General features: G+C 40.7%; 1 protein-coding gene, 2 non-coding genes and 4 pseudogenes across 4 annotated transcripts; 3 read left to right on the top strand and 4 right to left on the bottom strand.

Annotated features, from left to right (window-relative positions):
• Positions 1–17,163: 17,163 nt before the first annotated feature.
• LOC142435451 (small nucleolar RNA SNORA18) lies at positions 17,164–17,292 on the top strand. Its single transcript, XR_012781504.1, has one exon. It is a non-coding gene; the product is annotated as a small nucleolar RNA SNORA18 (small nucleolar RNA).
• Positions 17,293–62,002: 44,710 nt separating this feature from the next.
• On the bottom strand, positions 62,003–63,082 carry LOC142433468 (nucleolin pseudogene; annotated as a pseudogene).
• A 10,289-nt stretch (positions 63,083–73,371) lies between these two features.
• Positions 73,372–73,535, bottom strand: LOC142435319 (U1 spliceosomal RNA). The gene has a single exon (XR_012781395.1). It is a non-coding gene; the product is annotated as a U1 spliceosomal RNA (small nuclear RNA).
• Positions 73,536–110,193: 36,658 nt separating this feature from the next.
• Positions 110,194–284,489, top strand: ZDHHC15 (zDHHC palmitoyltransferase 15). Of its 2 annotated transcripts, XR_012781146.1 has the most exons (13): positions 110,194–110,535; positions 141,721–141,747; positions 146,239–146,333; positions 170,011–170,131; positions 202,782–202,851; positions 205,065–205,097; positions 206,658–206,778; positions 219,933–220,065; positions 227,526–227,652; positions 235,903–236,000; positions 269,927–270,005; positions 279,545–279,817; positions 280,764–284,489. XR_012781146.1 is itself a non-coding variant. In XM_075539114.1 (12 exons), the coding sequence occupies exons 1-11, from the start codon at positions 110,400–110,402 to the stop codon at positions 269,971–269,973; spliced, it is 1,008 nt and encodes a 335-aa protein (XP_075395229.1). In that variant the 5' UTR covers positions 110,194–110,399; the 3' UTR covers positions 269,974–270,005; positions 279,545–284,489. The 2 variants fall into 2 exon arrangements, 1 of the variants encoding a protein (XP_075395229.1); XM_075539114.1 differs by having other exon boundaries at positions 279,545–284,489.
• On the bottom strand, positions 170,251–170,323 carry LOC142435186 (U4 spliceosomal RNA; annotated as a pseudogene).
• Positions 182,102–183,265, top strand: LOC142434544 (serine/threonine-protein phosphatase 2A catalytic subunit beta isoform pseudogene; annotated as a pseudogene).
• LOC142435170 (small nucleolar RNA U3) lies at positions 249,988–250,074 on the bottom strand (annotated as a pseudogene).
• Positions 284,490–288,358: the final 3,869 nt, after the last annotated feature.

The raw sequence follows: 288,358 nt of genomic DNA, 5'->3' as shown, positions 1-288,358 counted from the left end.
CCCACAGTTCTTCAGCTGTGTAGCCAGGCACATTTGGAATGGACCCCATTCGTGGAAGAGAAAATTGAACAAGGCATCCCTGCCCACCTGGTTCTCCAGGTGCATCTCCTTCCTTCTCATGAACCTCAGCTTTTCTTGCCTCCTTGTCTGTGGCACGATGGCCCTTAGCTTCCACGGGGTCTTCCTTTTTCTGACGGCCGGGTGTGCGCACCACTGCCACAGCTTTGGGCAGCGTTACAGCTTCCAGTAGCTGCAGCACCTCAGTCTTACTTTTAACTTTTTTTCCTTCAGCAGTTATGAATTCTCTTTCTTTTTACTGTGAGGACTGATATTCGTCCTGGTTGGGGGTATGTAGTAGTTAAAAGTTGCCTTTTTGAGCCCGTCAAGCAGATTCGTCCGTTTTTAAAGTATATTTGGGCATTTAACTTGGATACAATGTCTTTTCCCAGCAGGGGTGTCGGGCACTCTGGGATGAGCATGAACGGGTGACTTACTTGACCCACGCTGAGGTCCATTTTGCGCTTAGAAGTCCCTCGTAACAGTTGGTCCCCGTGGCACCTTGCACCCAGTTGGTATGAGACGACAGTTTTTCATTGTCATGGGTGAGGGCCGATTGTTTTGCCTCCGTGTCAACCAAGAAATCAACCAGTTTCCCCTCTACTAATAAAGTTACCCTGGATTCGGGGAGGGGTTCCGAACCCCAACCGCCTCATTCTAGGTCCTGCCTTCCCCCCCACCGCAGCATAAAAATAAGGGACGTGCTGGCTTATGAAGATTGGAGCACTGGTCAACCCAGTGTCCATCCTCCTGGCAATGCCAGCACCATATTGTTTCTTTCAAAAGCCCTTTTTGCTTGAGACAATCTCTGGCACAGTACCCTCTTTTCTTGCAGTAACTGACTGATTTTTTTCCTAGCCTAGGCCTCCCATTTCTATGAACGCGTTCCCTTGGGCGTCCCTGTTTTCCCTTTCACTTGCAGTAGCTGCCACCAATACTTGAGCAATTTCCCTGGTCACTTTCTGGTTTCTCCTGCCTGGAACCTTTGATCTTCCATCCGCTGTCTTTCTTTCCTCTCTTCTGGGGTTTCTCTATTGTTATAGACCTTCTCTGCCACTTCCAACAAATCCTTCAAAGTCTTTTCCCCCAGCCTTTTTACCTTCTTTTGACATCTGGTGCGGCTTGATTAATAAAAGCCATTATTACTGCAGCCCTACTTTTCTCTGTTGTCAGGTGTATGGGGTATACAGCCTAAAAGCTTTCATGGTGCGTTCTAAGAACGCAGCTGGACTTTCTTGGGGACCTTGCCTTACATTACCTACCTTGGCCAAATTGGTCAGCTTTTTGCTGCTGCTCGGAGACCAGCCATGAGAACCTGGCGATAAACTTGGAGCCTCTCCCTACCTTTTGGTTCATTGAAGTTCTATGCAGGTCTTTTCAGGGGAAATGTCCGGTCGATCACCCCAGGGTTTATTGTGGGCTAGCCATCTTCACCCGGTACCTGCCTCCTGTTGGATTCACTCTTTTTCTCCTGTGTTGAAGAGCACTCGGAGAAGTTGCTAGCAATCATCCTAGGTGGGCTGATGTGTGAACAGAACAGTCTAAGAGGTTAATAAGATCCTGAGGATTCCCAGAAAACCTAGCATTCTGAAACTCCCAGTTATACAGATCACTGGTGGAGAAAGACCAATATTGGAGACCTTGCTCCCCGTTATCTCTCACTGGACCAACTGCCCTCAATGGCAGAGCCTGGGCAGAGCGAGGGTTGGAACGAGGTCCTGGGCTGGAGCTGGAGGGGTTAAAATCCCTGCCCAAATCGCAGGCCCCACAGGAATTTGAGCGGGAGGAGGGAGAAAACTGGGAGGGCTGGGGGAAGGGGAGGGGAGACAGGCAAAGGTGGGAGCGCTGGGGAGGGGCAGGCATCTGCCAGATCTCTTCTGCATCTTCAAGCAGTGACTCTGCCTCAGCCTGCAAACCTTTTGGGTGAACTTTGTTAGTGACCAAGACCTGGATCTGAATTTTTATTCAATTAGGGGGATTACACGCCAAATCTTGCCACACTAGGTCATAAGGTATTTGGTCAGGATGGCCTTCTCGTTCGGGTTGGAAGACAACATCCTTCACTTTCTGGGTGATCGGTAGACAAAAGGTTTCCTCGCTTGACCATCCCACTCCAAACGGCCGCCTCTCTGAACGACAGAAAACCATTAGTTTCCCTTTTCTCATTTCAATGGAAAGTTATTTGCCCTTGAAATTTTACTCCCTTGAAATTAACCATTAATGAGGATAATGGGGTGCTGGAGGAATTTCCCATAGCTGTAGAAAAATAAATGATTAAAGACAGGACAAGCGACACAAAAGCGAGACAAACAGTTTACGGTACAGACTGAACACAGAAGATGGCCACACGTCTGCAGACTCCCCGAGGCGCCTAGCACCTCCCTGTCCGACCAGGCCTAGTCTGTCGGAGTTTCCGTCCGGATTCTAAGCAGAACTTACCAGGGGCACAGGAGGACGTCTCCCACTCTGAACCCAACCAGTGACCTCTCTGGCGCATCTACCTTGGTCGTATTCTGGTCCCAATTAATGGCGCCACCCATAAACCTGTCCAGACTGAATTTCTGAAAAACATCAGCGTTGTCCAGTGGTGGTTGGCGAGTAGTTCCGCACATATTCTCTTGACTGGTCAATTGGGGGTGGTGGTCGCTGCTTCCTACTGGTTAGTCTGGGACAGGTGATGCCTTCTCTGACAGAATTACCTCAGTGTCCAGGAATCTGAAATTAGAACTTAAGCCTGCCCCAGACTTTGGTTTTATACAGTCTGTCATGGTGCTGGTGCTGGCAGTTGTAAACCAGGACTCCACAAAACAAGACCAGGAGCTCCTGTGGAATAGACCAGCAGTTGATCATATGTTAGTTCACGTTGAAGCGGAAGAGAAAAAGTCCACAGGAACAAAAATATGACCTTGAGTCTATCTCAACTGCATTTTGAGAACATCTCAAGAACAGATTTAGTGTATCGGACACTAATCACAGAAGACCTAATGAATTTTTGGTGGACATCAAGAACATTATTCATGAAGACAGCAATAGATCATTAAAAAAAGACAGGAAAGAAGAAAAGATCAAAGTGAATGTCAGAAGACCTTGTGAAATTTACCCTTAATCACAGAGTAGCTTAGGGAAATGGAAGAAATGATAGTGTCAAAGAGATGGACAGAAATTTCCAAGGGCAGCTCAAGAAGACAAATGAAAATATTATAAAGATAAAATGATAACTTATAAACTATTAAGGGTTCATGGGGGAGGGGGGAGCAGGGAGGGAGGGGGAGGGAAAAAAAGGAAAATGAGTTGATTCCAGGAACCCAAGTGGAAGGCGAATTTTGAGAATGATGAGGGCAATGAATGTATAAGGGTACTTTACTCAATTGATGTATGTATGGATTGTGATAAGAGTTGTATGAGCCCCAATAAACTGATTTATTAAATTTAAAAAAACCCCAAAACTTAAAATATTGTAATGAAATATGCAAAGGCATCAAGTTAGAAAACCAAAAAGGAAGAATGTGCTCATCATATCGTAAACTGAAAGAATTCAAGAAAAAACAAAACAAAAACCAAGCCTCAAGTTGCAATATTGAAAAGTTCTATCTGCAAATATTGTAGGATGCAGGAAGCTTGGAAAATACACAGAATCAATGTACATAAAAGAACCAGTCAACATCCAGCCATTTCAGGAGGTAGTGTGTGAGCAAGAACCGATGGTGCTGAAGGAAGAAGTTCAAGCAGCACTGAAAGCAGTAGCCAAACACAAAGCTCCAGGAATTGATGGAATACCAGTTCACATCTTTCAACGAATTGATGGCCAACTAACTGGAATGGATTCATATGGCCCAAGAGAATGCTTACATAGAACAATATCATTAATATCATACGTGAGTACAATTTTGCTGAAGATCACCCAACAACGGTTGTAGTAGTACATTGACAAAAAACAGCCTGGATTCAGAATAGGATGCAGAGCAAGGGACACCATTGCTGATGTCAGCTGGGTCATGGGTGAAAGCAGAGCATATTAGAATGCTGTTTACTTATATTTTATTGACTGTGCAAAAGCACCCGACTGTGGACCATAGCTCAATGTAAAGAAGACCAAAATCCTCCCCAGTCGATAATTTTTTGATACATGGAGGCAAGCTTGATATTGTCAAGGATTCAGTCTTGCTTGTATCCACAATCAGTGCTCATAGATGCATCAGTCAGGAGATCAAACAATGCATTGCATTGGATAAATCTGCTGCACAAGACTTCTTTTAAAGCCGTGGTTCTCAACCTTCCTAATGCTGTGACCATTCCTCAGGTTATGGTGACCACCAACCATAAAATTATTGTCGTTGCTACTTCATAACAGTAATTTTGCTCCTGTTATGAATCGGGTGACCCTTGTGAAAGGGCCATTTGACTCCCAAAGGGGTCATAACTCACAGATTGAGAACTGCTGTTTTAAAGTGTTGAAAAGCAAGGAGGTTACTTGAAGAATGAAGGTGGGCATGATGCAAGCCATTATGTATATATTTTTCCCCCAGTCATTATATTTTTAATTGATTCATATTCATATGAAAGTTGGACATTGAATAAAGAATACTGAAGAAGAATCGAAGGGTTTGAACTGTGGTACTGGTGAAGAATATTAAAAATACCACAAACTGTCATAAAAAAACCCTACAAATCTCTCTTGGAAGAAATACAGCCAGAGTGCTTTTCAGAGGAAAAGGATGGGGAGACTTCGTCCACGTAGTTTGGATTGGGCACGTCAGTGGAGAGACCAGCACCTGGAGCAGTACATCATGCTCGGTAAAGTAGAGGACCATGGAAAAAGAAGACGACCCTCAATGAGATGGGTTGACACAGTGCTTGCAACAGTAGGCTCAACAGAAGAACAAGCGGCAGGCAGAATGGCCCAGGACTCGGTGATCCTTAGTATTGTTGTGTATGGTGGTGCTATGAGTCCGAACTGACTCTATTGCACCCAATACAGGATGTTATCTACTGATTCCTGGATAGAAGCATTTCGACATTCTTAACTCTCACTCCTATAGGACAAAAATAAATGGATAACAGACAAGGGGGTTAAAGGGAGACATCGGACAGTGCAAGACATGAAAAAATAATAATAATTTCTAAAGTATCAAGGGTTCATGAGGGAGGGAGGAGGAGGGAAGGGAAAAAATGAGGAACTGATACCAAGGGCTCATGTAGAAAGAAAATGCTTTGAAAATTATGATGGCAACATATGTACAAATGTGCTGGACACAATGGATGGATGGATGGATTGCGATAAGAGTTGTACGAGCAGCTAATAAAATTATTTATAAAAAGAAATAATAAAAAACAAATGAGAATTTTACTTGGCATCTGGAGCCTTTGAACCTGAACATCTCCTTTATGGATTTAATTTTTAATGCAAAAAACATCTAACAAAGGAGTTTGTCATTCATGTGCTAGACTTATCATTTTAAAATATGCGATTTAGTGACATTAGTTACCTTTGCCATGATGTGGAGCAATCATCACTATCTATTTGAAAACGTAGCTCATTGCCTCAAACATCAACTCAATACCCTTAAGCAAGTACAGCAGTGTTTTCTACCTTCCTAATGCCACGACCCTTTAATACAGTTCCTTATATTGTGGTGACTCCGCCAACCATAAAATTGTTTTCGTTGCTACTTTTTGTTGTTGTTGTTGCTACTTCTTTACTGTAGTTTTGCTACCGTCATGAATTGGGTGACCACTGTGAACGAGTCATTCAACTCGCAATGGGGTCGCAACCCACAAGTTGAGAACTGCTGCCATGTACCCTCTCCAGCCAGCCTTTGGTAACCACTCATCTATTTTATCTCTATGCTCTTGCCTGTTATGGCATATTACACAGGTAGGAACATGTAATTGTCCTTTTGTGTCTGAATTCATCCCTTTGGTTTTAATTTTCAATGTAAATTGAGTAAAGGTTTGTACAGAAATTTAGTTTTCCATCTAATGATGTGTAACGCATACACATCGTTGTCTGGTTCCCATTTGCACGTAGAATGCTTTCAGTTTCTCTTCATTGAATGAAATACTTGCTTTTGATTTTACTTATATTGCCTTTATTTTTGTTAAGGAATTTTCCTTCTATTTTAATTTTGTTGAATATTTTCATTAGGAATGAGTGTTAGATTATAATTCTTATCCCTGGTTTAAATTATATATATATAAATATATATATATATAATTTGTGTTTTATTAACTATGCAAAGGAATTCATCTGTGTGGATCATAATAAATTATGGTTAAGTTATATTATGGATTACATTTTTTAAGTGTTGAACCTTCTTTGCACACCTGAGATGAATCCCACTTGACCGTGCTATTTTTTATTTATTTTTATTAAATAATTTTATTGAGGGCTCTTAAATCTCTTATCACAATCCATACATTCCTCCAGTGTGTCAAGCACATTTGTACATATGCTGCCATCATTTTCAAAGCATTCTTTCCCCACTTGAGCCCCTGATATGAGCTCCCCATTTCTTCTCCCTCCCTCCCTCATCCGCCCTCCCTCACGAATCCTTGATAAGTTATAGATTATCATTTTCATATCTTACATCATCCTCCGACGCCCCTTACCCACTTTTCGGTTGTTTGTTCCCCTGGGAGGGGGGTATAGGTTATCCTTGTGATCAATACCCTCTTTCAACCCCCACCCTCCCCTAATCCTCCTGGTATCTCTACTGTCCTTGTCGGCCCTGCGAGGTTTATCTATACTGGATTCCCTGTGTTGCGGGCTCTTATCTGTCTGTAGCAGTGCGCGTGTTCTGGTCTAATCCGATGTGTAAGGTAGAGTTGAGGTCATGATAGTGGGGTGAAGGAAGCACCAAAGAACTAGAGGAAAGTTGTGTGTTTCATCGGTGCTATACTGCACCCTGACTGGCTCATCTCTTCCCTGTGACCCCTCTGTGAGGGGATGTCCAATTGTCTACAGGTGGGCATTGGGTCTCCACTCCATGTGCCCCCCTCCCTACACATTGGGTATGATTTTGTTCTGGGTTATTTTGTTTTATTTGATGCTGTTGAATTTTGTTGTCATATTTATTATGAAGTGCCATCAAGTTGTCTGTGAGCCATAGTGACCCTCTGTATAACAGAAGGAAACACTGCACAGTCCTGTGCCATCCTCACAATTGTTCCTGTGCCTGAGCCCATTGATGCAGCCACTGTGTCCATCCATCTCATTGAGGGCCTGCCTCTTTTCTATCAGCCTTCCATTTTAACAAAAACGATGTCTTCCTCCAGGGACTGGTCTCTCCTGGTACTGTGTCCAAGACAAAGGCAAGGATGCTGGCCTCTAAGGAGCACCTTGACCTTACTTCTTCCAATACAGGTCGGTTAATGTCCTTTTGGCAGTGCATGGTACTTTCGACATTCTTCTCCAGCACCACAATTCAAATGCATCGCTTCCTCTGCGGTTTTCCTTATTCAGTGTCCAACTTTCACTTGCATATGATGCAGTGGTGTGAGTCTTGCGCACTTTAGTCCTCAAATACCATCGCTGCTTTTCGATACTATAAAGAAGTCCCCCCCACCCCCATAGAACTCTTATCCTTTATTGTTGTACAATTTTGGGGAAGACGAGTCTCATCGGGCCTCATTCTATGAGTGTCTATCCACCACTCTAATGCTCCATGTCTGGCACCTAGAAGTTAAATAGATGAATAAATGAACAAGTGAATGTATGAAGGACAGGTAGACAGGGGAACAAGGAGGTAAGGCAGAGAGAAGACTGTCAATTCCCGCTCCATCTTTGAGGACACCACCTGGGTGGGCATTGACCATGCAAATATGTTTGATGCTGCTTCTCTGAGGAGGAAGCCTGTTCACCTTGGCTGGCAATCCAGCTCCACTGTCACTTCTTGGCAGAAAGAAGTCTTATGAAGCAGACTGACCTAATGTAATACAACTTTTGATCTCTTGACTACTAGTTCCATGATTGTTTGTGGACTCGAGAAACGCAAAATCCTTGACAACTTCAACATTTTCTCCATTTATCATGATGTTACCTATTAGTCCAATTGTGAGGATTTGGGGTTTCCTATATTAAGTTAAAGTCTAAACTGAAGGCTGCAATTCTTGATATTCATCAGTAAACACTGCAGGTTAATAAGGCTTCCTCCCATCCTGATGCCACACTCTTCTTCATGTGATCCAGTTTCTCCGATGACTTGCTCAGTGCACACATTGGACATATATGCTGAGAGATATGACCCTCGTACATACCTTTTCTGATTTTAAACCATGCAGTATGCCCTTGTTCTGTTCATGCAACTGTCTCTTGATCCATGTAAAGTTTTGAATAAGTACAATAAGCTGTTCTGGAATTTCCATTTTCTCAATGTTATCCACAGTTTATTATGGTCCATACAGTCTAATGTCTTTGCATAGTCAATGAAACACAAGTCAACATGTTTCTGGTCGTCTCTGTTTTGAGCCAAGACCCATCTGACATCCCTTGTTCCACGTCCTCTTCTGAATCCAACCTGAACGGTTAGCAGTTCTCTGTCAATGTACTGCTGCCTGCAACTGTTGTTGGATCATCTTAAGCAAAATTCTATTTGCATGTGATATCAATTATAACGTTCTATAATTTGAACATTTTGTTGGGTTACTTTTTTTTTGTGGAATGATCAAAAATATTGATCTCTTCCATTCAGGTGGCCAAGTCGTTGTCTTCCAAATTTCTTGCCATGGATGAGTGCTTTAGTGCGTCTTCAGCTTTCTGAAACATTTCAGTGGGTATTCCGTCCATTCTTGGAGGCTTGTTTTTGGCTAATGCATTCGGTGCAGCTCAGTTCTTGCTCATATACTACTTCCTGAAGTGCTAGACTGTGGCCTAGTTCTTTTTGGTACAGTGACTCTGCGTCTTCTTTCCATGTTCTTTTGATGCTTCCTGCACCATTCAATATTTTGCCCATAGAATCTTTCAAAAATGCAAAAACAAATCCTAGGCAAGATCTGGTGGCTTCAGGTCTTTGGTGGATTCTACTTTCACCAAGTGAGTAAATGTGTGGGCCCCATATCTCTAGCACTTGCTCTGTGGGTTTAAAAACAACAACCTGGAATTGACAACTTCCACCTCAATGATTTCCAAGTCTGAGAAGTCACAGAAAGAAATGGTTTGAAAATGCGGCACTGATGTGCAGTAAAGGGCAACTATTTGCAGTGTTAAAACATATGCTGCCAGCATCATCACGGAGGTTTCCTGACTCACAGAACAACATTCTTTTTACAAAAGGTTTCAATCAATTTGTACTTGGTCTGGGCAACGACTTTAATCTCTTTAATCTTCATCTTCTTCATCTACAACGAGATGATAATAAAGTATCTACCCCATCAGTTTAGTTGACAAAGCCAATAGTTCTGAAGGAAGAAGTTCAAGTGGCACTGAAAGCTTTGGCCAAAAACAAGGTTCCAGGAATTGATGGAATACCAATTGAAATGTTCCAGCAAGCTGATGAAGTTCTAGAAGCACTCACTCCTCTCTGCCAGGAAATTTGTTAGACAGCTACTTGGCCAACTGACTGGAAGGGATCCATATATGTACCCATTCCAAGGAAAGGTGACCCAAAAGAATGCTCAATCTGTGTAACTATATCATTGCTATCACATGCAAATACAATTTTGCTGAAGCTATCCAGCAATGATTGAAGTAGTACATTGCCAGGGAACTGCCAGAGGGTCAGGCCAGATTCAGAAGAAGATATGGAACAAGGGATATCATTACTGATGTCAGATGGATCTTGGTTCAAAGCAGAGAATACCAGAAAGATGTCTACTTGTGTTTCATTGACTGTGCAAAGGAATTTGTGTGGACCACAACAAATGATGGATAACTTGAGAAGAATAAGAATTCCGGAACACTTCATTGTGCTCACGTGGAACCTATACATGGATTAAGAGGCAGGCAGTCGTTTGACCCAAACAACCGAATACTGCATGGTTTAATGTTCGGAAAGGTGTGCTCAGGGTTGTATCCTCTCACCATACATATTCAATCTGTACGCTGAGAAAATCATCAGAGAAGCTGGATTATATGAAGAAGAGTGTGGCATCAGAATCGGAGGAAGGCTTATTAACAATTTGTGATATGTAGATAATGCAACTTTGCTTGCTGAAAGTGAGGAGGACTTGAAGCACTTGCTGATGGAGAATAAGGATTGTAGCCTGCAATATGGGTTATGACTCACTGTAAAGAAGACGAAAATCCTTGTGTTAGTCTGGAATGACTAAAGAAACAAATCCAGAGATACTCATCTGTGTGTAAGAAAGAGCTTTATATACAAAAGCAATTGAATATTGAGAAAACATCCAGCCCAGCCCATATCAAGTCCCTAAGTCTTATATTAGCCATTGGTCCAATAGCAGTTTATAAGTTCCTTTTCAGACTCACGCAACACATGCCATGACACTGAATTCAGGAAGATCACAGGCCAGTGGGTGGAAAGTCTTATGGATCCAGTGGCAGTGGGAGCATCTTAGTGCTCGTGTGGGTCTCCATGTGGCTCCTCCAGCTCCCAGGCTCTGGCTCCATCAAGGTGTCTCCATGTGGCTCATTATCAGTAGATTGTCTTGCAGGGAGTGAGCAGGTGTCCTGCCTCCAACGAGTTATTTATCTCCTTAGCACTTTAAAATAAGGTCATCAAGCTGCGACCTGATTGACAGGTTAAACCCTACCCCTTCACTCTTGAATCATTGACAACAGACTAGGTAACTACCACAATCCTCGTAACTGGACCAACAGGTAACATCATGATAAATCTAGAAACACTTGACGTTACCAACGATGCTCCTGAGAGGCAAGGATGGAAAGACTTCATCTGCATACTTTGGATCGATTATCTGGAGAGACCAGTCCCTGGAGAAGGATATCATGCTTGGCCAGGTGGAGGAGCAGCAAAAAAGAGGAAGACTCTCAAGGAGATGAATTGATTCAGTGGCTACAACAGTGGACTTAAGCAGAGGGACAATTGTGAGAATGGCGCAGGACCGGGTGCTGTCTCATTCCGTTGTGCAAAAGATCGCTGTAGGTTGGAACCAAGTCGATGGCAGCCAATGACAACAGCTCTGTTAGCCTGCTTACATAAGCTAAAGTTTATAAAGGACTGGGCAAGACCCTTTTCCAACTGGAAAATCTCAGTGACTATTAACGGTTATTACATTGGTGGGTTCACTCCACTGCCAAGCTTGGACTACACGCTGCCAGCTGCTGTCTCACTTTTCCATCCATCCTCCCATCTTAAACATATGGAGTTTGCCTTTACGCATTAACTTCTCTGTGGGTAGTGAATGTAAGATACTGTAAGTGGCAAGGAATATAAGAGGAAAAAACACTTTGAACGATCTCAGAAATAAGTGCTCATGTAATTTGAGGAAAGTGACAGATTTTCTGATTGGTATAATTGTATTCCTGAGGCAAAGTGGGAGAGTAAGGATGTGGAATGTAGCAGAGTCTGGTTTGGAGTCAGGCCTGGCTGTATTTGGATCTCTGCTCTATCTCTTATTATATGGCCTTGTTATAAACCATCAGTCCCCATTTGTTTCAGCGTTGTACATCCCTGGTCCCACTTATTTAACAACATATACACCTTTTAGTCTTCAGCATTTATGTCTGAAAGGCAAGCATCCTAAAAGTCCGCATTACTATTCCTGTGGTCAAGGATGGCATGGTCTAGTGCCCTCCCCCTCCCCCCTGCACCCCCAGTATGCCTTTAGACTTTCACTGTGTCCTCTTGTGAGTCATCCCCAACCAGTTCAGATGGGTTGCCAAGTGCGACCCCACACCACACTGAGTGAGAAATATATGATTGGGATTGGGGGGTACTTTGTGGCTTTGCTCCCATCACTTATCTGTTGCACTCCCCTCTTGATTTGTCCTCATGTGGGTGGGTCAGACCGGCTGCTCTCCCTGAACTTCATCCTCAGGGCTGTCCTCTGCAGTGGTGCCATCTAAGGAGAGGATATCATGTCTGGAGCTGAGAGGGCCTGCCCTGTAGTCATCTCTAGGAACAAGCTGCTCTAACCAAATAGGTACATTACCCTCAAGAATTGGCACCTGGAATGAGTTCTACTCTCATTCTCCCTTTCCTGTGGAGACATAGACAATCACCTCCCCTTGGGTTGATTAGTGCCCTGACCCCTCCACCCCCCACCCATTGCCGTCATTCTTCTTCCCCCACTCCTCTGTGGGCCTTAAAGGCCTATGAGAGGTGGGGAAAAGATGCGTGTCAGCACAGGTGCTATCTGCATCTGTTTTGATGATGTATGAATCATTGATCTGGTCTGACTCTGGTCTGGCTCATGTCACAAACTCTGGTCCTCAGCCCGGGGATTGTGTGTTGTGTGCATTTTCTCTTGTGCCCATTCTGCTGGTTGAACTTACCTCAGTGGGCTCATGTTGTACATGTCCTTTTGTGTTTGGTTAACTTCAGCAAAATTTCCTCCAACTCTTTCCACGAGATGAAGTGTTTCATAGTTTCATGACTATGTTTTAGGGATGTGTAGTATTCCATTGTGTGTTTATACCAGAGGGTTTTTTTTAATCCACTTATCTATTATGGAAATTTAGACTGTTTCCAATTTTTTTCTATTGTAAACTATGCAGTAACGAACATTAAAGTGCAGATATCTGGTCGTGGTCTATTTTGTATTTCTTCTGCCCAGTAGTGCAATTTCTGGATCGCATGGTATCTCGATTTCCATCTGTTTTAGGTATTGCCAAATAACTTTCCACAGTGGCTTTACATATGTACAGCACCACCAACTGTGGATGAGGGTTCAAATCTGACTACACCCTCTTCATTGCTTTCTGTTTTTTTTAAATTAGGCTATCTTTGTGGGTGTTGACCTTTATATTTTTAAGACACTTGGAGATGGCTTTGATTCACAAAGTGCACTCTTCAGACAGTTTCAAATAAATTCATAAATCAGGAATTCAGAAAACGTTAGAATAGAGTACAGCTGTGAAAACCAATCTCCATCTTTTAGAAGCAATGAAGAAGATCACAGTATCCTTGGGTGTCTGTTTACGTTAGTATAGTTCTGTACAAAGCCCATCTTCTGCCACAGTGAATCTATGAGGCTCCAACAGCTATGGATTGAACCTTTGGTCCATCATGTTCTTTATTGGAATGAAAACTACCACCTCTGTTTTTGAAGATAATTTCTGGAGATTTTTACACATCAATTTCCTGTCAGTAAATACAAATCAGTTTATAGTTCAGTCTACGAAGTTCTAGGCTTTTGGAAAAACCTACAGAAGCAGATATGGTAAAATGATTTGTTAAAACACTCTTTGGTCCAATGAAGCTAATAATCACGTTGAAGTTTTATATAATAACCTATCAATCATACCCCTAAAATTTCCTAGATTCCTGTAAAGTCTTCATTAAAAATTCTTAGAGCAGAATCCTTAAAGATCCACTGATAATCATTTTAAATCAAAGGGGCTATCCCAATTACTGACAAAGAGGTGGGAGGCTAAATAATTGTTTTGGAAACTCCTCTCATTTCTAATAATTGTCTGCTGCCTATCATCTCAGAGTTAAAATGCCAGAGGAGTAATACTTTTGCTGACACACTGAAAAAATTGACAGGCGAGCGCCTTAAAAAAACAAAAACACAGTGAGTGAAAAAGAGGAAACACCATCCTCAGCCATTCCTTTTCAGTATAAATAAAATGGAGGTTGCAAGTGCCCCTCTTCCTGCGAATAGATGAATCCTAATTCTCCTTTCTGAAAGATGACAGGTACAAAACGAGGTTAACGTTATGTTAATGAGGTTTGTAGGTACATGCTCTATTTTATTTTGATTGCAAAAACAGTTGAGCCATGCTTAGGAAGGGAAATAAAATAAAGCTGCCAAGTATACAACTGTATATAGCTCTTTTCCTTGGAGAGTAGGGTAAGGCCATAAAACTTAGAACCCAGTCACTTTGGAGAGAGGAAAATTTAGAAAAGCACTGCTTTCTCTGCGAAAACATCCACATTTTTCTGTGGAACACACCTCCCTGGTCTGTACGGCTTGAGTTGGGCTGGTGGGGGTGTTGACCTGCCCATCACTTCTCTTTCTTCTTCTTCCTGTTCTTCATCGCCGGTTCCAGCCCCTTCTTGGATGCCCCTATCTTCAGCTTGTTCTTCTGTGCAGCCTCGTTCACACTGGCTCTGCCTCCTTCCAGAGTTTTCCCCCAGGAATAAACCAGGATTTTGTACTCCTCCAGGAGGGTGTGATCTGTCTGCTTAGCTGTCTTCTTGACTTTGACTTTGATGCCAGTGTCGTTGATGTTGAGCGCCGTCACGCCCACACCTCCGGTCGAGTCCAGGCATCGTGCGTGGCGGCTCCTGCGCGGCGTCTGTATTTGGATGGAATGGTCTGCATGCGCTGGCGGATGCGTTGTTGGCGAAGCACGTGGCCGCATGCTCCAGCCCCTGCCAGACGGTGGCGAACCCTGGCACGCTGCTCGCTGCCACCACCTGCACACCATCCAGGGGTGACTTCCTGTGGTTGTTCCTTCTCCGACACTCAGGGAATAACTTGCTCCCATGCTTCTTGACGCGGGGAGTCGGCTCTTTCCCCAGGCAGTTTGCCAGGGTGCGCATGCCATCCACCAGGAACAGGCCGTCTTTGAAGGCGCCCCAGCTGGCCTGCTTGGCGGTCCTCGCTCGCGGGCCGCCTGACTTGCCCCCATTTCCCCTGGGGCTGATTGGAGGCTCTCTTCTGGAGGGCTCTGCTCGCGAGCTCTGCGCAGGATGTTCTGAGCCACCTTTTGGCGCCCTGCGGGCAGCTCCTTGGTTTTCTCTGTCGACACTGGCTTACACGGACCGTGTGGTCCAGGTGGCATTCCTCATCAGCTGAGCATCTTTTTCCTCGCTTCCCTTTAGCACGCAGGGTCCCTCACACCCGGGTCCAGAGGCGTCGCGTTGCTGCCCGGGCTCGGCCTGGCTCTTTCCGGAACCTGGAACCGGTCCTCGCTGCTCTTGGCTTGGCCTGGAGTCTCACCATCCCAGTAGGCCAAGAGCCTCGAGTCCTACATATGCCGCAGCAGGGCCTCGAAGAGATCCCTGCCGTCTTTGGGTCCCGGGAAGAGAGGCCGGTGCCTAGCAAGCAGCCGAGACTTGCAGCATGGCTTCACGGACCGTGTGGCGCCCGTGGTGCACTTCCGATCCGGGAATGGTTGGGGTCGAACAGGGACAAGCAGCTGCAGGCCTGGAGGAAGGCGGGCGGGCTGCGGAGCTCGGGGTCCAGGCAGTGGGCGCTGGGATCTAGCAGAAGATCAGGATCTGCACCATCTCGTCAGCGTCCCGCCCCGGCCGGCCTCCAGGGCCGCGGCCCAGAGCGGTCGGTGCAGGAGTCCGCCCGCATGGAGACTCCCGCCTCGTTTGGTGGGCCGGGCAGCTCCGGGCAGCTGTGAGGGTGGAGTTCGGACCCGGCCTGCAGCTCTGGGCGCAGTGAGGGGACAGCCCCTTGGCCAGGATCTTCAGGTGGGGGGCAGCATCTCCTGGGGGTTCTCCTGCATCTGCCGGGGCGTCCTCCCGCTCCCACCCTGGCGCTCCCGGTGGTACGGTTGGGGTGGTTCTTGGAGTGGTCCTTCCGCCCTCCTGGTCCTTGCCTTAGCCCCTCAGTGACACACCAGCTCCACCTCCACCACGGGGGTGGGGGTGGGGGCTTGCCTCGGGGCTGTGCTCAAGGTCTTCTACTCAGGCAGGGGGTGGGTGAGGGGGATTGGGTAGGGTGGCCTTGCCATCAAAGTCTGCCACTGACTTGTCTGTTAGCAGCCTAGTGCTTAACTAGTGGGCCCCCAGGGATGCTTATGCATATATATACACACATCCACACACACGTATATGTGCATGCTTATAGACAAACACACATGTACATTTCCCCTCATATGGGAGTATTCACACATTGGAAAGTGTATTATTTGCTGGAGCATGAATGAGAATGTTCCACGCGTACTGGCAACGGATAATTTGCCATTGCTACCGTTCAGGGTTGTTGAAAGCTTTCCTCCTCTTTGAGAGGTAAGCAGAGGCACGAGGGCAAATAAGGAGAGAGCAAAAGTTAAGAGAGTGAAATGGTTCTTTATTTAGAAAGAAGCTCCCTGGGGAAGACCCATGGTCTAGCGAGTAACCCATGCCCAATGAGGAGGGTGGTGGGTTTTTAAAGGAGGAGCAGAGGAGGCCGGTGCAGAGGGGTTAGGGCTGCCACTGCTGGAGATTTTCCACTGGGGCTGTGTTCTCGCCTAATCTAACCGTCCAGCCGTTGCAGATGGGCAGGAAAGACGCTTATTCTTGGAGCCAGTTCCGAGAATTGTCCATCAGCTTCCTTTCCTGGTACGTGCAGGGAGAAGCCTGTCCGGGACCCAACACTTTCATGAGTTTTTTAGGTATTTCACTCATAAACCACGAAAGGTATCATCAGAGACTGCTCATTAAAGATGGAAATTCACAAAGAAAAAATAAAAGGCATATGTCTCTTTTTCTTCATTGTCATGACAAAAAAAATCCCAAAGTTGATTAAATACTGAGACTATGAGAAACTGTTACCCATGGTTAGTAAGAGTATACATTGTTACACCCGTTGAAGAGAATTTATGAATATCTATCGAAATGAGTGCATAAACCTCTCATGCTTTTTTATGTCTGGAAATTTGTTCCAAAGGCATACCAGTACTGGTAGATGTTTGAAGTAACAGATGTGCTAGTATTGTTCGTAATAGCATTTTGTAAATAAATTTTGGTGCAACTATAGATGAAGTTTCAGAAAAGAATGAGTAAGTACTTGATTTACTGATATGGGTGGGCTGACAGATATATTGTTAACTGATAGCAAATGTATGGAAAGTATATTATATACTAACATTTGGGCAAAAATATTGGAAAATTGGAGTGTGTGTACATACGGGTACACACACTTGAAGTTTATAGAAGAAATGAGCAAAAATAGTTAACTGTCTCAGGTGTGGAAAGTGGGTAGATGGAGATCTAAATTGGAAGGGCTATTTTCATATCTTTTGTATTTGAAACTTGCAATACATTACTGTTGCAAGAAAACTTATTTGAAAAATAATGATAAGTTGAGGTCTGTCCTAATGGAGCTATTTTTATATAGACCCACATCGTTGGAAATGCTCATAGAGCAACTATGTGGTTTGTGCTCACAGATCAATCTGTTGGATCTGTGAGAAAGAACTGCAAGACACAAGTTTGCAGAGAGTATGAAAGATCTAATGGGTCCATGGTTTTGACCCTCAGGTATTGGAATAGTCTAGAAAGCTGCACATTTCTTAGAACTGCAAGAGATTTCACTCATTGTGATAGAGGGTGTGTGGAATTAAGAGGAAGACAGAATCTACACAGATCCTAAAATGGCCCTGAATTGATTAATTTGAAGAGATTTGGGGCAAATGTTTGAAACTTGTCTATAATTAATTGGGGGTAAAGCAGCATAACTTAAAGAATTATGAAAGATATGAGATTAATGCCTACTTGATTGTATTTTATTTATATTGACAACAGTGGTGGATTAGCATAGGTTCCTTTAAAATAAGTTATCTTGAAGATGAACCTTCATAAGCATTGGAGGAATTAAAATTACTTTGATGGAAGCAAATGAAAATATGTAAAATTTCTTAAATAAAATGTATTAGCATTAAGTAAGATTTGTGAAATAGAACTTTTATACTGTAAAAACAGGATGTTAAATATTTGCAACAAAAATATTTGCAACAAACACTCTAAAAGGGGTAATATACTTATTATTTTGCTAAATTTATAAATTAAATACAAGTATATCTGAAGAGAATAATTTACAAAGACAGTCATTTTATCAATAATGCATCTCAAGCCAAAAACTCAGCTTACTGCCATGGAGTCAGTTTCAACACTAATGACCTTATAGGATAAAGTAGAACTGTCCTTGTGAGTTTCCAAGACTGTAGTTCTTTTTTTTCTTTTCCAATAGTTTTATTGAGATATATATCACACATCATGCACTTCCATAGTTCACTCGCATTTAAAAAGGGTTGTAGACACGTCACCACAGTCAGTTTCAGAATATCCTCGCCCCCCCTATTCATTACTTGCTCCCATTTCCTTCCAACCACCCCTTTTCCCTGTCTCATCCCCATTAAACCTTGTACCAGTTACTGAATTATTGTCTCTATACATCTGCCCGTCCTGTGCTTCATATATTGGGAAACATTAAAAAATTAAAACAGCAAATTGATTTATTTAAAGGAAAGGAAAGACCCAAGATAATATTAAAATAAGCCAGAGGAAAAATATTCCTTTTGAAAAAAGTGCAGGGAAAAATGAAAACTAGAATGGGTCAAGAGGTAGATCAAATGACTAGGGAGTATATTATAACCCAATTACATCTCCTATAATCAAGTTAACAGTAGTCTCTGAGGGGATCCACAAGAGTCATAATCTATGTAGGGCCTCAGCAGATGGATTTTGGGCTCCCAATTTCCTGCATAATCTTCTGCAAAGTGAATGTTCACAATTTAAGCTTTGATAATTTTTTCTTCTTCAGATTTGGATTTTGTTATTTATCTTCCTTGGATCACTCAGGCTGGTATGCTTTTTCCAGGTGAACTTAGTTGATGCCTCCCTTAGATGGAGCCTCTAAGACCCTAGACACTATTAGTTTTGGTAGCTGGGCACCATCTGTCTTCATCACCACACTGCTGCGGCACCCATATCTTCAGTGATCTTTCATGAGGGTACGCATCAATTAGGAACTTGTCATGAAAACTTGTGGTTCTTGGATTGGGGCTAGGATTAAGTGGGAGGCCCAAATCCATTTACTTGTCTGTGGATTATGTACATCTCTGTTTTACATTTGAGGCCTCACTATCATTTTATGACAAAAACATTACCAATTATCACATCACACTGGAGTATAAGGTAACTCTATTGATAAGTGTCATTCATTTATCCAGTGGCATAGAATTTAACATAATGTTAAGAAAATCAAGTTATGTGGTGAAGAAAGCTGATGGTGCCCAGCTATCAAAAGAGATAGCGTCTGGGGTCTTAAAGGCTTGAAGATAAACAAGCGGCCATCAAGCTCAGAAGCAACAAAGCCCACATGGAAGAACACACCAGTCTGTGTGATCACATGGTCCCGAAGGGATCAGTTATCAGGCACCAAAGAACAAAAAATCATATCATTGGGTACACACCTCCATGATATGATCGCTGAGGACAAATGGGTACATAAGCAAATGTGATGAAGAAAGCTGATCTATGGTTCAAGGCTCTCTACCTCTCTATTTGCAACACCGGATCAATGGCCTGAGAACAGAAGCCTGCCTACATCTTGGTGTTTTTCCTTGTAGTTGTACACTCATACAGTATTTGTCCTTTGGTGATTGACTAGCTTCACTCAGCATAATGGTTTCCATGTCCTCCCATGACATGCAGTGTCTTCTGCTTTCGTCACTGATTTTTAGGGATGCATAATAGTCCATTGTATGTATGTACTATAGTTTCTTTATCCATCCTTCTACTGTTGGGCACTTGTGCTGCTTCAGATTTCTTGTTATTGTGAACTGCGCTGCAGCAAACATGAGAAAGCATACTTCCACTGGTGTTCTTTTTCTTATTTATTGGGGGCTCTTAAATTCTTATCACAATCCATACATTCCTTCAGTGTGTCAAACACATTTGCACTTATGCCACCACCATCATTTTCAAAGCATTCTTTTCTCACTTGAGGCCCTTATATCAGCTCCCATTTTTTCCCTCTCCCTCCCCCAACCAGCTTCCCTCATGAACCCTTGATAAGTTATAGATTATTTTTTCCATATTTCACATTTCCTCAGTCACCGCTCACCCATTTTTCCATTATTCATTCCCCTGGGAGGGGGGCCTATTGATCCTTGTGATCGGTTCTCCTTTGGAACCCCCACCCTCCCCTAATCCTCCTGGTATCTCTATTCTCCTTGTTGTCCCTGAGGGGTTTATCTACCCTGGATTTCCTGTGTTTTGGGATCTGATCTGTGACAGTGTGCATGTTCTGGTCTAATCCGCAGAATTGAGGTCATGATAGTGGGGTGAACGAAGCACCAAAGAACTAGAGGAAAGTTGTGTGTTTCATCGGTGCTATACTGCACCCTGACTGGCTCATCTCTTCCTTGTGAGCCCTCTGTGAGGGGATGTCCAATTTTCTACAGATGCATTTATGCCTGGGTCATTGTTCGCCCAAGGGATGAGTCTGTCTGAAGGCCACATGGTGGCATTCACACCCAGTGGAGAATTACATTAAGATTCGCAATTCGGCTGTGAGCTCAGAGGTTTGGTTTAGCAGAAGAAAATTTAGTTTTATCTTTAACCCTTACTGTCTGCCACTCCCTCTGTCCCTAGACTCCACCCACCAAGGGAGAAGTCAGTTGTTCTGGCAGTCTGTGGGCGAAGTGTGTAGGGTTCATACCCAATGGATTAAATTAAGTCTCTTAAGTGGTAGACTTCTCTCCTTTCCCCTTTCCCTTTGTCTTCTGTCCTGTCCCGCGGGTCATCAACAACGTGGATACCTGAAAGAGGGACTGGGTATGAAGATGGGCAAGGGCGCGGAGAGATGGAGGCAAGACAGGAATCTGATCAAACCTCATTTATTGAGCTGAGAGCAGAGGCTTAAATAGCCAGCGAAGGGCAGGCACCATTACATCACATGGAAATAAGGTACAGCTGAGGTAGCCAATAGTCGTGCATCTCCCAAATAAGGAAGAAATGGCGGGCAACTGTGATCAAACAGGTCAGTATGCTAATGAAGCATACCAAGCGCCTAGGGGGAAATGCCACCAGTCATGTATTGTCCAATGAACATAGCAGCTGCTAGTGAGAGAGCACCAACCCTATCAAGGGCCAAGACAGCCACCATCTGGCAGGTGAAACAAAGGCAGTAAAACTACAGGGCACAGTTTGTATGGCAGGAAACAGAGTAAATTCATAAAGGTCGTACATGGCTTAAATCCAGGGTAGGGGGACACGCAGTTCCCTACAGCCGTCTGCTTATTGTGTCTTGCTAACATTTGTGCTGTGCTGTGGATGGGGGTCAAGGGTGTGTGAAGGGTATCAGAGAGCAAAGCAAGGGAACACAAGAACAAAACAACATGGGAAAAGTTAAGCTTGAGTCTGTTCCAAACGGCCCCTGCAGAACTATCTCCCCGAGGTTTGATTGGCTGTGCTACCTCGGGACCTGGGGCAATCGGCTATCCAGCAGGAGCAGAGCTCTCCTGGCTTGTGCCGGTAGCCTGTGAGAAAGGGGAGTCCGTGGGCAGAAAGGAAACATGTGTCTACTTATCTTTATGTTGTGGTTCTCACTGCCAGCGAGTGCAGGATATCGCCCACGTGGCCCTTCTCTGGTGGTTGCTAAGGAGAGCTTCCTGTTCTCTGGCAGCCTTCTGGCCTCTTCCTCAAGATTTCTTAGAGACTGTAATTATTTTTTTTTCTCTTTCAGACCTTTTTATTAGGACCTAATCCAGACACCATACCATTCCGTAGTTGAATCACATCAAGCAGTGCTGTACTACTGCTGCCACAATCAGTTTCAAAACAGTCTCTTCCTTCTTCAACTCCTTGATAACAGCTCCCCCTTACACTCCCATCCCCACTGCTGTACTCCCTAGGAATCCTTATTTTAGTTGTTTTCTCTATAGATTTACCCATCTTGGGTTATATATATATATATAAACATAGAAAAATACATAACAAAGGAGACAGAAATTCTCTTTTTTAAAAATCATTTTATTAGGGACCCATACATCACCCATCTCGAGCCATACATACATCAATTGTGTAAAGCACATTTGTACATTCGTTGCCCTCATCATTCTCAAAACTTTTGCTCTCCACCCAAGCCCCTGGCATCAGGTCCTCAGTTTTCCCCCTCCCTCATGAACCCCTGATAATTTATAAATCATTATTTTGTCATATCTTGCTCTGTCCCACGTCTCCCTTCCCCCATGTTTCTGTTGGATGTCCCCCCCCAGGGAGGAGGTCACATGTAGATCCTTTAAATAGGTTCCCCCTTTCCAACCCGCCCTTCCCATGCCCTCCTAGTATCACCACTCACACCACTGGTTCTGAGGGGATCATCTGCCCTGGCTTCCCTGTGTTTCCAGTTCTCATCTGTACCAGTGTACCTCCTCTGGTCTAGTCAGGCTTGCAAGGTAGGATTCGGATCATGACAGTGGGGGGTGGGGGTGGGGTGAAGGGATGGGAAGGAAGCATTCAGGAACTAGAGAAAAGTTGTATTTTTGATCGTTGCTGCGTTGCACCCTGACTGTCTCGTCACCTCCCCAAGACCCTTCTGTAAGGGGATGTCCAGTGGCTTACAAATGGGTTTTGGGTCTCCACTCTGCACTCCCCCGCTCATTCACTATGGTAAAAATTTTGTTCTGATGATGCCTGATACCTGATCCCTTGACACCTTGTGATCGCACAGGCTGGTATGCTTCTTCCATGTGGGCTTTGTTGCTTCTGAGCTAGATGACCGCTTGTTTACCTTCAAGCCTTTAAGATCCCCGGTGCTATATCTTTTGATAGCTGGGCACCATCAGCTTTCTTCATCACATTTGCTTATGCACCCATTTGTCTTCAGCGATCATATCAGGGAGGTGAGCACAAAATGATAGGATTTTTTTTCTTTGATGCCTGATAACTGATCCCTTCAGCACCTCGTGGTCACACAGGCTGGTGTGCTTCTTCCATGTGGGCCTTATTGCTTCTGAGGCAAATGGCCGCTTGTTTACCTTCAAGCCTTTAATACCCCAGACACTATCTCTTTTGATAGCCGGGCACCATCGGCTTTCTTCACCACATTTAGTTGTTCACCCACTTTGTCTTCAGCGGTTGTGTTGGGAAGGTGAGCATCATAGAATGCCAATTTAATAGAAGAAAGTGTTCTTGCATTGAGGGAGTACTTGAGTGGAGGTCCATTCTCCCTCTGCTGCCTTAATACTAACCTTCTATGCACATAGACCTATTTCCCCATCCTCATGTATAAATATATTTGCATATGCATATGTCTTTATCTAGACCTCTATAAATGCCCTCTGCCTCCCCTCTCTTTCCTCTATTTCCTTTGACTTCCTTCCTGTCCCACTATCATACTCAGTCCCCACCAGAGTTTCAGCAATTCCTTCTTAGTTACTTTGTCCTTGATTATGCCCAACCAGGCCTCCCACACCCTTCTCACCACCAATTTGGATCGCTTGTTGTTCCCTTGTCCCTGGGTTTATTAACACCACTACCTTTCCCCCTACCGCCTCATCTCCTATGTCCCCACAGAACTATTGGTCCCGTTGTTTTCTCCTCCAATTGTTCATCTAGCCTATCTTATTTAGACAGACCTGCGGAGATAGTAACATGCACAAACACAAGACAGAGCACAGCCAAGCAACAATATACAACAAAACAACAACAAACCCATGACAAAAACAAAATAATACACAAGAAAAAAAGCTTGTAGTTAGTTCAAGGATTGTTTGTTGGCCTTTAGGATTATTTTCCAGTCCAGTCTGTTGGGGCACCATGCCCTGGCCCCAAAGTCCACCTTCAGCTTTCCCTGGGGACCTCACCGCTTTCTTCCCTTGCTGTTCTGTTGCACCCCCTTCATATTTTTCCTCGGTGTGGTGGGATCCGATTGGGTGAATTCCCTCACTGTGTCTCTGGTGTTGTCGCCTGTAGGACTATGGGTCAGTGAGGGACGTCATGTCTTATAGTGGGGCTGGCCATGTGGTCCTCTCTGTGGACTGGCTGTTCTAATTGGGAACATCGACCTCCTGGCCTGGTGGGCCAGGATGTAGTCCACTCTCTCCTCCTCCCCCTTCATCTGCTCCCGTGTGCTCTAATCAGATATGTCCTTCCAGAGCTGTATATTCAGTGCCGTCCTTTGATATATATTCTTCTGAGGGGAGGGGCAGATGTCCCCTTAGTAGTTGGGGTTTGGGCCGGCTCCCCAGACCTCTCCACTGGTTCCCTACTCCACACCGGCGTGTTGCATTTACATCTTGGAGCATCTGGATGAAGTCTGGTTCCTCTTTCCCTGTGGAGACACAAACAATACCCTCACCTTTGGTGGGTTAGTGCCCCTCTACCCTTTTCTTTTTATTATTATTATTTTTTCCTTTCCCCACATCCTTTTTTAGTTGTCTACCATGTGTATCCTTGTATTTGGTCTGGTCCCTGCCATATTACCTGGTCCTCACCCCAGGAATGCTTGTATACTGTAGCTTTTCCCCTATGCCCCATATGCCATTTTCTTTTCTTTCTTTCTTTTTTTTTAAACTTACTTCAGCAGCCTTTCAAGTCGATCTATCTTGAAAACTGTTTCCTCTTTTTTGCCCTCTGGGTGAGGTTGTTCTATGTGCTGTTCTCTTATTTATGCTTGGTGAGTGGTGTTCTTCTGCCCATACTGGGTCAGCAATGATCTTCTGTAGGGCTGGGTTTCTTCTAATGTATTATTTGAGTTTTTCCTTGCCTGGGAAGACTCTTACTTCTCCATCTATATTGATCGATAATTTGGCTGGGGAGAGTATTCTTGGGTTTGCATTGTTTTCCTTGAATTTTTGGAATATGTTATTCCACTCTCGCCTCTTCTTCATAGTTTCTGCTGATAGGTCTGAGCATATTCTTATTTGGGAACCTTTATGTGTGATTGCTAGTTTTTCCCTAGCTGCTCTCATAATTTTCTCCTTTTCCTCAAAGTTGGATAATTTAACTATTATGTGCCTTGGTGAGTTATTCTTGGGATTCAGTCTTTCTGGTATTCCTTCAGCCTCCTGAATGGTTGCCTAGTTTTCATTCACTAAGCTGGGGAAGCTTTCCTCCAAGAATTCTCTCACTGTTGTTGCAGATGACTTCTTTGTTGTGTCTTCCTCCGGTAAGCCTGTAATTCTAATGGTGTTCCGTTTCATAGCATCAGACATAGCCATTAAGTTTTCTTCAGCTTCTCTGATGATCTTATTAAATATTTGTTCGTGTTTGTTAAAGTCTGCTTGGCTGCCCTCCAAGTCAGTGATGCGGTTCTCTGATTCCTCCAGTCGCTTCTCGAGCTCCATGAGTGTGCTACTGGTTTTTGTCATTGCCTCCCTAAGCTCCTGTATTTCTCTCTGATTTATAGCTTTTACCTCTTCTGTTATGTCATCCTTTTCTGTATCCTCTATGACTCCAAGTAGCATTCTGAAAATTTCTTTCTGTGGCAGCTCAATGTCTGCTTCCTCTATTCATGTCATTTTGTTCACGCCATCTTCTGGCATTGCCTTTTATTTCTCCTGTTTTTTCATTGAGGTCATTGGGGCTGATGGATGTTTGTGTTGCGTTGTTTTAGATGAGCCAGGTGCTATTTTCCTGGGAGTCGAAGAGCACTGGCTCTGTAAGGTCTCTCGGGGCTAGATTTAAACCTCGGTCCTTGGCTCCGCATGAGAAAGAATTCACGCCGAAGCCTGGCTCGTGATCCAAGTGAATTTAATGAGAGTTAAAAGAAGCTTCAGGTTTTACGTGGCACCCATGGAATTCCTTTTGACCATGCGGCCTTGCAGAGACTGCTCAGGGTCATGCAAAGATCTCTCTCCCAAGTTTTCCTCTGAAACAAGAGGACCCTCTCCCTCTGGGTTCCTGCCTTTTCAAGGATTCCCGGGGGAGGCGTGGTGAATGACCCCAGGTTGTTCCTATTGGCTGAATTGCAATCACCTGGCCCAGGTGAACTGATCCAGGTTTAATGCCCACCGGCCGGAAAATCCAGCTTTGTCCTATGCTGGCTCTCCTGGGCATGAGTCAATGGACATCCCAGTCCTTAATGCTAGCTACCTAACAGCTCTCTCTGGGAGACTTGTCGGAGTGCTTCTTTTAACTGCCTATAGCTTATTTCACTCTGAAATTAACCTACCACTATATTCTCCTGTGATTTCCCTCTCAGGGGAGTGACCCAGAAGGGTTGCCTGCTTTGGTGTTGCGGAGGTTGGGCAGAGGTTTCTGCTGCAGCTTAGAGAGTTGAGGAGTGTAGGCCGAGCTGCCTTATGCCTCAGGCACACAGGCAGGAATTGCCCAGTAAGAAGTTGAGCAGAGTGTCCCCTAGTGGGAGCCAGCAAAGCTTTTCCCAGCCTAGGTAGCTACACAGTGTGGAGCTCACCTAGTTGGGTATGGCGCAGGTGTAAATGCAGTAGGCTAAGGGGAGTGGTCTGGAGGTTAGCAGTAGAATGTGAGAGACCAAGAAAGACGCAAAGAGGAGAGAAAAAAATTTAAAAAGCAAGCCCAATGAGCCTGAGGATTTTATTTTTTATTATTTTTTATCTCCCTGGCCAGCTAGAATATGCTCAAAAGTAATTGTCTCTCATAGTCACTGGGCTTGAGCTCTTTGCTGTTTAAAGCTGACTCTTGCCAAAGCGGGTCTTTGTTATGCTAAAAGCTGGCAGGCCCTGTAGCTGAGTTCTGGCATTCCTTAGCTAGGTTGCTTCTCATGCTGATTTATGTTAAGGGCCTCCCTTGGAGTTGAGCAACCAGACATGGATTTGAGTTTTAAACCAATAATATATATTTCACCACCACCCCTTTTTTTGGCTTGTGATGTGCTCGGATTTGGGGGCTGTCGGGCTGGCCCCCAGAGGAGGAGATCCAGCTTATTAGGAGGGTTGCTTCCTTCTCCACCAATTGTAACTATATTTGCTCCCTGGACTCCCAACTTTCCGCTTATATTCTCCTACACCACGATTTTCCCAAGGTAATACTATATTTTTTCTTTTACTCTAAATTATGGCTACCTGCCACCACTCCCCTGGCCGTGGGCTCAAAGCAGCCAACCACGCAGAGAGCTCCGGAGAGAGGGTCCCCTCGTGTCTGGGATTCTGTCCGCTCTCTGCCGCTCTCTGCCTGCAGGAATCGCTGCTCCTGGCAAGGGCACCGCTGGCGCCTGCGGCCTCGCCAAAGCTAGAGCGCTTTAAAGCGTTCTTGGTTTGCTTTTTGAGTGGAAATCCCACCCAAAAAGGGGTTCAGAAGAACCTCTCTTATACAAAAGGTCACAGCTTTAAGGACGTGACATCAGGCTGAAACCTAATTTATAGGTTGGGGTCCACCCCACCTTCTCCCAGGAGTCTGTAGTTGACATACTGGAACCATCACACCATTTGCCTTGGTTTTTAAGGCTATTAACAAAGGGCGGAGAAGATGAAGCAGAGAGGGCGGGGGGCGGAGGGGGGGATGCTAGTCCCTTATACATGCAGAAGGAACATGCTTATCTAGATCACTGGAGACGACATTGACTCATCCTAGGTCTCACCATGCATACGCCACAATACATCCAGAAGCCAAGGGTTATGGTGTGGCAGGTGGGGGAGAAGAGGATGTCGTGTTTCCGAAGAGATCAAAACTATGAGGAAAATTCTAAAACTAAAGGCTTCGCTTCTGCGGTGCTTCTCTATCCGCCCCATCCCTTCTCTGATTCACGAGCTGATGTTTGTGCTATCTTTCTCCTTCCCAGTTGCTCACCTGGAGTTGCGCTCCGGCATGCTTCAATGTCAGGGCATCGTGTTTTTCACTGAACATTATAACCCCTATCAAATGCTTCTCGCAATGAATGTACGGATGTGCTTTACACAATTGATGTATGTATGGATTGTGATAAGAGTGGTATGAGGTCCTAATAAAACGATTTAAAAAATGCTTCTCAAAGCAGGACATAGAAAGGAGAGGGCATCAAACAAAGAGGACCGATCAAAGAGAGCTTTAGCCTAGGTGCTCAGGGTTTCTCCTGAAGTTTGCTACCCGTGCTTTTTCTTTTCCCGAGGGAAGGAGAGAGACTTGCTCCAAAGAGACTATGCTAAGAGCCTGCTTTAAGTGCAGATAGGAATATTAATGACAACAGGTATCCACATTGATTTAGCCCTTCTTTATGTCACGGAGTCCTGGTGGCATGGTGGGTTACTCACTGGCCTGCTAACCAGAAAGTCAGCAGTTTGAAACCACCATGGGGGAAAGATGAGGCTTTCTACTCCTGTAAAGAGTTATTGTCTTGGAAACCCACAGGGAGAATTCTTTCCTGTCCTATAGGGTTGCTATGAGTTAGAATTGACTCCTTGGCAGTGAGTTTTGTGCCCAGTGCATTCTAAGCAATTTACATACATTAATCCTCAGTGAAACCCAATTTTACAGATGGGGAAATGGAGACAGAGAGACTGCAGACTCTAATGACTTCAAGATAAGAAGGTCAGATGACATGTTGGATAGCAGGCTGCTGATGGCACCCATGATTGATAACAATGTGGTGGCTGAAGTCCAAAGAACTGGAGGTCAGTGAGCCAAATGCAGCCTCTAGACCTAGTAAGAAGCAAGTTAACTTCCCTACAGCACACCCTTAGACAGGGATTCGGGCACCCCCAAGGAAACTTCTTTTCAATTGTATTGGGGTTGTGAATAAGGGGGTTGCACTCCACCCTAATTTTACGACTACTCACAGCAGCTCCCATGTTTGGAGCTGATTACATTGTGTTAGGTCACACCGTGGGGTATTACTAGGGCTAACTGCCAAACCACTGAGAATCCTGACTCAGACAAGCTGAACAAAACCTATCCCAGCCCACTCCTTGTCAAGTTGGCACTTGTGCACATGTCCTTAAACCATATATAATTTCCAATGACAATAATATCCCATTTCCACCTAATGTGATGCTGCTAACACACAAACAACTGAAAACACACTATCCCACTTACATCTAATATTTTTATAAATGAATAAAACAAATATATTTGATGATACGTACAACGAGAAAATACGCATAAATCCTTTGGTCCTCCTTTCTACAACTGTATCTGGTATTTAGAACGACCTTCTTCCACTATCCGTGCTATAATCTCTTTCCCCTTAGCAAGTATCGCAGGTAGTTAGGGGTTTTTTTGGTCTGGAGAGGTGCCTTCTGAATTTCAGACATATTCTTCTTTACCTACCTTATTTAATATCAATCCAATTTCCCATTGGTAATTAATATCAATCACACCACTGAATACAGTAATACCCCCTTTGCCTATTAATCCAGCGTCATAAGGAGCCCCAAATGACCAGAAGGAATTCTTAACTTCCATTTGAATGGAATCAGTGTTGTCTCCAAGTGGGAGTGTTCCTGCCTTTGGAGCTGTGACTGTCAGGCTTAAAAGAGTAGAATCTCTATCACAAAGAGAGAAAGCAGAAGAATCAAGTAGTTCCCTGGGAGTAATAGTGCTCTGTGCCACTCCTACTTCTACCTCTTGGTTCCTGGACCGGTGAATTGTGACTAATGAAGAAACAGCACCATATAGTGGACCCCACAGGGAATTGCTACCTATCTGGTATTTGTTCTAGCAAGCCAGGAGCTTCAGGATGATGGGGGCCCACTGCCTCACTGAATTTGCTGTGAATTTGCAGTCCTTTAATCTGACATGATGCTGTGTGATCCCATGATGTCGGATGAGGCATTCTGTAAGTCTCTGAATGGTAGTTTTGGTAGAAGCATTGCATGCAGGGAAGGCAAAACTGTATCCAGGGTGTACCGTTCCCGCGGGACATTCACCATGGATTCTGGAGGAGAGAGTGGGAATTGGGCGGGTACAAGAGGCACGGAGAATGAGGACAAGACAATATCCTGATCAAGTCCTGTTTTAATGAACAAAGAGTCACAGCTTATAATGGCCAGCCAAGGGCGGAATCCACAGCCGCACATGCAGATTAGGCTACCTTGGCAACAGGCCAATCATGGAGTTCAGGGGAGCGCACCCTGCCCATGAGTCAGTAAGGGCTTACAGTCTTCAATTAGGTATGCAGAGGAGTGGCATGTACACGCAAATCAAGCATAGGGGAGGACGATCTTCTGCCTAATCAAGGGGATGCAGGACAGGGGTGCTTATCTAAAGAGTGCCTAATCAAGGGGATGCAGGACAGGGGTGCTTATCTAAAGAGCATCACCCCTTGTTTGCTCAAGCTTTACAGCTGCAGTGCTCTGTCACGTAGGCTGGGGTAGAAGAATGCCCAGAGCTCAGGCTAATAAATTCCAAGTAATGGCCGGGCCTCATGGCTCCAAGCAGGTCCTAATAAATTCCAAGCAATGGCCGGGCCTCATGGCTCCGGACACCAGGGTAAGTGTCTAGTTCAATAAGAACAAAATGCTGCCCTTCGCGTGATGAAAGGGGTCCTATGTAATCAACTTGCCACCAGTTTGCTGGCTGATCACCCCAAGGAATGGTCTTATATCTTGGAGTTAGTGTTGGTCTCTACTGCTGACAAATTGTACACTCAACAGTGGTAATAGCCAAGTTGGCCTTGGTGAGTGAAAGTTGTTGTTGCTGTGCCCATGCATAAGCTCCATCCCTGCCACCATGGCCACTTTGCTCATGAGCCCATTGGGCAGTGGCAGAAGTGGCTTGGAAAGAGGATAGTTTCTATAGGATATGCCATCCCGTCTGCTTGATTATTAAAGTCCTCTGCAGAGGTAAGTCTTTGGTGAGCATTTATATGAGGCCCAAATATTTTACTTTTTTGGTTTATTCAAGGAGGTCTAGCCACACACCTCTTCCCGATACTTCCTTGTCATCAATTTTCCAACCATGCTTCTTTTAAGGCTCTGACCATCCGGCTAAACCATTAGCCACACACTAGGAATCAGTATGCAGACACACATCTGACCACTTCTCCTTCCAACTGAAATGCACGACTAGGTGAACTGCTCCAAGTTCAGTCCATTGGGAAGGTTTCTCTTTACCACTGTCCTTCAGAAAGGGGCAGAAGTGCTGCTGCTGTCCACTTTTGGGTGGGACCTTCATACCATGCCAAACATCTGTAAATCAAGCACATATTGCCTCTTCCTCAGTCAGCTGATCATAAGGAAATCCCCATGAGGCCATAGGTAGAGATGGGAAGAAGATCAGTACTGTGAAGAGAATGAGGACCATAGACATTTGGGCCACTTCTTTATGCAGCTTACTTGTATCGTCGGGTCCTATTAGAGATTGAACCTTATATCACTTCCATTGAATGACGGAGTGCTGCTGGACACATCTACCTTATGACTCTAGAGGTCAAACAACACCTTGGTCTTGAGGTTTAGCTGAGTCTGCAGAATGACTTGGTTGCCTATGGTGAGGCATTCAGTGTGTGCGATGGTCCAGTAACAAGCCAATGGGTGTTTCTCAAAAGGATAGTAGTTGTCTGTGGAGGATGGCAGAGTGTTGCTTCAAAATCCAAAGGGACTACACTGTGACTTATCAATAGGGGCCTGCCAAGACTCCAACCTGCATCTTTATCTGCCACTAACACTTCAAGCCCCATTCAATCAGCTGGATCATATGGCCCAAGTGGTAGCATGGCTAATAGCCCTGAACCTGTTGTAGAACCTTCTTTTGTTCTGGATCTGACTCAACACTGGCAGCTTTTCAAGTCATTTGATAAATAAGCCAGAGTAGTATGCCCAAGTGAGGGATGTGTTGCCTCTAAAACCCAGAGTCCCAGTATGCATTGTGCCTCCATTTTAGTTGTGGGGTGGGCCAGATGCAATAACCTGTTCTTCATTTTAGTAGCAATATGTTGACATTCCCCACACCACTGGATCCCTAGAAATTTCACTGAGGTGGAAGGTGCCTGCATTTTTGTCTGGTTACTTTCCCACCATCTAGCATGTTTTAGCAATAAGTTTAGAGTAAACAATTATTATTTCTCATTAGGTCCAACCAGCATAATGTCATCAATGTAATGGACCAGTGTGATATTTTGTGGAAGGGAAAGGTCAAGTTCCCTACAGACTAAATTATGACATGCTGAGGTGCTGAGATATCACTGAAGGAAGACTGTGAAAATGCATTGTTGCCCTTGTCAGCCAGCTGAAAGCAAGCTGCTGCTGGTGAGTCTTTAAAAGAGGGATTCAGAGAAGGCATCGGCCAGATCAACAGCTGCATACCAGGCACCAGAAGAGGTATTAATCTGCTCAAGCCATGACACCACATTCGGAAGAGCAGCTGCAATTGGAGTCTCTACTTCAGTTTCTGATAATCTGTAGTTTTTCTCCGAGATTTGGGTTTTTAAACGGGATACGGGAGAAATCACTACCCCTGCAAACTTCAAGTCCCTGATGGTGGCACTCCTCTCTGCAAATGCTCCAGGAGTTGCTTTTGGCTTATTATTTTTATAGGTACAGGCAGTCCTAATGACTCCCACTTAGCTTTTCCTAACATAATAGCCCTTAGTCCACATGTCAGTGACTCAATATGGGGATTCTTCTGGTTGCTGAGTATTTCTATGCCAATTATGCATCCTGGAACTGGGGAAATAAACACAGAATGAATTCAAGGACCCATTGGACCCAGTGTAAGATTCCATTAGTAACCTGACCTCCATACACATTCACCCCAGCTAATAGGCTTTCAAAATTTTGGGGGTCTCCAGGTATTAGTGTCAATCTAGGGCCAGTGTCCAGTAATCCCACAAAGCCTGACTAATTCTTTCCCCCAATAAACAGTCACTCTTGTAAAAGCGTCACAGATCCCCTTGGGGGAAGGCTAGGAAAAGACGAACAGTCTTTTCACATTTTTGGTGGTGTAACGGTCTCCTTTCTCAGTGAGACCTGAATCAATTCATGTCTGAAAATTGATTGAGGGATTGTGACTATTCTGGCAATGTACTTAAATTACCATTCACCTGACCTAGAGTTCTTCTTGTACAGATCAAGTAAATAAATAGTGGATTTACGGGATGGTTCACTCTCAGTGATACCTGGCCCAAGCGGCCAATGTGATGATGTCATATAAGTCAAGCTCTTCTGATTATTACTTTGACTCAGGTGTCCATTAGCGTAACCACATACACTTGTCTCTGTCAGCCAAGTGCTGCCATTTGGCCCCTACCACCATGCAGTCCAATCTACCCCCTTGTAGTTAGGTTATCTTCATTCAATTAGGGCTATTCCTTTTGTCAAGCCTCACTTACATAAAGTAAAATTCACAGCACCCTCAAAGTGTCTGGGGGCTCCCTTCACAAGCTTGTTCCTTACCGTGTAGTAGAAGGTATTTCCTCGAGGCATTCCATATGTGGATCTATGTATGGTTCTATCCTGATAAACTCACTGTAATATGCCAATTTCCCTAAGTCTTTGAATGCCTTCTTTAGTACACCAAGGTAGGTCTAGTACTTCAACTTGACTTGTTATAGGGCATAGCACAATTCATGCTTCAGCGAACCAACCTAATAGACTATTAGACCCTCTCCTAACCTCTTGAGCTGAAACACTGTATGAAGAATCTGTGCTTAGGAGGACCATATCAACAAATTCAGATTGATCCAAATTTATGTTCCTTACATTCTTATTCCATACCCTTAATAACCATTCCAAAATACACCCTCAGGTTTCTCTCTGCATATTAAAAAAACTCTAGCAATACTTAGAGTATACCTCTTGTGGATTACTATTTAGACTTCACCTTTTGGGACCTAAGTCAAGATATAGGCCTAGAAGCAATACAGGGTGGTGACAGTGTTTCCTGGGTGAACTTTTCAAGGCATCAGCCTCAGGCAATGCTTGAGACATAGCCTCTTGTGCCACATTGGCACGCACAGCTTGGCTAACTGTCAAATGTGGGCGTAGGGGATAGTGGCTTTACTGATAATGGACTAGCAGACAAAAGTGATGTAATATCTTCAAGTGGGAGGGGTGGTGCTTTGGGCTATAGTGATTCAATGGAATTTAGGTACCCAATGTCCCCATATGTCTCAATCTCAAATTTCAGGGTCTCATTTCTTCCCAATCAGTATCCTTACTTTACCCTCAGATACCATTTGAGCTTGAGAATTCAGTTGTCATTGTAATTTATCCACTCTTAGGATAAGACTCTAGCCTTTTGTTTTGTTTTTAGCAATATTAGCTCTATTGTTACAAGAAATAAAGCTTTCTTTCATGGTACAAGTGGAAACGTGAGGTCTTTCATGTTGTGCTTGAGTTGTAAATCTGAAGGCCTCATTTCATCTCTTTCCTTTACCACTTTGTTTATTGTAAGTAGAAGCAAGCAACCAGCTCCCCTACATTTTTCATCCTGGCAAAATTGCTGCCAAACATCAAACACACGAATACCCTGAGCCTCACTCCTTATCAATACTTCATTTTTTTGGTAGTGATAGTTTGTGTGTGAATATGAGCACCTCACACCTTCTTTACTAATTGTGGCAGTCCTATCAGTACCTCAAGGACTAATCAAACTTGAGAACCAATTTAGAAAACTCATCCTTACAATTTTGTTTCTCTAGAACCACTCCTAGTACGAGCTGTCTGTTAGGCCAGGTTCTCCAGGGAAATAAAACTAGTGATCCACATATATCAAGAAAATTACACAAAAATGTAGAAAGTAGGTAAATCTAGCTTGCCCAATTGAATTCTGTGGCTTGGATGATAAATTGGAGGTATCTCTTGACTTGCAAAGCTGAAGGGGTTGATGACTTAGGAAACAGGAAGAAAAACCAGGGAGTAGAAAGATGTACCAGGGAGCAGGAAGATGAAACAAGAAAGTCACATACTGATGGATGCAGATACAGATGAATCCCAGGTCAGCAGGTCAGACAACAGGCTGTTGATGGCTCTCAGGGTCAGTAAGCAATATAGTGGGCGATTGGCTCAAGTCTAAAGAACTGGGTTTGGTGAGCCAAATGCAGGATCTAGACCCAGGAAGAAGCAAGCTAGTTTCTCCATAGGGTTCATCTTTGTGAGAATTAGGTCATACCTCTGAGAAAACTTCCTTTCAATTGCATAGGATGTGCACTCCATCCTAATCTTGCAATTGATTGTTGACTCACAGCAGATCCAATTGTGGATTTGATTACATTGCATTACATGACATCATGGGGGATTGCTAGGCTAAACTGCCAAATCAATGAGAATCTTGGATCCAGCCAAGTTGACACAAAACCTAACTATCCCACCAGGGATAATACACCATGATTATTTGATTAAAAAAGATCAAGCATAGGACACAGAGGCAGTTTTGGCGGCACATAAGAACAAGCAAATCGCTTGACACAATGGATGTATTTATGGATTGTGATAAGAGTTGTATGAGCCCCCCCAAAGTAACGATTAAAATAAATAAATAAAATTTTTAAAATGTGTGAAATCATAGGATAGACTAACCAGAAATGAATCAAATTAAAATATAATAGAGCAACAACAGAAAAATATCTAAAAACTTGGAAAATAAAGAACACATTTAGAAATCATCAATGAATAAAATAGGAAACTGCCATTGGTATGTTATTTTGCTGTACTGTGGTATAGCTTGTATGTGCCTGTAATGGAAATATATTATTTATGATAAAAATACCATTTTCGCCCATTAATATGTTGGATGGAGCCCTATTGGCCCTGTGGGGTAAGTGTTGGATTGCTAACCACAAGGTTGGTGGTTCAAATCCACCAGCTTCTCCTGGGGAGAAAGGTGATATTATATGCTCCTGAAAAGACTTACAGCCTTGGGATATCCTATACAGGGTAGTTGTCAGTTTCAATTGTGCCACATTAGTAAATGAAATCCCCCAAAGCTTTGTCCCACTCATGTCCGTAGGATCAACTTTAGTTTGAAGAGGGAGTCACCACCTGTGTTTCAGTTCCTTTGAGTCTGAGGGGTTCGTTTTCTGGCAGTAGGTGAGACAATACTTCATTGTTATTCATACAGTTTTCAGGGGCTGATTTTTCAGAAGAGGATGCCCCTTCCTTCTTTCTTGGCTGTCTCAGTCTGGAAGCTCCTCTGAGAGCCGTGGCCATGGGTAACCCTGATGGTATTTGAAATCCTTCTGGCATAGCTTGCAGCGTCCCAGTCTCATGTGAGCCACCACAGTAGAACGCGTCTGCAGGATAGCGAGGGGCAGCTTCTTCTGCTAGTCATGATTTATAAATGTGCACTTTAATGTCCACGTTTTTTATACCAAATTTTCTTGTTGTTTCACTATGATTCCATTTTAGTTTGATTCATTTCTCGTAAGTCTACTGTATGATTCCAAGTATTTTAGATTTGTTAGGATTTGTTTTTATGGGTCCCCAAATTATTTCTATGTCCTATGCTTTAGCACATCTTAAAACAATTTTTTGTTTTTGCTTTAGCACAACTTACAATTATAGCTGTTCATACATATTTGCAAGACCATCATGCTTGGGAAAGTGGAGGGGCAGTGACAAAGTGGAAGCCCCTCACTGAGATGAAGTGACATAGGAGCTGCAGCAGTGGCTCAAACATAGCAACAATTGTGAGGATGAAACAGTACTAGGTAGTGTTGCGTTCTGTTGTGCATAGGGTCACTATGAGTCGGGACCAACATGCTGGCATCTAACAATATATATTAACCATATCTTTGTAAATCCATATATGTTTTAAATTATCGAAATAATTTCCAAATTATTAATTAATCCATGAACTAATTTGAAAATTGAGCATTCGCATGGTAGGTTAACCTAAGATTTCCCAAGCATATTAGAGCTTAAATTCTGAGCACCACATTTGCCTGTGGATCACAGTGAAAGCCCCAAATCCATTTGCAGAGTGCACACATGGATTAAACATCCATTGAAGTCCTTCTGACTACTGACTAGGAGCTTCATTTGATTAGTTTTCCTTTGTAGTCAGGGAGAGAAATTGGGCTTTCTACTCCTGTAAACAGTTATAGTCTCAGAAACCCACATGTGCATGTTCCAATCATGGCTCAGTTCCTGCTTCTGTTGTCTCACTTGTAACTGTGATGTATTGATCCGCCAGCAAGCATGCCTTTGTGAGGGCTTCCTTGTTCCTTCATGTCTGATTTAAGTGGTTGTATGGTTACCAATCCTGGGATGCCATTACGACCTTGTGCCAATGGTCTCCCTCTCACAAATTATGTGCCTTTGTCTTGTCTTTGTTCTGTTTAATATGTAATAAATGTTCTCTTTAAATTATATTTGGGTGTTGGGGTCTCTTTTGTGCCATAAAACACAAGTGTACATTTCCATCTTACTTCTACATCTATATCGAAGGGAAGGTTGCAAAAGGAATGTCCAGTTTCTGGAGGATCCTTCCCATGTTGCTTTTCAAACAGTTTTCTGTAGGTGGCAGCAGACAACCACAGCAACAGGAAACCAGCAGACCAGCAACACCCTGGGTTTATTTCTGCCTCTTGAATGCTGGGATACTCTTACAAACAGCCTCAGTTTCAGCTAATTTGAGAGGTGAAAAAGAAGATGATAAAAATATGTAGATTGTGAATTATGTGAAAGTTTACAGAGCAGATAATATTTTATATTCTATAATTTACACACATTTTGTGTGAACTCATCAGTTGAAACCATCTGAGAGTACCATCATTTATCCAAATTTCTCCCTGCGTGGTCTCTGGGGTCCTACCAGTCTCTATCAGACCGATACTGCCTGGACTCTCTTATGATTTTGAGTTTGGTCCACATGTCTCTCCTGAAGTGTTTAGTTCTCAAACTGTTTTATTGCATATCGAGTTGTGCATGCATGACACAACTCCATGGCTGAAACATATTAAAAAGAGTTTTGTAATTATCACCAGAATCAATTTTTGATCATTTTCTTCATTCTTGTATCCATTGTTCTTATCTCCCAATTGCCTTCAAATCACCCTTGTCATAATCTTTGTTGTTGTTGTTTGGTGCCATTGAGTCAGCTCCGACAAATAGCAGCCCTGTGTACAACAGAACAAAACACGGACGGCCTGGTCTCGGCCATCCTCACAATTATTCCTGTGCTTGAGCCCATTGTTGTAGTCACGGGGTCGATCCATTTTACTGAGGGCCTGTGTTAGTCTGCGATGACTAGAGAAACGAATCTAGAGACACTCATATGTGTATAAGAAAGAGCTTTATATACAAGAGCATTTGAATATTGAGAAAACATCCCAGCCCAGACCAGATTAAGTCCATAAGTCTGGTATTAGCCCTTATGTCTGATACCAAATCTATAAAGTCCTCTTCAGATTCACGAAACGCATGCAATGATGCTGAATGCAGGAGGGTCACAGGCCAGTTGGTAGAAAGTCTTGTGGATCCAGTGTCAGTAGAGGCATCTCAGTGCTGGCAGGGGTCTCCACGTGGCTCCTTCAGCAGTCTACAATGTCTCCCAGGGAGTTAGCTTGCATCCTGCCTCCAGTGAGCTATTTATCTGCTTAGCACCTCCAAATGAGATCACCAAGCTGCTACTTGATTGACAGGCTCAACCCCTCCCCTTCCCTGGTAAGTCTCGAAAGGATTGTGTAACTACCACAGGGCCTTTTTTTTTTTCATTGCCCCTCCACTTTACCAAGCATGATATCCTCCAGGGACTGGTCTCTCTTGACAAAATGTCCAAAGTATGTTAGATAAAGTCTTGGCATCCTTGTCTCTAAGGAACACTCTGGCTGTACTTCTTCCAAGGCACATTTGTTTGGACTGCTTTTAGCAGTCCGTTTTACTTTTAATATTCTCCAGCACCACAATTCACATGCATCCATTTTTCTACAGTCTTCCTTATTCAGTGCTCAAATTTCACATGCATATGAGGCAACGGAGAATTACCAAGGCTCAGGGCAGATACACCTTAGTCCTCAAAGTACCGTCCTTGCTTTTTAATACTGTAAAGAGGTTTTGTGTAGCAGATTTACCTAATGCAACGTGTCTTTTGATATCTTGACTGCTGCTTCCCTGAGCATTGATTGTGAATCCAAGCATGACAAAATCCTTGACATCCTATGGGATCAGGTATCAGACATCTAAGACCCAGAACAAAATCATACAAATGTGAATGGGGTGGGGGCGCGGAGTGGAGACACAAAACCCATGTGTAGACAATTGGACACCCCCTTACAGAAGGGTCACAAGGAAGAGACGAGACAATCAGGGTACAGTATAGCAATGATGAAACATACAGCTTACCTCTAGTTTTTTAATGCTTCCTCTCCCCCACTATCATGATCTCAGTTCTACCTTACAAATCCGGCTAGACTCAAGCATGTACACTGCTATAGATAAGAACCCGCAACACAGGGAATCCAGGATAGTTAAACCCCTCAGGACCAATAATGAGAATAGACCAGGAGGGGAAGGGGAAGGTGCGGGGAGAAAAGGATAATTGATCACAAGGATGGACATTTAACCCCCTCCTAGGGGGATGAACAACATAAAAGTGTGTGAAGGGAGACAGCGGATGATGTAAGATATGAAAATAATAGTTTATAGTTTATCAGGGGTTCATGAGGGAGGGAGGGTGTTGTAGCGAAGGAAAAAAATGAGCTGATACAAAGGGCTCAAGTAGAAAGAGAGTGCTTTGAAAATGATGGCAGTATATGTACAAAGGTGCTTGACACAATAGATGAATGTATGGATTGTGATAAGAATTATAAGAGCCCCCAATAAAAGTATTTAATAATAATAAAAAGCCCTTGGCATTGTCAACCTTTCTCCATTTGTCATGATGCTACCTATTTGTACAGTTGTGAGAATTTTGATCTTGTTTATATAGAGACACAATCCCTTGTTTCACATCTTCTTCTAAGTCAGGCCTGAACCTGCCAATGGGCTGCTGCAACCATTGTTAGATGATCTTAAGCAATATTTTGCTTGCATGCAGTATCAATGATATTCTGTAACTTGAGCATTCTGTTGGGTCACCTTTCTTTGGAATGGGCATAAGTTGGATCTCTTCCAGTCAGTTGACCAAGTAGCTGTCTTCCAAATTTCCTGGCACAGATGAGTGAGTGGTTCAGTTCTTCATCACCATGTTGAAACATTTCAATTGGTATTCCATTAATTTCCGGAGCCTTGATTTTGGCTAATGTATTCAGTGCATTTTGAAGTTCCCGCTTCAGCACCATTAGTTTTGCTCATACGCTGCCTCCTGAAATGGCGGACTGGCGACTCGTTCTGTTTTGGTACAGCGACTCTATATTCTTTCCATCTTCTCTTGATGCTACCTGCATCATTCAGTCTTTTTCCCATGAAGTCTTTCAAGCTAGCAACAGGAGGCTTGACTTTTTTTTTAGTTCTTCCATTTTAAGGTATGCTGAGCATAATATTCTCCCCTTTTATTCTTTTCTTATATAACATTTTTGCATATTTCATTATGATACTTGATTTTCTTCTCGAGATGCCCTTTGAAAATTTCTAATCAGCTTTTTACTCAAAAATTTTATTGATACATAATTTATATGTCATACGATTGAAGAGTTCGATCCTTCAATCATGTAAAGGGGAATTGTACAATCACTACCACATCTATATTAGAGCACCCCCCATAGTTAATGTGGTAGTTATTGTCAATTTAAGGATTAAGTGTGTAGGGGTGGAGTCTAACCTGTCAATCAGGCAATAGCCAATGAGGCTTCTGTGTGGGCATAGCCTTCCCCTAAGGCTTCTGGGAATTTTGATACTTTCTCCTTGGAGGTGGGAGACTCTCTGCTCACACCCTGGGAGACATAGCAGCTGACAAGATGCATGGACCCATCCTGATGCAGCCCTGGGTGCTGGAGAAGCCATGCAGAGACTCCTGCCAGCACTTAGATATTTCCAATGCCACTGAATCCAAAGACTTTCTAACCACTGGCCTGTGATGTTCTACATTCAGCGTCATTGCGTGTGTTTTGTGAGTCTGAAGAGGACTTTATAGATTAGTATTGGATATACGGGCTAATATCGGACTTATGGACTTGATCTGGACTGGGATGTTTTCTCAATGTTCAATTGCTCTTGTATATAAATCTCTTTCTTACACATATGCGTGTTTATGAATTTGTTTCTCTACCCAGACTAACACAATTAAAATGCCTTTAAAATGAGATGTGCAATCACGATCAGTTCTAGTGCTCCCTCCCTTCTTTTGAGCTTTTTGATGACATCCTTTCTTCCATTTGCTTTAGCTGCTCTACAGTTGTTTCAGGGTCTCTTATGACATCCACTTTGATTCTTCCTTCTTTCTTGCCTTTTTAATGACCTTTTGCTTTCTTCATGATTGATAGTTGTTATGTCCTCCCAGAGCTCATCGGGTCTTCTGTCATTAGTGTTCAAATATGTTCTTGAGACGTTCTCAAAATTCAGAACGTGGGATAGACGCAAGGTCTTATTCGACTGTCATAGACTTACTTAAATTTTCTTCAGCTGTATCCTGAAGTTACATATGGTCTATTCTTTAGTGAGACCCTAGCCTGGTTTTAGCTGCTGCTATTGAGCTTCTCCATCTTGTCTTTCCACAGATGCAGTTGGTTTGATTTCTCTGTATTCCCTCTGCAGAAGTGCATGTGTACAGTCAGTCGCCTTTTTGTTGTTGAACAAAGGTCTTTTCTATGAACAAGTCATTGGTTTTGCTAAATTCTATTATGCGATCTCCAACTTCATTTCTAGCACCAAGTGCATATTTTCCAACTACAGTAGTTTGTTTCCAGCATTTGCATTCTAATTGCCAATAATTATCAATGCATTTTAATTGCATTTTTGATCAGTTAATGACTGAAGCCATTTGTAAAATCATTCAATTTCTTTATCACTAGCTTTTGTGATTGGTACATATATTTGAATAATAATTCTATTGACTAGATTTCCTTGATGACATGAGATATAATCCTATTACAGATAGCATTGTGCTTCATGATTGATTTTTCAATGTTCTTCTTTTAAAAAAATCATTTTATTAGGGGCTCATACAACTCTTATCACAATCCATACATAAATCAATTGTGTAAAGCACATTTGTACATTCATTGCCCTCATCATTCTCAAAACATTTGCTCTCCACCTAAGCCCCTGGCATCAGCTCCTCATTTTTACCTCTCCCTCCCGCTCCCCCCTCCCTCATGAACCCTTATAATTTATAAATTATTACTTTGTCTTATCTTGCACTGTCTGACGTCTTCCTTCACCCACTTTTCTGTTGTCTGTCCCCTAGGGAGGAGGTTATATGTAGATCCTTGTAATTGGCTCCCCCTTTCCAACCCACCCTCCCTCAACCCTCCCAATATCACCACTCACACCACTGGTCCTGAAGGGATCATCCGCCCTGGATTCCCTGTGTTTCCAGTTCCTATCTGTACCAGTGTACATCCTCTGGTCTATCCAGATTTGTAAGGTACAATTGGGATCATGATAGTTGGAGGGGGGGCGGAGAATAAGCATTTAGGAACTATAGTATAGTTGTATGTTTCATTGTTGCTACATCACACCCTGACTAGCTTGTCTCCGCCCTGAGACCCTTCTGTAAGGAAATGTCCAGTGGCCTACAAATGGGCTTTGGGTCTCCACCCTGCACTACCTCCCTCATTCACAATGATAGGATTTTTTCTTCTGATGATGCCTGATAATTGATCCCTTCAACACCTCGTGAAAGCATAGGCAGGTGTGCTTCCTCCATGTGGGCTTTGTTGCTTCTCAGCTAGATGGCCGCTTGTTTACCTTCAAGACTTTAAGACCCCAGATGCTATATCTTTTGATAGCTGGACACCATCAGCTTTCTTCGCCACATTTGCTTATGTACCCATTTGTCATCAGTGATCGTATCAGGGAGGTGAGCACACAATGATTGTTTTTTTGTTCTTTGATGCCTGATACTTGATCCTTTCAGCACCTCGTGATCACGCAGGCTGGTGTGCTTCTTCCATGTGGGCTTTGTTGCTTCTGAGCTAGAGGGCCGCTTGTTTACCTTCAAGCCTTTAAGACCCCAGACGCTATATCTTTTTTTTCCTTTCATTTCTACTTTCAGTTTTATTACAAGCATGCATTGTTGTTTTTTTTTAACAATTTATTGGGGCTCATACAATTCTTATCACAGTTCATACATATACATACATCAATTGTATATCTTTTGATAGCTGAGAACCATCAGCTTTCTTCACCACATTTGCTTATGCACCCTCTTTGTCTTCAGCGATTGTGTTGGGAAGATGAGTATCATGAAATGCTGGTTTAATAGATCAAAGTATTCTTGCATTGGGGGACTACTTGAGTGGAGGCCCAATGTTCATCTGCTACCTTAATACTAAACCTATACATAGATGCACATAAATCTATTTCCATATCTTCATATATAAATATATTTACATATGTACATGCCTTTATTTAGACCTATATAAATGCCCTTTGCCTCCTAGCTCTTTCTTCTATTTCCTTTTACTTTCCTTTTGTTCCACTATCATGCTCAGCCTTCATTTGGGTTTGAGTAATTCCTCTGGATTACATTACCCTTAGTCACACCTACCAGGCCTCCTACACCCTCCTCACCACCAATTTGGATCACTTGTTGTTCTCTAGTCCCTAGGTTTGTTAACACCACTTCCTTTACCCCCACCTCTCCCTCTCCTATTTCCCCCCAGAACCATGGGTCCCATTGTTTTCTCCTCCATATTGTTAATGCAGTTTTTCTTATTTAGACAGACCCGCGGAGATAATAACATGTGCAAAAACAAGATAGGGCAAAACCAAGCAATAAAAGAAAACAAAACAACAACAACAGCACCAACAAGCCCAATGACAAAACAAAACAAAACAAAACAAAACACAACAACAAGAAAGAAAAGCTTGTAGTTAGTTCCAGGAGTGTTTGTTGGCCTTTAGGATTGTTTTCTGGTTGAGTCTGATGAGGTGCCAAGCTCTGGCCTCAAAGTCTATTTTTGGTATTCCCTGGGGACTTCGTTGCTCTGTTCCCTTTGCTATTATGTTGCATGCCTTTAGTGTTTTGCCTCGGTGTGGTAGGATCAGATCAGTCAGAATTCCCACACTGTGTATCCAGTGTTGCCCCCTGTAGGACTATGGGTCAGTGAGGGATGTCATGTGTCATAGTGGGACCGGCCATATGGTCTTCTCTGTGGATTGGCTGCTCTGAGCGGGAATCTCATCGTCAAGGCTTGGTGGGCCATGATGTGCTCCACTCTCTCTTACTCCCCCTTCATTTGCTCCCCTGTGCTCTGATCAGACATGTCCCTCTCCCTGAGCTGCAGCGTCAGTACTGTTCTCTGAAATAAATTCTTCTGGGGGGAGGGGCAGCTGTTCACTTAGTATGGATTTGGGTCGGGCCCTCAGACCTCTCCACTGGTTCCCTACTCCATGCCGGCATGTTGCATTCACATCTTGGAGCACTGGGTTGAAGTCTGGTCCTTGTTTCCCTGTGGAGATATAAACAATCCCGTCCCCTTGGGTGGGTTAGTGCCCTCTTCTCCTGCTAGAAAAAGTATCTTTTAAAATAATTATTTTCCCTTTCTAATAAACTTGCAAAACTCAACTGCCATTGAGTCAATGCCAACTCATAGTGACCATATCGGACAGGGTAGAACTACCCCTCTCAATTTCTAAGACTATAATTATTCTCCTTTTTATAGAGTTTTATTGATATATATTTCACATATCATACAATTCAATAGTATAATCATATTAAAGAGAGTTGTACAATAATCTCTATAATTAATTCTAGGACATTTCTTTTTTACTCATACCCCGTTTCTTCAGCTCTCCACCTCCCACCCACTTCCCCCACAATCCCCTCCAAGAAATTATCAATACTGTCACTGTCTCTATGGCTTTTCCCATCCTAGATTTCATATACAGACAATCAAAGAAAACAAACCGCAGAAAAAAACAATAGAAAAAATTACCCCTCTGGGCTTTTTATAATAACAAGGCCATTCCATTTATAGAGGTCTAGACAAAGACATGTACATGCAAATATATATATGAGGATGGGGAAATAGATCTATGTGTCTATATTTATAGGTTTAGTATTAAGGTGGTGGAAGGACCTTGGACCTCTACTCAAGCACTCCCTCGATTCATGAATACTTTCTTTTATTAAATTGGCACTCTACGATGCTCACCCTCCCGACACAACTGCTGAAGCTTAAGTGGGTGAACAAGTAAATGTGAAGAAAGCTGATGGTGACCGGCTATCAAAAGAGATAGTGTCTGGGGTCTTAAAGGTTTGAAGATAAGCAAGTGGCCATCTAGCTCAGAAGCAACAAAGCCCACATGGAAGAACACACCAGCCTGTGTGATCACGTGGTTCCGAAGGGATCAGTTATCAGGCATCAAAGAACAAAAAATCATATCATTGGGTGCGCACCTCCATGATATGATCGTTGAGGACAAACGGGTGCATAAGCAAATGTGGCGAAGAAAGCTGATGGTGCCCGGCTATCAAAAGAGATAGTGTCTGGGGTCTTAAAGGCTTGAAGGTGAACAAGCGGCCATCTAGTTCAGAAGCAACAAAGTCCACATGGAAAAAGCACACCTGCCTGTGCTTTCAGGAGGTGCCAAAGGGACCAGGTATAAGGCATCATCTAAATATATATATATATATATATATAAGGCATATATATGCCTTATATATATATATGCCTTATATATGCCTTATATATATATATATAAGGCATCATCTAAATATATATATATATATATATATATATATATATATATATATATATATATATATATATATATATATATATACCCTAGTGAATGAAGGGCGAAATTCAGAGTGGAGACCCAAAGCCCATTTGTTGGCCACTGGAGATCCTCTGGCAGAGGGGTTTAGGGGAGGAGATGGGTCAGTCAGGGTGCGAGGTAGTACCAATGAAGAACACAGCCTTTCCCCAGATCCTGGATGCTTCCTCCCCCCAACTACCATGATCCGAATTCTACCTTGCAGGACTGGATGGGGCAGAGGTTGTACACTGGTGCATATGGGAGCTGGAGGCACAGGGAATCCAGGGTGGATGATACCTTCAGGACCAGGGGTGTGAGGGGTGATACTGGGAGAGTAGAGGGTGAGTGGGTTGGAAAAGGGGAACCGATTACAAGGATCTACATGTGACCTCCTCCCCGGGGGACGGATGGCAGAGAAGGGGGTGAAGGGAGACTCCAGATAGGGCAAGATATGACAAAATAACAATCTATAAATTATCAAGGGCTCATGAGGGAGTGGGGAGTGGGGAGGGAGGGGAAAAAAAGAGGACCTGATGCAAAGGGCTTAAGTGGAGAGCAAATGCTTTGAAAATGATTAGGGCAAAGAATGTACAGTTGTGCTTTATACAACTGATGTATGTATATGTATGGATTGTGATAAGAGTTGTATGAACCCCTAATAAAATGTAAAAAAAATTAACAAGGACATTCACATCTCTGGTCTATGGTCAGCGGGGTGTACAGTAGGCTAAAGTATATGTGGACCCTGCAAATAGATTTTTGGGTATCCACTGTCATCCACAGGCAAATTGGATATTCACAATTTAGACTCTGTTACCATTTCCACCACTGCATTTCGATTTTATTATTCACCATCCTTGGATCACACAGGCTGGTGTGCTTCTTTGTGTGGACCCAATTGAGACCCCAGATACTACTTTTTCTAATAGGCAGGCACTATCTAGTTTCTTTGCTACATTTTGCTATAGCACTCATTTTTCAGTGATTTCCTCATGAGGGTGACTATCAAGCAGGGCAATATCACGAAAAATATTGTTCTCAGATTGGGACTGGAATTAAGTATGAACCCAAAATTCATTTAGATATCTATGGTTTATATATTTCTCTGGTTCACTTTAGAGGCATCATTATTTTATGTTAGAGAATGTTATCAATTATCCTTTTGGGGCATAAGGTAATTCTGTCGATATTGTCATTAATTTAGCCAATGGTGCAGATTTTAAAACATTGTGGAGAAAGGAAAGAGAAGGAGACTAGATCTCATTCCTGTGTGCCAATCCTTGAAGGCGATGTACCTGCTTAGAGCAGCTCATTCCCAGAGATCATGGCAGGGCCGGCCTCAGCTCCTCTCCCTAGATGAAAGCGCCACAGTGGACAGCTCTGAAGAGTGTTTGGGGAGAGTGAAGTCATGAAGTCCCTGAGGAATCCTGATTGTAGACTCCCGACTCGGGGCGGCGGCGGCGGGGGGGGGGGCAGTACTTGGCTGCCCATCTGAATTAGTAGGGGATTACTCACAAGGGAGCTACAATGAAAGTCTAATGGTGTAATGGAGTGTGTGTAAGTTTGTGTGTGGCACTAGACTGTTCCATCCCTGACTGCACTGCAGGAATAGCAATGGGGACTTTTAGGATGCGCACCTGTGTTAATTAGTCTGAGTAGACTAGAGAAACAAATTCATAGACAGTCATGTGTATAAGAAAGAGCTTTAAAAATATATATGTATATATATATATATATACCACATTGAATGAAGGGGGAAGTGCAGAATGGAGACCCAAGGCCCAAGTGTCGGCCACTGGAGATCCCCTCATAGAGGGGTTTAGGAGAGGAGATGGGTCAGTCAGGGTGCAAGGTAGTACCGACGAAGAGCACAGCTTTCCCCCAGATCCTGGATGCTTCCTCCCCCCAACTACCATGATCCGAATTCTACCTTGCAGGGCTGGATAGGGCAGAGGTTGTACACTGGTACATATGAGGGCTGGAGGCACAGGGAATCCAGGGTGGATGATACCTTCAGGACCAAGGGTGTGAGGGGCGATGCTGGGAGAGTGTAGGCTGAGTGGGTTGGAAAGGGGGAACTGATTACAGGGATCCACATGTGACCTCCTCCCTGGGAGAGGGACGGCAGAGAAGGGGGGAAAGGGAGACTCCGGATAGAGCAAGATATGACAAAATAACGATGTATAAATTACAAAGGGCACATGAGGGAGGGGGGAGTGGGGAGGGAGGGGGAAAAAAAGAGGACCTGATGCAAAGGGCTTAAGTGGAGAGCAAATGCTTTGAGAATGGTTGGGTTGGGGAACGTATGGATGTGCTTTATACAATTGATGTATGTATATGTATGGATTGAGATAAGAGTTGTATGAGTCCCTAATAAAATGTAAAAAAAAAAGGGAAAAAATGAAAGAAAGAAAAGAAAATGATTAGGGCAAAGAACGTACAGATGTGCTTTATACAATTGATGTATGTATATGTATGGACTGTGATAAGAGTTGTATGAGCCCCTAATAAAACGTTTTAAAAAAAAGAAGAAGAAAAAAAAGAAAGAGCTTTATGTACAAGAGCAATTGAATATTGAGAAAACATCCAAGCCCAGTCCAGATCATGTCCTTAAGTCCCATATTAACCCATATGTCCGATACAAATCTAAATTCCTTTTAAGACTCATGCAACACATGCAATGATGCCGAGTGCAGGAAGATCACAGGCCAATGGGTGGAAAGTCTTGTGGATCTAGTAGTGGTAGAAGCATCTCAGTGCTGGTAGGGGTCTCCATGTGACTTCTTCAACTCCCAGTGCTCTGGTTGTGTCAGCATAGCTCCATCAGGCTCATTGTCAGTAATGTCTCAGAGGGAGTGTGCCTGAGTCCTGCCTCCAGCGAGCTATTTATCTCCTTAGTGCCTCCTTATGAGTTCATCAAGCTATGACTAGATTGACAGGCTAAACTCCACCCCTTTACTCATAAGTCTCATATTGACAACAGATTATGTAACTACCATAGCACCTTTTGGACACAAATGCGGAAGACTAAAAAAGTGAGTGTGTGTTGTTAGATAAGCAGAACCCGGGATATGTAGCCCTGAATGCAATGGGGACTGGACTGGTGGTTTCTAACATGTACTTTGCTCTATTTAACAGAGAGATTCATCTGCTCTGTGTCAGGATTCCTGTTAGACTTGTGACTATATGTGTATTTCTTTTGTGTCTCTGTGTGTATTTATCTATACAAGATAGGCAGGATAGGCAATATTTTGGAGACAGCAACTGGACTGACAGTTCTGTGGGGAGTGTGGGAGGGAAGGAGGCAGGGGGAGGTGTTGAACAGTGAGAAAATAATGATAGGTATAGGGAAATAGTAAGTGTAAAATTGATGGCAAGGAGGGTGTAGCTTTTCTGGTCATGCCTGATCAATCAAATTGTATCCTAGAGGAATTAATGAAAGGTGAACAATGAATAAACATGATAGTGGGGCAGGAGGTAAAAAAGAAAAAGAGGAAAGTAGGAAAATATGTAGAAGGCAAATATAAAAATATATGTGTATTTGTTTATATATGTATTTATATGCAAATGGAACAAGGAAACAGATGGACTTTGAGCCTCTACTCAAATCTTATCTCAATACAAAAATGGTTTCTTCTAGTAATGTGGCATTACTAGATACTCACCTCTCTCACACTATTGCTGAAGACAAAATGGGTGCATAAGCAAATGTGGTGAAGAAAGTTGGTGGTGCCCGGGTATTAAGAGATATAGCATCTGGGGTCTTAAAGGCTTCTAGTCAAACAAGTGGCGATCTAGCAGGAAAGCAACAAAGCCCACATGGCTGAAGCACACTAGCCTCTGTGATCATGAGTTGTCCACGGGAAGAGGTATCCAAACTTCAAAAAGAAGCAATTAAATTGATGTGAAGGAGCATGTACAAAGTGGAGACCCCAAACCCACTTGTAAGACAATTGTACAGGCCTTCACAGAAGGGCCACATGGAAGGAATGATAAATCCAGGGGTGGTATAGTACTGATAACTCTCCTCTAATTCTTTAGCATTTCCTCCTCTTACCATTATGGTTTTTATTGATTTTACCTCATTAATCATGTTAGATTTACATGTGTTCATTTGTATATTTAAGATCATTCGGTACATGAAAGCCAACATAGATAACCCTTCAGAAATAGTAACAGGAGTAATGGGTCCCTGAGGGTACGGGAAGAGAGGGGTTTTGAAGGGGGGAATAGGGAGCTGATAGCATTGATGATTGTGTAACCCCACTTGATAGGATTGAACAACAGAATTGTATGGGATGGATATATTGAATGGTATAAGATATGTCAAAAAAACTATTATAGGAAAAAATAACTATTACAGGTTCTTGGGTAGGGTTTGGGAGGGAGGGGATAAAGGGGAGCTGATGTCAAGGAGCTCAAGAAGAAAGAAAATATTTTGAAACTGATTGTGTTAGAAATTGTACAATACTGCTTGTGATGTGATTGAACTATGGAATGTTATGATATTTGTAAGAGCTTCCAATAAAACGATAAATTAAAAATAATAATAAAAAATAAAACAAACAAACAAAAAACCCTGTGGGGAAAAGAATGTTACACAAGTATAGGTTGGCTATGAATCACAATAAATGAATTATTAACTTGTAGAGATTAATCTCTTAAGTGACCAGTCACTATTTACATAAACAATGGGGGTTGGTAATAGAGTGAAAGTTTCAATAACATTCATTCACATTAGTAGAACCCTGCCAACCAGGTCATGATAAAACAAGAAGAACATTAAAATAATAAGTATATGATAGTCTTGGGCCACCATTCAATGGGCACCCTCAAGGCAAGAGATCCACACCAAAATCCAACAACCGCTAGTTCTACAACCTCGGGATAGCAGTCATCTGGCTCTGAAAGACAAGGGCGTTTCAGCCTTAAGACCAAGGGCTTTAGTTGAGTTTGAGTTAAGGCTCAGTGTGCTTATTGGGTCTTCCACATCTAGTGCTTTGGTTGTGGTCTATGGCGGATGATGTGTGCCTCAAAAGAACAGTGGCTAAGGTCCCCGTAGCACTTGGCCTGAGTCATCAAAAGCTGGATAGCAATGAGGTCAAAAAATTTTATTAGAAACATAATTCTGGGTATATTCTCCCCTTGAGATCTTTATAAGTTTTGTTAAGCATTTTTATTGATGGGAGGTTGCTACTCCCTGTTTACCTACCAAGAGAAATGTAACTGCCTTCTCTGAGACCTCTATGACCCCATCCCCCATACTGACTTGCATTTCTAGGAAGGTCTGCTTTTTATACTTGTAGTAGGAGTGTCTGTTAGTTTGGGGTGACCTCAGCAATTCTGTATGGCAGCAACTGAACGGGCTTCTCCCTCTCCCTTCCCTTCTCCCCATATCCCTAACAACTGACCCCAGCTGAATTGAGGGCTCCTCTGTTAGACTTGTTTTTAAGGTGTAGTTACAGAAGGTGTGATAGATGGTTCATGGATGCCTTGTTGCTTGGGAGACTACATTATAAGAGTGCATGACCTGAGAGTGATAGGTTGTCAATTGTCTTGGTTTTTATTATTATAGTAGTGGAATCGTACAGTATTTATCATTTTTTGATTGAATAATTTCACTTAGCATAATTGTAGTTCCTTCCATGTCATGAAGTGTTTCATGGTTTCAATGTCATTTTTTAAAGATACTTTTATTGGGGACTCTTACGGCTCTTATGACAATCCACACATCAATTGCATCAAGCATATTTGTACATATGATGAAATCATTATTTTCGAAACATTTACATTCTATTTGAGCCCTTGGTATTAGCTCTTCTTTTTAACTCCCTTCCCATTCAGTGTCATTTTAAATGGATGCATAATATCCCATTGCGTGTATATACCAGAATTTCTGCATTCATCTACTGATGAGAATCTTGGCTTTTCCCTAATTTTTTATGTATTAGACAAAGGCCCCCCTTTCCCCATTTTATGGGGAGCTAATACAGAGATCATACCATTCCATATTTCAAGCACATCAAACAGCATTGTACAATTGCTACGATAATCAGTTTCAAAACATTCTTTTCCTTCTTGACCTCCTTGATATCAGCTCTCCTTTACCTCCCCCCTCCCCACTGTACTCTCCAGGGACCCTTATTCTAATTCAGCAGTTCTGAGCCTGTGGATCGTGACCCCTTTGGGGTCGAACAACCCTTTCCCAGGGGTTGTCCGATTCATAACAGTAGCAAAATTACCGTCATGAAGTAGCAACGACACTAATTTTATGGTTGGGGGTATCACCACAACATGAGGAACTGTATGAAAGGATAGCGGCATCAGGGAGGTTGAGAACCACTGTTCTAATTGTTATCTCTGTAAGTTCATCAATCCTGGGTTTCGTATACAGAAAAATGTATAACAGAAATTCAAGAGGGCTACCCACAACTGGAAAATTCATCAGAGATAAACCCTTATATGAAAAAGGAAACCCCAAACCACAGAAAATAATGAAAACAAGATCAGGCCCAATGTGTATGAGAGGGGGAATCAAGTGACAAGAATTAAAAAAAATATCACTTTACTGGAGGCCGCTTACAGCTCTTATAACATTCCATACATCAATTGTATCAAGCATATGTGTACATATGTTGCCATTATCATTTCCAAAACATTTTCTACTTGAGCTCTTGGTATAAGCTGCTCTTTTTACCCCTCCCACCCTGCACCCTCCCACCCTCGTGAATCCGCATGAATAATATATTGTTATTATTATTTTGTGTCTTACACTGTTTGTTGTCTCTCTTTACCACATTTCTGTTATTCGTCCCCTTCAGTGGGAGGGGGTGCTATATATCCAGTCTTGTGTTTGGTTCCCTCTTTCTCACCCTTTCCTCTCCCTGACTATCCCCTTACCCTCATGAATCGCTACTTTCATTACTGTTCCTGAGATGTTTATCTTTTCTGAATTCCATGTGTTGAGAGCTCTTATCTGTACCAATGTATATTCTCTGGTCTAGCCAGATCTGTAAGGTAGAACTGGGTCAAGGTAGTGGGGGGAGGAGGTATTCAGGAACTAGAGGAATGATGTGTGATTCATTGGTGCTATAATACACCTTGGTTGAATCATCCCCTCCTTATACCACTTTGGTGGGGTGGGGGTGGGCGGGCAATATCCAATTGTCTACAGATGGACTTGGGTCTCCACTCCAATCCCACTCTTTCACATCAATATAGTTCGTTGTTTTGCATCTTTTGATACCTGATCCATTATCCTGTCTATGCCTCATGATCATACAGGCTGGTGTGCTTCTTCCATGTGGGCTTGTTTGCTTCCCTGCTAGATGGCCGCTTGTTGAACTTCAAACCTTTAAGACCCCAGACGCTTTATCTTTTGATAGCCAGGCACCATCCACTCTCTTCACCACATTTGCTTATGCACCCATTTTGCCTTCAATGATAGTGAAGTGACAAGATTTTAACTGTTTTGGTCAGATATATAATTTTGATCTCCTTTAGTCATCTCTCCAGTACTGTTTGGTAACCAGTTTATTCCCATCCCTCCATTATAGGTAGAGGGAAATAACTGGAGGCTGATTTCCTATGTAGATCTCACAGGAATATCTTGGGCTTCTGTCACCGATAGTCTTCTGTAAACCAGAACCTCACAATTTAGGCTCTGATACTATTCCCTCCTTGGACTTCAGGTTATATGATTTACAACACTTGGGTCACTGATGTTGGTATGCTTCTTCCATGTAAAGTTAGTTGACATCTCACTTAGATGGCTGCTTGTTTGGAAACAAGCTTTTAAGACCCTAGACCAGGGTCCTCAAAAATTTTAAACGGGGCCAGTTCACTATCCCTCAGACCCATTGGAGGGCTGGACTATAGTTTTAAAAGAACTATGAACAAATTCCTATGCACACTGCACATATCTGATTTTGAATTAAAAAAACAAATGGGGGCAAAAACACCCAGCAGGCCGGATCAAAGTCCTCTGCGGGCCACATGTGGCCTGCAGGCCATAATTCAAGGACGCCTGCCCTAGACACTATTTTATTTGATAGCTGGCAACCATCCAATTTCTTTTTTTTTATTTTAACAATTTATTGGGGCTCATAACCATCTAATTTCTTTACCACATTTTACTGTAGCACCCATTTACACTGTGTTCCCTTCCTGAGGGCAAGTATCGAGCAGGGTCATTATATAAGAACTAAATGTTTTAAAATTGGAGCTAGGATTTAGTGTGAGCCCCAAATCCATTTCTAGATCTATTTTTTACTTCTGCTTTTAGCTACCTATAGAGACCTCCTTGTTAATTTATGGTAGAGAGTGTTATTGACCATCGCCCTGGAACATAAACATCTGTATACTAATTTTATTACTATTGTCATTGATTAGCCCTTGGTACTGATTTTTAAAACACTAGTGATAGAGGAATATCAGGCCAATGTAGGCTTACTCCATATCACAATACCTGAATTACTCACTTGTACATAATCAATCCTTTGTAGCTTGATGCTGTTTACACAAACAATGGGAGTTGGTTGTCAGGAAAAATGTATAATAATATCTACTGACATTTGTCAGTCATACGTCTGTTTGTGATCTTGCTCATATTTCTTTGGGGTATGTGCTCAGTGATGGTTTTGCTGGGCCATATGGTATTTTTATTGTCATCTATTTTAGGAATCGTCACATTGCTTTCCACAGTGGCTGTGCCTGCTCACCAGCAGTGGAAAAGAGTTCTAATTTCTCCATACGTTGTCCAGCATTTGTTGTTTTCTGTATTTTTAAATGGAGCTATGGTTAGATGGTATGTCATCTTTTATTTTTGACTTACATTTCCTAGATAGCTATTAATGAGAGCATTTCTTCATGTGTTTATTAGCCATTTGGATGTCATCCTTTGTGAATTGTTTCTTCCTGTCCTTTGCCTACCTTCTTAGAGGGTTATTTTTTAAAATTCTTTTTGTAAGCTTATAGTATACTGTAGATTTTAGTAATTAATCCTTTGTGTGTTATGTCATTGCTAGATATCTTTTCCCATTTTGGGGCTCTCGGTTTACTCTTTATACTTAAAAAATAACTTTATTGGGGGCTATTACAGCTCTTCTAACATCCCACATATCAATTGTATCGATTGTATCAAGCATATTTGTACATATGTTGCCATCATCATTTCCAAAACATTTTCTACTTGAGCCCCTCATATAAACTCCTCTTTTTCCCCTCCCTCCCCCACACTCCCACCTTGTGAATACTTAATCAATTATATTTTGTTATTATTTCCTTATCTTACACTGTTGTCTCCCTTCACCCACATTTCAACTATTCCTCCCCTTTGGGGGAGGACAGCTATAAAACCAACCTTGTGGGGGTTCCTCCTTTCTCCCTCTCAGTTTACTCTTTTATTGAAATCTTTCGATGTACACAGATGTTTCATTTTTTATAGCTCTAGTTCGTTTTGTCTTCCATGGCGTGTATATTCTTTGTTATATCTAGTAGCCTGCGTATGCCCTGAACTTAGGCCCCTAGATATGTCCTGATTTTCTTGTGGACGGTCCTCTAGCTTTGCGTTTACATTTAGTTCTTTCATCCACCTTGTGTTTGGTTTTGTGCATGTGGCGAGTTGTGGGTCATGTTTCATTCTTCTGCAGATAGATACCCAGTTTTTCCAGTACCATTTATTGAGGAGGGCATCCTCTTCCCTTTTAATGTTTTTTTTGGGGGGCCTTTGTATAAAATCAGTTGTCTGGATGCAGATGTTGTTATTTCTGGGTTTTCTGTCCTGATCTATGTATCTATCATTATCCCAGTACTAGGCTCTTTTGAAAAGCGTGACTGTGTAGTAGGTTTTCAGATCAGGTAGTACAAGAGCACCTACTTTGTCGCTCACTTTTAGGAGTTCTTTGCTTATCCTGGGCTTCTTCCCTCTCCATATGAAGTTGGTAATTAGTTTTTCCATATCTTTAAAGAATGATGTTGGAATTTGGATAGGGATTTAATTTAATTTGTAATTTTTATAGGTAATATTAACATTTTCATGGTATTGAGTCTTCCTATCTATGAACACAGAATATTCTTCCATTTGTGTAGGTCTTTGGTTTCTTGTAAAAATGTTCTCTAGTTTTCTTTGTACAGGTCTTTTGTTTCTTTGGTCAGGTTTATTCCTAGGCGTTTCAGCATTTGTGTGACTACTGTGAATGTTATTGTTTTCTTGATGTCTTGTTTTCGGAATTCTCATCAGCAATGTATAAGAATCCAATTGATTTCTGCTTATTCATCTTATTTCCTGCTACTCTACTAAACTCCCCAATCTCAATTGTTCCCAACAATTCTCTCTATATAAAATCATATTGTCTATAAATAGCCAAAGTTTCCTTTATTCTTGCCCATTTCTGCTCCCTTGGCTTCTTGTAATTGTCTTATGGTTCTGGCTAGGACTTCCAGCACAATATTGAATAAGAGTTGGGATAGGGGACATCCTTGTTGGGTTCCCTTATTCAGTGGAAATGTTTTTATCTTTTCTCCATGGAGTGTAATATTGGCTATTGTTTTTCTTAGCCTTTATTATGTTGAGGAATTTCCTTTTATTCCTATATGAAGTACTTTCATCAGGAATGAGTGTTAGATATTGTCAAAAACTTTTTCTGTATCAATTGATATGCTCATATAGTTCTTAGCCTTTTTCTTGTTAATGTGGTAGATTACATAGATTGTTTCTCAAATGTTGGACCATCCCTACATCCATGGTATGAATCTCACTTGGCCATGATGTATTATTATTTTTTATGTGTTGAACACCCTGTTGTTTAACACCTTTCAGATCTTTAGGAATGCCTTTCCTTTCTGTCATGGCCCTTTGTCCTTCTCTGTGATGCTCTTTTATCTGTGATTTTCTCACCTTCTTCTCTTTTTATGATAACCAAGTTTGGAAAAACAACCTGCTTCCAAATTCTGATTTCTCCATACCATATGAGTAATTTTTACTCAGATTGATATAAGGTAACTTTGGAAAGGCAATATTCCAAATTTGCCACCCCCACCTTCCAATTTTCTTAGAGCAAAGAGCTAAGTGCTTTGTTTAAAAGGTACTTTCTTCTTCTTTTTTTGGACACAGTTTCATTGGAACTTCATTTGCATATCATACAATTCAGTAATTCAATCATATCAAGAAGAGTGGTACACTCATCACAATCAATTTTAGAACATTTTCTTCTTTCTTTTTTTACAAGCTTCATATATTTCTTTAATAAAAACAATAATTTCTTTTTTTATTCTTTTTTTTAAAACAATTTATTGGGGCTCATACAATTCTTTTCACAGTTCATACATATACATACATCAATTGTATAAAGCACATCTGTACAGTCTTTGCCCTAATCATTTTTTTCTCTTTTCTTCTTTTACATTTTATTAGGGACTCATACAACTCCTACCACAATCCATACATATACATACATCAATTATATAAAGCACATCCATACATTCCCTGCCCCAATCATTCTCAAGGCATTTGCTCTCCACTTAAGCCCCTTGCATCAGGTCCTCTTTTTTCCCCCCTTCCCTCCCCATTCCCCCCTCCCTCATATGCCCTTGGTAATTTATACATCGTTATTTTGTCATATCTTGCCCTATCCGGAGTCTCCCTTCCCCCCTTCTCTGCTGTCCCTCTCCCAAGGAAGAGGTCACATGTGGATCCTTGTAATCAGTTCCCCCTCATCACAATCAATTTTAGAACATTTTCTTCTTTCTTATACTCATTGTTATTAATATACTCATTATTATTATTGTTTTTTAATTGTGGCAAAAATGTAGGCAACAAAACTTTCTCTAATTAAATATCTTCTACATGTATAATTCAGTGTTATGAATTGTACTCTTTGTGTTGTGCAACTATTATTGATATGCTTTTCAAAATCATTCTACCACTAATGTAAACTCAATGCCCCTTAAATAAAAAAATACTACTTCCCCATGGTAACCACTGCTCAACTTTGGTTTCTTGATATAAAATTCACATATCATGCACTTCCATATTTAAGTCCAAAGAAAATTTTCTTGACTAGCATCCGGAGTCTTAAAGGCTTGTCTTCAAACAAGCAGCCGTCAGAGTAAGGTGTCAACTGGGCTCACATGGAGCACACCAGCCTGTGTGATCCAAGGATTATGAGTGATGAAATCCAAACTGGAAAGAGGGTATTGTATCAGAGCTTAAATTGTGAACACCCAGTTTGCAGCAAGCTATGGATGACAGTGGGATGCCAAAATCCATTAGCAGGATCCACACATGTATTAAACCTTCAATAAATTCCCTCTGAATACAGACCAGGGATGTGAATAACTTTACTATCATGTAGCATGCAGTGGTTTTGGTCTTGGTTTGTTTTTCTGTATTGTGTTTTCTATATTTTTGTGTATATGAAAGCCAGCATGGATAGAGCTTTATAGACAGTGTCTGCATTGATGAGTGGGTATGATTGGTAAGGTTAAAGGTAGCTTATGAGAAAGAACAGAAGAAAGAATTAAATGTTTTAATATTGGTTGTGGAGATGATTATACAACTCTAATTAATATGGTTGAACTTTTGAATTGTATATTAAATATATAACAATAAAAGTATTTAAAATAAGTGATATTCAAATTAAAAATCAATTTTCAATGAAAAAAAAGAAAAGCATTTTCCTCTAGATTTCTCTGACTGGCATTGTTAAATTTGTGCTATGCTCTCCCTCCCAGCTTAGTGAGGCAGGAGGATGTAAAGGCGTGTGTTTTTAGAATACCTTAGCTGTCCTTTTGTCTTCAAAAGAGCAAGTATCCTAGAAGGTAAGGATTGTTAGCTTCCCAGTGCTCTGGTGAAGTTGGGGGTTTATTTACCTGTTTTGCCTTCTATTAGCATTTTCTTCACAGAAAGTGCAGTATAGTATGAGGGTTAGTCAAATATATTGCTACAAAATAATGAAAAACATTGTTAACTAAATATTTCAAAATATGGAGATATTATTTGAAAAACATATTCTCCATATAGGTATATACACTTCTGTTTCCCTCTCTCTAACCCTTTCCTGGTGACTTCTTAGATTTATACCATATTAAAATAGCAGTTTGGGCATCCTGTAGTCAGTGACTCAAAAATGTCCCTTTGAAAGATTCTTTGAGTTTGGGAAACAAAAAGATGTCGGAAGGGCTAAGATTAAGGTTTTAGCATAGATGAGGTAAAAATTTCCAACAAAATTCTCATAAAACCCGGCTAGACCAGAGGGTGTACACTGGTAGAGATAAGAGCTGGAAACACTGGGAATCCAGGACAGATAAGGCCCACAGGACCAATAATGAGAGTAGCAATATCAGGAGGATAAGGGGAAGGTAGGGGACAGAAAGGGGATCCAGTCACAAGGATCCATATATAACCCCCTCCCTGGGGGATGGACAACAGAAAAGTGGGTGAAGGGAAACATCAGACTGCTTTCAGAGGGAAGAATGGACTGATATTTATGGCCTAGAACACAATACCCTGAACAGAAACCAAAGATGTCACGTTTTTTCATCTCGTGGCTAGATATTTTACTTCTACACATACTATGGTCTCTATAATGCAGTGATTTTTATCTGTGTTTTAAAACATTTGTAATATATTATATATACACACACATATACACACAAACATATACAAAGATAAGTCAAAAAATCTTACTACTAGGGTTTTAGTTCATTTCAATCTAGTTAATTTCCATTGGGTTTATTCCTACTTATGGTAATGATGTGTTTCACGGTTCAACTGTGTTCCATTGGGCTTGCAATTACTGTCATCTTAGGCCTATGGTGAACCATCATCAACTTCTGATCAGTAGCTGAGCTCAAACCATTTTTGCCGCCCAAGGACTTAACTCAATTTTATAGATTTAAACAAACCACATTGGTGTGTAGTCAATTCTAACTGGTCTCATCAACCTTTTGGTTCTCAATGGTTCCGAGTCATGTAACTTTTCCCTACAAGCCAGAAAGATTGGCATTAGACCCTGTCAGGAAAATACATAGAGGATATCATTCCCTTATCATGTTCCCCAATATTTAGGTTCTGAACGTACCTTCTCAATAGATTATTTCCAGAGCTGTATCCCTAGTACCTAGTGAAACAAAACACTCATAGTATACGTTCTTACTGTTGTCTGATTCTCCTATGAGACACAAAGCCTTGGTATGATCATCATGAGTCCTGGGATCCACTCTCAGCTCTGTCAGTAACCAGGAGTCTGATTTTGGGAGTATCATTTCCTTACTGTGTGTACACTTGATTTTCCATCTCTATACTTATGAGAACCTCCTAGACCTGGGTCCACAAATTTTACTTTTTATATACTGACAGGACCCTCTTAAACAAACCAAACTCGTCGCCATCAAGTTGATTCTAACTTACAGTGATCATACAGACTCTATAAGACTGACTGGGCAGACTAGAACAGCCCCTTTGGATTTCCAAGGCTTTAAATATTTGGAACAGAGAGCCCCATCTTTCTGCCATGAAGCAACTGGTGAGTTCAACTGTCGACTTTACCTAATTGTGTATGCCAACAAGTATCTGGGAGCCTGTTCCAAACTTACTGCTATTCAGTCAGTTCTGACTAATAGTAATCTTATAGGCCAGGATAGAGCCCCTTCAAATTAGGCCCATGTCTTCCTATGTTCGCTAGCAAGATACCCTGGCTCAAGTTGAGGATGGCGGGCACAGAACTCTGTGGATCAGCTCTAGCTGCTGCACAGTCAGAGACAGTCACAGTGATAGTCAGGGAGCTCTTTGTGTCTTTCCTTTCTCCCATTGTTCTTTTTCCTTCTTCCTCCTTTTTTCCCTCCCTGTATTTTTTATAAATCATTTTATTGGGGGCTCGTACAACTCTTATCACAATCCATCCATCCATCCATTGTGTCAAGCACATTTGTACATTTGTTGGCATCATCATTCCCAAAACATTTGCTTTCTACTTGAGCCCTTGGTATCAGCTCCTCATTTTTCCCCTCCCTCCCCACTGCCCCCTCCCTTATAAACCCTTTCCCACCTTGGATTACAAACCCTATAGAATCCCCTGTAAAATAAGGAGCTCCATTCTTACTGTCCCTGTCTCTCAGCTCTCAGTTCTCAAAGTAACACACATTTCTCCGATATATATATCTATATATGTCAATCAGCTCTTATAACAATCCATACATCAATTGTATCAAGCAAATTTGTTCATATGTTTCCTTAATTATTTTCAGATATTTCTTTTCTATTGGGCCCTTGGTATCAGCTTCTCTTCCACTGCCCTGGTGACTCCTAGATAAATTATACATTTTTACTATTTTCAAATCTTAACACAATTGGTCTATTTTATAAGCCAAGTTATCCAGGTTCTTTTTGTAATTCTGGCTAACAGGGTCTGTATTACGCTGGACCAGTTAATTTCCCCCTTTCTTTTGTTACACCTATTTGTAAGATGAATCATTGACTAGCTTGGTTTCCAATCAGGACCATATTGATATCATGGAGAGAGCCCTGGTATGGTGGACACTCATGGCTCTGCAGCTAATGTCTTTCCATTTCGGAGCCTCAATTTCACATGTGAATAGTCGGGTTTGACGATTGAGGAGTCTTGTTCCTGCATATGAAGGCTCTGGTCATCTAACATACCTGTGTCTTTCCAAAACCATACCCTCATATCCTGGGATTGTGATTGGAAATGTCTCTAATAAAAAGCCTCTTCCTTTATCTTTGATGCTTAATTTTCTCTCATATGCCTCCAGCGTCCTCTGCTTTGGGACCCAGGGAACAGTATTTATGGGCTTTTAATCGCAAAATGCTATCAATTAGTGTAATTATCCTCATGTTCAGTCTTGCCCCTTTCCATGTGTTATTCCCCTCCCACCTCAGGTTTCCTCTTATTTTAATTTAGAGAGCAGATCTCCTGGCTGTGTTACCATAGCAACCAGGGACTAGGGCTAATTAAACCATAGCTGAGTCATTAGACAACTAAGCTGATTATACTCATAGGTTCCAGAATATTGGCTGGAGGAGGGAGTCTGTCAGGAAGGAAAACAAGGCAAGTCTTAGCAGGAGGTACGTGGGCAGCTGAGAAGCTACATGCTGCAAACCCTCTCCTACCTTGCTTCCCTGGTGCCATGCACTTGGAAGTCTATAAATACCATGCTATGTGCCCTTAACCACAAGGCCAGAGGAAGGGGCAACCAGATCACTTTCCCCTCAGGAAAAGAAATCTTTGTAACTTCCTGTGATCATTTCTGTCAAGCATAGGGACTTGAGCATATGTTTCTATTTTTTTCAGAGTTCCAGACTTTTAAATTTGTCCCAAAGTCACCAAAGCAAAATTCAACCCCCAATGCAAAAGTAAAACAAAACAAAAAACCAAACACCATTAACACTCTTGAATTATTGAATTGTATGACATATGGATTATGTGTCAATACAATGGTATACAAACTTCATTTGTAGAACCTCCCCCCACAGTTTTATACATAGAGTGGAATATAATTTCCACAGGGCTCGCTACTCTCTGAATGTCCTCCAAAAGCTCTATGATGATCTATCTGGTCAGAGTCAAACCCAGAAAAAATGAGTAAAACCCAGAGTCCATTCTTTCCAACAGAAGAGGGAAGGCAAAGACAGAAGAATTCTTCAAATTTGTGTTCTTGCCTATGGTTTGTGCTCTCCTCTCTCTCCTTTGCCTCCCCAGAAGCCTCCTCGCCCTCTACCAAATTCGTTGATACCAAATTCACCGTGGCCTCCGATGCCACAACCACCACAGTCTGCAAACCTTCTGCTTCCACCTGGTGCCCCCAAACCACCCTCACTCGTCGGCTTGGCCGAATCCAAGTTCTCTTTGTGCCGTCAGTCTCACCATGCTCCATGGGCTCCTTGGCAGCTTTAGCATCTCTCCCTCACTGTTGACATCTACCAAACCAAACTCTTTGAAGGAGCTAGGTTCCCGGTCGGTCCTCTGCTGCCTCAAACAGAGCCATCAAATGACGCCTTCCAGGGCTTCTTGGCAGTGTCCTCAGACTTGTGAGAGGTGATTCCCTATTTGCAATTCCAACTAGATTTCTCTTCCCTCAATTTCTCTTTCATTGCAGGCTTCCTTAGCATCTTCAAGTGAAGCAAGTTTTGTAAATGTATTTGCCCTTTAGGTTTGCCATTAGGGTTTTAGGGCATCTTGACAGCAGCAGTCTTCTTAAACACCACGTGAAGACTTCCTTGTGTTGCATTGTAGGGGAGGCTGCTTAAAACCAGGGCTTTTACTTCACCACTCCGAGTGCTGGCCTTCCCACCTCCATTGTCTTGATTTTGATCTTTCTTCTAAGTGTGTTACAAGGATATTAACTGGCCACCAATCTCTGTTTCCTGCTTTTCTTCGAAGTTTTTCATTTATTTGTTTATTTTCATTATCAGCTTCTGTCTGAAATTTGAGATATGCTATCCCTTTCCTCTTTGCTGACTAATATGATCTCCATCACATCTTCAAAGCCTCCTTTTAATTCATCCCGAGTGACTTTGTAAGGCAACATTTTGAACAACAGTGTCCTGGAGTCCCAATTTTTTTAACCATTTTATTGGGGACTCATACAATTCTTATCCCAATCCGTACATCCATCCATTGTGTCAAGAACATATGTACATTTGTTGCCATCATCATTCTCAAAACACTTGCCTTCTACTTGAGCCCTTAGTATCTGCTGCTCATTTTCCCCCTACCTCCCCACTCCCCCTACCTCATGAACCCTTCATCATTCATAAATTATTATTATTTTGTCATCCAATTTTTAATGGTCTTTTCTCTATGGCCTCTCTAATTTATTTTCCTTACCAAAGACTTTGTAACAAAATCATTTTACTGGGGGCTCTTATAACATTCCATACATCAATTGTATCAGCATATTTGTGCATATGTTGCCATCATCATTTTCTGATCATTTACTTTCTTTTTCTAAAAAAATCATTTTATTGGGGGCTGATACAACTCTTATCACAATCCTTCCATCCATCCATTGTGTCAAGCATGATTCTGAACATTTACTTTCTATTTGAGCTCTTGGTACCAGCTCCCCTCCCCCCATGATTCCTTGATAAATTATTATTGTTTCCATACCTTACTCTGAGGGCTGTCTTCCTTCACCCACATTTAGCAAAGATTTTTAAACCAGCGAGTTTCAAGGCTTTTTGCCAGGTCATGTCATCAGCAAAGGAAAAATCCACATAGCCAAACATCCTCATCATACTTGCCCTGACATCCATCACAGTAAAATCATTTCTTAGCAAAAAGGTCACTAAGATGAGTTTTAATTCAGGAGCAGGTTGTGGCAGTTCAGCTTCCAACAAAGTGACTGAAAGCTGTAGTTGGGTTACAGCTTCCACTGTCAGTTTCTTGGCTTTGGGAGTGGCTTTTTTGTTTGGCCATTTCATTCTTTGTTTTCCAGGTACTTCTTTGATAGGTTCTTCCTCTTATCCATATTCTTGGCTTTCAAAGGTACCACTTTGGGCAGGCGCTTACCTCCCTCCCCCTTTGGACTGGTTTATAGTTTCTTCCTCAGTCACCTTCATCATCACCCTTGTAGTCCTCCGCCTCCTACTACTCTGAGACAGGAGCAACTGGCTCAAATGAATTTTCTTCCTCATCATCTTTCTCACAGTCATCTTCATCTTCCTCATCACTCTCATCCTTCTACGTATTCTTACCATTCTTCATCCCTATGGCTGATGTAACATCTCCCTTCTTATTGGTGCCAAATGTTGCTTCTGCTTTGGCTGGTGTGACCAACCTCATAGCAGGTGTAACAGCTGCCTCTTTCCCATGTCAGCTGCTTTCTTGGCCAGTGCGGCAGTTACCACCTTTGTTGGTTGGGAGAAATCACCATCTTTGAGATAAAGTTTATTGTGCCAACCTGGCCGATTGGCACATGTGAGGTTAATTGAAGGGTGAAGAGATAAATGGCTCGATGAGCCTCGCCTTTCTAGTTCTTGGGTCTCTTGCTGTCTGATGGTCAGACCAGTGTGCAGCTGCCTTAGCCAGTTTCCTGCTTCAGCTTGCAAGGCTCACTTCCTGCAAGATATCCCTGAGGTGAAGCCACATGGACATACCCCAATGCAGCCCTGGGTGCTGGAGCAGCCGCGTGGAGACCCCTGCCAGCGCCGAGATGCTTACACATTCACTGACTTGGCTTTCCTCCTGCAGTCGACATCATTGTGTCTGTTTTGTGAGATGGAGGAGGACTTTGTGGATTGGTGTCGGACATATGGGCTAATGTTGGACTTGTGGGCTTGGGCAGCACTGGGTTGGGACATTTTCTTGATGCTCACTTAACCTTTATAGAAAACTCTTCTACATGAGTTTCGGTGGATTTGTTTCTCTAATGTACCCAGACTAGCACAGTCTGCTTTGATGGCGTTGTGGCATTCTTCTTTCCCCTTTTTTCTGAGTAATAATAACCTCTTCCACACTGTTTTCTTCTTTAGCATCATTTGACATTGTCATCCTCACTGTCAGCTTCTCCCTTCTTGGAGTGAGAATCATCTTCTTGGGACAACCTAGATTTTTACCAGCCTTGGCTAACTTCATCATGATGGCGGCTTGGAGCAGTGGAGTGTGTGCTGGGTGAATGGTGGAGATGAGCCTACAGGAACTCAAGAGATGCTGATGGCAGCCGCCATGCTTAAGATCCTGCAACATGCAATCTTGGCTTCCTGCTAGAGCTCGAGACTGAGGCAAAAGACTGAGCCTGTCCAGCGATCACCTCTGTAAAAGCCATGACAGAGCTCTCATTACCATCAGCCCCTGAATGGGAACATGGAGGGTGGCGGGGGTGCAGGTGGGGGTGTAGGGGACAGAGTCTTTATTTTAACGTAAAATTCCCAGTCAAATACAGGGATTGGGTCCGAATTTTCCAATAAAATTTAGAGTAACAGATAATCTATTATTGATTTTACCCTGAGTTCTAATTAGGTGGAGCCTTTCTCTTATTTTATTAAAGGATCTCTTTATTAGGGGGTCTTACAGCTCTTATAACAATCCATACATCAATGGGATCAAGCACTTGTACATGTTGCCATCATTATTTTCTAGATATCTACTTTCTATTGAGCCCTTAGTATCAGCTTCCCCTTTCCCCCCACCTTGTGACCCCTTGATAAATTGTAAATTATTATTTTCATATCTTACACCGACCACTGTCTCCCTTCCCCCACGGTTTCTGTTGTTTGTCCCTCTGGTGGTGGTGGTGGTGGTGGTGGTGGTGGTGGTGGTGGTGGTGTGTGTGTGTGTGTGTGTGTGTGGTCATGTGTCGATCATTGCAATTGGTTCCCCCTTCCTCCCCTCTTTTCTCCACATACCCCCTACCCTTCTGATATCTGTATTCCCATTCCTGTTCCTGGATTCCATGTCATGAGATCTTATCTCTTATCTGTACCTGTGAAAATGCTGTGGTCTAGCCCGAGGTGAAAGGCAGGTCTGGGGTCATGATAGTGGGAGTGAGGAAACCTCAAGGAGCCAGAGGAATATTGTGTGTTTCATCGGTGCTATATTTTGCCCTGGTTGACTGATTCCTTCCTTGTGATCCTTCTTTGAGGGCATGTCCCATTGTTTTCAGATGGCTTTTTGGGTCTCTGCACCAACCCCCCCTTGTATTCAATAATGTATTTTTGTTTGTTTTAGGTCTTCTGATGTCTCTTACCTGATCCCATTGACACCTCATGATGGCACAGGCTGGTGTGCTTCTTCCATGTGGGCTTGTTGCTTCTCTGTCAGATGGCTGCTTGTTTAAATTCAAGTCTTTAAGACCCCAGATGCTATTTGTTTTGATAGCCGGACACCGTCCCCTTTTCCCGCCACATTTGTTTATGGACTCATTTGTTTGTCTTCAGCGATTGTGCTGGGATGGTGAGCATCACAGAATGCCAGGTTGTTAGAACAAAGTGGTTGCATTGAGGGTGGGCATGAGTAGAGGCCCAATGTCTGTCCACTACTCAGCCTTTTAATATATGTACATAGGCCAAGACCTCTATTTTTTATGAACTAATGTATTCACATATGTACACACCTATACTTATACCTCTATCCATAGCTTTGCTTCCTGGATAATTCCTCTGTTTCCTTTTACCTTCCTTCTGCCCCCGCATCATGCTCGCCCTTTTCCCACCTCTTAGTAATTCCTCTCAGCTAGATTGCTGTTGCTCCAACATCCCCAGGAACTCTATTGTCCTCCTCATTATTGATTTCAATTCCCTAGTTATTCCCCTGTCGATGGTGTTGTTTGCTTACCGCTCCCTTCCCCTGCCTCCTTCTCCCTCCAAGTCCCTCTGGAACCGTCGGTCCCTTTGCTTTCTCCTCAAGCTTTCTTCCCAAGCCTACCTCTTAATTTTCTGATCTGACAGCAGGAGTGCTGGTGGGTGATTCTACCTGGACTCCATCTTGACTCTCTCCAGGTGGAGCCTTTGTTTAACTTAAAGATTACTTTTTGGAACTTTCTCTAATGATTGGAGAAATGATTTGATGCTCCCGTTTCCAAGTCAAGTCTCCTGCTCTCCTGCCCTGGGGTTTTAGGATTTTAATCACACAGCCACACAAATCAGTTATTTTAATTATAACACTCAAACTACAATTCTTCCTCCCACCTGAACCATACCATCACTATTTCAAGCTCTCATTTTAGTTTATTTAGTGATAAGAGCTCATGGCAGAATTGTTATCACAACCAGCCAGATTTAGCCCTTGAGTATCTGATCACTGATACTCAAAGCTGATTGTGGGCCTAAACACTTGAATGGGAGAGTAAGACTGTCCAAATGATGACAGACCGACTCTAAGCTGGAGATAAGGGACAACTGAAATCCTTGGGGCCCTAGAAACTCACTCCCCATACTTTTCTCCCGTTCCCTGACTTAATATCTGGCCCTATACCATTCAGAGTAGTATGCTAAAAAGGGAAGCAGTTTGCAGTAAGGAAGCTGCCCTTGTTAAGGATAATGGCCTAGGGTAGGACACTACACTTGTGCCTTTAGACTAATTACTACCGTCAAGCCATGTCCCCAAACCCACAATTACAAGCACGTGCTTCCCATTAATATTTCTAGTTCATAAATAGTTAGATGGCACATAGGATGTGCTCTTAGTACTTGCTGCCTTACAGTTCCTCCAGAGAGAACACTACTAGAGGGAGCACACTTAGGCCAAATCCAGTAGCTTCTTCTAGGAAATGACTCTAATTCAAAGCATCTGCCATCTGATTTAAGGCTCCCAGTTCATTCAAAGTCTAGCCCCTCTGCCCTCTAATAGTAGTAGTTGACTGGGGTGCCATGAGGGATGGTAGACCATCAAACCTTAATACTGTTAACCATCAAACCTACATTTCCAAGTTTCCACTCAGTTTCTCTCTCTCTCTCTCTTTCCCTTTGCACCATTTATTGTGTTTACCACTGCATGGAATACTGAATTCCAATGGAGCAGCCGCTGGTAGGTTGTGTCAGAGCATATGGAGTTCCACGCAGATACTTCCACCACTGGGTCTTGTTTCAAAATGTTGTTGTTGTTAGCAACCCTCAGTAATGACCCGTAGGATACTCCAGCCCATGGTCCATGAACAACCTGAAACAAAACAAAACAATAATTCTGCTTGATTTGATGCCATACCCATGATAGGTTGCAGTCAGTTGACTTTTATGAACTAACTCCTGGAAGTAGATAACCAGCCCTGTCTTCCTCTCTGGCTTAGTCTAAGGATGCTGCTAAAATCTGTTTAGTATCATAATAACATACAAACCTCCTCTGACAGCTGGGTGGTGGCTCCTAGGAGGTGCATTCTCAGGAGATAGAACCCAGATCTCCTATACATTACTGTAGCTGGGTGCCTTCAAATAGGATCTGACTCATATCTATCCTATCGAGGTTATCCAAATAACTAATTGCTGACAGCAAGAACCTCACTTTTTGATATGCAGTAGAATGAAACATTCCTGGGTCCTGCCCTAGTCCCACGACTGTGTGTGAGCCCACTAACGGAGTCATGGTATCAGTCCATCTCGTCAGGGTCTTCCTCTTTCTCACTGACCCTCTACTGTACCAAGCATGGCTTCACCGAAAGTGTCTTGCCATATTGTCATAGCAACCAGAGCCTACACAGAGTAAGAGGCTGAAGCAGTCATCAAAGCTTACTGTACAGCAGTCTAGTTAACCATTTCTCTCCATTTGAGAAGCAATGCATTCCTCTTCTTGTTAGGTTTCAAGAGAAGGGCTAATAAGAAGGAGAATGTATTAATTCTCATCTGGAAGGGGAAGTAGGTAGTTAGACTCCTTAATGCTCCAATGCAGTCCTCATATTCTTCACCTCTATGTCTTGAAGTGAGGAGGGATGCTCAGAGGGGCTTTTCTTTTTAGGGGCCATTACTTGTGTCTATATACCAGAATACATTTCCTTAGCACCAAGCACCAGCTATACCCCCATTCTTTTCCCCAAGGCAACACATATGAGTGAACCTCCTGCATCTAGAACAGTATCAGGAATATGGTAGGTGTACTCAGTGCAGTCCATTAACTCCATCTTAGACATTGTAGATCACAGCTTAGCCTCTCTTATCAAAACTACCCGAGCGCCCACAGTCTCAGCTCATGACAGTGATTCCTATTTCATGGAAAATATGGAAGCAAAGGGAGAAAATCCTTCCAAAACTCCACGTGTGCTGCAAATGTGACTTGATACGCTGCCATTCCTCTTGTTACTGTGGATGATCTATCCATGCTTCTATCAAAATTCAGTCCTGTACTTGAATACTAGATCTCTCTTTCTTGTCCATTCAACACATGGTCCTAGCAATGCTGCCATGCTTTCTCCTGGTTCAGTTTACCCCTTTCCTGACTATTCCTATTAGTGTACATACATTCTACAAATACTCCTATCTTAAAAAGAAAACAATCTACAAAACATAAAACCTACATTGTCTGCACAATCCCTCCCATCTGCTGCAACATTCCCTTTCTATTTGCCTTTTAGGGCAAAACTAAAAATATTGCTGTTTAAAAAAAATATTGCTGTTTATTCGTGATTTCTCCATTTCTACTCCCACTCCTCTGGAATCCACCCCAGTCAACCTTTCAATCTCATCACTTTGCTGAAATTACTCATCAAAAGGGTCCCAAATGACCTCCATTTTGCTCAATGTAGTAGTCAATTGTCAGCCCTGTTCTTACCTGGTTTAGTATCACTTATCACTTCTTCCTCTTTGCAACACTTTCCTTTCTGTTTCTTCGTTACCCGCTACTACTCATTTTAACTCCTAGCTACCCCTCATTTCATTGACCTCTCTGTATTGACATCATCCAAGATTCTGCTTTCAGACTTGTATATTGCCCTACCTATTCGTACATCCTGTACCATTTCTTAACTATCATTCCACCCACACAAAGAAAAATCACACAACAGATCTCAAGCCTACTCCTCACTCTGAACCAGACTTATATATTCAGCTGCCGTCTTAACATCACTACTTGGATGTATAATATTTACTCCGAGCTGAAATTCAGCATATCCCAAACCGAATTCCTGACTCTCTGGTCAACTGTACTCCTCCCACGATTTTCTTTTTATCTAAAAAAAATTTTTCCCCTATCTTAAGAAATAGCAACTCCATTTTTACACATGTCTTATTTCTTATGTTTGAGCACACTGGCTTTACTTCTTCCAACACAGACCAGAATGAAGCAATGCTTGATCCTGTACCATCCTCAAAATTGTTTGTATGCTTGCGTCTATTGTGGCAGCCACGGTGTCAATCCATCGTGTTCAGGGCTACCTCTTTTTTACTGTCCTGCTGCTTTACCAAGCCCGATGCCCTTTTCCAGGGACTGGTTTCTCCTGACAGGTCACATCTCCTGACATGTGAGATATGAGGTCTTGCCTTCCTTGCCTCTGAAAACTTTTCAGGCTTTACTTCTTCTAAGAGAGACCTGTTTGTTCTTTTGATGGTCCATGGTACCTTTAACTCTTCATGGGAAAAAACCCCAAACTGTCCTATATATATGTTTTCCGTTTCTAACCAGTATTTAAAATTTTATACCACTGGCTAAATTAATGAACCTATCAATATAATTATATGCCTCATGGGGATGATATTACTAGTTCCTAATAAAATGGTAATGGTATATCTAAAATGGACCAGGGACAAATGTAAACCATAGATATTTGGATGGATTTTGGGTGTGTACTTAATCATCATCCTCATCTAACAACAATTAGTTTTTATGATGTGGCCCCTATGTCATACTTGCCTTCACGAGAGATCACTGAAAATGTGGGTGCTCTAGCAAAGTGTGGTGAAGAAATTTGATATTGCATAGCTATCAGAACGAGTAGCATCTCAGATCTTAAATGCATATCTTAAAATAATCATTTACTATTAGATAATATATCTAGGAAGAATATTCATAAGGAAACACAGGATCTGAAAGACAATATAAACCAACTAGACTTAAAACACATTTGTAGAACACCCCACCTGAAATAGCTCAATATACATTCTACTTTAGTTCTCATGAATCATTCTCCAGGAGAGGCCACATGTTATATCACAAAACAAGTCTTAATAAATTTTGAAACACTGAAATTACACAAAGTGTTTTCTGTCTTAAAAAAATCATTTTATTTGGGGCTCATTGAGCCCCACAATCCACATATACGGCTATTGTGTCAAGCACATTTGCCATCATCATTTTCAAAACATTTTCTTTCTACTTAAGTGCCTCATTTTCCCCCTCATTCCCTCTGGAACCCTTGACAATTGATAAATTATTATTATTTTTAATGTCTTACACTGACCAATGTCTCCCTTCACCAACTTTTCTCTTGTCCATCCTCCTGGGAGGGTCTGAAATATAGATTATTGTGATCAGTTCCCCTATTTTCCCCCACCTCCCTCCTGCCCTCCTGGTATTGCTATTCTCATTATTGGTCCTGAGGGGTTTATCTGTCCTGGATTCCCTGTGTTTCCAGATTTTATATGTCTGTACCTGTGTACATGCTCTGGTTTAGCTGGATTTTATACAAAGTATTTTCTCTGACTACAACAGAGTGAAGAAGAAAAGAGATAAAACCTATAAAATACAGGAAATTAAATAACACACTATTAAACCATTAATGGCTCAAGTACATAATCAAATGAAAAGTCAAAACTTTTCTAAAGTCATATAAAAGCAAAAACATAATTTCAGAAATGATGGAATTCAGCTATAGGAGTGCTTACAGTTAAACTTATAGAAAAAAGTGTCTACATAAAAAATTTAAGAAAATTTTCAAATAAACAGTGTACCTTGACAACTCCAGGAATTATACAGAGAAGAGAAAACTAAGGAAAAATCTACCAGAAGAAAGGAGGTAATAAAGATCAGAATGGAAATAAATAAAACTAAAAACAGAAAAATAGAGTCAGTAAACCTAAAAGTTGGTTCTTTGAAAAGATAAATAAAATGGACAAATCTTAAGCTAGATTGACAAAGAAAAAAGGAAATGATGTAAATGACCAAAAAAATTTAAAAGGAGACATTATAATGAATCTTATAGGAATAAGGTGAATATGACAGAATCTTATAAACAACTGCACAGCAATAGACTCCCCTCGATAAAATAAACAAATTATCAGAGGTACACTATCTAGCCAAATTGACACAGAGGAAATAGAAAATCTCTAGAAATCCAAATCAAATGAAGAGATTGAATCAATGGTCAAGAATTTCCCCAAAACAAAAAGAAAAGTAGTGGACCACCTGGCTTCACTAGGGATCTTTTTCAAAGATTCAGAAAACTGACTCTTTAAGATTATTTAAGCTCTTCCAAAAGATAGAGAGGAAAGGACTACTCCTTAATTCATTCTCTAAAACAAACATAACCCTGTTACCAAAACCAGATAAAGAAAACTATAGGCCAATATCTATTATGAATATATGCGCAAACATTCTCAACAAAATGCCAGCAAATAGAATCCAACAGCATTTTAAAGGAGTCATAAACCTTGACCAAGTATGATTTATTTCAGGAATACAGGGATGATTCTACATTATACATATCAATAGAACAAAGGTAACGAGCCATGTGATCATCTCTATAGATGCAGCGAAACGTGATAAAATCACCATTTCTTTTTTAAAATGGAACATAATCCACATATAAAATCAAATAAAATCATCATTTCTTGATGAAAACTTTAGAGAATATTGAAGTAATAGGGCAATGCTTCATATAATTCAGGGAATATATGAAAAATTCACAGTCAATATTATATTCAGTGGTTAAAGAAATTTCCTCTCAAATTCAGGATGAAAATAAGGGTGTTTACTCTTACTACTTCTTTTCAATATTATATTAGGAATCCTAGTCAGATAATTAAGATAAGACAATAGATTGACGTTATCCAGACTGTAAAACTATAACTAAAATTATCTTTATTAATAGATGATTGATCCTATGAAAACAATCCCAAAGAGTATGCAAGAAAAGTTCTGGAGCTAACAGAATTTTAATAAAGTTACAGGGTACAAGGTAAACAAACAAAGATCAGTTTGATTTGTATACACAAATATGAGGAATCTGAAAGGTACATTAGGGAAACAATTCCAATTACATGCGCATCTAAAAGAATAAATTGTTGCTGTGCCATATTGGTACAGTAAAACCTAGCTATCACAATCTTCGCCCTTCATCTCCAACTGTGCTGGTGTGTCTGTTTCTTTGACTGGCTGACTGTCAATACCGGAATTTGATCTGCTTCATTGACAAACCCTGTCATTCACAATAGACTTTCATTAGTTTACTAAATGGTGTATGCCCCTTAATCTTTGTTTTTTTTACAGGGGAGAGCACGAACACAGTCCCCCCCTACCACAGATTATGCAGTCGAGTTTCCCACATTTGGGGAAATCGCAGGGGTCAGCACATCCACAGTGCAATGGATAAGCCTCCCCCTGGGAAAACCACCTTCCTGATCATGGTGTCTCCCCTGCCAGGTAAGTATAATCTTTTAAAAAATTAACCATTTTATTGGGGGGGGGGCTTTTACAAATCTTATGACAATCCATCATTCATTGTATTATGCACATTTGTACATATGTTGCCATCAACATTTCCAAAACATTTTCTTTCTACTTGAGCCCTTGCTCTCAGCTCTTTCGTCCCCTCCCACCCTCATGAATCCTTGATCAATTATATGTTATTGTTGTTGTTTTGTGTCTTACACTATCCATTGTCTCCCTCCATCCACATTTTTGTTTTTCATCCCCCTAGAGGGTGGGCTATATAGCCAACCTTGTGATGGGTTCCCCGCCCTCACCACCCCCCTATATCACTACACCCAATACTGTTCCTGGGGAGGTTATTTTCCCTGAATTCTGTGTATTGAGAGCACTTATCTGTATCAATGTGTGTACTCTGGCCACATTTATAAGGTAGAACTGAGTCTTGGTAGTGGGGGTAGGGGTGGGAAGGAAGCATTCAGGAACTAGAGGAATGATGTGTGTTTCTTTGGTGTTATACTGCACCCTGGTTGAATTGTCCCTTCGTGGTAACCCTTCTGTGGGGGGATGTCCAGTTGTCTACAGATGGGCTTTGGGTCTCCACTCTAACCCCTTTCTTTCACATTAATATAATTATTTGTTTTGGATCTTGTGTTACCTGATACTGGATCCTACCAATACCTCATGATCACACAGGCTGGTGCGCTTCTTCCATGTGGGTTTGTTGCTTCCCTGTTAATGGCTGCTCATTTAACTTCAAGCCTTTAAGACCCTAGATGCCATATCTTTTGATAGCTGGGCACCATCCACCTTCTTGACCACATTTGCCCATGTACCCATTCTGTCCTCAATGAAGATGAGCATCAAAGAGCGACAAGTTATTAGAATAAAGTGTTCTTGTGCGTTTAGACAGGCCTTGAGTAGACGCCCAAAGTCTGTGTATCTTAATACTTAACATATAAATATATGTACATTGGCCCTTATCCTTTTCATTATAAATTAATACATTTACATATATACATGCCTATAGCTATATCTCTATAAATAGCTTTTGCTTCCTACTCCTTTCTTCTATTTCCTTTCACCTTCCTCCTGTCCCACTATTGTGCTCACCCTCCATTCTGCTCTAAATAATTCCTCTTGGATGCATTGCACTTGATCAAACCCCACCAGGCCTCCTTGCCATCATTTTTAAATCTCTTGTTCCCTTATGCATGAGTTTTGTGGCTCCCCTGTCCCTCTCCCCACCCTGTCATCTCCCATGTTCCCCTGGGACCACCGGTCCTGTTGTTTTCTGCCAGGGATTGTTTGTCCTGCCTGTCTTATATAGATAGACATAGGGCGAAAGAAAAACAAACCCTCCATAGTTCCAGGTCTGTATGCTGACCTTTATAAGTGTTTTCTAATCAGGTCTGATGAGGTGCCAAGCCCTGTCCCCTGAGTCAGAAGTCTATTTTCAGTGTTCACTGGGGATTTGGTTACTCTATCCCCCTGCTTCCCTGTTGTATTCCCTTCTCGTTTCACCCTGTCCTGTAATCTTGAAGTGCACCACAATACCATCCTGCCCTGACACCTCCAATTCATATGATCATTGTTCTCAGTCTTGACTCCTTCCATGGGTTTCTTGTAGGCCATGGTGAGCTCCAATGTCTCTTCTGCTGCTGCTTCACAAGAGGTACCAGGTCTACCCTGAGCACATATGCAGCACCAAGCGCGGGAAACAAAGCAAAATGTAAAACTTTTGTTCATTGAAAGACATTACCAACAAAGGAAAGAAAGAGGCTGCTTACTAGGATTTTATCTTTGGAAACCATACACTGGGTAAGTATCATATATCTATCTAGTCAACATCATAATAACAGACAAAGAACTTGATCACATTACAAGCAAAAGGCTAGAACAGATAAGTGGTAGTTACATAATCTTGTGTCAACTTGAAGACATTAAGAGTGAAGGGATGCAATTCTACCTTACAAATCCAGCTGCACGGGAGCATGTGCATGGGTACACATAAGAGCTAGAATCTCTACCCTCATTTTGGCCTTGGGTGGGGGGGATATCTATCCTGGATTCCCTGTGTTGCGGGCTCTTGTCTATAGCATTGTGCATGTTCTGGTCTAATCTGATTTGTAAAGTAGAATTGAGAGTATAGATACCAGGAGGATTAGGGGAGGGTGGGGGGGAAAAGGGGCAATTGATCACAAGGATCAACCTATAACCCCTTCTCAGGGGGACAAACAACAGAAAAGTGGGTGAGGGGCGATGGAGGGTGATATAAGATATGAAAATATCAGGAGCTTAAGTGGGAAGATGCTTTGAAAATGATGGCGGCATATGTGCAAATGTGCTTGACACACTGGATGAATGTGTGGATTGTGATAAGAGATGTAAGAACCCCCAATAAAAGTATTTTAAAAAGACCTGGAAACACAGGGAATCCAGGACAGTTAAACCCCCCAGGACCAATAATGAAAGTGGCGATACCAGGAGGGTAAGAGGAAGGTTGGGGGAGGAAAGAGAACCGATCACAATTATCTACTATAACCCTCTCCCAGGGGGGCAGATGGCAGAATTGTGGGGGAAAAGAGGCGTTGATCAGTGTAGAACATGAAAAAACAAATTATCAAGGATTCATGAGGGAGGGAGAGTGGGGAAGGGAGGGGCAAAAAACATGAGCTGATACCAAGGGTTCAAGTAGAAAGAAAATGTTTTGAGAAGGATGATGGCAACATGTGTGCAAATGTGCTTGACACAATGGATGTATGGATAGTTGGTGATAAGAGTTGTACAAGCCCCCAATAAAATGATTGAAATATATATAAAAAAGAACCCCTTACTTTATATTCTCATAGCTTCCTATTTTAGAGTCTCACAGTCCTCTGTTCTTTCTTTTTTGTTTGTTTGTTTTTTTTTTTTCCTCTGTTCTTTCTTGCTCTATTTTTTTTTACTGTTTAAAATTTGCCTGCCTGCCTTGTCAAAAAAAGATAAAAAAGGGTGAAAGGGTGGAATCTAGCCTGTCAATCCTGTCACAGCCTGATGGTACCTCCTGTGGGAATGGCCTCATGAGGATTCTGGGAACTTCCTTTCTCTCTGCCTTTGTCTTCCTGTTGACAAGCCACACGGAGACTTGCTAAGCTCTGCGAGCCCCCCCCCCTCTCTGCTTGACCTTCCTTTTGAAGAGCCACACTCAGAGAGCTGGAGGAGTCCCATGGAGGCCTGTGCCAGTCCCATGGAGGCCTGTGCTTCCACTGCCATTGGATCTATAAGATTTTTCTTACAGATTTTCTCTGTGATTTTCTTGCAGTTGGCATCATTGCATGTGTTGCATGAGTGAAGGGGAATTTATGGACTAGCATTGGACATATGTGCTAATATTGGACTTAGGCATTTGATCTATCTTGGTCTGGGATGTTTTCTCAATATACAATTGCTCTTTGATATAAAGCTCTCTCTTACACACATATGAGTGTTTCTGGATTTGTTTTTCTAGTCAGTGAAGACTAACACAGATATTTCACCAAAGAGGACTTTTAAATGGCCATTAAACAAATGAAAATATGCTCAGTTTCATTAGACAACAGAGAGATGTAAATCAAAACCACAAGGAGATACTGAGTTATAGTCAATTAATATGGCCTTTCTAGCCATAATTCCTTATGTGATATGTTATAATTATGGGTTTTACAAACCTGTATCTATAATCCCATTTGGAGGCATTCTCTATTAACTACCAGGAATAGGATGGGATTGAGACCTGACTTTAGTAGAAGTCGTATTTTGGGCAGAGTTCTCTAGAGAAGCAAAACCTGGACAGTTATGATTATATACTTATTTAGAGATTTATGGGTATAGAACTCTACATGAGCACAGAATGTAAAAATATTCATGCCCTATGTGATTGCTACCCAAAGAGGAATCTCAGCAGAGTAGCCTTTCATTAACCACATACATAAGACAACCTAGCCTCCTTCCCCAGCCAGTGTTGACACTGTCCATTGGAATCCTGATAAAAGTGGCCATGGTGTTGAAGACAAAAGTGGCAAAGACTTGCTGTAGTAAACTGCAATTTCCAGAATTCTATTTATTGTATGTTTCCAGTGAGAATGCACCACGAGGAAGATTGTTGTGAGATTGTGTGGACGTCAGAAAAGTGGCAACAGGTGCATTATGCTGGATAACTAACTACATCATCATTGTTATGCCAACTCACCTTGGCATGAAACAGAAATTGAGCCAGTTGAGTGTGTTTATCTAAATGACAAAAGGCAGTTGCATCTTCAGGATGCTCTTGCCACCAAAGTACAAGGCAACAAGAACCAGCACAAGTTTCCCTTCATCCTGTTGTGTTCTAGCCTATGTTCATGGAGTTCCCCCCACTTATTACCTTTCTTCCTGTCTGCCCTAAAGACTTCAAGATCCTGCCTCAGATACAAAGACAGTATTATAGGGACTGCTTAACTGGTTTGCACAGTTATATAAGTCAATTCTCTGTAATGTATATATCCTTACAGATTTATCTATTGATCGATCAACCAATCAGTCACCTCACAGAGTTTGCTTATCAGGTTAAGCCTTGACTGAAATTGGAATGTTTTAAAATCCAGACCCTCTTCTATGCACCATCCTTCTGGTCCTGCTGAATTTCCAGTGGGGCAAACTTATAGACTCATGGGAATCACTCCAAACAGGAGATTTTTCTGACATTTAAATCGATGTTGTCTACTACATCTATTTTATCAAATACCAGTTACATGAGTAGAAAGTGCCTTAACTGCCAATCTCTCTAACCAGCTCATGTCAGGTATCCCTCTACCAGAAATTCAAATTTATAAAGGAAAGGTTGATTTTACCATAACACTTCAAAACTACATTTTTGGAGGAAAAAATGAGTTATGTGAGAATTCCTAATGATAGCAATTAATTTGTGAAGTCATATGGGGATAAAGGTCTATTTTTAGGCAAGTACACAGCCTTTACATCTTTGTGTTTCCAAGGCTACAATGGCAGAACTTAGATTCAATTGTAGTATTGATGATGTCATCCACAACAAAGTAAAGAACTCTGGAAAACATGTCCTCCTGGGTACAGTGTCTACTCAACCAAGAAGATGTTTTTAAAGAAAGTATGCTTATTTCCTTTCCTCTCATCATTGGATGTTAAAACTAAGCTTTATAATTTGGAAATGGATGACTTATTTCTTGAGATCCTGATGCAGAATATTTCCTCATCGACTGTGTTCATACAAGAGGTTTCCCTAGAGCTACATGAAATGTACACTGTGATAGAATTAAATACGATCAACCGGGCTGGCATAGATGAGTGCCCTTTTGGAACAAGGACATTTTTGCAGTCCATGGAAGCACGCCAGTACTTATATCACCTTCAGCGCAAGCAGGAATTTATAGATAAAGCAAGTACCCTTAAGGAACTAACAGAAATGGGAAAACTTGATATAATGTGGAAAAGAAACTTAGGTGAACTAGCATTTCTCCACACGATCCAACTTGGAAGAGAGGCCTCAATAGATGGAAATATGAGATTGTCTTTGGAGACAATCCCAGATACTGTAATTCTAGAAAAAAACTTTCCATATTACCTGTAAGATAACAAATGACAGTGATAGAAAAATGAATTTGGTCTTGAAAATGTGTGATACAGATTCTATTCGCTGGTGTGGGTGTTCAAGAAGGTGTCTTGGAAAGCTACATCCATGTTCATCCTTCTGTTTTACCCTCACACTACTGTTCTTGAAACCAGGCCTTCAAAGTGTCTCTGGCATACAGATAGAAGACAAAGTATTAAGGAAAACTTATAAATATGATGATGTTGCAAAAGTCTATGTGATACTGTCAAATGGTTCAAATTAAAAACTGAAAAATGTTTCCAGTGTTATTATTTCCAGGGAATTTAGGGAAAAGTTGTTTGATATATTTATCAGTAGCAAAATGATCAACTACTAACAACTGTAAGGAACATTATTTTAATTTTCTTTCTTCAAGATCCTGAGTGGCTTTAAGAATGAAATATTTCTTGATTTTAAAAATAAAATGAATCTATTCCCATCGTATGTGCATATATTGGTACTATTGTGTGTTTCCTAATTTTTATGACTTCACTAGGGTAATTAGAAATAGACATTAGAATTTTTTAAATAATTAGACTATCATTGATACACCTACTTTCCAGAAATACTTAATGACATAGAATTCAATTTGGCAGCAAGAGAATAAAAACATTGTGATATTGAAATTAAAATTATTATTATATTTTTTGAGTTCTCTCCCACTTTCTCGTCTATATGTACAGCGTATGACATAGGCCAAATCTGAAGGGTCCGAGTCTAAAACTGAAGAAGGCACTAAAGAACTGATGTACTCGTTTGGACTTAAAGTTTTAACATCTTAGTGAGAAAAAAGATGGATAACACTGGGTTGTGGATTTAGAAAGTCATTGGACTTGGATTTTAACCTATTGCTTTTGAGGTTGCCCAATAATAGGATATTTAAGACTACTATATAAGTGCCACTTTCACTATTTTTAGCTTTTCTTTCTTTTTTTTTTTAGCTTTTCAAGACATGTCTTACTTTTGCCAATTTGAATGAATTTTCTTACATTTTGGTCCCAAACTTAACTGCCATCAAGTTGATGCTGACTTATAGTGACTTTACAGGAGAGTGCAGAACTGCCCCTGTGAGTTTCTGAGACTGTAGTTGTTCACAGGAGTAGCAAGTCCTGGTTTCCTCCCGAGGGCTGGATGATGGTTTTGAACTGCTTAACTTTGCAGTTAGCAGCCCAACTCATAAACGCTAAGCCACCAGGGCTCCTAAGCTTTGTGCCCAGTTTCTAACGTTCATTGTTTTTGTAAACAGGATTCAGTCATTTAAGTTTTTTAATATGTATAAGGGAACATCCAATGTAGTTTATTTTAAGTAGCTTTTCATATATGAATATCCCAATTATTTAAATCAGAAAATGTTTCGATTCTGTCCTTAAGGATTTCAGTGGCTAATTCCCCAGAAGTGGACAACCTAGTCCTTCTTTATAGTGTTATTAGTCAGGAAACTCTGTGAAAACCAGTTCATGTTGGGTGACACTGCTGAAATTTGAAATAGTGGTGACATAGCTTCCCGCATCACAGTAACATACAAGCAACCATAATATCACAAACTGGAAGACCATCAATACCGTTATTCAAATGTATGCACCAATTTCCAAAGCTAATGGTGAAGGGATAAAGAAATCAAAGAATTCAAGCAATGTTGTCCGTCTGAAAATGATCAAACAGACAATCAAGATGCACTGATAATTATGAATAGTTGGAATGCAAAAGTTGGAGGCAAAGAGGAAGGAACAATAGTTGGAAAATAGGATCTTGGTGATAGGAATGAAGCTTGAAATTGCATGATAGAATTTTGCAAGATCGACAACTTCTCATCACGAATGCCTTTTTCTTTTTTTTCAATCATTTTATTGGGGGCTCATACAACTCTCATCACGATCTATATATACATCCATGTATTAAGCACATTTGTACAGTTGTTGCCATCATCATTCTCAAAAAATTTGCTTTCTACTTGAGCCCTTGGTATCAGCTCCTCATTAAAAAAATCATTTTATTAGGGGCTCATACAACTGCTATCACAGTCCATACATACATCAATCGTGTAACGCACATGTGTACATTCCTTGCCCTCATCAGTCTCAAAACATTTGCTATCCACCCAAGCCCCTGGCATCAGGTCTTCATTTTTTCTCCTCCCTCCTCCCTGCCCCTTCCCTCATGAAACGTTTATAATTTATACATAATTATTTTGTCATATCTTTCTCTGTCCCATGTCTCCTATCCCCCGCTTTTCTGTTGTATGTCCCCCAGGGAGGAGGTCACATGTAGATCCTGAAATAGGTTCCCCCTTTCCAACCTATCCTCCCTATGCCCTCCCAGTATCGCCACTCAACCACTTGTCTTGAGGGAATCATCTGCCCTGGCTTCCCTGTGTTTCCAGTTCCCATCTGTACCAGTGTACATCCTCTGGTCTAGTCAGACTTGCAAGGTAGGATTCGGATCATGACAGTGGGAGAGGGTGGAGGAAGCATTTAGGAACTAGAGGAAAGTTGTATTTTTCATCATTGCTACATCACACTCTGACTGTCTCGTCTTCTCCCCAAGACCCTTCTGTAAGGGGATCTCCAGTGGCCTACAAATAGGCTTTAGGTCTCCACTCCGCACTCCCCACTCATTCACTATGGTAAGATTTTTGTTCTGATGATGCCTGATACCTGATCTTTTGATATTCGGGCACCATCAGCTTTCTTCGCCACCCAGTTGTCCTCAGTGGTCATATCAGGGAGATGAGCACAAAATGATATGATTTTTTTTGTTCTTTGATGCCTGATAACTGATCCCTTCAGCACCTCGTGGTCACACAGCCTAGTGTGCTTCTTCCATGTGGGCTTTATTGCTTCTGAACCAAATGGCCACTTGTTTACCTTCAAGCCTTTAAGACCCCAGACGCTATCTCTTTTGATAGCCGGGCACCATCGGCTTTCTTCACCACATTTAGTTGTTCACCCACTTTGTCTTCAACTGTTGTGTCGGGAAGGTGAGTATCATAGAATGCCAATTTAATAGATGAAAGTATTCTTGCATTGAGGGAGTACTTAAGTGGAGGTCCAATGTCCCTCTGCTACCTTAATACTAACCTTATAAATATATGCACATAGATGTATTTATTCCCTATCCTCGTGTATAAATATGTTTGCCTATGTACATGTCTTTATCTAGACCTTTCTAAATGCCCTCTGCCTCCCATCTCTTTCCTCTATTTCCTTTGACTTCCCTCCTGTCCCACTATCATGCTCAGTATTGTAGTAGTATGTAGTATTATGTAGTATGTAGTAATATGTAGTATTATTATTTTCCTTTCCCCATCTCCTTTTTTGTTGTCTACCATGTGTATCCCTGTATTTGTTCTGGTCCCTCCCATATTACCTGGTCCTCACCCCAGGAATGTTTGTATACTGTAGCTTTTCCCCTATGCCCCATATGCCTTTTTTTTTAAGCTTACCTCAGCAGCCTTTCAAGTCTTTCTATATTTAAGTCAATGCTATCTTGAGGTCTTTTTTCTCTTTTTTGCCCTCTGGGTGAGGTTGTTCTATGTGGTGGTCTCTTATTTATGCTTGGTGAGTGTTGTTCTTCTGCCCATACTGGGTTGGGAAAGATCTTTTGTAGTGTTGGGTTTCTTCTAACGTATTCTTTGAGTTTTTCCGTGTCTGTCTGGGAAGACTCTTACTTCTCCATCAATCTTGATCGATAATTTGATTGGGTAGAGTATTCTTGGGTTTGCATTGTTTTCCTTGAATTTTTGGAATATGTTATTCCACTCTCGCCTCTTCTTCATAGTTTCTGCTGATAGGTCTGAGCATATTCTTATTTGGGAACCTTTATACGTGATTGCTTGTCTTTCCCTAGCTGCTCTCATGATTTTCTCCTTTTCCTCAAAGTTGGATAATTTAACTGTTATGTGCCTTGGTGACTTCTTTGTATTCAGTCTAGCTGGTGTTCTTTCAGGCTCCTGAATGGTTGCCTGGTTTTCATTCACTGAGCTAGGGAAGCTTTCCTCCAGGAATTCTCTCACTATTGTTGCAGATGACTTCTTTGTTGTGTCTTCCTCTGGTAAGCCAATAATTCTAATTTTGTTCTGCTTCATAGCATCAGACATAGCTCTTAAGTTTTTTTCAGCTTCTCAGATGATCTTATTAGATTTTTGTCCGCATTTGTTAAAGTCTGCTTGGCTGTTCTCCAGGTCACTGATGCGTTTCTCTGATTCCTCCAGTCGTTTCTCGAGGTCCGTGAGTGTGCTACTGGTTTTTGTTATCTCCTCCCTAAGCTCCTGTATTTTTCTCATTTATGGTTTTCACCTCTTCTATCATTTCATCCTTTTTCTGTATGGTTTCCTTCATATCCTCTATGACTACAAGTAGCATTCTGAAAATTTCTTTCTGTGGCAGCTCAATGTCTGCTTCCTCTATGCAAGTAATTATGTTCAGGCCATCTTCTGGCATTGCCTTTTGTTTCTCCCATTTTTTTCGTTTAGGTTGTTGGGGCTGATAGCTGTTTGCATTGCGTTGTTTTAGAGGAGTCAGGTGCCATTTTCCAGGGAGTACTGGCTCTCTCTGGGAGACTTGTAGGAGTGCTTCTTCGAACTGCCTATAGCTTATTCACTATCTAATTAATCTACCACTTTATCCTCCTGTGGCTTCCCCTCTCAGAGGCGTGACCCAGAAGAGTTGCCTACTTTGTTGTTGCAGAGGTTCAGCAGAGGCTCCTGCAGCAGCTTTTGTTGAGGAGTGTTGGCTGAGCTGCCTTATGCCCCCAGCACACAGGCAGGAATTCCCCCGTAAGAAGTTAAGCAGAGTATCCCCTGGTGGGGTCAGCAGGGCTTCCCCCCCCCCACAAATGCCTTTTTCAACAACAACAAAATTGACTACACATGTGCACTTCTCAGGATGTAATTCACAAAAATAAAATTGATTATATCTATGGGAAGAAACAATGGAGTAGCTCAATATCAAGCTGAAATGAGGCCAGGGGGCTGATTTTGGAATAGACCATCAATTTCTCATATGCAAGTTCAGATTCGAACTGAAAATAAAAACAAGACCCCAAGAATCAAGATATGACCCACTTGAATGTCAAACACATCTCAAGAATAGATTTGACACATTGAACTACGACAAGTGACCTGCTGAGTTGTGGGAGGACATCAAGAACATCATACATGAAGAAAGCAAAAGATTAAAAAGAGGAAAGAAAGAACAGATCAGCCTTCTTGTTAGAAAAGATGCTGAAACTTAATCATAGAGTATCTAGGGCAAATTGGTCTTCCAGCACCATTTATATTGTAGAATGTATAGCAAGACTTTGTTTATTCTACTAGTTGTGTAGTTTTTATTGTCTCTGTGTGCTGTATTTTGTTTATTCATTCATCTCTCAATGGACTTTTGGCTATTGTGACTAGTACTGCAATGCACATTGGTGTAAAAGTCTCTGACTCTCTGCTTTCAAGTCTTTTGAATTTATCTGTAGCAATAGAATTATTGGGTCATATAATAGTTATATTTTAAGTATTTTTAAAAAGCCATATTGTTTTACACAACTGAACCATTTTGCATTCCCACCAGAAATGGATAAGGGCTTTGATTTCCCCACAATTCCACCAGCATTTATTATATTCTGGGCTTTTTTGGTCTTAGTGAGAATGAAATAGTATCTGTAGTAATAATCTGTTTCAGAAGAATAAATGTTAGAGTAGTCCCAAGGATTTGAGGATTAATGATGTCTCAAATGTCCATCTCTTCCAGGATGCTAAAACCCCCTAGAACAAGTAAGTGCAACAAGGTTTCAGGATATAAGGTTAATATAGAAAAGTAAATTGACTTACTATGTACTATCATGAATACCACCTATGAATATTGGGATTTGAAATTAAAACAGAATAGTTTACATTAGTACAAAACGAAACAATGAAATATTTATTTAAAAACTAGCACAATATGCACACAGTCTATATAAGGAAAGGTAAAAAATTCTGTTGAGAAAAATTAAAGCAAATCTAAATACAAAAGTACTTTAAAAAGTTTGTGGAAAAATGGAATGACCAGATAGTAGAATTTTTCCTCAAACCTTTTGAAAGCACAGTTATCATAATCTCTTTTAGAAGAATTAGAACCAGACTAGTCCCAAGGAGTTAGAGATTAATGATATTCCAAATGTCCAACTCTTCCATGATGCTAGTCTCCATTTTCCTCCTACTCCTCCCTTGAGTATATTCCCTCACATTCCTGGTTTCTATGAATTGCTTCAATGTCCTATGGAGACATGAAATTTGAGGAATTGTCTCACATGGTGCTTGATGCTGAGGTAGAATTGACTAGATGGCAGTGAGATTTCTGTTTTTTAAATGTAAGTCTACTTTGGTTTCTTGTTGCAGTGTTTTTATAAGTGTTCTTTGTCTTGTTTTTTCTTGTATCTTTGTATTCCCAAATTGTATTCCCAATTATTTCATCTTTTGAGACTTGATTGTAAGTCATATTATTTTCCTAACTTCTATTTCAGAGTTTTCTTTGTTACTGTTAAGCAATTTTATTGATTTTTGTATGTTGATCTTGTACTCTGTGACTCCTAAATCTTTCCAAGAATTTCGGTAATTTTTTTGTTGAATCTTCGTGATTTTGTTTTATAGGATTAGATCATCTGAAAATAGAATTGCTTTTACTTCTTTTCCAATTTAGATGACTTTTACTTTCTTTTACTGCCCTTTGATATAAAATTTCCAGCACAATATTGAATAGGAGTGGTGATAACTGGTATCTTTTCCTGGTTCCTGTTTACATGGGCAAGTTTCAGTTTCTCACCATTTATACTAGTGTTGGCTATTGGAAATTCTCTTCCATTCTTATTTTATTAAGTGCTCACACCAGAAATGGCTAGATCTTGTCAAAGGCCTTTTTGTGTTGATTGATATGATCATGTCATTGAAATGATCGTGTAATCTTTTCCTTCATTTAATTTATGTGCTAGATTGTGTTGTAGTTTTTTTTCTAACATTGAATCATTTGTGTATATCTGATATGACTCTCACTTGGTCACATTATATATTTCTAAATTCTGTTGGATGATTTTTGTTGAGGTTTTTTACATATGTTCATGAGGAATAGTTTTTTTTTCAGAGTTCTATTATGGTAATGTGTTTGCTTAGCTTTAGTATCCAGGTTATACTTGCTTCATAAATTGCATTCAGGAGTATTCCTTCCTTTTCTGTAAGATGTAATAGTTTAAATAGAATTGACATTTCCTCTTGTGTGACTGTTTTGTAGAATTCACCCGTAAAGCTATCTGAACCTGGTCTTTTTTGTTGGAAGTTTTTTTTGTTGCTATTGTACTATCTTTTATTTTGCTATTTTATTCTCTCCCACATAGACAATTCTAAATAAAGGTCTATTTTTGGACAGCCAATTGGCCAAATGAGGATATACTGTATAAGCAGACCTTCAGTATGTGCATCAACATATATATCTATATTTGCTACTTCTTGTTTGTATCCTCAAATATAAATAAAAGTATTCATTTTATTGCTGCTATAAAATTTTTGTTTTGCTGGCAATAACTCACATTTCTTGCTCTTTACATTAACTTTCTTTCAGGGAGATATGTTTCACATTTGCCTTTCTTAATTATACTTTTCCATTTTCCAGCTTACTGCATATATTATCTATTTTATAAAAGAAACCCTTTAATTGGAACTAGATGAGAATTTACAGAGCAGATCACCAGTTTTGTATTCAGCAACTTATGAAACCTCCCAATGGCTTGGCCTATTTCCATAATTTTTGCTGCTTTCCTTTTTGGATATGTTTTGTATCTGACCTGTATTATGTTGAGCAATTTTCCCATTCTGTTAAGTATTTCATCAGGAATGGATGTTGCATTTTGTCAAATTCTTTTTCTGCATCAGTTGATATGATTATGTATTTCTTTTACTTTATTTTATTTATATGGTGAATTACATTGATTATATGTTTAATGTTGAACCATTCTTTTGGATATAAACCAAACATCAGGGTATTATATTGTTATTTTAAAATACATTGATATCTGTTGGCTAGAATTTTGTTGATATTATTTATATATTCACAAGTGATATTTGTCTATAATTTTCTTTCTTTTTTTGTCAAATCATTTTATTAGGGGCTCATACAACTCTTATCACAATCCATACATACATCAATTGTGTAAAGCACATTTGTACATTCATTGCCCTCATCATTCTAAAAACATTTGTTCTCCACTTAAGCTCCTTGCATCAGCTCCTCATTTTGTCCCCTTCCTCCCCACACCCTCTCCCTCATGAACCCTTCATAATTTATTTTATTTATTATTTTAAAAAATTTTGGCATTTAAAAATGCATTGTATTGGGGGCTTGTATAACTCTTATCACAATCCATACATTCTTCCATTGTGTCAAGCACATTTGTACATTTGTTGCCATCATCAATCTGAAAACATTTGCTTTCTACTTGAGCCCTTAGTATCAGCTCCTCATTTTTCCCCTCCCTTCATGGTCTCCCCTCCACCATGAAGGCTTGATAATTTATAAATTATTATTTTGTCATATCTTACACCATCTGATGTCTCCCTTCATCCACTTCTCCTCTGTCCATCCCAGGGAGGAGGTTATATGTAGATCCTTGTAATCTGTTCCACCTTTCTCCCTCACCTTCCCTCCACCCTCCCAGTATTGCTACTCTCACCACTGGTCCTGGGGGGTCATCTGTCCTGGATTCCCTGTGATTCCAGTTCCTATACGTACCAGTGTGCATCCTCTGGTCCAGCTAGATTTATAAGGTAGAATTGGGATTATGATAGTGTTGGTGGTGGGGGGGGGGGGCCAGGTGGGGGGAAGCATTCAAGAATTAGAGGAAAATTGTATCTTTCATCATTGCTACACTGCACCCTGACTGGCTCCTCTCCTCCTCACAGCCCTTCTGAAAGGGGATGTCTAATTTCTCACAGATGGGCCCAGGGTCCCCAATGCACAATTTCCCTCATTCACAATGCTAAGATTTCTTTTTGTCTTTGATGCCTGATACCTGATCCCTTCAACACCTTGGGATCTCACAGGCTGGTGTGCTTCTTCCATGTGGGCTTTGTTGTTTCTCAGATGGCCCCTTGTTTATCTTCTAGTCTATAGGACCCCAGATTCTATATCTTTTGATAGCCAGGCACCATCAGCTTTCTTCACCGCATTTGCATATGCACCCGCTTTGTCTTCAGCAGTTGTGTTGGAGTAGGCTGGTGTGCTTCTTCCATGTTGACTTTGTTGTTTCTGAGTTAGGTGGCGGCCTGTTTATCTTGAAGCCTTTAAGACCCCAGATGCTATATCTTTTGATAGACAGGCACCATTAGCTTTCTTCACCACATTCACTTATGTACCTGCTGTGTCCTCAGAGATCGAGTCGGGACAGGCTGGTGTGCTTCTTCCATGTGGGTTTTGTTGTTTTTCAGCTAGATGACCTCTTGTTTATCTTCAGGCCTTTAAGACCCCAAATGCTATATCGTTTGATAGCAGGTCACGATCAGCTTTCTTCACCATGTCTGCTTGTGCAGCCATTGTCTTCAGGGATTGTACCGGGAAGGTGAGCAACTCAGACTGCAGAATTGTTAGAACAAAGTATTCTGGTTTTGAGGGAGTACTTGATTTGGGACCCACTGTCCATCTCTTTCCTTAATACTAAACCTATAAATATATGTACATAGATCTATTTCCTCCTTGCCATATATAAATTTGTTTACATCTATATATGCCTGTATTTAGGTCTCCCTTGATAATTTATAAATTATTATTTTGTCATATCTTACAGTGCCCGACATCTCCATTCACCCATTTTTCTGTTGTCCATCCCCTAGGGAGAAGGTTATATATAGATTCTTCTAATCAGTTCCCCCTTTCTACCCGACCCTCCCTCCACCCTCCCTGTATCACCACTCTCAGCACTAAAAGGATCATCTGTCCTGGATTCCCTGTGTTTCCAGTTCCTATCTGTACCAGTGTACATGCTCTGGTCTAGTCAAATTTGTAAGTTAGAATTGGGATAATGATAGTGGGGGTGGTGGGAGGAAGCACTTAGGAACTAGAGGAAAGTTGTATGTTTCATCGTTGCTACATGGCAACTGACTGGCTCCTCTCCTCTCCTCAACCCTTCTGTAAGGGGATGTCCAATTGCCTACAGATAGACTTTGGGTCTCCACTCCGTACACCCCCTCATTCACAATGATATGATTTTTTTGTTCTGATGATGCCTGTTATCTGATCCCTTCAACACCTCGTGATCACACAGACTGGTGTGCATTTTCCATGTGGGCTTTGATGTTTCTGAGCAAGATGAATGGTTGTTTACCTTCAAGCCTTTAAGACCCCAGATGCTATATCTTTTGATAGCCGGTCACCATCAGCTTTCTTCACCACATTTGCTTATGCACCTCTTTGTCTTCAGCGATTGTGTCGGGAAGGTGAGCATCATGGAATGCCAGTTTAATAGAACAAAGTGTTCTTGCTTTGAGGGACTGCTTGAGTGGAGGCCCAATGTTCATCTGCTACCTTAATACTAAACCTATACATATATGCAAATCGGTCTATTTCCCAATCCTCATATATAAATATATTTACATATGTACATGCCTTTATTTAGACCTCTATATTTGCCCTTTGCCTCCTAATACTTTCCTCTATTTCCTTTTACTTCCCTCTTGTCCCAAAATCATGTTCAGCCTTCATTTGGGTTTCAGTAATTCCTCAGTTACATTACCCTTGGTCACGCCCTACCAGGCATCCTACACCCTCCTCACCACCAATTTGGATCGTTGTTGTTCCTTTTTCCCTGGGTTTCTTAACACCACTTCCTTTCCCCCCACCTCGCCATCTCCAATGTTCCCCCAAACTGTTGGTCCTGTTAGTTTTCTCCTCTAGATTGTTCATTCAGCCTATCTTATTTAGAGAGACCTGCGGAGACAATAACACGCACAAAAATAAGACAGTGCAAAACCATGCAACAATATACAACAAAACAACAAGCCAATGATCAATAAAAAAAAAACACAACAACAAGAAAGAGAAGCTTGTAGTTAGTTCCAAGAGTGTTTGTTGGCCTTTAGGAGTGTTTTCCCGTTGAGTTTGATGTTGCGCCAAGCCCAGCCTCAAAGTCTATTTTTGATATTCTCTGCGGACTTCCTTGCTCTGTTCTCCTTGCTGTTCTGTTGCATGCCCTTAGTGTTTTGCTTCGGTGTGGGATCAGATCAGGCAGAATTCCCACACTGTGTCTCCAGTGTTGTCCCTTGTAGGGCTATGGGTCAGTGAAGGATGTCATGTCTCATAGTGGGACCGGCCATATGGTCTTCTCTGTGGATTAGCTGCTCTGAGAGGGAATCTCGTCGTAAAGGCTTGGTGGGCCAGGATGAGCTCCACTCTCTCTTCCTCCCCCTTTATTTGCTCCTGTGTGCTCTAAGCAGACATGTCCTTCTCCCTGAGCTGCTGCTTCAGTGCTGTCCTCTGAAATAAATTCTTTGGGGGGAGGGACAGCTGTCCACATAGTTGTGATTCAGGCCGGCCCTATAATTTTCTATACTAGCAGTTTCTTTTCCTGGTTTTGTTTTCAAGATTATGCTTGTTTCAGTCTGGCTAGACCAGAGGATGACACTGGTACAGATAGGAACTGGAAACAGGGAATCCAGGGCAGATGATCCCTTCAGGACCAATGATGTGAGTGGCGATACTGGGAGAGTGGAGGAATGGTTGGTTGGAAAGAGGGAACCAATTAAAAGGACCTACATATGACCTCCTCCCTGGGGGACAGACAACAGAAAAGTGGCTGAAGGGAGACGTTGGACAGGGCAAGATATGACAAACGAATAGTTTATAAATTATCAAGGGTTCATGAGGGAGGAGGAGCAGGGAGGTTGGGGAAAAAATGAGGACCTGATGCCAGGGGCTTAAGTGGAGAGCAAATGTTTTGAGAATGATGAGGGCAATGAATGTACAGATGTGCTTTACACAATTGATGTATGTATGGATTGTGATAGGAGTTGTATGAGCCCCTAATAAAATGATTAAAAAAAGATTATACTTGCTTCATAAAGTGATTTTGGGTGTTTGTCACCTTTTTCTATATCTGAAATAGTTTACGTAGAATTGGTGTCAATTCTCTGAATTCACATGTGAAGTAATTTTGTCCTAGACTTTTTTTTGTTTCGGGTTTTTTTTTTTATGATGTGATGATTTTCTCCTTTTGTTATGGGTGTGTTCAGGCTTTATACTTCAATCAATTTTCGTTTAATTATGAAGTGTGTTTACATGAGTTTGTTAATTTTTCTAGGTTTTAAAGTTTTTGGAGTACACTCCATCATTGTTGTACAGACCTGCCTTTAAAAATTTTCAATTGGTACTGCTGTGATGTCTACTATAATTTTATGAACTAATGATATTTATTATCTTCCTTTACTTTGTTAGAATTGCCAGTAGTTTTCAATTTTTTGTCTCTTATAGATAACATATTGATGGATATATTTTCATGTCCATTCTGCTACTCTCTGCTTCTTGACTGGTGCATCTAATCCATTTACATTCAATGTCATTGTTGGTAGGTATGCATTTATTACTGTAATATTCCTCTTTTTTGTTTGTTCAGTTGGTTTGTCATAATTTTCTGTGCTGATATATTGTTTGTGGGTTTTTTGGGTTTTGTTTTATTTTTCCTTTGCTATAATGTTTTGCCATTTACTCAGTCTTTGTGGATTGCCTCTTTGATTTTATGATGTTTATACATTTTCTTTCAGCTTTACTTTGTTATTTATTCATGTAGTTTTAAGTTTAAAACAATTCTTGCATCTTAAAATCTACTTGATTTCCTCTCCATTGGAATGTTTTGCATTTACACTAGTCCTTATATTTACTTTGTAATTTTCTTAACTAAAAATTGATATCTTTGGTTCTCGATTTTAATTTTGTAATTATTTTACTCTTAGTACTCCTATAAATTGGGAAACTTGTTCGTATAATCGTTATGGGTTAGACTGATCTCTAAGCTCCAAAGTTCAAAATTACCAGTGGCTCATTTGGAGAAAGATGGAACTTTCTATTACTGTAAGCAGTTACAATCTCAGAAATTCACAGAGACAGTTCTGCTCTGTCCTTTGGGTCACTGTGAGTTAACATCTACTCAATGACAGTGAGTTTGTTTGTTTGTTTGTTTCTCATAATTGGGTTGAATTCTGGGTGGCATTCATCTCAGTTTGAGTCTGTTGTTAATTCTGTGTTCAACTAAATCCCCTTAGTATTTTTTTGTACAGTTGGTCTTTTTAAATTCCTTTAATTTCTCCTTATCTGAAAATGCTGCAATTTTTCTCTCATTTTGAGGGATAATTTTGGTAGATTATAAGCTTCTATTTCTTAATTTTATTATTGTATGTATTTATTGGTGCAATATTTAATCATAGGCAAAGATAATAGCAAAACTAGTAATAATAGCAGGTAGAAGATGGCTGCTATATAACAAGTATGCAAAGATCTTCTCAAGTACCAGAGAAATTCCACTAGGAGGGATATCCTGATCTTCTCGGCAGTGAAAATTTCTTTAGAAATATAGATGCAAGTTTTTAAAAGTGGGAGAGCAGCAATAGTTGCTGACTGACTTTCCTTTCCCACTGACCAGTGGCACAATCCACTTCTATGAGCCCCAGTTGTCTAGTGTTGATTTCCCTCAGCCTCTAAAACAGTGGTTCTCAATCTTCCTAATGCTGCAAACCTTCAATACAGTTTCTCATGTTGTGTGTCCCAGAACCATAAAATTATTTTCTTTTAAAAAATTATATTATTTTCATTGGTACTTAATAACTGTAATTTTGCTACTGTTATGAATCAGGCAACCCCTGTGAAAGGGTTGTTTGACCCCCAAAGGGTTCATGACCCATCGGTTGAGAACCGCTGCTCTAAAACAATGCAACCAGCCAAACCTCTTACTTTGCTGGCCTTTGGAAGACAGCTAATTGTATGGGCAGCTAGGTGAAGATACAATTAGTACTCAAGTTCAACTTTTTGCCTCCCCCCACCCTTCTTCATTTTCTCCTACTTTATTCTCTGGTGCTCTCTCCCATCTTGCCCCACCTGCCCTATACAACCCATATATACAAAAAAACAACACTACCAAAAAGTAGGAATCCCCTCCAGAAGGTGATTGTACTTTCTTTTCTTTTCTTTCGTTTTTGTACTTTCATTCTATTATAACACTCTTATTATAGTTTTTGCATTCCATCCCCTTTTTTCTTCTGGTACCCTCATCTGGTATGACCCCACATTCCTCTCTTGCCCCTTACCTTCTTGCATGTCCACCCATTATCTCTTTCTGTTCCCTCTGTCTCTTCTTGTGAAATATATTTCCAGATAGCTTATTAATTCTGATTACTCCTCTTAAAATACATTTCCACGTTATTTTTACAAAAATTCGGTTCTCTCCCAACAGCCAGTTATCATTATTCTCATTACATTTATTTATTCTTGTTCTTCTTTGTCCCCACTTTATCCATTTACCTATCTATCCTCATTTTCTCTACATTTCACCACGGTATATATTTCCAGCTTCTACTAGACATCACTCATGTCACTAAACAGAGCCAATTACCTGTACATTACCTGACAGATCACGTATCACTGATAGCTGTACCCTGGTGCTGAGGAAACAGCAGTCAAGCACAGTAAACATCAACAATAAAAATAAGAAAAACAAACAAAACAACCTAAAATTATAAAAGCCCAATGGAGTACTATGAAGAAGAGGCCATGAAACTACCAGAAACAGAATTCAGAAGAATAATGTTTAGGTCCTTTAATGAGACTCGAGCAACCCTCATGAGAACAACAGAAGAACATGAAAAAATAAAATTCTTAAACCAAAAGGAATCCCAGAAGACAACAAAGTAACAGAATTAGGCAGCATAGTAAAAGATCTGAGGGAAAAGTATGAAAGAAAAGGAAAATTGAATCAGTGAGCTCGATGACAATCAGTCTGACTCCCATCGACATGAGAGACAACAACAACAATAACAACAACAAACCCCAAAGGAATCATAAGAAAGTCCAATAATGATGTGGGACACTATCAAGAGAAACAACTTCTCTTTGGGATCCTGGAAAAAGAAGAAACAAAAAAAATTTTGCAGTGAAAATAGCGTGAGAACTCATAGAAAATTTCCCCTAGGATGCTTGATAGGGCTTGATCAAGGGCAATGTAACAGGGAGGAATGGCCAAACATGATGGCCAAACATGATAGTGGGACAAGAGGAAAGTAACAGGAAATAGGGGAAAGAAACATTTATAGAGGTCTAAATATAAGCATGTACACATGTAAATATATTTATATATAACAATTGGGAAATAGATCTATGTACATATATTTATACATTAATTATCAAGTTAACAGACAGACATTGGGCCTCTATTCAAGTACTCCCTCAACGCAAGAACACTTTATTCTAATAACCTGGCATTCCGTGATGCTCAGCTTCCCAACATGATCACTGCAGAAAAATAGGGTGCATAGCAAATGTGGTAAAGAAAGCTGGTGGTGCCCAGCTATCAAAAGATATAACATATGAGGTCTTAAAGGCTTGAAGACAAAACAAGCAGTCATCTAGCTGAGAAGCAAAAGTCCATATGGAGGAAGCACACCAGCCTGTGTGATCATGAAGTGTCAGTGGGATCAGGTATCAGGCATCAAAGACCCAGAACAAAAATTCAAGTCATTGTGAATGAGGGGGAGTGCAGAGTGGTGTCCCAAAGCCCACCTGTAAACAGTTGGACATCCCTTCACAGAAGGGTCACAAGGAAGAGAGGAGCCAGTCAAGGTGCAATATAGCACCGATGAAATATACAACTTTCATTTAGTTATTTAATGCTTCCTCCCCCTCCCCCTATCATGATCCCAATTCTACCATACAAATCCAGCTAGACCAGAGCATGTACAGACAAGAGCTGGAGATGCTGAGAATCCAGGAGAGATAACCCCTTCAGGACCAACAATGAAAGTAGCAATACCAGGAGGGTCAGGGGAATGTGGGAGGAAAAAGGGGGAACTGATCACAATGATCTACATATAACCCCGTCCTAGGGGGATAGAAAACAGAAAAGTGGGTGAAGGGAGACATTGGACAGTGTAAGACATGGAAAAATAAGAAAAATTTATATATTATAAATTGTGAGGGATAGAGGGAGGGTGGGGGAGGGAGGGGAAAAATGAGCGGATACCAAGGGCTCAAGTAAAAAGAAAATGTTTTGTAAATGATGATGGCACAAATGTATAAATGTGCTTGACACAATGTATGTATGTATGTATGCATTATGATAAGAGCGGTATCAATAAAATGACAAAAAAGGGAAAATTTCCATAGCATCTTATAGGTGGAGAAAATAACTACTCAAGAAACTATGAGAACCCAGAATATGATAGATCCCCAAAGAAAAACATCATGACATATCATAGATAAATCATCTAAATTTAAGGAAAAGGAGAGAGTCCTGAGGGCAGCTAGAAAAAAAGGACAGTCACTTACAAAGGAAAGCTGATAAACTAAGTTCAGAATTCTCAGTTCAAAGTATGCAGGGAAATTGAACATGGAATGACATATACAGTTCTAAAAGTTAAAAACTCCCAAGTAAGAATCCTGTATCAAACCAATTTATCCACCAAATATTAGAGAGAAATAAAGGTATTTCCAAACAAGGAAAAACTAAATGAATTTATAAAAACAAGATTAGTATTACAAAAATATTAACTGCATCATTATGGACAGAGAATCAACAATAACAGAAGATAAACCTGAAAGCATCAGACAGGATAATACCATTCAGAAACTACTAATATTAGCCACTAATAATAAAAAACTAATTAAAGTTAATGATAATTAAAAACTAATAAAATGAATAATAAATAAGGAAATAATACACTAAGAAAAGCACTACTCAAAACAACACAGAAATAGGGGAGTAACAAAGACACCAATAAAACTACACAAAAAAGGTAGAAGAAAAAAAGAAACCAAACAAAAACATGACAGCAACAAACCCACATTTCTTAATGACACTGAATGTCAATGGATTAAATGTACCAAAGATAGAGAGTAATAGACTGGATTAAAAACAAGAGCCAACAACATGCAATATACAAGAGACACACCTTAAACTCAAAGACAAAAATAGACTAAAACTCAAATAATGGTGAAAAATCTACCAAGTAACTGGCAACCATAAAAAATGTAACTGAGAGGAATTCCTAAAACCTAAATGAAGACATAACATGATAGTGAGACAAGAGGAAAGTACAAAGAAACAGAGGAAAGAACTAGGAGGCAAAGGGTAGTCATATAGATTTAAATACAGGCATATAAAGATGTAAATATATTTATATACAGTGAGGGGGAAATAGATATATGTACATATATTTATAGGTTTAGTATTAAGGAAACAGACGGACAGTGGGCCCCTGCTCAAGTACTCCCTCAACACAAGAACACTTTGTTCAAACAATTCGGCAGTCTGAGATGCTCACCTGCCTGGCACGATCACCCAATGACAATGGGTGAACAGGCAAATGTGAAGAAAGCTGATGGTGCTCGGCTACCAAAAGATATAGCACCTGAAGTCGCTGAAGACAATGGGTGTGCAAGCAAATGTGGTGAAGAAAGCTGATAATGCCCAGCTACCAACAGATATAGCACCTGAAGTCTTAAAGACCTGAAGATAAACAAGCAGCCATCTAGCTGAGAGACAACAAAACCCACATGGAAGAAGCACACCGGCCTGTGCTAACTCGATCGCTGAGGACAAAGTGGGTGCATAAGCAAAAGTTGTGAACAAAGCTGATGGTGCCCAGCTATCAAATGATATAGTATCTGGGGTCTTAAAGGCTTGAAGAGAATCAGGCGGCCATCTAGCTAAGAAACAACCAAGCCCACATGGAAGAAGCACACCAGCCTACCCCGACATGAACGCTGAAGACAAAGTGGGTGCATGGGCAAGTGCGATGAAGAAAGCTGCTGGTGCCCAGTTGTCAAAATATATAGAATCTGGGGTTCCATAGGCTGGAAGATAAACAAGGGGCCATCTAACTGAAAAACAACAAAGCCCACATGGAAAATGCACACCAGCCTATGAGATGACAAGGCGTCGAAGGGATCAGGTATAAGGCATCAAAGACCAAAAAAAAAAAAATCATAGCATTGTGAATGAGGGGGATTGCAGGGTGGGGACCCAGAGCCCATCTGGGAGAAATTGGACATCCCCTTAAAGAAGGGTTGTGGGGAGGTGACGAGCCAGTCAGAGTGCAGTGTAGCAACGATGAAACATACAATTTTCCTCTACTTCTTAAATGCTTCCTCACCCCCACTATCATGATACCAATTTTACCTTACATATTCGGCTGGACTGGAGGATATACACTGGCACAGATAGGAACTGGAGATACAGGGAATCCAGGACAGATGAACCCCATCAGGATCAGTGGTGAGAGTGGTGATATCGGGAGGGTGGAGGGAGGGTGAGGGACAAAGGGGGAATAGATGACAAGGTCTTCATCTAACCTCCTCCCTGGAGGACGGACAGCGGAGAATTGGGTGAAGGAGATGTCAGATGGTGTAAGATATGATAAAGTAATAATTATTTATAAATTATCGAGGGGGAAGGGGGACTGGGGACCGGGGAGGGAGGGGAAAAAATGAGGAGCCGATACCAAGGGTTCAAGTAGAAAGCAGGTGTTTTGAGAATTATGATGGCAACATATGTACGAATGTGCTGGACACAAATGATGTATGTACGGATTGTGAAGAGTTGTATGAGCCCCTAATAAAATGATTATATTAAAAAAGACAGCAATAGCAATATTAATCTTTTTGTCATTAAAAATCACTTTATTATTGGAGTCTTGTACAACTCTTATCACAATCCATCTGTACATTCATTGTGTCAAGCACATTTGTACACTTGTTGCCATAATTATTCTCAATATTAATCTCTTTTGAATCTCATCATTGTTCTCAATATGAATATCAAAAAGATCACCAAAAAGAAAAATGAAAGGCCAAGGATTTGGAATAGACAATTCAAGAAGGGCAACACTCAAATTGCTAGCCAACACAAGAAGAAACGTTTCCAGTTATAGCCATCTAGGATAAGCTTTCAAAACCACGATGAGTTATCATTTTATACCCACAATGATAGTCCAATTTTTAAAAAAACACAGAGAACAACAAATCCTGGAGAGGGTGTGCAGGGATTGGAACTCTTCCACACTGATGGTAGGCTTATAAACATGTATGACCATTGTGGAAAGTGATATGGTGCTACCTAAAAGAACTGGTAATAGAAAGATTGCACTACCCAGCAATAGTCCAATAGTTGGACTTATACGCCAAAGAAATAAGAGGCAGAACCCGAACAGATGTATGCTCTCCTATGTTCATTGACGCACACACAGTTCACAGTAGCAAGAAGCCAGAAGCATTCCAAATGCCCATAGAAGAGTGGATAAAGAAATTCTGGTACATACACACAATTAATCCCTAAAAAACAGTCATGAAACACCTTGTGAGAAAATGGATCTGGAAACCATTATGCTGAGTACACCTAGTCAATCACAAAAGGGCCAACATTGTATGAGTCCACTTCTATGAGGATCAACACCAAGATGAAGGCAGCCTTCTGCTCCCAGGCCATATTATTTTCGAATCCAGTCTCCAAAGCAAGGAGGTAGTAAGTTTGCCCAATGCCCATGCATCTTATATCACCCCCTCAATATGTACACCTTAAAAATCACATTAACATAGGAGACCTCATATCAGCTGAGTTCCATTTTTCAATTGTGGAGAGAGGAAGACCATTCAGTTACTGACATACAAAATTGTGCTAAAGTCACAATTTTGATAAACAACTCTTAGTAGAACTGCAAATCAAGATTGGGGGAGGAGACAAGTATGTCTCAATAAGGTGATCATATTTCTGTTCATGGGTAAACAAAGAAGCACAACCTCCCATTGAGGGAAAAATACTTAACAATAAATATATACATATATAGAACCCAAAGGGACAGTGTGCCTGGTGCTATGTTTCTAATTTTACTGTAGCACTCATATTGTCATTTGTATATACTTGAGTATAAGCCCACTCGAATATCAGCCAAGGCACCTAACTTTACCATAAAAACTGCATGAAAATGTGCTGAAAAACTAGGCTTATAGAGGGACATTGGACAGCCACTCAAGTACTTCCTCAATGCAAGAACACTTTGTTCTATTCAATTGGCATTTCATGATGCACACCTGAGGACAAATGTGTGCACAAACAAATGTGGCGAACAAAGGTGATGGTGCCTGGCTATCAAGGCTATAAAAAGATATAGCATCTGGGGTCTTAAAGGCTTGAAGGTAAACAAGCGGCCATCTAGCTCAGAAGCAACAAAGCCCACATGGAAGATGCACACCAGCCTGTGTGACCACGAGGTGTCGAAGAGATCAGGTATCAGGCATCAAAGAACAAAAAATCATATTGTAAATGAAGGGGAGTGCAGAGTGGAGACCCAAAGCCCATCTGTAGGTAATGGGACACCCTCTTACAGAAGGGTCGTGGGGAGGACATGAGCCAGTTGATCCAGTCAGCATGCAGTGTAGCAACAATGAAACATACAACTTTCCTCTCATTCTTAAAGGCCTCCTTTCCCCCCACCCCCGACTATCATGATCCCAATTCTACCTTACAAATCCGGCTAGACCAGAGGATGTACACTAGTACAGATAGGAACCGAAAACACACGGAATCCAGGGCAGATGATCCCTTCAAGACCAGTGGTGAGAGTGGGGATACCGGAGGGTGGAGGGAAAGTGGGGTGGAAAGGGGGAACCGATTATAAGGATCTATATATAACCTCCTCCCTAGGGGACGGACAACAGAAAAGCGAGTGAAGGGAGACATCAGACAGTGTAAGACATGACAAAATAATAATAATTTATAAGTTATCAAGGCTTCACGAGGGAGGGGGGAGCAGGGAAGGAAGGGGAAAATGAGGAGCTGACACCAACTGCTTAAGTGGAGAGCAAATATTTTGAGAATGATAAGGGTAACACGTCTTCAAATGTGCTTGACACAATTGATGTATTTTTGGATTGTGATAAGAGTTGTATGAGCCTCCAATAAAATGATTTAAAAAAAAAACCCTCAGCTTATACACAAGTATATATGGTAGTTTCTATCCAAACCCTGGTGATCCATACTGTGTGTCATAGACTACTGGGACTTTAGATTCAGTGCCAACTGAGTGTCCAATATCCTTCATAGGGCACACAGGACTTGATTGGAAACCCCGGTAAGTGAACTGAGCTCTATCTCAAACTCACCTGTAGTCCTTTGACTTATGCTTGAAACTTCCTAGTGTGAGAAGAAGTAAATGACTGCTATACCAAGGTTATAGAACTAGCGGTCATTACACGTTGGTTCTGATCCCTTGCCTTGAAGGTTCCCAATGAATGGTGGCCCAGGACTACCATATATTTACAATTTTAAAGCCAATCTTGCTGTATTATGATATATCTTAATCTGGTAGGTGTGGTTATGTGTTTGTGAATGATTGTTACTGAAAGGTTTGATCTAGCACAACCCCTATTGTTTATGCCCAGTTAACAGTTTATACAACTAAATCATGTATTACAGTTTGTAGCAGGCCTTTAATGGTATAATTTTCTTTTATCCATAGTATTTTAAATTCCATACCATTGGCTAAATTAATGACATGATTAATAGAATTCCCCTTTGCCCCTGAAGTTGATCAATAATGTTCTCTAACATAAAATGATAATGATATCCCTAAAGTGGATCAGAGACCTATCTAAACCATAGATATATAAATGGATTTCAGGCTGGCACTTCATTCTAGTCCCACCTGAAGAGCACTTCGTTCTTACAACACCATCCCGCTTGCTGCTTGCCCTCATGAAGAGATCACTGACAATATGAGTGTGATAGCAAAGTGTGGACAAGAAACCTGATGGTGCCCGGCCATCAGAAAGAAGAGCCTCTGGGGTCTTAGAGGCTTGTCTTCACACAAGCAGCCCTCTGAGTGAGACATCAACTAAGTCCACGTGAAAGCAGCACACCAGCCTGGGTGATCCAAGTAGTGTAAATAATAAAATCTAATCCAAAGAAGGAAATGCTATCAGAGCTTTAATGGTGACATCTGTTTGCTGAAGGCTATGAGTAACAATGGGAGTGCAAAATGCATGTACAGGGTCCACACGTGGGTTAAGCCATGGTGAGGCCCCTCTGACCATAGTCAAGGGATAGGATTAGCCTGGTTATCAGAAAGAGTGCGCCATAGTCTATTTTAGCAAATGTTGTTCGGTTAAAATGTAATAGCTTATCATTCGATCTTCCTTTGACCCATTTTAAGGTTGTTTCCATTTAAAAGAAGAGTCAAGGGGAAATACATGTGGATTAAGCCTCTGGTGAATCCCCTCTGACTACAGACCAGGGATGTGGGTAGCCTTGCTCTCATTCTACGTGAATTGGAATATGGGTTACTATAGTTGCAGTTTAAAAATCAATACCTTATCATTTGATCCCCCTTGTGGCTCATTTTAAATTTGTTCTAGTTTTTTATGTATTCTCTCTTTTCAATTGAGGAATTAGAACAGTTAATGTACATTTAGAACTTGTAAAACATGTACATGCCTGTTGCTTTACCTGCTCAATGATATATAGGTGGATCTCCGTATGGAGAACTCTAAAGTGTGCCTTTGGGAATCAGGGTATTTAATTAGGGCCTTGGTCAAATTTCATATTGTTATGAAGTTCATGGCGAAGGGACATTTATTTGATAAAGAGAGAATCATAATTGTGAATGGTGGGTCAGAAAAAGTGAGACTCTGGGCCCACTGAGCAATTCTGGAAATGAACTATCCCTACAATAAACCACTGCCCAAGGCTACTTGATTGGTGCCAAAGACACCTTAAAGAAGAGGATTTAGGTAAAATATATGATGTCCCAAACTAACACCTTTCCTCACCCTCTAAAATTGTTCCCTTATTATAATGTTGTGGATTAAATTGTGGTCCTGATATGTGTCAAGTTGTCTAAAGTAAGACTATCCTCTATTTTGTGATACAATTATCCTATGTATTGTAAATCTGAATTTCAAAGATGTTACTGAGACAGGATTAGAAGTAGTATCTCATGTAATGAGGCTTGGTACAATCTATAGGAGTAGGTTTTACCTTGAGTCAGTCTCTTTGGAGATATTAAAAGAGATTAGCCAAGGATAGAAAAGCAGAGATAGATTGGACAACCACCAAGAAAAAAGAGCCAGGTGGCAAAAGCCCCTTTGTTAGGCTCACAGAAGTTGAAGTGCGATAAGGGCTTTCCCCAATCCCAGCTGACAGAGAAAGAAAGCCTTCTACTGGGGCTGCCAACCTGAATTTTCGTAGCATCTCCAATTAGGAAAGAATAAATTTCTGTCCGTTAAAACCACCTATTTGTGGTTTACCTGCTACAACAGTACCAGATAATAAGGTACACAGTGATTGGCAAACTTTTCATCCAGGCACGGAAGTTAGAAATCTGGTTGTTAACTTTAACTTATTCAACTCCTTGTCTGCTAATTGGTCAACTAGTTCTATTGATTCTGTCTGCAACACACTCATACTTGTTCTTTATTCTCCCCTCCAATTATCCCGTCATAGGGCAAGGATCTCACAACTTCTTGATATCTACTGTAATATCTTTTAAAAAACCGAATTAACTGCAGTTTTGGAAAAATGCTGTAATGTTTCATCACACATTTCCTTTTGCCTGGAGCTCTTTTCCATTTGTATGCCCGTCTTGTAGTCTCTTGCTGAGCTCCTACTCATCCTTCATAAGCTAGCTCAGATGAACCCTGTCACATTAAAAAACCATTTCAATGGGCTCTCCCAGCTCTCATCACAATTCGTCCATCCACATTGTGTCAAGGCCATTTGTACATGTTGCCATCATCATTCTCAAAACTTTTAACCCTGTCACATTTAATCAGTGGCTCCATTGGTGTTTCCAAGGGGTATGTTCCAAGAGCCCAGAATCCGTGAATAATGTAAAATCTAAGGATTCTCATTAGATCATTTGAACATAGTTATCCTACTATTACAATAAATATTGTGACTAAAATGAACTCTGTCTCTTTATATCATTACTATAGTAACACATCAACCATGAAGTTAAAGTAATTTGAAAAGAAACTGTAAAAGCCTTATAAAATTTACTGCATATAACAATGAATAAAGAACAGAGAGTGGTAACCTTGTTGAGATCCTTAATCCCACACAGCTTCTAGGTCATCATCTTCTTCATAATCCTGTAAGGTATGTTACAAAAGCACATCATGGATAATGTCGCTCTATTATGCCCAAATCTTTGATGGCTTTTCGATATATGCTTTCCTTGTGTCCACACACCCAGGCCTGGCATATAAGGTTCCCCCATCATGGCCTCAGCCTATCTTGCTGTTTTACTGTGAGCCTGACCTATTCACAAACCATATTAGTGGTTCTGCCAACACTTCTACATTTCATTACTTATGACTCTGCAAATGCTGTTTGCTTTAATCCCTTTCCTGTGATTTCCTTGGCAAACTCTTGTTTTTCCTACAAAAATGTTTTTATTGGCATATAAGACATGTTGTAAAACGCCATCATTCAATCATATTAAGAAACGTTGTGCAATCATCACTACAATCTATTTTAGAATATTTCCCTCTTTCTTGTACTCATTATTGTTGGCCTCCGAATTTCCCCCTGTATTCCCTGCCATACCCCTAGGTAGTTATTAATCCAGTTGTTGACTCAATAGATTTACCTACCCCAGATTTCATATACAGAAAATATATACAAAATAAAATTAAGAGCCAAAGAAACCCCAAACAAAAATGACAAAACAAAACAGATAAGAACCCTAATGGAAATGAAAGCATGCCATATTAAAAACTGGAAGAAATTAAAAGTGGGTCCAAAGGGAGATTTTAACTTAACTGCCTCAGTCATAATTCACTTTCCAATGTACTCTGAGTGATAGCAGTGCTCTCCACAATTCTGGAATCTGATCAGAGACTTAATCCATGTAGGGATCCTGCAAATAGATTTTGGGCTTCCACTGTCATCCTTAGCTTTCCGCAAAGTGGGTGTTCAGACTTGAAGTTCTGATACCATTCCCTCCTCCAGATTTGGATTGTATCATTTATAATCCTTGGATCTCACCACTTGTCTGTCCGTTTGTCATACTGTGGTGGCTTGTGAGTTGCTGCAATACTGGAAGCTCTGTCACTGGTATTTCAAATGCCAGAGGGTCTCCCAAAGTGAACAGGTTTCAGAGGAACTTCCAGACTGAGCGCAGACAACAAAGAAGGAACTGACTGTTCATTTCGAAGGAAGTAACTGCTGAAAACCTAATATATCGCTTTGAAACATTGTCAAATACTGAAGGCCTGCTGAGTGGAAGTGGAACACTGCCAGAGATAGTGCTGGAGGACAGGCCCCGTGGGGTGGAAGGCACCCAAAATGTGAACAAGGAGGAGCTGCTTTCTCAAAGTGGAGTCGACCGTGGTGACATGAGGAGTAAGACCTGTTGCAGTGGAGCCTTCGAGGTCTTCATTTGCTGCTAGGACACACACTCAGGGGAGGAAGAAACAGCTATAAAAATCTACTAATAATAAAAAGTTGGAATGTACCCACTACGAATCTAGGAAAATGGGAAGTGGTCAAAATGAAATAGAGCACATAAAGATAGGTACCCTAGGTATTAGTATGATGAAATAGTCTGGTATTGCCTACTCTGAATTAAAAAAAAACTTATGATTTTCTATGCTGGTAATGACACAATTGCATTCATTGTATTTTGAAATACAATGCTGTCTGTGATAGGATTATATCTATTCACCTTCAAGGAAATGGAATCAATTAAACTATTATTCAAATGTATACCACCCATCACAAAAGCCATTGATGAGGAAACAATGTCTTCAGTCTGAACTTGATCAAGCATGCAATCAGGATGCATCTACATTGTGGTAGAAATTGTGCAATACTTCTTGATATGTCTGAACTATTGAATGGCATGATGTCTGGATTAAGTTATTTTTTTTCTGGATTAAGTTTTAATAACATGGTTTGAAACCCACTCTCGCATGTACACATACACAAAAGGGTACATTGATTATTGGGGATTAGAATTTAAAAGTTGGAAACAAAGAAGAAGGAACAGTAGTTGGAAAATATGGTCTTGGGGATAGAAATGGAGCTGGAGATCACATGATAGATTTTTACAAGACCAACGACTCGTTCATAGCCAATACCTTTTACAATAACACCAAAGGCGACTATACAGGTGGACTTCTCCAGGTGGAATAGAGGGAAATCAAATTTACTGTATCTGTGGGAAGAGAATATGGGAAAGCTCAACGTCAGCAGCTAAAACCAGGCCAGGTGCTGACTGTGGAACACACCATCCACTGGTCATATGGAAGTTCAAGTTAAAGAGAAAGCAAATGAAAATAAGTCCCCAAGAGCCCAAATACAATCTCGAGTCTTCCCAGCGTGAATTTTGAAAATGCCCCAGGAATGGATTTGATGCACTGAACACTAGTGACACGAAAGGGAAGAATATGCTCAGCAGATCTGAAACTGAAATAACTCAAGAAAAAATTCAAGCCTTCAATTGCAACCTGGAAAGATTCTATGGGAAAAATGTTGAATGATGCAAGAAGTATCAAAGAAGATGGAAAGACTACACAGTCATCGTACTGAAAAGAATTAGTCGACATGCAACCATTTCAGGAGGTAGCATATGAACAAGAACCAATGGTGCTGAAGGAAGAAGTCTAAGCTGCACTGAAAGCATAAACAGAAACCAAAGGTCCTGCAATTTATGGAATACCAATTGAAATGTTTCAACAAGCTGGTGAATTTGGACGACAGCTACTTGACCAGCTCATTGGAAGAGATCCATATTTGTGCTCATTTTAAAGATAGGTGACCCAACAAAATGCTCACCCTAGGAAAAAAACATAGTTTATATCACATGCAAGCAAAATTTTGCTGAAGATCGCCCAACACAGTTTGCAGCAGCACACGGACACTGAGTTGCCAGAGGTTCGGGCCTGATTTAGAAGAGGTTGCGGAATGTCAACTGGATCTTGCCTCAAAGCCGTAGATACCAGGAAGATGTTTACTTTTGTTTATTTACTACATTCAACTGTGTTGACCATAAAACATTATGGATTGCCTGGAGAAGTATCGTAATTGCCCTCATGTGGAATTTGTACATGGGTCAAGAGGCAGTTGTGCAAACAGAATAAGGAAATACTGGATGGTTGAAAACCAAGAAAGGCGTGCATCTGGGTTGTATCCTCTCATCATAGCTATTCAGTCTGTACCCTGAGCAGATCACCAGAGAAGCTGGCTTGTAAGACGACGAGTGTGGCATCAGTACTGGCTTATTAACAGCCTGCTATATGCAGATGACACATCCTTGCTTGCTAAGTGAGGAAGACTTAAGGTACTTGGCGATGAAGATCCAGGATTGCAGCTTTCAATATGGATATCAAATCAATGTAAAGAAGACCAAATATTCAAGAAAAGCTTGATGTTGTCAAGGATTTTGTCTTACTTGAATCCACTTCAATGCTTATGGAAGCAGCAGTCAAGAGAGCAAAAGATGCGTTGCATTAGGTAAATGTGCTGCACAAGACCGTTTTAGAGTATTGAAGAGCAAGGATGTGTCAAGCCACAGTATTTTCATTGCCTCGTATCCATGTAAAAGTCAGACATTGAATAAGGGTGACAGAAAAAGTATGGATGCATCTGAATTGTGGTGCTGGAGAGGAATATCGAAAGTATCATGGATGGCTAAAAGGACAAACCAATCTGTATTTGGAAGACGTAAGGGCCAAAGTGCTTCTTAGAGGCCAGAACGGCAAGATGCTGTCTTACTTACATTAGATGTATTGTCAGTAGAGACCAGTCTCTGGAGATGGACATCATGCTTGGTAAAGCATGTGAAAAAGAGGAATGCCCTCGATAAGATGGATTTGCACAGTGGCTGCAGCAATGGGATCAAGCAGAGGAGCAATAGTGAGGATGGGCAAGCACTGAACAGAGTTTTGTTCTGTTGTCCATAGGGTCACCGTGGCTTGGAACTGACTCAGTTGCACGTAACAACAATAGTAATCCCTGGATCACACAGGATAGATGTACTTCTTCCATGTGGACTTAGTTGATGCCTAACTTTGATGATTGCTTATTTGAAGACAAGTCTATGCTCCAGGCGCTATTCTTTCTGATAGTCGGGTGCTGTCTGGTTTCTTCAACACTCTTTGCTATAGCACCTATATCTTCAGTGATCTCATAGGGACATGTCCTAAGAACCTATTTTTCTTAAACTAGGGTATGATTAAGTGTGAACCCAAAGTCCATTCATATATGCACATACATATCCCTGGTTCATTTTAGAGACAGCAGTGTCATTTTATTAGAGAATATTAGAAATCATCTTCATGTAGCATAAAGTAATTCTATTGATAGTACCATTAGTTTAGCCAGTGATATAGAATTTAGAACATTATTGAACAAAGGAAATTATACATGTACAGACCATCTTTTTAGACCATCTTTTTGACTTGTACAGATTAAAGTCTTTTTTATTAATAAATCTTTTTATTGGGGCTCATACAACTCTTATCACAATCCATACATACATCCATTGAGCGAAACACCCTTATACATTCGTTGCACTCGTCATTCTCAAAATTCACCTTCCACTTGGGTTCCTGGAACCAGCTCGGTTTCCCTTTTCCCCCCCTCCCCCTCCCTCCCCACTCCCCCCTGGTCCCTTAATAGTTTATAAATAATTATTATATCTTATCTTACACTGCCCGGCGTCTCCCCTCACCCACCTTCCCATTGCCCATCTCCCAGAGAGGAGGTTACACATAGATCTCCAAGATCGGTTCTCCCTTTCTGTACCCCCTTCCCTCCTGGTGTCGCCACTCCTACCACAGGTGTTGAGGGGTTCGTCCGTCCTAGATTCCCTGTGTTTTCAGATCCCTACTGCACCGCTGTACATCCTCTGGTATAACCAGGTTCGCAAGGTAGAATTGGGGTCATGATAATTGGGAGGGGAGGAAGCGTTCAGGAACTAGAGGAAGGTTTTGAGTTTCATTGTTGCTACACTGAATCCTGAGTGACTCCTCTCCTCCCCACTACCCCTCTGGATGTCCAGTTGTCTACAGATGGGTATTGGGTCCCCATCATGCACTCCCCCTCATTCACGGTGATGTGATTCCCACCACCACCTGCCTTTGTTGTTTGAGACCTGGTCTCCTCTGCCCTTCACGATCACCTATGTTGGTGTGCTGCTTCTATGTGGGCTTTGTTGCTTCTGGGCTAGATGGCCGCTTGTTTGCTTTCAAGCCTTTAAGTCCCCAGACACTATATCTCTCAGTAGCCGGGCACCATCAGCCTTCTTCACCACACTTGCGTATGCACACTTTCATCTTCAGCGATTATGTGAGGAAGGTGATCATACAATGATTGTTTTTGTTCCTTGGTGTCTGCTACATGGTCCATTCAACACCTTGTATTCGCTTAGGCCGTGTGCTTCTTCTCTGGGCTTTGTTGCTTCTGAGCTAGATGGTCACATGTTTGCCTTCAAGCCTTTAAGACCCCAGACGCTATATCTTTTTGATAGCCGGGCACCATCAGCTTCCTTCACCACGTTTGCTTACACACATGTCTGTCTTCAGTGATCATGTCGGGAAGGTGGGTATCATGCAATGACCGTTTAGCAGGGCGAGGTGGTATTGTATTGGGCGAGTATGCATGAGGAGGCCCAATGTCCATCTGCTACCCTACTACTGAACCTATAAATATATGCACATAGGTCTATTGCCCCCATACAGATTAAAGTCTTAAGTGACTGGGCACTATTTACACAAACAGTGAGGGGTAGGGAGAGGCCAAAACTTTCAATAACACTAATTCACCAAGGCCTGCTAGACTAACACATGTCATAAAAAGCTAAGAGAGTCTGAAAATAGTAAATATATGGTAGCCCCAATCAATACATTGGGCACCCTCAAAGGAAGAAATCTGAACCAAAGGACCACCAAATTCATAAGCTTTGGACAGCAGTCATCTACTTCTTCTAACACGAGGGTCTTTCAGCCATTCATCCAAAGGAGTATTTCAGTTCCTTCTATCTGACAGTTAAGTTTGAGGTGAAGTCCAGTTCAATTAGTGGGGTTTACAAATCAGATCCTTTCGGTGTGGTGTATGAAGAGTGTTGTGGACCTTGAAAGGGCAGGGTCTAAAGTCTCAGTTGTCTATAGCTTGTCCTGAGCTACCAATGTCTGGATAGAAACTAGGTGTAAAATGTCCAATGAGAAATATGCTATCAGGCAGATCCTCCCTTTGGGGTTTATATAAGTAATTGGCTAACTCCTACTGGTTATTCATGCGTAGCTTAAATGTCAGCATCTTTGTTGTTTTCGCGAACCCCTCAAATCATCAGTGCCTCTGTCACCAGTTCCTCTGTAGCAATGCATTTATTATTCTGAAAATGAACTAGGCTAACTCAGAAGGGAGAGAGCGAGAGGGAAGGAGGGAACTCCATATCACCAGGCTTGCACTGCAGTGGTGGCAGCCCTGTGTTAGGCATATTGGCAAGTAGGAGCACCAGGCTGGATGGCAACTTTGTCTTGAGATACTATAACTCGCACTATTTGTTTGTTGATTCGTGTGTGTGTGTGTGTGTGTGTGTGTGTGTGTGTGTGTGTGTGTGAGAGAGAGAGAGAGAGAGAGAGAGACAGGGAGGGTGTGTGCCAGAGAGCAAGACCCAGTCCGAGGCCGAGATGGGCGCGGAGATAAGAGTAAGCGCAAATGGGGGGCCTTGGCATCCAGCATTGTAGCTAACAGGGGGAGGGGGCGGAAGGGGGAGGGGCTGCACTCCCAGCAGCGCCAGGCCTTTACAGCTTTACTGACCATCTTGGCTTTCCAGAAGACCGTTTCTACCTTTCAACCCTCTGCTTTCCAGCAAGGGGCGCGCTGGCTTGCGCACCGCGGGTGGTACTGGCGTGGTAGGAAGTCCCTGCCAGGCCAGGCAGTGGAGCGCCGCACAGCGCGCCTCGCCGCCTCGGGGCCGCCGCTGGGGCCGTTCCGACCCAGCGCCAGGCCTGCTCCATCGATCTTCGAGCCGAAGATGCGACGGAGCTGGAAGATGGCTCTGTCCGGGGGACTGCGGTGCTGCCGCCGGGTCCTGTCTTGGGTGCCAGTGCTCGTTATCGTCCTTGTCGTGCTCTGGTCCTACTATGCCTACGTCTTTGAGCTCTGCTTGGGTAAGTGGGACTGGGCACCTAAGGCGGGCCAATTGTACTCCCTACCCTCCACACTGGCGTCTCCTTGCGTTCTTAGCCCCCATGCTGCTGTTTTCCCTTCGCTCTCTGGAGAGCTCCAAGTCCCTATTTCACCTCGGGCCTCCCACAATATTTTCTGCGTCTTCCCCTTGGGGTCCCACCATGTTGCCGTCGCCTCCCACCTAGGGTTTCTTACAGTATTTCGTGGCTCTGCCCACAATCATTTTCTGACTTTACCCACTAGGGACCCCCTCCCTTTTCTCCAACAAACATTTAAGCATACTGGGGTCCTCCACCCTGCCCAGCAGAAGAAACAACATAGCCCTTGTCCTTAAATTCCCTCTACCACTAGGAATCTCACCACTGCACCACCATTTTGCCAACCCCGCCTACACCACCAAAACAAAACAAAACCCACTGCTGTCGTCAGGTGGATTCTGACTCATGGCTACCCTACAAGGCAGAGCAGAGCTACCCTCGCACCCCCCACAGTATTTCCATGGAAGCAAAGTATCCCATCTGTCTCCTGCGGAATGACCAGTAGGTTCTAATCCCATGGTTCACAGCTTTAACCACTATGCCACTAGGGTCCCCAATGCCCTCCTATAGCTCACCCAGCAAATCAATTCAGACTCCTACTAATTCTACAGCACCCAGTAGAACTGCTCCTTAGGGTTTTCTGAGACTGTAAATCTTTATGGGAGTGGTCAACCTCATCTTTCTCAAGTAGAGTACCTGGTGGGTTTGAACTGCCCACCTTATGGCTAGCATTCTATTGTTTAGCCTACTGGAGTGTCACATCTCCCACTTGGGACCCCACAGTACACCCTGTCCTAGCCCACTGGGATGCTATCTTTTTATACAATGATATGTCCTCCGTTCTCTTTATCTGTGGGCTTCACCATTTCTCATCTTCTCCAGTTGGGTGGGAGTCCTGTAATGCATCCTGTTCTCTCACACTAGAGCCCCTGCTTAATCCATACTTGAGTTTCCTATAGCCACCTACCTCACTAGTGGAAGAACGCACACTTGTTCCCATTTGCAGCCTGTACCTCATACTAGTGGCCCTGCTTTTGTCACACTCTGGTCTGTACTTGTTCGTGGTCTTCTCACACTAGGACTTGCCTATGCCTTCTGTTTTAGTTGCCTAGTGCCGCTATTACAGGTATGCCACTAGTAGGTGGCTTTAACAAACAAAAAGTTATTTTGTCACAGTTTAGGAATTTATAAATCCCAATCCAGGAGTTTTTCAAGGCTACCTAGGTTCTTATACTACTCACCCACTGCCATTGAGTGGATTCCGACTCATAGAGATCCTATAAGGCAGAGTAGAATTGTTCCTTAGGCTTTCTGAGGCTGTAAATCTTTACAGGAGCAGAAAACCTCATCTTTCTCCCACAACGCAACTGGTGAGTTTGAAACACTGACTTAGTGGCTACCATTCTAAGGCCTAACCCACTATACCGCCAGGACTCTTACTTTTACTATTAGGCACCATAAAAGTCTTCACACCTCCATCCATTACTCAATTCTAAAACCACTCTCACACCTGCACACTTTAGGTATTTATTAGAGTAGTACCCCACTCTCTGTTACCGTGTTCGTTATCTAGTGCTGCTGTAACAGAATACAAGAACGTGACCTTACTCAGCAAATGTATTTTCCCAGTTTAGGAGACAAGTCCGAATCCAGGGCTCCAGCTCTAGGGGAAAGCTTTGTCTCTCTGTGTCTGCTTGGAGGGAAATTCCTTGCTTCTTTTCACTTTCTAGTCATGGGTTGTTTTTTTTTTTGGCAATCACGAAGCATATATCTTCCGCTCCGTTAAGTGGAGATATAACCATAGGTATAAGAATATTGTGAGGAAAAACAACTCTGTCCTTAACATCGTTCTATGTGGTTTCCAACAATCTCTCCCACATCTCTCCAAATGGCCCTGCTAATCTGTTATTCTCATTCTCACCTTCTACAGGCCTCTTCTTCTTTTGGCCCCACATTTCCCCATCTCTTTCCTTTGGGGTTCTAAAATATTCTTTCATCTCCTTTTCCTATTGGATTACACTTGTCCACTAGCATTTTAAACTAGGGAACCCCATCCCTGCCCACTGAGGTTTCTAATGTTATTTCCAACCCTTCCCGAGAGGGTTTTCTTATTCTGTCTTTTAAAGCCACCGCTTTCATAAATTTGGGGGTTCTTCTTGTCTCCTGTCCTGCCACACTGAGAAGCACATCATTCCTTCTGAGTTCATGAAATGGCTTGCCCAGTATATCTTGTTCTTTCAAACTCAGAATTCCATATTTTTTTCTTGACAAGAATTTCAAGACCTTACACCATTTTTACCCATTTGAATTTCCTCTAGACCTTGGCCCTTATCACTTATAGCTTTAGAGTACTCTCATTGAATCCCAAAGATGTTTATATATTGAGTCCCATCTTTTCACCTAAGATTCCTATTTTTTCTTATCTTACCCTTGTTCTATCATATTAAAGAATCCCCATCTCCTCCCACTGAATATTCTACTAGTATTTATTGTCATTTCAGCATTAGAATTCCACTGTGGGAGTCCAGCATGGATCTGCTCACACTAGTACTTTTACTTGTCCGATTCCTTTCATGACTCCTTTATTTGTCAGATCAGGCTCCTTTAACCTTACAAATTATGGATGGGGTACAACTTTCTCTACCCCAAGACCTGAATCCACTTACAACTTCCTTCTCTTTGTTTGCTCTAGGGAGATTACAATTTAACAAAGGCGGCGTGAGATAAACTCACTCTTCCAAAAAAGAATTTTCTTCCCACCAACTTAGAATTTGATTTTTTTCTTGCCTCTTCTTTAGAAATATTATGGGAAATACAGAAAGATATTTTAAACATTAACTCAATTAGTTGTTTTCAAAAATATGAATTTAGGCATATTAAAATATTAATCTGGTTTTGAGGTTCACTAAATCTCCAAGCTTTCGAATGATTGGGAAGTTTTTCCATTTTTAAACTTTACCACTTTTGCTCTTTTGAGTGATTGTTTGAAGAATCAAATGTTCAATTTTATTACTGTGTTATAGACTTTGTTTCTAGAATCAGTGCTATATTGTAACCACTATTAAAATAGTTTATAGTTTGATGGCACATTCTTAAGAGTTTTGCCAAGAATCCCTTTTTTAAATGAATAATTATTCCTTGTAATACTCATATCATACTGATTCAGTGACAGGCAATGTTTTAAGTACTTTAGATATACTAACTCTCTCTATATTAACTCATTGAGTTCTTACAGTAACCATAAAAAGCTGGTACCATTATTATTCCCATTGTGCAAATGTGTAAACTAAGGTGCAAATGAGCAAACTGAGGTAAAGACCACTTTATGATCAGTGAAAATAGTTGACTTTCTATAGTTCTTATTGAATAATGTAATATTTATAGCTGAAGGGAAGTTTCAAGCTTATATTTTAGATTTTATTTGACATATTTGCTGGTTACATGCCAGACACTGTTTGGTTTTTTTTAATACTTTTACTGGGGGGCTCTTACATTTATCACAATCCATACATCCATGCGTTGTGTCAAACACATTTGCACATATGCTGCCATCATCATGTTCAAAGCATTTTCTTTCTACTTGAGCCCTTGCTATCAGCTCCTCATTTCCCCCTCCCTCATGAATTCTTGATAAGCTATAAATTATTATTTTCATATTTTACATCATCCTCTGTCATCCTTCACTCACTTTTCTGTTGTTTGTCCCTCTGGGAGGGGGTTATATGTCAATCCTTGCAATTGATTCACCCTTTCTTTCCCTCATCCTCCTGGTATCTCTACTCTCCTTGTTGGCCCTGAGGGGTTTATCTATCCCGGATTCCCCATGTTTCGGGCTCTTATCTGTAGCAGTGTGTATGCTCTGATCTAATCCGGTTATAAGGCAACATTGAGGTCATGATAGTGGGAGAAGGAAGCATTAAGAACTAGAGGAAAGTTGCATGTTTCATCGGTGCTATACTGCACCCTGACTGGCTCATCTCTTCCCTGTGACCCCTCTGTTAGGGGACGTCCAACCGTCCATAGATGGGCCCTGAGTCTCCACTCCACACACCCCCTTCCCATTTACATTGGGTATGATATTGCTCTGGGTGCCAGACACTGTTTTTAAGTGACCACACACACAAGCGCGCGCGGCACGCGCATGCACGACGTACTTCTTATAACAACCTTATGAAATATGTTGTATTATTATGCCCCTTTCACAGATGAGTAAACTGAAATAAAAACATATTAAGTAATTTGCCTAAGGCCACAGAGCTAAATGGTTATATTAGGTTAACATCCTAAGTAGCCTGGCTCCACAGTTCATACTCTTAATCATTGCACTATCTTAAGTCCCTGCATACTCTCAACTGATACTGATGGAAGAACTATTGACTCACAGACCAAATGCAGCTTGCAAATGTATTTTATTTGTCCTTGGCATATTTTTAAGAATATTTTTTGTCATTTTCTATTATTTTAAAATCAGGAGAATAGAAGTCTTGACTTCCAGTTCTGGATCTACCACTCCATCTTATCATCCTCATTTTACAATCTTTTGGTTGGATTTCAGAAAGGCTAAATGAACATTTAAAGTTGCATATGTAGTAAATAGAGGAGATACAATTGGAATTTAAGATACTGAAGGCCACAGCTTTTCCTTTACAACCAAATTAAAAGGATTGCGTTTCAATATGATGTTAAAGTGATATTAAGAAACTAATGTCTTTCTAGGAATAACACCAGATGCCTTCTCCCTGATGTCAAATTAGAGCTAATACAAAAGTGGGATTTGTGTCTCTGGATTTGGATTGTATCTCTAGCTAGTAGACTATTTCAAGGTTCCTATCACTCTCCACCTCAGTTGCCTCAAATGGTCCTTGATTACGGAGTTGCTTATTCCAACCAGAAATACTTCCTTACCACTCCCCCAAACAAAAAGAAAACAAAAATCCACCGCCAACAAGTGGATTCTGACAGTGTTTCTGAGGCTATAAATCTTATCTGAAGCAGCAAACCTCATATTTTACCTACAAAATGTCCTGTGGATTTGAAGTTCCATCACCCCTAAAATAAATTTCATACCTATTACGTAGTAATTACCCATTCTCCCGCCCTAACTCACCTAGTCCTGGAGACTAAGATTAAAACAGATGAATGTCCCCATTCTTAGCCCCTACTATATGCAAAGCATTTTGTGAGATTTAAATAATATATGCATGACAGGCATGCATCCTTTTCCACAACATATTTTAAGAGCTATTTAGTCCATTGGTATCACTATTTCTAATGAATCAAAGGGTTCTGTTTGGTTTAGAATAAGAGGGTTGAAGTCATAGAAAAGAAAGAAATAATTTTCAATTTTTTAAATTGGGGGAAAACTCAAATAGCATAAATCAAACTACTTGAAGGTGTTGACATTTCATACATCTATGTAAGCCCCAGCCATTTTCTTCATTCTCAAAAGAAATTTCATACCCACTAAGTAATCATTTCTTATTCTCCCTCCCTACTCCCCCAGTCTTGGCAAGAGTTTTTTCTGTTCTGTCTGGCAGATTTACTCATTTTATATATTTCATATGATGGACCATGCAGTCTGCATTCTGTTGCTATTTTTCACTAGTTATCATAATGTTCTCAATCACATCCATGTTATAACATTGAATAATATTCCTTTGTACGGATTTGCCACATTTTGTTTATCCACCCATTAGTTGATAAACATTTGGGTTGTTTCCTCTTTTTTGCACTTCTGAAAAGTCCATCGGTAAGCATAGGTGTTCAAGTATTTGTTTAAATATCTGTTTTCAGTTCTTTGGGAGTAGGGAGGGGATTGTTAGAACCTGTAATAATTCTAGGTTTAACTTTATAAGGAACCACCCACATATTTTCCACAGGAGCTGGACCATTTTACATTCTCACCAGCAATCTATTAGACTTCCAATTTCTCCATATTGTCTCCAACACTTAATTTTATGTTTATTATGATTATTTTTAAAAATAATTTTATTGGGGGCTCGTACAACCCTTATCACAATCCATACATCCATCCACTGGGTCAAGCACATTTGTACATTTGTTGCTATCATCATTTTCAAAACATTTTCTTTCTACTTGAGCTGTTGGTATCAGCTTCTCATTTTTCCCCTCCTTATCCCACACTCCCTCATGAACCCTTGATAATTTATAAATTATGGTTATTTTTTCATGTCTTCCACTGACCTATGTCTTCCTTCACCCACTTTTCTGTTGTCCAGCACCCTGGGAGTGGGTTATATGTATATCATTGTGATTGGTTCTCCCTTTCTACCTCCATCTTCCCTCCTGGTATGGCTATTCTCAATATTGGTTGTGAGGGGTTTATCTGTCCTGGATTCCCTGTGTTTCCAGCTCTTATCTGTACCCATGTACATGCTCTGGTCTAGCCAGATTTGTAAGGTAGAATTGGGGGTCATGATAGTTGGGGGTGGGGGTAGGAAGCATCAAAGAGCTAGAGGAATGTTGTATGTTTCATTGGTGCTGTACTGCACCCTGACTGGCTTGTCTCCTCCCCATGACCCTACTGTAAAGGGATGACCAATTGTCTACAGATGGGCTTTGAGTCCATTATTATTCCTACCATCAAAGTGGGTATAAAATAGTATATCATTGTATTTTTGATTTGCATTTCTCTAACAACCAATCATTTTGAAAACATTTTTTTCCTTCCTGAACTTTTTGACATAAGCTCCTTTTAACCCTGACCCAGACCACTGTACCTCTCAGAAACCCTTATTCAATTTGCCGTCCAGGTAATTTCATCATTCCTGGGTTTCATATACCAAAAAATAGAAAAAAAATATAACAAACAATTCAAGATGATCACCCCAATGACTTAACACATCTAAGATAAACTACAATAATTGAGTTTTAATTGTTTATATGCATATCCTAGATACTTCACCTTTTCTGTCTTTTTAAAAAATCATTTTATTGGGAGCTCTTACAGATATTAAAACACTCTATATTTCAATTCAACCAAGTATAATTATAAAATTACTGCCACCATAAGTATCAAAACATTTTCTTTCTTCTTGAACTCTTTGATATAAGCTCCCCTTCATACCTGCCCTCCCCCACCTTACCCCACAGGATCCCTTAATATATTACTATTATTATTATTATTGCTGTATCTTACACCATCCAATATATCCGTTCACCTATAATTCGTTCCCGTCGAGTGGGGTTATACAGTCATCCTTGTGGTTGGTTGGACCCCCCCCTTCCTGTACCCTCAGGGAATTATTACCCCCGTTACTATTTCTGAAGGGTTTATCTCTCTTGGATTTCATGTATCTTAATTATACAAATAACCATCAACAGGTTTAACAAGATTAATGAGGTATAACTAAGACCAAAACAGTAAGGGGAGGAAATATTAAAGAACTAGAGGAGAGTTATGTGTTTCACCAGTGCTACACTGCACCCTGGATATATCATCCCGTCTATGTGGCCCTTCTATGAGAAACTGTACAATTATCTTATAGGTGGCTTTTGGGTCTCCACTTTGTCTATGCTCCTTCACAGCAATTTGATTGCTTGTTTTTGAACTTCTGGTATAAGTTCCCGTCGACACCTCATGATCACACAGGCTGGTGTGGTTCTTCCATGTGGGCTTTGTTGCTTCCCTGCTACATGGTCACTTGTTTAATTTCAAGCCTCTAAGACCCCAGATGCTATATTGTCTTTTAAAATAATTTTATCGTTGGCTCTTATAAGATTTCATGCATCAATTGTATCAAGTATATTTGTACTTAAGTTGCCATCATCATTTCTTAAACATTTTTATTGATGGTTCTTACAGCTCTTGTAACAATCCATACATCAATTGTTGGAATCACATTTGTACATGTGTTGCCATCATTATTTTCTAGACATTTACTTTCTCTCGATCCCTAGGTGTCAGCTCCTCTTCCCCCATCCCCTCCACCCTCGTGGCCCCTTGATAAATTATAAAATATTATCTTCATAACTTACACCTACCACTGTCTTTCTTTCCCGATGGTTTCTGTTGTTTGTCCCCCAGGGGGAAGGGTGTGGTTATGTGTTGATCATTGGGATCGATTCCCTCTTCCTCCCATCCTCCCCACACCTTCCCTGTACCCTCCTGGTATCACTACTCCCATTCCTGCTCCTAGATTCTGTATTTTGTGAGCTTTTATGCCTTACCTGTATCTGTGTACATGCTTCAATCTAGCCCACAGTGAAAGGCAGTACTGGGCTCATGATAGTGGGGTTAGGTGAGGAAACCTCAAGGAACCAGAGGAATATTGTGTGTTTCATCAGTGCTTTACTGCACCCTGATTGACTCATCCCATCCCTGTGACCCCTCTGTGAGGGCATGTCCCATTGTCTGCAGATGGGCTTTGGGTATCTGCTCCGATACCCCTCATTCTCAACAATATGAATTATTTGTTTGCTTGTTTTTGATCTTCTGATGCCTGTTACCCAGTCCCGGTCGACACCTCATGTTTGCACAGGCTGGTGTGCTTCTTCCATGTGGGCTTGTTGTTTCCTAAATCATGCTGAAGCCAGTAATATTTTCACTACCAAAATGAATTCTAAATCCAAATTAACAAATTGAAATCTGGTACAGTCTTGTGCACTTTGTCTAGTTTTTCATGAATTTCTGTCTTAGGCACTGTCGCTTTCTCAGGGTGGTTATAATTTTGATGGTTCTCAATTGATTAATTTACTTTTCTTTTGTTGCTTGTGCTTTTGGTATCATAGTTATAAATCCATTGCCAAATAAAAAGTCATGAAGACTTACCCATATGTTTTTTTCTTCTAATCGTTATTTAATTTTAAATTTGTTACATATTTTATATGTTGTTAGGTAATGGTCCAACCCCATTCTTTTGCATATGGATATCCAGTTGGTGTTCAACAACACCAATTGTTGAAGACAATTGTTTCTCCATTGAATGGAATTGGCACCCTTATTGAAAATCAGGTGACCATATATGTGTGGGTTTATTTCTCAATAAGAATTACCAAGAATGCCCAAAATGTAGAGATTGATCTAATTCCCACTTCTTCACTTCTCAATCATAACTGCCACCACTCTCCTAATTAGCAGACAAATTCTACATTTTTAATGGTAGTGACTTGGAGCAAGGTCCTATCTCACAGGTTTAAAGGACACTATCCTTTAGACTAGTGGTTCTCAATCTTGTTAATGCCGCGACCCTTTAATATAGTTCCTCATGTTCTAGTGACCACCCCCAACCATAAAATTATTTTAATTGCTACTTCATAACTGCAATTTTGCTGCTGTTATGAATTAGGCAACCCCTGTGAAAGGGTAGTTTGAACCCCCCAAAGGGGTTGCGACCCACAGGTTGAGAACTGCTGCTTTAGACAGTCATATAAGCATATGCCATCCACAATATTGGAGGTCCACATAACACCCTCATGTTCACTTACTGATCCCCCTTTACCTTTGATTTTTATCATTCACCCCCCAAATTCACAAAATATAGGGAAAGCACTATACGAGGGGTTACTCCCCCCAAAAAACCTCTGAAATGTGCTGGGCAGAGCACAGCTTTTGTAGTTTGCATTTTCCCCACTAGGCAAGCATGGAATAACTTGCTCTGAGATAGTGCTCCCAGTGGCGTCATCTGGGAAGGTTCTCTCTGGTCACAGTGAATATTTTCATAAAAGCAGTTTCACTTGAACCTCATATTTTTTGTGATGACTAATTTAAGAGAACAGTGTGCAGCTGTGAAATTTTGTTTCCTGCTTGGGAAGATTGTCCCAGACACTATTGGGATGTTAAACACAGCTTACAAGGACAGTGCTATGGGAAAAACTCAAGTGTATGAGTGGTTTTCACATTTCATAAATGGCAAAATGTCAATTGATGACAAACCTTGTCCTGGAAGTCTGCCTGCTTCCCAAATTGATAAAAATGTGAACAAAATTTGTGCACTTGTGCTTAAATACTGACAGCAATTCATTGAAGAGATGGGGAAATTATCTAGCCTATCTTAGATCTAGGTTCAATGAATTTTAATGGAAGATTTGGCAATGAGAAGGGTTGTTGAGAAATTTGTGCCACGGGTTCTGACTGACCAGGAAAAAGAGTGTCGGGTAGAAACACGCTGTTCTTTGAAATAATAGCTTCGAAGTGATCCAGACTTTTTCTAAGATCATTATTAGTGACCAGACATGGTGCTTTTCTTAAGACTCCGTATACCTTTAGGACCCCAGATGCTATATATTTTGCTAGCCGGGCACCATGGCTTGATGATAAACCCACAGTCATCTAGCTGAGAAGCAACAAAGTCCACATGGAAGAAGTACACCAGCCTATGTGAGCATGAGGTGTTGATAGGATCAGGTATCAGGCATCAAAGACCCAGAACAAAAATTATATCATTGTTAATGAGGGTAGAGTGGAGACCCAAAACCCATCTGTAGACAATTGGACATCTCCTTATAAAAGGGTTGCGGGGAGGAGATGAGCCAGTCAATGTGCAGTATAGCACTGAGGAAACATACAACTTTCCTCTAGTTCTTTAATGCTTCCCCCACCTACTATCATGACCCCAATTCTACCTTACAAATCTGGCTATGCCCGAGCATGTACACTGATACAGATAAGAGCTGGAAACACAGGAATCCAGGACCAATAAATCCCTCAAGAACAATATTGAGAGTAGCCATACCAGGAGGGTAAGGGGACGGTCAGGGGATAAAGGGGAAACAGATCACAATGATTGATATATAACCCCCTCCCAGGGGGATGGACAACAGAAAAGTGGTTGAAGGGAGACATAGGTCAGTGGAAGATATGAAAAATAATACTAATTTATAAATTACCAAGGGTCCATGAGGGATGGAGGAAGGGGGAAATGAGAAGGTGATACCAAGGGTTCAAGTAGAAAGAAAATGTTTTGAAAATGATGATGACAACAAATGTACAAATGTGCTTGACACAATGGATAGATGCATGGATTGTGATAAGAGGTGTATGAGCCCCCCATAAAGTACAAGAGTTTAAAAACTAAACAAAATAAAAAAGGCTCTGAATGCACACATCAGTTAAGCCAGTGGAAGATGCCACCGTCACCTCACCCCAAAAAAGCTCATCAAGTGAAATCAAAGATCAAGACAATGGTAATTATTTTCATGTGAGGGGGATAGTGCATTTGTAGTTTATTCCACCAGGTCAGACTGTTAATCAAATTCTATTTAGAGTTCGAAAAAGATTGCATAACAGTCTGTGACTAAAAAGACCTGATTTGTGGCAGCTGGGGGACTGGTTTTGCCACCATGACAATGTACTTGCTCATGTAATCATCTCATTGTTCTAGTGTTTTGGCAAAATACAGCATGTCTCTCTTGCCCCATGCACCTGACTTCACTCTGCAACTTCTTTTTGTTTCTGTGAATGAAGAGGGACATGAAAGGACAGTGATTTGACTACATAGAAGAGGTGAAGAAAAAAAACGAGGAAAGTGCTGTCAGACATCCCTACAGATGAGTTTGAAAAATGTTTTCAAGGATGGACTTGCGGGTTTGAGAAATGTACTCAGTGTAATGGAGAGTACTTTGGAGGTGATAAGGTTGTTTTGTAAAAAAATGTAGATACATAGCTTTGGGGGAAAATACCAGTCTTGGGGGGGTTCCCTCTCTTACTTATGATTATCCATTTATTATAGTAAAATCATACAAAACAGGGTCATGATAAGACAGGCACATATTGTGAAGCCTGGGGGAATCCCCAATCCAGAGTTTCTGTGTCTTAAAGAGAGTACATCATCCTCTTTTTACCAACCAGGAAGTTCTCTAAAGTTCTGGACTTTATTGGCCACTCCTTCAGGAGAGATTAAATCATGCCTCCTGAGGCAGGTTGATATTGACCTCCCAGGATAGTATTTTCTCATCTGACTAGCCCCATTCACCTATACAAATCCTCAGTAGGGCACAGAAAATCCAAAACCAAGGCATCTATTATGAATTGAAGTGTAGTCTCTCAATATATGTATCTTCAAAATTTATTACACAGCCACAGTATTCAATATAGCCTAATAGTAGCACAATGATAATTTCATAGACCAATGGAACAAAGAAGAAAGCTCCAGTACAAATCCATCCACTTATAGGGAAATACCCCCACTTGTCTGTCAATTTGTTGTACTGTGGTGGCTTGTGTGTGGCTGTGATGCTGGAAACTTTGTCACTGGCATTTCAAGTGCCAGCAGTGTCACCCAAAGTGAACAGGTGTCAGTGGAGCCTCCAGACAAAGAGCAATGAAGACCATGAAGAAGGACACGGCTCCACACTTCTGAGGAAGAAGTTGCTGAAAACCTTAAGCATAGATAGCTTTTAAGCATTTTCAAATATTGAATCCTGAATGAACGAAGCAGAACACCACTAGAGATACTGTTATCAGATGGGCCCCTCAGGTCTGAGAGCAATCAAAATGTGACTGAAGAGGAGATAATTTTTTAGAGGGGAGTCAACCAGGGTGATGTGAGTCCGGTAAGCTTATGGGTATGGAGCCTTCGTAATCGTCATTTGCTGATGAGGCACAACTCAGAAAGTAAAGCAAAAACATCTGAAAAAAATTATCTCATGATGGAACATATCCTGGCGCACCAAGCTCCAAAGACAATATTCCTGTTCAGCGCAGCCAATGCATAGAGAGGGCCATAGAGCCATCCCCACCACAACACGTCCCTCACTGAACCAAAGCACTATGGGGGTCAACACTGGAGACACAGTGTGGGAATTGCAACCGATCTGACCCCATCGCACTGGGGCAAAACACTAAGGGCATGCAACAGAGCACCAAGGGGAACAAAGTAATAAAGTCCCCAGAGAATACCAAAAATAGACTTTGGGGCCACAGTGTGGCACCCCATCCAACTCGACTGGAAAACACTCCTAAAGGGCAACAAACAGACCTGGAATTATTTATAGGCTTTTCCTTTTTTGTCATTGTGGTTTTTTGGTTGTTGTTATTTTGGTTTTTGTTTTGTCTTTTTTTGTTGTTTTGTTTGGCTTTGTCTTATTTTTGTGCTTATTATTGTTTCTGAATATCTATTTAGATAAGATAGGCTGGACAAACAATCCTGAGGAGAATAAAGGGACCAGCAGTTCTAGGGGGACACGGGAGACGGGGGAGACGGGGGAAAGGAAGGAGGGTGTCAACCAACCCAGGGGCAAGGGAACAGCAAGTGATCTAAAATCAATTGGGAGAAGAGCGTAGGATACCTGGTGGGGCTTGATCAAGGGCAATGTAACCTAGAAGAATTACTGAAACCCAATGAAGGCCGAATGTGATAGTAGGACAAGAGAAAAGTAAAAGGAAATAGAGGGAAGAACTAGGAAGAAAAGGACATTTATAGAGATCTAAATACAGGCATGTACATATGTAAATATATATTTAAAGTGATAGGAAAATAGATCTTTGTTCCTATATTTATATGTTAAGTATTAAGGTAGCAGATGGACATTAGGCCTCCACTCAAGTATTCCCTCATTGCACGAAAACTGTGTTAAAACAATTTGACATTCTATGATGCTCACCTTCCCGACACAATCGCTGAAGACAAAATGGGTGCATAAGCAATATGGTGAAGAAAGCTAATGATGCCCGGGTATCAAAAGATATAGTGTCTCGGGTCTTAAAGCCTTCAAGATAAACAAGCAGCCACCTAGCTCAGAAACAACAAAGCCCACATGCAAGAAGCACACTAGCCTTTGTGATCATGAGGTTTAGATGGGATCAGGTATCAGGCATCAAAGGCCCAGAACAAAAAAATGATATCAATGTGAATGAGGGGGGTCATGGAGTAGAGACCCAAAGCCCATCTGTAGACAATTGGACATTTCCCCACTGAAGGGTCAAAAGGAAGAGATGAGTCAGTCTGGGTACAGTATAGTACCGATGAAACATACAACTTTCCTGTAGTTCTTTAATGCTTCCTCCCCCCACTATCATGACCTCAATTCTGCCTTACAAATCTGACTATGCCAGAGCATGTATGCGGGTACAGATAAGAGCTGGAAACACAGGGAATCTAGGACACATAACCCAGTCACGGCCAATAATGAGAATAGAGATACCAAGAGGATAAGGGGAAAGTGGGGGTAGAAAGGGGGAACCAATCACCGTGATATACATATAGCCCCTCCCTAGCGTGATGGACAACAGAAAAGTGGGTAAAGGGTTATAGCGGTTGGTGTAAGACATGGGGTCGGGGAAGTTATAAAGTATCAAGGATTCATGAGGTAAGGGGGAAAATGCGCTGATATCAAGGGCTCAAGTAGAAAAAAAAGTTTGAAAATGATGGCAACAAATGTACAAATGTGCTTGACACAATGGATGTATGTATGGATTGTGATAAGAGCTATAAGAATCCCCAATAAAATGTAAAAAAAAAAGAAAAGAAAAAAATCTTGGAATTCGGAATGTGCTAAGTATGAGTTTTAGAAAATCAGAAATGGGCAAAAATAAAATGAAGCACATGAAGATCGATATCCTAGGCATCAGTGAGTTGAAATAGACTGATATTGGCCATTTGAATCAGGAATTCATATGATTTATGATGCCGGGGATAACACAATAAAGAGGAATGGCATGACATTCATTGTCAGAAAGGATCTTGCTAAATCTATCATGTAGTACAATGCTATCTGAAATCCAAAGACCACAACTATGACTCAAATTTATGCACCAACACCAAAAGCTAGGGAGAAAGAAATAGAAGAACTCTACCAGTGACTTAAGTCATTATAATTGGTCAACCATGCAATCAAGATTTATTAACAATTATTGACAACTGGATTGTAAAAATTGGAAACAGAGGAAGTATCAGTAGTTGGAAAATATGAACTTTGTGATAAAATGAAGGTGGAAATTGCATGGTAGAATATTGTAAAACCTAATGACTTGTTCATAGAAAATACCTTTTTTTTCCCCAACAACACAAAAGGCAGCTATACACATGGACTTCTGTAGATGGAATACACAGAAATCAAATTAACTATACCTGTGAGAAGACATGAAGGAGAAGCTCAATATCAACAGCTAAAACCAGGCCAGGGGTTGACTATTGAACAGACCATCCATTTTTCATATGTAAGTTCAGAATAAAGATGACGAAAACAAAAACAAGTCCACAGGAGCCAAGATATGACCTTGAATCTATCCCACCTGAATTTTTGAACATCTCAAGAAGAGATATGACACATTGAACATGAATGACTGAAGACCTCATGAGCTGTGGGAGGACACCACGAACATAATTAATGGAAAAACAAAAGGTCATTAAAAAGACAGGAAAATAGAAAAGAAAATATCAAAGAGGATGTCAGAGGAGACTCAGAAACCTGCTTTTATATGTAGAGGAGCTAAATCAAATGGAGGAAAGGATGAAGTCAACGAGCTGAAGAGAAATTTTCAATGGGCAGCTTGAGAAGGCAAGGCCAGCTATTATAACAAAATGTACAAATATCTAGAATTAGAAAACCAAAAGAGAAGAATATACTCAGTGTATCTAACCGGAAAAAACTGAAGGAAAATTCAAGCATCAAATTGTAATTTTGAAATATTCTGTAGACAAAATATCGAATGATTCAGGAAGCAGCAAGAGAAGGTGCAAAGAACACACAGTATCTCTGTACCAAAAAGAACTAGTTGTCAGTTCAACCTTGACTTATGTGGACCAAAATAAACTGTGAGAAGAATGCGAATTGCAGAATACTTGATTGTGCTCATTTGGCACTTGTACAGGGATAAAAAGGCAGTTGTTTGAACAGAAAAAGGGAATACTGCATGGTTTAAATCTGGAAGGGTGTGAATCAGGATTGTATCCTCTCACAGTACTTATTCAACGCGTACACTGAGCAAATAGCCAGAGAAGCTCAATGACATGAAGAAGAATGAGGCATCTGGATTGGCGGAAGGCTTCTTACTAACCTGTGATATGCAGGTGACCCAGCCTTGCTTACTGAAAGTGAGGAGGACTTGAAGCACTCGCTAATGAAGATCAAGGATTGCAGCCTTCAGTATGATTTACCACTCAATGTAATAAAGACCAAACTGTTCACAACTGGACCAATAGTTAACACCATGATAAATGGGGTAAAGCTTGAAGATGTCAAGAATTTTGTCTTGTTCATGGAAGCAGCAGTCAAGAGATCTAAAGACATATTTCATTAAGGTACATCTGCTGTACAAGACCTCTTTAGATTATTGAAGAGCAAAGATGTGAATTTGAGGACTCAAGTGCACTGGACCCAAGCCATGGTATTTTCCATTGCCTCATATACATGTGAAAGTTGACACTGTATAAGGAAGACCATAGAGGAATTGATGCATTCGGATCATGATGCTAGAGAAGAATATTGAAAGTACCATGGACTGCTAAAAGGACAAACCGATCGGTATTGGAGGAAGTAAGGCCAGAGTAGCCTTAACAGCAAGGATGGCAAGGCTTTGTCTTACGTGCTTTGGACATATTGTAAGGTGAGACCAGTCTTTGTAGAAGGACATTATGTTTGGTAAAGTGGAGGGGCGGCAAAAAATAGGAAGGCCCTGAATGAGGTGGATTACCATGGTGGCTCCATCAAAGGGCTCAGGAGTGGGAAAAATCATCCAGATGGCGCGGGACCTTGCAGTACTGCGTTCTGCCGTGCACAGGGTCATCATGGGTTGGAGCCCCCTTCATGGAACCTAACTACAACATCAGCAAATGACCATAAACAGAGCAAAAAATAAAATGGGAAGTACATAATCTTTTCAACAAAAGCTCTTGGCAAAATTTGATCTCCATTTTCAGAACAATGAAAGAAGAGTCACACCTCACCTCATGTCCAAAAATGAACTCAGGACGGAACAAGTACCTACATGTAAATGCCAGAGCTCTAAAGATAATAAGAAAATATGGACTATCTTAAGGGCCCCAATGCAGGCCCTAGTCATATTGCCAAATACAATGAAGGAAGCATACCTGGTAGAAGACTAAATAGATGACTGAGACTTCCTAGAAATAAGACACATATGCATCAAAAGACTTCATCCAAAGTGTAAAAAGAAAGCCCATAGACTGAGAAACAATCTTCAGCAACAACTTAATGGCAAAGGACTAATCTATAGAATACTGTAATACCGCAGCCAGAACAGAAGAAATGATCTAACCAAACAGTAGGCACAGGTTAAGAACCAAGAAAGAAATTCAAATGGCTAACTCATACACACAAATAATGCTCTTGGTTACTAGCTCTCTGGGAGATGCGAATCAAAGCAGCAATGAGACATCCTCGTACAATGAAAAACAAAACAGAGAAAACAAATGCTCAAGAGGGTATGGAATGATTGGAACTCTCATCTATTGCTGATGGACCTGCAAACATGTAGAGTCATTTCAGAAAGTGATATGGCACTACCTAATCTAACTGGGAATGGAAATCTCAAAGGACCCAGCGATGCCTCTGCTGAGTCTATATCTTAAAGAAGTAAGAGACATAACACGAAAAGACATATATGCTTCATTGTGTATTGTCAGGTTGTCAATTGCCAAACAACCAGAACATCAACCAAGTATTGTATGAGACCACTACAATGAGGTCAAACCCCAACACAACGACAGGCAGCGGCTCTCCGGTAATACAGTCATTCAATGCAACCTCCCAGGTAGTGGGGTGATGCAACTAGTGAATGCTTATAACTGATTATCACTCTTATTCTATATCTTAGAGATCACTTCACCAGCGGTGGCGCTGAGGTGTCCGCTGGAGACAGTTTCTCATTAGGTAAGGGACAGAAGAGCCCTGTGGTCACCCTTTTCGGGTGGACACTCCTACATTGGTGTTCAGCACACCTCCGGTGGAGATTAGTGTCCAAGAGGGGGAGGGGAGGTGTCTATCTCAGAAGATGGTCTCACTTATGTTGGTGGGTGGGGGAAAGGTGACTTGTCTTTGAGAAAAACATTTGACATTTCTTTTACGGACCCCCCAAGGGAAAGAATCCACCCTGTTCTATTTGACTAATCATACATTTTAAACTGAGTTGCTTTTCCACCCCTGATGACCCAGGCTCTTTTTTATAGGCTACCTAGACTTTAGATTTTGCCTTCTGGATATGTCCAACTTCCTTCAGAGCCCGTGTCAGCCACATCAGACGGATCTGAGTCAGAAAACCCCCGAAGTGAATCAGACGTGACTTTAAGAACACCTGTTGCAGATTAAAGGAACTGTTACACTCCTTTGAACTTAAAGCTGTAAAACCCTAGTCACTAGGACCTAGTGAGAGAAGAAGAGGAGACCTGATAGCCCAAGGTTCTGGACTTCAGTTCCAACCTCTTATTTGGAGGTTGCCCAATAATAGACAATTTAAGATCAGCAGTTTGAAGCCACCAGGTGCTCCATGGGAAAGACAATGCCTTTTACTCTCATAAAGAGTGTATAGTCTCAGAAACCCATAGGGGCAGTTATACCCTGTCTGTGGGTTTGCTGTAAGTCGGAATTAACTTGATGGCAGTTATCATATATTTACCACTTTCATATTTTCTTAGCTTTTGAAGACATGTCTTAGTTGTGCAGACAGTTCTGCCATAGATAATGAGTATTATGGAATTTCGTGCCCTGTGTCTACCCTTCATTGTTTTATTAAATAGGATCTTTTCATTTAAGTTTTAAAAATAAGTATTGGGGGGGGGGAATCCCCCTCCCCCAAAAGCAGATTTTATTTTCAAAGCTATCTATTTAAATTAATTTTTATAAAACAATTTTATCACCTTCATAAGTACTCTCCATTATACTTAATACATTTGTCAAATCTGCTATTCCAATCTTGGAAACATTTTTCAAACTCATCTGTTTAAATGGCTGACAGCATCTCCCTTGTTTTTTTCTTCACCTCTTCTATGTCATTAAATTCATGTCCCTCTTAATTTGTGGAAACAGAAAGAAGTCACATGGCACAAGGTCAAGTGAGTCAGGTGCATGGGGCAAGAGAGGCCTGCTGTTTATTTGCCCCAAACTGGCACACTGAGATGGCTTTGTGAGCAGGCATTGTCATGAGGGCAAAACCAGTCCTACAGTTGCCACAAATCAGGCCTTTTGGTCATACACTGTCACATAGTCTTTTCAGAACCCCTAAACAGAAAGTTTAATTAACAGTCTGACTCCAAATGAGTCAACATTTTCGTCAACGCTTTTGTCTATTCAGGAAGTTGATGGACATCCAGAATGAGGTTTGTCATAAATCAACCTTTCACCTTTTTTGAAATGAGGAATCACTTGTACAATTGCGTTTTTCCCATAGCACTGTCTTTGTAAGCTGTATTCGACATCACAATAGTTTCTGTTGCATCTCTCATGAGCAGGAAACAAAATTTCACAGCCGCATGCTGTCTTCTTGATTCAGCCAGCACAAAAAATGAGGTTCGAGCAGAACTGCTGTTATGACAAAATTCACTGTGGCCAGAGAGAACCTTCCCAGGTGACACCACTGGGTGCACTAACTCAGAGCCAGTTTGCTCAATGTTTGTCTACTAAGAAAAAGGTGTACTATGAAAGCTCCGCTCTGCCCAATGCAATTCAGGTTTGGGGGGAGGGCAGGGGTACCCCCTTGTAAGTGATCATCTCATGTAGTTGAGTCCCTAACACTTTCCCATATGTGAATGTCCCCTCTTATCTCTATAGTATTTTAAAGCTTATGCCATATGCTAGTTTAATGATAATATTATTAAGATTACCAAAGGCCCCATTGAGGTTATTTATATGATCTATCATAAAGCTTATAATGCTTCCACTAAAATGGAACATGATCTATAAACTTTAAATATATGAATGGATTTTGAGCATTTAACTGTAAGCCTTAATCTAAAAACAACCCCTTCTTATGCTGTGGCCCTGCTCAACACTTGCCATCATAAAGAGATCACTGAAAATATGGGTTGGTGCTACAGCAAAGTGTGAAGAAATCAGATGATGCATGGCTATCAGAAAGAATAGAATACCATATGGAATCATAAAAGCTCATCTGAAAATAAGCAGCCATTTAAGTAAAGTGTCACCAGGCCTGCAGAGAAGGAGCACATCAGCCTGTGTGATCCAACTCTTGTAAATGATAAAATCCAAGTTCAGAGTAATTGTGTTATAACTTAAATTCTTAGTACCTGATGCTGAAGGCTGTGGATGACAGTGAAAACCCAAAATCCATTTGCAGAGATTCAGCCTCCATTGCATTTCCTCTGAACATTAACAAGGCATGGGAATAGTTTTGCCCTCAGACAGGGTGCATCAAAAAGTGATTTAATGCATATATAGTTAGTTTAAACTTTAGCATCTTATTTGCTTTTCTTTTGGACCCATTTTAAATTGGCTCTAGTTTTTAAAATAGTTTTATTGGGGGCTCCTACAGCTCTTATCACATCTATTGTGTCTAGCACATTTGTCCATAGGTTATTTGCTGTGGTTTTTATTATTTTCTACTTTCTCTTGGATTAAGGGTTTCCTATGCTTTATTTTGTATTGTTATTGGAGGGTTTTTGTTGTATTTTCTTGATATGAAATCCATGATAGATAAATCTATTAGAGACGGTAACTAGTTCAATAGTTTTTAGCATTTTGGCAGAGAAGATTGGCAGGGCAGGGGGATGGGGAGCTAATAGCAATGAATACAAAATTGAAGAAAATATTCATATATTCAAACCATTGCATTGTATGGTACATGAATAATATGTCAATAAAACTTGAAAATATGTACCACCTTGACTAGGCCATAATTCTCAATATTATGTAATTATCCTCAATTTTAAGATCTGGTATAATTATCCTGTGTGTTATAAATACTAACCTCTATGATGTTAATGAGACAGGATTCATTTCTATCTTGAGTCAATCATTTTTGAGATATAAAAGAGATTGAACAAGCATGCAGAGATCAGAGGCACCTGACTACCACCAAGAAAGAAGTGCTGGGATGGAATGTACTTTAGACAAAGATCCCTTCACTGAGAGCCACCTGGGCCCCGGGGGAGATTTATGTCAAAAACACATGGAAATTTCCAAGTGGCACTAGGTTCCCCGATGTGGAAATGAGACAAGGACTTTCTCTGAGAGTCAACAGGAAGAAAGGCCTTCCCTTAGAGCTGACAAGCTAACTTTGCACTTGTAGTCTCCTAAACTGAGAGAATAGATTTGTTGGTTAAAGCTATCCACATGTGATATTTCTGTTTTAGCAGCACTAGATAACTAAGATAGCACCTTAATTATTCCTAGGGCCATGTGCCAGGAAACAAGGACAAATGTTCCCTTATTTGGGTAATTCTAAATTATTTACTTGATAATAGGCTATTGATCTATATGTCTATTCTAATGCTAAAGCCACAAACAAGATTCCTATGGCTTTGGAGTAAACTTTTCTATCATAAGTTGTGAGTCCTCCACCTTTAGTCGTGTTTATCAAGATTGTTTGGGTTATTTGGGGTCTCTTGCCATTATATATACATTTTAGAATAATCTTTTCTGTATTTGCCAGAAACAACGGTACTTTGGTAGGAATGGAAATAAATTTGTAGATTTCTTTTGGGTACTATCACCATCTTAATAATACTAAATCTTCCAATCCATGAGCACGGGATGTCTTTCCATTTATTTAGGTCTTCAAATTTCTTTCAGGAAAGAGAAGCAATAGGCTCGAGAGGAGGCAGTATTAATTAGGGTTAAGGGGAAGAAAATATTCTACAAGAGGGAGAAGAGGAAATGGAGGCATGGCAAGCTATTGGGGAGATTTGATAAGTTCTTTAAACTTGAATTTAAAAATATTGGAAATATAAACCACTATCTCATTCACAATGAAAAGTTCTCTAAAAACTTTTCTCAACAACATTCTCTCCTTTTAAGTAATAAGTTTTGTGCCCCATTAGTTGACTGTATTCCCGACTTTTATCTTATGGGTGCTATTGTAAATTGAATTGTTTGGTTATTTTAAAATTTTCTTTTCTGATTGTTCATTCCTTGTATATAGCAATACAGCTAATTTTTAAAAAAAGTTTTAATGTGAATCAAGTAAAACTTTACAGAGTAGATCATCAATTCTACATTAAACAATTCAAGTATATTTTGTTTCATTATATTCGCTGAAATATCCTCAATGTATCTTATGTTTCTCCCTCTGTTTCCTATTTCTGTTCCTCCTTTTCTAACCATTCTGAACTTTGTAGGTAAATGCTAATCTTTTTATCTTAAATGGCTCATTATTCTAAGATGTGCATACCTCACTAGTATTAGTTTTCCCTGTATAGAGCTGTCTATTGTTTAGCTGAAAATTGAGCCAAGGTGATGAGTTCATTTCCAGACCCTAAGGGTGAAATAGTCTTGAATGTTAAACCACTCTCTATTCTGTCAGTAAGCCTGTTCTCATTTTTAACTTTTGAAGTCTGTTCCATATTTCTCTCCCACTCTATCCAGAACCTTCTAATAGGACTCTTTTCAGAGCAGTTGATAGAGCTTGCTGGACACCTTCTAGTTCTTTTAGTTTCAGGGTTGTGGAGACTGCTTGTGTAGTCTATTACTCCACTACACTAATTGTTTCCACATGTCTTTTGATTTTCATCTCTACTCTTTCCTGCAGACAGGGAGAGACCAATAGTTACGTCTTAGATGGCGTCTCCCTGTCTTTTAAGATGTCAGTTGCTATGCACAAAATAGAATGTACACTATTGTCTTTTTGAGCTATGTTAGATCAGTTGACTTTGGTGTTCCTCAATACTAATTACCCTGATCCCCCAGACCCAATAAAGGTATTTCCTGAGGTCTAAGAATTTTCATAATTTTGTCCCATTTTGCTCCACATTCATGAGTATCTTTGCAACAAAGGTAAATATAAAAATCCTCTTTCAAATATCGATCTATCTAACTATATCTAATTCACAAGTAGATTCATGCAGGGAAGGAAGGTATATACCCCAACACACACACACACACACACACGAGCATGCTGGGACTCTCATAACAAGATGGCTACTTGAGTTCCTGCTCAGAAGACTTTTGGTGAGATAACTGGCATCTAACTTGTGTTCATCCCTTGACTCAGCACTAGTTTTCTACACATGCTCAGTGAGGAAGGGGAGGTCACAAAGATGGTACCTCACCCACATCCGGGGTTTCGATGGAGGTGCAACTTTTGCCTCTGGCATCAAAAGGTTCTGTAGAGGACACGCAGATCATGTCTGTGCATCTTAGGTAGGCCAGGTCTAGTCTAAGCTAGGTCTGTGATCCTAGCCTCCTCTTCCTCAATTAATCAGTAAGCTGGTGGTTCAACTATTAAGGGAACAATTTAAAATTGGAAATTCCTGTTTTGACACAGACTGTATGTACCCGTGTAGAGGCTGTGATTTACAATACATCACAAATGGAGGACTATGGCTAGAGGGGCCATATTAAGTACATTGTACATTATATATGTATGTGGCACAAGTTATTTATCCATTGATGTGCCAATTAGGTTCTTTTCCTCTCATACTGAACATTCAAGGGGGTACTAAAAAAAACCCTGGATGTGATGTGAGGGAGATAGTGCATTTGGAGTTCATTACACCAGGTCCGACTGTTAATCAAGCTTTCAATTTAGAGGTTCTGAGAAATTAGCATAACAGTATGTGACAAAAATGTCCTGATTTGTGGCAGCTGGGGGACTGATTTTGCCACCACGATAATGCACCTGCTCACGCAGCCATCTCAGTGCTCCAGTTTTTGGCAAAACAGCATGCCTCTTTTACCCCATGCATATGACTCACCTGACCTCACTCTGGGCAACTTCTTTTTGTTTCCGCAAATGAAGAGGGACATGAAAGGACAGTGATTTGAAGACATAGAAGAGGTGAAGAAAAAAAGAGAGGTGCTGTAAGCTATCCAAACAGATGAGTTTGGAAAATGTTTCTATAGTAGTTACACAATATCATGTCAACCAAAGAAAAGAATGAAGGGGTGGAGTTTAGCCTGTTAATCAGGTTACAGCCTGAAAATGTCTCCTTGTAGGAGTGGCCTCATCATGAGAATTCTGGGAACTCCCTCTCTTTCTCCCTGGAGGTAGAACACTCTCTCTCTCTGCCTTGGTCTTCCTGCTGACAAGTCATCTGGAGCCACACTGATGGCAGCCAGAGTTCTAGAGATGCATCCATTGCCACTACATCCACAAGACTTTCCACCCACCAGCCTGTGATCTACCTGCATTTAGCATCATTACATGTGTTTCGTGAGTCTGAAGAGGCATTCATGGACTAATATTGAACTTATGGACTTGATCTGGACAGGGTTGGGATGTTTTATTGATGCATAATTACTTCTTGATATTAAGTTCTCTCTTACCCACATATGAGTGTCAAAGAATTTGTTTCTCTAGTCAACCCAATCTAACACAAGAACGGAATCATAGATTTGACAAATGTATTAAGTGTACTGGAGAGTACTTTCAAGCTGATAAGGTTGTTTTACAAAAAAAAATTAATTAAATCTGTAGTTTTGGGGGTAGGAGAAATTCCAGGAGCTGGGGGCACCCCCCATTGGTGTGTATAGATCTATTTTTGTCACTGCTCTTATATACTTTGGATATATATCTAGGTATGGGCTGGCTGAATCATAAGGCATTCTATTTTTAGTTTTTTCAAGACACCCCATACCATTTTCCATAGTGGCCATTCCATTTTACAATCCAACCTGCAATATACGAATGTTTCCATTGCTCTACGACCTCACCAGCATTTGTCTTTTCCCGTGTTTTGATCATTGCCCTTTTTGCAATGGTGTGATGATGTTCACTGCAGTTTTGAGTTGCATCTCTCTAACAGCTAATGATTGTGAGCGTCTTTTCATGTGTTTGATAGCCACCAGAGTACACTTTTTTTGTGAAGTGTCTGTCCTTCATTTTTGACATAAAGTTTTGCATGTTTTAAAATTCTTGGCTGAAAACATTTTTCCGTCAGTAATTTAAATGTATCATCCCACTGCTTTGTAGCCTACCTAGTTTTGGAAGAGAAAACCTTTTTCGCAATATGTAAACCTCTTTAGTTGTATTATGGTGGTTTCATCTCCAGTACTCTGCTTTCCATGCCCACTCTCTCCCATTAGCTGCTTTTCATAAGTCGTTGCCATTTTGGCCTCATACTTTTAATGGAGCACAGTATTTATAGAAAGTATCTTTATATTACATGCAAGTCTGTCATTTTGCCAATAAGTGACCTCAGGGAATAGTTTTGAATCAAGATTTAAAGAATATTTCAGAATATGTGTGGTTAAATTTTACATCAACCTGATGGTATTTGTGTGGAGGAAGGGGTGGGGTCCAACCTGTCACTTAGGTCACAGCCTGATGATGCCTTCAGAGAGGTGTGGCTTTTGCTGAATTCCATAGGCTTTGCTATGTTGTGTTATTGTTCTCATTTGCTTCAAGGAATTTTAAATTTTGACCCCTCATTTGAGCTCTTACCCAATTTTTTTTAAAGTAGTATGTTGTTTAGTCTCCACATACTTGCCTCTATGCTCTTGTTCTTTCTCTGACTAATTTTGTCTTTTAGATCACGGTCTGAGAAAATGGATTCCAGGATCTCAGGGTTTTTAAATTTGTTGAGGTTTGCTTTGTGGCCAAGCATATGATCTCTTCTAGAGTTTGTGCCATGTCTACTGCGGAAGAATACGCACTGTGTTTTAGAGTAGAGTGTTCTTTATATGTCTAGGATGTCAAGCTGAATGAGTATTGATTAGCTCTTCTGTTTCTTTTTTCCCCAAGATTTTATTGGGGACTCTTTCAGCTCTTATAACAATCCATACATTGATTGTATCAAGCACATTTGTACATATGTTGCCATCATTATTTTCTAAACATTTACTTTCAATTTGAGCCCTTGGTATCAGCTCTTTTTATTTTTAAAAATAATTTTATTGAGAGCTCTTACAATGCTTATTGCAATCCATACATCAATTTTATCAGGCACATTTGTACATATATTGCCATCATTCTTTTCTAGACAGTTACTTTCTATTGAGCCCTTGGTATCAGCTCCTTTTTTTTTACCCCATTCCCTCTCCCACCCTCGTGACCCCTTGATAGATTATAAATTATTTTCTTGTTTCTTTATTGTGTTTCTTTCCTGATGATTTATCTTTCCTTGAGTGGTGTATTCTACTATTAATTTCAAGCTGTTTAGATGGACATTTTTAGGGGTCTTACATTGTGTGCATGCATATATGCTTAGTATGCTTAATTCTTCCTGGTATGTTGTTATTTTAATCATTATGTAGTGTTCACTATGTCTCTCATGATGTTAGTGGCCTTGAAGCCCATTTTATCAGTGATTAATATTGCTAGTTCTGAATGTTTTTGGTTGCCATTGGCTTGGCAGATTTTTCACAATATTTTTATTTTAAATTTATTTTTGCCTTTGAGTTTAAGGTGCTTCTCTTTTAGGCAGCATATTAATGGTTCTTGTTTTGTAATCTAGCCTGCTACTCGCTAGCTTTTGATTACTGCATGTAATCCATTAATATTTAATGTCATTATTAAGATATGCAGGTTTGTTGCTTTCATTTTGCTTCATTATTTTATTTTTGGTTTCTTCTCCTCACCCCACCCCCAATTTATTTGTTTGTTTATTGGGTCACTATGAGTCAACATTGACTTGATGGCAATGAGGTTTTTTTGTTGGGGGGGGGTTTCTTAGTATTTTTGTTCCACTTCTATTTCTTTATTGTTTTGGTTACTGCTTTCATTGTACTGGTTTCTAGGTAGTGGTGTTTTATGTGATGCTGTCAGGTTTATCTGCTTTTGTTAATTCTATGCAGATAGCGATCTGGTGATTTTTTTAAAAATCAGGAATTAATACATATATCATATTAATGCTGGTCTTGTTGCTATGAATTAATTTTTTCCCCTTGTCTACAAATACCTTTATTTCTCCCTTGTTTTAGAGCAGTGGTTCTCAACCTTCCTAATGCTGCAACCCTTTAATACAGTTCCTCATGTTGTGGTGACACCCAACAATAAAATTACTTTTATTGCTACTTCATAACTGTAATTTTCTACTGTTATGAATCAGGCAACCTCTATGAAAGGGTCATTTGGCCCCCAAAGAGGTCGTGACCCACAGGTTGAGAACCGCTGTTTTAGAGGGATAATTTTGCTGGGTATATGGGCTGGTCTGTGCGTTCAGAGGAGAGAAAATGCCCTTGTTTAGATGAGTGTGCCAAAATCTACAGGCCCACCTGGTTTTTTCTTGAAGGTGTGTATATTGTTAGGGAGGTGTGGTTGCTCAGGAAATGGACATGGGAGAGAAGTTTTTTAAAATGTTGCAATAGATAGAAATATATAAAAAAAATAAAGTCACCTTGTGGGTGGGTAGTTCTTTGATTTTAGTGGTGTTAGTATGTGTATTATGTCTTCCACAAGGGAGGGGCGCATGGGTAGGATGACATAGGAGAAGAAAGCAGGAAAAAAGGAAAAGAGAAATTAAATGGCAAAAAGTGTTGCTTGAGTATTGAGAAGGTTGGTACCAAGTTGCCCATTCAGTCTGCCTATCCCCTCACAGGACAGCTGGTTAAGAGGTTTGTCTGTCTCACTTAGCTCAAGGTTTGGGGAGGATGGCTCTAACATGTATAGGGTGGGGCTTAAAGAAACGGCTTGTGCTGCTGGTTAGTAGTAAAAAGAATCTCTCAGATGTACACTGGCACAGATAGGAAGTGGAAACACAGGAATCCAGGACGGATGATCCCTTCAGGACCAGTGGTGAGTGGTGATTCAGGGAGGGTGGAGAGAGAGTGGGGTGGAAAGGGGAAACCGATTACAAGGATCTACATAGAACCTCCTCCCTGGGGGACGGACAACAGAAAAGGGAGTGAAGGGAGATGTCGGACAGTGTAAGATATGACAAAATAATAATTTATAAATTATCAAGGGTTCATGAGTGAAGGGTGAGCGGGGAGAGAGTGGGGAAAATGAGGAGCTGATGCTAGGGCTTACATGGAGAGCAAATGTTTTGAGAATGCTGAGGGTAACAAATGTACAAATGTGCTTGATACAATGGATGTATGTATGGATTGTGATAAGAGTTGCATGCGCCCCCAATACAATGATTTTTAAAAAAGAGAAAGTAGGAGTATTGTAAACTGGAAACAGGGAGGAAGTGGGGTGAGTGATGCTATATTGAGGGGATTGCGATGAATGAAGAGAAACAAAATGTGTATGGATTTTCATACATAAAGTGGGATGATCTCTGTAATCTTTCACCCAATCGCAAATAATAAGTTAAAAAAATTTAAACAGAAGAATCCCTCAGTAGGCGTTATCTTTCTATTTATGACAAAGTGGTGTCCTTAGATTTTAAGCTGATATTTGCAATTCCATGGAATGCAGGGTACCCTTTTTTGTGGAACCCCTCCAGTTATTTCTGAGATCTTCCTGTGCTTGTTATTTGGAATTTATTAATATGCGTATCCAGCACTCTTCAACTGTAAAGAAATGTATACAAGGAGTTGGTATCAGTCACCAGCCACGTGTATTGAAAACACCAGGAAATTTTATTTGGTTAGCTCTTTGGTACAGCCTTCATTATCACCCAGTGAGAGAGTCTCCCTCACTTACAGTAGATTAGGTAGGTGGAAGTGCCATCCTGCTTTAGACAAAATGAACAGTTTTAACAAAATTCATTCATGTGATCATTACAAATTTTAAGATATTCCTTAGATACAATATAGAGATAGTATAACTTAGGAAATTGCCCTAGAATACTGTTTACTTTTTGTTTGAATTTTTGCCTATTTTTCTAACCCTTTAAGCATTGATCATTGTACATTTTACAATGAATCATTAAATTGTGGATCAAGATTTATAATTAAAAAAATTATTTTATTGGGGGATTGTACAACTCTCATCACAATCCATACATACATCCATTGTGTCAAGCACATTTGTACATTTGTTGCCATCATCATTCTCAAAACATTTGCTTTCTACTTGAGCCCTTGGTATCACTTCCTCATTTTTTCCCCTCCCTCATGAACCCTTGATAATTTATAAATTATTATTTTGTCATGTCTTACACTGTTCGACATCTCCCTTTACCCACTTTTCTGTTGTCTGTCCCCCAGGAAGGAGGTTATATATAGATCCTTTTAATCAGTTCATCCTTTCTACACCACCTTCCCTCTACCCTCCTGGTATCACCACTCTCACCACTGGTCCTGAGGGGTTCATCGGTCCTGGATTCCCTGTGTTTCCAGTTCCTATTTGTACCAGTGTACATCCTCTGGTCTAGCCGGATTTGTAAGGTAGAATTGGGATCATGATAGTGGGGCAAGGGGAGAAGCGTTTAAGAGCTAGAGGAAAGTTGTATGTTTCATCATTGCTACACTGCACCCTGAATGGCTTGTTCCCTCCCTGTGACTCTTCTGTAAGGGGATGTCCAATTGCCTACATATGGGCTTTGGGTCCCCACACCACATTCCCCCTCATTCACAGTGATATGATTTTTTTGTTCTTCAATGTCTGATACCTGATCCTTTCGACACTTCGTGATCACATAGGCTGGTGTGCTTTATCCTTGTGGGCTTTGTTGCTTTTCAGCTAGATGGCTGCTTGTTTACCTTGAAGCCTTTAAGACCCCAGATGCTCTATCTTTTGATAGCCAGGCACCATTAGCTTTCTTCACCACATTTGCTTATGCACCTGCCTTGTCTTCAGCAATTGTGTGAGGAAGATGAGCATCATGGAACACCAGTTTAATAGAATAAGGTGTTCTTGCACTAAGGGAGTACTTGAGTGGAGGCTCAATCTCCATCTGCTACTTTAATACTAAACCTATAAATATATGTATATACATCTATTTCCCATTCTCATATATAAATATATTTACATATGTACATACCTGTATTTAGACCTCTATAAATGCCCTTTGTCTCCCAGTTCTTTCCTCTATTTCCTTTTACTTTCCTCTTGTCCCACTATCATGCTCAGCCTTCTACACCATCCTCACCACTGATTTTTGACCTGTTGTTTTCCCCTTGTCCCTGGGTTTATTAACACAACTTCCTTTCCCCCCGCCTTACCCTCTCCCATGTCCCCCAGAACTGTTGGTCCCATTGTTTTCTCCTCCACATTGTTTATCCAGCCTACAAGATTTAAGATTTAATTGTACCTTAGCACCTATAGAAATATACATAGAATATGGTTGTAAAATGATCAGCTTTGTACAAGTCACATTATTAGAATAATATTTGTACATATTAGTATATATTAAAGATTGCTAATATGTAGGATTTCTATCTTCATTCATTTTCATTTTAAATGATACTACATTTTCTTAACACTTTGTCATATTGTGCTGTTTTGTATGTTACTGTCATGCTAGGTGTTATATCATTGAGTTGTTGCTTTGTTCAGATTGAATTCTTAAATGATTGAGCTCTATTTACATTGAACATGGGGGTTGGTGATAGGGGAAAAATTCCTGTAACATTCCTTACAAGGACAGATTCTTGTCTAGCGGGTTAATACTTGTTATATTAATACATAGAAGGCATTGAGATAGTAAATATACAGTGGTTCCCCTTTCATTGGACACCTGCAAGCCAGGAATCCCTACACTGGCTTATGGTCCAATGACCGCCATTTCCACAGCCTTGAGGTTATTTACTTCCTTTACCATCAAGGAATTTCATTCTTAAGTCTAAAGGCTACAGGTAGTTTTGAGGCAGGGTTCAGTTTGTTCAGTCAGAGCTGTACATTGGGTCCTTCTGGTCCGGCCCTTGGGAAGTGACTGCAGATAGTTTCATCAGTCTCTTTAAGAGTGGTTGGTAAGTTTGGACTGCTGATATTTCTTATCAGCACAATGCTTACTGGTTCACTAAAATACCATAGAATAGATATATTAAAAATGGCCCTATGAAAAAAATGTAGTAGAGGAGCGGCAAGGTCCCCAGGGAATGGTGAAGGTGGACTTTGGGGCCAGGACGTGGTGCCCCAACAGACTGGACTGGAAAACACTCCTAAAGGCCAACTAACGATCCTTGAACTAACTACAAAAAAAGGAAAAATGTATTAGAAAATATATATTTAATATTACTAATGTTTATCTCTCTGTCTTTTTACAGTGACTGTATTGAGCCCAGCAGAAAAAGGTAAGAGGGTTTTATAAATTATATTGTTTATGACTATATTTTTCTTGCTATCTAAAAATGAACAGTGGACAATCCTATAAATTGGCCAACGTTTCCAGGAATACACTTAGATAACTGGAAAGTTTTAGGATGATGATTTTCAGAAATATACCCACTAGAAGAGCAGAACATATTTTCAGTAGCTTCTTTTGACTGAAGAATATTGGGAATTACCAGGGTTTATGATATAGAAAGGCAACCCTGTCTTCAGTAGTAATCATAGCCTCTTTCTTGCTTCAAGTTATGGCATAAGCAACATTTTATCCGGAAAGTGTTAAAAATGAATTCCTTTACCACTCACTGCTCTTGCATATTTTCCTTATTCCTTCTCTACTCCTTAACCCAGTCTTGGCTTGACCCTCTAGCTATATTACCTTTCTGAAAAATTGGAGTGTTTTCTTTTTTAATTGTAGTTTTCCTGCTTCCTTGTACATTACTTGTCTTCTTTGTATTTAGTTTGTAGAATAGGAAATAATTATACTATATATCTTATAGAATTGTGGAATTGTAACTAGTTGTTACATATATCAATTCAGAACACCTATAACTTAGAACCAATTCAGTAGCACCTAACAGAACTTAGTAAAGTGTTTAGAGCAATAGTAAGTAAATCACAAACCGATGACCCAAAAAATATATGGTGAAATTGAACTATATGGTATCTTAGACAGGGATTCCTAGAGAAGCAGAACCAGTTAAGCTTATCTATGTCTATAGAGAGGTTTGTATCAACGGAAATGGTTCACACAGTTGTAGAAGTGGGCAAATCCCAAGCTCATGGGTCAGATGTCAGGCTGGATTCAGGTAGAAGCATTGTCTGAAAACAAGACGGCAGCTTTCTGGCTGCACAGTTGAATGAATTCAGGGTTGGCGGGTAAGATAGCAGGCTTCTGATGACTCCCACAATAGGCACACCAGACTATAGGCTTCTGGCTGCAGAGTTAAATGAATCGAAAGTCTGATGGCGGGAAGGCAGTTTGCTAAAAATACTCAGGAATAGCGGGCAATATGGAAGACTGCTGGCTCAAGTCTAAAGAACGGGTAGTCAGATAATAAGCCATGTGCAAGAGCCAGACCGAGCAAAAGGAAAGAACGCTTTACTAGAGCATCTACATCTATCGGAAGCCCGCCACAGGCTGGAAGAGACTTCCTTTCGGTCGACTGGCTGCTCATGGCAATTCTCATCATGAAGGTGATTATATTACATTAAGTCTCATTGTGAGGCATCACTAGATCTTAACTGAATTTGAGTGTTTTTAGAAAAGGTTATGTGTTTACCCCTCTGTACTCTGGGAGCCCTGGTGGTGTACTGGTTACGCGTTGGGCTGCAATCCACAGGGTTGGAGTTCAAAACCACAGCAGTTCCTCGGGAAGAAGACTGAGCTTTCTACTCCTATAAACAGTCATAGTTTAAGAAACCCACAGTGGGTTGCTCTGAGTCAGCTATGACTATGGGAGTGAGTTTGATTTGGTTTTAGTGTTGTAACATACCTAAATGAATGATAGAAATGAATATTGAGTATCATGGTTACAGAGAGCTTGTATGCCCACCACAGTCTATAATTGATGGAGATACTAAGAGAGATTCCCCCCCCCCCCCAGAAGAAACTGGGTTTTTTGGTTATTATTCCATGCCAGTAGCTTGAGTAAAGTTTAGACCTTAGGTAGAAAATATAAACTTCCCCCAGAACCTTCCCATTACAGAATTTTGCATTTGAAATAGCATGCAGACCCACATAGAACTTGTAAGCGAAAAGGAGATTTATATTTGAAGGGAAAACCTGTGGAAAGAGAAGAAAAGATGATTATCTGATTATCTGGCTTTTTTTTCTAAGAAGACTGACTGGTGGTGCTGTAGGGTAAGAATTGGATTGCTGTTTATGAGGTTGGTCATTCAAATCCACCAGCTGTTTCATGGGAGAAAGGGGAGGCTATCTGCTCTCATAACGATTTACAGTCTCAAAGTCCTTTCTGAGCTTTCTGTGAATTGAAATGGACTCGGTGGTGGTGTTTTTTGTTTTGTTTATAATTTGCCATTGGATACATCATGGCAAGAAAAAGTTTGCGTTCATGAGAGAAAACTGAATTCTAGGACTGAATGATAAAGGGAACCTCTGAACCGAAAGCCTGATGTGCTTGCTTGTGACTGCTTAGGTGTACTTGTTGAGTGGAAGTGTGGGAAATGCAGTAATAAAGAGACTAATTGAGTTTTCACATGCTCCACTGGCACCTATTGACCTAGTCCACAGAAGTGAGAGATGAAAGAGAAGAGGAAGTACTGGCTAATCTGAAATTTTAGGGTGTTGTGTAGACTCCTGAGATGGAAGGTACTGACTGACCTACCCCAGTGAAAGAGGGATTGAATGCGGCAATTGGTCTGAAGTTCAGTGATATGTGTATGGACTCCCAACCTTGCAGCTGGTACACATTTGTCCTGGCTTTGGGTGTAGCTATGGCTGAGTTGACCTGACCAAATGATGAAAACAGTACTCGATACTGCGAGTTGATTGCTATGATTTGATGGCTTGCTCTGGACCAGACTTTATTTATGGATGCATATTTTCAAAATTCCTACCAGAATGGGAGATTCTTCAGATCAAGGGATATGCTTATCTCCTCACAATACTGTATTGATAAGGATGAGCAATTTATAAATTAGACACTCTATTGGGGGAGATAAAGGCATGACGTGGCTGATTCACATACTTCCATCGGTATGAGTAGATTCAGAATGAGGGAGCCATAGAAGAATCCTCACTAAACCTTCTGAGAAAGAGAAGGTGGGGGAAGATGCTGATAGGTTTATATGATTCAATGTGAGTAACGGTTGGCAGAGTTAGCTGATGGTAAAGCTGTAGTTGTAGAAGCTTTAGCTTAATGAGAAGGGGAGCGCATTCTTCATATAAAGAATGGACAATGACTAAGATGGCCGGAGTGTGGCTTATGGTGCATTTGAATCACTTGTTACGGTTCTTCTAACTATTGTATTTGTAACTCCCACAAAATGACTGGATGTTAGTAGCATGTGTGGGAACACAAACATGGAGATTGGTTGGTTTTGCCATCCTACTGAGTAAACAATGCAGCACCTTAGAAGTCAGAATGGGTTGTCTTATGACCTTCCCAACCTTCTTAAACTGTCAAAACTTTTTAATGTAGGGCAGCATTTCTATAAACTTTATGCAAACTTCCAGTGATTTTGGAAAATGTTTACTTGCGTTCTGTTAAAAATTTGAGACTGACCTCAAAATAGTTTCTTCCATGGTGTACACACACACACACACACACACACACACACACACACACACAGTATTCTTTTTGTTTTTTTAAGGCATTCTCATGATACTAAGATAAGTGTATTCAGGAGAGAACTATTTGTCTACAGTCATGCACTGGTCACACAGATAAGTTTAAACACACGTTGTCTGTAATAAACTCATGCATACATGAACTGAAAATCCAGTAGCAATACTTTTTGACTTATCCTTGTATTGCTCAAATTTTAGAATGAGATTTAATGATTACAAAATGAGAAAAAAATAGCAGGCATATGAAAAAGCCTTGTACTTTAGGGCTGGGACCACAGAATAAATCTTTTTCAATCCAGTCATAAATGCATGAGAGGCTTAGGCTCAGTTCTATGAACCTGATCTTGAGTTGCATGATTCCCTTATCTCTTTCTAATCATATAAGGCAATAAGACTATGACGTCCAAGGTATCAGAATGACACAATAAGTTTACCTTCACTTAAAATCATGTCTGTGAAGAATATAAAAAATTCCAATGCCTGACGAGCTACCCAAGAGGCAGGGTATGAAAAGAAATGAGCAAGTCAAAGGCACACCTCAAACTTCAGAAATGTTTAGACTTTGAGGCTATAAGTAAGACCTTGGGATTTAGAGTTAGAAGGCTAATGGTTAAGGCCTAGTTACATTAAGCACTAGAAGTGAACTTTGGTTAATCAATTACCCCTAAGAGTCTCAGTTTCTTTATGTATAAAAAGGGGACTTATTATATTACCTACCCTACAGTGTTATTGAGAAAGTTAGATGATCTAAAATATATGAAAGTACATTATAAACTCTAAAGTGCTGTGCAATACTATCACCTTTTAGTACTCACAGTGGCAAAGATAATGATAATTGGTTACAGTACCTTCTCCCATATTATCACAAAGGACATTTCTCCCTCTGTTTCCAGAATCATGTGGCAGCTTTTAAAGTATGAAACAGAAAATCTGGGGTTCGGATTTTAGCCTTATGCTTCATTTCTTGGATTTCTGTTGCTTCCAGGCATGGGAAAATGGTGAAAATAAACATTTTATAATAATACTTGAGAATATTTGATAATAGGAAAACACAATAGACAAACTTCATTTAGCTTTATGTTTTTATGAGCTCCTCTATATGGACAAAAAGCTAATATAAACCTTGAAATGTTTATTCTTTCAGTTATCTACCTCATACTCTACCATGCCATCTTTGTGTTCTTTGCCTGGACCTACTGGAAGTCTATCTTTACACTCCCACAGCAGCCAAACCAGAAGGTAAGATTACTAGTTACTTCATCAAGCTAAGTACAGAATAAAGTAGAAGTGTTAACATATCACGAGAGAAGGCAGAAAGAGGAGTAAATCGCCTTCCATTATAAAGGAGAGGTTGATGGTAACCTTAGTGGAAAAGTATTAGTGATAAAGGTAACTTAAGAGACTGAGAGACAATGAAAGGAATTTGGAAAGCACCAGCCATGGATAGCTTCCAGACTAGAAGACCACTGTTTGCATTAGTGATATAAATATAGATACAAGAACCTCCTTGGATACTGAATCCGACTCAGCACTTCAATTATTTGTGATTTTGAAGAATAGTTTCTTAAAAATAAGAAACTGTTATTTTAGGATCTGGCAAGACTCTGGAAATCATTTCAGAGGGGGACAATCAATAATTAAATAAATTGTTTTTAAGCAGAATTATTTCAATGTAATGGTTTTATGTAGCATTTGGAGGGGGTTTATTAAATAATATGTGATCATGTCTATAATCACATACTGCAGAACCAGGTTAGGTTCTACAATAGATACAAACAAACCAAGTAAATATAGTGGTTTAAGTAGCTCCCTTCAGGAAACCCAAATGGTTTACTTGAAGAAGACAATTAAATACAAATGAATGAAATAATTTAGGAATCGGAGAATAAACAGGGGTCTAAGAGAAAGTAAACAAATAGCAAAGTGGCACATATGAATCCTACCTTATGAATAATTACACTAAATAGATTAAACCCTTCAAACAAATGGAAAAAATAGGCAGAATGGACTTAAAAACACCATGCAGCTGAATGCTGTCTATAAAAGACACTGAATCAAACAAACAACTAGGTTATAAAGGAAATAAAGGAAAAGGATATTCAATGCAGATAGTAGCCAAATGTAAGGTAATGAAATATTTTAATACGATCCTTCTATCCATGTTTCTGTAACTCCCCTTTGAAGACTGGGCGAGACTTTGCCAACAGGGCATGTGTAACACTAATAGACGGAATTGGTCAGTTTTCGTTGCCACTCATTACCCATCTCAGAAGTAGGAACAAAGAGAATTCCAGGACTACCATGGAAGAGCCATTAGTAGAATACATTTGACATTCCTCCCCGCTTGAAGTGATGGAGGCAGCAGAAGCCCTGCCACATCTAGAACAGAGGTTGTGGCAAAGAGACCATGCGGCAGAGAAGAGTAGTGCCAAGACTATGAGACTGCAAGGTAAAGTAGTGGGAGGGCTTCCTTGCCCATGGAGACCAGAGACCAAGGGACCATCTGGCTAAATGGCTGCAGACCAGAGAAATAAACTTGGCTGCTGGTTGAGGACGAGTATTGCTGTAGACTCATGACTGCTTATTGATCCTGACTTGTGATAAATTGTTACCTTCCCTAATAACCAAAAGCCAAACTTCTGACGCATGGCGACCCTATAGGACAGGGTAGAATTATCCTTGTGGGCTTCAGAAACTAATTCTTTATGGGAGAAAAAAAGCCTCATCTTTCACATGGCTAACCTCATGGTTAGCAGCCCAATATATGACCCACTATGCCTCCAGGCCTCCCAACTTCTCTACGAAACCCCTATAGTTGTGAGTATTGTCTGTGAGTTCTGTATGACTGTTGCGATGAATTATAGAAACCAGCAGGAAAAGTAGAGTGTTGTGGGAGAACAATTGGTGTCAGAAGAGGTAAAGAAAGATTGAGGGTGGAAGGTTGTCAGATTTCTGCCTTGTGGCAGACAGCCTTGGGCATATGAGGAGATGGATTCTCCTTCTGCCTTGTCAATAGAGGTGGCCCCCAAGTCATTTTCACACCAAGTAATGCCATATAACTAGGGGAGCTATATCAGACAAAATAGACTAAGTACAAAATTGTTCGAAAACATAAAGGATATTATATATTGACAAGAGTTAATTAATCAAGAATATATACAATATATAACAATTATGAACACATTTACACCTAAAAAGAGCACAAAATATTATGAATATTATGAACATCAACAGAATTGAAAAGAAATAAATACATTTGTAATTATAGTACCATTCAATATACAACTCTCAGTAACGGATAGGACAACTAGTCAATAAGGAAATAAAAGGCTTGTAAAAGCCTGTAAGCCAATTAGACCTAATGCACACTAAGGTCAGTAAAAAGTATTGCTACAAAATCAATGAAATCTTTATTAAACAAAAATATTCAAATGTGATGCTATAGTTTCTCAACATATCCTAAATTAGGGCTGTACGTTCCTGTAGGTGATATTTTCCTCTAACGCTTCCTGAAGAATCCTGTGCTCTTCCATTTATATCTTGTCAAAATGGCAGCTTTGCCATCCTTCTTGTTGTTAGGTGCTGTTGAGTGGATTCTGACTCTTAAGGATCCTATGTACCACAAAACAAAACACCACTCAGTCCTTCACCATCCTCACAGTTGTTCATATGTTTGAGCCCATCATTGCAGCCATTGTGTCAGTCCACCTTGTAGAGAGGTCTTCCTCTTTTCCACTGCCCTTCTACTTTATCAAGCATGATTTCCTTTTCCAAGGACTGGTCTCTCCTAATAACATGTCCAAAATACTTGAGACAAAGTGTCACCATCCTTTCTTCTAAAAAGCATTTGGCTGTACTTCATTCACAACCGATTTGTTTGTTCTTTTGGCAGTCCATGGTATTTTTAATATTCTTGGCCAGCACCATAATTCAAATACATAGATTTATTTTTGGTCTTCCTTATTTAATGTCCAACTTTCACATGCATACGAGGTGATTTTGAAAATACTTGGCATCTTGAACTCCAGTCCATTAAATGCCCATTATCCAATGCCATTGAGATGAACCCGAGTCATAGCCACCCTATAGGATAAAGTAAACTTACTCTTTAAGGTTTCTAAGATTGTAAATTTCTAAGGAGTAGCTAGTCTTATCTTTCTCCTTAGGAGTAGCTGGTAGTTTGAATCACTGACCTTGCAGTTAGCATCCCAGTGCTCAATCCATTGCACTAGTGGGGCTCCTTATCACATGGACTTTATTTATTGCAATGGCCCAAATTGCCACAGCACATTTCCAGATACCCCCTGCAGTGCTGCCTTAAGATGGAAACTCTAATTGAGAACGTGATGATATTACAATCTAAAAAATGCATCCCTAGGTATGTTTCTTGAAACAAAATGTGTGGTTATATAACTTTCAATTTATGAGTCAAATCACCTCAAATAAGTTATTAATTTATATTACTTTTTTGCATTTTGTAATTTTGTTATTTTTTGAGACTATGTTTTGGGAGCAAAACATATACCAATTAAAATGTTATGACATTGCAATGCAGTGAATTATTTAATATGGTTCTTCCAATCATAGCTTCTGTTACTCCCACCAAGTGACCTTCATTTTCATGATGGGTCTAGGTAAGAAGGTGAGGGAAGATAGTTATTGGATTATAAGCTTCAGCTATCAGTGATTGTTAACAGGTTAATTGTGAGTACCATTCTGTTAGGTATAAAATGAGCTATCATAGATACAGAAAGTGGGGGAGGGGGTCTCAGTGTCAACAGAAGAGAAGAACTAAGAGTAAAGTGCATCCTTTGGAAACTTAGATCCCGCCACATTGAACCCTCTTGATCAGGGAGACAGCTGTGATACAGGAGTGGCAGAGGAGCACCAACAGAACCAGGAGCCAGAGCATGAAACAGAGTAGTAGATTTCTCAGCCCATAGCACATGTAAAGCTGAGTGTTTGGAGTCTGGCTTGTGGAGTAGAGTGCCTCCAGGTACTTAATTGGGGGAGGCTGGCTTTGCTGACCCATGGATCTGAATCTGAGGCTTGTGGCAGAGTGACATGCCTTTTGGGCATTTATTGACAGCCTAAAAGAGCTATTTAATATTGCCTGATCAGGACAGAGTCCAAGCCAAGAGACTGAAGGCCAGAGAAAGGTAGAAACAGCATAGAAGAAATTGTTCTGACTAAACAACTCTGTTCTGAGCATTTCTCAGATGAATTGCAACCTGTTAATTTCCTAATAAACCACATAACTATGCATGTTATGTGTGCATTGTCTAGCCATTGCAATGAATTATCGAACCCAGTTATAGAAATAGAGTGGCATGGGTGAGACGGGTGGAGTCAGAATAGTATAAAAAAGGATGGAGGTTGCAGGCGAGTCTGACCTCTGCCTAGTAGCAATCAGCCTTGGGAGCTAGAAGAAGTTATATATGACTCCACACCTCAATTTTCTCAAATATGTACAATTCAGGGACATTAATTTGTATTCTTTGAGTCTTAGAAATATTCTCACCTCCCCCAATAACATGAACTCACTGCACCTGATGTTCCTATCTAATCCTTCAAGTTGCTATGTCACTTTGATCCCATATAGGCAGTTCTTAAAAGAGCATATGAGGTGGTACCCCCACAAGACTGGAATTGTGCTGGGCAGATTGGAGCTTTCACATTATGCATTTTCCCCACTAGGCAAGGATCAGGCAACTCGCTTGGAGTTAGTGCACTCAGTGGCGTTATCTGGGAAGGTTCTCTCTGGTCATAGTGGACTTTTTTTTTGTGAAAGCACTTTCGCTTGAACCTCATTTTTTTGTGATGGCCGATTTAAGAGAATAGTGTGCAGCTGTGAAATTTTGCTCCCTGCTTGGGAAAAATGCCGCAGAAACTGTTGTGATTGTGAACACATAAGGACATCGCTATGGGAAAAACTGAAGTGTATGAGTGGTTTTCTCATTTCAAAAAGATGAAATGTCAGTTGATGACAAAACTCATTCTGGATGTCCACCAACTTGCCAAACGGATGAAAATGTCGACTTGTAGTGCATTTTGAGTTTTGTTTCACCAGGTCAGATTGTTAATCAAGCTTTCTATTTAGAGGTTCTGAAAAGGTTGCATAACAGTGGGCAACACAAAAGACCTGATTTGTGGCAGACGGGAAGCAGATTTTGGTACCATGACAGTGTATCTGCTCACGCAGCTATCTCAGTGTGCCAGTGTTTGAGTGTTTGGCAAAAAACAGCATGCCTCTCTTGCTCTAGGCAGCAGATTCACCCGACCTCACTCCATGTTTCCACAAATGAAGAGGGACATGATAGGACAGCAATTTGATGAAGGAGAAGAGGTGAAGAAGAAAAAAACAAGGGAGGTGCTGTCAGCCATTCAAACAGATGAGTTTGAAAAATGTTTTCAAGAATGGAATTGGAGATTCGACAAATGTACTAAGTGTAATGGAGAGTTCACTGAAGGCAATAAGGCTGTTTGTAAAAATTTTCAAATATAATAGGAACTCATGACACATGGAATCCAGGAACAGGAATGGGAATAGCGATAGCAGAAGGGTAGGGGGAAGGCAGGGAGATAAGGGAGGGAAGGGAACCGATGACAATGATCAACACATAACCCCCCCACACACACACACACACAAACACACATCCCTCCAAGGGGAAAGACAGCAGAAACCATGGGGGAAGGGAGACAGCGGTCAGTGTAAGACATGAAAATGATAATAATTTATTATCTATCAAGCATCACAAGGGTGGGGGGACAGTGGAGGAAGGGGGAAAAAAGGAGCTGACACCAAGGGCTCAATGGAAAGTAAATGTCTAGAAAAGAATGATAACAACGTATGTACAAGTATGCTTGATACAATTGATGTATGGACTGTTACAAGAGTCCTAAGAGCCCCCAATAAGATGATCTTTTAATATAAATAAATGAAAAAAACATAGACATGGTAATCACACACAAAAATTTTTTTAAATACATAGCTTTGGGGGGGGAATTCCGTTTTGGGGGATACCCCCTCATAAAGCTTAAGGCAGACATTTTACTAGTTAATTAAACTGTTGCTTGCTTTAAGATGATTTTAGGGATATTTTTGGTTTAAGGTTGGAAGATTATACCAGACCAATCATTTCTGGGATTCATCCCAACTCTGTGACTCCAGAAAGTGTGCAATCCTTGAGAATTTGAAATCCCATTCTGCAGTTCCCTGCTTTTGATTAGGATTCCTCAGTAGCGGTGGTTCTTAACCTTCCTAATGCGTGACCCTTTAATACAGTTCCTTATGGTGTGGTAACCCCCCCCCAACCATAAAATTATTTTCATTGCTACGTCATAACTGTAATTTTGCTACTGTGATGAATTGGGCGACCCCTGTGAAAGGGTCATTTGACACCCCCAAAGGAGTCGCGACCCACAGATTGAGAACCTCTGCTCTGTGGAATCCTTGATCTAATGAAGAATAGACAAACATACAAACAAAACAAGGGTATACATCCTGATTTAAAATAAGGAAAGGTATGTGTCAGGTACAAATAACAAACTGGATGAATGAGGATTTCAGGAAGACTCATTAACAAACAGTGTTTTGCAGCAGATACAATGTTGCTTGCTGAGAGCAAAAAGCACTTGAAGCACCTTTCCTTTTTTTTTTTTTTGAGACAAAACAGTTCAGTTTTATTATCAAATCTAGCAATTCTACAAAAACTCAGTAATATTGTGGGAAGTATTACTGCCTATCAAAGCTTTGGGTAGATAGCACTTTAGTGCATCACGTATCTTTCTGATCTTACGTGCCAGTTTTCACATAAAATGGGTTTTTGCAAGTCAGCTGAAGAGGGAAATATTTGACTCTCTACTTAAAGTGTTAATCAAAAGTAATGCTAACTAAATTAAAATAACAGCCATAGGAAACTGCATCAGATTACATCCAAGCAAAGAACAATGAAGTAATTTTTTAAAAGTATACTAAATCAAATCTCATTTTACTCTTGGGATTACATGAGGCAGTAGTACTAGCTAGCTAGTGTCTAATATTGCACTTTTTTTAGCATAAACAGAGCTAAACACAGTGCTGAACACTGACAATATCAGTACTTACAATATACATCAGTGTTTCCTCTAAGTCTAACATGCTGACTATAAAGCTAATGTGTTTAAGTTTTCATTGTCAGTTAAGGCAACAGAGAAAAAAGCTTAAGGATCTTTAAATACATACAACCATTTATCTCAGTATATTGCCTTCTAGAATAGTCTCATTTTTTGTGACATTAAAAATTATGCAGTTTTTCTCATTAAGGTGTAACCAGCAATAATGGAAAAGGTACAATATAAAATAGTACATTTGTTTCATTGTTGCTACACTGAACCCTGACTTGCTCATCTCCTCCCCAAGACTCTTCTGTAAGGGGATATCCCATTACCTACAGATGGGCTTTGGGTCCCCAATCTGAACTCCCCCTCATTTACAATGATATGATATTTTGTTCTTTGATGCCTGATACCTGATCCCTTCAGCACCTCGTGGTCACACAGGCTGGTGTGCTTCTTCCATGTAGGCTTTGCTGCTTCTGAGCTAGATAATCACTTGTTTACCTTCAGGCCTTTAAGACCCCAGACGTTATATCTTTTGATAGCCGGGCACCATCAGCTTTCTTTCCTCTAATTCTTCAATGCTTCCCCCGCCCCCACTATCATGATCCCAATTCTACCTTACAAATCTGGCTAGACCAGAGGATGTACACTGGTACAGTCAGGAACCAGAAACACAGGGAATCCAGGACAGGTGATTCCTTCAGGACCCGTGGTGAGAGTGGTGATACCAGAGGGAAGAGGGAAGGTGGGGTAGAAAGGGGGAACTGATTATAAGTATCTACATATAACCTCCTTCCTGGGGGATGGACAACAGAAAAGTGGGTGAAGAGAGGGAGATGTTGGACAGTGTAAAACATGACAAAATAATAATTGATAAATTATCAAGGGTTCATGAGGGAGAGGGAAAAAATGAGGAGCTGATACCAAGGGCTTAAGTGGAGAGCAAATGTTTTGAGAATGATGATGGCAACAAATGTACAAATGTGCTTGACAGAATGGATGCATGCATGGATTGTGATAAGAGTTGTACGAGCCCCCAATAAAATGATTTTTAAAAAGTCCCAATAAGGAAAAAATAGTACATATGAAATCACAATATTCAGTTACAGTTCAATAACTAGCAATGACTAACTGCATGTAGTTGCTTCTTTTTGGTTTTACCTTTGGCCCCTAGGTAATTCTTAAACTGCTAACAAATATATCCAACTTTTAACCCTGTATGCTTGTTAATTTACAAAAAATTTTAAATAATTTTATTGGGAGCTATTACAGATACAACATTCACATCAAGCAGTGTTATACAATTGCTATCACAATCAGTTTCAAAACATTTTCTTTCTTGAACTCTTTGATATCAGATCCCCTTAATCCCCTCCCTCTCCTACCTTATCCCCAGGATAATAGTTTTGGGTGTTTTATGGCCATATCTTATATATCCACTCACATATAATTCTGTTATTCGATCCCATCAAGTAGGGTTATACAGTCATCAGTGCTATCAGCTCCCTATTCCCCCTCCTCACCCCATCTCTACCTGTACCCTCAAGGTAACTACTACTCTTGTTACTGTTTCTGAAGGGTTATCTATCTTGAATTTTATGTTCAGAAATATCTTAATATAAAAATGAACCTGAACAAATAGAACATGATTAATGGGGTAATACAAATAAAAACCATAATAGTAAGAGGAGGAAATATTAAAGAACTAGAGGATAGTTATGTGATTCATCAGTGCTATACCACACCCTGGATGCTCCATGTGGCCCTTCTGAGAGGGACTATCCAATTATCTTACAGATGGGTTTTAGGCCTCCACTACATCCCCTCCCCTTCCTGTTGATTTGATTGCTTGTTTTTGAACTTCTGATACCTCTTCTCGTTGACACCGCATGATGAGAGTGGTGTGCTTCTTCCATGTGGGCTTTGTTGTTTTCCTGATGGATGGCCGCTTGTTTAACCACAAGCTTTCTAGGACCACAGATGTTTTATATTTTTAATAGCTGAGCACCATCAGCTTTCTTCACCTTATTTATTTATGCACTCATTTTGTCTTCAGTGATCGTGTCAGGAAGGTGAGTATCATACAATGCCGCATTATTAGAACAAACCGTTCTTGTACTGAAGTAAGATTTAAGTATAGGCCCTACGTCCATCTGCTTCCTTATTGTATTTACATATAAATACACACACACATATAAATGCATATATAAACAAGCACACACACAATTTCAGATTATACATATATATAAATTTTTTCTTCTTTCTTCTTTTTCTTTTCCCCCCTCATGCCCCATTACCGTGTTTACCCTTCGTTCACCTTGCAGTAATTCCTTTCAGGTACAACCCAATTGATCGAACATGTATAGAAAAGCTACACCCTCCTCACCATCCATTTTAGAACACTTACTATTCCCCTGTACCCACTATTGTGAGCTCCCTGCTCACCTTCACCTCCCAACCCCCAGGAACCATCAGACTAGTCGCTGTCTCTGTAAGATTGCCTCTCCTGCGTGTCTTGTATAGATAAACACCCCAAATCCCCAACAACATACAGATAGTCACAAGACTAACAGGGATCCTGACAAAGAGCCGATGAATCTCCCTCTGTTAGATGGAGAGAAGGCCATGTTCAAAACCATCAGTCCAGTCCCCCTCTCTTCCAGAGCTGCATATCCCGGGTCCCACTTGCCTAACAACTCATACTCCCTTTTAGTCTTCAGCATTCGTGTCCGACAGGCGAGCATCCTGACATTCCCATTGCTGTTCCTGTGGTCAGCCCCACCCCGTCACCAGTTACGCTTTTAGACATCCAGTTTGGCCCCCTTGTGAGTAATCTCCAACCAGTTCAGATGGGGTGCCAAGTGCACCCCCTCCGAGTCAGAGGTCTGTGATTTTCCCCCATTTCGGCAGGCCAGACAGGTCACTCTCCCCAAACTGTTTCTTCAGTGCTGTCATCTAAGGAGCGGATGTCCTGTATGCTTTTTTAAATAGAGGACACAATTTCTTCTAATTTATCCTACAGTGTTTATATAAAAAATAGTTTCAACTAATTTTTAGCCATGTGATACCCTGCAACTTGTTTGTCAAGAGACTGAGGATTTAAAGTTTTATTTCATGTCTTCTCATAACGTGTGATTTAAGGGGGAGAGAGGGGGGAAAGAGGAGCTTATACCAAGAGCTCAAGTAGAAAATGTTTTGGAAATGAAGATGACAACATGTGTACAAATATGCTTAATATAACTCATGTGTGGAATATCATAAGAGCTCTAAGATCCTTCAATAAAATGATGTTTTTAAATGGGGAGAACCACAAATTGGAGGCTCAGCCTTGGGAAAATCTCTCAGCATCCCATTGCATTTTTTACCTCGAGAATGGTCATGAGAATAACCCCTACCCTGCATGAGAGGTGGAATGAAGTGAGTACCACCTTCCCAGATGATTTATTTACATACCAAGGGGGGGCGGGGCCGGGGAAAGGGAGGGTGGCGCGCGCATTCTCGCCGTTGCCGCCTCGCCTCTCGGGGCTTATGGAGGCGCCTCGCGGGCTCCCCCGTACACCCAGATCACGCCACGACCTATTAAAAAAAACTTGTGGATAAATTGAGTAATATTAAAATGATATAAAAAATTAGAAATAAAATCTAAATTTTTCATTTAAAAAACCCAAAACTTGTGTTGAATACTTATTTAGTCAGAGGTATGATTGTGCAGAAGACAGAGATGTAGAGAAGGAGTAGGGGTATGTCAAAAAAAAAAATAAAGCTTCCGTAACAGTTCATTGTAAAGAGGGTAGACGTGAGTTGAGGTTTCTTTTGTTCCTTTCCCTTCAAATACCGTAAGCTTAGGAAGCATCTATTATTGTCTCTTTAACGGGAAGTCATGGGAATCATCTCATTTCAAATTCATATTTTAAATACCTATTTTGCAATCAGCAAGGAGCCACGTATGCTGCATGCTGCTTCCTAAAGGATTTGGTTTCATTGGTTCAACTGTTTCACTCCACCAAAAGATAGGGCACAGGGTCCCTCATCCAATCATTTTTTTAAAAAGTCATTTTACTGGGGGCTCGAACAACTCTTATCACAATCCATACATCCATCCATTGTGTCAAGCACATTTGTATCCTCGTTGTCATCATCATCATCATCATCATTTTCTGGGTATTTTTTGTCATCATCATTTTCAAAACATTTTCTTTCTACTTTAGCCCTTGGTATCAACTCCTCATTTTCCCCACCTTCCCTCCCCAACCTTTGATCATTTATAAATTATTATTTTTTCATGCCTTACATTGTCCAACGTCTCCCTTCGTCTCATCGTTTTTGCTGAAGCTATTGCAGCCTGAGTGTAGACAAACTTCCCCTGAAGTCGCTAGACGTATTTCGTGTCTGATATTATCAGGATTACCATATGTCTTTCAAACACTTATTTTCTGAGGCTGGTCTAACTGCTGGGGCCATAAATATAAACTCATTCTTTGGGTGAAGTCTTGGTCTTGTTACTTCCGTGTACAAGTCTATCCTCTGTTGCATAATGGTAACCTTGGAAGAAGTTAAGGATGTTGTAAACTCCTGTATGTAGACCAGGCCCTGCATTCTGACCGTCAGTTACATTAAGATTAGCAGCTGTAGGGAAGTAGCCAAGACTATTAGGTGTGAATCTGGGGAGCTGGGTTGTTTGCTGTGTAATTCATGAAGAGTTGATTGCCTGCCATGGAGGGCTGGAGAGCTTGTGGATTCAAAAGCACAGAGGGTTGATACATGGCAGCTTCAGTAGGAAAAACTGCTGCAGGAACTGGGAATGTGTAGGAGGGACGAGACAAGCCTACTTCCTCTGCCATCCTCTCCAAGGTGGCCAGGGTGCCCCTCCAGCTGCTTCATGGCCTGGAATCTCCCAGCCTCCGCATCACACAAACTCTCAGCTCCTGGGTATTGTGTAGCATTTAATTGTGTGCATATACCATAGTTTATCTATCCATCCATTGATGGGAATTTAGCTTATTTCTCTTTCTGCTATTGTGAATAATGCTATTTCTTCAGAATCTTATACCTAGTATTGGGCTTGCTTGTTCATGTGGCATTTCCTTTCAAACGTTTAAAGTAAGTGCCATACAGTAGTTGTGCCATTTTGCAATCCGACCTGCAGTTTGTGAGTCTCTCCACATCATTGTCGCCATTTTTACTTTCTCCTTCTTTGTTGCTCTGAGTGCTTTGTTGCGAGAATAGCTCATTGTTTTGACGTGCGTTTCTCTAGTAAGTCATGCTTGCGAATACCTTGGTGTGTGTTCTTAGTCACCTGCATGGCTCCTTTATTGAATTCTCTGTTCATCTCCTCTGTGCATTTTATAATGTGATTATTTGGGTTTTTTTCATCCTGAAGTGTTAAAGTGTACTATACATTTCAGAGATAAGTCTGTTGTCTAATATGTCATTGGCAATTTTTTTTCATATTTTTTAAGTTTAAAGTTTTTTTTAAAGTTTACTATTAATGAGGGATTAATATATCTAGCTTTTGGTTAAATCTTTTAATGCTGGTAAGTTCTATTGTGTTCTCTACTGTTTATGTGGTTTTAATTTGTTTGATAGTGTATATATGCCATGCATTAAGGCTCATGTTTCTTCTTATTTTTCATGGTCTTTTTACTCTTATATCTAGAACTTTGCCCATATTGACTTTCTTTTGTATAGGATGTGGGGATAGATCCTGTTTCATTTTCTGCCAATGGGTATCCAGTTTGGCCAGTACCATTTTTAAGAGAGACTATCTCTTTCCCATATAAAGAATTTAGCCATTTGTCAAAGATCAGCTGTCCATAGATGGATTCTCAATTTTGATCCACTGATGTTAAGTGTCTCTTGTTTTACCAATATCAAGATAATTTTCACTACTGTGGCTTTGTGATAATTTGTCTTTTTTTGTTGTTGAAGTGTTCAAGTTTACGATAAATTTCAGAGATTAGTCTGTTGTCCAATATGTCATTGCCAAAAATAAATATTAGATTGGGAGGTGTGAGACCTCATACTCCTCCCCCTACCTTTTCCTTTATTTGTTATTTGCTTAGCCGACGTTCCTTTCTACATAAAATTGGTTCTTTTTCTTTTTTTTATTAACATTTTATTAAGGACTCATACAACTCATCACAATCCATACATATACATACATCAAAAATTGGTTATTTTTCTAATCCCTGAAAAGGATGATTTAATCTTTAGCTGATTGCATTTATCTGTAACTTGCTTTGGGCTGCAATCTCATTTTAACAATGTTCAGTCTTCCTATCCATAAACATGAGTATATTTTTTCATTTTTATTGGTATCTTGGTTTCTTTTTTTAATTTTTGGTATCTTGATTTCTTATAATAGTGTTCTGCAGTTTTCTTTCGACAGATCCTTTGCATCTGTGATTAGATTTATTCCTACATATTTCATTTTTGGGGTAGATATTGTAATTTATATTTCTTTCTTGATTTCCTTTTCAGAGTTCTCTTTGTTAGATGAAAAAGCATCTAAATATTTTTGTATTTTGTTCTGACCCTAACATTTTTAAAAATCATTTTATTGGGGGCTCGTACAATTCTTATCACAATCCATCCATTGTGTCAAGCGCATATGTACATTTGTTGCCATCATCATTCTCAAAACATTTGCCTTCCACTTGAGCCCTTAATATCAGCTGCTCGCCTTCCCCCCTCCCTTCCCACTCCCCCTACCTCATGAACCCTTCATAATTCATACATTATTGTCATTTTGTTATATGTTATACTGTCCGACTTCTCCCCCATGCCTTCTCTGCTGTCCATCCCCCAGGGAGGAGGCTATACGTAGATTATTGTAATCAGTTCCCCCTTTCTATCCCACATTCCCTCCACCTTCCAGGCATCTCCACTCTCACCACTGGTCCTGGAGGAGTCTTCTGTCCTGGATTCCCTGTGTTTCCAGTTGCTATCTGTACTGACCCTAACATTTTGCTGAATTGTTCATTTTGTTCCTTTAATTTTTCATGCTGGGACTCTGGGATTTTCTATGTATAGAGTATATCATCTATGAATAGTGGTAGTTTTACTAAATTGTAAGCCTTTTATTTCCCGTGTTTGTTTTATTTGTCTGACTAGGACTTGTACCAATAATATTGAATAGGAGTGATAAAAAGACGCCTTATTTTGATACCATTTACAAAGGGGATACTTTGTCTTTCTTCTTTAATGTTGGCCACTGGTTTTATATATATGCCTTAATTATGTTGAAGAATTTCCCTTTTATTCTTTTTTAATGAGCATTTTTACCAGAAATAGCTGTAGGCTTTTTCAGGTCCTTTTAATGTATTGATTGATATGATCACAGGATTGTGTCCCTTTGTTTATTTTTGGATTACCTTCACTTTTTACCGTTTAAACATCTTTATATACTTGGTATAACGCTCACTGAGTCATGGCATATTTTTGGCATGCTGCTGGAATGGATGGGCTCCTTTTTGGTTGGGAATCCTGTGTCCATATTCATGAGGTAGACGACTCCCTAATGTTCTTGTTGTAGAGAAGTCAGCCTGGTTTGGGACCAGGGTTATGCTTGCTTCATGACAACCACTTGAGCGTATGTCCTCCTCTTCCACACTCTGGAAACGTTCCAGCAAATTAATGTCAGCTTGTCGCTGAATGTTTGTTGAAAAAAAATTGAAATCTCTCAAAATTTGTTTTCATGGGTATGTTCATGTCTACTTCTTCTACGTTTTCAAATTTGTTATAGTATAGTTGTTCATTGTATTCATTAGAATCCTTATTATTTCAGCTGATGCTTGTGTGAGGTCCCCCATATCATCTATAATTTTTATTCACATTATTATTCATATTACTTAAAAAAATCAGATTTGGCAGAGGTTGTAATTTTCAGTAATACTTCCAAAGGGCCCACTTCTAGTATTGTTGAGTCTTTCTGTTTATTTGTTTGTGTTCTAATCTTTATTATTTGTTTTCTCTTTTAGACTGTAGACTTGCTGCCCTTTATCTCATTGTTGGAATTATTAAGTTAAGGTGTTGGTTTTTGTTCTTTCTTTTATATCCTTTTATTTGTGCTACAAATCAATTGTTTACTACAAATTGTCCTCTACCACTGCTTTTGTTATATCCCAAAGATTTCGTTATGTTGTGTTTTCATTCTCACTTGGTTCAAGAATTTTTAAAATGTACTATTTTACTTATTCTGTTTGCCAGTATTTTTTTAGTAGGGGGTTGTCCCCATTTCTTCCTATTGTTGATCTCTGATTTGATAGTTTATAAATCTAGGAGATTCTTTGAAAATTCCAATGTTTTAAAATCTATCGAGGCTTGCATTTTGGACTAACAGATGGGCTATTCCAGGGAATTATCCATGTGTACTAGTGAAGGAACATATATCATGCTCTTGTTGGGGGTTGTATATGCCTATGAGGTCAAGTTGTTGATTATGTTGCTCAGTTCTTCTGTGTTTGTTTGTTGTTTAAACTAAGTTATTTTCTTTATTTTAGTTGTAAACAGTTTGTAGCATGTCACCAATAATGAAAAGGATGAGATAAAGATATAGATTCAGATTTTGATAAGAAAATAGTGAGGCAAGATATATATATATATATATATATATATACAGATATTTATATCTTCTATTTCACATAACACTTTTCTAAGCCCATCTGTTCCACTAGAAAAATTGCAACCTGTGATAATTAGGTTTTTGTGCCAACATGGCACTTGTAAGAAGATATGGGTGGTGGAGTGGAGCGTGTCAATCAGGTTGCAGTCAATGACCTCCCTTCAAGATGAGACTGAGATATATATGGCTCTCTGGAGGACAGTCTGTCTCTCTTGCTCTCTCCCCTTGGTAGTTGGGGACCAGCATACTACTTATTCCAGCTGCCAGCCTCATTTAAACATAAAATCCTATAAATCAGGGGTGTCAAACTGGTGGCCCATGGGCCGCATTGGCCCCCGAGGTAATTTTTTGTGGTCCGTGATGCTCTGAAATAAAATGAAAATAGAAAAAAATTTGTTATGAAGAAAATAGCGCATAGGGGAGATCGAGGCAATACTGCACACACAACTCCCTTGTCAACCCTTTGACTACTGAAGACTAGTGTACACGTGGCTCAGTGCCTTTCTGAGAGGCCTGAGGATGTGTGTAAATGCGCTGACTCAGTTCTGCCGATGTTTGGAAGCGATATGTCTGCCACTCTCAGTGTCATGTAATGTAAACAGATCCCAATAGCGAAAAGGTTAAAAAGAACACTCTGGGTTGTGCTGTCATGAATCATACCTGGCGGCAGTGCTAGTTAACATTTTTAGAGGGAAGCCATTGTGTGAGCAACTATTTTCATCCATGAAATTAAATAAAACGGCATACAGATCAAGATTAACTGATAAACATTTATCTGCCTTAATGAAGATTGTCTGTTCTCAGTCTTTGAATCCAGATACTGGAAAACTAGTAGGAGGAAAGTGCTTGCAAGTTTCAAGTAAAAAAGAATAATTTTATAAATACATTAAATAAAATAAATGTTTAAATAAAAGCAATTATATAGTGTTTTAATTATCCTATCCATATCCCTGAATCCTCACTTCAAAATATAAATTTAACAAAATTTGTAAATGAGATGTGACCCGCGTGAATCTTGCCTGTTACACCAAATGGCCTGCATTTTAATTGAGATGGACACCCCTGCCATAAGTGAGCAAACCAAAAATATTCTATGCCTAACAATTGCAGTAATGTGAACATCTACACCATAATCCTATAAACATATTCCCTCACCCATGAAAGTTTGTAAGCCAGCCACTTTATTTTATTTATTTATTTATTATTTTTTTTAATTTTAACAATTTATTGGGGCTGATACAATTCTTTTCACAGTTCATACATATACATACATCAGTTGTATAAAGCACATCTGTACAGTCTTTGCCCTAATCATTTTTTTCTCTTTTCTTCTTTTACATTTTATTAGGGACTCAAACAACTCTTACCATAATCCATAAATATACATACATCAATTGTATAAAGCACATCCATACATTCCCTGCCCCAATCATTCTCAAGGCATTTGCTCTCCACTTAAGCCCCTTGCATCAGGTCCTCTTTTTCCCCCCCTCCCTCCCCATTCCCCCCTTCCTCATATGCCCTTGGTAATTTATACATCGTTATTTTGTCATATCTTGCCCTATCCGGAGTCTCCCTTCCCCCCTTCTCTGCTGTCCCTCTCCCAGGGAAGAGGTCACATGTGGATCCCTGTAATCAGTTCCCCCTTTCCAACCCACTCACCCTCCACTCTCCCAGCATCGTCCCTCACACCCTTGATCCTGAAGGTATCATCCACCCTGGATTCCCTGTACCTCCAACCCTCATATGTACCAGTGTACAGCCTCTGTCCTATCCAGCCCTGCAAGGTAGAATTCGGATCATGGTAGTTGGGGGGAGGAAGCATCCAGGATTTGGGGGAAAGCTGTGTTCTTCATCGATACTACCTCACACCCTAATTATCCCATCTCCTCTCCTAAACCCCTCTATGAAGGGATCTCCATTAAGCCAGCCACTTTATATCTTTATCTCTCCTGCCCCTCACCCCCTGAGTTTGGGTATCCTGAGCACTCATGGCACTGGGTGGGGCTCACCTTTTTTAAGGCTTCTTTGCAGGCATTTCTTCTAACCTATTTAACAGAACCAATTTAATGACTGAAGGCAGTGGGCTTACGAACTCTGTATTCATACTTTCCAAAGTCATTTGTATCACATATTAATTATATCAATAACAACAGGTAGAAGAAATCAGTATTCAGATTAGGTCAATAGTGAGGTCAACTGACAAAAATATCATAGGATACCATGGTTCGATCTACCATAATAAAGTTTACAATAATCTGTCTCTGATAGTAAAGCTGTTCAAGTCCCTCACCTGTGGCCAGAGAGGATCTGCCGAAGGTTTAATCTGACTAGATACTCTGCAGATGGATTTTGGCCTCCCACTGTCCTCCTCCATAGCCTTCTGTAAATTGGGTGTTCACAATTTAAGCCTGATAATTTTCCCTGTGTCATACTTAGATTTTGTTATTGTCATCTTAGTGTCACAGAGGCTGATGTGCCTCTTCCATGTGAACTCAGTTCAACCCTCACTTAGATGGCTGCTTGCTTGAACATAAGCCATTAAGATCCCAAACACTACCAGCATGAAGCAGGAAACCTATAGAGGGGTCTGAGGGGCTGGCCCCAATCCCAAATATGTGGACAGCTCCAGCCCCCCCACCCCCGCCAGAAGAATTCACATCAGATGACAGCACTGAAACTACAGCTCAGGCAGAGGGACATGTCTGATCAGAGCACTCAGGAGCAAATGAAGGGGAAGGGAGAGAGAGTGGAGCACATCCTGGTCCACAAAGCCCTGAGGATGATATTCCTACTCAGAGCAGCCAATGCTTAGAGGACCATAGGGCCGACCCCACCACAAGACACAAGTCCCTCACTGACTCATAGCGCTATGGGGGAGAACACTGGAGACATAGTGTGGGAATTCTGCCAAATCTGGTTCCACCACAACAAAGTGAAACACAGGGCATGCAACAGAACAGCAAGGGGAGCAGAGCAATGAAGTCCCGGGGAATACCAAGAACAGACTTTGGGGCCAGGGTGTGGCACCCCATCAAACTCAACTGGAAAACACTCCTAAAGGTCAACAAAACAGACCTTGAACTACTTACAGGCTTTTTTTTTGGTCATTAGTTTGTGTTGTTTAGTTTTCTTTTTTTGCTTGGTCTTGTTTTTGTGCATATTATTATCTCTGCATGTCTCTCAAGATAAGATAGGCAGGATTAACAATATGGAGGAGAAAACAACGGGACCAACGGTTCTGGGTGGACAAGGGAAAGGGGGAGGCATGGGAAAGGAAGTGAGTGTTAACAAACCCAGGGACGAGGGAAAAATAAGTGACCTAAAGTTGATGGCGAGGAGGGTGTAGGAGACCTGGTAGGGCTTAATCAAGGGCCATGTAACTGAGAGGAATTACTGAAACCCAAGTGAAGGCTTGAACATGATAGTGGGACAAGAGGAAAGTAAAATGAAGTAGAGAAAAGGATTAAGAGGCAAAGGGCATATATAGAGGTCTAAATACAGGTATGTACATATGTAAATATATTTATATATGAGGACGGGGGAATAGATCTATGTGCATATATTTATAGGTTCAGTACTAATGTAGTAAATGGGTACGGGGCCTCTACTCAAGTACTCCCTCAATACAAGATCACTTTGCTCTATGAAACTGGCATTCCATGATGCTCATCTTCCCTACACGATAGCCGAAGCCAAAGCGGGTGAATAAGCAAATGAGGTGAAGAAAGTTGATGATACCTGGCTATCAAAAAATATAGAGTCTGGCGTCTTAAAGGCTTGAAGATAAACAAGTAGCCATCTAGCTGAGAAGCAACAAAGCCCACATGGAAGAAGCACACCAGCCTGTGTGATCAAAAGGTGTCAGTGGGATCAAGTATCAGGCATCAAAGACTCAGAACAAAAGATTACATCATTGTGAATGAGGGGGAGTGTGATGTGGAGACCCAAAGCCCATCTGTAGGCAACTGGAAATCCCCTTACAGAAGGATCGCAGGAAGGAGACGATCCAGTCAGGGTGAAGTATAGCACCGATGAGACATACAACTTTCCTCTAGTTCTTTAATGCTTCCTTCCCGCCACTTTAATGACCCCAATTCTACCTTATAAATCTGGCTAGGCCAGAGAATGTACACGGGTACAGATAAGAGCTGGAAACAAAGGGAATCCAGGACAGATAACCCCCTCAGGACCAACATTGAGAAAATCCAGACCAGGAGGGTAAGTGAAGGTGGGGGGAGAAAGAGGAAACTGATCACAGTTATCTACCTATATCACCCTCCCAGGGGGATGGACAAAAGAAAAGTGGGTGAAGAGAGACATCAGTCAGTGTAAGACATGAAAAAAATAATAATTCATAAATTATCAAGGATTCGTGATGGAGGGAAGGTGCAGGAGGGAGGGGAAAATGAGAAGCTGATACTAAGTGATCAAACAGATAGAAAATGTTTTTAAAATGATGATGGCAACAAATGCGCTTGACACAATGGATGGATGTATCGATTGTGATAAGAGTTATACGAGCCCCAATAAAATTGACTTTTAAAAAGACCATAAACACTATTCCAATTGATAGTCGAACACCGTCTGCGTTCTTCACCTCACTTTTCTGTAGCACCCTTATCTTCAGTGATCCTTTCATAAAGCGGAGTATCGAGCAGGGCCATGATGTGAGAGCTAACTATTCTTTGACTGGAGGTATGGTTAATCGGGAGCCCAGAATCCATCTGCTTGTCCACAGGTTAAGAACGACTCCTGTTTACCTTGGCGGTCCTTTATGTGTGAATCCTGTGGCATGGGAGGGAAGGATATCCTTCTCTGGTCCCTCTGTGCTGATCCCAGTATCCATGCTACTCGGTTGTCATCTTGCTTGAGCTCTCCCCCAGTTCTTTTTTCATGAGCCTGAGATGGGACAAGACATTTCACAAGAGGAAGGCCCTCAAGGAGATGAATTGGTCCCGTGGCTACAACAATGAGCTCAAGCACAGGAACCATGGTGCGGGTGGTGCAGGACCGGGCCGTGTTTTGTTCCACTCTAAGTGGGGGCTGACACGATGACACCTAACAACAACATATCCTCCCAAAACACTTAAAATGAAAGATATGGGCAATGTCAGATATTTTTACAGGATTAAATTTTGATTATTACATAATTAACTCACAGTTGCTCAAAGACTTAAATGCAAACCCAAAAGCTATAAAGATCATTCAAGAAACAGTATGGGCTAACCTTGAAGCTCTTATTTTATATCACAAATAGCAGAAGCTTTACTAGAGGACTGGTAGCTCCTAAAAATGATCACTTATGTATATGAAAAGACTTTCCCAAAGAGATATGCAATGGCATATCAGACAGAATAGTAATCTCTAAATTTCATAGAAAATCTCAATACCGCAACAACAAAGGACAAAGAATCCAATTTAAATTAGGCAGAGGATATAATTAGACAGACACTTCCTTAAAGACAGGTGAACAAGAAACACATGAAGAAATGCTCACAACCATTTACCATTAGAGAGATGAAAATCAAAACAACAATGCGATGATTTCTCATCCCGATAATAACTGCAAAGTCCAGAAAAACGAAAAGCAACAAATTCTGGTAAGACCGAGTCACTAGAAATCTTTTGCACTGCTGAAAAAAATAATACAAATACTGTTGAAAATGGTATTGTGTTTCTTTAAAATGATGGAAATAGAAATGCCATATAATCCATCAATCCCACTACCAGGTATGTATCCTACAGAAATAACATCCATGACATGAACAGATATATGTACTCATGTCTATTGCAACATTAGATACAATTGCAAAAAGATATAAATAACCGTAGTGCTCATCGTCAAGAATGATGATTACATGAACAAACTGTGGTGCATATGTACAACGTGCTACGCAGCATTAAAGAATAATGAGCACTAGGAAATAGCTCATCATATGGACGGACCTGGAGGACATTATGCTGAGTGTAATCAGTGAATCACAAGAGAACAAATATTGTCTGAGACCCTTTATATAAAAATAGGGTAGGGATGGGGAGATTTATACACAGAAAGAAGCCTTCTTAGATGTTTCCGAGGATGGGAGGGGAAGGAAAGGTAAATCCCTGACCAAATAGGAGATATGTGTTGACTGGGTGAAGGGAAAGGTAGCATGCAATAATAGGGTGGGTGGCACAGCGCGAGGAGTGGCAAAGTACATGACTGGGCATGAGCGAAAGTAAAATACAATGAAGGGAAATCTAGTGCACACACAAATCTTCCGTAATAGTAGTAAACAACATATATAAACAAATAGATAACTAGATATGCAAGATGAACAGATGTAGAAAGCTGATTGGGAGTATACACAAGTATATGGTTTTAAAAACAAAAGAACATTTAAAATGGACATCTAAAGTAGATTTTTATTTGCATTTTATTATCTTGTACTTTTGCACTTGTCTTGTGAAGTAGATATTAAAGCCCCTGCCATCGAGTCAATTCCAACTCCTAGTGACTCTGTGTTACAGAATAGAACTGCTCTTAGGGTTTCCAAGACTAAAATTCGTTACAAGAACAAATAGCCTTATCTTTCTTCCGTGGAGCAGCTAGTGGGTTTGAACAGCAGATGTAGGACTAGCAGTCCATTATGTCTTTGAAGCAGTTATTTTACAGATTTGACAGATGAAGAAACTATGTTCAGAGTACCAAAGTGATATTATGTGGCAGAGATGACATTTAAATCCAGAATGTCTTACTACAGATTCTTTGCTTTTTACCTCTGTGTACTCTTCTGTCTCGACCGAAGTAAGCTTTTGGGTCTGCATTACTTTAGAAAATACATGGCATATCTTCTGCAAGATTAACTCGTTGTAGCAACACGCTCCGTCCCAAACTAAAAATTACTGAAATAGTGATTGTCATTGGTTAAACTCTGTCTCTCTTAACTTGACTTGGGCCATAATTTTTAATGGTCTAGCAGTTATATGATGATCGCCATGATGTGATCTGATGTGGTAAGCTAATCACACACACACACACACACACACACACACACACATACTGCCATCAAGTTGATTCTGACACATACTGACACTATGGGACAAGATAGATTACCTCGGTGAATTTCAGACTCTGTAACTCTTTATGGGAGTCAAGAACCTCATATTTCTCCACTGGAGCAGCTGGTGATTTCGAAATGCTGACTTTGTGGTTAGCAGCCCAACTTGTTACCACTACTCCACCAGGGCTCCTAACTAGCCAATAAAATGATTAGAAACAGGCTACAAATCTCTTAATTCCATCCCTCATTCTATGTAAGGGGAGTTTCCCTGGAGTGCGCCCTGCAATATGTTTTATCTTAGGGAGAAAAGGAAAGAAGAAAGCCGAGATCCAAGGAACCTACTACCTCAATGAAAGACTAGCTTGGAGTTGGATGAATCCTTTGGACCTGGGGCCCTTGCATTGAAAAACTCCTACACATGGAGAAGACTGATGCCAAATGCTTAGAGACCCCCAAGGCATGCCAGGCCTATAGATGCTGAAAGGACTAAGGGCCTTTTCCCAGAGCTGAACATGGATAGAAAGCCTTCCCCTAGAGCCATTACTTTCAGTTTGGACTTCTATCTCCTAAAATGTGAGCAAAGAAATCCCTGTTGGTGAAAGCCATGTGCCTCAGGCATTTCTGTCATATTAGCACACGAGAATAAGACAGTGGTAGTCCTCCACGGTCCGCTCAGCTCTCAACTAGAGCATGCAGGCAATGTCACAAGCAGGCCATCCAGCTTTCTTGAGAGGATCATTAGTGTCACCTAGGAACCATACTCTGCACCCAAGAACAAGACACGGTTATTTATCCACAGTCTTCCAGAAGCAAAGTGTATGTGATCTAATATTATGGTTGAAGAAAAGGGAACGGTGATGGTTAGTCAGATGAACTGGGTCTGGGGACCAGCAAAGGTACTTATTAGTTGAGTACTACCTTGGATACGGTACTTAATATCTCCAAGTGCTGTTTTCCTTGTAATGAATTAAAGGAAATACCACTGATCTCATTAAAAGGATTAGTAAAAATAAACTAGACAAGTACTTGCGCTTCAAGGATAGGTGATTATGATTTTCAATTAAATGTTTTTTTGTTGTTATTGGTACTGTTAATCGTTTATATGATCCTTGGAAAATAAAATTTTGTCTATCATTTCTGCTTCTAGTTTCACTTGTCTTACACAGACAAGGAGCGCTATGAAAATGAAGAGAGACCTGAGGTCCAGAAGCAGATGCTCATTGATATGGCCAAGAAGCTACCAGTTTACACAAGAACCGGGAATGGAGGTCAGTTCATCCAAGGTCAGCTAGACAAGGAGAGGCAGCTCAGCAAGATTGTCATATAGGCTTAGTCATATATGTCCCTTCCATCTTAGGAAAACCCCATGGTGTTTCTTCTTCTTCTTCTTTTTTTCCAATTACCAATAATCGCGCCTCAGGTAAACCTGATTGGCTACGATATTGCTACTGCGCAAAGCTTCCCAACATTTTAAAAAAATGTTCAAACATGTATCAAGGTTGAAAAAATTATACAGAAAACTATGTATACCCACCATTATATTCTACCATTAAAATTTTACTATACATGTTGGACTGCTAACCATTAGGCTAGCAGTTCAAACTCACCAGCCACTCTATGGGAGAAAGATGAGGTTTTCTACTTCCCATAAAGATTTATAGCTTTGGAAACCCAAAGGGACAGTTCTAATCTGTCCTATAGAGTCGCTATAAGTCGGAATCTTCTTGAGTATCAGAATCTTAATACTCATATTGGTTTATCACACTGAGATGATCCTCAATGAAAAAATGAGCTCCTAGAGGCCTATAGCTCCCATTACAAGCTTTTATTTATTTGCATAGTGATAAGGACACAGATGACTCAGGGGTAAGGTTCATCTTGGGATGCTCTTCCTCAGACCCTTCTCTCAGGGTAAGCCAACATAGGAAATTCCTTCTGTACCTTTAGGCTCCAAGTTTACATTTTAAGAGAAAGACCACGAGACAAAGGATTTTAGGGTCTCTATACCTCTAACCAAACTTGGAAACAGCCCCTATTCAACTGCACCTGGCCTGACCTTTCTGTTGCCAGGCTTTGTTCAAGCAGCGTGGCACTCATGTGACTGTGGGTCTACTGTCTAGTAGAACATTGCTTCCCCCATTAGCTACAAAAGTAATTACTTTAGTAGTCATGGATATAGAGACAGAGAACGCTACTGTGGGTTCAGAACAGTAAGAAAGTTTCTTGGCAGTTAGAGAACCAGGGGAGAGAAAAATCCAGTTCTCAGGCTCTCTATCAGAGAATGCTCGAGTCTAGGCAGCATAGACGAGACTAAGTAATGAAGGCAGACCACCCTACCCATATACTTTTCTATGCATATAGCACTTTCGCTCTGCATCGTCCAGGAGGCCTGATGGTGTAGTTGGTATGTGTTGGGATACTAACTGCAAGATCAGCAGTTGGAAACCACCAGCCATTCCATGGGAGAAAGACAAGGCTTTCTACTCCCTTAAAAATTTACAGGGTTAGAAATTTACCAGGGTAGTTCTACCGTGTTCTTATAGCGCCACTGTGTGTCAGAATCGAGAATCAACTCTATGGCAGTCAGTTTAGTTTGGGGTTTTGAGTGCATCATCTACCAAGTGATCTTATTTTTAATGCATTTAAAAGTAAGAAACAACAGTGTCAAAAAAATTAATTTACTGCCTTCGAGTCAGTTCTGATTCATAGAAACCATATATAACAGACTAGAACTGCCCCTTTGGGTTTCTGAGACTGTAAATTTTCAAGGGAGTAGAAAGCATCATCTGTCTCCTGTGAAGCGGCTAGAAGTTTTTGAACTGGTGACTTTATGATTTGCAGTACAACATCCTCCTAAATACTTTTCCATGCAAATGGAGAGTTCAAGATTTTTTAAAATAATTTTTTTGGGGCTTGTACAACTCTTCACAATCCATACATACATCTATTGTGTCAAGCACATTTGTGCATTTGTTGCCACCATCATTCTCAAAACATTTTCTTTCTACTTGAGCCCTTGGTATCAGCTCCTCATTATCCCCCTTCCCTCACCCACTCTCCTTCCTTCACGAATCTTTGATAATTTATAAATCATTATTATTTTTTAATGTCTTACACTGTCCAATGTCTCCCTTCACCCACTTTTCTGTTGTCTGTCCCCCACGGAGGGGGTTATATGTAGATCCTTGTGATCGGTTCTCCCCCCCCCCCCACCTTTTCCTCCTCCTCCTGGTATCTCTACTCTCATTATTGGTCCTGAGGGGGTTTATCTGTCCTAGATTCCCTGTGTTTCCAGCTCTCATCTCCACCAGTGTACATCCTCTGGTTCAGCCAGATTTGTAAGGTAGAATTGGGATCATGATAGTGGGCGAGGTGGGGATGCATAAAAGGATTAGAGGAAAGTTGTATGTTTCATCTGTGCAATACTGCACCCTGATTGGCTCATCTCCTCCCTGTGACCCTTCTGTAAGGGGATGTCCAGTTACCTACAGATGGGCTTTGGGTCTCCACTCCGGACTTCCCCTCATTCACATTGACATGATTTTTTGTTCTGGGTCTTTGATGCCTGGTGCACGATCCTGTCAACACCTCATGATCACACAGGCTGGTGTGCTTCTTCCATGTGGACTTGGTTCTCAGCTAGATGACTGTTTGTTTATCTTCAAGCCTTTAAGACCCCAGATGTTATATCTTTGATAGCTAGGCACTATCAGTTTTCTTCACCACATTTGCTTATGCACCCGAGCTCAAGATTTTTATTACTGGTTTTTGCTGTTGTTATTAGATTCCACTTAGTAATTTTCCTACGTATCGAGACACTATATACAATAGAAAATTACTGCCCCATCCTATATCATCCTCACAATTAATGTTATGGGGTTTTTAATAGGAAAATATCAGATTTATTGAATTCTATTATACAGGTATATATTACTCCTTGAAATAATGTCTTTAATCACAATTTACATTTTAAGTCCAAAGTGATCCCACATCAGCACTAAAAATCAAGTATACAGAAAACAAACAAACAAACAAACCTATTTGATAATAGCTTGTGATTTCAGGTAGTATGACATGATCACATAAAAAAAAACACAGGAAAATTAATCTAGAGATCTAGGGTTTGTAACACCTAGCCAAAAAAATTGTTATTGATCTAAAAAAGATTTTTTCTTGAGCTTTGCACCACTAGCATTTCATAAGAATTTCTTGGAATTATTAAATTAATTCTTCGTTTAGCAATGTCCCAGAAACAGGCCTCTTTTCATTCAATGGCTAGACAGCCACCTTTCAATAAGATCATCAGGTTTAAATAAGGAATTTTCTGGGAAATACTTCTCCTGGCGCTCTGGCATTTTCTGTTGCATCTTGGTATCTCCACTCTGCAGCTTCGACATGACACTCACACACAGTGCCATAGTTTCTACAACCTACTATCTGTCTACCATGTCCGGACATAAAAGGTTTTGTTTGAGGCCCTTATTATAGCAATTGCATCCTTCCATTTCATCAAGGGTCTTCTTGTTCAGTGACCTTCTCCAGTTCAAGTATGATGTCATCAGGGGGACCACTCCCTCCTGATTACATACCTAATGTAAGGGAGATGAAACCTCACCATCCTTGCTTCTAAGGAGCCTCTGGCTATAATTTCTCCAGGGTAGATTTACTCATTCTTCTGGTAGTCTATGTATATTTAATATTTAACACCAACACCAATAATGAATTCTTCTTTGGTCTTTTGCGTTCATTGTCCAGCTTTCACATGTATAGGAGCAAATTGAAACTACCATAGCTTGGGTCTTCAAAGAAACATAATCAGTCTTTAACACATCAGGTAGGTATTTTTGTAGCAGATTTCCCCAATGCAATGTAGCATTTAATTTCTTGACTGCTGTTTCCAGGAACATTGGTTATAGATCAAGTAAAATGAAATCAAGACAACATCAATGGTTTCTCTATTTATCATGATGTTATTTATTGGCTCCATTGTCAGAGGTTCTGTTCCCAGAAAGGAGTAAAATTATATACAAAAACATGCACAAAGCTTAAGTCTACCATTGAAAGAGTTTTGACAAATGCACTGACCTGTGTAACCAAAATCCCTGTGCTTATTGCCACCACCCCAGGAAGTTTCCTCATGTCTCTTTGCAGTCAGTCCCTACTCCTAAAGACACTATTATTCTGATCATTTAATCATAAGTTAGTTTGGGCTGTTCGAGAATTTTATACAAATGGAGTAGAGTAATACTGTATGTGCTCTTTTTTGTCTGGTTTCTTTTATTCAACATAATGTTTTTATGATTCATCAATCTTTTAAAAATCATTTTATTGAGGGCTCGTACAATTCTTATCACAATCTATACATCCATCCATTGTGTCACGAACATATGTACATTTGTTGCCATCATCATTCTCAAAACATTTGCCTTCTACTTGAGCCCTTAACATCTGCTGCTCATTTCCCCCCTCCCTCCCCATTCCCCTTCCCTCATGAACCCTTCATCATTCACATATTATTATTATTTTGTCATATATTACACTGTATGACGTCTCCCCCTGCCCTCTTCTCTGCTGTCCCTCCCTCAAGGAGGAGGCTATATGTAGATTCCTTTAATCAGTTCCCCCTTTCTACCCTACATTCTCTCCACCCTCCAGGCATTGGCACTCTCCTTACTGGCTCTGGAGGAGTCATCTGCCCTGGATTCCCTATGTCATCAATCTTGTATATCATTTCTTAATTCCTTTTTTTTTGCTAAGTAGGATTTTATATCCACCACTTGTCTGTCAGTTTGTTGTCCTGTGGTGCCTTGTATGTTGCTGTGCTGCTAGAAGCTATGTCACTGGCATTTCAAATACCATCAGGGTCACCCAAAGGAGACAGGTTTCAGTGCACTGGCTTCCAGAGCAAGAAGAGGCTGTGAAGAAGGAATAGGCTGTCCGCCTCAGAGTAATTAGCCACTGAAAACCTTATGGCTAATATCAAACATTGTCAGTTCCTGAATAGACGTGAACGATCATCGGAGATAGTGACAGAAAATAAGCCCCTCAGGTCAGAAAGCACTCAAACTATCACTGAGCAATAGCTGCCTTTCCAAACTAGAGGCAACCATTTGATGCGGTTGAAGTAAAGCCTTCAGGACCTTTATTGGCTAATGGACTCAAAATGGGGGGGGGGGAGTAATTACAAACATCAATTAATATTTGAACTTGTAATGTATAAAATATGAATCTAGGAAAATTGGACGTCATCAAAAATAAAATAGAGTGAATAAAGATTGATATTTGAGGCTTTGGTGAGCTGAAATGGACTGGTGTTGATCATTTTGAATTAAACAAACATGGGGTTTATTATGCCAGGAATGACAGATTCAAGAGGGCAGATGTTACATTCATCATCAAAAATGACATCGCAAGACCTATCTTTAAGTATATTCCTCTCTCTGATAGGGTAATATTTAACCACTCACTGCCAGAGAGTCAATGCTGACTTACTCAAATTCACTGCTATTGTTGCCTCATAGAAACCCCTTGTGGGTTTCTGAGATGTAACTGCTTATGAGAATAGAAAGCCCAGACTTTCTCCCTTGAAGCTGCTGGTGGTTTTGAACTGCCAATCATACAGATTGCAGCACAACACATAACCCCAGTGCTACCCGGGCTCCACTATCTGTCCACATACCAGGAAATCTAATCAATACAACTGTTATTCAAATTTATTTACCAACCACCAAATCTAGTGATCCAAAATTTGAAGAATTCCACCAACTTCATTCTGAAAGTGACAAACTCAAGATACATTAATAAATACTGACAACTGGAATTCAAAAATTGGAAACAAAGAAGAAGGAATAGTAGTTGGAAAACATGGTCTTGGTGAAAGAAAACAAGTTGGAGGTCAGATGATATTCTTTTGCAAGATCAATGACTTCTTCATTGCAAATACATATTTTCAACAACACAAAAGGTTTTTCCAGCTAGAACACACAGAAATCAAATTGACTACATCTGTGGGAAAAGATGATAGAGAAGCTCAATATGAGTGGCTTTCAACCAGGCTGGGGGCCCGTTTTTTAATACCCCCTCATACTGTTAGACACTAGTGTCCATCATTGTATTTATTCAACAAAAATTTAAGATTCCATTTGATAATTGTTGAAATTTTAATATAATCTGATATTAGGTTGTATTCACTACATATTGTCAATTGAAGAATAAATGGCATGGTGGTTATTATTTTTAAATGTCTTCATGTATACTGATGTAGTTTTAAGTAAAACAATATCTGAGCTTTGCTTTAAATTTCTCAAGTGAAAAGCCAGTAGAGGTAATAGATTAAACAAAAATGGCACATTGTTAATCATTGTTAAAGTTGGACAACAGTGCGTGCAAGTCATGCTATTATATGTAATTGTAGTATATTTCGAATTTTTCATAGTATTTTAAACATTTTAATCTCATATTTTTAGTTATTGTTAAGAATAAACACAACAGGACATGCCAGTTCAACAATTTCTACATGTGTAATTCAGTACAGCGATGACATTCTTCCATTTGTACAACTATCCTCACTCTCCTTTTCTGTGTTTTTCCTTTAGAATAACTAAAACTCACTGTGACCTAAGTTTTCTCATTTTTTTTTGCTTTTGTCAGTTTGATCCCATATAGATAGTTCTTAAATATCTTATTGCTCAAGGGCGGTATTCTTTACCTGTTAAGCGAAACTATTATTTGTTTTTAAGGAGACTTCAAGAGATGCTTTTGGTTTATGGCTTAAAGATAATGCGAGGCCAGTAGCTTCTAGGATTCTTTGCGTCTTAATGGGTCCAGAAGGCTAGGTTTCTTTGAGAATTCAAAGTTTGGTTCTGTATTTTTCTCCTTTTGATCAAAGCATTTAGTAATGATAGCCAGATAACATCCACTTCTGCTCTCATGTCAAATGAGACAATTCTTCATGGAGGCAATTAATCCCAAATTTCATTTCCTTCTCTTGTAGAGGAATGTCTTCCATCCTCTGTACTTCTAGGTGAATGGAGACCAAATGTATCTTGGACAGCCTTTTGCAAGCTTTTAAAATCCCAAACATATCTCAACAATCTAGGAGGTAGAACAGAAGCACTAACCATGACATTAGGACATGAATTTATGTGGATATAATACATTTTATTTATACATTCATCTATTGATATATGGTTGGACTTCTATATTTTTACTATCATAAATAATGCTGCAGGGAACAATGTTATAGTAGTGTTTGTTTAAGCCCCTCCTTATAAGTCACTTTGGTATATACCTTAGTAGAATTACTGGTTTAATATCAACTATGGTAAAGGAAAGGTTTGATTACCTTTTTTCTTGTCTGTCTAGAAAATGATAGACACATGAGTGAACTGATTATGTAGCCAAACAAGGGAACGAGAAAACCATTATAGAGGTGTTTCAATTAATGAGTGAAAAATACTAGGTATATATAATATTTGTGGGATTTATTAGCCTTTTAAAAGTTTGCATTTGTGCAATTTCTCTTCTCATTATAAATAAATGATCATTTGCAAAACTAAAAAAAGAAAGAATTACTGGGTTATATAGTAATTCTATATTTAACTTTCGAAGAACTATCAGACTGTTTTTTGTGATCTTTTTTGTTTTGTTTTATTTATTTCAGACTGTTTTTAACAATGGCTGTACCATTGTACACTCCTTCCATCAGTGGATGAGAGTGTCAATTTCTCAACATCCTCATCAACATTTTTATGGTTGTTTTTGTTTGTGATTATAGCCATCCTATTGCAGTGATGTGTTATCTCATTGTGGTTTGTGTTTGTATTTCCTTAATGATATGTTACGTCTTTTCATGTGCTCATTAGCCATTTGAATGTCTTCTTTGGTAAAATGCTCAAGTTTTCTGTCTTTTTAAAAATGATTTTATTGGCTTGTACAACTGTTATCATAATCTATCCATCCATCCATTGTACCAAGTACATTTGTACATTTTTTGCCATCATTTTGAAAACATTTTCTTACTACTTGAGTCTTTGGTATCATCTCCTCATTCCCCCCCCCCTTCCTTCCTTCACTTATGAACCCTTAATAATTTAAAATCATTGTTATTTTTCCATGCCTTGCACTGTCCAATGTCTCCATTTACCCCCCTTATCTGTTGTCCACCCCCCTGGGAGGGGGTTATAGATAGGTTATTGTGATCGGTTCCCCTTTTCTCCCCCCCACCTTCCCCTTCCCCTCGTGGTATCGCTATTCTCAATATTGGCTCCAAGGAGTTTATCTGTCCTGGATTCCCTTTGTTTCCAGTTCTTATCTGTACCCATGTACATGCTCTGGTCTACCCAGATTTGTAAGGTAGAATTAGGGGGGATAAGGATGCATTAAAGAAACATAAAAGGTGTATGTTTCAAAAGTGCTATACTGCACCCTGACTGGTCTGTCTTCTCCCCACGACCCTTCTATAAGGAGATGTACAATTGTCTACAGATTGTCTTTGGACCTCCACTCCATACTCCACTCCCATTCACATTGACATGATTTTCTGTTCTGGGTCTTCGATGCCTTATACCTGATCCTGTCGACACCTCATGGTCACACAGGATGGTGTGGTTCCTCCATGTGGGCTTTGTTGCTTCTCAGCTAGATGACCGCTTTTTTATCTTCAAGCCTTTAAGACACCAGATACTATATCTTTTGATAGCTGGACACCATCAGCTTTCTTCATCACATTTGCTTATGCACCCATTTGTCTTCAGCGATTATGTTGGGAAGGTGAGCATCTCAGAATGCCAGATTATTAGAACAAAGTGTTCTTGTGTTGAGGGAGTGCTTGAGTAGAGGCTCAATGTCTATCTGCTTCCCAACAAAATCCCTGAAGACAAAGCAGGTGCATAAGCAAATGTGGCAAAGAAAGCTGATGGTGCCTGGCTATCCAAGATACAGCATCTGAGGTCTTAAAGGGTTGAAGGTAAACAAGCAACCATTTAGCTCAGAAGCAGCAAAGCCCACATGGAAGAAGTACACCAGCCTATGCGATCACGAGGTGTCGAAGGGATCAGGTATCAGGCATCATCAGGACAAAAAAAATCATATAATTGTGAATGAAGGGGAGTGAGGAGTGGAGACCCAGAGCCCATCTGTAGACAATTGGACATCCTCTTATGGAAGGGTCGCAGGGAGGGGAAGAGTCAGTCAGGGTGCAGTGTAGCAACGATAAAACATACAACTTTCCTCTAGTTCCTAAATGCTCCCGCCTCCCACTCCTATCATGATCACAATTCTACCTTACAAATCTGGCTAGACCAGAGGATGTGCACAGGTACAGATAGGAGCTGGAAACACAGGGAATCCAAGGTAGATGACCCCTTCAGGACCAGTGGTGAGAGTGGCAATACCTGGAGGATGGCGGGAGGGTGGGGTGGAAAGGGGGAACCGGTCATAAGGATCTCCATATAACCTCCTCTCTGGGGGACGGACAACAGAAAAGTGGGTAAAGGGAGATGTTGGAAAGTATAAAATATGTCAATATAATAATTTATACATTATCAAGGGTTCATGAGGGATGAGGGAGTAGGGAGGGAGGGAGGCAAATGAGCTGATGCCAGGGGTTTAAGTGGAAAGCAAATGTTTTGAGAATGATGAGAGCAATGAATGTACAAATGTGCTTTACACAATTGATGTATGTATGGATTGTGATAGAGTTATATGAGTCCCTAATAAAATGATTTAAAAATATTAAACCTGTAAATATATGTACATAGATCTATTTCCCCATTGTCATAAATATACTTTACTTTTATACATGCCCATACTTAGATCTCTATTAATACCCTTTGATTCCTAGTTCTTTCCTCTATTTCCTGTAAATCTTCTCTTCTTAGTATTTTTTTGATTGAGTTGTCTGTTATTTTGTTATTGAATTGTGACATTTTATATATGAGTGGACTTGAAAAAGCTCATGGAATAAAATTACACTATATTTCCATTCTATTTTCTCAAGAATTTTTGAAGCCCCCTCATAAATAGTTAAGTCAAAGTTTTTCATTTTAGATAGCTGCCTAGACAAATGATCTGCAGAAATGCTCTCCAACAAAAACAGAAAAGCAACATGGAGGAGAAACCTGGAGCCCTGAGTCTCAGATGAAAAAGAAAAAAGTTATGCGAGCTGAACCCAGCAACCTGGAAATCCTGTGCACCCCTGGGGTTGTGTGCACAGACAGAGAGGCAGAACAGGCACATCTACTATACAACGAGGAGGCTGGTGGAGTGGGAGCTGTACCCTCACCAGTTCCCAGGAGTTCCCAATTTACCTGATAGAGTCCCAGACCCATACATTCCCCAGTGGAAGTCGACTACAAAGCCCACACGGAACATCCCTCTATATATTTTATAATTTTTTTCTCACTACACCAGTACAGGAGGGTAGAAGTGTGTATCTACCAACTCCTGCTCTCTAAGTACATGAGAATATAGCTATTTCCAATGACCTGGAGTTAGCAGTGCAAGTGACAGGCCCCTCTTTTTGAAACCTTAGGAGCTCTGCAAAGTGGACCCTGGCCTCATACTCCCTGCTGTTCTCTGTGGATGATGTGGAGAGCCCGCCCAAATGGTGCTATTGCGCTGCCAACCACTGTTTGCTTTTTTTCATGATCTTATTTTTTTTAATTTGTGATAGATTGGGAGTTAATACATGATAACATTCCATAGGTCAATTACATCAATCAGTATTGTATGCTTGCTACCACAATCAGTTTCCAAATATTTTTTTCCTTCCTGGGCTCCTCGACATTGTCTCTCTTTTAGCGCGTGAACACACACACACACACACACACACACACTGCTATACTTCCCCCCACCCCCTAAAGCCCCTATTCTATTTGCTGTTCCTATAGGTTCATCAGTCCTGGGTTTCACATACTGAAATATTCCTTCCTCACACCACTTGATGGAGTCAACCACAGGACCCAACCATGCTCCCACTTCTACCAGGTGCATTCTGAGGTCACAGAGAGGAAAATCTTGGTCTGGAAAAAGAAGAGAGAAAGGCTGGCACAAACAATTGGCCAATATGCAAAGTAAAAAGACCTTCCTGAGGAATAAAAGGCATAGACACTACAAGAAAAGGAATTCAGAAGAGTGATGTGCAACTGCTTCAAATGGATGGAGAAAAAGATTAAGACAACAATGGGAAAAATTAAATGAGAAATCGTACAAAAATTAGAAACACATAAGATTTGTACAAAGATAATAGACTTTAGACAACATTTTAAAAGAGCAAAGCAGTAGTAGCGAAGTGAAGGAAAACTTAACTAGAGATATGAACAAAAGCCTCTTGAATCCAATCTGTGAGAAGAACAATTCATTTTTAAAAATCCAAAATTTCTTAAGACTTATAGGGGTCACTATCAAGAGAAATAACTCATCCAACATTGGTGTTCTAGGACAGGAAGAAACAAAAATAGTTCACAGACAAAAGATTGTAAGCATTGCTGGAAGAAAGCTCCTGTCGCATCAGAAGAGAAGAGAGTATGACCAGTCAAGAAGCGGAAAGAACCACCTGCAGGATAGACCCCCGAAGAGAGTCACCGTAACTGATCAAAGACCAAGAAAGAATCTTGAGAGTTGCTTGAGAATAAGTTGAGTTGCTCAGCAGAAAATATGCAGGCAAGAATACAATGGAATGACATACACAAAACTCTGGGGAAAATTGCCTTCCGAGGATCTTTTTTTTTATTTAACAGTTTTGTTGGCATATAATTCATATACTATTCAATAGTTCAGTCACATAAATGAGAGTTGTGCAATCATCAATACACTCAATTTTAGAGCATTTTCTTCCTCTTGTGCTCATTATTAGCTTGGCATTTCCCCCAACTCCCCCGGTATACTCAAGGAACCAATAATCCATTTGCTATCTCTATAGATTTATCTATCCTGGATTTCATATGCAAGAAAGCATTTTTAAAAATTAACAGCAGGGAGAGGGAGAGGAGGACGAGCGCGAGAGCCAGGGCGCAGGCGTGGGTGGGGGTGGGGGGTGGGGCGGCGTCTCCTGAAGGCTCGAGTCCCCAACGTTCCCATGGGGTTAAGGCGTGGTCTGTGTCCCTTGACTACCAGGCGCGTCACCCTCCTCTCCTGTCCGGAGTTGACGGCTGCGGCCGTGGGACAGGGGAGCGGCGCCCGGGGTGGGGGTGGGTGGGAGGGGGGCAAAAAGCCACGAGGAAGGACTTCAAGTCAACATGGAGGACAAGACATTCACCAAAGAGCTAGACCAGTGGATCGAGCAGCTGAACGAGCGTAAACAGCTGACCGAGAACCAAGTACGGACCCTGTGCGAAAAGGCGAAGGACGTTTTAACCAAAGAGTCAAATGTGCAAGAGGTTCGTTGCCCTGTTACTGTTTGTGGAGATGTTCATGGTCAATTCCATGATCTTATGGAACTCTTTAGAATTGGTGGGAAATCACCAGATACAAACTATCTATTCATGGGCGACTACGTAGACAGGGGCTATTATTCTGTGGAGACTGTGAGTCTTCTTGTGGCGTTAAAGGTGCGTTATCCAGGACGCATTACAATATTAAGAGGGAACCATGAGAGCCGACAAATTACTCAAGTATATGGCTTTTATGACGAATGTCTACGAAAATATGGAAGTGTTAATGTTTGGAAATATTTTACAGATCTGTTTGACTATCTTCCACTTACAGCTTTAGTAGATGGACAGATATTCTGTCTCCATGGTGGCCTCTCGCCATCTGTAGATACACTGGATCATATAAGAGCATTGGATCGAGTACAAGAAGTTCCACGCGAGGGCCCAATGTGTGATCTATTATGGTCAGATCCAGATGACCGCGGTGGGTGGGGTATTTCTCCACGTGGTGCTGGCTACACATTTGGACAAGACATTTCTGAAACTTTTACCCATGCCAACGGTCTTACACTGGTTTCCCGTGCTCACCAACTTGTAATGGACGGATATAATTGGTGTCATAATAGGAACGTGGTTACCATTTTCAGTGCACCCAATTATTGTTATCGCTGTGGAAACCAGGCAGCTATCATGGAATTGGATGACACTTTAAAATATTCATTCCTTCAGTTTGATCCAGCACCTCGTAGTGGAGAGCCTCGTGTGACTCGACGTACCCCTGACTACTTCCTGTAACCGCGCCAGGGAAAACCTGCTTTTGTTTGTGGCTCGCAAAAGCATGTATTCGAAGTAAGAGAACCAACTGTAATCTGTGAGTGTCTGTAACATTAGGATCTGCCTTGGAGTTAAACCACATCATGGACCGAACTTTGCCATACTGATGATGAACATTTAGCACAATTGAAATTAAAATACAGTACAACACTCTAAGATCAGTCACTCTACAGTTTGTCTGCTGGCGGTCGAAACAAAAAGGTAACTAATTTCTTCTACTCCTTTTGCATATAGTTGAGATTTTAGGTACAGTGTTTAACTGGCATGGATGAATAAAGTGGGTTTTTCTTTTAAGGAAAATTCACAAGCTAACTTCCACTTAACCTATTACCCTTTATTTTATTGAAATGTATAATTAACTGAAATGTATAATTAAATGTATAATTAATTTTTCATGGGAGTATGTTTTTATAACATTTAAAGAGATTTCCCTTCATTTAAGCTAAATTACTGTTTTATGTTGATCTACATCTTTCTGTATATTTGTCATGTTGATGCTTGCATCCTATTTGGTGTACTGAGCAAATTCTCCATTTTAAATAAAAACAACAACAATATCAAAGTAAAAGTAAAACCCTCAATAGAAAATATTAAAGACTAAAACATTTAAAATGGTTCAAAGGGAGATCAAATGATAAGATATCAAATTTTAATATAATTCCATTTGCAATGGTCCACTTTCATTCAAATCCCTGGTCTGTGGTCTAGGGGATTCATCGGGTACAAAATCCATAGGTATTCTGCCATGTTTGACTCTTCAATGCTCTCTGTCTGACCACATGGCTATTCACACCCATCGACTATGGTCAGAGGGGGTTCACCAGAGGCTTAATCCACTCGTTGACTCTGCAAATGGACTTTGGGCTTCCACTGTCATCCGTAGCCTTCTGCAAACCAGGCATTTAAAATTTAAGCTCTAGTACCATTCTCTCCTTTGGATTTGTGTTTTATTATTTATAATCCTTGTATCACAAGCCAGTGTGTTTCTACTATGTGAACTTAGTTGATGCCTCTCTTAAATGGCTGTTTTTTTGAAGACATGTCTATAATACCTCAGATGCTATTCTTACCGATAACCAGGTACCATCTAATTACTTCTCCACACTTTGCTATAGCACCCATATCTTCAGTGATCTCTTCATGAGGGTGAGTATCAAACAGGCCCATAAGGAACAATTGTACTTAGATTATGGCTAGAATTAAGTGCATGCCCCCAGTTCATTCATGCATCTATAGTATGAATGTGTGTGTATGTATGTGTGTATGTATGTATGTGTGTGGATGTATGTATGTGTGTGTGTGTATATATATATATATATATATATATATATATATATATATATATATATATATCTCCGTGGATCACCTTAGAGACTTCATTGTCATTTTATGTTCGACATCAATAATCCTCCTGGGGCATAAAGTAATTTTATTGACAGTTTCATTAATTTATCCAATGGTATAAAACACTGTTAAAACAAGGAAATCATACCTCTATAGGACAGCTATCAACTGTAATAAATAAATTGTTGACTTGTACACATTAAACTCTTAAGTCACTTTACACTATTTACACAAACAATGGGATAGGACAAACTTTTAATAATATTCATTCACAACAGCAGAACCACATCTACCAGATTAATACATGTCTTAATAAAGCAGGGAGGACATTAAAATAGTAAGTTTATGGTAGTCCCAGGCCACCATTCATTGTGCACCCTCAAGGCAAGAGATCTGAACCAAAGTCCAATGACCACCAGTTCGATGCCCTTGGGGGTAGCAGCTATCGTTTTTTCTCACACTAGGGAGTTTCAGCCTTACATCCAAGGGCTACAGGTGACTTGGAGGTAAAGCCTAGTTCACTTAGTGGGGTTTGCACATTGAGTCCTTCTGGTGTGGCCTATGAAAGATATTGTGCACCTCAAAAGAACAGAGTCTAAAGTCCCAGTAGTCTATAACTCATATAACTATAGTCTATAGTAGTCTATAGCCCTGCATCATCAAGGGATGGATAGAAACTAGGTCACACGTGTCCTATTAGGAATATAATACCAGCATTATTCTTCCCCTGGGTTTTATTTAAGTATTGTTAAGTGGTTTTCCCCAATGGGAGGTTGCTCCTCCCTATTTTCTTACCACAGAAATGTTATTTCCTTCTCTGAGACACACGTGCCCCTTCACACCATCTTAACTTGAATTTCTGTAAGGTTTTCCCCTCATTCTGGTAGCAATGTGTGTTCATTTGAGGTGACCTTAGCACAATTTTGTATGGCAGGAACTGAATGATCTCCTCCCTCTCTCCACATCTTCAAGCACTGACCACATTTGAGGTGAGCTGTGCTCTGTCAACGTGTTTTTAAGATGTACACCCAGAAGGGGTGCTAGGCACGTTCCCTTCATCATTTCTAGGGAGATGGGGATCGTTTACATGCCCTGGGAGCCAGCTTTCATCTTGGTGTTTATCCTTATAGTAGTAGACTCGTACAATATTTGTTCTTTGGTGACTAACTTCACTAAGCAGATTGATTTCCAGGTCCTTCCACTTGATGAGGTATTTTGTAGTTTCATCATCACTTTAAAAAATGATTTTATTGGGGGCTCGTAAACTCTTATCATAATCCATACATGCATCCATTGTGTCAAGCACATTTGTACATTTGTTGTCGTCATCATTTTCAAAACATTTTCTTTCTACTTGAGCCCTTGGTGTCAGCTCCTCATTTTCCCCTCTCACCTCAATCCTCTCTCCCTCATGAACTCTTGATAATTTATAAATTATCATTATTTTTCATGTCTTACACTGACAGATGTCTCCCTTCACCCACTTTTCTGTTGTCTGTCCCCCAGGGAGGGGGTTATGTATAGATCCTTGTGATCGGTTCCCCTTTTCCCCCTCCCCCTGCCCCCACCTTCCCTTCCCCTCCTGGTATCACCACTCATTACTGGTCCTGAGGGATTTTTCTGTCCTGGATTCCCTGTGTTTCCAGCTCTTATCCGTGCCTCTGGCCTAGCCACATTTGTAAGGTAGAATTGGGATCATGATAGTGGGGGAAAGGAAGCATTAAAGAACTAGAGGAAAGTTGTATGTTTCATCAGTGCTATACTGAAACCTGACTGGCTCATCTCCTACCTGCAAACCTTCTGTAAGGGGGTTGAAGAAGGGAAGGTAAGCATCATACAGTGCCAGGTTAATAGAACGAAGTATTCTTATGTTGGGGAAGTACTTGAGTAGCCCAATTTCCATCTGCTACCTTAATACTAAACCTATAAATATATGTATATAGATCGATTTCTCCATTGTAATATATTAATGTATTTACATATGTATAGGCCTGTATTTAGACCTCTATAAATGTCCTTTTCCTCTTAGTTCTTTCCTCTATTTCCTGTTAACTTTCCTCTTGTCCCACTGTTATGTTCAGCCCTCATTTAGGTTTCAGTAATTCCTCTCAGTTACATTGCCCTTGATCAAGCTCTACCAGGCCTCGTACACCCTCTTTGTCATCAATTTTAGATCACTTGTTCCCTTGTCCCTGGTTTAATACCCACTTCCTTTCCCCCACCTCCCACCTCCCCCAGATCCCTCAGTCCTGTTGTTTTCTCCTCCAGATTGTTTTTCCCATCTATCATATCTAGATAGACCTGCAGAGATAATAATATGCACAAAAACAAGACAGAGCAAAGTAACAACAACAAAAGGACAAGAAAAGAAAAGCCTATAAATAGTTCAAGGTCTGTTTGTTGACCTTTAGGAGTGTTGGGTACCACACCTTTCTCCAAAGTCTATTTTTGGTATTCCCTGGGGACTTCATTGTTCTGCTCCCCTTGCTGTTCTCTTGCATGCCCTTAATGTTTTTCCTTAGTGTGGTGGGGTCACATTGGACACAGTTCCCACATTCTGTCTCCATTGTTGTCCCCCCATAGCGTTATGGGTCAGTGAGGGACATTGTGTCTGGTAGTGGGTCTGGCCCTATGATCCTCTCTGTGCATTGGCTGCTCTAACCAGGAATATTGTCCTCAGGGCTTGGTGGACCAGGATATACTCCACTCTCTCTCCCTCCCCCTTCATTTGCTCCTGTGTGCTCTGATCAGACATGGTCCTCTCCCTGAGCTGTAGCTTCAGTGCTGTCCTCTGAAGCGAATTCTTTTGGAGGGAGTGGGAGCTGTCCACATATTTGGCATTGGGGCCAGCCCCTCAGACCTCTCTATTGGTTCCCTGCTTCATGCGGGTATGGTACATTCATGTCCCTGTGAAGGTATAAACAACACCCTCCCTTTGGGTGGGTTAGTGCCCTATTTCCCCACTACCAACGTGTTTCTTCCCCCCCCCCCTTTTTAGTTGGCTACCATATGTTTCCCTGGATTTGGTTTGGTCCCTGCCATACTACCTAGACCTCACCCTAGGAATGTTTGTATATAGTAGTTTCCCCCCTATGCCCCCTTTTCATTTTTAAGCTTACCTCAGCGGACTAATGTTATACTTGTCCTTTTGTGCTTGGCTTATGTCACTTAGCATAAATTCCTCCAATTCTTCCCACATGACAACATGCTTCATCACTACTTTATAGGGTTGGGTAATACTCCATCATGTGTATGTACCACAGTTTTCTAATCCATTCATCTTTTTATGGAAATTTGGGTTGTTTCCAACTCCTTGCAATTGTGAGCTGTGCCATGATGAACATTGGAGCACAGATGTCTGGTCGTGGTTTGTTTCTTGCCTGTTCTGGGTATATGCCCAGTAGGAGGATTGCTGGTTTGTATTGTAGCTCAATTTCCATCTGTTTTAGAAATCGCCAAATTGATTTCCATAGTGGCTGTACATACCTCCAAGTCTACTAGCAGTGGATGAGAATTCCTATCTCACCGCAGCCCCTCCAACACTTGTTGCTTTCTGATTTTTCGAATTGGGCTATCTTTGAAGGTGTAGGTGGTATCTCATAGTTGTTTTAATTTGCATTTCTCTATGGCTAATGATCGGGAACATTTTCTCATATGTTTATTTGCCATTTGGATTCCTGCCCTTCTGAAACTTTGTTCAGGCCCTTTGACCACCTCCTCAAAAGAGAGATGAAGAAACAACACAAGTCCACGTGGAAAACCTTCCAAATGAAGGAAAATGAAAATTCATCTCTCATCAAAAGTGGTGAATTGGTGTACATTTAAAGATTTAGTGGTCTCTTTACCGGCGCTGTTCCCATGGCATCATTGGAATATGCTGTCCTCAGCAACTTGTGTACTTTTGAGGATTTTGTGGTGATGTTACTTACGTGGATTGTAATTTTTTGTCATTTTTTGTTTTGTTTTCTTTTGTTATTTTGGTTTGCTTATCATTCTTTTTGTGCATATAATTATATCTGCAGGTCTACCTAGATAAGATAGGCTGTATAAACAATCTGGAGGAGAAAACAACAGGACTGAAGGTTCCAGGGAGACCTGGGAGAGGAGGAGGCAGAGGAAAGGAAGTAGGTGTTAACAAACCCAGGGACAAGGGAACAAGTGATCCAAAGTCAACGGTGAGGCGAGTGTAAAAGGTCTGGTAAGGCTTGATCAAGGGCAATGAAATTGAGAGGAATTACCAAAACCCAAATGAAGGCTGAACATGATAGTGAGACAAGAGGAAAGTAAAAGGAAACAGAGGAAAGAGCTAGGAGACAAAGGACATTTATAGAGGTCGCTGAAGAGAAATGTGTGCATAAGCAAATGTGGTGAAGAAAGCTGATGGTGCCCGGTTATCAAAAGACATAGCGTCCTGGGTCTTAAAGGCTTGAAGATAAATAAGTGGCCATCCAGCTGAGAAGCAACAAAGCCCACATAGAAGAAACACACCAGCCTGTGCAATCATGAAGTGTCGATAGGACCAGGTATCAAGCATCAGAGGACAAAAATCTTATCATTGTGAATGAGGGGTGTGTGTGGAGTGGAGATCGAAAGTCCATCTGTAGGCAAGTGGACATCCCCTTACAGAAGGGGAGGAGTAGGCTAGCCATTCAGTGTGCGCTATAACACTGATGAAAGATACAACTTTCTGAGAAGTAAACTGACACATGAGGACCAACGAAGAGAGAAAAAGTTAAGTCTGTAACAGCTCTTCATTAGGAAAACAGCTCCTGGACTAGGTTCTGTGGTGTAGCCTAGGGAAGTCGGGCCCAGTGAGGAGATTGGTGGGGTTTTATAGGAAGGGCCGAGGAGGGTTCCTTTGGGAAGGGGTTGGGCCTGCACCTGCTGGGATTTTCCACTGCTGTCATATTTTCCCTTAGTCTAATTGTCCAGCCATTGTAGCTGGGGAGGGGAGGGTTGGGGGTGGGGAGAGACAGCTATACTTGTAGTCAGTTCCAAGAATTGTCCATCAGCTTCGTTTCCTGGTACGTGCAGGGTGAAGGGTTGAGGCACTGACAGCCTTTCCCTGACCCAACATCCTGGCCTTTTGGTAATAGCGGGTGACGTGAGTTATTCTGGCTAGTTCCTGCTGATGGGTGGGGGCAATGAGGTGCTACAGGCCAGGAGTGTGCTGTGTCAGGTTTGGTAGGCAGTGGCTATAAGGTTGTAAAAGAATTTGGTTAACAGTTACATTGGTTATGTCACTTATTCTCTTTTGGAGAAACTGGAAAGAACAGGGGGCCATTAACAATAGAAAACATATGACCACTAGTGGCCCAACCAAAGGGAGAAGCCAGGACAGAAAAGGGTTTTGAAACCAAGATGCTAATGAGACGCTGTCTTGTTGGCGGTTCCCGATTTGGGCCGCCATTTTATTAAGAATGCGTCCATTCTGTCCCACTACTACATATTCATTGATGTAAAGCCATACAGGTACCTCCTCTTTCTGCGGTTAGGAGATTTAGACCCTATGGCTTTTGAAGGTCACCTATGCTAGGGAACTAAGTTGTTGCTGTAGGGAGATGAGGGATTCTGAGGTAGAATCCATGACTAACCGGAAGGCTTCACTAGAGAGCCCAGCTGCTGCAAGTGAGGAGGCAAAGCTAAGGCCAACTAATACAGGAAGGAAGACAGCCCTTTTGTTGTGTGGGTTGGTTTTGGTACCCCATAGCCATTTAAATTCAGCAGTCCTCTACATAGTAATTGGGGGGTCCATAGTGGTTGGGAGGCAGGAGCTTTTTATAGAGTTATTGATTCATTTGGTAAGGGTGTCACTGCATCAAAAGATCCTGAGGATGTGGGGGCTGAGAACCCCTTTTATGCTGTGGGTACTATTGCTCCAATGGTTTGAGGTCAGTGTCTTTTGATGCAAATGAGATATGTTCTGTTTTTGCTGGTATTGGAAGGATCATACAAAGGAATTCCCTTTAAGGGTGTAGGGCACTCCCCAGACTTGTTAGATGGGGAAAGTTAATAAGGGCATGGTGGCTAATAATGGGTGCTATAGGGAGGCCCAGAGAAAGCAAGGGGTTATATTAATTACTTTTGAATCACTGAGGGAGGGTAGCAGCTTCCTGGAATACTTTTAACCAGGGGAATGGGCTATTGAGTTGTTTTTGGGGTTATGGACTATCTACTGGTGGTAGCAGGTTGGCCAAGGATGATTTACTATCCTGGATTTTTTGTGCCACCTGATGTAATGTATTAAAACTTTGGGGGAGGAGTCTTACTTATTGTCAATGGATGTGAAGGGTAGCAATGGGTCTGGCACTGCACCTCCAAGAATTTAGTTTGGCCTTACCCCTGACATCCATTTGCTGTCCCAGGGATCCATGATGTTAAGGCGGTAGGTTTCACTTTTATCCTTGACAAAAATGCTTTGCTTATTTAGGCTGAACTGTGCATTCCAGTCCAGCAACTGGTGAATTTTGCAAGAGTAATATGGGCACTGGCCATAGATGTCCGGCCACCAATGACAGTATTTTTTTTGTCTGGTTATAAAGAAAACACAGGATAGGGTCAGCCATAACATGATTGTTATAGACTTTAAGGAGCTGGAAGGGAGGTTGATTGAAACTGGTGACTGGCACCCTGCCAGGGTGCAATATCCTTTTCTGGCAATTTGGGTATGCTTAGCATTACCCGCCTGATAGGTTTTGTAGACAACAAATTCCTACACGAGGGAGTTTACTTTGGGCTTTGTAACCTTACCTTGGCTTAGGGTGGCTTGCAGACGGCACTCTATTACAGCGAAGGCAAATGGGTCCCATGTCTTGGTAGAGTACAGGGGATCATGGCTGGAAGGCGCCTGTTTCACTTTGCTGAGGTGGTGTCAGTTATGATTCCTGAGTACCTTAACTGCCCTGGGAATAGTGAGGATTATGATGCATGGACCTGACTACCGTGGCTGTAGAGATTTTGGATGAAGAGTTTGGAGAAGCACTGAGTTTTCAGGTTGCAGGTTAGCCACCTGAGAAGTTTGGTCTGAGTCTTTGAGGTGGGACAGGTACCTGTCCTTGTGTTTCCGGAGCAGCTGTCTAAGAGAGATAAGGGAGGTAGGATGCCAAAGGGGTTCTTAGACTAGTAAGTGGTGATTAAGTAGGAATGGTCTTCCATCCATGAGTTGGAAAGGGATAAGGAAGGTGGGGCTACGAGGGGAGGCTCTAATCCATACAAGAGCTAAAGGCGAAAGTGTAACCCATGACTGGAGGAGTCTTACAGACAGCTTTGTGAGGTGCGTTTTGAGGAGTCCATTAGTCCTTTCTGTTTTTCCTGGTGACTGAGGTCTGTATGGAATGTGTAGCTTCCAATCCATGTGCAGGGCTGAACATACCTGATGAGTGATTTTGGAAATAATGGCAGGCCCATTGTTAGATTGTATGCAGGTGGGGAGACCAAATCTGGGAATGATGTGGGTCAGCAGCGTGTCTGTCACTACTTCTGCAGTTTCATGTTTGGTAGGAAAGGCTTTCACCCACCCTGCAGGGGTATCAACCATGGTAAGAAGGTATCTTAGCTTTTTGTGTGATAGCATGTAGGTGGAGTTTACTTGCTAATCTTATCCTGTAGATGTCCTTTTATCTGATGGATGGGGAAGTTTGGTTTAAGTCTTCCTTGTGGGCTGACAGAGGCTCGAGTGCGGCAGGCAGAACAAACAGTGTTCACAAGGGTTAGCAATGACGGGTGATGAAACAGGGGCTTAACGGAATGGCTAAGGTTTTTGGGGGCCAATGTGTAGAGCAGTGGATCTGTTGTACGATGGTGGCTGCCTGGGCTTGGCGGAAGGCTAGCTTTTCTTGCAATATTACCCACCCTTCTGAGGTTAAGGTTCCTCCTTTGGACAGCAAGGAGTGTAATTCTGTGTCTGTATACTGTGGCTGGACATTGGGCAGTGACAAGAAGAGGGTGGGAGAGGGGTGAGTCTGGTTGGAATTAGTTAGGCTGCGGGTAACTGTGTCTGTTCAGTTGTTTTTCTGTGTCACCGGGGAATCATTAGTTTGATGCCCTTCATATTCATTCATTTCTCCTTTCTCATTAACTCTTTGGCAAACAGCTTTCTGTATACTTTTCTAACTCTTTAAAACTTACTATCTCCATCTTAATTTTTTGTGTAACTGGCCTGATATCTACCAGACATGTCAGGGGACCAGTGGACAACAGGTGAGAGGGCCATCCGCCAGTTCCCATGACAGAGACTTGGGAAGGGTGTAAAGGACCAGAGAAGGAAGGAAAACCAGAAGGCAGCCCCTGTGTAGATCAGAAAGGACAAAACCTTACCTGCTACCTTAATAGTTGGCCCAGTCTCAGCGAAGGTGATTGGGGTCATTGCACCTAGGTTCTGTCAGTCCTTGGCAACTAGGCCCAGTAACATCAACAGCTGGTCAGGGCTTGGAGGGACTGGCCTTCCATGGCTGGGTGCCGAAGGACAGTCACTTCTCCAGTTGCTCAGTTGACCACATGCCCAACAAAACGTGTTGCGCGGATAAGGTTGTGGGCAGCAATTGGCCCAGTGACCTTGCTGGCCACACTTAAAGCAGGCTTCCGGATGTGATCTGAAACTGCTGTTTCCAGGGTCTGGGAAGGATGCCGACTTCTTCTTGGTTGCCGAAGGCCTCATGGCTACAATCAAGGCTTGGGCCTGTATGTTTGCCTTCTGGCAATTTTGGGACTCCCTATCTGCCTCTGCCTGCACATCTCTGGTATTAAAGACTTTAAAGGCCATAGTTACCAGGTCCTGGACAGGAGTCTGAGGGCCGTCTTTGTCCCTTTTAAACTTTTTTTTTTAATGTCTGAAACTGATTGAGAAATGAAATGTGTGGCGAGGACAGTGGCCCCTGCTGGTGAGTGTGGGTCTAGGCGGGTTTATTGGGTAAGGGTTGTGTCAAGCGATTAAAAAATGTTGCCGGATTTTTATGCGACCTTTGAGTAATTTCCCTGAGCTTATCAAAATTAACTGCTTTGTGAGAAATTGCCTGGAGGCCAGCCAAGACATAGTGGAGCATTTGATCTTGGCGAGCCCGGCCATCTTGGCCTGTCTGGGTATTGATCTGGTAACTCCAGCATGGTTCTTGCCTTGGGCTGGCCTCATTACCCACAGGCATGGTCAGTGAGATGAACCTGGTCTGCATGCTGCTGGGCAGCGGCAAAAACACTTTGTTTTTCATTGAGGTGAGAGTGGATGAATGGACTACAAAAATATCATGCCAAAAAATATAACATGCCATGATAAAGTATAGGCTTGAGATCTATGATGTAGGTGGTGTGATTGTTGAAAAAGGAACTTAAGTGCTTTTCAATTTGTGATAAGTTACTGGTAGAGAAGGGAACATGAATGTGGAAGAGACCTTCAGTGCCCGCAACTTCCTATAGGGGACAGAGGAGAGGTTGGTGCAAACCGGTATGATACCTGACAGGGAGAGACAAAGGAGAGTGCTTAGGGCCTGGAGTGGGGGGACCAGCAAAGGGGTGGATGGGAGTCGAGGAGGTAATGGAGGGAGGTGATGGTGAGGGGCACCGAGAATATGGAGGAGGCCTTACTGGGGGTGTGGACAAGGAGTCAGGGGGTTCAGAGAAAGACGGGGGAATATTGTCAGGGGCCTGATTTAGGAGTGTTTGGCTAAGAGAACGTGAGCTGGGTGACAGGTAGTACAGAGAGAGAGAGAGACGGACAGACAGACACGGGAGCATAGAAGGAAGAAAGCTTGGAAGTAGGGGACCTTAGGCCATTTGCCATTATCTAGTTTATATTGGGGCTAAACCGAATTGCAGTAAAAGAACAAGACATTTGGGCCAGATGTTTGGCATTAAGTCAAGGGTTAGGAGATTACTTAGGAGACACCCTAAAAGTGTGGAAGAGTCCGGCTTGGAATTTTTGTTTCCCATGCTGCAGGGTTCTTGGAAGAGACTGAGCTAGACAATCATCATCCTGAGTAGCCAACTGGGCCTCTGGAATTGGAAGGGCCGGGGGTTGGGGGGGAAGGAGCAAAGAGACCCAGGTTCTCCGAATGTCTCTGACCTTTGGATGAAGGGAGGGGTTCTCAGCAGCCTCCCAACTCCCCTTACGGTCCTTCGGATGGAAAGGCTCTGACATGGGCCCACGGTTCTGCAGAAATGAATGCACAGAACCTCTGGTGGGAGAACTTAGCAGCCAGGGACAGTGCCTGAAATAGCAGAGATAAAATTTAGTTAGGTACTCACTCATATACATGGTGAATGGCAGCGGAAAGTCCCGGTCCGAGGGAAGGGGGCATGGAGGAGAGAGAGGTGCCATACTTGCCCTAGGGCAGGCAGGGGTACATCAAGACACCTCTTACTCCTCCTGGGTTTCATGCACCAAATGAGAGGTAAACCGAGGCATGAGAACAAACAAAGAAAGAAAAAGTTAAGACTGTAACAGCTCTTTATTAGAAAAGAAGCTCCCGGATGAGGTTCTGTGGTTTAGCAACTAGCCCAGGGAAGTCGGGCCCAGTGAGGAGAGTGGTGGGGTTTTAAAGGACGGGCCAAGAGCCCTGTGGGGAGGGGCAGGGACTGCAGCTGCTGTGGATTTTCCACTGCTGTCATGTTTTTCCCTTAGTCTAATTGTCCAGCCGTTGCAGGTGGGAAGGAAAGACGGTTATTCCTAGAGCCAGTTCTGAGACTTGTCCCTCAGCTTTGTTTCCTGGTATATGCAGGGAGAAGGGTTGAGGCCCTGACAGCCTGTCCCTGACCCAACACTTTCCTCTAGTTCTATAATGCTTCCTCCCACCCACTATCATGATCCCAATTCTAACCTACAAATCCAGCTAGACCATGGGATGTACACTGGTACAGATAAGAGCTGGAAACACAGGAAATCCAGGACAGATAAACCCCTCAGGACCAATAATGAGAGTAGTGATATCAGGAGGGTAAGAGGAAGGTGGGGAGAGAAAGTGAGAACCAATCACAATGATCTACATATAACCTCCTCCCTGGGGGATGGACAACAGAAAAGTGGGTGGAGGGAGACATCGAACAGTGTAAGGCATGAAAAATAATGACTTATAAGTTATCACGGGTTTGGGAGGGAGGGAGGGGGAAATGAGCTGATACCAAGGGTTCGGGTAGAAAGCAAATGTTTTGAGAATGATGATGGCAACAAATGTACAAATGATCTTGACATAATGGATGTATGTATGGATTGTGATAAGAGTTGTATGAGCCCCCAATAAAATGATTTTTAAAAATGGGGGGGGAGAATGAGATTTGATATAGTCTCGTGTGTAAAGCTGTGTTATGTGCTCACTGTACAAAACATGATTAAAATGAAACTGCTCCCAGTGCCACGTGCCATAATTGTAAATTGTTCACTTGATTAACCTTTCTAAAGACAGCACTCTCATTCTAAAGAGCTGGATGGGGGTGTGGGTCCCAGTGGAGATGAAACACAGATGGGAGAGCAGTCCAGAATCGACCTTCATAATGCAAGTGATGTTGGAGATGCGGAAAAGAATTCGCCGATTCATGGGAGTGGTCATCACACCCATAATTGGACTTATAGCACTTGCCACCACTGCTACCATTGCTGGAGGAGCACTATAAGAGTCCACGAAACGTGAACATTTTGTGCAGCAGTGGCAAGTGAACTTACGTCAGCTCTGGGCCACTCAGGGGAAGGTGGACAATAAACAGGGGGAGAGGAGTAGCAGAGCTGTTGCAGATTATCCAGTGGTTGGGAGATCAGTTTATTGATTTGCTAAAATATGATAGCAATGTAACTGATTTTTGTATAACCCCTTACCTATATAAGACTTTGCATGATTGGGATTTGATTAGAAAACATTTGCAAGGGTTTAAAGGAAATATTTTGTTAGATGTTGATCAGCTTAAAAGGAGATTTTGTACATGTTCAAAGATGGACTCAAGGCATCCCCTGGCTCTGATATGATTAAAAAATTGGTAGATGGCATAGCAGGCTTGGGCCCGTGAGCTTGGGTTCAAAGTATTTCACATAACTGAAGTTCCAGTCGGACTGTACTGTTTGTCAGCATAATTTTGACACTTGTAGTCTCATGCTGCTTCTATAGAAAGCTAAGAGATATGAAGAGAACCCATGTTGCTTCTATGACTCTATTGAATCTGAAACATAATACGGAATGGGGAAATATGGGAAACTGACACTAAGGGAATTATGATTAGGACTCATTCCCTGACTTGTACAGAGGGAATCTGGAAAGCTAGTATTCCATGATAGGAAAGCCACCACTTTGGTTAGTTAGAGACATAGTCCAAGTACCCTTTCCTGCATTAACTATCTTCTCAACAGTTTCTCCCCTTAGAACTGTGCTGCTTTAATGTGAGCACATGGTTTATTCTGTCTCCCTATAGAAGCAAACATTCCTATTTGCTTTATCTCTTCCTGCTGTGGCATCCAACCCCTCTCATTCCTTCCTCCAATAGTAGAGGAGCATAGGGGGACTTTATCCCCCAAGCCTGGAGTCAAAATGTTTGCCATAAGCCCGAGTTTTGGGTTTGGTTACATTATAATTGTCTTTAAATTTGCCTTGACAGTTTTCAATGTATAGAAAATAATCATGTTGCCCCTGTAGTTCTTTTGAATTTAATATATAAAACAAAAGGGGGAATTGTGGGATATAAAAAGGTTATTCCCCACCTTGTCTTTCCCAAATGTATGTCAAACCTAGGACATTGCTTGCAGCTAATGGTAAATGATTGTCAAGTTTTCTCCCTGAAGGCATCAGCCATCCAGAGCTATCAGACTACTGTCTGGTTGACAAGACAGTAGGTGGGCTCACTCCCTACTTAAGGACAGTGGATTGCTTTCCCTGAAAAGCTTAGAATAAATCAAGTCTCCAGCTCAAGGCCAATCAAGGTTAGGCTGCCATCATGAATCTAGGATCCGCCCATCTTGTCACATGTGTACCCTTAATCCCTCCTCTTCCAATAGTGTGTACACCCCTAGATCATCCCCCTCCCATTGTTGTATTGCCTATGGCACTACCCCTTCCTGTGATGTAGGTCGTTACCTGTAATCAGGGGGCTTGCATGCCTCCAAAGATATATAAGCCTTGGTTAGAAATAAATCGCTTTTTCTCTCCTGCCCTCTTCCTCATGCACCTCCATGTGGACCACCAAGAGGGGCTGAGGTGAGCATGTTACTATGAAATGTGTCTGACTCCTTATTTTACTCTGTCTCCTATCTCTCTTCTATGACTTTACTATAATCTTTATGTATTATAGCCTTACAGTTATGCCTATGAACCCGTGATAGTTGTTAGGGGCTGGTCTCCCTTGACACAATACCGTGAAGTTTTGACCACTGTGGCTATATAATATGTGCTAAAGTCAGGTAAAGCAAGCCCTCCAACTCTATCCTTCTTCTTGAGGAGTTCTCTGCTAATTCTGGGCTTCTTCCCTCTCTATATGAAGTTGGTAATCAGTTTTTGCAATTCTTTGAAGAAAGATTATGGTAATTGTATCGGGATTGCTTTAAACTTATATAGTGACTTGGGCAGGACTGACATCTTTATTATATTGAGTCTTCCAATCCACGAGCATGAGATATTCTTCCATCCGTTGGTTTCTTGTAATAGTGTTCTGTAGTCCAACTCAAACGAAGCTTTTGTTGTTTTAGTCTTGTATATCCCTAGATATTTCAATGTGTGCTTGGCTATTGTGACATCATTACTTTTTTAGGGATGCTGTTTCCAGCTTCTTGCTATTGTCGAGTATGTGCAATAAACATGGGAGATCATACATCTGTTCATGTTCTGTCTCATATCTTTGAAGTATTTGCCCAGCAAAGATATTGTTGGGTCCTTATAGTATTTCTATTGCCAGTTGTTTTAGGCATTGCCATATTACTTTCCCCAATGGTTGTATATTGTTATTCATTTTCAAGATTGCTTTGGCTATTTGGGGCTCCTTGCAATTCCACATAAATTTCAGGGTTGGCTTTTCCTTTCCTACAAAGAAGTGTGATAAACTCTGTGTGTGTGTGTGTTTTGAAAATATAATATAGAGCAAAAGATACAGCACTTTAGCAATTACCACATGTATAATTCTAGGCATTATTAACAATCTTCATGCTATTCAATCTTTCCTGCTATTGTTTTCCAGATTATTTCAGCATCATTAATAGACCCAACTTCCCCTTATATCTCTCATCTAACCTTTTGAATTGCTGTTACCAATTTTATCCTGCATAGGTAATTCTTTAAAAGAACAAAATATTCAAGGCAGACTTTGTATAATATTGATATCCTTATAATATTAAGCCTTCCACTCAGGGATTAAAAATATTTCCATCATGGCCAACAGAAATAAAAACAGTGATACATCATGCAAAGATACCCCTTGCTCCTTTGAATGTTTCTGACTGCCTGTTTCCAACCTGCAAAAGTTTTGGTTGCTATGTAATGCATCGTAGCCATGCCTGAACTGTTTCAAACTGGTTCAAAGCCCTACTTCTAATCCATGAACACTGAACATCTTTTCATTTATTTAGACCTTTTAAAATACCTTTTAGTTATATTTTAAGGTTTTTAATGTACAAATCTTTCAACTAGCTGGTAAAATGTATTTATTTGTCCATCCATCTGTCTGTCTATCTATCTATCTATTTATTTATTTTGAAAGACAATTACTTTATTACATTACTGCCAAATCACAGAAAATCACGGCTCAGCCAAGTTGACACATAACCTTAACCACCATAGAATCCATACACCTTATTAGCATTAATAGCAAGCTGTCCAATACCTTTGGTTAGTCACAAGTACCTTTTTTGTATAGTCCACCCAGTTGTTGTGCAGAAGACAGAAAGACAATGGTGGTTATTGTGAGGTATTGTCAAGGCAGTTCCACATCAGTTCCCTCATGCACAACAGAATATAACACTACCTAGTGCTTCCCAATCCTTACAATAATTCTTATGTTTGAGCCCATGGTTGCAACCACTATGTCAATCTATCTGGTTGAGGGGCTTCCTCTTTTGCAATGTCCCTTCCACTGTACCACGCACAATGTCCTTCTTTACTCGCTTGAGAACATGTCAAAAGTATGTGAAACAAAGTCTTAACATCCTTGCTTCTAAGGAGCACTCTAGCTTTACTTCTTTCAAGACAGATTTGTTTATTGTTCTGGCAGTCCATGATACATTTAATATTCTTCAGCAGCATCACAATTCAAATGCATCATATCCTCTCTGGTCTTCCTTATTCAATGTCCAACTTTCACATGCATATGAGGTAACTGAAAATACCATGACCTGGGTCAGGTGCACCTTAGTCCTCAAAATGACAGTCTTGTTCCTCAACACTTGTAAGAGGTCTTCTGCAGCAGATTTACCCAATGCAATAGAGTCTTCAATTTCTTGACTGCTGCTTCCATGAGCATTGATTGTACATCTAAGTAAGACGAAAATCGACATTAATCTTTATCACATTGTCTCCTGGTCCAGTTTCGAGGGTTATGGTTTTCTTTATATTCAATTGCAATCCATATGAAGTTTATAGCCTTAGATCTTCATTACCAAGCACTGTAAGTCCTCCTGGCTTTCAGCAAGCAAGTTTTTGCCATGTGCACATGCCGTTAATAACCGTCTTCCAATCCTGGTGCTGTGTACATATTTATACAGTTCAGCTTCTCAGATTATTGGGGCAAGGCAGGGCTGCCCACATGGCACCCACACCAGGCCTCGCACCATGAAGGCCCTGCTTGGGTCCCACAGGCACACCTAGTTGCTGCCAGCTGCCACCTCTACCACACCCTTGATCCACATGGCCACCAGCTCCAGAGGACTGTGGCCTGCCTGCTATGGCCAGCATGCACCTTGGGCGCCTTCTGTGTCACCCTGCCAGTGCTCTGCCAGCATGCTGAAGGGCGGTACTTCGGGAAACCGCAAGGATCCAACGCTACCCGTAGATGATGGCCAGTCTACTGCCATTACACCCTGCTGGCACTGCCGCTACTCTGTGTGGTTAAATTTATTCACAAACATTTTATTTGTGAAGAGGGTTACTTTTCCTTTTTCCTCCTCTGTCTAGAATTTCCAGTATGATCACTATTGAATGGCAGTGGTACGAGCGGGCATTTTTGAAAGCTCTCTTTCCATTGAGTATGATGATGTTCACTGCATTTTTCATAAATGCCCTGAATTGGGTTGAGAAATTTTCCTTCTATTACTAGTTGGTTAAGTATTTTCATCATGAAGGAGGGTTGGATGGATTTGGTCAAGTGCCTGTTTGTGTTGATTGACATGATTATGCAATTATTTTCCTTGGTTCTGTTAATGGTGTATTACATTGGTTGAAGCACCCTTACATTTCCATGCTAATTTCTACTTTGTTACGGTGTATCCTCTTAATATAGTTTTGGATTTGATTAACTAGCATTTCTTGAGGATTTTTGCATCTATATTTATAAGGGATGCAGGAGAAAGATGAGGCTTTCTGTGGCCTCGGAAATCCTCAGAAGCAGTCCTTATAGGGTTGCTATGGATCAGAATCTACTCAATGGAAGTGAGTTTGGTTTTATTCCTAAGGGACATTGGTCTGTAATCTCTTTTTTGTAGTACATATCTTTTTCTGGCCTTGGTATCATGGGAATGCTTGTTTCTTGAATGAGTAGGAGGTATTCCCTCTTACTCTGTTTCATGAAAACTTTAAAAAGCATTTTTGTCAGTTCCTTTAGAATTTAAAATTTGCCAGTGAAGCCAACATGTTCAAGACTGTTTGTGTGAAACATGTTTGATTATTTAATTTCTTCACTTTTTGTGAGTGGTCTTTAGCGGTTTTCCTATATTTCTGGAGTCAGTTTTATGTCATGTGTTTTATGTACTGTAGGAATTTGCCCCTTTCATTTAGGTTATCTAACTAGTGGGATTATGATTGTTGAGAGATCATTTTTACTCCTCTTTTCTTTTTTTATATTTTATTAGGGACTCATACAACTCTTATCACCATCCATACATATACATACATCAATTGTATAAAGCACATCCATACATTCTCTGCCCCAATCATTCTCAAAGCATTTGCTCTCCACTTAAGCCCTTTGCATCAGGTCCTCTTTTTTTCCCCCTCCCTCCCCTCTCCCCCTCCTTCATGTGCCCTTGGTAATTTATACATCGTTATTTTGTCATATCTTGCCCTATCCGGAGTCTCCCTTCCCCCCCTTCTCTGCTGTCCCTCTCCCAGGGAAGAGGTCACATGTGGATCCTTGTAATCAGTTCCCCCTTTCCAACCCACTCACCCTCCACTCTCCCAGCATCACCCCTCACACCCTTGGTCCTGAAGGTATCATCCACCCTGGATTCCCTGTGCCTCTAGCCCTCATATGTACCAGTGTACAACCTCTGCCCTATCCAGCCCTGTAAGGTAGAATTCGGATCATGGTAGTTGGGGGGAGGAAGCATCCAGGATCTTGGGGAAAGCTGTGTTCTTCATCGGTACTACCTCGCACCCTAATTAACCCATCTACTCTCCTAAACCCCTCTATGAGGGGATCTCCATTGGCCGACACTTGGGCCTTGGGTCTCCACTCTGCACTTCCCCCTTCATTTAATATGGTATATATATATACACGCACATATATATACATATACATACACACACATATATATACATACACACATATATCTTTTTTTTTGCATGATGCCTTATACCTGGTCCCTTGGCACCTCGTGATCACACTGGCCAGTGTGCTTCTTCCATGTGGGCTTTTCGAGAGATTATTTTTAAATTAGACTTCACAGGGTGAAGAGAATCCTAAACTAAGGAATCAGAGAAGCTCTGTATTGGTCTCATTCCTGTCACTTATTTGCTGTGTGAGCATTAGCAAGTCACTTGACATGGCTGATGTCTTCATCTGTGAAATGGTCAGTTGAACATGCTCTATCTCCAACTTGGAATTCTGAAAACCACTTTCTTTACCTTGTGGGGTTTTTCCCCACCTGCTACAATCCAAACTGTAGAGAAAGACATTTAATGAATACTCATTTCAGAGAGGAAAGTAGGGGTGAGCAGAAATGGAATTCTTTTCCAAGATCACTCAAGTAGCTGATAATGCAATTTTTTTTATCGCACAAAATTGCAATATCATATATCCATATATGGATGTTTTCCCTCTTTGTATGCACTAAGAAGGTGCTTTTTAAGATTAATTCAACTGGGGGGGGCGCAGGGGGAGGCCACAATTTACACATGCAATCTTTTCTTCCCTGATAATTTGAAATAGAATGAGTTGACTGCCCTGAATGAGTATGTGACAAGCAATCCAGCTAGGCTAGTAATATACATGGTCTCATATTGAACCCTAATCATTGCTAACCACCTTATTTTTCTTATAGCTGTAAGATTCTGTGAACGATGCCATCTAATCAAGCCAGATCGCTGCCACCACTGCTCTGTCTGTGCCATGTAAGCGGACAACCATATTTCTCCTAAATTGATCTTAACCATGCCTAGATTAAGAACAATTCTTCTCAGTCATGGCAAACACATGTAAAAACTTTTATGGGGATAATGGTTAATCAAGCTGCTGTGGAAATAGGAAAGAGAAACTGAACTCCACCTGAAAGAAAAAAACAAAACTATTTTAGAACATTTTTAGATTTACAGAATTATTGTGAAGATAGAATAGAGAACTTCTATGTACCCCACAGTTTCCCTATTATGAACATTTAACATTAGTATGGTACATTTGTTATATTACGGAACCAACATTGATGCATTGTTGTTAAACTGGAACCTGTGTTTAGCCTCTCTGGTTTTCTCCATTGTCCTTTTTCGGTCCTGGCATCTCATCCAGGCTATTACATTACATCTAGCAGGCATGGCTTCTAAGGCTTCTTCCTTCTTGTCTGTGACAGCTCAGATTTCATTTGTTTCTTATGACCTTTACGGTTCTTAGGAGCACTCGGCAGGCATTTTATTTAATGTGCTTCAATTTGGGCTTGTTGATGTCTTTCTCATGATTAGAATGGAGTAATTGCTTCAGGGAGGAAGACCACAAAGGGAAAGTGCCATGCTCATCACACTAAAGACACTTACTAGTAACATGATTTATCACTTTCAAAATTGATCTTGATCACCTGGCTGAGATCAAATTATACTATATCCTCATTTATTGATCCAGTAATTTATTTGTGCTAAGTATGTACTCATGGATATTCATTTAATATTTTGTGCTATAACCTAATATTACTGTATTTATTTTATTGTTCAAATGATTATAGCTTTATAAAATTTCATTTGTATACAAATCTAATATCCATGTCTTTTTAATTTGAGACTTGTTCTGCTTACTTTTTCTTTTTTTTTTTTAACAATTTATTGGGGCTCATACAATTCTTTTCACAGTTCATACATATACATACATCAATGGTATAAAGCACATCTGTACAGTCTTTGCCCTAATCATTTTTTTCTCGTCTTTTCTTTTTTTGCATTTTATTAGGGACTCATACAAATCTTATCACCATCCATACATATACATACATCAATTGTATAAAGCACATCCATACATTCCCTGCCCCAATCATTCTCAAGGCATTTGCTCTCCACTTAAGCCCTTTGCATCAGGTCCTCTTTTTTTTCCCCTCCCTCCCTGCTCCCCCCTCCCTCATGTGCCCTTGGTAATTTATAGATCGTTATTTTGTCATATCTTGCCCTATCCGGAGTCTCCCTTCCCCCCTTCTCTGCTGTCCCTCTCCCAGGGAAGAGGTCACATGTAGATCCTTGTAATCAGTTCCCCCTTTCCAACCCACTCACCCTCCACTCTCCCAGCATCTCCCCTCACACCCTTGGTCCTGAAGGTATCATCCACCCTGGATTCCCTGTACCTCCAGCCCTCATATGTACCAGTGTACAGCTTCTGTCCTATCCAGCCCTGCAAGGTAGAATTCGGATCATGGTAGTTGGGGGGAGGAAGCATCCAGGATCTGGGGGAAAGCTGTGTTTTTCATCGGTACTACCTCACACCCTAATTAACCCATCTCCTCTCCTAAACCCCTCTATGAGGGGATCTCCAGTGGCCGACACTTGGGCCTTGGGTCTCCACTCTGCACTTCCCCCTTCATTCAATATGGTATATATATACATATACATATATACATATACACACATATACACATACATACACACACTTATATCTCTTTTTTTTGCATGATGCCTTATACCTGGTCCCTTGGCACCTCGTGATCGCACTGGCTGGTGTGCTTCTTCCATGTGGGCTTCTCTGCTTCTGAGCTAGTGCTTACTTTTTCTTGAACCCAGATTCAAACATAGGCCATAACCGTTTGTTTTCCTCTGTACTTTGATTAAACTGAGTATTGAGAGAGAGGAAAAAGAGAGGGAGACAAGAGTCTATCAATATCCTGGAGTTCTTAATTTCATTTAAAATGCTGAACTTCTAAGTATGTAAATTGCTGTCAGTATGACCCTATAAAGTTTTGTTATCCCTCCTCCCAGTGATAACCAAGGACATATAATTTTAGAGTAGATATAATGGAAACCTGGGGATGGACGAACTGCAAATTTGTTGAAATATAGTTGAGAACTTGAAGGCAATTTTAAGGTGTTGCTTCATTTCTACAGCCTTATTTATCACACTTTATTTTGTCAATTTTTAGGTGTGTATTAAAAATGGACCATCACTGCCCATGGTATGTCCCTTTCTTCATTTCCTTGTTTTAAAAAGCTCAAAGTTATGCAATTTGCCTGCTTTTTAAAGTATAATAGCAAATATCTTTACTGCCACTATAATTGTATTTGTCGGGGGCAGAGGAGGAATAATATTTCTCTTCTATATATAAATCATTTTATTGGGGACTCTTACAGCTCTTATAACAATCCATGCATCAATTGTATAAAGCATGTTTGTGAATATGTTTTCATCATAAGGAGTAATATTTCACAACAAAAATAAATATGAGGGGGTACCCCCAAAACGATGCTCATTTTTTTTATGTGAGGGGGATAGTGCATTTGGAGTTCATTCCACCAGGTAAGACTGTTAATCAAGCTTTCTATTTATATGTTCAGAAAACATTGGTTAACAGTGTGTGACTAAAAAGGCCTAATTTGTGGCAGACGGAGGACTGATTTTGCCACCATGACAATGCACCTGCTCACACAGCCATTTCAATGCACCCGTTTTTTGGGGGGGGAAAGATAGCATGCCTGTCTTGGTCCATGCACCTGTCTCACGTGCTCTCACATTGTGTAACTTCTTTTTGTTTCTGCGAATTAAGAGGGACATGAAAGGACAGCAATTTTACAATGTGGAAGAGGTAAAGAAAAAAAGAGGGAAGTGCTGTCAGTCATCTAAACAGATTGAGTTTGAAAAGTGTTTCCAAGAATGGAATCGCATATTTGGCAAATGTATTAAGTGTAATAGAGAGTGCATTGAAAGAGATAAGGTTGTTTTGTGGGGAAAGAAATACATAGTTTTGGCGGGAAATTCTGAAGTTTTGGGGGGTACCCCTCATCTACCACCAAAGGTATGATAGTATATTTCTGAGGTCACCTGTTCATTAGCTTTAGCAACTGGTCATAGTCATGAAGTACTTTTGAACACACCACATCCTCTTGAGGAGACCTTGTGGCACTGTAAGTGTTCATCTGGTAAGTACAAGATCACCAAAAGAAAGATGGAGCTATACAAATATTTACAGTCTTAGAAACCCTGTGCCGAGTTTCCATGAGTCAGAATTGACTCAATGACTGTGGGTGTGTACATTGAGTTTTGCCCCCGACTCTTGATATTACATGTCAGTTCTGCTTTTAGCTGACGTGGTGTGTGAATCCATTCTGTAGAAGGCTTGCCAAATTAAGTAATTCTTATGCAAATGTTGTATAGCAGACATAGAGAATCAGTATCAAAGTATCTATCCAACCACAAAAGAAAGTGCTACACTATGCTAAGTACAGTGGCTAAGACTGTAATATGTTTTGAGGATACATATGTATGGAGGTATGTCAGAAATCAGTTCAAAACTTTAGATAAGCTATATCTGTATATATGAAAGGAGAAACAAATGAGATGTTGAATTTTTTTCCTAGTCAGTTCCTATGAAAAACCTTTCATCTCTGCTGGGCTTCTCCCAGATATAATAAGACAGCAGGAGTAACATGTTTCCATTGTCTAGTTCACTTATGCATAAGTGTATTCTCGATAAATGGGTCCTAATTTCACATTAGTTTTTCTTTCTTACTTTTTTCAGGGTTAACAACTGCATTGGCTTTTCCAACTACAAGTACTTCCTCCAGTTTTTAGCATATTCTGTTCTCTATTGCCTATACATTGCTACAACAGTTTTCAGCTATTTCATCAAATACTGGAGGGTAAGTTTGAAAGCCTTGAAGTCTTCCCTCACCTCTCCCCACATGAATACTCACTCAAATCTATGAAATAGTTTACTCTGTCTTTAGAAAATGCTTTGAAATCGTTAGTACTGAAGCAACCAGAAGGGAAGCCACCAAAAGCAAGTTTTCCGTGTTTAGCAATTTGAGATTTATGAGGAGGATGTTATTGAAGATTCCAGTTAAACAAGTTTCTATAACACATGGGATTATTTTAAGGCCTTCAGAAACCTATTTATTGGCTTCCACTGACTCTTTACCATGTACGTCACTAGCATAGTTTTAAACATATACTTCTTATCAATTATATATTTGACAAATATTGAAGGTAATGCAAAACAGCCAGTTGCCTAAAAAAAAGAGTGACCTTTCCTCCACTGTTAGAAAATATTTTCTAATTCCCCATTTAAAGGTGAGTTGCAACATTCCCACAGAACAAAAAATATATTAATTCATCTTCACGTATAAGCAAAATGAAATATCATGACTCATCTCAACTTTAGGTGAAAAGAACAGGAGTTTGGGAATTAGGAGAATTATGTTTTAATATTGCTCTGTAGACTCATTTTCAAGATCAAATAGAAATGTTAAAGGACTTTACTTTTCAAAATGTAATTATGATAATTATTATCCTATTTTCATCTCTCTTCCTCTTGATTTTTATAAATTTTCTCCCATCTCTCTAAAACTATTGAAGGAAGTTTTCTAGTTCATATATGTATCCAGGATCTGGTGATAGTATAATAGAAAACAATTGTTTTAATCTATTTCCAATGAACTCCAAAAGATATCCCTTCCTCATAACTCTCGTCCATAACCTTGCCATGATGGCTGCCCACACTGAAGCTGAATAACAGGAAGTAGGTATGGGCAGAACTACTAGTAACTGGGTAAGGAGCTATAAAACAGAAATAGCTCAGGTCATGTGGGAAGCTAAAACAGCAGGGAAAAATATAAATCTTGTCACAAAGATACAGGTTATAGTAAACTGGAGGTGTGTGTGGGCGGGGGAGGGTGAAGGCAAGGCAATGAAGACCTTAATAGCTGAGAATTTTGGTAATTAGTTCTTTGATGTTGTCATTTGGTACTGTTAATTTGGTTTCAATTCATAGAAACTTTATGTGCAACAGAGCAAAACACTGCCTGACTCTTTGATACCTAAGACTATAGAAAATATAGTGTAGAAAATTATAGTAATATGTGCTTTTCATTTTCTTTTCAACTTGCTTAATCAATCAAATATTTAATAGCTTTACTTATCAGGAATTATAAAACCTTTGGCTCACAAATAAAAACAAGAGTATAATCAGAAATGAAATTTCCTCTTATAGTTTCTTTGAAATACAAGATTCTTTGTCACACAATGCTATGCATCTCGGCACCTCTTCCTTGGTCCTTTACCACAGCGTAAGTCCTCATATATATTGCTCAGGTTTCTATGATCTATTGGGTAATTTGTCCATGTGCTGAGCTCCTACCCGGAATGTGAAGAAATTCTGTATCATCCAATCAGCAGAGAAAGTACCAAGTTTGATCTTCACTAAAGGAACCCTGGTGGCACTATCTTGTAAGCATTGAACTGTGAACCATAAGGTTGCCAGTTCAAACCCACCAGCCACTCAACAGAAAGACGAGGCTATCTGCCCCCATAAAGATTTGCAGTCTCGGAAACCCTATACCGGATCACTATGAGTAAGAATAAACTCGATGACAGTGGGTTTGGGTCTTTAATATAACACTATAGGCATTTCTTGTTCCTCAATGCCATAGGTTACGGTTTTAAAATCACTCTTTACCTGAATGTACAAGGTTGCAGCTTGTACTTTTTGCTTTTGGCTCTCCTAGTCAGCCAATAATCAAATACCATAATTTCAGCCAGGTGTGGGATACTATTTTCACTCTTGAAAGATGATATATAGAAATGAAACAATCACCAGAAATGGTCCATTATTCACAAGCAATATCAGTGGTTAGTACCTTATCATTTTTCTGTTCTCTCATTTTTTCTCCACAATAGACTAACTAGTGCCTGACAGATAAGAGTGAAAAAAATCTGCCTTGCCTTGCCCTCATACAGAAAGGGGTAATGACAGTTCAGGGAAATGCTTCTTTATAATCTCTCGAGACAGATAGCACAGTTCAGGAATACCTTTTTCATTTTAAATTGAGTCGACCCTTAAAATGATAAGTAAACAATTTTTTAAACTTTTTATTAGGGACTCATACAACTCTTATCACAATCCATACATATACATACATCAATTGTATAAAGCACATCTGTCCATTCTTTGCCCTCATCATTTTCAAAGCATTTGCTCTCCACTTAAGCCCTTTGCATCAAGTCCTCTTTTTTCCCCTCCCTCCCCGCTCCCCTTCCCTCATGAGCCCTTGATAATTTATAAATTAATATTTTGTCATAGCTTGCCCTATCCGGCGTCTCCCTTCACCCCCTTTTCTGTTGTCCGTCCCTCAGGGAGGAGGTCACATGTAGATCCTTGTAATCGGTTCCCCCTTTCCAACCTACTCACCCTCTACCCTCCCAGTATCGCCCCTCACACCCCTGGTCCTGAAAGTATCATCCACCCTGGATTCCCTGTACCTCCAGCTCCTATCTACACCAGTGTACAACCTCTGCTCTATCCAGACTTGCAAGGTAGAATTCAGATCATGGTAGTATGTGTGTGTGTGTGTGTAGGGGAGGGGAGGAAGCATTAGGAACTGGAGGAAAGCTGTATTCTTCATCGGTGCTACATCACACCCTGATTGATTCATCTCATCCCCTAGACCCCCTCTGTGAGGTATTACAACCCTGGCTGATAGTAAAATGATTTTCCCACAGCCACATAGCTTTTCTAAGTTTCCAAGTGAGGGGTTTAATCTAAATCTGATCCTAAGCCCAATGATCTTTAAACTGTACCATGTCCTACTACTCAATATAGTTCTAGTCTGCTATGAAGAAGCTCTAGCTCCTTTGGAATAAAAAAATTCAGAAGACCACCAGATGTTTTCTCCCTCTTCACTATTAACTTAAAAAATAGCTACAATGATAGATATAATCTTTACGTTAAACAAAAAAAAGACTCAGTGATATATAGCTCCCATACTGGGATTTATTTTTTTAACATTTTATTAAGGCAAGGAACTATTTTGGGAAAAGGCATACATTAATCTACCAATATTACTGTAAATATTGATATTAGTGTATATACTCATGTATGAGCTGAGTTTTTCAGTACATTTTTAACATTATTTTTTTAATGTTTTATTTTTGAATTTTTATTTATTTTTTAAATCACTTTTTTTGGGGGCTTATACAACTCATCACAATCCATGTATACATCCATTGTATGTCAAACAATTTGTACATCATTTGTACATCATCATTCTCAAAATATTTGCTTTCTACTTAAGCCCTTGGTATCACCTCCTCATTTTTTCTCCTCCCTCCCTGCTGCCCGTTCCCTCATGAATCCTTGAAAATTTATAAATTATTATTATTTTATCATGTCTTACACTGCCCGACATCTCCCTCCCTTCACCACTTTTCTGTTGTCCGTCTCCCAAGGAGGAGGTTATATGTAGATTCTTATAGTCAGTTCCCCCTTTGTACCCCACCTTCCCTCCACCCTCCCGGTATCGCCATTCTCACCATTGGTCCTAACGGGATCATCTGTCCTGGATTCCCTGTGTTTCCGGTTCCTATCTGTACCAGTGTACATCCTCTTGTCTAGCCAGATTTGTAAGGTAGAAATGGGATTATGATAATGGTGGGGAGGAAGCATTTACGAATTAGAGGAAAGTTGTATGTTTCATCATTGCGATACTGCAGCATGACTGGTTCATCTCCTCCCCGGGACCCTTCTGTAAGGGGATGTCCCATTACCTACAGATGGGCTCTGGGTCCCCAGTCTGCGCTCCCTCTCATTACAGTGATATGATATTTTGTTCTTTGATGCCTGATACATGATACCTTCGACACCTTGTGGTCACACCGGCTGGTGTGCTTCATCTATGTGAGTTTTATTGCTTCTGAGCTAGATGGCCGCTTGTTTACCTTCAAACCTTTAGGACCCAACATGCTATATGTTTTGACAGCTGGGCCACCATCAGTTTTCTTCACCACATTTGCTTGCACACATATTTGTCATTAGCGATCATATCATCAAGGGGTGCATCATGAAATGCCAATTTAATAGAACAAACTGTTCTTGCATTGAGAAAGTACTTGAGTGGAGGCTCATTGTCCATCTGCTGCCTTAATACTAAACCTATAAGTATATGCATGTAGATCTATTTCCCCATCATCATATAATAATATATTTACATATGTGACTCCTCTGTATTTGTATCCTTCCCTATTTCCAATAGTCTATGTATTCCTTATGCCAATGTTCTCAGGTTTGTCCCAGTTCCCTCATTAATGGCCCTAATTGTTTGGAGTTTTACCTCAAGGTCTGGGATCCACCTTGAGTTTATTCTTGTGCATGGACTGAGGTAAGGGTCTTGCTTCATTTTTATGCAGGTAGATATCCATTTCTTACAGCACCATTTATTGAAGAGGGCATCCTCTTCTCATTAGATATTTTTTGGGCCCTTATAAAAAATTAGTTGTCTGTATGCTGATGATTTTATTTCTGGGTCTTCAGCTCATTTCCATTGGCCTGAATATCTTTCGTTACACTGGTACCACAGTTTTGACTACTGTGGTTGTATAAGACATGCTAAAATTAGGTAGAGGAAACCCTCCCACTTTGTTCTTCTTCGTGAGGAGTTCTCAGATAAATCTGGGCTTCTTCCAATTCCATATGAAATTGGTAAGCAGTTTGTCCAATTCTTTGAAGAGGGATGGTGGTTTTCTTATTGGAATAGCATTGAATTTTTTATGGTGCCCTGGGCAGAACTGACATCCTTACTATATTGAGTCTGCCAATCCATGAGCATGGGATGTTCTTCCATTTGTTGAGGTCACTCTTGGTTTCTTATAGTAGTGTTCTATAATTTTCCCCATACAGATCTTTCATTTTTTTACTCAGGTATATCCCTAGATACTCCAATTTGTGCTTGGCTATTATAAAAGGTACTATCTTTTTAATATTCTCTTCTGTGGTTCTGTCTGATGTATATAGGAGACCGATAGACTTCTGTTTGTTATTCTTGTGTCCTGCCACTCTGCCATATTCCTCTACTTCTTCCAACACTCCATTTGTCGAGTTTAGGGGATTTTTGATATATACAATCATATCATCTTCGAATAATAATAATTTCACTTCTTCCTTCCCCAGATGAATACCTTTGATAAGACATTCTTTGTCTTATGTCGTTAGCTAGGACCTCCAGTACGATGTTAAATAGGAGTGGGGACAAGGGGCATCCTTTTCTGGCCCCCTTTTCCAGTGGAATTGTTTTAGTCTTTTCTCCATTGACTACCACATTGGTTGTTGGTGTTTCATATATAGCTTCTATAATATTAAGGAATTCTCCTTCTATTCTTATCTTCTTGAGTGTCTTAAACAGAAATGGGTGTTGGATATTGTCGAATGCTTTTTCCACATCTATCAATATTATCATGTGGTTCTTATAATGTTTCATGTTAATGTGGTAAATAATACTAATGGTCTTTCACATGTTGAACCATCCCTGCATCCCTGGTATGAATCCCACTTGGACATGGTGAATTATTTTTGTTAATTTTCTTTTGTATTCTATTGGCCAGTTTTTTTGTTAAGGATTTTTGCATCGATGTTCATTCAGGATACTGATCTTTAGTTCTGAATTCTTGTGGGATCCTTGCTTGCTTTAGGTATCTGAGTTATACTGGATTCATAGAAAGAGTTTGGGAGTTTTCTGTCCTTTTCTATGTTCTGGAGGAGTTTGTTTAGGATTGGTGTCAATTCTTCTCTGCATGTTTGGTAGAATTCTCCTTTGAAGCCATCTGGCCTGGGGGATTATTTTTGTTGGTAATCCCTTAATAACCTTGTCTATTTCTTCCATTGCTATGGATCTCTTAAGGTTCTTGACATCCATCTGGGCTCGTCTAGGGATGGATTGTGTTTCCAAGAATTTGTCCATGTCTTCCAAGTTGCTGAATTTGTTAAAGTACTTCATAGTACTGTGTAATTATCCTTTTGATTTCATTAGGGTCCGTTGTATTGTAGCCTGTGTCATCCCTCATTCATGACATTGACATATTTTCCTCCTTTTCTTTGATTAGGTTTGCCAACAGTCTATCAATTCCGTTAATCCTTTTGAAGAACCAACTTTTAGCTGCATTAATTTTTCCACACTTTTCTTGTTTTCCCTCTCCTGTATCTCAGCTCTGATTTTTATTATATCTATCCTTTTGCTATTAGTAGGCTTGTTCTGTTGACTCTGCTCTAATTGCTGTAAGTTTTCTGCCAGAATACCAACCACAAGTCTCTCTTCTTTTTTCATGCATGCGTTTATTGTTACCAGCCGTCCTCTGATAGATGCATTTGCTGTATCCCAAAGGTTTTGGTACATTATATTTTCTTTCTCATTGGTTTCTAGACACTTCCTGATTTCATCTCTGATCTGGGTCAAAACCCACTCCTTTTGCAATAGAGAATTAGTCATCCTCCAATTGTTTGCCCTTGTTTTATTCACCGTCCTTTTGTTGATTTCCAGCCTTATTGCACATTGATCAGAGAGAGACATCTTTATAATATCTATGTGCTTGAATTTACTCACTCTTGTGTCCCAACATGTGGTCTATCTTTGAATATCTACCATGTGGACTTGTAAAGAATGTGAATTTTTTTGCATTTGGGTGGAAAGCTCTGAAAATATCAAGTCATCCAATTGTGCTGTTTAGTTCTGTAGCCTCCTTGTGAAGTTTCTTTCACAGTGATCTGTCTTTTTCAGAGAGTGGTGTATTAAAGTCACCAACTATAATTGTGGAGTCTGTTTTCTTTCTCATCTTTTGGAGTGTTTGATTTAGGAATTTTGGAGGTTTCTCATTTGGCACATATATATTTATTATGCTCAGTGCTTCTTGGTCTACTGTTCCCTTGAGCAATATATAATACCCCTCCTTGTCTCTTATTATGGCCTGTACCTTGAGATTAATTTTGTCAGATATTAAGATCGCTACCCCTGCTTTTTTTGAATTGCCATTTGCTTGGTCTATTTTTCCACCAGCCTTTAATTCTCAACCTGTTTGTGTCTGCAAGTTTGTGATGTGTCTCCTGTAGGCAGCAGATCGATGGGTTATGTTTTCTGAAGCGTTTGTTAGCCTCTGCCTTTTAATGCCTGAGTTCAGCCAATTGATATTCAGTGTTATTCTATCCATCTGTAGACTATGTGATGCCATCTTGTACCTTTCCTGTTGGGTATTTTCTTACTACCTAACTTATCCGCTTGTCTTGTGTCTTTGTGTGGTTCACTTTTGCCTTCTTTCCCCCATTGACCCAATGCTATCTTGGAGGCTGTTTTCTCTTTGTTGCCCTATGGGTGGAGTTGTTTTATGTGATGGTCTCTTCATTGCACTCGGTGAGTGTGGATCTTCTGCCCATACTGAATCGGCAAGTATCTTTTGTAGGGCTGGGTTTCTTTTTATATATTCTTTGAGTTTTTCTTTGGGAAGACTCTTATTTCTCCATCTATCTTAATATATAATTTGGCCGGGTATAGTATTCTTGGGTTTGCATTGTTTTCCTTCAATTTTTAGAATATGTTATGCCTTCCCTCCTCTCCCTCCTGTCTGCTGATAGATCTGAACATACTTGTATTGGGGTACCTTTATACGTGACTATTTACTTTTCCCTAGCTGCTTTTATGATCTTCTCCTTTTCCTTATAGTTGGATAATTTAACTATTATGTGTCTTCTTCTTGAGATTCAGTCTAGCTGGTGTTCTTTCAGCATCCTGTATGGTTGCCTGGTTTTCATTTATTAAGGTGGGGAAGTTTTCCTCTAAGAATTCCCTCGATATTTTCGCTGTTGACTTCTTTGTTGTGTCTTGATCGGGTAGTTCAATTATTGTAATATTGTTCCTCTTCATAGCATCAGACATGGCTCTCAAGTTTTCTTCAGCTAATTTGATTGTCTTATTTGACTGCTTTTCCCGCTTGCTGAGGGCTGCTTTGTTATCCTCTAGGTCACTGGTGCGATCTCTGGCTCTTCCTATTGGCAAGGTCTGTCAATTTGTCACTGGATTTTTAAATTTCATCCCTTAAGTCCTGTTTTTCCCTTTGGTGTGTTTCCTTTATCTCCTCTATCATTTCAACCTTTACTTTTATTGCTTCCCTCACATCCTGTATGATTAAGCAGCATTCTGAAAATTTCTTTCTGTGGCAGGTCAATATCTGCTTCTTCTATGCACATTGTTAAGTTTATGACCTCTTCCGACATTATCTTCTGTTTCTCCCGCTCTTTTGTTGACGCTGTTTGGGCTGGTTGCTGTTTATGTGTTGTTTTAGAGGAGCCTGGAGCCATAATCCAGAGTCAAAGAGCACTGTTATCTCTCTTGGGGGACTTGTGTGAGTCTTCTATGAACTACCTGCAGGTAGCTGTACTGGGGGTGTGGGCTACCACTGTATCTTCCTCTGGTTTCACTCTTACCGTAGTCGACCAGTGTTCCATTATTTAGAATATGAGTTGGATAGTCCTGTTATGGGATGCTGGTCTGGTTGTTGTGGGCCCATGAGGGTGGCATTTCACTGGCTGATCTCTACATCTTAATGGTTTGTTTCACGGTGCTTGGAGCACCTCGGGTGGCCTGTGGTGTTTCCCTCTGCAACTGGAGTGCCTAGGAGGGCATGTGGGGCATTGTGTAGAACACCGTAGCTTTCAGGGGGAATTTCCCTAGTCAGAGAGATCACTGTGGAGGTTGGGCAGATGTTACCACGGCAGCATGGAGTACCACCGGTGGTGGACAGGATTTCCTCCGTAACCCCAGCTGTTTGAAGGGGAGAACCCCCTGCTGCTTGGGGTATGGAGGAGGACTGGCATGATTTCCCCAGCTATGTGTAAAGCCAACAAATATGGGTGGCAGCTCCCCCAATTGCGGCTTCAGAGTTGCCCTAGGTGGAGGGGAGTGGCCTGGAGGCTGATAGTGGCTTGTGAAAGGAAAGAGAGGGAGAGGAGAAGAAAAATAGAGAAATGAGGAAACAAAGATGGGATCCCACCTATCTTGTTACATGTATGCCTTCCTGTCACATGTATCTTTCCCACCGCAGTTGGGCTCAACTGGTTCAGTTTTGGGGTTTTTTTTTCCGCTCTTTTTCTCTCTTTTTCCTCTCCTTTTCCTCTCTCTCCTAGATCAACTCTGCCAACTCAGTGGGGATAGCTACAGCCTGCCCCTGTGACAGTGCTGCACCCGGCATGGAACGAGGCTCAGCTTTTTCTTTCTTTTTGTTCTTCTTTCACTTTTTCTTATTTTCTCTTCTATCTCTTCTCTATTTCTTGCCATAGTCTCAGCAGATTCAGTTTTCCCTTTTTTGTTGTTTTCTTTTTTGAAATGTTTTTACTTTTGTTTAGCTTTTGCATTTTTTTGTGAGTGGGTGTTAGTTTACTAGGCATTTTTGGGAAAGACAGAAGGGCAAGAGAATAAGGAAAGAAGAAACAGAGTGGTAAGTAAGGAGGTTACTGAGGCTTGATCATCTGACTGTGGGACGGGAGGAGTTCCAACTCTGCCTCAAGGTAGCGGAGTGGTGTGCTCACTTGATGTAGTGTCCCACAGATGCTGGGTGGGATTGCCCTCAAAGGAAATATCACAACAGCAGCCAGGTGTCAGTTCTCATAGTGTTATTGAGTGCTAGAGTTCACTGGTGTACCTGCCTTGTGCTGTATGTAACACTACAGGAGGGCAGCGGGGGGAGAGGGGGCAGGGGAGGGCACAGGATATTCCCACAGCCCCATGTAGGGCCCCAGGACAAGTAGGACCTCCCTAGATGTGTGTAGAATCACTGAGAGGGAAGCTGGGCTTATTGTCCTATCTAGACTGCTCAGAGCATATATTTGTTTGTTTTTTGTTTCACTTGGCCAGCTAGAATAGAATTAAAGTAAATTGGTTCCCTGGCTCTGGGCTTTAGATCTGTGCTCAGTTAGAAACTTAGACTTGCTCCTGAGAGTCTTTGTTATATTGAAAGCCTCTAGGCCCTGTACCTAAATTCTTACATTCCTTAGCGTGGGCTTCTTCTTATGCTGATTTATGTTAAGGGCTTCTTCTATGTGCTTCTTATAGTTGAGCAATGAGCCTGGGATTTCTAGTTTTCACCAAGAAAATATATTCTCACTCTGTTTTATATTATGCTTGTGAGGTGCCCTGATTTGGGGGCTGTCACAGTGACCCCCCCAGAGGGGAAAATCCAGCTTATCAGGGGAGTTGTTTCCTTTTCGGCCAACCGAAATTGAATTCACCCATGGATTATGACTATACGCTTATTTTCTCCCACACTGTGACCTGCCTCAGGTAAATTCCTGACTTTTCTTCTACTCCAAATTATGGCTACCTGCCGATCCCACTCCCCAGGCTATGGGCTCAAGGCAGCTAACAGCATGGAGAGCTCTAGTGTGGGTTTCACCTTGTGTCTGGGATTATGTCCCTTTATGGGTGTCAGCCTGGGGAAATCACTTCTCGCTGCAGAAGGGCAGAGGTAGCTCTTTAGCTGGAACCTGCAATCCCAGCACACTGAACCTAGAGTGATTTAGTACGTTCTTGGTTTGCTTTGTGAGTGGAAATCACAAAAAGCGGGGTTCGGGACTGACCCTTGCACCCTAGTTCTAATTTCAGGAATCTACCTTCCAGTCTCCTTCACCCTACCTCCCATTTTACTGGTCTGGCAGCAGGAGCATCGTGTGGGCGAGTCTTAACTAGACACCATCTTCTCCACCTCTCATCAGTACATTTTAAATGCAGTTTTTGTAGTAAAGTTGTGTGCCTTGGTGGATATTCGGGTTGGCTTATACTCGAGAATATACGGTAATTTAGCTTTGTTGTCTCTTGAGAAGGCAATATTGAACATAAGCTTTCATTGCCTTCTAGCACACAGTTTAATATTAAGGGCTTTGTAAAGGCCTGGCACAGTAGATATGGTTTGGCAAACAGAAGAGAACTTTATGAGCGTAATTGGTTGAGGGAGAAAGGGCAGGACTTCTAGCTCAGCTACACTAGGATAGGGCCCTCTTGCCCAGACATTTTCTGTTGCCCATTTAAAAGTAAAGAAGTAAAACTAGTAATTGTTTAAATCTTGAAAAAATATACTCAAAAAGTAGACTATAAAAGCAAAAAAAAAAGCAACCTGATAATACCTACTGTAAAGTAATACATGAAGTCTTTACAATAAATTCAAAATTTAAAAAAAAACTACATATCAATCAAATGTAACTTGAATGCTTAGGCCAAATGGGATCTGTCTTTAAAATGAAAAGTAAATAATGCCACATATTTTTAAAACTGTATATTAGAGAATCTAGCTGTGCACCTAATTTCAGATAAAGGCTCCTGAGAGCTCAAATCCTTTGAGTAGTTATTTCCTGGGCTGCTCTTCTCTCAGGCAAGTTTTGGAACTGGTCAGTGGATTATACGCATCCAGTTTTCAGTCCAGTGGCAGGTAGGTATCCACTTCGCTGATGAGGTGGCCTAAGGAAGTGTTCCTACAGCTTCCAGAGCTAACATAAGCATCACCATGAGCACAAGGAGGAAACAGCCTTGGCCTTAGCCCTGGTTTCCTTTCACACAAAATTTCTGGCTGCAGAGAACAGTGAGTAGGTCTGGGAACTGTGGGCCCTGACAAGGTCTGCCTGCCCTGGGGTTGCTTTCTCAAATCCTTTGGGCAGTAGGAATGAGGCGTGCAACAGGTCCCTCAGCTCCAGGCAGAAGCAGGAGCAAAAGCAAACATTTTTCTCTTCTGGGACTGGGATTGAACTCATACCCCTTGGACATCCTTGATAAGCCATAAATCTCAACTACGGAAAGTCCTAATGGAGAAAAATGACTTTTGAAGGTGGGCAAAGGGGTTATTAAGTGTACCCCTCAGCTGAAAGCACCTGGCTGGTTTACTCCCTTTATTTTCATCCTTTAAGCATATGCATCCTGAATGACTCCATATGTTTCTGGACATCAAAATGAATAAAGGGCTCTTCTATGAGACAAGGGGGAAGAATCTTGCTATCTGATCTTGCCACATCTGGCTAAGCCTTAATTTTCTTCTTCCAAATAGGAGTGAAATCAGTTCTGAATGTTGAGGTCCACCTCACTCAAAAACCACTTTTAACTTTACTAGTAGAGAGTAGAAATATTTCAGAGATTCGTAAGACCAAAACAATTACTACCATTAGAACGGAGGAAATAAATAGTAGTCATTCTGCTCAATCTAAAAATGAAAATATTTTTGAGGGTCTCATCAGATACCAAAATATTAAATGCTGTGCATGCTATAGAAATTTAGAGCATTCGTTCTGAATTGGGATAATATGTAAATATAGAGGCCTCAACTTCTAATTGAAATGTTTAGCTACATACTTTTAAAATTGCCTATGAGATCTCACTTGATTTTGACTGGCTGAACAGCTGTTCCACAGGATGTAGTAAACCAGTTCATTCCATTTCAGCTATAGAAAAATTGCAGCATATTTAAAATCAATTAATGTTTTGTATATATGGCATTTAAAAAACCTACCTATGCGTTTAACTTCTTCTGTATACCAATGTGATGCTATCAACCCACATATGGCCAAGAAACCTGACATATAAAGAATTCAGAGTAACTTACCTTGAGACAAGAGTAGGACCCATATTGCTTTCAGATCACCTTGAGACAATGTTTTATAATTATTCAATTAAATGTAGTACAAGCTTTAAAGAGACTGTATACCTGAGTATAATACCCTTCTCATATTGCCATTTTCTATTTGGTACATTTTACATTTTTTTACACTAAACTGCATATAAACAAGGATCCATTTCAAGCTTTGTTGGCTCATGGTATATTCAGGATGAGATGTTCAGGTTATGAACAGAATGAATTATTTTATAAATATTTCACAGAATCTGTATTTTAAATATTAGCTAGATACTTTATACAAACGCCAATATGACTACTCTGTATATAAGAACTAACAAACCCTTACCACTTTCATCTTTTGAATGTTTTTTTTTTATTATTTCTTTTCTAGGGGGAATTACCCAGTGTTCGCTCCAAGTTCCATGTCCTTTTTCTGCTGTTTGTCGCCTGCATGTTCTTTGTGAGCCTAGTGATTCTCTTTGGTTACCACTGTTGGCTTGTCAGCAGAAACAAAACCACCCTAGGTAAGACTGGATATTTAGACTAGAAAAAAAATTAACACATTACTGTATATCAGAGTAACATGTAAAATATCTCAGAAGAGAAAATTTTCCACTGAAACATTTTAGCTGCAGTGCTGTCTTTTTGCATCTGAACTGCAATAGATAAAAACATTTATTATTCAACTGGAAAGCCACAATGAATGAAGCTTACAGACTAAAGAGTATTATTGAATAAAACCTCACAGGAGAACAAAAATGAGCAGTGTTTTTTTATAATTCATATTAGGTATTGCTGTTGTCAGGTAATGTTGAGCTGGTTCTACTCAAACCAACCCTATGTATAACGGAATGAAACGCTGCCAGGTCTACCCCATCCTCATGATTGTTGCAGCCACATTATCAGGCCATCTTGTTAAGGGCCTTCCTCTTTTTCACTGCCCCTCTACTTTACCAAGCATTGTTCCCTTTTCCAGGGACTAGTCACTCCTGAGAACATGTCAGAAGTACATGAAATGAAATGAAATTTTGCTCCTAAGGAGCTTTCTGGCTGTAGTTCTTCTAAGACAGATTTTTTTTGGGGGGGGCAGTCCATGGTACTTTCAATGTTCTTTGCCAACACCATAATTCAAATGTATCATTTATTCTTTGGTCTTCCTTATTCAGTGTCCGACTTTCACATACACATGAGGTGATCGAAAATACCATGACTTGAGTCAGACTCACCTCACTTTAAAGTGGCCTTCTGTAGGTTTACTCAATGCAATGTGTCATTTGAGTATGGCTTCCATGAGCCTGATTGTGGATCTAAGCAAGATGAAACCCTCAACAACTTAAGTCTTTTGTCTGTTTACCATTATGTTACTTGTTGGTCCAGTTGTAAGGATTTAAAAAAAATCATAATCCACATTGAAGGCTATAATTCTTGATTTCCACCAGCAAGTGTTTCAAATTCTCTTCAATTTCAGCAAACAAGGTTGTATCATATGTGTGTTTCACAGGTTGTTAATACGCCTTCTTCTGATTCTGATGTGCGCGTCTTTTTTATTTTAAACCATACTTATTAGCAATTAGCTCCACAGAATAATTGCAGATCAAATGAGAAAGTGAAAGAAGAGCAGAAAGAAATAGTACAAAAGAGAACAATCAGAGAAAGGGATGAAAATCAATAAGTTATAAAATCCATTCAAAATTAGCCTTGAGAAAGGATCTGAATCAACAAATGGCTGAATGTCTATAATCACCAATAAATTGTATAGCGATTAGAGGAGATAAGTAGACTTTATAAACACATTCTTGTTCTCTGTAAGTTTATTCATTTCAAGAAGATGAGACATAGACACATAATAAGAAATACAAATAAAAGAAAAATTATATTTAATTATAATAAAAACTATATCTACTATAAGTGCTATTAGATAGTTGAGGGAGAGATCTGAGCTAGATCTTGAAGAACAGATAGGGTTTGGCTGGAGAATGGGGCTGAAAGATATGGTGGAAATATATAGGCCAGAAATATGTTGGAAAAAGGGGAGGGGCAGCAAATAATTTGTTATCAGTAGAGAGTTCAGAAAGGTATATGGCAGAAAAAAGATTAGTGACTGCCCTATAAGAAGACACAAAAAGTAATACGTAAGTAATTCTATTTTGTGTGGGTGTATCAGATGGCCTGGGGGTTTCTAGGAGATTAACTGCAGAAATCCTGCAAAGCTAGAATGACAAGAATGGAGTTGAAGAGGGTATGGAATGATGCAAGAAATACGACAAAACAGCAAAAAGATATGATGATTTATTAGATATAAAATTGCTCATTACTAAAAGAAAACTTCTAAGTTACTTGTATGAGTTTTTATATCTATGGTCTTACCCTCAGAAAACTTGCTAATTCATTTAATGTAGGACAAAAATACTGAAAAATAACTTGCATAATAAAATAATGGATTTTTGTCAAATGAGCAGAAACACCGATAAATACTGTGGGAAGAGATGGCTACATGTTTAAAGAGGGATGAAAAGGGACAACAGCAACAGAAGGACCTAGGAGGGCAAATGTTGACCTACCAAAAATGATAAAAAGCACATTGCACAAGTGAGTCTCTAGTAAATGCATACAAATAATAGTTACTTATTTAGCCTTTTACCAACTGTGTAGTCTGGGCTTACTTGGAGAAATGTATTTCTGATGGATTCCATTGAAACTGTATTTACTTCACGGTGTACAAATAAATAAATGTATGAGATGTGAGGGGGGGGGAAGTCCAAAAGTTGAATGTTTGGCTTTGATAAATTTAAGAAAATTTTGTTATAAAAAGCACTCACTCGCTCGCTGGCATTGAATCGATGTCAACTCATGGCAACCCTATAAGACAAGTACAAATCAGAAGAAAATGTTCATTTGTGGTGGTGATTGCACAACTCTTTTTAATATATTCAAAGATTTAAAAATGTTTCAGCAGCACTGTTTTTCCCCAAAATGGTTTTGTTTGGGGAAATATAATTCTTTTTCATAAAGCACATATTGTTTTTGTTAAAAAAATGAATGGATTTTAAAAATGCAGGTAAAAATGTTCCTGTGGATTTCTGAGACTATAACTCTTTACAGGAGTAGAAAGCCTAATCTTTCTCCAGAGGTTTGGATGGTGGTTTCGAACTGCTTACCTTGCAGTTAGAATAAGGTGACCAGATGTCCCGCTTTTGGCGGGACAGTCCCAATTTTTAACAATTTTTCCTGCATCCCACGGCATTTTTTAAAAGTCCCAATTTTGGGAAAGAATGCACGACAAGCTAGGGTATACGGTTTTGGGCTGCCATGTGGCTATTTCGTCAGGATATGAGTTTTATCAATGGTGTCCCGTGTTACCAGTGTTAAAATCTGGTCACCTTAAGTTCGACACCCAATGCGTAACAATTAGGCCACCAGTTTTCCATAAAAATCACTACATCTTAGGAATTTATTTACTAATAATTTAGACTAGGGAATAACACTTTCGTAGCTTAGTATTGACACTTCTGTTTCAAATATATCTGTTGGACTTAGTTAGAGTGGTACATTTGGCTCAGAGATCAGCTGTAAAGCAGAAGATTGCTGAACGCTCATGATAACGTCATCTTTGCAAACAAAGAACAAATAAGACATCGCCAGATACAGCCAGAGTCCAACAATGACACTGATCATTTATTTATTTATTTATTTTGCTCGCTCAAATTTGGATTTTATTATTTACAACCCTCAGATTGCACCGGCTGGTGAGCTTCTTCCTTGTAGACTTAGTTGACAGTGCATTTAGATGGCTGTGTGTTTGAAGATGAGTCTTTAAACCCCAGACACTATTCTTTTTTTAAAAAAACAATTTATTAGGGGCTCATACAACTCTTATCACAATCCATACATATACATACATCAATTGTATAAAGCACATCTGTACAGTCTTTGCCCTAATCATTTACTTTTTTTCCTCTTCTTTTTTTACATTTTATTAGGGACTCATACAACTCTTATCACAATCCATACATATACATACATCAATTGTATAAAGCACATCCATACATTCCCTGCCCCAATCATTCTCAAAGCATTTGCTCTCCACTTAAGCCCTTTGCATCAGGTCCTCTTTTTTTATTCCCCTCCCTCCCCGCCCACCCCCCTCATGTGCCCTTGGTAATTTATACATCATTATTTTGTCACATCTTGATAGGATGTGTCTCATTGCAACGCCACTAACACAGTCCTCATGTTTCTTGACGGGATTGTGTCAGTTCCAACCCATAGCACCACGGAACGAACCACTGCCAGGTCCTGTGCCAGCCTCACAATTGTTCTTATGTTTGAGCCCATCAGCAGCCACGGCGTCAATCTATCTTGTTGAAGGTCTTCTTTTTTGCTGCTCCACTACTTTACCAAGCACAGTGTCCTTCTCCTGGAACTGGTCTCTCCTGACAACATGTACAAAATATGTGTGATGAAGTCTCCCCATCTTTACTTCTAAGGAGTACTCTGGATGTACTTCTTCCAAGACAGATTTGTTTGTTCTTTTGGTAATTCATTAGACTTCGATAATCTTCTCTAGTACCATAATTCAAGTGTATTCATTTTTTGTCTTTCTTATTCAATGTCCAACTTTCACATGCACAGGAGGTGATTGAAATACCATGACTTGGGTCAGGCGCACATTAGTCCTCAAAGATATATCCCTGCTTTTCAACATTAAAAAAAATCATTTTATTGGGGGCTTGTACAATTCTTATCATTATCCATACATACATCATTGTGTGAAGCGCATATGTACATTTGTTGCCATCATCATTCTCAAAACATTTGCCTTCTACTTGAGCCCTTAATATCTGCTGCTCATTTTCCCCCTCCCTCCCCACTCCCCTACCTCATGAACCCTTCATAATTCCATAAATTGTTATTATTTTGTCATATGTTACACTGCCTGTCGTCTCCCCCTGCCCTATTCTCTGCTGTCCATCTCCTAGGGAGGAGGCTATATGTAGATTCTTGTAATCAGTTCCCCCTTTCTACCCCACATTCCCTCCACCCTCCGGGCATCGCCACCCTCACCACTGGTCCTGGAGGAGTTATCTGTCCTGGATTCCCTGTATTTCCAGGTGCTATCTGTACCAATGTACATCCTCTGGTCTAGCCAGATTTGTAAGTTAGAATTGGGATCATGATAGTGGCGGGGAGGGGGTGAGAGGAAGTATTTAAGAACTAGAGGAAAGTTATGTTTCTTCGTTGCTACCCTGCACCCTGACTGGCTCATCTCCTCCCCACAATCCTTTAGCACCTATATCTTCAGTGATCTCTTCATGTAGATGAGTATCGAGCAATGGCATGTTATAAGAAGTGAATGTTCTTGGATTGGGGCTACAATTAAGTTGGAGCCCAGAATCTATTCATTTGTCTGAGTGTTATTTATAACTCAGGTTGACTTTCGAGATCTCATTATCATTTTTTCTCATTATCATTTTATGACATTATCATTCATCCCCCTGAGGTATAAGGCCATTCTATTGGTAGAATCATTAATTTATTCAATGGCATAGAATTTAACAAACTTTTGCAAAAAGGAAGTTAAATAAATATAGTCCAGCAGCGAACTACTACCCCTGAGTTGTTGATTTGTGCAGATTGAGTTCTTAAATCATTAAACTCTGTTTACTTTGACTATAGTGGTTGCTGCTAGGGGGAAATTCCCAGTAACATTTCCTTTACAAGAGCAGATCCTTGCCTGTCAGATTGATACATGTCGTGATAAAGTGAGAAGGGCATTAAAATAATAATAGTATGGTGGTGCTGGGCCACCTTTCATTGGATGCCTGCTAATGTAGGGATCCTTACCAATATCCAACGACTGGCAATTCTAGTCTTCGAGCGGCTGTCATTTGTTTCTTCTCTTATCAGGGAATGTAGGTCTTAAATCCAAGGATTACAAGTAATTTTGAGGTAGAACCCAATTCATTCAGTTGGATATCCATGTTGTGTCCTTCTGGTGTGGCCTTTGGGGGATACCATGTTCCCTGAAGGGACAGAGTCTAAGGTCATTGTAACATATAGCCCATGGCATGGTTCACCAAGGGTTTGGAAGAAACTAATTCAAAAGTGTCTGACCATGAACATCATACTGGGCTTAATTTCCCCTTAGAGGTTTCTCTCATTATTGTTGAACATCCCTCCCCTATGTGAGGTTTCTGCTTCCCATAAACCCCGCCCCCAAACAGACGTATAAATGCCTCTAAAATCTAGATGCTCCCTTCCCCTGGTCTTGACCTGATTTTCTGGAAAAATTTCTTTCTCAGTCCTGTAAAGTGTCTGTTGATTTGGCAAGACCTTGTCTCACTGATGTATGGCATCAAATCGGTGATCTTCTCCCTTTCCCCCTTCTTGTAGGAGTGAACCCAGCTGATGTGAGGTTTCCTCTTTCAATGTGGTTCTTACGATGTGTATATAGGCTAGGGTGACTTACAGTTTGTGATTGTAGACAGGCTCTCTCCCCCTTTGTTTGGGAAGATTTATTTATTTTATGGATTTCCTTAAAGAGTCGTGCACTTAAACAGTAGTTGTCCTTTTGTGATTGACTGCCGTCACTCGGCACAAAGTTTTCCAGGTCCTTCCATGTCATGCAATGTTTCAAGCTTTCGTCGTTGTTTTTTTTTTACAGTTGCATAGTATTCCACTGTGTGTATGTACCATATTTTTAAAATCCATCTTTCTAATGTTGGGCATTTGGGCTGCTTCCACTTTCTTGCTATTGTGAACTGTGCTGCTATGAACATGGGAGAGCATGCACCCACTTTGGCTTTTTATTTCTTTGGGGTGTGTACCCAGTAGTGGTACTGCTGGGTCTTATGGGATTTCCATTCCCAGTTGCTTTAGGTAGTGCCATGTCACTTACCATAGTGGTTGTAGATATTGGCAAACTTTCCAGCCTTGTGTGAAAAGCCACCTTTTCAAGTAGTGTTGATCTCTGCCCCACATTATGTCCCTGGGGCAGTAAGAAAGCGCTCTCCCTGCTTGTGCTGGTGGCCAAGAACGAAGCGGATTCTGTTGGCAGGTGTTACTGCTCTTTCCCTTTTAAAAACTTGTATCTATTTATCTTTCTGTTAAGAATCTCACTCTCAGGAAGTGTAGGATATCCTTCTCTGTGGCCCTCTCTAGTGGTTTCTGTGGAGCCCTTCCCATATTTGTTAGCTGATGACCATCTTCTCTCGAAGGTTCTTAATAAGCCTTACTTCAAACCGAATGCCACATTATTCTTTGTGTAATCCAACTTCTTTGATGATTTGCTCAGCATGCAGATGGAATAAGTATGCTGAAGGGATGCAACACTGATGCACAGCTTCCTGATTATAAACCATCCAGTATGCCCTTATTCTGTTCCTGTAACGGACTCTTGATCCGTGTACAGGCTCCACATGGGCACCATGGAGTGTTAGGAGATTCCTATTCTTCCTAAGACCGTTCATGTTTTTATGGTCCACACAGTCAATTGCCTTGAACTAGTCAGAGTGAGAATTTAGTTCCTGAAATGTTTTGAACCAAATCAATGTAGTTACCATGTCTTTGTGTGTCTTTACTTTGTTTCCAAGATTTAATGCTGGGGACTGGTTGGCTGGTTTTCTATGGTTCAAATAAAGTACGGCTAAATTTGCCTTTTTGCTCTTCCTATCTAGCAGTACAAAACACATGCTGCCCCATGACTGCTAAATTACTCCTACCATCATGTATATCCTCTACCTTTAAGCAACAAACCTAAACCAAAATAAACCATTATAACTCGAAATTACATTGATCTACAATCTTACCCTATACTTGCATTTACTAAGTAATTTAGAAATAACTAAGAATGAAAGTGTATCAGAATTTTAAAAAATGTTATAACTGTGTCATATTATGGAGAACTGTAAAATCACAACCATCCTGAAATTTGTTTCTTTGTTGCTTCCTATCTCTTTTCTTCAACTGCCCTTCCCTGGCCAAGAGGCTTTCTGCACTCCAGTGTTTACAAGTGGCCTAGAGAAAAATGGGTTCAACCTTGGCTTCATCAAAAATATCCAGCAGGTGTTTGGAAATAACAAGAAGTTCTGGTTAATACCTATTGGAGCCAGGTAAGTTATTATAATGGCTGAAGGAAGTTAATGTTGTACCATACCTTAAAATGGCAGATTTAATTTTGATTTTCATATACACCAGGTATCATTGCAGTGTGGAATTCTATTCCTGAAGTTTATTCTTTGTTATTGTGATATTTGTGTTTTGGTATAAGTATACACAGTCAAAGATACAGTATTTCAACAATTTGTACAATTCAGTAACATTTTTACATTCCTCGAGTTGTGCTGCCTTTCTTGTGATCATTTTCCAAATTAATCCACCACCATTATCTTTCTCTCACAGATCCATAGATTTCAACAGTTGTTTTGAACCGTCATTGTCAAATTGATCTCACATAGAGAATTCTTTTCAAGCAAAATACTCAAAGTAGCTATACATTACTAATTAAGGGAAACTTTTTTTGGGTTCAACAAAGACTTCAGGGGATAGTTTTTGGTTTTGTTTTAAGATTTAAAGATGATGTCAGGTCAATAGTTTTGGGGACTCTATAGCCTCAATCTAGAAATTTTAAGATCTCCTTAAAATGTAAAATTCTGTTCCATATTTATCTTCTCTTGATCACTATTGTTTTATAGAATCTGTGATCAAAATATTTAGCATTTTGATATCTGGTCACCATCTAATTCTAGTCACATGACAAAGGAGGCAGTTGCAACCAGGCTCATATTCAATTTCCTCCCGTGATTCCTGAATTTCCTTTTTCCTCTGTTGCTCATCGTGAATAGACACCAGTCTTTGCACCTTGGATTGTCTCTTGCTAGCTTTAAAGATATCAGTCAGTCCACAATAAACTAAGATGTAGGGCAGAAATACTGACAAACCAGTTTTAGGCTTACTTAGAATGTTCCTTGAAACCATGACCCTAACCTTTTACACCAAGAAACAAATGAATTAAGGTATTTGTTGTGCATAAGCAGCCTCAACAGCTGCTTTTATTTTTTTTTAAAAAACATGTTAAACACTACACTTTTCAATTCAACACTTTTTGGTGTACAGTTTAGTGATATCATTTATATTATTATTTAAAATTTGAGATTAGTGAAGATAAAGCAGGAAGTATAAACTATCAATTTTATATACTTTATTTGTGGCAGTGTAAATTGGTATCACTCTTTTACAAATGGATTTGGTGATATGTATAAAAAATTATAAGAATGCGTCGGCCAGTACTTCCATTTGTGAGAAAATCATTATAGGCAGAAATCAATTTTATGCACAAAATATTTCAAGGAACAAGCAAATCTGTCTTGGAAGAAGTATGGTTAGAGTGGAGGCAAGAATGTTGAAATTTTATCTTACATACTTTGGACATTCTGTCAGGAAAGACCAGTCCCTGGAGATGCACATCATGCTTGGTAAAGTAGAGGAACAATGAAAATGAAGAATGCCCTCCACCAGATGGATTGACACAGTGGTTACAACAATGGGCTTAGGAGCAATTGTAAGGATAGCAAAGAACTGGTTCATGTTTCCTTCTGTTGTGCATAGGGCTGCTATCGTTAGTAACTAACGGAATTGTAGCTAACAACAATAGCAATACCTCTGGTGTAATCAACTTTGCAGCGCTCTATCTGATAGCAAGGCCATTCGCATTGCTGGACTATGTTCAGTGGGCATGCCGTCAGGGTGCTGTATAGAAGCAATGAAACGCGCAACTTTCCTCTAGTTCTTTAGTGCTTCCCCCACCACCACCGCCACTATCATGACCCTTAGTCTACCTTACAAACCCGGCTAGACCAGAGCATGTACACTGGCACAGTCGAGAGCTCACAACACAGGGAATGCAGGGCAGGTAACTCCCTCAGGACCAATAATGGGAGTACCAATAGCAGGAGGGTGGGAGGAAGGTGGGGAGAGAAAGGGGGAACCAATCACAATGATTGGTATATCCCCCTCACCCAGGGGGACAAGGAACAGAAAAGTGGGTAAAGGGAGTCAGCAGTCAGTTTAAGACATGAAAAAAATAAAAATTTATAAATTATCAAGGCTTTATGGGGGCGGGGGAGGGGGGGAATGAGCTGATACCAGAGGCTCAAGTAGAAATAAAATGTTTTGAAATGATAATAACATATGTACAAATGTGCTTGACACAATGGCTGTATGTATGGATTGTTATAAGAGTTATAGAGACCCCAATGAAATTATTTTTAATTAATTTTTAGACTAGGGCTATGCTTGAATGTGAACGCATACTCCATAATACATCTATGGTTTATATATATCTCTGGTTCATTTTTGAAACATCATTATTTTATGTTAGAGAACATTATAAATTATTCCCCTGGAGTATAAGGTGATTCAATTGACAGTGCCTTTAATTTAACCAATGGTATAGAATTTAAAACACTGTTAAGCAAAGGAAATTATACAAGTCTAGGTTGGCATCAGACTGCAATACATGAATTGTTTTGACTTGTACAGATTAAATCCTTAAGTGACTGGACATTATGTACACAAATAATGGGGATTAGTCATAGGGCAAAATACTTGATAATACTCATTCATAAAGACAGAACCATGCCTACCAGACTAACACACGTCATAAGAAACCAAGAAGGCATTAAAACCGTAAATATATTGTAGTCCTGGCCTACCGATTATTGTGCACCCTCAAAGTAAGAGATCCAAACCCCAAATCCAGCAACCACCAATTTCAGTGTTTGGTAATTTTGTATAAGTCTTTTGGTTCTCTGGTTAGATTTTTTCCCTATTTTTTCATCTTTTGTGTGGCTATTGTAAATTATATTTTTTCCTTGATTTCCTTTTCATAGCACTCTTCCCTAGTATGCAGGAAGCAAATTGATTTTTGTATGTTAATCTTGTACCCTTCCATGATGCAGAATGTTTTGATTGTTTCAATATTTTATAAAATCTAGCCTTTGGGGTTTTCTATGTATAGAATCATATCATCTGCAAATAGAGAGTTTTTCTTCTTTGCCAATTTGGATACCTTTGATTTCTTTTTGTTGTCTAGTACCTCTGGTTGACTTCCAGCACAATGTTGAATAAAAAATGATTATAAAGGGCATCCTTATTTGGTTCTTGTTCACAAGGGGAGTAGTTTTTCTTTTTTATTGCCATTAGTTTGTTGTATTTTTGCATCCTTTGAGTTTTAGTCTATTTTTGTCTTTGTGTCTGAGGTGTTTCTGGTGAGCATACTGATGGGTCCTGTTTCCTTGTCCTTCTGCTCTCTTGACTGGTGCATTTAACTATTTACATTTAATATCACTGTTGATGTGAGTGGATTTGTTACTGTAATTTCTGTGTGGGTCTTGTGTATGTATAATAGTATGGTTTTCTTTGGTTATTATAAATTGCTTTTTTGAGTTACTTTTGTTAGTGGATTTCCTTGCCCTCTTTTTCCTTTGCTTTTATTATAGTTTTTACGATTTTTTTCTTTATAATGAGTTTTTTTCATTTTATTTGAGGTTATCTTGTATTTTTTCTCTAAATAAAATCTTTTCACTTTTGTTAGTTCATTTGAATGTATTATATCTGCGCTTAATCTCTATTTTTGTATTGTTCTTCATTAATTATTTCATTTCATTTCATTTCATTTTGAATACTCCTTAAAGTGAGTTTATTTCTAGGTGGTGACGTGTTTATGTTGATCTTCAGGTTAATGTGTGCTGTTGTTGATTTTCTGTCCAAAGCATTCCCCTTAATATTTTTTGTAATATTTTTATAGAGCTGATCTTGTTTTTGCAAATTCCTTTAATTTCTCACTGTCTGGAAATGCCATTCTTTCTCCTTCATGTTTGAGGGACAGTTTTGCTTTATATAAATTTCTTGGGTTGGAATTTGTTTCCTTTCGGCTTTTCTGTTATTCTATTTTCTTCTTGCCTCCATGATTTCAGCTGAAAAACCTGAACTTCCGGGATTTTCTTTGTATGCGCCTATTCTTTGCCTGAGCTGCTCTAGAGAGCCGTTCCTCGCGCTTCCCCTTGACTGTGACATCCACGTGATTTATTCTGGGGACCTATCCTCTCTGGGCTTCTCTCAGTTTCTTTAATACTTATTTTTGCCTCTTTTATGATGGTAAGCTTTCTTCCCAAAGTTCTTCCCAAAATCCTTTGGGGATTTGGCTTGTTTGTTTTTCCTGTTCCAGAATCAAAATGAGACTTAGGTATTTCTCTTGATTGTGTCCCACAGGATTCTTAGGTTTGCTTCAGGCGTTTTTTGCTCTTTAACTGTTGAATTGAGATTTATCATTAAGCACTCTGATTCACTTTTCTGTTGCTTCATTTCTATTGCTTTGCTCTTTTAAAATGCTATATAATTCTTTTATTTTAATATGAATATTTTGTATATGTACTTCCTTGTTTTTTAAATTGTCTGATTTTTATATATTTCCCATGGCTTGATCTTCTTCTCCGTCCATGTGAAAGTACCTAAACATCATTCTTTTTCTGGTAATTCATGAATCTTTTCTTTTTCAAACAAATTTTTGGGATCTGGGTATTGTTCACGTCTTTGTGCTTGTCTTTCCTACTTCTTTGTGTGGGCTGGGTTTGATTCCTTTCTCTGCAACATCATGGTGTAGCTGTTAGGGGTGGCTGAGTCATGCGGGGATAAATGGCTCCATCATGTGGTGCAAGAAAGGAATAATAAACAACAAAACAAATAGCAAAGGAAAGGTGGGAGGGGAACCAAAAAAGTTTATACAGTTTGAACGGGTTCTTCCCTAAGCTCCAGAGTACAGATTGGAGTGTTTTGGTATCCCTTTTGAGCACTATGTAGGTATGGGGAGAAGAATTTGAAGATGAATGTGCTTTCCTGAAGCCTTGAGGTAGCCGTATCCAATAGTGATTGTATGGCACCAAGCAGGAGCACACAGGCGACCAGCACGGGTAGGGATGTGTGGGTGGGTAGGCAGTAATAATCCATTTATTAGATACAGTTGTGCTGGCGCTACTGCCATCAGTCTTGCCAATTCATTTGGGGATTAAATTTACAAAAAGATAAAATAGAAATGTAAATTTTCCCATGTTGACTCTGTAACCCTATTCTACTAGGACAGTGATTCTCAACCTGTGGGTCATGACCCCTTTGGGGAGTCAACGACCCTTTCACAGGGGTCTCCTGATTCATAACAGTACCAAAATTACAGTTATGCTGCAGCAAAATTATAGTTATGAAGTAGCAACAACAAAAATTTTACGGTTGGGGGAGCCACCACAACATGCACTGTGTTATAGGGTCGCTGCATTAGGAGGTTGAGAACCACTGCCTTAGGAGCATGTAGACCTGTGTCTGCGTGGAGAACTCAGGATCCCTGCAGAAACAGAACTGCTTCAGCACCAGTTCAGCCCTTGTCTAAGGGGTGGTGGATCCACCCATTCTTCCCCTTCTTCTATCCACACCCACAGGCGCTCAGGTGTGGAAAATTCAGTTCACATGGGTTTTCGTTTTAGTCCAATATTTCAGGAACCTGGTTTGTGTGTGTGTGTGTGTGTGTGTGTGTGTGTGTATGTGTGTTGGTTTCCTCCTGTTTGTTGTAGTGAGGTAATGTCGTGTGTGCGCACGCGCGCACTATCTTGACTCAAAGTCCATTGTTAACTTTCTTGACTGCTGCTTCCATGAACATTGATCGTGGAGACAACTTCAACATTTTCTCTGCTTAGCATGATGTCTTTTGGTCTGTTGTGAGGAGTTTGGTCTTCTCTACATGGAGTTGGAATCCATCCTGAAGGTCGCCCTTTCCGATCTTCATCTTTAAGCACTTCAAGTCCTCCTTGATTTCAGTAAGCAATGTTGTATAATCTGCATGCCACAGATGGTTTATGAGCCTTCCTCCGATCTTGATGACTGTCCATCTTCACATAGTTCAGCATCTCAGATTATTTTTCAGCATGCAATTTAAATTGATATGGGGAAGGATACAACCCTCTCACACCTTTGTTGATTTTAAACTGTGCAGTAGTCCCTTGATGTGTTCCAATAAGTACCTCTTTATCCATGTACAGGTTCTGTACTAACACAATGAAATATTCTACAATTCTCACTCTTCTCAATGTTATGGTCTATATAGCAAATGCTTTGTATAGTCAATAAAACATAAGTCAATATCTCATAGCCCAAATCCATCTGACTACATCAATGGTATCAATGCGGCAGTGGCCTCTTCTCAATATGGCTTGACTTTCTGGCAGCTGCCTGTCAATGTAATGGCGTAACCATTCTTTAATGGTCTTCAACAAAACTTTATTACCAAATGTGTCACGGAGGTTACCGAAATTATTTCTGAACAAGATGATAATGCTGCCTCTACAGTGAACTAAGAGAAGTTGAGTGACTATGAGTCCTCCCAGGATCCACCAGTCCTGCTCTTCTAGAAGCAGCTTGAGGTGATCTGCCAAAATGGTGTGTAACTCACTTGGCCCAGAAATCTGCACAAAATCATGCAAATGAAGAGGATCAACTTTTCGGGTCTTTAATCGAATCTCTAAGAACTCCCCAGGCCATTAAGGGTATGCATATCCAGAAAGCCACCAAGTATTTGAAGCAGTGTGTGCCCTTGCAACGTTTCAATGGTAGAGTTGAACAAAGCCCCCAAGATGTGCCGCCAGACTTACAGAGCTCGTAGTCAACCCATAAATGACACCCCCCCCCCCCGCCACATTGAAATGATCCTGACCGAGAAGGGACACATTGTTCCTAAACTAGACGAGGACATTGCACAGGAAAAAAAGATATACCAGAAGAAACCGAGGAAGCAAAATGTATGGCTAGGTAGTAAATTAAGCTTAAAATAAAAGCTAATAAAAGTAAATATATATATATATGTATACACGCACATACTTTAGATATAATGGATTTTAAGCTTAGACTTAATCATAAACCCTAACCTAAGAACAGTTCATTCTGAAGATGTGATCCTGCTCAATACCTGCCCTCATGAAGTCATCACTGAAGATATAGTTGCGATAGTAAAGTGTGGTGTAGAAACCAGATGGTACCAAACTATCAGGAAGAACAGCACCTGGAATATTAGTCTTGTCTTAAAACAAGCAGCCACCTAAGTTAGATATCAGCTGGGTCCATCCAGCTGATAACTCGCCTGGACAGGTTATCGAGAGTGGCCAGTCCCTGCAGAAGGCCATCAGGCTTACTAAAGTAGAGGGTCAGCAAAAAAGCCGAAGCCATTCAACCAGATGGACTGACACCGTATCTGTAGCAGTGGGTTTAAGCAAGACAAGGGTGTGAAGGATGCTACAGGACCGAGCAGTGTTTCCGTTGTACAGAGTGCCTCTGTCAGGTGGACCCACTCAACAGCTCCTCGAAACAGCACCACAGCTTTTGTCAATAAGTCCAAGTGTCCTAATATCCTCCACAGCATTTCTTGAAATAATATTTCAATCAAAAATGTCTGTATCATCTGGATGTTGCCTGGCTGTTAAAAGTGTCTGGGTCTTAAAGGTTTAAAGTTAAACGAGTGGCCATCTAACAGGGAAGTAAGTCCACATGGAAGATGCACACCAGCCTGTGTTATCAAGAGGTGTTGATGGGAATAGGTATCAGCAGTTCTAAAACAACCAGCCAAATTGACATGAAGAAGTGTAGACAAAATGGAGACCTAAAACCCACCTGTAAGATAATGGACAGCCCTCACAGAAGGGTCCCAATGAAGGGATGATGTATCCAGAGTGCAGTATAGCACACTGTGGAACACTTAACTATGCTCTAGTTCTTTAATATTTCCTCCCTTTGTTATTATGGGTTTACTTTTACCTCATTAATCCTGTTAAGACCTGTATATATTCATGTGTATAATTAAGATTCTTTGATGCATAAAATCCAGGATAGATAAATCTTTCAGGAATTGTAATGGGAGTAATGATTCCCTGAGGGTACAGAAATGGGGGGGGGGCGAGCGGGTAAGGGAGAACTAATGGCAATGATGACTATGTAACCCCACTCAGGGGAAATGAATAACAGAATGGCAGGTGAACAGATACACTGGATGATGTGAGATAGGGGATGGGGGTAAGGGTGAAAGGAGTTACAATAATAATAATATTTAATATAATAACAAGGAGGGGGGAGGAAGGGCTGACAGGGATTTGATACCAAAGAGTGCAAGAAGAAAGAAAATGTTTTGAAAATGATGGTGTCAACAATTGAACAACCATGCTTGATCTAATTGCACAATGGATTGTTATAATATCTGTAGAGCTCCCAATAAAATGGGGGAAAAATTCTGTGTCAGCTAAAGACCTTACTGCCTTCTTTCTCTCCACTAGCCCTGGTGATGGACACTTCTTTCCTATGAGATCTATGAATGAGTCACAGAACCCACTATTGGCCAATGAAGAGTCCTGGGAAGAAGATGACATTCAAGGTAAGTACGCCCAGAAGTAAGCCATTTCTCCACGTAGCACACCAAGTACTAAAAAAGTTCAAGTTAACAAAACCAATATAGTTTGATGAGACAATGATACCCAGAAATATTTTATGCCAACATTCTAATTGCCCTAGGATTAGATGTCATCTTGAGAGGTCCCTTACTAGTTTGGTCATGATTCATGATTATTGAAATTATTTAGGAAGCAAAATAAACAGTGCTATTCCTGTTTGTCAGCAGTCATGCTATGCGGTCCCTTCTGGTGCTTTACTTGAGTTAATTCAAGCACTGGATAACAGCATACTTTTCTATACCCTCCTTCATTCACATTGGTTCAATATTCTTTTTTTTTTCTTAAAATCATTTTATTGGGGGCTCATACAACTCTTATCATAATCCATCCATACATAAATACATACATACATATATTGTGCCAAGAACATTTGTACATATGTTGCCATCATCATTTTCCAAACATTTTCTTTCTACTTGAGCCCTTGGTATCAGCTCCTCGTTTTTTCCTTCCCTTCCCCGCCCTCTCTCCTTCATGAACCTTTGATAATTTCTAAATTATTGTTATTTTTTCATGTCTTACACTGATCAAAGCCTCCCTTCACCCACTTTTCTTTCCCCCTCCCCGGGAGGGTGTTGTATCTAGGTCATTGTGATCAGTTCTTCCTTTCTCCCCCCACCTTCCCCTTACCCTCCTAGTATTGCTACTCTCAATATTGGTCTTGAGGGCTTTTATCTGTCCTGGATTCCCTGTGTTTCCAGTTCCTATCTGTACCCATGTTCATGCTCTGGTTTAGCCAGATTTTTAAGGTAGAATTGGGGTCATGATAGTTTTGGGAGAGAAAGCATTAAGAAACTAGAGGAAAATTGTATGTTTTATCAGTGCTATACTGCACCCTGACTGGCTTGTCTCTTCCTTGTGACCCTTCTGTAAGGGTATGTCCAATTGTCTACAGATGGGCTTTGTGTCTCCACTCCACATTCATCCTATTTGCATTTTTATATGATTTTTTTGTTCTGGTTCTTTGATGCCTGATACCTGATCCCATCAACACCTCATGATCACACATGCTGGTATGCTTCTTTCATGTGGACTTGGTTCTCAGCTAGATGGCGCTTGTTTATCTTCAAACTTTTAAGACCCCAGATGCTATATCTTTGATAACCGGGCACCATCAGCTTTCTTTACCACATTTTCTTATGCACACACTGTGTCTTCAGAAATTGTGATGGGAAGGTGAGCATCACGGAATGCCAGGTTATTAGAACAAAGTGTTCTTGTGTTGAGGGAGTACTTGAGTAGAGGTCTAATGCCCATCTGCTACCTTAATAATTAACATCAAAATATATATACATAGATCTATTTCCATATCATTATATATAAATATATTTACATCTGTATATGCCTATATTTAGACCTCTCGTGGTCCCCTTTGCCTCCTTGTTCTTTCCTGTATTTCCTTTTACTTTCCTCTGGTTCAGTATTCTTTTAACGTCATTCTCATTCTCTTTTAGAATGATTTAAATACACATAAGAATAAGCGATAGTATATGATGGGGGCAGACATATCTGTGCATGTAGTCTAGTGTCCTAGAAGACAGAGAGGCAAAGGAAATATGAAAAAGCAGAATTTTGTCTCCCTCAACATTCTTCTACTTTGTCATTGGGTAATCTTATAACTTTCTGTAAGGAACTGAAAGTTTGTTGTTGTTGTTAGGTGCCATTGAGTCAGTTCCCAACTCATGGTGACCCTGTATACAATAGAAGGAAACACTACCCAGTCCTGTGCTATCCCCACAGTTGTGCTTAGGTTTGAGCTCATCGATGCAACCGCTGTGTCCATCTATCTCATCAAAGGTCTTCCTCTTCTGTGCTGCCTCGCTGCTTTACTGAGCATGGTGTCCTTCTCCAGGGGCTGGTCTCTACAGACAACATTTCCAAAGTACATATGAACTCTATTCCTATTGCCAACTGTATTCTTTATCTCTGTATGGTTCGATGCCTATTGTTAAGACTTTAAGATTTATTTATATTGATTATCTAAGCCATCAGATATTAGCTTTTTAGCTGCTGGTCCTAATAATGTAGTCGTTAGCTACAGTTTAGTGGGAACCTGTAGACGTTAGCACAAACAGTACCTGTGGTGAATGAGTGTGTGAACTGGAACTCAAAATAAAAGCCAGACTCACTGCCATCAAGTCATTTCTGACTTACCTTTCCAGGGTTTGGAGCCTATAAATATTTCTGAAGCAGACAACCTCATCTTTCTCCCCCAGCATGGCTAGTAGGGTTGAATCACTGGCCTAGTAGTTAACAGCTCAATGTGTATCCTATTATGCCACAAGACTTTCCTAGTGGAATGGAGCTAGGACAGGGAAAAACATTATCTTAGAGAGCAGAAATAGGAATCAAGCCCTTTTAAACCTTTTCACCCAGTTAGATTATATAGGCCTAGGTTATCTACCTTGAAGTCCCATTGAGTAAGGTGTTTAACTAGGACTAAGCCAGGCAAACCACTCCCAAATCCTTAGTTACATCAGAACTTTACATCCTCACAATTCTTTCCCAGCTCAAAGAACCTTATATCCTATTGCTGACTCTATATTGAATATTTGGCTGTATTTTAGCCTTTCTTCCTTCAGAATTCATTCTTTTAAAACAGATGTTCACATAACAGAAATTAAAAGTACTAAGAAGTCTTCTTTTGATATAAGAAACCCAAACTCTTAACATAAACGAGAGACTTATAGAACTTACCTGGTTTGAAGTAGGTGCACGATGGAAGAAAAATTCATATCTGAACTTTGTGTTGCTAAGACGAAAGAGCACTTAAAGTGTGGAAGTATAACTATAGCATTACATCATAAAAGTTTACTTTCTTAGCTAAAACCAAACCCATTGCCATCAAGTTGGTTTGGACTCATATCCACTCTGTAAAGGCAGTGTTGGCCTGCCCCATATGACTTCTAATATGTAAATCCTTACAGAAGCCATCAGCTACGTCCTACCATAGAGCTGCTGGTGTTCACTGACTGTACAGGTAGCAGCTGAGCACTTTAGCTTCTGTGCCACCAAGGTTCATCTACTTTCTTAAAGTGATCTCCAATTCTACACTTCTTTAAATTGAATCATAACAAATGTGTATATCATTTTACAATTGATAAAGTGCTTTCACATCTGAGGCGGGGCGTGCTTCAAAGAGTTAGTGGAAAATTAGAATGAAAATATGACTTTTTTTTAGGAACTTTCTGAAGTCCCCACAGATCCTATTTTCTTTGTACCTTTTTTAAAAATCATTTTTGGGGGGTCTCATACAACTCTTTTCTCAATCCATACATCCATCCATTGTATCAAGCACAGTTGTACATTTGTTGCCATCATCATTCTCAAAACATTTGCTTTCTACTTCAGCCCTTGGTATCAGCTCCTCATTTTCCTCCCTCCCTCTCCACTCACCCCACTCTCGTGAACCCTTGATAATTTATAAATTATTATTATTTTGTCATGTCTTACCCTGTCTGACGTCTCCCTTCACCCACTTTTCTTGTTGCCCGTCTCCCCAGAAAGGAGGTTATATGTAGATCCTTATCATTTGTTCCCCCTTTCAACCCCACTTTCCCTCCACCCTCTCAGTATTGCCACACTCACTACTGGTCCTGAAGGGATCATCTGTCCTGGATTCCCTGTTTCCAATTCCTATCTGTTCCAGTGTACATGCTCTGGTCTAGCCAGATTTGTAAGGTAGAATTGGGATCATGATAGTGGTGTGGGGGGAGGAAGCATTTAAGAACTAGAGGAAAGTTGTATGTTTCATCATTGCTACCCTGCATACTAGCTGGCTCATCTCTTCCCCGTACCCCTTCTGTAAGGGGGTGTCCAGTTGCCTACAAATGAGCTTTGGGTCTCCACTATGTACTTCCCATCATTTACAATGATAGGAGTTTTTGTTCTTTGATGCCTGATCCCTGATCCCTTTGACACCTTGTGGTCACACAGGCTGGTGTGCTTCTTCCATGTGGGCTTTGTTGCTTCTGAGCTAGATGGCCGCTTATTTATCTTCAAACCTTTAAGACTCCAGACGCTATATGTTTTGATAGCCGGGCACCATCTGCTTTCTTCACCACATTTCCTTATGCACACATTCGTCTTCAACTATTGTGTTGGGAAGATGTGCATCACGGAATGCCAATTTAATAGAACAAAGTGTTCTTGCATTGAGGAAGTACTTGAGTGGAGGTCCAATGTCTATCTGCTGCCTTAATACTAAACCTATAAATATACGCACATAGATCTATTTCCCCACCATTCTATATAAATATATTTACATATATATTTATGTAATGTACATGCCTGTATTTAGACCTCTATAGATGCCCTTTGCCTCCTAGTTCTTTCCTCTATTTCCTTTTATTTGCCTCTTGTCCCACTATCATGCTCAGCCTTCATTTTGGTTTCAGTAATTTCTCTCGGTTACATTACCTTTGCTGAATCCTTACCAGGCCTCTCACACCTCCTTGCCACTAGTTTTGGATCACTTGTTGCTCCCTTGTCCCTGGGTTGGTCAACACTACCTCCTCCGCCCCACCCCCCATCCCTCTCCCATGTCCCCCTGGAACCATCAGTCCCGTAGTTTTCTCCTCCAGACTGTTCATCCAGCCTATCTTACTTAGATAGATCTGCAGAAATAATATGCACCAAAAAGCAAGGCATAGCAAGAAAAAGCGACAAAAGAGAACACAACGATGACAACAAAAAAGAAAACCAATGACCAAGAAAAGAATAAATTAATTTTTTTTAAAAAAAGGAAGAAAAAGAAATTTAAAAAAGAAAGAAAAACTTGTAAATAGATCTAGGTCTGATTTTTGACCTCTGGCCATGTCCTCCAGTCAAGTCCAATGGGGTGCCATGCTCTGGCCCCAAGTTTATCCTTTCACTCCCTCGGTAGCTCCCTGCTTTGAACCTCCCACTACAAGCAGTTTTTATACTGTTAAGTGTGTTGTAAGTGAGATTTTTTTGGGTTAAACATTATGAATTGGGAAAACAGTATCCTTTTAAGTAAAATTGTAATACCATAATCAGGAACTATATAAAATAACTTATTTGAAATTTCTCACATATTTTAGTACAATAAAGCATAATATAAAGAAATGCTTTTATTAAATCAATGTATTGAAATAGACTTTTCTGATGAGATTTTTGAAATAAGGTACACAAAAGTGTACAGTTCAGACTATTGTTATAAGGAGATTTTAGCAAGCATCTTTTCAAAGACTTCTGAGAGACTTGCAGATACATTTTAGAATTTTAAGGAAATGGCCCAGTTATTTTATCTTATTAGTTTCTTTGATTCCTCGAATTTATCCTGTAGCTTGCAGAAAAACCATTAGTGATTAAAGTATGTCTTTTTGCTCTATTCAAAATTGGAATTCATTTCCTCCAAATTAGTTGAATGATGCCTATGACCACGCCTGCCTTTCACTGTAGTAACAAGATAGATGTGATTATTGGGATGATTGTTAAATGCAAACTGCTGTAAGTTACAGCCAGCCTATTTGTGAGACCATAAAGAACCCCCTTAGCATAATGACAGGGTAAGTAAAAAAGCATTGCTACAAAATCGTAGAAACATCTATTAAACAACAATATTGAAATTTGAGTGCATTTCCCAACATAATCTCCATCGAGGTCTATCTATATATATATGCTTCTTTAAAAAAATTATTTTAATCTTTTTATTGGGGGGTTCTTTTAGACCTTATCATAATCCACCCATCCATCCATTATGTCAAGCACGTTTGTATATATGTTGCCATCATCATTTTATTTTCCTTTTTTTAAAATAAATCATTTTATTGGGGCTCGTACAACTCTTATCTCAGCCATTTTGTCAAGCACATTTGTACATTTGTTGCCATCATCATTCTCAAAACATCTTCTTTCTACTTGAGCCCTTGGTAACAGCTCATTTGACCCCTCCCCCACCCTCCCTCCCTCATGAATCCTTGATAATTTATAAATCAATATTTTTTTTCACGTCTTACACTGATCACTGTAGCCTTTCAGCCGCTTTTCTGTTGTCTGTCCCTCTGGTAGGGGCTTATATGTTGATTATTGTGATTGGTTCCCCTTTCTCACCCCTACCTTCCCATTACCTTCCTGGCATCACTACTCTCATGATTGTTCCTGAGGGGTTTATCTGTCCGGAATTCCCCATGTTTCCAGCTCTTATCTGTACTCGTGTACATGCTCTGGTCTAGCCACATTTGTAAGGTAGAATTGGGGTCATGATAGTGGGGGGGGGAGGAGAAAGCATTAAAGAACTAGAAGAAAGTTGTATGTTTCATTGGTGCTATATTGCACCCTGACTAGCTCGTCTCTTCCTTGTGACTCTTCTGTGAGGGGATGTCCAATTGCCTACAGATGGGCTTTGGTTCTCCACTCTGCCCTCCCCCTCATTCACATTGATGTGATTTTTTAAATTCTGGGTCTTTGATGCCCGATACCTGATCCCTTCGACACCTAGTGATCACACAGGCTGGTGTGCTTCTTCCATGTGGGCTTTGTTGCTCCTGAGCTAGATGACCACTTGTTTACCTTCAAGCTTTTAAGATCCCAGACGCTATATATTTGATAGCCAGGCATCATCTGCTTTCTCCACCACATTTGCTTATGCACACGTTTGTCTTCAGCGATCGTATCAAGAAGGTGAGCACACAATTATATCATTTTTTGTTCTTTGATGCTTGATACCTGGTCCCTTCAACACCTCATGATCACACAGGCTGGTGTGCCTCTTCCATGTGGGCTTTGCTGCTTCTCAGCTAGATGGCCACTTGTTTAACTTCAAGCCTTTAAGGCCCCAATTGCTATATATTTTGATAGCTAGGCACCATCAGCTTTTTTCACCACATTTGCTTATGCACCCACTTTGTCTTTAGTGATAGTTTCGGGAAGGTGAGCATCACAGAATGCCAGGTTATTAGAACAAAGTGTTCTTGCATTGAGGGAGTACTTGAGTAGAGGCCCAATGTCCACCTACTGCCTTAGTACTTAACAAATAGATATATGTACATAGATGTTTCCCTGTCGTTATATATATAAATATATTTACATATGTACATGCCTGTATTTAGATTTCTATAAATGTCCTTTGCCTCCTAGTTCTTTCCTCTATTTCCTGTTACTTTCCTCTTGTCCCACTATCATGCTCAGCCTTCATTCAGGTTTCAGTAATTCCTCTCAACTACCTTGCCCTTGATCAAGCCCCAGCAGGTATCCTATGCCCTCCTCGTCATCAATTTTAGATCACTTGTTGTTCTCTTGTCCCTGGGTTTGTTGACATCCCCTTTCTTTCCCCCACCTTCCCCTTTTCCATGTCCCCTGGGAGCCATCAGTCCCATTGTTTTCTCCTCCAGATTGTTTATCCATGTCTATATGCTTCAAAAAGCAGCACTTCATTTATTTAACTCTTCCCTGATGAATTCTGCCGTTTTGTTTACATTTTTACCATGTCAAAATGGCAGTTTTTGCATTCTCCTGGGAATTTGAAATGTTCTTTGAGTTTTGGGGCAAAAAGTAATGTGTAGGGTAAAGATCAGGGCTTTGGGTAGATGATTTAAAGTTTCCCAATGAAATTCAGCCCTCTACCATTCAAGATCGTATCCAGGGTGCCCTGTTGGAATCCCTAAAAACTATTTTCCTTGTGATGTAGCACAAAAATCTAGAGTTTTGAGCATTGAAGCACTATGAGAACTTCAGGCAAGCTGTTTTATTTATTTATTTATTTTATTAAAAAACATTTTATTAGGGGCTCATACAACTCTTATCACAATCCATACATATACATACATCAATTGTATAAAACACATCTGTACATTCTTTGCCCTAATCATTTTCTTTTTTTTTTAATTATCTTTAAAAATTTTTTTTTTAATTTTAACAATTTATTAGGGGCTCATACAATTCTTATCACAGTTCATACATATACATACATCAATTGTATAAAGCACATCTGTACAGTCCCTGCCCTAATCATTTTTTCTCCTCTTTTCTTTTTTTACATTTATTAGGGACCCATACAACTCTTATCACCATCCATACATATACATACATCAATTGTATAAAGCACATCCATACATTCCCTGCCCCAATCACTCTCAAAGCACCTACTCTCCACTTAAGCCCCTTGCATCAGGTCCTCCTTTTTTTCCCCTCCCTCCCCCCTCCCCCCTCCCTCATGTGCCCCTGGTAATCTATACCTCGTTATTTTGTCATATCTTGCCCTATCTGGAGTCTCCCTTCCCCCCTTCTCTGCTGTCCCTCTCCCAGGGAAGAGGTCACATGTGGATCCTTGTAATCAGTTCCCCCCTTCCAACCCACTCACCCTCCACTCTCCCAGCATCGCCCCTCACACCCTTGGTCCTGAAGGTATCATCCACCCTGGATTCCCTGTATCTCCAGCCCCCATATGCACCAGTGTACAGCCTCTGCCCTATCCAGTCATGCAAGGTAGAATTCGGACCATGGTAGTTGGGGGGAGGAAGCATCCAGGATCTGTGGGAAAGCTGTGTTCTTCATCGGTACTACCTCGCACCCTAATTAACCCATCTCTCCCAAACCCCTCTGAGGGGATCTCCATTGGCCGACACTTGGGCCTTGGGTCTCCACTCTGCACTTCCCCCTTCACAGGCAAGCTGTTTTATATGCAGAAAATATTTTAATTGTCCTGGTTTAATAAATAAGACCGTGGGGGGAAAAACCACTTTTGTCCTAACTTTTCTGTGATGACTTATCTGCCTTGAATTTAGCTGACCCAGCAGATCCCGTTGGAAGTGACTATTTTTGCTTATCCTTTTTCTTTTTAAAGGCACCCTAACAGGACTGAGACAAGTGTATTACTGAGAGAACTTTCTTTCATTTATCCACTGATTGCAGAGATGTGTTTAAACATATTTTGTTTGTGATAAACCCATGCATGTATGAAATGAAGCCCTAGTAGCAATACTTTGTGACTTACCCTCATATTTCGTTACATAACTCATTTTACCATATTACTTTTACCTTTATGGCTTTGATTTCTTTCTGAATGCTCTATGTCCTTTTATCAATTGTTTCAGTAAGTAACACACCCATTTTCCAACCATCAGTCCCTGCACATTAGTTGCTGTACCCTTTGGCCTTAGGCATTTGAGGTTCAGCATACCTGGAAACACAGAGCTGTGGTCACAGTCAATATCCCCTAGGCCATGAAGTTAACAGATTTTTTCTGTGTGTAATTATTTTTTAATAGTTACAAGAACATACACAACAAAAAAACCCAATTTAACAACTACCTCAGTGCCCTTGATTATAGTCTTCATGTTGTTCAACCATTATTGATATCCTTTTCCAAATTATTCCACCACCATTAAAGTAAACTCAATGCCCCCTAAGCAAGAACTCTTCCTCCACCTGTGGTTGCCATTGGTCAAGTTCAGTTTCTTTCTTTTTTAGTAGTAGTTTTGTTGATATTCATATATCATACACTTCCATAGTTAAATTGCTTTTTAAAATAGTTGTATACACATCATCACAATCAATTCTTATGCTCCCTCCCCATTTCCTGATTAATTGCTTGCTCCCCAACTCCCCACATCTTCATTGCCCCCCCCCTTCCTGGATAAACCATTGCATCAGTTATTGTCTCTATGCATGCACACCTTCTGTCCTTCACCAACTGGGGACCTAATAAAAACAAACTGAGACAGAAAGAAGAAAATAATAAGAATAATATAAAGATAAAAATAAAGAGCAAGAAAGTAAACATGTCACTAATATTTTCAAAACCAGACAGGAAATTTCTGTTGTGGAACAAGCAAAAATATTTGAGCCTAGAGTAAATTCAGGTTGGGTCAAGAGGGAGGTCAACTGAGCAAGTATCATATTATACCATGGTTCGATCTACCATAATCAAGTTTACAACAATCTCTGTCTGATAATAAAGCTGTCTGAGTCCCTTGCCTGTGGCCAGAGGGGATCTGCCAGAGACATAAATTGACTAGATAGTCTACAGACGGATCTTGGGCTCCCATGGTTCTCCATAGTCTTCTATGGATATTCACAATTGGATATTCATAATTTAAGTTCTGATACTTTTCTCTTCATCATATTTGGATTTTATTATCACCAGGTTGGTGTGCTTCTTCATTGTGGACTTAGTTGATGCCTCGCTTAGATGACTGCTTGTTTGAATACAAATTTTCAAGGCCCCAGCCACTATTCCAATTGATAGCCATGCACCATCTGCTTTCTTCACCACACTTTCCTGTAACACCTAAAGCTTCAACGATCTCTTTGAGAAGGTATCAACTAGGGCCAAGAACTTAATAGAGATATTGACAAAATGCCAACAGTAGAACAGTTACCCTTTTGTCTGCACCAGTAACTGAATAGTAGCTTGATCCAGAGAAGTTCTCATTCACGAATACTTTATCCTAATGAGAAGTATAATTCATTTATCAGGAAAATTCATTCTTCAAGGTCTCACCAAGGTGGCGGGGATAGCATAAAAGGTTTGTTTCAACATTGATTCAAGTAAACAACTGCAAATGACCTTCAGTCCTCATACTAGGGAAATGGCTGCACCTTTCACAGAGAAGCCCAAATGAAACACAAATTGAACAATGGTAGTAATGTATTATGATTGGCTAGGAAGTATCTTTCTCAACAATCTCACATGAGGTTGCTATCTTAGGTATAGATTTGTCCAGAATGTAAGGAAAGCCAATCATCTGAGCTCAGCATAGTAGTCTGTGTGGTACCAGCCCCCACAATCGAACAGGTCCAAGGGGCGGTTGTGTGATTGAGGGGTAAAATTAAAGAGACACCAGACAAGGTAAAGCATGACAGTACTCACCTCTGGGACCATCATGAATTTAGCAGCCAGTTCCGTGCAGAGAAAGTATATTTCCAACCAAGCTTATATGCACTCTAGGGGTAGAAAGCCCCCTTAATTACAGGGAACCATATATGTTACAGGAAGGGGTTATACAATAAGCATATGTGCCTGACAGTAAGGGGATGAGTTAAGGGTATACATACAATAGGAAGGAGCGGCACTAGAGGCATACACGTGACAGGAAGGCATTCATGTAACAAGATAGAATCAAGATGACAGCTCAAGTTTGGTCGTCCCTTAGTTGGCTTGACCTTAGGTATCTTTGGGTTCTCCTTCAGGGGAGCAATCTATTAAGCCTTATCAGAAGGGAGGGGCTTTACTAAGGGTGGGACAGACTATAGGGTCCCATTGCTCTAGATAGCTGACAACCTTCAGGTAGTTGACCTTTAAGCAGTTGACCTCCAAGTGTATACTCATTGACCATGTGTTAGCAAACAGCACCTTAGGTTTGGCATCTATTATGGGGGACATCATGGGGAATAACTTTTCTATCTCCCACAGTAGTAGAAAAACTTCAAGATTCTAGTTTAAACTCTTTCTGACAGAGATTTCCTGTGAAAAAATTGTCCCAGCATTTATAGGGATTGTCCCTGTTCCCCCTATTTTCTAGGACAAATCTAAACCCATACTAATATGTCTTTCAATATTAGTATGGCCTTGCCTACATATTCAAGCCTTCATAAAAGATTGCCACGGACATGTGCACTGTAGTTATTTGACAGATTCTGAACCCAGTTTTAGCTTTGCTCTAATAAACACCGAGGTTTACATCGGTGAAGTATAACCATATGCTCTCTGGCCATTAGGCTTCTAAAGGAAGTAGAGCCGGTTCCTTTCCTTGTTCTCACTCAGCTCCTCAGTCACCCTGCTTGGGGAATCTATTAGAGATCATCAAGCCAGGACCCCGTCCAGGGCACACAACAGTTGTGTACAACCTGTGCCAGGTACTCTCTGACAAGAAAAACATTTTCAAAAAATGAAATAGAAAAATAACTGAACATTCCTCAAGTAGCCAAACTGCTTTTATAGATGACTAATGAGACTAGAAATCAACTCTTTATTTTGTTAACTTTAAAAAATCAAAATCTCTATTAAAACAATGTTGGAACGTGGCTTTCTGACCTTAGTGATAACCAAGGCTTGGAGAAATTAAGCTTCTTCTCAAATGTCCCTGGATACTTACTCAGGAAAGCACTGACTTTACATTCCAGTATATTGTTGTTGCTGTTAGTAGGTGCCATCAAGTTCTTTTTTGCCTCACAGTGACCTTGTGGCCCTTCAACTGCCCACGTAGGTGTTCTTGGACGGAAGCAGGTCGCCTGGTCTTTCTCTCATGGGTGGGCTCGGATCATCAAGCTTTGGGCTGACAGCTGAGCACGTAGCCATTGCAGCGCCAGGCCTCCTTTCCAGTGTTAAAAGGGCTTTTGTACATAGCCCAATTCCCTGCTCCTTTATTTGTGTAAGGCGTTCCTTATAGGACATTCATTAGTAACTGCTCACGGGAATGAAAATAAAGGTGTGCATTAGAGTTGTATCCATTCACCATACTTCTTTAATCTGTATGCTGAGCAAGTTATCGAAAAAGCTGGGCTATATGAAGAAGAATGAGGCACCAGGATTGGAGAAACCTTATTAACAGCCTACAATATGCAGATGACACGCTTGCTGAAATCAAGGATGCCTTGAAGCACATGCTGATGAAAATAAATGACAAGCAGTTTTCAGTATGGATTACAAATCAATGTAAAGAAAACCAAAATCCTCACAAATGGACCAGTAGACAGCATCATGATAAATGGAGAATAGATTGAAGTTATCAAGGATTGAATTTTGCTTGGCTCCACATTTAGTGTTCCTGGGAGCAGGAGTTAAATAAGATAGTACATTGGGTAAATCTGCTGCTCAAAGCCTATTTAAATTATTAGAGCAAGGGTATTACTTTGTGTACTAAGGTATGCCTGACTCAAGCCATAGTATGAAAAGTCACATCATAGGCACATGAAAGTTTGACAATGAGTAAGGAAAACCACAGAAAAATGGATGCTGTTGAATTATGGTATTAGTAAGGAATATTGAAAGTACTATGGATTGTTAAAAGAACAAACAAATCTGTCTTGGGAGAAGTACAACCATAATGATATTTAGAAGCAAGGATGGCAAGACTTCATCTCACATACTTTGGTCATGTTATCAGGAGAGACTAATCCCTGGAAAAGGACATCATACTTGGTAATGTAGAAGGGCATTGAAAAATAGGAAGACCTAAAGACTTGAAGATAAACAAACGGCCATCTAGCTGAGAAGCAACAAAGCCCCCATGGAAGAAGCACACCAGCCTGCGTGATTACAAGGTGTCAATAGGATCAGGTATCAGGTATCAAAGAACAAACAATCATAGCATTGTGAAAGAGGGGGTGTGCGCAGTGGAGACCCAAAGTGCATCTGTAGGCAACTGTACATCCCCTTACAGAAGGGTCATGGGGAGGAGACGAGCCAGGCAGGGTGAAGTATAGCACTAATGAAACATACAACTTTCCTCTAGTTCTTAAATGCTTCCTCTCCCCGCCACCCCCACTATCATGATCCCAGTTCTACCTTACCAATCCAGCTAGACCAGATTGTGTACACTGGTACAGATATGAGCCGGAAACACAGGGAATCCAGGACAAATAAACCCCTTGGGACCAATATTGAGAGTAGCCGTACCAGGAGGGGGAGGGGAAGGGGGGAAGGAGAAAGGGGGAACTGATCACAACAATCTACATATAACCCTCTCCCAGGGGTTGGACAATAGAAAAGTGGGTAAAGGGAGACATAGGTCAGTGTAAGACATGACAAAATAACAATAATTTATAAATTATCAAGGAGGGAGGGAGGAAGTGTGGGAGATGGAGAGGGAAAAATGAGGAGCTGATTCCAAGGACTCAAGTAGAAAGAAAATGCTTTGAAAATCATTATGGCAACAAATGTACAAATGTGCTTGACACACTGGATGGATGTATGGATTGTGATAAGAGTTGTATGGGCCCCCCAATAAAATGATTTTTTTTTTGGTGCTCTACACGCTCAGAGGAACTTCTCTAGTCACGGACTATAGAAATGATCCCTGAAAGTATAGTCTTATGATTTTTTTTAAAAAAGAGCTGATACCAAGGGCTCAAGCAGAAGGAAAATATTTTGAAAATGATGGCAACATATGTATAAATTTGCTTGATACAATTGATATATGGAGTGTTATAAGAGCTGAAAGCGCCAGCAATATAATAATTTATTGTAAAAGAAAAATAGGAAGACCTTCTACAAGGTGGATTTGCATAGTGGCTGCAAGGATGGATTTATTAACTGTGAGGATGGCACCAAATCAAAGAAAACTAAAAACAGTAGTAAAACAAAAGGGGCTCCTGGGTTAATTTTAATCTGTTCGTTTCTATAGACATAATAAATAGCCTGTCAGAAAAAATAACAGAATAAAGATTTCAGGTTTATTGAGAGTGCATTAAGAATATTACATTGCTCTTATAGAGTTGTTATGATGTGTGGTCATAACACTCAAGGATCTTGCATTGATTTGGAGAGATTAAGCACAACACATGAAAAGTTGCCTAACAAAACACAATAGAGGATATGTAATTGACCAAATGAGTAGGACCATAAAGTTCTTGGTATAGGAAATCAAGGACAAGAAAGAACCTGTTGGCTGGACTGATCTGGTAAAGCATCACTGAAGAAGTAAACTCTGTGCCTTAAAGATAATTGTATTGAAAACCAATTATCTGTGCTCTGTGAACTCTCATCCAATTCACAATAAAAAGTTAACTATCAAATGGATAGGTTACAAGGAAGAGGAATACGTACAAAGAAAGTCACAAAGAAAAGGAGCTTGGTTCCAGCAACATGTTTGAGCAGTGAGGGACAGGACTTCCTTGAAATCAGAGACCATGTGACTTCCATTTCTGTCTACTCTACGGCTCTAGCAAAATTGGATTATGATAGAGCCCTAAAGGGAAGACTAAGAACTTTATTCTCTGGGAACTGGGGGAAATTTGAAAGTTCTTGAGCAGGGGCATGGTGTGAGGGAAACGTTTCAGAAGGATGATGTAATAACACGCCCGTCAAAGTATTCTATGCATTCTTTCCATGTTCCTTTGATACTTATCTACATCAGTCACTATTTTGCCCATAGAATATTTCAAGATTATACCTCGAGGCGTGAATTTTTTCTTGAGTTCTTTGAGTTTCAGACATGCTGAGTATGTCCTTTCCTTTTGGCTTTCAAATTCTAGGTCTCTGCACATTCCGTTATAATATTTGACTTTGTCTTCTCGAGCTGCGCTTCAGATTTTATATTACGCTCTTTGACCTCATCATTTCTTCCATTTGCTTTAGCTACTTTACAATTAAGCGCAAGTTTCAGAGTCTCTTCGGACATCCATTTTGATATTTTCTTTCTTTTCTGTCTTTTTAATGACCTTTTGCTTTCTTCGTGTATTATGGTGTTTGTGTCCTTCCACGGTGCATCAAGTCTTCTGTAATTACTGTTCAGTGCATCAAGTCTGTTCTTGAGATGTTCTCAAAATTCAGGTGGGACGCACTCAAGGTCACATTTGGCTTGTGGACTTGTTTTATTATTCTTCAGCTTTATTCTGAACTTACATATGAGGAATTGATGGTCTGTTCACAGTCAGCACGACTTGGTTTTAGCTGCTAATATTGAGTTTCTCCATCATCTTTTCACACAGATGTAGTCAATTTGATTTCTATGTATTCCATCTGGAGAATCCATGTGTATAGTCAGTCGCCTTTTATGTCTTGGAAAAAGGTATTTGCTACAAACACGTCATTGGTTTTACAAAGTTCTATCATGTGATCTCCAGCTTTATTTCTATCATCAAGTCTGTATTTTCTAACTACTGTTCATTCCTCACTATTTCCAACATTTGCATTCCAATCACCAATAATTGTCATTGCATCTTGATTAAATTTTGACCAATTCCTGAGTGATGAAGTTAGTAGAATTCTTAAATTCCTTCATGACTAGCTTTTGTGGTTGATGCATAAATTTAAATAATAGTTGTATTAATTGGATTTCCTTGAAGGGAGAAGATATAATCCTATCACAGATAGCAATGCATTTCAAGATAGGCCTTAAAATGTCCTTTTTGACAATGAATGTAATGCCATTCCTCTTTTTTTGAATTAATCATTTTGTTGGGAGCTGTTACAGATGTGATAACATCCCATTATTCAAATTAATTGAGCATAATTGTACTATTGTTGCCACAAGCCATTTCAAAACATTTTCTTTCTTTCTTGAACTCTTTGATATCAATGCCATTTCTCTTGATTTTGTCATTCCCAGCATAGGAAACAGTATGGCTTTCTAGTTCAACATGGCCAATTCATGTCTATTTCAGTTCACTGATATCTAGGATATTGAACTTTGTGTGTTCCATTTCATTTTTGTTGACTTTCGTGTTTTCGTGATTCATTCTTTGCATACCCTAAGTTCTGATCATTAGCAAATTTTTGTAGCTGTTCCTTCTTACCTTGAGTAATGCCCCATCAGCAAATGCAGATCCCACAGGCTTTACCTGACTCCTATTATCATGGTCAACTCCACTCTGCAAAAGCAGCTCCCCCTCAGTCACATTTCCAATACCCTTGACCTGAGGGACCCATCCGTTGGCACTGACTCCAACAATGTCCTGCTTCCTTTGTTTAGGCTTTCTTTCACTATCTGACAATGGAAGCTCTGCATAAGGTTTCAGTGCCTCCTTCTTCCAAAGTGGGTAGCAGGTCCTTCTTATTGTCTGTGTTAAATCTAGAAGCTCTGCTGAAATCTGTTCACTCTGGGTGGCCCTGCTGGCATTTGAAATACCAGTGACATCACTTCCGGCATTACAGCAACACACAAGCCACCAGTGCACAACAAACTGACAGACAAATTGTAGATTACAACTCAGTGTAAAGAAGACCAATATCCTCATAACTGGACCAATAGGTAACATCTTGTTAATGAAGTTGTCCAGGATTGTGTCTTGCTTGTCTCCAAAATCAGTGCTCGTGGAAGCAGCCATCAAGAGATGAGTTGCATTGGATAAATCTGCTGCAAGACTCTTTAGAGTACTGAAAAACAAGAATGTTGCCTTGAAGACTAAGGTGCATCTAACCCAAGCCATAGTTCTTTCCATTGCTTCTTACGCATGTAAATGTTGGACACTGAATACAGAAGTCCGAAGAAGAATCACTGCATTTGAATTGTGGTGCTGGAGAAGAATATTGAAAGTGCCGTGGACTGCTGAAAAAGATAAACTGATCTGTCTCGGAAGAAGTAGTGCTCGAGTGCTCCTTAGAGGCAAGGAGGGCAAGACTTTTCCCTTCATACTTTGGAGGTGTTTTCAGGAGAAAACCGTCCCTTAGAGATGGATGTCATGTTTCATAAAGGAGAGGGGCATAAAAAAGAAGAAAGCCCTCGAGGAGTTGGAGCGACACTGTGATTGTAACAATGGTCTCAAGCATGGGAAAAATTATGAGGACGGTGCAGGACTGAGCAGTGTTTCATTCTGTTGTGGGTGGGGTCTCTACGGGATTCAATGGCATCTAATCACAACAACATCAAAGTACAGTTTCCTGTGCCAGAGTTTGCTCAACTCCCTAAAACTTCTGAGAGAACTGTCGAGAGTTCATCTCCCCATCAGAACTCACTCTGCTAGTACATCCTGTATTCAAGTGCCCTGGTTCAGAGAGAAGAAGCTTTCCAAATCAAGAGCTTTGTTCTTTAGAGTTGTAGTTCTTTGTTCTTTAGCTTTATTCTTTGTTTACCTCTCTAGGTGATATTCTGGAAAATTACTTCCCAATGAGAGGCAATCATTGAATCTTGCTTAAAAGAGAAGCATAGTCATTGAGTCTTGCTTGAAGGAAAATTATTTTCTCTATTATTTAGTTCCTCAGGGCAAACCAGACCAGTATGTTCTTGCCTGAGGAGTTTTCAGACACAGGATTTTAAAAGAGTCTTAAATGAAACCCATACTCTCTTCTTCAAAGAATCTACTCCTTCAGGAACACCAAGTGCCCTTTATTTAGTCTCATGAAGAGACAGGCAGTATCCACTACTGAAAAGCCTTCAGTCTCAGCCCTTCCCTGCTTTACCAGCTTTCTTTATAGGAATTCAAGATACTGGCATCTTACCAGCCTGATTTCCCCAGAATGCATATTTCATATATTGAGAGGAGTTATTTCCTAAAAGGTTATTTCTTCTACTATTCTTATATATATAAACAGTATGGCTAGTTGAATAATAATAATAATAATATGATAGGCAAAGAAGGGGGAGGAGAAAGAAACTAGCATTTATTGAATGCCTAATATATTCTATATATAGGACTTTTCACACTTAATTGTTATATTAGCTGGGTTTTCTAGAGAAAGAAAACCAGTGATGCTTATTTATTTACCTTCATATCAAGAAAAAAATTTATATCTAAGGAAGTGGCCCAGTCCAACTCATATTCATGGGTCAGATGTTAGCTAGAGGTCCCTACAGACTCACGCAGCTTCTAGTCATGAAGCACAAAGACAAAGCAGGAAGATGGGGATCGCAGACCAGTGAGGGCAAAGTTGCATCAGTCCAAGGTTGGCAGGCACATAGCAAGGCACCCAAAATTCCCAGGGCCAGCAGGCCAGATAGGCCCCCAGCCCCAGAAGCCAGACACATATTCTAAGCAAGCAGGAAGGCAAAAGACCAGTTCTCTACCATAGGCCACACACCCCCAGGAGAAGTCACTAGCCTGTGAGCTGATTGATAGGTTGAACGCCACCCACATCTTCTTACAAGTATGGCAAGTTGAAACAGAACTATCACAGTCCTTGCCAACTTGGCACTTTTGTAGTTCTGTAAACAATCACCTGTAACTGTATCCTCCAGCTGCTTGATGGGAGAAAAACAAGGCTTTCTACTCCTTTACAGGGTTACAGTCTCAGAAATCCACAGGCAAGTTCTACCCTGCCCTAAGGGTCACTATGAGTCAGAGCTGACTCAGTGGTAGTGACTGAGATAATCCTATCAACATCTTCTCTTTTTCAGACCCATTAGTAAAAGAGGAAACTACTTGGTAGAAATTATCCCTTGTTCCACTTATTTGAGACTAAAAAATACTCATGAAAATTTATAAGCCAACCACTTTCTGCCTTCATCTTCCCTTATTTTGGATATCCAATTTCTAAATTGCCCATTCTTATTAACCCAATGCTCTGAGGAGACAAGCATGTTCTTTGATGTGAAGAATTATCATTCCAGTTGTAACTGAGTATTTGCATCCATAAGCAAAGTTCAGTCTGAAGACTTTAGCAATGTATACCACTTCACAGGGTCAACATCTTCCTCTTTCAATTCATTTGAGTCCTGGTTAACTAGTCATAGCCATTCTAAACTAGGTCAATAGTTAGCAGTTGCAAACTTGAGCGCGCACACACACATACACTCACACAATTCCCTGCACGTCAGACCGTCTGGCCTTTTAACATATTCTCTTCAACTCTAGTCCCCTCAGACTAGGTAATGCCATAAATTTAGGTTCTACACAGCTCTTTAAACTTCAGACCAGCCAACCCTTCCTCATCTCTCAGTTTTGGTCTGTGTCCAGGTTGATAGGTACCAGTGATTAAATTCAACTTATCTCGTTATTCCTGTATTTTCCCTCACTTCTACTCAATAAGTAAATTCAGGTGGAGAGAGAGAGAGAGAGAGAGAGAGAGAGAGAGAGAGAGAGAGAGAGAGAGAGAGAGAGAGAGAGAGAGAGAGAGAGAGAGAGAGAGAGAGAGAGAGAAGAAGAAGAAGAAGAAGAAGAAGAAGAAGAAGAAGAAGAAGAAGAAGAAGAAGAAGAAGAAAAAGAAGAAGGAGGGGGGGAGGGGAGCGGAGGGGAGGGGAGAGGAGAGGGAATACCAGGCTGCCTGCAGGCCCCCTTTAACTTTCAGTGCTGGAAGTGGATATTCTCTGACTGGCACAGACTTTTTCTAACCCACTAGCAGTTTTTATTCTTCAGTCCCTCAGCAGTTGTGGGTGGGGCTGCATATCTTTTCAAATGCAAATGACACTCAAGGCTCTGGGTGAGGCCCTGTCTTCAAACTCTGCATTGGTTCAAAACAAAAGCCTGTGCTTCTGGGCAATTTCTTACTGCCCTCTTAGCAAATCCAATTATTAAAGGCTAAAGGTAGATTTACAAACTCTCTTTAAGCATAATTTGTAATACTCATTTACAGTATGCATTATGTCTGTAACACAGGTAGGAGAATGCATTATAATCCTAGTAGAGCCAGCTAAACAAAGAATCCTAAACACAAGCATTTAAAAACATTCAAGTTAAATGTTCTTTCCTCCAGACCATCCCATTCATATGCATGTGGCTTCAGGCCTAGGACAAGGTGAAGCCAGTGAGCCTGCCTTCTATCAGGCTTTTTTAATTTTTAAGCAACCTAGTTTGTGCCTTGCAAAACTCCAAAAACAGCTGTTCTCCTTGCACTTGCAGTTTAAGCCATCCAAGAATCTCAAGTTTCACTCACTCACTCACTCTCCCACTCCCTAACTCTATCACTCATTCACTCACTCACTCACTCACTCACTCACTCACTCTCTCACTCACTCACCCTCCCACTAACTCCATAACTCACTCTATCACTCTCACCCACTCTCACTCCCTCACTCTCTCACTCCCTCACTCTATCACTCTCTCACTCCCTCACTCACTCACTCTCTCACTCACCCTCCCACTAACTCCCTAACTCACTCTCTCACTCACTCACCCACTCTCTCACTCACTCACTCACTCTATCACTCTCTCACTCCCTCCCTCACTCACTCACTCTCTCACTCCCTCACTCACTTTCTCACTCCCTCACTCACTCTCACCCACTCACTCTCACTCACCCTCCCACTAACTCACTCTCTCTCATTCACTCTCACTCATTCACTCACTCACTCTCACTAACTCACTCACTCACCCTCCCATTTACTCCCTAACTCCCTAACTCACTCACTCTCTCACTCACTTCTCACTCACTCTCAATCACTCTCACTAACTCACTATCTCACTCACTCTCTCACTAACTCGCTCATTCACCCTCCTACTCATTCACTCACTCTCCCTCCCACTAACTCCCTAACTCTCTCACTCTCTCACTCACTCATTCACTCTCTAACTCACTCACTCACTCTCTCACTAACTCACTCACTCTCTCACTCACTCACCTTCCCAGTAACTCCCTAACTCACTCTCTCACTCACTCTCACTCACTCACTGTCTCACTCTCTCACTAACTCACTTACTCTCTCTCACTAACCCTCCCACTAACTCCCTAACTCACTCTCTCACTCACTCTCTCAACTACTCACTCTCTCACTAACTCACTCACTCACCCTCCCAGTAACTCACTCACTCTCTCACTCACTCACTGTCTCACTCTCTCACTAACTCACTCACTCTCTCACTCATTCACCCTCCCACTAACTCCCTAACTCACTCTCTCACTCACTCACTGTCTCACTCTCTCACTAACTCACTCACTCTCTCACTCTCTCAACTACTCACTCTCCCACTAACTCCCTAACTCACTCTCTCACCCATTCACTCACTCACCCTCCCACTAACTCCCCCCCTCTCTCATTCACTCTCTCACTAACTCACTCACTTCACTCACCCTCCCACTAACTCCCTAACTCACTCACTCTCTCACTAACTTACTTTCTCACTCACTCACTCTTTCACTAACTCACTCTGCCTCCCACTAACTCACTCTCTCACTAACCCTCATTTCACTCCCCCTCCTACTAACTCACTCACTCTCTCACTAACTCACTCACTTTCTCTCTGTCACTCACTCACTCACTCTCTCTCTCATTAACTCACTCACTCACCCTCCCACTAACTCACTCTCATTCACTCTCACTCACTCACTCACTCACTCACTTTCTCACTCACTCTCTTACTCACCCTCCTACGCACTATCTCATTAACTCACTCACTCACTCACCCTCCCACTCACTCTCTCACTCACTCACACACTCTCTCACTCACTCACTCACTCACCCTCCCACTAACTCCCTAACTCACTCTCTCACAAACTCACTCACTTTCTCACTCTCTCACTAACTCACTCTCACTCACTCACTCTCTCACTAACTCACTTTTTCACTAACTCACTCACCCTCCCACTAACTCTCTCTCACACTCATTCACTCTCACTAACTTACTCCACTCACCCTCCCACTAACTCCCTAACTCACTCTCTCACAAACTCACTCACTTTCTCACTCTCACCCTCCCACTAACTCACTCTCTCACTCATTCACTCACTCACTCATCACTCACTCACTAACTCACTCACCCTCCCACTAACTCCCTCTCTCTCTCATTCACTCTCTCACTAACTCACTCACCCTCCCACTAACTCCCTAACTCACTCACTCTCTCACTAACTTACTTTCTCACTCACTCACTCTTTCACTAACTCACTCTGCCTCCCACTAACTCACTCTCTCACTAACCCTCATTTCACTCCCCCTCCCACTAACTCCCTAACTCACTCTCTCACTAACTCACTCACTTTCTCTCTGTCACTCACTCACTCACTCACTCTCTCACTCACCCTCCCACTAACTCACTCTCATTCACTCTCACTCACTCACTCACTCACTTTCTCACTCACTCACTCTCTTACTCACCCTCCTACGCACTCACTCATTCACTCTCTCATTAACTCACTCACCCTCCCACTCACTCTCTCACTCACTCACACACTCTCTCACTCACTCACTCACTTACCCTCCCACTAACTCCCTAACTCACTCTCTCACAAACTCACTAACTTTGTCACTCTCTCACTAACTCACGCTCACTCACTCACTCTCTCACTCACTCAACTTTCACTAACTCACTCACCTTCCCACTATCTCACTCACTCACTCACCCTCCCACTAACTCTCTCACACACTCACTTTCTCACTCACTCACTTACCCTCCTACTCACTCACTCACTCTCTCATTAACTCACTCACTCACCCTCCCACTAACTCACTCTCTCATTCACTCTCACTCACTCCACTCACCCTCCCACTAACTCCCTAACTCACTCTCTCACAAACTCACTCACTTTCTCACTCTCACTCACTCACTCACTCACTCTCACTCACTTACTCACTCATTCACTCACTCATTCTCTCACTAACTCACTCTCACTCACTCACTAACTCACTCTTTCACTAACTCACTCACTCACCCTCCCACTAACTCTCTCTCACACTCATTCACTCTCTCACTAACTCACTCACTCCACTCACCCTCCCACTAACTCCCTAACTCACTCTCTCACAAACTTACTCACTTTCTCACTCTCTCACTCACTCACTCACTCACTTACTCATTCTCTTACTCACTCTCACTCACTTACTCACTCTCTCACTAACTCACTCTTTCACTAACTCACTCACTCACCCTCCCACTAACTCTCTCTCACACTCATTCACTCTCTCACTAACTCACTCACTCCACTTACCCTCCCACTAACTCCCTAACTCACTCTCTCACAAACTCACTCACTTTCTCACTCTCTCACTCACTCACTCATTCACTCTCACTCACTCTTTCACTAACTCACCCTCCCACTAACTCACTCTCTTACTCATTCACTCACTCACTAACTCACTCACCCTCCCACTAACTCCCTAACTCACTCTTTCACTCACTCACTCACTCCCACTAACTCACTTTTTCATTCACTCACTCACTCACTCTCTCACTAACTCACTCTCTCACTCACTTACTCACTCTTTCACTAACTCACCTTCCCACTAACTTGCTCTCTCACTCACTCACCCTCCCACTAACTCTCTCACTCACTCTCTCACTCACTTTCTCACTCTCACTCACTCACTCACCCTCCTACTTACTCACTCACTCACTCACCCTCCCACTAGCTCACTCTTTCATTGACTCACTCTCTCACTCACTCACTAACTCACTCATTCACTAACTCACTCTCTCTTACTCACTCACTCACTCACTCTTTCACTAACTCACTCACCTTCCCACTAACTCACTCTCTCACTCACTCACCCTCCCACTAACTCTCTCACTCACTCACTCACTCACTCACTCACTCACTCACTCACTTTCTCACTCTCTCACTCACTCACTCACTCACACTCCTACTCACTCACCCTCCCACTAGCTCACTCTTTTATTGACTCACACTCTCACTCACTCACTCTCTCACTAACTCACTCTCTCTCACTCACTCTCTCACTCACTCACTCTCTCACTAACTCACTCTCTCTCACTCACTCTCTCACTCACTCACTCTTTCACTAACTCACTCACCCTCCCACTAACTCTCTCACTCACTCTCTCACTCACTCTCTCTCTCACTCACTTTCTCACCCTCCTACTCACTCACTCACCCACTCTCATTAACTCACTCACCCTCTCACTCACTCACTCACTCACTCTCTCACTAACTCTCTCACTCACTCACTCTCACTCTCTCACTCACTCACTCTCTCACTCTCTCACTCACTCACTCACTCACTCACTCACTCTTTCATTAACTCACCCTTCCACTAACTCACTCTCTCACTCATTCACTCACTCACTAACTCACTCACTCATCCTTCCACTAACTCCCTAACTCACTCTTTCACTTACTCACTCACTCCCACTCCCACTAACTCACTCTCTCACTCCCTAACTCACTCTTTCACTTGCTCACTCACTCACTCACTCACTCTCTCATTCACTCACTCACTAACTCATTCTCTCACTCACTCTCTCACTCACTCTTTCACTAACTCACTCACCTTCCCACTAACACTCTCTCACTCACTCACCCTCCCACTAACTCTCTCACTCACTTTCTCACTCACTCTCACTCACTCACTCTCCTACTCACTCACTCACTCACTCTCTCATTAGCTCACTCACTCTCTCACTCACTCACCCTCCCACTAACTCACTCTCTCATTCACTCTCACTCACTCCACTCACTCTCCCACTAACTCCATAACTCACTCACTCTCTCACTATCTCACTCACTTTCTCACTCTCACTCACTCACTCACTCACTCATACTCTCACTAACTCACTCTCACTCACTTACTCACTAACTCACTCACTCACCCTCCCACTAACTCTGGATCACACTCATTCACTCTCTCACTCACTCCACTCACCCTCCTACTAACTCCCTAACTCACTCTCTCACAAACTCACTCACTTTCTCACTCTCTCACTCACTCACTCTCTCACTCACTCTCTCACTAACTCACTCTCTCACTAACTCACTCTCTCACTAACTCACTCACCCTCCTACTCAACCTCACTCACTTACTAATTCACTCACTCACCCTCCCACTCAACCTCACTCACTCACCCTCCCACTAACTCTCACACTCATTCACTCTCTCACTAACTCACTCACTCCACTCACCCTCCTACTAACTCCCTAACTCACTCTCTCACAAATTCACTCACTTTGTCACTCACTCACTCACTCTTTCATTAACTCACCCTCCCACTAACTCACTCTCTCACTCATTCACTCACTCACTAACTCACTCACTCATCCTTCCACTAACTCCCTAACTCACTCTTTCACTTACTCACTCACTCCCACTCCTACTAACTCACTCTCTCACTTTCTCACTCCCTAACTCACTCTTTCACTTACTCACTCACTCACTCACTCACTCACTCACTCCCACTCCCACTAATTTACTCTTTCACTCACTCACTCACTCTCTCATTCACTCACTCACACTCACTCACTCACTCTCTCACTAACTCATTCTCTCACTCACTCTCTCACTCACTCACTCTTTCACTAACTCACTCACCTTCCCACTAACACTCTCTCACTCACTCACCCTCCCACTAACTCTCTCACTCACTTTCTCACTCACTCACTCTCACTCACTCACTCACTCTCCTACTCACTCACTCACTCACTCACTCACTCTCTCATTAGCTCTCTCACTCACTCACCCTCCCACTAACTCACTCTCTCATTCACTCTCACTCACTCCACTCACTCTCCCACTAACTCCATAACTCACTCACTTTCTCACTATCTCACTCACTTTCTCACTCTCACTCACTCACTCACTCACTCATACTCTCACTAACTCACTCTCACTCACTTACTCACTCTCTCATTAACTCACTCACTCACCCTCCCACTAACTCTGGATCACACTCATTCACTCTCTCACTCTCCCACTCACTCCACTCACCCTCCTACTAACTCCCTAACTCACTCTCTCACAAACTCACTCACTCTCTCACTCACTCACTCTCTCACTCACTCTCTCACTAACTCACTCTCTCACTAACTCACTCTCTCACTAACTCACTCACCCTCCTACTCAACCTCACTCACTCACTAATTCACTCACTCACCCTCCCACTCACTCACTTACTCTCTCACTTACTCACTCACCCTCCCCCTAACTCATTCTCTCACTCATTCACTCTCTCACTCACTCACTCACCCTCCCACTAACTCACTCTCTCACTCATTCACTAACTCTCTCACTAACTCACTCACTCACTCTCTCACTCATTCCCTAACTCTCTCACTAACTCACTCTCACACACACACACACACACACACACACAAAATCTCAAGTTTCACATCCCATGCCCTTTCCTTTCACAAAATTCCATGCTTCCTTGAGCCTGGACCCATAGCAAAAGATCCAGATATCAACCGAGTAAATGGTGCCTCCATATCTGATCTTCTCTGGATACCCAAAGGAGAAGAAAGAGCCAGTGCCATTCCACTGCCATAAGGCAGCGGTCAGACATGCCTCCCCCTTCCCTGCTTATGACTTGTTTTTCTAGAACTCCACTCTAGGTACCAATTTGTGTTAGACTGAATTTTCTGGAGAACAAAACCAGTGACACTGATATATATAAGGAAGAACTTTATATCAAGAAATGTATATCGAGGAAGTAGCCCTGCCTGCCTCACCTAGGACCCTGGGCTGTCCCTAGCTGCGAAAAGTGGGTAGACCAGCACGGAGTGGGGACTTAGTCATAATGATCATGGACAAAAGCCTGAGTCACTTCGGAGCTGTTCTTTGAAGACACAGCATGTTTCCACTCCTCGCTCTTTTTGCTGCTCAGTCCGGACTCAAGGCTCAAACTTCACAGCAACTCCTCTCATTCCCAAAACGTCTGTTACAATTCGCCGCACTGAGCTCCAAGGCAGCTCACGTAATGTCCTCATTTCTTAAGTGCTCCGTCAGAAACCTTTGAGCACAAGTACATAAATTTTGTTGACATTTTTGCCCTTTCTAGAAGTTGACAGATCTCTAGAACAAGGGTTGTCATCAATCAATATTTCGCTTTTTTTGAAACGAGAAAACCACTCATACACTTAAGTTTTTCCCATAGCGTTGTCCTTGTAAACTGTGTTCAACATCACAACAGTTTCTGTGCCATTTTCCCAAGCAGGAAACAAAATTTCACAGCTGCTCGCTCTTCTTTTAAATTGGCCACCACAAAAAATAAGGTTAGAAGCTATTATGGAAAAATTCACTCTGACCAGAGAGAACCTTCCAGGCGATGCCACTAAGTGCACTAAGTCAGAGCGAGCTGCTCGAAGATGTTCTCCTAACTAGGGAAATATGTACTACGAAAGCTCTTCCCCGAGGGGGTGCCTGTTTGTACCAAGGCTTGGTTCAGATACACCTTAGTCCTCAGGGTGACATCTGTACTTTTTAATAATTTTGCAGCAGATATACCTAATACAGCATGCCATTTATTTTATTGACTGCTCTATCCGTGGGCATTGTTGATCCAAGTAAAATGAAATCCCTGAAAACTTCAATATGTTCTCCTTTGTGTTAGGCTGGGTTGACTAGAGAAACAAATTCATAGACACTCATATATATGTAAGAGAGAGCTTTATATCAAAGAGTAATTGCATGTTGAGAAAAAATCCCAGCCCCATCCAGATCAAGTCCATAAGTCCGCTATTAGCCCATATGTCTATAATATCCTCTTCAGACTCAGGCAACACATGCAATGCTGCTGAATACAGGAAGATCACAGGCCAGTGGTGGAAAGTCTTATGGATCCAGTGGTGGTGGAAGCATATCAGTGCTGGCATGGGTCTTCACATGGCTCCTCCAACTACAGGGTTCTGGATCCATCAGTGTAGCTCTGTCTGGTTTCTCAACAGGAATGTCTCCCAGGGATACAAGAAGAGAGTGTGTCTGGTCTCCAGTGAGCTATTAATCTCCTTCATGCCTCCAAATGAGGTCATCAAGCTGTGACCTGATTGACAGGCTAGATTCTACCCCTTCGCAAACTGACAGATTATGTAACTGCCACAGCCTTTAATCAAGCAATTCAATTCCCAAAGTATTTTCTCAGGGAACACCTTAGACTTGGTACTTTGGAGAGACACTAACATATATCAAAGATGGCCTCTGCTAGCAAGGAATTTTCCACTGTAAGGAAAGTGTGGTAATTAACATAATCTATTATCAACTTGAGGCTTAAGAGTGAATGGGGTGGAGTTTAGCCTGTCAATCAGGTTGCAGCTTGATAACCTCATTTAGAGCCGCTAAGAAGACAAATAGCCTGCTGGAGGCAGGACACTTACTGACTCCCTAGACACACTCCAACTGACAAGACACATGGAGTTACGCTAGTGCCCTGTAGCTGGAGGAGCCATGTAACCTTGAAATGTTTCCACTGCCACTGGATCCAGAAGACTTTCCACCCACTGGTCCATGATCTTCCTCCATTCAGCGTCATTGCATGTGTTGTGTGAGTCTGAAGAGGAACTTACTGACTGGTATCAAACATATGGGCTAATAGCAGACTTATGGACTTGATCTGGACTGGGCTGGAATGTTTTATCAATATACAATCACTCTTTTCTATAAAGCTCTTTGTTATACACGTATGAGTATCTATGAATTTATTTCTCCAGACAACCCAGACTAACGCAGAAGGGTCAGAAAAACATAAGCCTAACACAAGATTTGATGTGCTCATTGCCATATAGGTGACGTTAACAATTACTTAGCTAATGTAGGCTTAGCGTTTGCTTCGTTAAATCCTATTGAGTTGATTCTAACTCAAAACGACCCTAAGCACGACAGGACTAAACAATAATGCCCAAATTCTGTATCATCCTCACAGTTGTTAAGTTTGAACCCACTTTGCAAATCCACCTTGTAGAAGGTCTTCCTCTTTTTCAATGCCCGTCTACTTTACCAAGCATGATGTCCTTTTCTAGGGACTTGTCTCTCTTGGTAACATGTCAAAAGTATGTAAGACGTGATTTTATCATTCTTGATTCTAAAGAAAATTCTGGCTCTATTTCTTCCAAGACAGATGTATTTGTTCTTTCGGCAGTCCATGGTACTTTGTCTAACTCTAGGTATTTGCACATTTCATTATAGTACTTTACTTTGTCTTCTCAGCTGCTCTTTGACATTGGCTATTCAGTTAGTTGACTTCATCATTCCTTCCACTTGCCTTAGATGCTCTACAATTAAAGTAAACTTCAGGATGTTTTTCTGATATCCGCTTTCATTTTTTTCTTTCTTCTCTTTTTAATGACCCTTTGTTTTCTTCATGTATGGCATTTTTAATGTCATCCCACAGCTCTTGAGCTCTGTCATTGTGTTGACTGTATCACATCTGTTTTTGAGATGTTCTTGAAATTCAGTTGGGATAGACTCAATGTCATATTTTGACTCTCCTAGACTTGCTTTCATTTTATCACCTTCAACCTGAACTTACATATGAGCAATTGTTAGTCTATTCCGCAGTCAACCCCCTTGTCATGGTTTAGCTGCTAATATTGAGCTTCTCCATGGTCTCTTCCCACACATGTAGTCAATTTGATTTTTGTGTATTTCATCTAGAGAAATAGTCACCCTTTGTGTATAGTCACCCTTTGTGTTGTTGAATAAAGGTATTTGCCAGGAAGAAGTCATTGGTCATACAGAATTCTATTGTATGATCTCCAGCTTTCTTTCTGTCCCCAAATCCATTTTTCCCAACACTGTTCCTTCCTCATTGTTTCCAATTTTGCATTTGAATCACCAATAATTATCGATGCATCTTGATTGCATGTTTGATCAATTTCAAACCAAAGAATTCTTCAATTTCTGCATCACTAGCTTTAGTGGTTGGTGCATAAGTTTGAATAATAGGTGTGTTGATTGGATTTTGTTATATACAAATAGATACCTGATCACAGACAGCATTGTACTTTTCGATAGGTCTTGAAATACCCTTTTTGAATATCAATGGGATGCCATTCCTCTTGAATTTATCATTCTAAGCATAGTGTGTCATATGATTTTCTGATTCTATACCAGAACATTTTAGCTCAGTAATGCTTAGGATATGGATCTTAATGACTTCTAAATTTCTGAGATTTTACTCCTTCCATGTCACTATGGTTAACTCAGATTCTTTTATCAGATTTTAAATGCCTTCTGACCTGAAGGACTCATCTCCTGGCGCCATATCTGACAATGTTATGCTGTTATTCGTGAGGTTTTCCATATCTTACAACGTTTCACTGCTATTCATAAGGTTCTCAATGACTAATTTCCTCTGAAATTGTCAGTCTATGCCTTCTTTGTAGTCTGTTCTTAGTCTGGATGCTCAGCTGAAACCTATTCATTTGGGTGATCCTACTGGTATTTGAAATACCAGTGACATAATTTCTAGCATTACAGCAGCACATAAGCTTCCACAGTATGGCAAATTGGCAGACAAGCGCTGAGTATGATTATTAGGGATGCTTAAACTCTGAATACATCAATATAGGGCAAAGGAGTACTTACTGTAGTGGAAAGTGGTTTTGAGGAAGAGATAGAATTTAAGTTAGCTGCTATTTCCATTGAGTAACATTAAAATAAATGCTAAACATTTTTAGTTAAAAAATTTTTTAAGATAGATGCTAAGATGAAGGAAATAGCATTCCAGGTGACAGATACAACATGAATATGTGTTTTTTTTTAAAAACCACTGGAGTGATCATCTTTCTGAAACGTAATGTGAATGATTGGCAGTAATCTTAGAGAGGTGAGCTATGGTCAGATGATAGAGGGCTTTGTAGACTTGATATAGTAGGAAATAGTTATCCATCTTCTTGAGTGAGTTATTGATATAATGAAAGATAAATTTTAGAAAGATTACTTAGGTACTGGTATACAAGGTGGATTGGAATTTAGGAATACAAGGAACAGAAAAAGGACAGAAAACTAAACATGTATCACAATGGTTTCCTATGTGGTAGTAAGACTAGAAATGGAGAGGAAGAATCAAAGTCAAGAGACATTTTAAATAACTAGAAATAGTCCTAGTGAGTATAGAGAGATCTCAAAAATCATTTATGTAGTGATGGACCTTAAACCCATGAAAGGTGAAGGGAATAATTAAAGAAGGGAATAAAACTAGAGAAAGAAAATGAAATGTAAAGTTTGGAATCCCCTAAGACAGTGTTTCTCAACCTGTGGGTCATGACCCCTTTGGAGGTCGAACAACCCTTTTACAGGGGTCGCCTGATTCATAACAGTTGCATAATTACAGTTATGAAGTAGCAACAAAAATAATTTTATGGTTGGGGGGGGTCACCACAACATGAGGAACTGTATTAAAGGGTCGCAGTATTAGGAAGGTTGAGAACCACTGCCCTACAAAGTGTTGACATGCATCCATGAGGACAAGGAAATGAAGGGTGTAAGAGAAAGTCAGTCACAGTCTCAGAAACCCCCAGGGCAGTTCTCACCTGTCCTAGACGGTCACTATGAGTCGACATCGACTCGCTAGCAGTGAGAAGAGAAAATCAAAGGGTCAAAGATAGAACACTCAGAGTTTTGGGGGGTAACAGCACAAAAATACAATGAATATGAAAGTCTGCCCCCTATTTGAGAGGTTTTGAAAACTGAGCCTGAGAAGGGAAGGTAGCTTTTGTAAGGTCATAAAGTCGTCACTGCTCAATGTAGGTGTTTTGCAGAACTCACGTGGTGTCCTCTTCCCTACTCCTTCCAAGAGGTCAGAACCGATAGCAAAACATGAGTGTGCACATACTTCCATTGTCATTTTCCACACTAGCAAAAGACTGGGTGGAAATGTAGACCTTCGAAGGGAGGAAAGACAGGAAGAGGAACAACCCAGTCAGCGTACACGGAAACGAAAATGGCATTATTCCTAGTGAAAATAAGTTTCTATCGAATGCTTGTGAAATCACTACTGGATAGGGCAGCAAGAGCTGTTGAGAGTCGGAGAGAGTAATATCCGAGCAGACGACAGAGACAGAGAGTATGAATTGGCTCCCTGGACTTTACATTTGCCTTCTATAATGTACAACTTGATTCTTTGAGGTCCCCGCGCTTTCAATTTGGTCCCCACCAAGTGATGAGCCTACTTCTGTAGTGTCATCTTAAAATCTGACCTGGGAGTAAAACCAGGAAGGAAACTTATAATTGGGGTTTTCAGCTCAGGCTTCAGTGTTTCAAGGGCCTGGTTTTAATTCAAATAATTGCCAGGAGGATGTGTCCCATGTAGGTTGCAGTTGAAGACAGTATAACAAACCTACCGTGCAGAATCCTAAAAGCCAACTTTTGGAAAGGTACACTGCCAGGCCATATGTCCAAAATTCTGAGACAGCCAACTATGAGCCTGGAGTGAACCATTAGCCTAGAGTAGAGAAGCAAATAACACACTCACTCTCCAGAATTGCCTTTTACTCTTGGTCAATATCCTTTTAGGTAAAAATGTTAGATCGGTGAAATGAGTATTTAATCCCTTAGCTGCCTCTTTTTTGTCTCTGAGGTTTCAGCAAATATAAGTGAATGATTCTTTGTAGTTCCTTCACCAAACAGCTGAGGCAATGTAGTTCCTTTCTGTTCAGAGGTAGGGGTAAGACTAGCTTGCAGACCAGTGCTCCAGACAAGAGCCACTATTGGCATGCCTGGCAGAAGGCTGTGGTGCTCAAGACACGCTTTCTCAGAGCCACTTCCACTGTTTCACGGTTCTGCCTGCCTGATTCAGTGGCATGGGAATCTGCCAGCTTACTGTGTTAGGGCCTAACCCAGCCCTTGCGCCTATGGGAGCGCTTTGAGTGACACGTCAATTCCATAAAGAAAAGTGTACTAGAAATAAGCACACACAACCGCTGCCAACCTTTGCTTGAATCTCCAAGTGTTAAGTACATTGTTATACAAGGAAAATGAAGAAAGTGAATCGTTTTTACATTAAGCAGGCTGATTAAGGATGTACTTTGCTCGCCCCAAGGTCTGTGGGTCAGAAAGAAAGCACTCCCCATTGTGTTGCTTGTTAGCTTCTGCTAGAAACCGTCTCTGCTTATAGCACTCCATCAGCAGCTGGAGCACCAGAATAACTGTCTCCGTGTCCAGTGTGCTCATTTACAACAGTCCATTAAAGGCGGGTGACGGTGAGCTGTTATCACAGCTCCTTCAGGCCAAGACCAGACTGCATTTTAGGTCAGGGCTTCTTAAACTTTTCTCATTTGAAAAGTGAAATTTGCAACCCGGTCAATCACTGCCAGAAACACCTTAGATTCGTTACATGATTGATTTTGAATTTTTACTCGTTGCAAGTTTAGAACCCTTTTCCTGTTGCCTAATTTTTCGCAGCCCCCATATTCAGTTATATCACCCCATACGGCATTGCAACCCACAGCCCAAGAAGCTTTGAGTCATAATTTTAAAAAATCTTAGTCGTCGTACATCAGACTGGCTGCCATGAGAATGTATGTGAATGTCTGGATCGGTTACAAATGTATCGGTAAAGCATATTCATCTTTAAAATTTGCAGCTTTATGTTGTATCCAGGGATGGAACAATAAGAAAATATGCCACTGAACTAATATCCACCTGTATAAATGACAGGGACATGTAATGACATTCATTTTTCAACCCTACAGATTATACTGAAGGCTCGTCGTCCCTCACTGTAGAAACGGAAACCTAGCAGTTTTCACAGTTATCGAATTGCTCAGACAGGTCAGTATGCAAAGAGAGGCACATACAGTGTCGCCTCTACGGCCAAGATACAGCCTTGGGTACAGAATTAGAAAAAGCGTAAGTTCTCTCCCTCGTGAAGTAGTTGTTAATTTTGTTTCATTCTTCTACTGCTGAAGTTCTGCACATAATTTCCCTGTGTAATATACTAAAAAAGATGCCCATTGTCCCTATAAACTCACATGTATGTCATTTGGGCCCAAAGACCCTGTGATCCAGAAGCAGCTAAACATCCCATCGTAGCTCATTGGTTTACGTGATGGGCTGTTAATCTCAAGGTCAGCAGTTTGAAAGTGTCAGCCCCTCCGTGGGAGAAAGATGAGGCTTTCTACTCCCGTACTGTCTCAGAAACGCCCAAGGGTACCTCTGGTCTCTAGGGTCACTAGAAGTCAGAACTGACTCAATGGTGACGACTTTGGGGTTTTGAATGAATTCTAAACTTTGTCCTGGTGCACTCCCAGTCTCTAAAGGAAATTACATAGATTATAAATACGAAGAGAATCCCAAAAGTTCGTGTGAACGTGCAATAGGAAAGTAATAAAATTATTCTATGACTTTTTGAACCCCCTCATAGCCTCTTTTGGCCTGACCACATTGTTAGTTAATAACTTACTTTCACCCACTCACAGGTAAAAAGCACCCTCCCTATTCTCCAAATCCTTCCCCACAAACAAACCCACTGCCATCGAGTCTAACTCGTAACGATCCTACAGGACAGAGTAGAACTGTTTCACTGGGTTTCTATGACTGTAAATCGTTACCGAAACCTACCGGCACATCTTTCTACCACAAAGAGGCTGATGGGTTTGAACTTCCAGCTATTCTATTAGCAGCCAGCCACTTTAACCACTGTGCCATCAGGGTTACACCCTAAGATGCTACTGCCGTATATGCTCAAGTAGAAGCTGACCCAAATATTGGCCAAGGCTCTTAATTTTACCACAAAAACTGCATTAAAAATGTGCTGGAAAACTCGGCGTATACACGGTAATTTATTAATGAGTGACATGTGTTCTGACACATGGGATACTCTATAGTATACTCGTGGATAAATAAACTCTATAATTCCATATTAGAAGGATAATTTTGATGATAGAAATATGGTGGACTGCAAAGCTCTGACCGTCTAAGCCTTCTGATTCTAGTTACATGGAAAAAGCTATACTGATTCAGTAGTCTGTCTGTGGGTTCTCAAATCGTCACTTCTTTTCCTTATGTAAACCCCAGACATTGTATAAAACCATGTATGTGCCAACTACCTTGTAATATACTGGATATATGTTATCTCATCTAGTCCTTACAACAGCTCTGGGAGGTGAATGTTATAATTTCTATTTATTAGGTGAAAAGTGAGGTCCAGAGAGGATAAGTCACATAGGTCAAATAGATAGTAAGTGGCAAATATAAGTTTTCACCATAGAGCTGTCTAATATCTTTTTACTATGGCACTACATTAAAAAATTTTAAAACCCTGATTTTAGGCTATTTACTATGCATCTTCACTTATAATCAAAGGTTGGACAGAAGGAAGAATTAAGCTTCTTTTTGTTAAAAGCTTTAATGAAATTAAAACAGCTTTAATAGCATTGGTATTTAGAGCTTGATTATTCAAAGTGTCCATCTCTTTCATTTTCTTATTTTAGAATTTTATGAAGTATCTGTGAAATACTACTATTTTGATGTTAATAGATGTTAACAAATGTTAAAAAGAAAAAATGTTTTTTACTAAAATAAATTCAGGGAGCTCTGTATAACCAAACTCAACAGGAGCCCTAGTGGCATAGTGGGTGGCCCATTGGTTTGCTAACCTCAAGGTCAGCAGATCAAACCCACCAGCCACTCTGAGGGGAAAAGATGAAGGCTTCACTCCAGCAAAAATGTATCTCAGTGGGGAGAGTGGTGATACTGGCAGGAAGGAGAGAGGGGGAACCGATTACAAGGATCTACATGTAACCCCCTTCCTGGGGGACGGACAACAGAAAAGTGGGCAAAGGGAGACATCGGACAGTGTAATATAAGAAAAAATAATAATTTATAAATTTTCAAGGGTTTATGAGGGAGGGGTGAGAAGGGAGGGAGGGGGGAAATGAGGAGCTGATGCCAGGGGCTTAAGTGGAGAGCAAATGTTTTGAGAATGCTGAGGGCAATGAACGTACAAATATGCTTTATACAATTGATGTATGTATGGATTGTGATAAGAGTTGTATGAGCCCCCAATAAAATGATTTAAGAAAATCAAATGAAATAAATCTAAAAAACAAGATTTATCATTTCAAAAACCCACAGGAGCAATACTAACCTCTCCCATAGAGTCACTATACGTCAAAATTGATTCAATGGCAGTGAGTTTAGGTTGTTATTTTGTTTGGTTGGTTTTAGTTTCGGTGTAAGCAAAATTAAAGTGGTGTCTGATTTTGAATTTGCATATATTTTACTATACTCTGAAAACTAATGGGTATTGTGAATCTCTAAGAAGACATTGTACCTTGAACTCATTTGACTAAGGACCCCTTTCTTCTGTGCAGATCTTGAAACCTTGTACAGTACTTATCAACACTTACAGTAAGTTCAAGAACTCTGTGATTCTCCAACAGACAAAAAAAGTAATTTATAAATTTTATTTGGTTATGTAACCTTTCATTCTCAGAATATAGAAAGTGAATGTAGAACCATAACATATATTTGTGATATGCTCCTCTAACTGTACTCACTGCCATCAAGTTGATTCCAACTGACAGTGCCCTACAGGGCAGAGTAGACCTGCCCCCTGGTTTCCTGAGACTGTGACTCTCTGTGGAAACAGAAAGCCTGATCTTTCCTCTGTGAAGTGCCTGGTGGGTTCAAACTCCTGACCATGGTCAGCAGCCCAACGCCTAATCCACTATGCCATCCTGCTTCCCTAGATAAGCAAATTTAGCTTTAATTAATGCCTTTTCTCAGTGTATTCTGCTAAAAAAATTAACTGATATGGGGGGAACAACAAAACCATAGTCTGGCAATAATAGAAAAGTGTTTGGGAACACAGAAAGGAGGAATGGGAAGGATATTTATAAAGTTATGAAGAATTTTTTAACGTATGACATTAATTAGTACAGTAATGGTAAAAAAGTTCCAAACTAGAAAAAAACTGAATGTTTTCAATGGTTGAATACGTTGTATATGTCTAAATTATTAGATATTTTATATGTATTTCCCTTTGAAAAGTTTTATATTTTACAAGAATAATAAAAATTTTAAATCCATGTATTTATAAATTATGATTAATACAATTTTCTCAAATTTTGTATATAAAAACAAATTATTACCACAATTTTGGTACAAAAATGAATTCAATGACTAGGTGATATTTCCTTCAAAATTAGAAAACACATTTGGGAAAACATTTGTAAAACATATAGCACATACAAGCTTTAGCATCCTTAATTCTCAAGTCTCTGACAAATCAGTAGGAAAGCAAAGCCTAACAAAAAATTGACAAAGGATGTAAACAGACAATGAATAAAATAAACATTAAAAAATCATTTTATTGCGAGCTCCTACAACTCTTCCATCCATCCATCCATTGTATCAAGCCCTTTGTACATTTGTTGCCATCATCATTTTCAAAACATTTCCTTTCTACTTGAGCCCTTGGTATCAGTGCCTCACTTTCCCCCCTCCCCCTTCTACCTTCCCTCCTCATGAACTCTTGATAGTTTATAGATTATTATTTTTTTCATGTCTTGCACTGATCAAGGTCTCCCTTCACCCATTTTTCTATTGTCCATCCCCCTGAGAGGGGGTTATATGTAGGTCACTGTGATCGGTACCCCCTCTTCCCTCCAACCTTCTCCTTCCATTCCTAGTGTGGCTACTCTCAATATGGATCCTGAGGGGTTTATCTATTCTGGGTTCCCTGTGTTTCCAGCTCTTTTAAAAAAAAATTTTTTTATTTTAACAATTTATTGGGGCTGATACAATTCTTTTCACAGTTCATACATATACATACATCAATTGTATAAAGCACATCTCTACAGTCTTTGCCCTAATCATTTTTTTTCTCTTTTCTTCTTTTACATTTTATTAGGGACTCATACAACTCTTACCACAATCCATACATATACATACATCAATTGTATAAAGCACATCCATACATTCCCTGCCCCAATCATTCTCAAGGCACTTGCTCTCCACTTAAGCCCCTTGCATCAGGTCCTCTTTTTTTCCCCCTCCCTCCCCATTCCCCCCTCCCTCATATGCCCTCGGTAATTTATACATCGTTATTTTGTCATATCTTGCCCTATCCGGAGTCTCCCTTCCCCCCTTCTCTGCTGTCCCTCTCCCAGGGAAGAGGTCACATGTGGATCCTTGTAATCGGTTCCCCCTTTCCAACCCACTCACCCTCCACTCTCCCAGCATCGTCCCTCACACCCTTGGTCCTGAAGGTATCATCCACCCTGGATTCCCTGTACCTCCAACCCTCATATGTACCAGTGTACAGCCTCTGTCCTATCTAGCCCTGCAAGGTAGAATTCGGATCATGGTAGTTGGGGGGAGGAAGCATCCAGGATCTGGGGGAAAGCTGTGTTCTTCATCGATACTACCTCACACACTAATTAACCCATCTCCTCTCCTAAACCCCTCTATGAGGGAATCTCCATTGGCCAACACTTGGGCCTTGGGTCTCCACTCTGCACTTCCCCCTTCATTTGATATGATATACATATACACATATATACACATACATACACACACTTATATCTTTTTTTTTGCATGATGCCTTATACCTGGTCCCTTGGGCACCTCGTGATCGCACTGGCCGGTGTGCTTCTTCCATGTGGGCTTATTTGCTTCTGAGCTAGATGGCCGCTTGTTCACCTTCAAGCCTTTAAGACCCCAGACACTATCTCTTTTGATAGCCGGGCACCATCAGCTTTCTTCACCACATTTGTTTATGCACCCATTTGTCTTCAGCGATCCTATCATGGAGGTGTGCAGTCAATGATATGATTTTTTGTTCTTTGATGCCTGGTAACTGATCCCTTTGGGACCACTCGATCACACAGGCTGGTGTGCTCTTCCATGTGGACTTTGTTGCTTCTGAGCTAGATGACCGCTTGTTTATCTTCAAGCCTTTAAGACCCCAGTCACTATCTCTTTTGATAGCCGGGCACCATCAGCTTTCTTCTCCACATTTACTTGTTCACCCACTTTGGCTCCAGCCGTTGTGTCGGGAGAGTGAGCATCGTAGAGTTCCAATTTAATAAAAGAAGGTATTCATGCATTGAGGGAGTGTTTGAGTAGAGGCCCAAGGTCCTTCTGCCACCTTAATACTTGACCTATAAATATAGACACATAGATCTATTTCCCCATCCTCCTATATATATTTGCATGTACATGTCTTTGTCTAGACCTCCATGAATGCCCTTTGACTCCTAGCTCTTTCCTCCATCTCCCTTGACTTTCCTCCTGCCCTACTACCATGCTTCATCGCCACCTGGGCTAGAGTATACCTCTTCTCTAAGCAACCTTACCCTTGATCATTTCCCACCAGGCCTGCCACTCCCCCTTCTCTACCATTTGGGGTCCCATATTTTTCCCTTGTCCCTGGGTTTGTTAACACCACTTCCTTACCCCCCCCTACCCCCCAACCCCAAGTCCCCCTGGAACTGTCGGTCCCGTTGTTTTTCCTCCAGATAGTTCATCAAGCCTGTCTTATTCAGACAGACCTGTGTAGTCACTAACATGCACGAAAACTAGACAGAGGAAAACAAAGCAACAGTATACAACCAGACAACAAAACAACAAAAACAAACCACTGACAAAGAACAGAACAAAACAGTTCACAAGAGAAAAGCTTGTAGTTAGTTCAGGGATCGTTTGCTGGCCCTTAGGAGCGTTTTCCAGTCCAGTCTGTTGGGGCACCACGCCCTGGCCCCAAAGTCCACTTTCAGCATTCCCTGGGGACCTTGCCACTCCATTCCCTTGCTGTTCCGCTGCACTCCCCCAGTGATTTGCCTCGGTGTGGTGGGATCAGGTCAGGTGCAATTCCCACACTGTGTCTCCGGTGCTGTCCCCTGTATCGCCCTTAGTCACTGAGGGGCATCATGTCTCATAGCAGGGCCAGCCATGTTGTTCTCTCTGTGGACTGGCTGCTCTACTCAGGAACATCATCATCACGGCCTGGTGGGCCAGGCTGTGCTCCACTCTCTCCTCCTGCCCCTTCATCTGCTCCCGTGTGCTCTGATCAAATATGTCCATCTCCCAGAGCTGCAGAGTCAGTGTCGTCCTTTGGAACAAATTCTTTTCGGGGGAGGGGCAGGATTCCACTTAATTTATGGTGCTGGAGCCAGCCTGTTTCCAGCTCTATCTGTACCCATGTACGTGCTCTGGTCTAGCTGGAAAATAAATATTTTAATGCAGAATAACATACACATTTTCTGACTTCAGTATTGAGAAAATGAATTCAGTAAAACAATTGCCATCAAGTAGATTCTGATTCCTGGGTTATATAAATGGTTAACACAGTCAGCTACTAACAATAAGGTTGGTGGTGTGAGTCCACCCAGAGTTACCTTGAAGGTCTTTCTGGCAATCTACTTTTGAAAAATTAGCCACCGAAAATCCTATGTAGCACAGTTCTAGTCTAACACACATGGGATTGCCAACTTCAGTATAAGGAATTACAAATTAAAATAATCTTGCCAATTTTTTCTGTTGAGCTTTTCCATTTTTACAGGTTATAACTAGTGTAGGCAAGAGCATGTTTAAACAGGTACTTTACATGCTGCTAAAGGTTAAATTCATAGATCATATTCTGAAGGTACCTTGATGAAATGAACAAAACAATAATATTTTAAAATTTCTCTCTGTCTCTCTCTCTCTGTCTCTCTCCTCTCTCTCTCTCTCTCTCTCTCTCTCTCTCTCTCTCTCTCTCTCTCTCTCTCTCTCTCTCTCTGTCTGTCTCTCTCTCTGTCTCTTTCTCCCAGCAGCTCCTACAGAGTTCAGAGCAGCCAGGCCTCAGTCCCACGCAATTGTGCTGCAGTCCCTCTCTTTCTCTCTGGCTTGTGTTCATTTTACTGTACCACCTGAAACTGCTTCTATCCTTTATAAAAACTCACTTGGATCACACAAAAAACCCACAAAAAACGAAAATAGCCCAACAACAATGACAAAACATAATAAGAGTCTCACAAGATTAATGAAGTAAAACTAAGACCATAATAGTAGGGAGAGGAAATATTAAAGAACTAGAGGAGAGTTATGTGTTTAAATCAGTACTATACTGTACCCTAGATCTATCATCCCTTCTGTGTGGCCCTTCTGTGAGGGACTGTCCAGTTATCTTACAGTGGGGTTTTGGTTCTCCACTTAGTTTATACTCATTCACGTCAATTTGATGGCTTGATTTTGAATTTCTGATTCCTATTCCCATTGACACCTCATGATCACCCAGGCTGGTGTGCTTCTTCCATGTGGGCTTTGTCGCTTCCATGTTTGATGGCCATTTGTTTAACTTCAAGCCTTTAAGACCAAGACGTTATATCTTGTAATAGCTGGACACCATCAGCTTTCTTAACCACATTTGCACATTTTGTCTTCAGCGATCATGTCAGGAAGGTGGGTATCTTACATCGCCACATTATTAGGACAAATCATTCCTTTTCTTCTTTTTTTATTTTTACATATGTTTCCATCATCATTTTCAAAGCATTTTCTTTCTACTTGAGTCCTTGGTTGTGGCTCCTAATTTTTTTCCCTGCCTCCCTCATGAACACTTGACAATTTATAAATTATTGTTATTTTTTCATGTCTTATACTGACCAATGTCTCCCTTCACCCACTTGTCTTTTGTCCTTCCCCCTGGGAGGGGGTTATATGTAGACCCTTGTGAGTGATTCACGTTTGCCCCTCCACCTTTCTTTTCCCGTCCTGAGGGGTTTACCTGTCCTGGATTCCCTGCGTTTCCAGCTCTTATCTGTGCTAGTGAACATGCTCTGGTCTAGCCAGATTTGTAAGGGAGAATTGGGGTCATGATAGTGGGGGAGAGGAAACATTAAAGAACTAGGGGGAAGTTGTATGTTTTATCAGTGCTATACCGTACCCTGATTGGCTCGTCTCTTCCTTGTGATTCGTCTGTAAGGGAATGTCCAATTAATGGACTTTGGGTCTCCACTCTGCTCTCCTCATTCATATTGATATAATTTTTTTGTTCTGGGTCTTTGATGCCTGATCCCTGATTCCTTCAACACCTCATGATCACACAAGCTTGTGTGCGTCTTCCATGTGGGCTTTGTTGCTTCTCAGCTAGATGGCCGCTTGTTTATCTTCAAGCCTTTAAGACCCCAGGAGCTATATCTTTTGATAGCTGAATTTTGCCCTAATTTTATCTTAATGTGGAAGCTTACAATTGATTGACACTGATTACATTGTATTAGGTTGGGTCATTGGGAATTACTAGGTCTTAACTGCCGAACCACTGAGAATCCTGGCACAGCCAAGTTGACACAGAGCCTTTCCCAAGGAACAGAAGAATGGCGCCTGTTAGGGAGCTGAAGGAATGGGGTTGCTACTCAAATGGACTAGGAAAATGTGGACCCACAATACCAAGCGAATAGAGATACTATTCTAGTAGGCCTAGAAAATGGTCTTAAAGCCCAGGGTCAAGCCTAGAATCTGACAGCTTTAGACTGAAGGACAGAGCCATTGCCCCTATAGTCTTAGAGAACAGAGGAATATTTGTTCAACCCTTGAGAGCTAATGTAAGTATTTTGCTGGGATTTGGCTTGCTTTGGTGCCTATTATCCTTTTTTCCCATTTGTCATGGAAATGTCTACCTTGTGCTTGTGCTGCTATAACACATTGAAAGTAAATAATTTGTATTGTAGATTTCACAGGTTACATATGAATTTTTCCCCACTGTGGAATATACTTGCATTCTCATCTATATTTTATTTAAATACTTCAGAAGATGAGATTTTGGAATCAAAATCTAATTTAAGACTTTTTTTGGGGGGGGGTGAATGTATCTGCGTATGAGGACATTAAAATTTAGGGGCTAAAAGGGTGGAATTTTATAGATTGAATTGTGTCCCCCCAAAATATGTATCGTAAATCCTAAATTCTAAGACTGTACTCATTATCCCGTTAGGGAATGCATTGTTTTGGTTACCTGAATAGTAGTGTAGCTTATATGTTGAGTCGATCTTTTTTGAGGTATTAAAGAGATTTAACAGTTAAGAGACAAGCGACCAGAGATGGAGGAAGAGAGATGTCAAGCAGCATGATGTTCTCTGTGAAATAGAAACTCAGAGAAACCAGGGCCTTCCTCTAGAAGTGACAAAGTGCTTCTCTTAGAACTGATACCCTGAATTCGGCATCCTAACCCTCTAACTGGGAGAAAACAAATATCTGTTTGGTAGAGTTGTCTTTTTAAGGTATTTCTGTTATAGCAGCCCTAGATAATAACTAAGACATTTACAGTGTGAATATTTACAGTTCTTAAGCTTATCCATACTTTTTTTGTTTGTTTTCATTCCCAGCACTACCACCTCCCATGAAGTTTACAGAATTCTGTGTTGGGAGCCATCCCGTCTTCGAAATACGTCACCATGGTGGATTAAGAACTCCACCGTTCTAAAGCTTTCCGTCATACATATTCTGTGCAGATATTTGAGGACTTTACAAGTTATTTAATCCACGGACTCAACTAAGCAATTAAGTTTTTCTTTCTTCGCTCCATTTATCTTTCCCTCATCCACAGAGGCTGAAATGTAACATCTGTACTGTTCTGGAAGATCTCTTCATCCTGTCAGGTAAAGGCAAATTCAAAAGACTTCCTCAGAATTTTTCATTATCCTGAAAAGACTATTAATCATATCTATATGGTCTTTGGAGTATTGGAGGAATCAGACTAAATTTGCTTTTTGTAATGTGCATGTGTTGACATATATGTACAGCATATATTTACACACAGAAATTGTGGTGTTGTATAGTAAAAGCTATCAGGAATCTGAAGCTTGTATTTCATCATACTCTTTGTCTAAATTTAAACATTTTTCTGAGCTTTGGACATCATCGTATATCAAGTAACTAAAATTGTAGAAGGAGATTCAACACAATGCTACCAAAGTCTCTAATTGGAAATTACACAACAATGTAACACCTGTTCGTTATCCTGGGAAACTATATGCCCTGGAGGTTCCTGGAATCCCAATAGATGAGATCAGACCAAACCAAACTTTCACTCAATTACACATGATGATTTGTATTTTCAAGATTTTTAATGCCAGACTACGGTCAAATAACCCAATTAGTTTTATTCCTTTCTCTGTGCCTTGGCTTTATTTTAACCTTTATGAATGACACTTAAAATGAAAGAAAAACTATAAGCCCAAGATATAGGCCACAGATTTTGTTAAGGAGTTTAAGTGTGACCTCCAGGCTTAGTAAAAGCTCTGTTCATGAAGGTCACAATCACAGCTGACATAAGCACAAGGACTGGCACTGCCGATCTGTGTTTCCCCAGCAAGTGTTAGTGTCAGCTCATAGCACCGGCGAACTAACAGTGTTGGCAAGCCTTTCTTTTGTGGAGCCTCACTGGCAGCTTAGCAGCCATTTAGATAATTACATCCATTTCTTCATTTATTTATAGTCAGCCTTTCTTTTTGTCCTGGTACCTAAATCAACGAGTATAGACACCAATGATGATGCGTTATAGTAATAATACCTAAGAGTATTGATTTTTCATTTTTCAACCAGTTCTATAGTGCTCACCTATTGACAAGAGATGAAGAAATCAAAGTTGCCCGTCAGCAGCAGTCAGTGGACCTGTGGAAGCAGGCATTCCATCTCCTTAAAGCAACTCAACATGGTCATTGTGCCCTCTAAGTGATTTGACTAACGTGAGACTTGCAGCATCCATTAAATGGGTTATGGTCAACATTTAACTTGAGAAATGTCTGTTATTTTATGCCCTCAGGTTATTTTGAAATCACAGGGATCTCTGCGACAGTGTAGAACATCCCCACAGGGTTCCCTCAATTGAATTCCCGAAGGAGATTGCCTGGTCTTCCCTGCCATGTTGAAGCTGGGGGGGTTCCAAGCTGCACTTTTGATTAGCAACTGAGTGCTTAGCCATTGTGCCCCTGCACCTCTGTTATGAGAGGTCATTGTTAGATGGATTTCAGCCAATTCTGACTCATAGTGACCCTGGAAGACAGAGTCGGACTCTCCCACGGGCTTCCTGGGGTTGTGATCTTTAAGGAAGCAGACTGTCACATCTTTCTCCTGTGGGGCCGCCAGCGGGTTGGAACCGCTGAACTTTCAGTTCCACACGGAGCCACTAGGGCTCCTTTTTTTTTTTTTTTAACAATTTATTGGGGCTCATACAATTCTTATCACAGTTCATACATATACATACATCAATTGTATAAAGCACATCTGTACAGTCTTTGCCCTAATCCGATTTTTCTCTTTTCCTTTTTTACATTTTATTAGGGACTCATACAACTCTTATCACAATCCATACATATACATACATCAATTGTATAAAGCACATCCATACATTCCCTGCCCCAATCATTCTCAAGGCATTTGCTCTCCACTTAAGCCCCTTGCATCAGGTCCTCTTTTTTTTTTCCCCTCCCTCTAGGGCTCCTTTTTGAGAGAAAAGCTAACACTACATATTTTAGACCCAGAGAGGATTCCTCAAACTCAGAAGGTCAGAAAAGGCCTAGAAGACTATGCACACTGCTTTCATGATGAAACCCGTGGGTTTGAGATGGGCAGGATTCCCCCCACCCCCACCCCCCGTTCCCTTTCCTCTCTCCAGCCATGAACACTTTCTTGTTTAGATTTCTCTTGACAGCCTATTTGGCCATCCACATGGTCCTATGATGGACACACCCTGCCTTCTGCTTTTATAGACATGTACCTTTCTCTAAATTTAAGTGCATTAAGTTTCAGTTAGTGGACCACTACGCAATCATTTTTTCCCTAGCTATCATCTGGCAAGGGTTCAGCAGTACAGCTGCTAACAGTGATTCAAAGTCATAAAGGCATTAAAAATTTATTTTATGCATAAAGTGGATAGGCACTCAGCTTTCATGGATATCAAATCACAAAAGGCAGTGTCAACTACGGGGAAGCACTGGGAAGGTAAAGTTCAATCAAGCTGTAATGAGAAACTGATTTATGTCATACACCATCTTCAAAAGGCCGAGTAAATCAGAATGTTGCCTCTAGGCCTGGAGAAACCCTTGACTCCACTAATTTTTATATTCTGACAATACACAGGAATAAACATCTCAAATTTCAGTTCATTTGAGTATGGACACGTAGGCAAAACTGGCTGATTATTGCTTTAAAAAAACAAACAAACCCCAAACATTTGTTGTTGGTTTTTCTTGGGCTCTGCCTCTTGGATCAAAGTAACCTCTTTGATCTCATCCTCCAAAATCTTTGGTTCTCATCTCTTCCCATTTACAAAATGAAGATATTTATTGCTAGATCCCTAAACTGAAAGGTGCTGTGTAACTCCCTAGTGTTCTCCTCAGTGTTTAATTGCGGGTCCGGAATGAGACGTTTAACCATCACAGTGTCGTTCAGCAAGCTTCTGTGTCCATTCTGTCTTCAGTGATATCATTGCTGATTTGTTCCTGTAGAATTTACAGTACTTTATTAATGCCGTTCCATTCATTCCAACACTATCTTTGGGAAAAAGTGAGCGATTTAAAAAAAATACCATGGTGCAGCTGGGAAAATTAAAAGAAAAAGAAATGAAATGCCCTCCAAAGGCACATGGCTGTCTTGGAACGAGGGCACAGTCACCACGTGCAGTGTACTTTTAAAGAGACTTAGTTTCCCATGACCAGAATTATCATGGGGCAGCTTAGAACTCTGAGAAGAATTAGGAGATGGCCACAGTCCAAAAGAGTCTCACTTTGTCCCAATTCTTAAAGTATGCAATTCATACAACTCCTGTTCTCTATGCTTGACAGAATAATTGATACATTTCTAATGGTTAGAAATGTGACATGTGCCTCTTGCCCTCACTGGACCTCTGAGACACACTATGCGGCACCACTCAGTGCCATTACCTCCTCCGGCCCTCGTAGAGGCCCACCTCAGGGCTGTCTTTGCCAAGGAAAAGGACGTGCTTCCTAGCGGGTGTGCGTTGAGAATAGTAGTACACATTATTGTAATGTGCACCCCAAACGGAACAAAGCCAAAACTCATAAGAATATAACAATCATGCAATCCCATCTGTTTTACCTCTCCTCACGCCTATATACAAACATGTGCACAGGCGCGCCCAAACAATGCCACAGAGTCACTGTCCCCAAATCTGGTCAGCAGAAGGCAAATACTTTAAAGGAATGATTCTCTGTCCTCTTCTAGGAAACAAAATAATTCTGCCAGTCTCTACAGGTGCAGAAAATCTCAGCAAGACATTCTAGAACCTCCGCTCTAGAGTGGCTAAGATACTCAGTGCACAAGACATGCTCTGTGTGTCTCTTGGTCAGAGAGCATCTAACAAGATTATTAAAACATTCTACAAGCCCCATTTTTCTTAAAAATTAACGAGCTTCATCTAATCAGTAGGAGATGGTTTCCAAAGTATCATATATCTGGATATCTTTGACCACAGGTGTAATGTGCTATTCTAAATCATAGCCACTTGCATGCAAGCGTGGTGTAATATAATCATGTATGGGTGACTTCTAACAGCATGTGACTGTTTACTTTCTCAAAAAGGCTAGGTCTGTGTCCTACACAGTATTCAAAACCATTAAATGTATTATTTTGGAGCAGCCCAGTGCACGGTCATCTGCAGAATGAGTTTAAAAAGACATAAAAGGAAACAAATACCAAGTATGGAATAGCATTAAAGGAATAAAATGATAGCAGATGTATCCAAGAAAGCATTGCTTTCACCTTGCTGGCTAAATCATCAAAGGGAAATACCAAAGAAGCTTGGGCTGGGGCTCGGTAATATATGAAGTGCATTGGAGAGCTAAAAGAAGAAAGGAACTGGGAATTGGAGCAATCAAGTTCAAGTTGCCAATTTTTGTTCCCACCAATCTTCTCAAAAGTAATTGTATCCAGATTCATAAAGACTGATTGAATCCCTGAAACTATTGCTGTAGAATAATCTTTAACCCTAAAACCTTAAATCAAAGATATTCCTTGAAGTCTTCTAAGGATCAAACAATAGTTTAGATTAACTAGCAAAGAATGTCTGCCTTGAGCATTGTGCTTTTTTATAAATCTATCTCTATGGGTTCAAACTGCCAATAGGAAATTTAGGATGAGGCTAGGATTATGTTTATGGGAAGAATGGTTCAGAAAAGGATGGTGAGAATGATGGACAACGCAAAAAATTAATGTCACTGAATTTTACATGGAGAAATGGTTGAATTGATACATGTTCTGCTGTGTATATTCTCAACAACGAAAATAAACTATATATTTTTGAAAGTTATTGTAAGCCATGCGCCTTGCTATAAAAATGCTATCCAACCTTATCTTCCTATTACCTTTATTAAAAGTATATGCATAAAATGTTGTTGCTCTCGTATGTTATTACTTTGTTAAATACTATTGGTGATGTCTAAAATTTCAGGCCCTTTTCAGAAACGTTTTCATGCGTCTCATTTCATGTCGTGTGTTGCAGTGCTTGTTGCTGGGACGCCGCAGTGGTTCTCACAATTGTCACGGCCATGGTGTCGGTCCAGCCTGAGGGTCTTCCTCTTTTTCACTCCCCCTCGACTTTACCAAGCACACTGTCCTCCTTCAGAGATGAGTGTCTCTTGATAACATGTCCGAAATACATTCGAGGAAATCTTGCCATTCTCACTTTTCGGGAGCCTTCTGGCTGTGCGTCTTAATCGAAACCCAAACTCACTGCCATCAAGTCAATTCTGACTCAAAAGGGCCCTATAGGACAGCGTAGCCTCTGTGGGTTTCTGAGGCTATCAGTCTTAATGGGAGCAGAAAGCCTAATTTTTCTCCTGCAGCGGGGCTGTTGTATTTAAACCGCCAACCTTATGGTTCGAAGCCCAATGACTCCAAGAACTCCTGCTTCTTAACATAATAGCAGAGTCTTTGCACTTCCAGGTTGGTTGGTATGTGTGATATGTAGACTCCTCTGTAACACATTTTCATGTTTCACAATATTCACAGATGGATTTAATTTGGAAACTTAGCAATGGATTTTAGATTTTAAAATTGACGAGTTTGATGACAATCATTTTGAATCTCTGTTCAGTCTCATATCTTTTGCCTTTCATTCTGCCATTGTGATAACTGGAGGGGGGGGGAGAGGAAGAACAAACTTATATATGCACTAAGGGTGATGTGAACTCTGATTTGCACAACCAACTCCTACAGCCAACCAGAATAGATGCAGGGCTTATAATTTTTGTTTGTCCATTGGGAGATGGGGCTAGACAATGCTCTTTTGCTCTGCAGTAGAGGGGAACACTCATTAAAGCAACACTGAAAGTACGGGGACAAATGCTCTCCCGTTACTCTCTCTAGCAGTGGCAAGAACCCAGAGATTAAGTTGGTGTGGCTCTAAAAAAATAAAAGCAGTGCTAGATAGGTGGGACTACATGTTCATGCACGCTGGGGCCACCAACACTTCTACAAACGCCCACCCTGAGCTCACCGGGCTGGCGGTGCCCGGGGACACCAGGGCCGGCTGGGGGGTTCTTTCCTTCCTCTTCTTTCCTCTCTTCCTTTTGGGTTCAGCTGCTTGCTCTGACTTGAAGTTGTTATTACTATTGATTGATTTACTCTGTGTGTGTGTTTGTTAGCTCCTTGGTTTACATTTTTACTGTTGTCTGTCTTCCTTTTTAAAATCACTCCACCTAATAGAGACAATGGTCCCACTCCACCTAATAGAGACAATGGTCCCCACCCAACCTAGGCACCCCTGCACCTGCAGCTGCAACTAGTGGACAAGGATCATCACCCACTCCAGTACCTCCTGATCAACAAAGAAGTACAAATTTTTAAAACACCACAAAGTCTCAGAGATAACAATTACACTTTCTTAACAAACTAAGGAAGAATGTCACAAACACGTGACTAATAGCGTCACAAGATTTCCCTGAGGAAGATAAGGTATTATAACTACTAGAAACGAAATTCAGAAGAATGATTCATTCTTAGGTACTTTCAACAGATTGAGGCGGGGGGTGGGGGAAGAGAGCTATGGGGACCAAAAACAAACAAAGCAAAACAAATTGAGAAAAATTCAGGAAAACTACAAGATCAATCTGACAAAACTAATGAAAAACTAGAAACCATCCGTAATGGGTATTGGCTTAGGTCCGGTGTACCTTAATCCTCATAACAGCACCCTTGCTTTGCAACACTACAAAGAGGTCTTGAGCAGCAGATTTACCCAATGCAATGCATTATTTGATCTCCTGACTGTTGCTTCCATAAGCATGGATTGTGAATCCAAGCAAGATGAGATCTTTGACATCTTCAGTCTTTGTGTATCATGATGTTACCTACTAGTCCAGCTGGGAGAATTTGATTTTCTTTACACTGAATTGTAATCCATTATGTTAGTCTGGGTTAACTAGAGAAACAAATTCATATATATATATATATATATATATATATATATGAGGTTTATATACAAGAGCAATTGAATATTGAGAAAACATCCCCTCCCATTCCAGATCAAGTCCACAAGTCCAATATTAGCCCATATGTCTGATTCCTATCTATAAAGTCCTCTTCAGACACATGAAATCCATGCAATGATGCCAAATGCAGGATGATCACAAGCCAGTGAGTTGGAAGTCTTGTGGATCCAGTGGCAGCATAAGCATCTCAGTACTGGCAAGGGTCTGGTTGCATCAGGGTAGGTTCATGTGGCTTCTCTAGCTCCCAGAGCTTATCACCATGTGTCTTGTCTTTAGAGTGTTTCTAAGGGAGTGAGTCTTTTCAGTAGAGAGTCTCCAAGGGAGTGAGCAAAGAATGTCTCCCGCCTCCAAGGAGGGAGGGAATACAGGAGTTCCCAGAATTTTCAGGCAGAAGGCCATGCCCACACAGAGACCTCATGGGCTATGACCCGATTAACAGACTGGACTCCACCCCTTCACTCTTAACTCTCTCAAGTCCCAAACTGACACCAGATGATGTAAGTACCACAGCCATACTGCAGGCTGCCGTCCTTGAGCTCATCAGCAAGTGCTTCAAGTCCTCACTTCAACGAGCAAAGTTGTGTCGTCTGCATATTGCAGGTTCTTAGTAATTCTGATGCCGCATTCCTCTACATATAGTTCAGTTTCTTTAATTGTTTTTTTCAGGATACAGATTGAATAAGTATGGTGAGGGGATGTAACCCTGATAAACACCTTTCCTGGTTTTAACCATCCAGTATGCCCTGGTTCTGTTCTCACAACTACCTTTTGATCCATGGACAGATTCTACATGAGGACAATGAAGTGTTCTAGAATTTCCATTCTTCGAAAGGTTATCCATCCTTTATTATGATCCACACAATCAAATGTCTTGGCATAGTCAATAAAACCAAATAAGCATCTTTCTGATATTCTCTGCTTTGAGTCAAGATTCGTCTGACATCAGCAATGGTATTCCTTATTCCACATACTCTTCTAAATTGGACCTGAACTTCTGGCAGCTCCCTTCAATCATTGTTGGATGATAGTAAGCACAATTTTACTTGCATGCGTTATCAATGATAGTGTTCTATAATTTGAGCATTCTTTGGGGTCCCCTTCTTTTGGAATGGATACAAATACACATCTCTTCCAGTCCTTTGGCCAGGTAGCTGTCCTCCAAATTTCTTGGCATAGATGAGTGAATGCTTCTAGTGTTTCATCAGCTTGATGAAACATTCCATTGGTAGGAGGTAAACGTGTTAACTTGAATGAAAGGGAAGACAATGTCCTACAAGTGCGGAGAGGGAAGGTATGGGGAAGGTTGAGAAGTTGTGGAATGCAAAATCGATGCAGTTGTGGAATGCAAAGTTGATATATTGATGGAATGCAAAATTGATACCCCACCTAATACACAATACAAATTTAAAATAAATTTTTAAGTACTGACTTCGCCCAAGGTAAAGACCACAAACATCTCTGCTGAAAATCCTGTTTCTCTTATTTCAGTGCATCAACTTACAAACAGGCTGAATTTACATCATGAAACATTTCAAAACCTTGTTTTTATTTTTCAAAAACATTTTTTAATCATTTTGGAAAGAGCACAACTTATTTCTAGCTAGGTTTTTAAAAGGTATAAAATAGAAGAACATTATACAAGAATCTTATTTGAGTCAAGGTTACCTAGGAAATTGAAGGCATGGATTT

Source organism: Tenrec ecaudatus, chromosome X (genome assembly GCF_050624435.1).
Source record: "Tenrec ecaudatus isolate mTenEca1 chromosome X, mTenEca1.hap1, whole genome shotgun sequence".
NCBI classification, from domain to species: domain Eukaryota; kingdom Metazoa; phylum Chordata; class Mammalia; order Afrosoricida; family Tenrecidae; genus Tenrec; species Tenrec ecaudatus.
This window is presented reverse-complemented; position numbering and strand designations above follow the sequence as displayed.

Bases quoted from the DNA above. Each gene is read 5' to 3' on its own strand.
- ZDHHC15 (XM_075539114.1), top strand. From the start codon at position 110,400: ATGCGACGGAGCTGGAAGATGGCTCTGTCCGGGGGACTGCGGTGCTGC. The intron at 146,334-170,010 runs GTAAGATTACTA...TTCTGCTTCTAG, and splicing joins CACAGCAGCCAAACCAGAAG to TTTCACTTGTCTTACACAGA. The intron at 206,779-219,932 runs GTAAGTTTGAAA...TTTCTTTTCTAG, and splicing joins ATTTCATCAAATACTGGAGG to GGGGAATTACCCAGTGTTCG.